The sequence below is a fragment of the Centropristis striata genome, chromosome 14 (assembly GCF_030273125.1).
Source record: "Centropristis striata isolate RG_2023a ecotype Rhode Island chromosome 14, C.striata_1.0, whole genome shotgun sequence".
Taxonomy (NCBI): Eukaryota; Metazoa; Chordata; class Actinopteri; order Perciformes; family Serranidae; genus Centropristis; species Centropristis striata.
The window spans coordinates 34,255,830-34,506,318 of record NC_081530.1 but is presented as its reverse complement, the minus strand read 5'-3'; the positions used below and the strand labels follow the sequence as shown (position 1 = coordinate 34,506,318).

Sequence of the window (250,489 nt, the reverse complement as noted above, 5' to 3'; positions counted from 1 at the left end):
TGGTAATTCTGTCTTTTTTTAATAATTTTCTGTCTTTTTTGGTAATTCTATGTATTATTTTGTAATTTTGTGTCTTTTTTGTAATTTTGTGTCTTTTTTGTAATTTTGTGTCTTTTTTGGTATTTTGTGCCTCCAGCGGCCTCCAGGTAATTTGAGTTTTCAACCCCTGATATAAGTGGATTAATTATGACGGATAGCTGCCTTAGAAATAAAGGGGAACTGATTTAAAACACAGTTTTGCATTTAAGACTTTGCTGAGTTCAACTGGGAACAACAAAGAGGCCCACTATGACATTTCAGAGTGGTGTTTAGAGCTGACTGTAGAGATGGACTCTCCTAACGGCTGTTCCACAATACAAGCACTGGACACTCTGTGCACAGTTAGCCATGTCGTGCGTGTCGAGACATAATCAGTCATGTGGTTTTGTTTATGATCAGCTGCTGACGTTGTGTACAATTATTGACGATCGAAAACCATTCGTCACCTCCGGAGTCTCGTAAATCCCTCGGGGGGCTAACTTATAGTCGAAACACGCAGATCTTTTTTGGTCATTTTGTGTCTTTTTTAAGAAATTAAGTTTTTTTTCTGTCATTTTGTGTCTTTTTTTGGGTAATTTGAGTTTGAGACCCCTGTCGTAGAGTGAGCTTCCAAGTTGTTCCCGTTAAAACAGATCTTTCCAAAGTGGAGGCCACAAAGTTGGAAAATACCTCGTGCCAAAAATGTTGCATGCAGTCAGATAATGAAGATAAAACACAAACAAACACATCAAACAGAACATCATGTTGGAGGAAATTACAGCGACTAACAAGCATGTGTTTCAGCTCTCATGGTTGACCCTGAATTGATTCATCATGAGGGTTGGTGGTTGGGACAAATCACCAAAATGTTCTGCCTTTCATCCCAATTTGACTGTAGTCTGTCTATTGCAGGGGTCTCAAACTCAAATTACCTGGGGGCCACTGGAGGAAGTATCAAAATGGCCAAAAAAAGACACAAAATTACTAAAAAAAGACACAAGATGAAAACTCGCGGCCTGCGGGCCAATTGTGGCCCTCGTGACGATATTTTGTGGCCCCCACCTTGATATGAAAGTTTAATGTGAGTTTTATATGAATGGCACTCTACCGTGTTGTGTGTGGAAGGTCCCTTTAATTACATTTTTTTGTAATTTTGTCTGTTTTGGTAATTCTGTGTCTTTTTTTTTGGTAATTTTGTGTGTTTTATTAAATAATTGTGTCTTTTTTTTGTAATTTTGTGTCTTTTTTTGTAATTTTGTGTCTTTTTATGGTAATTTTGTGTCTTTTTGGGTCATTTTGTGTCTTTTTCGGTCATTTTGTTGTTTTTTAAGTAATTTAGTTTTTTTCTGTCATGTTGTCTTTTTTTTTTGTGATTTTGTGTCTTTTTTTGGTCATTTTTACCCCCCAGGGTAATTTGAGTTTGAGACCCCTGTCGTAGAGTGAGCTTCCAAGTTGTTCCCGTTAAAACAGATCTTTCCAAAGTGGAGGCCACAAAGTTGGAAAATACCTACAGGCAAAAATGTTGCATGCAGTCAAATAATGAAGATAAAACGGCCAAACACATCAAACAGCCTGTCTGAAGAACCACAGGAAGAAGCTGTTGGTGGGGGAATGCCCTTCAAAATACATCATCATGTCCGTGAAAACATTTATCAGCAGAGTTGGGTATGAGCAACCTCAGGAATCGTGCAGAAAACACACAGATGTCTTTGTTGTCTTTCTTTTCCAGTAAATTGACAAATGAAATCTTACTTTGATTGTAATCGGCTTGCAGCAATCAGCGAACAAGAATGAACAAGAAGTCAGTTCCAGTCAAGTTTTCCAATCATCTACAGCTTTTATTGAAGGACTACAGGAATAAACATGGCTTCGTCTACCGTCCGGTAAGCTGTTCAATCATTTTTATTGGTTATTTTCTCTGCTCTACTGATTACCTTGATACATAGCTGTGTTAACTCATCAGTGTAATGTTACTAAAGTAAATACCAAACATGAAAAAATACAGGTTATGGCTGCTTTTATATATATGTGTGTATAGTTAAACATGTAAATGCATGAAGTCAAATAAAGAGACAAACTGAGAGTGAGACCAGTGTTGTTGGGCTTTTGATGCTGATTAAAAAGAAAAAATATCTCATTTTATAGCCTGGTTTTTATCTTTGTAGTTGCAGTCGAATATTCTGCAAAAAGCTGGGTGTTTATCTAACGGCCAATATAATATCCATAATAGGGGTGTGACAAGATCTCGCAAGATTTGTGAATTATCCAAACTTCTATTTGTGACCAGTGGGGGCAGTAAAAGGAAAAGAAGAAGAGGAGGAGAAGGGGAAGCAGCAAGCAGCCAGAATGACGTCGCAGGGGCCGGCGGCTCGTTAAGAAGGGTAAGAACGAGGTTTTTTTTATGCTAATAGGCTAACAGTTAGCTCTGTAGCAGTACAGTGTGTATGTGCTGCTGCTGCAGGAGGTGTTCACTTAGCAATCTCTGTTTGTTTACACCAAGCACCGGACACAATCGCTGTGTTTATGATAATTAGCCATGCTGCTTTGTTTTGATCAGCTGCTGATGTTGTGCCGTTAGCGACAGCGGCCACAGTTCGCGGTCGGAACTGTTGCTAAGCGATTAAGCGACGATCGAAAAGCGTAAGTCACCTCCGGAGTCTCATTAATCCCTCTGGGGGCTTTTATTTTTTATTTATCTTATTTTAACTTTTATAAATTTTAGTTTCAGTTTCAATTTGTGGAAGAAGACGTTTATCAAAAGCTCATGCTTACATCATGCATGTAAAGAGTTAATCATAAAACATCTCAAAATGCATATAACTCGGTTAAATAAAAGTCTGTTGGTCCAGTCATATATTGTGTCATTGTAGTTTTTTTTTAAATCTCGTCTCGTCTCGTGAGCTGAGAATATCGTCACACCCCTAGTCCATAATATTTATTATGTGTTATTAATTCTGCGTTTGACCAACCAGACTTACTAGAGTTGGGCATGTTGCTCAGATTTTCACAGCAAAAGGTGATACATATTTTTAACAATCAATTTAAAAAACCTGATTTAAAACTGGACGGCTCAAATGTGTGTCAGAAACAGAGTTGACTGCATTTCCACAACAACACTGCAGAGTCAAATGCTATGATATAAAAAAAAAAACTATGAAGAACTAGGTTGTTTTTTGTTGTTTTTTAACCCATAAGAACCCAGACCCAGTAATCCTTAAAGGAAAATGATGGGGGACATACCACAGACCAAGTGGACCACATAGAACACATTTATGATGTTTAAAAAAAAAAAAATTATGTTTATATTTCTTATTTCAAAATAAAATAAAAACTAGACACATTTTCTCCTTACAGAAACACAAATTTGCCTTTTCTCTGCATCTCCACAACATAAATCAAAATTGTGACATTAATAGTGCTGTTTAACAATAAATTATTTTTTCAGATTTTTTAAAAACAAATAACCATTTGCCTTTTTGTTTGCATCTCCATAACATATATCGAAATTGTGACTTTAATTTGTTCAGGAAATATGGTCCGAACAAGTTAAATGCAATACAGGACAAACTATTAACGGATTAGAATTGTTAAATGGGTTTAAACTTAGCCAAAAAGTTTAAAGTGTTTGTTACACGGGTGTCACCATAGGTTCCTATGGGTTAAAAAAGGTTTTTCCTTTAAAGTTGCATCAGTCTTGTCAACTCCTTGAAAAAAAAAAGCATTACATCAGTGATTCTGTCTTATTCCACTAAACAAGGACAGATCTTTGACACTGGATTAGTACTGTAACACTGGCTGCTGTATTTATTATGATGCTATGTAATAAATATGACAAATTGTATAAAAATATACACCTAGATGATCAGGTAAAGACAGAAAAGAGGGAGGAGAATGTGGAAAACAGAGGAAATTGTTGCAGTTGATGTGTGTGTTTGTGTATTTTATGTTCATGTAAATGCCATTTCTTGCTTTTTTCTTTTGGAATTTACTTCTGTCCTATTTAATTTAATTCATTTTATATTTTGGCAAGCAAATCTTCCATTTCTACCATTTACATTGTCTTATTTTGTCCATCAGAAAACAATCAGAAGGCCCAGTCCTCCATACTTAAAACTATTTTTATTTTACTTTATTGCTTCATTTATATTGTTGAGGCAGCAGTTTGTTTGCATTAGAAACACTAGACATGAACCTATCAAGGGCAACAGGATATTTGTGTTCTATGTATGTGTGTAAACTATTTCTAGTACTCATGAAATATTAATAATGGTAAAGGTTTCCAGTTTTGTTCTTATGTATTTAGTACTACAAACTCTGGATACATGCTGACCCTGAGCCAAAAAAGAAATGTAACTTGTGAAACCCAAAACTACGATGGCATATTAGGGCCAAGTATGAAAAAAAATAAAATAAAATACGGACCCGGCGGGTGGGGGTAATGTTTCTTACTAATAAGTTGCAAATTTATGAGATAAAAGTGGCAAATCCAGGAGAAAAAAAGTAGCAGATTTATGAGAGAAAAATTGCCAATCTACGAGAAAAAGTAGCAGATTTATGAGAAAAAAGTGGCAAATCTACGGGAAAAAAGTATCAGATTTATGAGGAAAAAAGTGGCAAATCTACGAGAAAAAAGTAGCAGATTTATGAGAAAAAAATTGCCAATCTACGAGAAAAAGTAGCAGATTTATGAGAAAAAAGTGGCACATCTATGGGAAAAAAGTAGCAGAATTATGATTTATTTTTCTCGTAGATTTGGCACTTTTTTCTCATAAATCTGCTACTTTTTTCTCTTAGATTTGCCACTTTTTTTTCCCTGGATTTGCCACTTTTGGATTTTGCCAACTTTGTCTAGTTTTGAGTTGCTGTATTGTGACAAAATCACATTAAGAAATGCCCATTATGACCTAAGGCTGAAAATAAAGTTTGTGGCTCGATTCTGACATTTTTTCTCTTTTTTTGGCCAACAATGGCGGCTCTTTTGTTGGTATATAGTAATGTGATGTAATGTTAGTTAGGTTTTCTATCCACACAGCATGAAAACTCAGTAACTCAGGTTACTGCATCAAGTCGTCACATTGAGAACTTTGACAGAAAAATAACCGGATTTAAGTCACGCAAGCTTCAAGAGTCTTTTATGAATAAGAAAAGACACATTCAAAAAAACGTTTGAAATCTATAGCATGCAATGGATGGAGAGCAGGAACAAAAAGTATACAATGTTCATAGTTACGGAGCTAAAAATGGTCCTTTATGTGACTGAATATTCCTGTTGTAATCTTATAAACTTGCCAAACCATTCTTCTAATCTTTTCCATTTTTATAAAAGTGTGTTCCCTTTTCCAAGAACTTCTCTGGCGGTTCCGTAGGAGTGGAACCACGGCGCCGGACGTCTACGGATGGCTACATGTTGTGTGTCTGTGTGTTTGTGTTTGTGTGTGTGTGTGTTTGTGTGTCTCTAGTCGTCACTCTCGAAGGTGTGCAGGTAGGTCTTGAGGCTGAGGGTGCTGGTGTAGGTGAGGTTGGTGGAGCGGTAGAGGTCCAGGCCCGTCAGGATCTCCACGTCTCGGACTCGGGCCGTGTGGAACTTCAGCAGCTCTTCCACCCAGTGAGACTCTTCCTCGCCACTCTGAGGACACAAACAGGAAACACCTGGCTTATTTAAAGCTCTTTTTTATTTATTGTTTGCTGTTTTAACCCTAAAACGCCTGTTAAAAAAATACCTGTAAAACCTCTGGGAGATTTTAAAATAAACCCCTAAAACCTGAAGTTTTTTTTTTAGCAATTTTATGGTAATTCTGTCTTTTTTTTTTTTTTTGGCTTTTTTTGGTAATCTGTGTCTTTTATTTTTAGTAATTATATGTCTTTTTTGGGTAATTCTTTGTCTTTTTTTTGGTAATTCTGTGTCATTTTTTAAATAATTTTGTCTTTTAAAAAAAATAATTTTGTGTCTTTTTTTGGGTAATTTTGTGTCTTTTTTTTTCAATAATTTTGTGTCCTTTTTCAATAATTTTGTGTCTTTTGAAATAATTTTGTGTCCTTTTTTTAAATAATTTGGTGTCTTTTTTAAATTTGGTGTCTTTTATTGGTCATTTTGTGTCTTTTTCAGTCATTTTGTGTCTTTTTTGGTTATTTTGTGTCTTTTTGTGTCTTTTTTTTCAGTTCTGGAAAAGTCCCATGTTGCATTGCGACACTCCCACATGTATTCTGATGCATTTCATTGGCCAAGAGACCGGAAATAGGTGGAAAAAACTACAAAACGATCCAACAGGGCCCCCAGTTTTAATGGTAGAATAACCCAACAGGACCCCCAGTTTTAATGGTAGAATAACCCAACAGGGCCCCCAGTTTTAATGGTAGAATAACCCAACAGGGCCCCCAGTTTTAATGGTAGAATAACCCAACAGGGCCCCCAGTTTTAATGGTAGAATAACCCAACAGGGCCCCCAGTTTTAATGGTAGGATAACCCAACAGGACCCCCAGTTTGTGAATTTATTTGGTAAACAAGTTTTCCTTTTGTTTAGGGTGAGAAGATGGATTCAGACTGCTCAAGCAAAACTGGATATTGAGTTTGAATGTTGAGGTTTGCTATGATTTGTTTGCAGACACAGGCGTCATGGAGAAAGAGGAGAAGTTTTTCCGTAGTCCAGATAATCTGAAGTGGGCGTTGAGACCAAAACGAGGTACCAGTGAGACTAAATTACCTCTGCAGAGGTTTCTACAACACTACATGATACTGCTGACTAAAAGATTCCCACAGTGGGTGGGGTTTACTGGTATGATATAAATAAATATCACACACACTCCTGCAGTCTAACTTTAACACAGAGAACCGGTTGTGTCAACGGCAGGCAGAAACCGGTTTCTCTGCAGGTTTCAACACCTCCACACACTGTTTACATCCACCACATGTTATGCAACCAGCATCAGGCTGCAGCCAGACTAGAGCTTTAAACCTTTAACTTTAATTCACTTATGTAGATAACATACCTGCAACTATTTTATTGACAAAATGTTCAGTAACACTTTCTACGAAGACTACATCTATAGTGCATTATGAGCGCATTCATAGTGAATTATAATGCTCATTATAATCAATCATAATGCATTATGACTGCATTCATAAACACATATAAAGCTTCATGATGCACTATATCAACAGTTATAAATATAGCTTATAATGACTTATAAATCCAAGTGTCTTATGAGTGCTCTTGACTGGTTATAAACTACAGGCTGACTGATGAGGCTTATAATACATTACAACTACTCATACCCCTCTATACACACACACCTCAACAATCAATTGTTATAAGGACTCATAGGATGCCATAAGTATAAATAAATGATCAATGTATGCTTTAAGTAAAGTGAGGTTCATATAGACGCATCTATAATGCAGCATAGCTAATCATGATGTTTCATTGTTGGCGTTAAGTAAAGTGTAACACATTTTCATGCATTTAAAAGAAGCTATGCTGCATCATAAGTCATTTCGTCAGATACCAAATATAGTTATGGCATCCTATGAGTCCTTATAACAACTGATTGTTGAGGTGTGTGTGTGTATAGAGGGGTATGAGTAGTTGTAATGTATTATAAGCCTCATCAGTCAGCCTGTAGTTTATAACCAGTCAAGAGCACTCATAAGACACTTGGATTTATAAGTCATTATAAGCTATATTTATAACTGTTGATATAGTGCATCATGAAGCTTTATATGTGTTTATGAATGCAGTCATAATGCATTATGATTGATTATAATGAGCATTTTAATTCACTATGAATGTGCTCATAATGCACTATAGATGTAGTCTTCATAGAAAGTGTTACCAACTTCTCAATGAATGTAAACTTCCTGTTGACTGGGAATCAACAACACAGCTTCCTGGTATTTGCAGCAGAATGGTTTGAGTCCATTTAACCCAAATATAAATCACGTTAGTCCCCATAGTAGCATTTAGTGAAACTTGGTGTCATAAAATGAGCTGCTGGGACCTCGAGGATAATCACAGCCTCATGAAACTTTACAACCACAAACTACAGACCTGGACCAGGGGTCTCAAACTTGCGGCCCGCGGGCCAATTGTGGCCCTCGTGATGATATTTTGTGGCCCCCACCTTGATATGAAAGTTTAATGTGAGTTTTATATGAATGGCACTTTACCGTGTTGTGTGTGGAAGGTCCCTTTAATTACTTTCTTTGGTAATTTAGTGTCTTTTTTAAATAAATGTGTGTATTTTTTTGTAATTTTGTATCTTTTTGGTGTCATTTTGTGTCTTTTTAAAGTAATTTGGTGTTTTATCAGTCATTTTGTGTCTTTTTTTGGTAATTTAGTGTCATTTTTTAAAGTAATTTAGTTTTATTCTGTCATTTTGTGTCTTTTTTTGGTAATTCTGTGTATTTTTTGGTAATTCTGTGTATTTGTTGGTCATTTTGTATTTTTTGTCATTTTTTGTCTTTTTGTAATTTTGTGTCTTTTTTAGTAATTTTGTATCTTTTTTGGGTCATTTTGTTTCTTCTAAAGTAATTTAGTGTTTTTTCAGTCATTTTGTGTCTATTTTTGGTCATTTTGTGTCTTTTTTAATAATTTGGTATCTTTTTGGTAATTCTGTGTATTTTGTCTTTTTTTTGTAATTTTGTGTCTTTTTTAAGTAATTTAGTTTTATTCTGTCATTTTGTGTCTTTTTTTTTGGTAATTATGTGTATTTTTTTGTAATTCTGTGTATTTGTTGGTCATTTTGTATTTTTTGTCATTTTTTGTCTTTTTGTAATTTTGTGTCTTTTTTTGGTCATTTTGTGTCTTTTAAAAATAATTTTGTGTCTTTTTTAGTAATTTTGTATCTTTTTTGGGTCATTTTGTTTCTTCTAAAGTAATTTAGTGTTTTTTCAGTCATTTTGTGTCTATTTTTAATTTGTATCTTTTTGGTAATTATGTGTATTTTTGGTCATTTTGTGTCTTTTTTAAATAATTGTGTCTCTTTTTTGGTAATTCTGTGTATTTTGTCTTTTTTTTTTTAGTAATTTTGTGTCTTTTTTTAAGTAATTTAGTGTTTTTTTTTGTCATTTTGTGTCTTTAATAATTTTGTGTCTTTCTTAAATAATATTGTGTCCTTTGTTGGTAATTATGTGTATTTTTTGTTCATTTTGTCTTGTTTTTTAGTAATTTTGTGTCTTCTTTTGGTCATTTTGACACTGCCTCCAGCAGGTAATTAGAGTTTGAGGCCCCTGATATAAACTCTTTAGATGTCTTTAGATGTGAGCAGGTGTGAGCTGAGAGTTTCCCAGGAATCTTTTCCAAATCTTTCCAGAGTCTTCTGGTGTTCAGGTGACATGACACAGCAGACAAAACTGACCTTTGAGAGCAGGCGTTTATGCTATGAGTTATATTTCCCACCTTTCAGACGTATTGATTACTGGAACAATGCTCTAGGTGTGTTTTCCTGTCAGTCTGCTGTCATCACACAGACCTTTAACTATGCTTGAGACACGCCTCCACATCTTCATTCATCCATCACTGATTCCACATGTCAACTAATGTTGTTGGCTTGGTTCCAATGAAGCTTCCCTCAAGCAGCAGAAGCTGCACAAGCTAAACTCAAAGCAGCTGTTATTAAAGTCATTACTTCCACTCATTTAATTTGAGTTTTGCTTATTATTTAACCATTGTTTTCTCTTTTACAAATGGTTTGAATTAAACTTTAAGACCTCAGTTTTTACAGCCTGGCCTCCTGAAAATAATGTTCAATGAAAGTTTCAGTCTAGATGTTCAGATAGTTTATATACATAAGAACGTTCAAACTCCTTTTCTACTGAACTCAGAAACTTGTTAGTGCCTGTACAGCAGGGGTCTCAAACTTGCGGCCCGCGGGCCAATTGTGGCCCTCGTGATGATATTTTGTGGCCCCCACCTTGATATGAAAGTTTAATGTGAGTTTTATATGAATGGAACTTTACCGTGTTGTGTGGAAGGTCCCTTTAATTACTATTTTGGTAATTTTGTGTCTTTTTTTGGTAATTTTGTTTCTTTTTTAAATAATTTTGTGTATTTTTTAGTCATTTTGTGTCTTTTGTTGGTGATTTTGTTTCTTTTTTAATAATTTTGTGTCTTTTTTTAATAAGTGTCTTTTTTGGTCATTTTATGTCTTTTTTTGTAATTTTATCTTTTTTTCTGTCATTTTGTCTTTTTTAACTCATTTAGTTTTTTTCTGTCATTTTGTGTCTATTTTTAGTAATTTTGTGTCTTTTTTTTGGTCATTCTGATGCTGCCTCCAGCGGGTAATTGAGGTAATTAGACTTTGAGACCCCTGTAATAGAGAAACTGTAACTGAAAACTTTCCCTCCAGTGAAACCTGTTGTGCAATGTTTTTGTTGGTGCAGTCATGTTTTCATCTGCGCACACGCTGAATAATAATAATAATAATAATAATAGAGGTTGTTTCGTAACAGTAAATGAGGTCATGCAGCAGGGAGTCATGACACATTAATGGTTGCCTGCAGGACATAAATGTGGTGAACACACCTTTTATTGAATATGAGATAATTACCTGACATAATCACACCTGCTTTGCATATTACTGCAGTCATTATTTACTGGAAAGATGATAAAGCAAAAAGTAATTAAAGTAGGAATGTGATTCAGCTGCAGTGTGTTAAAAGGTTTAAACCAGTGAATGAATGAAAACAACATGTTTGTTCTTGGTTATTCCTGACTGCTCGACTTCTACTTTACTTTATTTCTTTTCTATTTACTTTGTTTCACTGAGTTGATGGTTGCACTGACTTTCTTTAAAGTTTTGTAAAGTAAACTTTATTTTAGTTATTCAAAAAGAGAGAAGGCCTGTGGAAGGTCCCTTTAATTACTTTTTATTTGTGGTAATTTTGTGTCTTTTTTTGGTAATTTTGTGTTTTTTAATAATTTTGTGTCTTTTGAAAATAATTTTGTGTCTTTTTTGGTAATTCTGTGTATTTTATGGTCTTTTTGTCTTTTTTGTCATTTTGTGTCTTTTTTAAGTACGTAAAGACACAACATTACTAAAAAAAAGACACAAAATCATTAAACAAGACACAAAATGTCCAAAAAAGACACAAAATGACTAAAAAAAGACACAAAATTACCAAAAAAAGAAACAAAATTATTTAAAAAAGACACAGAATTATTTTTTTGAAATACACAAATTACCAAAAAGAAACCTAATTTACTTAAAAAAGAAACAAAATTACCAAAAAAGACACAAAATTATTTAAAAGACACAAAATTACCAAAAAAAGACACAAAATTATTTTTAAAAAGACAAAAAAATACCAAAAAAGAGACCTTCCACACACAACACAGTAAAGTGCCATTCATATAAAACTCACATTAAACTTTCATATCAAGGTGGGGGCCACAAAATATCATCACGAGGGCCACAATTGGCCCGTGGGCCACGAGTTTGAGACCCATGTGTTAGATAATTTATCTTGTTTTAAGAGTGAATTTATTATTTTAAGTGTTCAACATGCTTATTTCTAGATTTAATAATCTTAATGTAATAAATCTTGTCAAGGTAAATTATCTGTCCATGCAGAAAGATCATTTCCCTCAGATTTACTGTTTTTAACTGGTTTTTAGACACATTATGTGCACGTTTCAGTCCATGAAACAACAGATTTATGCATCATGTTTGTATTAAAACCTTCTTTCTACGCAGCAGTGTTTCTCAACCAGCGTCTCTGGATGTAAAATATGATGCAGATATAATGTTTGTGTCGGGATCACGTCCAAATCTCACACTTTTTCCACCGTTTGTTTACCTCTGGTGTTCCTTCCACATAGTGGATTTCTTAAGGTAACAAGGTGATTTGAGTTGCGTGACAGACTCTCAAAACAACCGAACCAGAACTGGAAACTACTTCACATTTCCATCACATCATTCAAGACAGAAAAACAGTTTAGTTTCCAGCTGCTCTCACGCAGTTTCAGGAAAGGTTAAAAACCGACGAAGGAAACAGGAATGTGTGATTACTGTTTACAGCCAAGCACCTTCCTCCGTCTGGCTGCAGCATGGGTCTCAAACTGGCGGCCCGAGGGCCAATTGTGGCCCTCGTGACCATATTTTGTGGCCCCCACCTTGATATGAAAGTTTAATGTGAGTTTTATATGAATGGCACTTTACCGTGTTGTTTGTGGAAGGTCCCTTTAATTACTTTTTTGGTAATTTTGTGTCTTTTTATAAATACTTTTGTGTCTTTTTTTTAATAATGTGTCTTTTTTGGTAGTTTTGTGTCTTGCTTTGGTCATTTTGTGTCTTTTTTTAAGTAATTTTGTTTATTTTTTGGACATTTTGTGTCTTTTTTTGGTCATTTTGTGTCTTTTTTTTAGTAATTTTGTGTCTTTTTTGTGTCATTTTGTTCATTTTTTTGGTCAGTTCGTGTCTTTTTGGTCATTTTGTTTCTTTTTTTTGTCATTTTGTGTCTTTTTTATGTCATTTTGTTCATTTTTTGGTCAGTTTGTGTCTTTTTGGTCATTTTGTGTCTTTTAGTAATTTTGTGTCTTTTTTGGGTAATTTTCTGTCTTTTTTTAAATAATTTTGTGTTTTTTTTGGTCACTTTGTTCATTTTTTTGGTCAGTTTGTGTCTTTTTGGTAATTTTGTCTTTCTTTAAGTAATTTTGTGTCTTTTTTTTGATAATTCTGTGTCTTTTTTTGGACATTTTGTGTCTTTTTTTGGTCATTTTGTGTATTTTTTTGGTCAGTTTGATGCTGCCTCCAGGTAATATGAGTTTGAGACTCCTGGGCTACAGAGAACATTTGCTTTGGGGCGAATAAACAAATTGTAAAAGTCGTTGAATGCACAGAAATAGCTGGAGACACAAAAAAAAATGCTTCATGTTGTGTTGAGACGAACCTTGTCTTAAAATGTTAATATGCAACTATCAATAGTTGCTAATTAGCACGTAGCACAAAGCAGAGAGGAGGTGAAAGGTTTCTGGAGGCGTATCTGCAGCTATCTGATCATAAATATAGAATATAATACAAAGATAAAGATAAATATATGATATCATACAAAGGGCAATCCGCTTTAATCGGCTGCGTCACTGTGACCTATGACTGCATGATAACACACACACACACGCACACTGTAACCACAAAGAGCGTAAAAAAAAACACTGACATTCTCAGGTGTTTTTCCAAAACTTGACGCCCACACACACACTGATAGAGTGGGCCTGAGAAGGTCACAATGTTTTTTTACGCTCTTTGTTGTTACAGTGTGTGTGTGTGTGTGTGAGTGTCTGTATTTGTGCGTGTGTGTGTGAGTGTCTGTATTTGTGCATGTGTGTGTGTGTGTGTGTGTCTGTGTGTGTCTGTATTTGTGCGTGTGTGTGTGTGTATGTGTGTCTGTGTGTGTGTGTGAGTGTGTGTGTGTGTGTCTGTGTGTGTATGTCTGTATTTGTGCGTGTGTGTGTGTGTGTGAGAGTGTGTGTGTGTGTGTGTGTGTCTGTATTTGTGCGTGTGTGTGTGTCTGTGTCTGTGTGTGTGTGTGTGAGTGTCTGTGTGTGTGTGTCTGTATTTGTGCGTGTGTGTGTGTCTGTGTGTGTGTGTGAGTGTCTGTGTGTGTCTGTGTGTGTGCGTGTGTGTGTGTGAGTGTGAGTGTCTGTATTTGTGCGTGTGTCTGTGTGTGTGTGTGTGTGTGAGTGAGTGTCTGTGTGTGTGTGTCTGTATTTGTGCGTGTGTGTGTGTCTGTGTGTGTGTGTGTGAGTGTCTGTGTGTGTGCGTGTGTGTGTGTCTGTGTGTGTGTGTCTGTATTTGTGCGTGTGTCTGTGTGTGTGTGTGTCTGTATGTGTGTGTGTGTGTGTGTGTGTGTGTGTGTGATGATCCCCTCCCCCTCTGTGTGTTGTGCCATTCTGGATTTCTCTTCCTGTGTAGGAGGAGCCACAGGACAGGCCACTCCTCCAGCCTGCAGAGGAGGAGGAGCACGCCTGACTCCTCTCTCAATCACTGAGGTTACATAGAGGAGCTGAGGCCTCCGTTCTCTCTTCTCCTCCACAGCCTCCCCCTTGGTTTGTTGAGTTGGTCTGGTTATGTTGGTTTTGTTTAGTTGGTTGGTTACTTTGGCTTGTACAGCTGCACTTCACCACATCACACACACACCTCACCACTGATTTACTGACCCACATCATTACGTTACTTTGTGTTGCTTTCGGTTAATTAAATAAGCATTACTTATAACTTCAAAACGTGTGGTCTCCTTGTTTTGTCATGATCTATGAGCTGGTTCATGACAGTGTGTCAGTGTGTCTGTGTGTGTGTCAGTGTGTCTGTGTGTGTGTGAGTGTCTAATAATAATAATTTTCCATATTGCTTTACACAATAAATCAAATGCTTGGTTTAAAACCAGTCTATGCCCAGTTTTTACCTTTTTTGAGAAAACTTTTATATATTATATTAAACTTTGTTCCCATTATTACACATGATGTAAAAAAGGTTAAAACACACACACACACACAAAGACAGTTGGGTAAAAATAGTAGAAGTTCAGTGTTACAAAAAATAACTAGCAATATTAGTTACCATGTGATGTGTTGTCTCAGAGGGAGGGCTGACTAAAATATTTATTGTTTCCTTGAATGTTTTCTGAATTGCGTCTTTCGACGGTCAGTCCCAAAATGACCTGTATCTTCTTTAATGAGCATTAAACGCCCGTTCTTACGAAAACAGCTCTTCCATTAATGCTCTCTGACTTCTTGGAAAGCCATCGAGCTGAGTGTGTACACAGGGAATTCTCTGCAGAGTGCATTAAGCTCAGATATCATGTGGTCAAGCATTAAGAGCAGCCAGGCAGGAGCCAGACGTTTGATCACCAACGACCCTCAGAAAGGCTCCGACAGCTTCTCGGAGCCTCCAGGATTCCTGGTAGCAGCTTCTCTTACGACTAAAATCAACCAGCAGCTTTCAGAGGAACGTCTGCATTTCCCGTTGGAGTTTTATTGTTCGGGGGATTGTTGTTGTCAGGACTCTCACTTCCCTCACACATAGTTGTGTAATACTCAAACCTCCTGTAGCTGCATCCTTTTTCTACAAGATCCTCATACTGGGAAAAGGGCCAAAACCCTGCAGTCTTTCATTCAGAGTTGATACAAACTGGCCTCTTTGGTTTGTCAGGAACTGATTTCTGCTGTTCAAAAATGAATGGAGGCCGATGGACCTGCTCTAAGGCTGGAGCAACCGGCTCATTTGACCGGCTAATGTGCCACCTGCTAATGTGCCACCTGCTAATGTGACTGACTAATGTGCGACCTGCTAATGTGAGACCTGCTAATGTGACCGGCTAATGTGCAACCTTGTAATGTGCGACCGGCTAATGTGACCGGCTAATGTGCGACCTGCTTACGTGACCGGCTAATGTGCGACCGGCTAATGTGACTGGCTAATGTGCGACCTGCTAATGTGACCGGCTAATGTGGGACCTGCTAATGTGAGACCTGCTAATGTGACCGGCTAATGTGCGACCTGCTAATGTGACCAGCTAATGTGCAACCTTCTAATGTGACCGGCTAATGTGCGACCTGCTAATGTGACCGGCTAATGCAACCAGCTAATGCAACCGGCTAATGTGCGACCGACCGGCTAATGCAACCGGCTAATGTTACCGGCTAATGCAACCGGCTAATGTGACCGGCTAATGTGACCAGCTAATGCAACCGGCTAATGTGCGACCGACCGGCTAATGCAACCGGCTAATGTTACCGGCTAATGCAACCGGCTAATGTGACCGGCTAATGTGACCAGCTAATGTGACCGGCTAATGTGCGACCGGCTTTCTTGTATGTTTTTGTTCTGGGGTCATACTCCAGCGTGGGGTGGAGGATGCTAACATGCGTTGTTTTGTCATCATGGCGGTGTAAATCCTATTCCAATCACATTATCTGGGTTTCCTAATCAGAGTTGGAGAACTCCGTCATCAGTCGGACGAACACGTTTACAAGCACTTCAGTTGTCCGGTTGAAGTTAGATTAAGGCAATAGTTTGTTTCTTTGACCTCTTGTGGCATTCAGGTGATGTTTAAACCACAGATCCAGGAGCAGACCTTATGTAAACTTCATGCTTGATGCTAAATGCCATTGACGACATTGCCTCTGACTTGCTGAAACTGCATTTTTCTAGACAAGTGTCTGCCTGGGAAGTGACCCAGTGTGTTTATGTGGGACAGCCACAGCCTGCAGCTGCACATACTGGATGTTTTGGCAACACTGAGGAGATTCCCCACGCCAGGAGACAGGAAGCTGCTCGTGTCCCAGATACATACTTTGACTTTCTGTGCAAGGAAACCCTAAAATCATGTCAACAGACAAGACATTAGTTAATAAGTGGGTCTCTAGGTGCAGCTCTGTACTGATGCTGCACTCAGGTAGAGTGGGAATAAAATAAAATAATAAAATCTCCGTCTCAAGATGGAACAATGACTCGGAAAGTCTGCAGTGTGTTATTACATACACTATAATTTAAAGCACTCAACCTATGAATTAAGTATATCACGTCCCATTAGCCACCAGCAGCACACTGCAAAACAGGTGTTTAGTCTGAAACCAGTTAAAAACAGTAAATCTGAGGGAAATGATCTTGCTGCATGGACAGATAATTTACCTTGACAAGATTTATTACATTAAGATTATTAAATCTAGAAATAAGCATGTTGAACACTTAAAATAAGAAATTAACTCTTAAAACAAGATAAATTATCTAACACATCTGAATGTTAAGTTTTTTTTATCTTGGTAAGAAACATTTTTGTACTTGCACTTTTGTACATTTTTTTGTCTTCTTTTGGTCACAAAATGTCTTGTCTGTAAAAAGACACAAAATGACCCCAAAAAAGAAACAAAAAGACACAAAAAGACCAAAAAAAGAAGCAAAAGCACACAAAAAAAGACACAAAATAACTAAAAAAAAAGAAACAAAAGCAAAAATCACAAAAAAGACATACAAAGACAAAAAAATTAGGAAAAAAATACATACAAAGACAAAAAAAACACACCAAAAAAGACACAAAAAGGTTTTTTTTATCTTGGTAAGAAACAAATAATTTTATCTTTTGTACATTTTTTTGTCTTTTTTGGTCATTTTGTGACCAAAAGAAGATGTAAAAAGACACAAAATGACAAAAAAGAAACAAAAACGCACAAAAATGAATCAAAAACACACAAAATAACTAAAAAAAATAAACAAAATACGTAAAATCACAAAAAAAAGACACAAAAAGACAAAATAAACACCAAAAAAGACACAACAATTTTTTTAAAATCTTGGTAAGAAACAAATAATTCACAGTGCACTCTGCTCGGGCCAGTTCATCGCTGCTGGCATTTTAAGCGTTCAACATGCTTATTTCTACATTTAATAATCTTAATTTAAGAAATCTTATAGTGAAATTATCCGTCCATGCAGCAAGACCATTTCCCTCAGATTTACTGTTTTATCTGGTTTTTAGACTAAACACCTTTCTTGCAGCGTACTTTCTGTCTGGCTTTTATTCCAACAGCATTTAGCTGATATAAAAGTATTAAAAATGACTTGTAACCAGGGTTGATTTGGCCTTGATGCCCTGTGAAAAAATGTTCAATTTGCGGCCAAGGTGGCCTTTGGCCCCTGTCAGAGTTCCAGTATAAACACAAAGCTAGTGATGCCTGGTGGGCTGATGGAATAATACAGCCATCCTATTGGTCAGACCCCGACCCACTCTCCTCCTTCAGACACATGGCTCATTGAATATTCTAATGAGCCATGTGTTGATGCAGCACAGGTAAGCTAACTGGACAAGCTGTTTGATATGTTGTGACTGAAGTATGTGGTAGTATTTGACAGAACTTAACATTTACGTTTTTATAGGAAGTACTATTGATAGGTAATTACCATTGTATTTGCCTATTTAAAGTCGACTCCTTAACGTTACTTTATTATTTATTATTTTTGCATCATGAAAACTAGCGATAGCTAGCTAGTTGGGATAGCGCTAACGTCTTCCCTCTGTTACGTGCCAGAGGACTGTTTGTGTGTGTTTCTCCTTTCTGTGTCATTCCAGGTGCTAACCAGCTGATTGGATCCACCTGGAGAGCTGATTTCCACCTGTGGAGCCAATCAGAGGAGGTGTGTTCAGGCTGAAAAAGGAGCGTTCTGAGGATCACGGCGGCCATCTTGTTTTTGTTATCTCTGTCTTTGAGACTGGTGTTTAGTGTGCTTTGACATTTAAAATTCGACTTGTTAGTGCTGTTTGTGGTGGTGAGGTTGGGACTAGGTAAGTTGGGGGTTCCCTGTACATTTTGCATCACGTAGGTTATTCTCTGTTACTCCATTAGTTTATTGGTTGTGCCACCCCTGTATTGTTCCCTTTTTTCGTAGAGAAGTTAGTTAGGTCTTTTGTTTGTTTTTTTCTTCACAGCTAGTTTAGATAGGCCTTCTCTTGTTATATTTGTTTCAACTTTCTTTTGGCACAATCACTTGTCCCATCCTCCCCCACCTTAGTGTGTCTTTCAGTGGTTGTTGTAAAATAAATCATCATTTGTTCACATCAATTTTGACTTTGTCTAATTTTCTGATTGTTGTGTTATTGTCTGCTGGCTGGGTTTAGTCAGTGGACGTAACACCTCCCTCAGGGACAAGGGCTCCACAGTCAGGCCCCGTTCACACCAGGACGCTCGCGGGTAAAAACGACAAAATATTTTATGTGAAGTGCCTTTCGTTTAGACGGTGACGGCGTTTTGGAGGCTTAAAGATGCAAAAATCTGAAACCAGCCTCCAAAGTGGAAAAGTGTAATCCTCTCCTCCGTAGCGTGTCGTCTACACTGACAAGACACAAAACTCTGATCTGATCTGCTCACGTCACGTATGTGTTTACGTCACATACATGCTCCAGGACAGGAAATAAAGAAACGTGGGATTATTTCCATGGTGGGACCTTCAAGCTGCTCTGGCAGCTCTAATAAACTTACAGGAGTCTTTCCACCAAATGTCCAGGATATGTACAGATAGTATTAGTGAACAGAGAAGGATCTGGAATTACCTCCATCACATTCTGGATGCTGATGAAAATGTGTGGCGTGAAAACTTCTGCATGCCCAAAGATGCTCTTATGGCTTTAAGTGATGCCGCCTGGCTGCATACAATCACATTCACACACTTTAGCGTCACCGTATGCAGCAGATTTCCTCCCGAAAACGCTCGTCTAAACGAGGAATAAAAAGTGAAGACGCGACGCTCGTGTGAACGGGGCCTTAGCTGATGTAGATTTCACCTCAGCAGGTTCCTTTCTATGGCAGGAGGAGGCATTTCTCTTTCTTTACTGTTAGATGAACTCAGGTAGGAGATTCATTTTGCCATCTTTTCAAAATATATGCATTTGTCATTTTCTAAAAAGGTTCTTTCTGATGTATTTAATATATTGTGCACTGCTCTGTGTCAGGAGAAAGTGTATCTGATACTTCTGTGTTTAGGTCAGAGTGGTGGCTGTTGTCTCTCTCTACCAGTATTTATCTGAACCTTCTCACTCCCATGGCCAGACTTTCAGTCTCTCTCTCTCTCTCTCTCTCTCTTAATGCAATGTTTTACAATATGATATGTTTTTCAATTAAACCAAATGTTTTAATAGATAATGAATGTTTCTTGGTGAATGAGAATGTTAAGGTATTAATCTGAAAGGTAAAACCAGCATCATTTAACCAAACAGCCTTTGTGCCCTTCAACAGAATGTGAACTGGAAGTCCAAACGGCCTTGCCGCTAAAATGAAGAAATTCCAAGCCTGCTTGTAAATCAGAGGGGATTCAAACTGAATGCGTTTACTGTGGTTCCTGGGAAAGCATCCAATACTTCACCACAACTCAAAACTGCAGAGCGAGCCTTTCTCAATGTCATTATTTTCATTTTGTGCTCTTTCCCCCGCCCCCTCTTCCTTTCTCTTTCTCTCCAGTGTAATGCAGCTGCAGGATCTGGGACTTTTCTCCTAATCTTAATCTAAACTGACAGTTATTTGAGAGACCGGTGTTACTCTGAATCAGAGCTTCTCCCTGGAATACAATCGATAATATGATGAGTCATTTGTGTGAGAACTCTAATCCTCAACTCACTAAACCAGACCTGAGCATATCATTTGATACAAGACAAATCTGGGTTTTTTTAGCTGAGTCAGGGATTCAGTTTGATTAACCCTTTGATGCAAAACATGGGTTTAAAGCAAGGGTCAAAATTACTAAAAAAAGACACAAAATGACTGACAAAACACTAAATTACTTTAAAAAGAGACAAAATGACTTAAAATTAAACAAAATTACCAAAAAAAGACACAAAATTATTTTAAAAAAGACATGAAATTACCCAAAAAATAACACAAAATTACTTAAAAAAGAAACAAAATGATCAAAAAAAGACACAAAATGACCAAAGAAAGACACAAAATTAGAAAAAAAGACACAAAATGACTGACAGAACACTAAATTACTTTAAACAGAGACAAAATGACAAAACAGACACAAAATTATTTTAAAAAAGAAACAAAATGATCAAAAAAAGACACAAAATGATCAAAAAAAGACACAAAATAACTAAAGAAAGACACAAAATTATCGAAACAAAATGACCAAAAAAAAGACACAAATGACCAAAAAAAAGACACAAAATGACCAAAAAAACTTAGATTTAGAAGTGTTAGATAATTTATCTTGTTTTAAGTGTTCAACATGCTTATTTCTAGATTTAATAATCTTAATTGAATAACTCTTGTCAAGGTAAATTATCTGTCCATGCAGAAAGATCATTTCCCTCAGATTTACTGTTTTTAACTGGTTTTAGACTAAACACCTTATTTGCACGTTTCGGTCCATGAAACAACAGATTTATACATCATGTTTGTATTAAAACCTTCTTTCTACGCAGCAGTGTTTCTCAACCAGCGTCTCTGGATGTAAAATATGATGCAGATATAATGTTTGTGTCAGGATGACGTCCAAATCTCACATTTTCTCCACCGTTTGTTTACCTCTGGTGTTCGTTCCACATAGTGCAGAAATGAAAACAACACACACACACACACACACACACAGTTATCTTTATGCGATTTTCGTTACACACACACGTGCGCGTAAGCACGCACACTCCTCCAGATACACGTTTCTCACACACACACACACACACACACACACACACACACACACACACACACATACACACATTTTGAGGTTAAAGGTCATAGGTTGCTGTATAAATAAATACTTGTAAAGGAATGCTTGTTGTAGGTGTGCTCCTTGTATATTATATAGTATCATAACATTACTAGTATTAATTGTTATAAATCTCTGAAGAATCTCATCATAGTGTACACACACCGGCAGTAGCCCCCGTGGCCCTTTCAGGATTCACAGAATTACTGAAAAAGACATTTTTTTTTTTTAAAAAGACACAAAATGACTAAAAAAAAGACACAAAAGGCCCAAAAAACACACAAATGACAAAAAAAATACACAGAATTACCAAAAAAGACAAAACATTTTAAAAAACACACAAAAAAGACGCACAATCACTAAAAAAAGACATTATTTATAAGACACAAAATGACCAAAAAAGACACACAATTACTAAAAAAAGACATTATTTATAAGACACAAAATGACCAAAAAAAAGACACAAAATGACCAAAAAAAGACACAAAAGGCCCAAAAAACACACAAAATGACCAAAAAAGACACAATAAAAAAAGACACAAAATGACAAAAAAAATACACAGAATTACCTAAAAAGACAAAAAAATTAAAAAAAGACACAAAAAAGACACACAATTACTAAAAAAAAGACAAAACATTATTTATAAGACAGAAAATGACCAAAAAAAGACACAAAATGACCCCAAAAAAGACACAAAAAGACCCAAAAAGTGGGACATTTTGTTTACCCATGTTGTGCATCAAAGGGTTAAATGCATTGAGCTTCATATTGTCAATATAATAACGTGACAGAAACCGAGGCAGCTGCAGGCAGCTCTGCTAGAAAGTTGCATAACTCATTTACGTTGTTAGTTTTCAATAAGCTGCAGGTTTATTCCAGGTCAAAGCTCCACCACTGTCTGTTTTTAAAGAGGAAATGTTGGCTGGTTCCCTGCCTGCAGCATGTCTGGACAGCTTTATGGGAATGCTCACAAACATCAAAGACACATACACATAAATATCTATATGGTATGTGCAGGCTGTAGAGCAGAGATGACTCAAACACACTTGATGTATTTTCTAGTCAATCAATCAGTATTCCAGTAGAAACCGCTCCTCAGGGTGACTCACAGGCTGCCTCATGGAGGATATATTATATTTCCCAGAATTATGCAGAAACCAAGCAAATGAGTCGCGTTCTGCTTTCACTTTTTGGCAGAGTGTAAATGTGAAAAAAGAAAGGGGGAAAACCCTTTCTGTGGGTTTGAGTAACTGTTGCTAGGCGTTCCAAGATGTGACTCTCCAGTGGATTCTCAGCCCTAAATGAGGAAATGTAATCGTCTGTGGTGAAACAGGAGAAGCAGAGTTCCCTTTCTTTGTTATTGAACATTGTATTCATGTGCTAGCCTGCAGAAAAATATGCTGTCACAAAGACAAAAAACAGCAAGATTCAACCTGACAACCAGGAGGAAAACACTATTTTCTAAGAATAGGAGACTTAACCTTTGTTCCCTCGGGAACTTTTGTACATTTTTCTCTTCTTTTTGTCTTCATTTGTTGATCTTTTTGGCTGTGTTACAGCTTGCAGGAACTTTTCTTTTTAGTACAACTTTTGAAATCCGTTGTCATTAACCCTTACATGTCTTTTATGTGGCCAAAAAAAAGGCCACAAACACTAAAACTGCTATTAACCCTCTAGAGTCCATGCACATTAACTTCTTCATGACGTGACGACATAAACATGAAGCAACATTGAGTCTCTGCATCAGCTTCCAAATAAAGTTCTGGCTTGAAACTTGCATGCCGGATTTTTTTTGATGATATTCAGCCAAGTAAAACCGGAGATAATGTCAAATATATTTAGTATAAAAATATAGAACTAGAGATTATCCTCATTTTATCTGTTAAATGTAATATTTGCAACCTGTATTCATATTTGCAATATTTAAAATTCTGTGTTTTGAAACATAATTTTCAAGATCAGATTTTATGTTTAAAATGACAAAAAAAGACTAAAAATGACACAAAATGACAGTAAATAACTAAATTACTTTTAAAAAGACAAAAAAAAAAAAAAATGGCATACAATTACTAAAAAAAAAAAAATTACCAAAAAGAGACACAGAATTACTGAAAAGAGACACAAAATTATTTTTAAAAGACACAAAATTACCAAAAAAATTACCAAAAAAGACATAAAATTATGGAAAAAAATACACAAAATTACCCAAAAACGACACATAATTACTAAAAATGACACAAAATTATTTTTTAAAAGACACAAAATTACCAAAAATATCAGATTTTATGTTTCCTTTGTTTCAGAACTGATCAAAAAAATCTTGAAATTGATCATAAATAAATACCTCTTTAACTAACTACTACAGTAAAATCCTTCATTTGCAAGAATGCATGAATAATAATTGTATTAAAGAACATATTCTGATATAACAGCCACACAGGTGATGTTTATGCATGAAGTAGTTTTAATTCTGAACTGGTAACATCCAGACACAAGGACGCGTCTCTCAGAGCTGTTTTTTCTTTCTCTCATCAGTTTGAACCGTTCTGTGACATTTCATGACATTATAAAAGGTTCTGCATTTGAAATGTCATCCAAGTTGCAAGAAGATACAGGACCTTTTATATTTATTTACTGAAGTAAAAGTCTTAATGTTTCTCTGTCACTATTGACCTCTGACCTCTGGGTCTTTTTCAGAGGAATAGTTCAACCCGTGGAGCTTCATTATGATGCAAACACAGTAAAAACATGTTAATATAAATCTTTTTAAAGCTAGAAATGGGTAAAGGGTGAGCTTTTTGGGTTTTTCTGATGAGACTGTAAGGGTCAGTGATTCAAGTCAGTGGTTTTTTTGGTATTAGGTAACTTTCCCGGGGATCAGAGACACCGCACCAGTGTTTTTTCTTGAGTTCTATTTACAGGGCTGACGCATAGAGACAGACAATCACACTCATTCACAGAGTCACCAATTAAACCTAAGGGCATGTTTTTGGACTGTGGGAGGAAGCTGAAGTACCCGCTGAGAGCAGGCAAACACTTCTCAGCTCACAGACCTGTTTGTCCCGCTGCTTGTATATATATATATATATATATATATATATATATATATACCGTATTTTCCGGACTATAAGTCGCAGTTTTTTTCATAGTTTGGCCGGGGGTGCGACTTATACTCTGGAGCGACTTATGTGTGAAATTATCAACACATTATTACCGGTATATCATTTCACATGTTATTTTCACACTAAACCGCCAGAGGGCGCTCTAGGCCGAGTATGAGGATGAGTCTGACGTAAGCGACGTAGAAGAAGAAGCGCCGCATCTTCTACCTCCGGAGTTAGCGGAGTTGTTTAAAAGTGACACCGAGGATGAAGATTTCATTGGATTTTAGTTATTTGGAGTGACACGGATGGTTTGGTAAACTTCTTAGCATGTTATTTATGCTATAGTTATCTGAATAACTCTTAATATGTTATGTTAACATACCAGGCACGTAAGCATACCGTACAATTATTCAGCCTGTTGTTGCCTCTATTCTATTTTAAATTGCCTTTCAAGATGACATGTCTGTTCTTGGTGTTGGATTTTATCAAATAAATTTCCCCCAAAAATGCGACTTATACTCCAGTGCGACTTATATATGTTTTTTCCTTCTTTATTATGCATTTTATGGCTGGTGCGACTTGTACTCCGGAGCGACTTATAGTCCGGAAAATACGGTATTAAAAAAAATGCATATCATGATATTGGCAACATTCCTACTTCTTGATGTAGTGGCGTAAGGCTAACATAAGCTAACAGTTAAAGTTGTTTTAATCACAAAAAACAACCTACTCTCTGTCGCTAAACACATGCAGCTTTCAAAATAAGAGCACAGTGTGTTAACAGAATCCACCATTGAACTTACAAGAAGACTGTCAAAATAAGATGATTTAAATAAAACATACAAGAACCTTTATTCTCCTTTACAAAATGTCATTAAAATATGCCCCTGGAACCCCTAAATGGTTATTTTTATTATTTTCTCATACATTTTTTTTTTAATTTGGCAACTGTTGAGATTTGCACTTCACACTACATTTAAGATTTTTATTTATTTATACAGACTAAAAAAATTAATATGTCATAATATGTCATTCTGACATTTTTCTGCAGTGTGCTGGAGAACAACTCAGACCTGCAGACTGTTGTTTTATTCCCTTTAATCACTTTTTTTGGTCATTTTGTGTCTTTTTTTGGTCATTTTGTGTCTTTTATAAATAATGTGTCTTTTTTGTTACTAAAAAAGACACAAAATGACCAAAAAAAGACACAAAACCTAAAAAAAAGACACAAAATGACCAAACAAAGACACAAAATTACTAAAAAAAAAAGACGCAAAATGACAGAGAAAAAACTACATTACTTAAAAAAGACACAACATGACCAAAAAAGACACAAAATGACTGAAAAAAAACACTAAATTAGTTAAAAAATGACCAAAAAAGACACAAAATTATTTGAAAAAAAAGACACAAAATGACTGAAGTAAAAATTATCAGAAAATAGTAGAATTCCTAGAAAAATGGTCAAAATGACCAGAAAAAGTCAAAATTACACAAAAAAGGTCAAAATTACAAGAAAATATTAGAAATACTAGAAGAAAAATTTTCTTTATCTTTTTAAGTATTTCCTAATATCGTCAAGAATATCGTTATCGAATCAAAAATAGCCTGAAATATCGTGATATTCTTTAAGGGCCATATTGCCCACCCCTAATATATATATATATATATGTGTATATATATATATATATATATATATATATATATACATATATATATATATATATATATATATATATATATATATATATAAAAGCCCTAACCCTAAGCCTGGTTAGGATCCTTCAGTGTTCATGGTTCAGGAGGTTTCTTCTTCCTTCTCTCCAAAACAAAGCGTCCTGCTGATTAAAACCAGTGAAAACACTGAAAGAAGCAGCTCGAAGCAGCTGCAAACCTTCAGGATGTTTTTTACATGTCGCTGAAGTATTTACAGAGGTCTCAAACGGGCCTAGTGATTTATAAATAAATAAAAACACAGAATAACATGTTTACAATCTATGATTCTTTGAGGCTGTTGATGTGAAGCTCTTTTCTCTTCCAGATGTCCGATAACAAAAATACTTCTTCCAGTTAAACGAAGGGTTAAAATAAGAGATAAAAAAACAACCAAAATAGTGACTTATGACCAGCACAAAGGAGATATTAGGACTCTGACAGGTTTGTCTGAGATATTTAGATTTTTTAACTCTCTGAGGTCTGATAAAGCACATAATATTTACTGTACTCATGTTTGGTATTTGGTCTTTTCTTAGCACAACTTCAGCATGATCTGACTAACTCACTTTATTAACCCTTTGGAGTTTAGGGAGATTTGAAGTGTTTTGACTATTTTTCATTCTGTCTGTATAAACGACTTGAAAATTGTTGGTATCATTTTTTTCAACATAACCTCACCTGATTATTATTTTGACATTTTGACTTACTGGATCGACATTTTGAACACATAAAAACACACAAAAACACTCACAAAAAAATACAAAAACCACACACTCAAAGAAAACATAAAACACACAAGAAAAATGACAAAAAACATACATAAAAAACACATAAAAACACAAAAAATACACAAAAACTGACTAAAAGAACAGAAAACACAAAAAGTACACAAAAACACACTAAAAACACAAAAAATACACAAAAACACACGGACAAAATACAAAAAACACACACAAAAACACGTAAAAACACAAAAAATACACAAAAATGACTAAAAAAACAGAAAAAATACAAAAAATACAAAAACACACTAAAAACACAAAAAATACACAGAAAAATCTGAAAAAACACATGAAAACAAACAAAAATCACACAAAAACTGACTAAAAGAACAGAAAACACAAAAAGTACACAAAAACACACTAAAAACACAAAAAATACACAAAATGACTTTAAAAAAACAGAAAAAAACAAAAAATACAAAAACACACTAAAAACACAAAAAATACACAAAAAAATCAGAAAAAACACATGAAAACAAACAATAATCACACAAAAACATGAAGCACAAATTTGCATTAAAATGCTGAATGCACACTGCAAAATTCAATAAAATCTCTGTAAAAACTTCAGTAAATCATGTAACACTTGGTCGAGGTGGTTTTTACCTTTGCTGAAAAGAGTTGATGCATTAAATTAAACATGGAAACTTCAGAGTTGAGCTGAGAGCAGGAAACGTTTCTACGTTGTGACGTCCGGAGCGTTCGTGGAATCCAGACGGTTACGGCCTGATATTTACATAAACACCAGGAAACATCTGATATCTGGGGCATTTCTCAATCCCGTCTCATGTGACTGTTATCAACATCTGCACAGAAACACAATGACGAATGGTAATAACAGCCACAGTGAGTCACAGTGGATTCCCTCAACATGTCAAACATCAGAATATGAAAAGTTGACCAAAGGAGACACATTAAATCCTCTCAGCTCTCACAATCTCACAATCACTGACTCATACTGGCACCAGGCTGACATTTTTCTGCAGTGTGCTGGAGAACAACTCAGACCTGCAGACTGTTGTTTTATTCCACTTAATCACTTTTTTTTGGTCATTTTGTGTCTTTTTTTGGTCATTTTGTGTCTTTTAGAAATAATGTTGTCTTTTTTAGTAATTTTGTGTCTTTTTTAGTAATTTTGTGTCTTTCTTGGTCATTTTGTGTCTTTTATAAATAATGTGTCTTTTTTAGTAATTTTGTGTCTTTTTTGGTAATTTTGTGTCTTTTTTTGTCATTTTGTGTCCTTTTTTGGTCATTTTTGTCGCACCGTGGTGAGGTCTTGGGTTTTTTATGTTTGGTCTTGTCACTGCTTTTATTTTGAAAAGTAACTCTCCTCTCGTTTCAGATCACCTGCCCCTCCCTGTGTGTGTCACCTGCCTGAGTGTCTCCCCTAATTACCAACTGTGTTCACCTGGTGCTCCTTCCCTCATGTGTTAATAGTCTGTGTCTCTCTTGTCCTGTGCCAGTGTGTCGTTTTTTGTCTCGCCAGCATTTCCACAGTTCTTGTCATCGCCACAGTCATCTGCCTTGCTTCGTTTTCAAGTTTGTTCTCCTCGTAAGAGTGATATTCTTTTGTAATTTTTCACAGCTTAGCTGCTCCCTTAGTTTGTTAGTTGTTTAGATTGCCTTTTGTTTTTCCTCCTTAAGAGTGATTTTGAGTTATTTAGTTTTTGCCCTTAGATTGTTCCTCCATTTTACGGAGTGATTTTTAGTTTAGTCTTTTTCCCTGTTTAGGTTTTTCCTCCCTTTTGGAGCGCCTTTTGTTTATTAGTATTTTAGTTTGTCCCTTTTTCTCCCTTTCCCTTGTCTAGTTATTTGTTCATTACCCCATAGGATAGTTTGCCCTGAGTTTCCTATCCTGAGGATAGTCAGGAGTTTTGTGTTTTTCCCTCTTTGTAGGGATTATTATTGTTAGGTCCTTTAGACTGTTAATGTTTATAGCCTTTTTGTTTCCTCTGTTCGGGGAGTTCCTCTTGCTGACTAAGTACCTAAATAAAGTGCTTTTGACATACTCTGATATATCTCTGCGTCTGAGTCCTGCTTCGAGCCCGGCCTGACAATTTTGTGTCTTTTATAAATGTGTCTTTTTTTAGTAATTTTGTGTCTCTTTTTTTTTTTTTTTTTTAAATGTCTTTTTTGGTAATTCTGTGTATTTTTTTTGGTCATTTTGTGTCCTTTTTTTTTCAGTCATTTAATGTCTTTTTTAATTCATGACGAATCGTAATGACGAATGGTAATAACAGCCACAGTGAGTCACAGTGGATTTCCTCCACCTGTCAAACTTCAGAATATGAAAAGTTGACCAAAGAAGGCACATTAAATCCTCTCAGCTCTCACAATCTCACAATCACTGACTCATACTGGCACCAGGCTGACATTTTTCTGCAGTGTGCTGGAGAACAACTCAGACCTGCAGACTTTTTATTGCTCCTGAGAGTTCACAGACTCTTCCACTCCAGATGGAGAGGGGTTGAGGGATTTGTTTGTTTCCAGCCTTTTATTTTGGCTCTGAGAGGAAATAAAACAAGTGTATTCTCTTCACAGATAGTAAAAGTAATTTGAGGAGCCTCCGTGAGCTGCTGGTAAATATTGCGTGCATGTTTGGACGTATGCTGCAAATATGTACACAGTTTGGCCTTATTCTTTAAACTGTATCTCCATTTAAAGGGAGAACCATTAGACTTGGCAAACAGAAAAGCCTTCACAGTTTATATGTCACGATGAGATGTGAGTTGATATATTTGTCTTTGTTTACAGCAAAAGAAAATAGCCTTACATAAGTCACAGTGTGTGACATCATCGCCAGAGTGTAGAGGGAGAGAAAAAACTGTCAAAAAATAAATTTGAAAACTGCGCTCCAGGCTGCAAATTCCACTCTACAGAAATAATTTATACATAGAAACGTAGGAAAATTAGTCTTCTCCCTCACAATCCTCTGGTAAAGCTGTCAGAGTTATAGTTTGGGCGTAGGACGCACAGATGATCCACCAACACCACCAACAGCCTCATTGGCTCCCATATTAAAAACGCAGGAAGATTTATGTAGAAAAGCATATTTAACAGTTTTTCAGATCGCTCTAACAAAGCTATTTCTTCATTTGTCTTCACAAAAAACATATGTAGACGTTCAGGAAGAACTCAGGACGCTCAAAGTGAAGTCGGATCAATGATAGGTATTATGGTTTTACCAAAAATGCTTTTTCTTTGTCTGTCCATCTCTGGCTGCTGTCACTGTTCAGGAACATTCCACAGCTGTTAATTCTGTTGGTTGACTGCAAAGCCTTTGATGCTTCGATGTAATTACAGATACACACACACACACACACATGCACGCATAAGCGCGCGCACTCCTCCAGATATACATGTTTCACACACACACACACACACACACACACACATTTTGAGGTTAAAGGTCATAGGTTGCTGTATAAATAAATACTTGAAAATGAATGCTTGTTGTAGGTGTGCTCCTTGTATATTATATAGTATAACATTACTAGTATTAATTGTTATAAATCTCTGAAGAATCTCATCATAGTGTACACACACCGGCAGTAGCCCCCGTGGCCCTTTCACTATTTACCCAGAGGAAATTTTCTGGTTTTGTGTCTGTTGTTGAGTCTTTTTTAGTTATTTTGTGTATTTTTTTGGTCATTTTGTGTCTTTTTTGTGTCTGCTTTGTTTTTATGTGTGACTGTGATGAAGAAGCTGCTTTGGCTCTTGTGGAGACTCCCGAGGGTTAAACTCCCGGTGTGTCCCCTCTGCTCCTCTTACTGTACCACTGACAGTCTGATCTGAGTGGATGCAGCGTCAGGTGGTGAAGCTGAGGCGGCGGCGCCCCCTGCTGGACGTTTCTACTCACATTGCAGGCCTCGCTGTTGTCGGCTCTGTGTGGCAGGAGGAAGGAGAAGACGTTGAGTGCTCCGTCACACTCCTCCACCGTCTGGTTCAGCTCCTGGCAGCTGGTCACCACCGTGTAGAAGTGGGAGGGGACGGGCGGAGCGGCAGCCGACAACCTGGACAGAGGAGGAGGGACGCTACATTACTAGAGGAAAACCTCACAGGGAAAAGATCTGCAACAATCTACAAAACACAGACAAGATATTTATAGCTCCAACTGGGAGTAGAAACTTTGGAAATGCTGCTCCCTAGTGGAGACACTGGCCCATTTACTGTTCAGACAGAAAGGACTTTACTATTCATGTTTGTAAGAAATGTTTCCAGATATATATCCAGAACTCCATATGTTTTATACCAGGGGTCTCAAACTCTAATTACCTGGGGGCTGCTGGAGGCAGTATCAAAATGACCAAAAAAATACACAAAATGACTTAAAAATACACAAAATGATCGAAAAAACACTAAATGACCAAAAAAGACACAAAAATACTAAAAAAGACACAAAATGACTGAAAAAACACAAAATTACTTAAGACACAAAATGACCAAAAAAACACACAAAACTACAAAAAAAAGAAACAAAACTACTAAAAAAAGACACAAAATGACCAAAAAAAGACACAAAACTACAAAAAAAGAAACAAAACTACTAAAAAAAGACACAAAATGACCAAAAAAACACACAAAATTACTAAAAAGAGACACAAAATGACTGAAAAAACACTAAATTACTTTAAAAATGACCAAAAAAGACACAAAATTACTAAAAAAGACACAAAATGACCAAAAAAGACACAAAATTACTAAAAAAAGACACAAAATGACCAAACAAAGACACAAAATTACTAAAAAAAGACGCAAAATGACCAAAAAAGACACAAAATGACTGAAAAAAACACTAAATTAGTTAAAAAATGACCAAAAAAGACACAAAATTGTTTGAAAAAAAGACACAAAATGACTGAAGTAAAAATGATCATAAAATAGTAGAATGCCTAGAAAAATGGTCAAAATGACCAGAAAAAGTCAAAATTACACAAAAAAGGTCAAAATTACAAGAAAATATTAGAAATACTAGAAAAAAATCAAAATTACCAGAAAGTAGAAATTGCCAAAAAAAAGGTCAAAATTACCAGAAAAAAAAGTAGAATTACTATGGAAAAAAAATCTAAATTACCAGGAAAAAATAAATTTTGTGTCAGGATATCGTGTGGGGAAGTTGTGAAACGCTGCATAGTTTGACTTTTTTTCTGTTTCATTCAGAAACATTATTATCAGTGAAGCTTGTTGTTTCTAAAGTTTGATAAAATTTTGTTGGTCAGTCTGTGGCTTTGACTCTCATTGTGGAGAATAAAAAGGCTGAAGTCAGATGAACACACTGAGAATTTTCTCTGATTGGACAAAACAATTGAGGGAACTGTTACTTATTATAGGAAGTGAAGCAGCTCTGGTTCTTACTCCTTTATCTTCTCCGTGGTGTCTCTGAGTCCGTCGTAGTTTAAATCAAAGATCGGTCCCGCCAGAACGTTGATCCCGTTGTTTTCCTCTGCGTAGCGCCTCAACAGCGTCCCCTGCAGGTAACTCCACAGTCCTGCAGACGGGAAGAAAGAGAAAAAAAAATCCGACAAGTGTGATAAATAAATACCTGTCAAGTATCCTGTTTTGGACGGGAAAGTCCCGTATTACAGAAATTACAAAAAAGGTCAAAATTACCGGAAATAGTAGAAATACTAGAAGAAGAAAAAATCTAAATGACCAGAAAATAGAAATTACAAAAAAAGGCAGAAATTACCAGAAAAAAGTGGAAATTTAAAAAAATAAATTCATTTTTGTGTCGTTTTTTGTCATTTTGTGTCTTTTAAAAGTAATTACTGTTTTTCTACCTTGATATGAAAGTTTAATGTGAGTTTTGTATGAATGGCACTTTACCGTGTTGTGTGTGGAAGGTCCCTATAATTACTTTTTTTTGGTAATTGTGTGTCTTTCTTATTGATTTTGTGTCTTTTTTGGTCATTTTGTGTATTTTTAAAATAATTTTGTGTCTTTTTTAAGTAATTTTATTTTTTTTCTGTCATTTTTTGTATTTTTTGGTTATTTTGTGTCTTTTTTTTTGGTAATTCTGTGTATTTTTTTGGTCATTTTGTTTCTTTTTTAAGTAATTTAGTTTTTTTCTGTCATGTTGTGTCTTTTTTTGTAATTCTGTGTCTTTTTTTGTCATTTTGTGTCTTTTTTTGGTCATTTTGATCCTGCCTCCAGCGGCCCCCAGGTAAGTTGAGTGTGACAGCCCTGGTTTATGGGATTGGACATAAAAATGAGTTCATAACTTTTTTTACACATCAGCAATTTCTGGGAAACCGGAGCTGAAAACTTCCCGGTATCAGTTTCCTCCCTCGTCCTGATGTCAGCAATCAGTCTCCTGGCCTTTATTAAGAAAAACTATAAATTCCCCAGAAGCACACTGTGTCCACAGAGCTGAATGATGTGTGTGTGTGTGTGTGTGTGATTGAGAGGGTCAGAGTGTGTGTTGTGTCCTGATAAGTCCTCCCTGTGTGCAGAAACAATGGGTATCAGGCCGTCCTGGCTCAGACCTGACATCACCACGTCTGTCCCTTTGACTCATGTGATAAGACGGATGGACAGGAAGAGACGAGGGACACATTCGTCTGATAACACCAGCAGCTCAACCCAGGGCCGGTTCTAGCCCATTGGCTGCCCTAGGCCATATTGAGATATTCATTCTGATATAGGTACACTATGTTATATGTATTATGCTGTACACTAATATTTGATACATGAACTACAAGCAAGGTAAAATTACCAGAAAAAAGTGGAAATTTAAAAAAATAAATTCATTTTTGTGTCGTTTTTTGTCATTTTGTGTCTTTTAAAAGTAATTACTGTTTTTCTACCTTGATATGAAAGTTTAATGTGAGTTTTGTATGAATGGCACTTTACCGTGTTGTGTGTGGAAGGTCCCTATAATTACTTTTTTTTGGTAATTGTGTGTCTTTCTTATTGATTTTGTGTCTTTTTTGGTCATTTTGTGTATTTTTAAAATAATTTTGTGTCTTTTTTAAGTAATTTTATTTTTTTTCTGTCACTTTTTGTATTTTTTGGTGATTTTGTGTCTTTGTTTTGGTAATTCTGTGTATTTTTTTGGTCATTTTGTTTCTTTTTTAAGTAATTTAGTTTTTTTCTGTCATGTTGTGTCTTTTTTTGTAATTTTTTTGTAATTTACCACAACAAAACCGACGTTACATCTTTTAAAAGAAAAAGGGCTTAGAATAGAATTTGTCAGCATTTTTTTTCATAAGCCTGACGTCTCCCAAGCATGCCACAACTTTCCACCTCATAGCACAATCACTACGTTTTCTCTGATTACTTTGAATGTTTACCTAGCTGGAAGGCTCGACAAATGTTAACTGATAAAACAAAAGAAAACTAGCTAGGGTATTTCTTAAAGTAGGTTGGCTTACAAGACTAACTCTAGGTTTTTAGTTTCCTTTAAAAAAACGATTTTGTTGCCTGTGAAAGACAGCTTGTGGATTAAGCTAGCAGGCTAAACGATAGCCCACTTCTAGAAATAGCTAATGCTAGCGGAGTAACGTTATGCAGTGATAGCTAGCTTCTAATGAAACGTCAACCATGAACAGTGAAAGAAAACACAATTTTAATTAAACTTTAGAACTAATGTCTGAGATGAACCAAAACAGTTTGGTCCTTTTCATTTTGCTAGTTGACCTTCTACGACCGTTAGCGTGATCTAGTTCTAGTGTTTTGTGACTTGCAACTGCATCGTCATGACGACTGACGACACCCATGCACGTATCATATTTTATATAATATAATATTACATTTTCATTTGAAATATGGGCTGGGGCATGTTCATTTAATTCAATGAGGGTTTTATTGCCCATGCTTTTTAAAAAATGTTTCGTTAATCAATGTTGTTAAAACAAAGATGTATGCTTAAGGGCGCCACAAGGGGGCGCCCCCTGCCAATTTGGCGCCCTAGGCAGCCGCCTTGGTGGCCTGTAGGAATAACCGGCCCTGGCTCAACCAGGCACAAATAACCTGAAATACTTGTGAAAGCACCTGAAAGTGCCACAAACCTCCCTACGGTGCTTCCTGTTGAAATCCACCTTAAAGGAACACTCCACCGTATTTTCATATTAAAACATGTTATTCGGGTAAGTAAGACGAGTTGATACAGACCTCTTGCGTCTCAATGCGTGCACTCAATCGCCCTGGCGCGCGGCGCCACTTGGCTAGCACTTAGCTAGCACTTAGCTTAGCCCAGTTCATTCATTAGGATCCAAACAGATGGACAGTTAGAAGCGACCAAACTCCTCCACGTTTTCCCTATTTAAATACAGCTACACAAGTAGTTAAACGACCAAGTATGGCGACACAAAATAAAACGTGGCGCTTTTCTAAGCGGATAAAAAGGAGAACTATAATGTATGGCGGAATAGCACTTGGGAGCACTTCGACTCGGCGCAGTAATATCATCACTCCTGACGGAAGTGAGAGGGAGCGGAAGTGATGATATTTTATCGTTATGTTTTATTTTGTGTCGCCATACTTGGTCGTTTAACTACTCGTGTAGCTGTATTTAAATAGGGAAAACGTGGAGGAGTTTGGTCGCTTCTAACTGTCCATCTGTTTGGATCCTAATGAATGAACTGGGCTAAGCTAAGTGCTAGCCAAGTGGCCCCGCGCGCCAGGGCGATTGAGTGCACGCATTGAGACGCAAGAGGTCTGTATCAACTCGTCTTACTTACCCGAATAACATGTTTTAATATGAAAAAACGGTGGAGTGTTCCTTTAAAACATGTTTAAATACCATGTTGGTGGAAATAAAATGTGCTTGTTTGATGTTTAAAGCAGTTTCTGGAGTTCAGAGGTGATTCTGGACGTCACATACTATTCATTTTGTTTTATTTTCTATTCACACCTCACTGTAAATAATCGCTGTGAAATCTCCAGTTATTTACTGTATTATTCACAGTTCATCACTGTGTTTGATTTTTACACTATAGTGCTGTATGATTTACAATAAAAATCTGTCATTTTTACAAAATTATAGTGGTCAAAACATGACTGTAGAAAAAAAAACACAGTAGACAGTATGAAAAGTAAAGCAGACTACTGTATTTTTCCATTTTTATCCTAATTTTGATCAGAATCAGTCCTATATGCTGTTTCAATAATTAACTTAAAGTAGAGTTTTTTGTACAAAACACAGAATGGAAATCGATTGTAAAACAGTAAATGTATTAATATTATTACTTGCAATTACTAGTTATTTCTATAAAAAATAATGATGAAATTATTATCAAATTAACAGCATTGTTTACTGTGCCGTATCGCCATATACAGTACCATTAAAAATCACAATGTTTAACTGTGATTATTGTGTGAATAATTACAGTGAATAATTACAACTGTGAATTATTACAGTAAACAAATCAGTACTGTAAACACAACTAAAAAATCAGTGTTTGATTGTTTTTTTTATTTTACAGTAAAGAAACCAGTACTGTAAATAAAAATACAGTCAGTTACTTGTTAATTGCTGCCAATAAGTTTCTGTAGAAATCAGAGTAAAGTCTTTACAGTGTTCTTTTGTTAACGTCTTCCACTAGAATGAAGCAGCTAACTTGTGTTGTGTGACTCACTCTTGAAGGCCGGGTACATGGGGACGATGTTGGTGATGAGAGAAGCGTCAAACCTGGACTCTGAGGACGAAGCCAGCTCTGTCAACAACAAATCACACAACAAAATTATAATATTAACTAGAAAATTTCCTCTGGGGAAATAGTGAAAGGGCCACAGGGGCTACAGCAAAAAAAGACACAAAATGACTAAAAAAAGACACAAAATAACTAAAAAAGACACAACAACAGACACAAAATTACCAAAAAAGACACAAAAAGACAAAAAAAAGACACAAAATTACCAAAAAAGACACAAAAAGACAAAAAAAAGACAAAATGAACAAAAAAGACACAAAATAACTAAAAAAAACACAACAACAGACACAAAACTAGAAAATGTCCTCTGGGTAAATAGTGAAAGGGCAACTACTGCCGGTGTGTGTACACTATGATGAGATTCTTCAGAGATTTAAAACAATTAATACTAGTAATGTTATGATACTATATAATATACAAGGAGCACACCTACAACAAGCATTCCTTTACAAGTATTTATTTATACAGCAACCTATGACCTTTAACCTCAAAATGTGTGTGTGTCTGTGTGTGTGTGTGTGTGTGTGTGTGTGTGAAGCACGTGTATCTGGAGGAGTGTGCGCGTTTACGCACGCGCGTGTGTGTAATCACATAAGTCACGTGTGTGTGCGTGCGTGTGTGTAAATAAAAAGGTATTGCATCAGTTTCGACATTGGCTTGATACTGAAAAAATTAAGAAACGCGTAGGATAATAATTGAAAATCTATAGTAATATATATATATTTGATATATATAATTGAATCAATAACTTTAATATTTAAACATCCACCCTTTTTTGTGTCTAACTAGGTGTAACGTCTTCTAGTTTTTTAAAAATATGCTCGTTTAGCATGTGGCTAAAACACAATTTAACTGCATTTGTTTTTAACAGGGCTCAAAAAAGTTTGTTTGTGGTCCTCATCTGAAATAAGTCATCTTTAATCAACAATAAGTAGGTCAAGCTTTATGCAACAACATATTTTGTATATATATTATATATGAGGTTTTTGTCATTGTTTTTCCTCCTTTGCTCTCCTCACGTTGTGCTGTATTTCTTCTCTTCATCTCTGTCTCCCTGTTCACCTCTGTCATATTGTTCGTGTGTTTTATATGTTTTGGACGGGTTGATGGCAAATTTCGAGGCAAAATAAAGGCTTCTGAAAATGACCTTCTATAGCAGGGGTTCCCAAAATGTGGTGCGTGGACCCCTGGGGGTGCACGAGATGGAAAATGTAACGGCTGTCTGATAATTACACAATTACATTTTTTCCCCCACACAATAAAGAAGTGCAAATAAACATTTCCTTTGCAAAATGTAAAATGAAAAACTGTAATATTAATTGATAAATAAATGCAGACTATTCATAATGCACTTCATCTTAAATTGAAGCGTAGAAGAAGTTATCTTCTTCCATGTTTTCCAGCTTGTGTTATGATGACGGGTTGTTTAGCTCCACGCTCATTTAAACTTGCTGCAATATTTGTTCAACGCGGCTCAAAATATTATAACATTTTCCCAACTTCTGTGCTTTCTGCCTCTGATCCTGAGCCTGTCATCATCCTCTTTGCTCTTAAAAGTGGAAACTTGCGCATAACTTTGTTGCATTATATTGAAACTGTGTTCAGGTTAATTCAAACGCGAAAGCTCATTGTTGTGATGGTGATTATTTAATTATGTGTGTTCTGGTCATTTGAGCTGATTAAACATGCCGCCTTTAATATGGCGGTACAAAAGCTTATTGCATTTTATTTTTTTTGGAGGTGTGGGGGATTGGGGGGGGGTCAACCCGGTTGGGACATAGAAGGGGGTGCATGGCTAAAAAACTTTGGGAAACGCTGCTCTATAGCAGTAGTTCTCAACCTTTTTGAGTCGCGACCCCCAATTTAACATGCATGTTGTCCGCGACCCCCACTCACTGAACAGAATCTCACACGCACAGTTCAGATCACCCAAAAAAGAAACAAAATGACAAAAAAGGAAACAAAATGACCAAAAAAGACACAAATTGACCACAAAATGATCAAAAAAGCCACAAAATGACCAAAAGAGACACAAAATGACTAAAAAAAGCCACAAAATTACCAAAAAAAGACACAAAATTACCAAAAAAAGGAAACAAAATGACCAAAAAAGACACAAATTGACCACAAAATAATCAAAGAAGACACAAAATGACAAAAACAAAACACATTAGATGACCAAAAAGACTAAAACACATGAACACTTTAACACAGTGGAGACAGAGCTGACTTCCAAAATCATTTGGCGACCCCCAGAAATCATCTCGCGACCCCAATTGGGGTCCCGACCCCAAGGTTGAGAATAGCTGCTCTATAGCATGTTCACAAGCTCTGCCTTTGTTGAGCTAATTTGTTGATAAGTGTGGATTCCATTATTATCAAGTCATCCTATTCTGTAATATATATATAAAGATATAAATAAATAAACATATAAATAAAGATATTTTAAACTGTGATTCATCAGATGAAGGTGTTTACCTGGAGGGAAGAGGAAGCCGGAGGTGAGCTGGTTGTTCTGGCTGTAGGTGGAGCAGCTCTGACTGTGATCAGCTGACACTCTGGAGTCCACTCGGATACACTTAGCTCCAGGAGAGACCTCCGGGACAGGAGTGATGTCCTCCTGGAGACAAAACACACAGAGATAACTTTATTTATAAAGTCTCATTTAAAGTAGCTCCACCTCGTTAACGTTTCTCTCTGTGAGGACACACTGTAAAACAGGTGTTTAGTCTAAAAACAAGATCAAACAGTAAATCTAAAGGTCTAAAACCAGATCAAACAGTAAATCTAAAGGTCTAAAACCAGATAAACAGTAAATCTAAAGGTCTAAAACCAGATCAAACAGTAAATCTAAAGGTCTAAAACCAGATCAAACAGTAAATCTAAAGGTCTAAAACCAGATAAACAGTAAATCTAAAGGTCTAAAACCAGATCAAACAGTAAATCTAAAGGTCTAAAACCAGATCAAACAGTAAATCTAAAGGTCTAAAACCAGATAAACAGTAAATCTAAAGGTCTAAAACCAGATCAAACAGTAAATCTAAAGGTCTAAAACCAGATCAATCAGTAAATCTAAAGGTCTAAAAACCAGATCAAACAGTAAATCTAAAGGTCTAAAACCAGATCAAACAGTAAATCTGAGGGAAATGATCTTGCTGCATGGACAGATAATTTACCTTGACAAGATTTATTAAATTCAGATTATTAAATCTAGAAATAAGCATGTTGAACACTTAAAATAAGACATTAACTCTTAAAACAAGATAAATGACAGAGTGCACTGCAAATTATTTGTTTCTTACCAAGATAAAAAAAAACTTTTTGCGTCTTTTTTTTGGTGTGTTTTTTTTGTTTGTTTTTTTGTGTCTTTTTTGTGATTTTACGTCTTTTGTTTCTTTTTTTTTATTATTTTGTGTCTTTTTTGTGTCTTTTTTTGTGTGTTTTGTGTCTTTTCTTGTCTTTTTATGTCTTTTTTGTGATGTTACGCCTTTTGTTTCTTTTATGGTCATTTTACATCTTTTTGTGTCTTTTTTTGGTCATTTTGTGTCATTTTACATCTTCTTTTGGTCACAAAATGACCAAAAAATTTACATAAGAGATCAAATTAAAGCTCCAAGCAGCGGTGAACTGGCCCGAGCAGAGGCTGGATAAAAACATATTATGTAAAATGCAAACATGCATTTAAAATCACAGAGACAAAAAGAGTATAGTGGCAATGAAACGGAGAAAATCAGGGTTTCTGGTGCCCGTTTGTGTTTCTGTGAGGCTATTCATGTATGATGCTGTGTATTCCTGTGTGTGTGTGTGTGTGTGAGCAGCTGCACCTTGTAAACCTGCAGCATGTTGATGTAAACATCAGACACACACACATGTCCAGTGTGAGACACACAGAGTGTGTGTGAGTGTGTGTTTGCTGGTTGCTGTTGGACACGTTGGTGTTTGTGTTGCTGCGTGTTTGTGTTGCTGCGTCATGTTCTGCTACAACACGCTCACTATGACCAGCCACATGTAATGAGTGTCATTAGACTTTTACAACCTGACACCCAGTTTAATCAGCAGGGAGACACCACAGCGCTGTTCTCAGGAGAAACTCGATGGTGCAATAACAGAACTTTCTGGGCTCACAGCACGAACAGTTTCTAAACTTAATCCATGCGGCTTCCAAGCTGCTTTTATTTATTTTACTGCTTTAAAAATCTGCCAATGAATGAAGTCACATTTATGCAGCCTAGTAAAAGTAAAACAACTTAGAACAGTCCAAAGATCAAACCTTGAACTAAATAAATTAATAAACATGCAGACAAATAAATAATTTAGGGGATGCATGACTATGTTCTGCTAAGTTTTATGTCCTAAAAAACCTGATTTTCATGAAGTGATCGAAAGGAGAGAAATGAATATTAATACAAAGACTAAAGTTTGCTTTGGAATACCAATTGCAGAAATGTAAAGTGTGTTTGACTTTGATTATTAAAAATATGATACATCAGGGGTGTATCATATTTACATAGACACAACATTAATTAAAAAAAGACACAAAATGACCAAAAAAGACACAAAATGGCAAAAAACGACACAAAATGACAAAAAAAAGACACAAAATGACCCAAAACAGACAAAAAATAACCAAAAAACGGCACAAAATTATAAAAAAAAGACACAAAATGACCAAAAAAAGTAATTAAAGGGACCTTCCACACACAACACGGTAAAGTGCCATTCATATAAAGCTCACATTAAACTTTCATATCAAGGTGGGGGCCACAAAATATCATCACGAGGGCCACAATTGGCCCGCGGGCCGCCAGTTTGAGACCCATGTAAAAGATGTAATGTGTACCTGTCGAGGCAGCGTGTACGAGGTCCAGAGAGGCATGGCCAGCTCTTTGCTGTAGCCGCTGATGAACTCCACGTGATGAAGCAAACTGTACTGAGTGTCAAACATCACAGCTGGACGACCAAACGGGAGGTGGGTATTATCTGAAAAACACACAAACACACACAGTTATCCCATTTAAGGCGGGAAAGCATTACCGCATATCTCCCATTAAAACCTGTTGGGGCGCTGTTGTGTTATTCTACCATTAAAGCCGGGAAAGAGGATTCGTCGTGTTGTAGTATTTGTAGTTTTTTCCACCTATTTTCGGTCTCTTGGCCAATGAAATGCATCAGAATACAAGAGCCACTATATTAACCCTTTGATGCACAACATATTGACCCCCCTTCTAATGCACAACATGGGTCAAAAATGCATTAAATTCATTTCCCATGTTATTTAATGCTATTCAACTTATTTTATGATTGAATATTCCAAGTATTATTTAAATATCTTGTTTTTGATAACAACAAATCATTATTTTCATTTTGCCTCTCATACTTTATGAAGAAAAAAGTTTTTGTATTATTACATAGCTAACTACTTGGCTAGGTAGCTTGCTAAGCTAACTACTTAGCCAAGAATCTAGCTTAGTAGTTAGCTTAGCAAGCTACTTAGCTAAATACTTAGCCTAGAAGTTAGTTAAGTAGTTAGCTTAGCAAGCTACTTAGCTAAATACTTAGCCTAGAGGTTAGCTAAGTAGTTAGCTTAGCAAGCTACTTAGCTAAATACTTAGCCTAGAAGTTAGTTAAGTAGTTAGCTTAGCAAGTTACTTAGCTAAATACTTAGCCAAGGAGTTAGCTAAGTAGTTAGCTTAGCTCGCTACTTAGCTAAATACTTAGCCAAGCAGTTAGCTAAGTAGTTAGTTTAGCAAGCTACTTAGCCAACTACTTAGCCAAGAAGTTAGCTAAGTAGTTAGCTTAGCAAGCTACTTAGCTAAATAGAAGGGTAGTGACACAAAAAGGGATTTTATTCAAAAATGAATAAAGGAAAACACATGAAAATATGATGATCAAAAACATACTAATTGAGGAAAACCTGGAATACTGAACAATGGAAATCATTGATTGCAAAGATATAAAACATAAAAACTCTGTTGGGTGACTTGGGGTGGGACACTGATATTGACCCTTGAAAAGAGACAAAGTGAGACAGAAACCTACTGTAGCTGTAGCTTCCGTCTGATGGAGGACTGAAGGCTTCGATCATCTCCTCCACTTTGTTCTGGAACACAAACAAGGTGTGAAAAGGCTCTTTTCACGTCTTTCTGCCCCCTAATAACAGATGAAATATATGAATATTGGCTCTGACCTCGTCGTCACAGCTGCAGCCCAGGTCGTGGCTCACGGTGGCGTCGGGGTCGGACGCCGCTGACGGCGCCGCCACTTCCTCCGCCATGCTCGGCTGGAACGGAGGATCCTTCAGCATTTCATTCAGGCTGCCGTACGTCCCGTTGTTAGGAGCCGGCTTCAGCCCCAACAAGTCTGAGATGGAAAGAGAGAAAGAAAGAGAGAAAGACAGAGAGAGAGGAAGACAGAAAGGTCAGTTTGTTGATGTGACAATTTTTACATATCAGACACAAAATGACCAAAAAAGACACAAAATGACAAAAAATGATGCAAAAAGACGCAAAAAGACAAAAAATGACAAAAAAGACACAAAATGACCAAAAAGACACAAAATGACCAAAAAAAGACACAAAATAACTAAAAAAGACGCAAAAAGACACAAATGAGAAGACAGAATAACCAAAAAATAAAACACAGAAGACACAAAATGACAAAAAAGACACAAAATGACCAAAAAAAGACAAAAAATAACTAAAAAAGACAAAAAAAGACACAAAATGACCATAAAAGACAAAAAAAGACACAAAATGACCAGAAAAGACACAAAATGAGAAGACAGAAGAAACAAAATGACAAAAAAGACACACATGACTAAAAAATACACAAAAAAAGACACAAAAAAGACATGAAAAGGATTCAAAAACGTCCCAACTAGCCCTGTAAGACTCCATAGAGTTAACCCACTTTGGATAAAAGCGTCTGATAAATGACATTGTAGAATTGTAGAATTGTAGAATAAAAAGATATCTCACCACACATGACGTTGTATAATTCTATATTTTCAAACTCTGGTACTTTTTTCTGGAACTTGAAGCTCGGTCCATGACCCATGAATATGGTCTGTGTGAAGAAAACAAGACATTCAGCTCACATTAAACCCAGAATACCATAAAGCTGCATTTACATTAATGTAGCATCTGCTTTTATGCCTGTAAAAATCAGAGCACGTATCTTAAAGAGAGTTTGGAATGCAATACTGTAACTCCAGAGATTATTATAGTATACAGTTATAATACATCATGCAAGAATCTATAATACAGGATAGAAAAATAGGAATAAAGACATTTAAAAACGGCATATTACCCTCATGCTGGTTATCTTGTTGTCAAAACCATGATCTCCAAAGAAACCACATCGACTCCTCAACTTTTCTGGCATTTTCCTGAAACAAAAAAATATATAATAAAAAAAAAAAAAGACACAAAATGACCAAAAAAGCCCAAAAATTACAAAAAAGACACAAAATTACCAAAAAAAGACACAAAATTATTTTAAAAAGACACAAAGTGACACAAAAAAAAGACACAAAATTACTAAAAAAAAAAAAAAAAAAGGACACAAAATTATTTAAAAAAGACACAAAATTACCAAAAAAGAAACAACATTTTTTTTTTTTAAAACACAATTATTTAAAAAAGACACAAAATTACAAAAAAAAAGACACAAAATTACCAAAAAAAAGTAATTAAAGGGACCTTCCACAAACTTTCATATCAAGGTGGGGGCCACAAAATATCGTTTATATATGTTTTCAATCAAATGATTCTTTCAATCCACCCTTTAATTAAAAAAAAGTCCAAAGTTAGTAAAGTCTGTCACTGCTAGGGTCTTAAATATCAAGTTTCATGGACTCAGAAGTTGCCATGCTGGGTTTATTTATTTATTTTTAACTTTATCTAGATATGGCAGCAAGTTCCCATTAACCCACTAAATATCACTAAATCCTTTATCATGAATGTGTTTTGAACCTGGCGATGTGCCACTTCCTCTCCATCAGCAGGTGGACGTCCTCGATCCTGCGGTTGTTGGCGTAGTGGAGCCTCTTGGGTAAATGTTGCTTCAGGTACGGCTTGAAGTGCTGAGTCGGCATTTTACACTGAAACCACAAGAGAAATCACAATCAGAAATACTTCATTTGGTAAGCGGTTCTGTATAAGAATAGAAAAACAAGGACTTCTGTGAACAAATACAGGTGAAAGCACTCTATAATAAATATATAATGTGCCAGTCTTAAGTTAATAAAGATATTTCTGTCATATTATATGTGTGTTTTTATACGTTTGGACGGGTTGATGGCTAATTTCATTGTACTAGTACTTGTTGCTCTGTGCAATGAAAATAAAGGAAAATCTGATCTGATATGTACTAATTTGAAATATAAAATGTAGAATAATTTGGAGTAAAATAAAACAGAGATATTTACAATAAGATAGAAATATGGGGTAACACTTTACAATAACCATCATTTATAAGTGGTAAACAGATAGTTTATTAATGTTTAATCATAATTTATAAACCGTATATAGGCCACTTAGAATGGTAAATGCATAATTTATTAATGTTTAACTAACTAAATCATTTATAAATGACAAATCAATGCTATATTAATGTAAGTTTATAGTTACTTTACCATTAACAAACAATTAAATTATAGTTAATAGTTTATTAATAGTGTTAGTTGCACTCATTTTAACATTTTTAACACCGTATTTAGTATGTTAATGATTTTGAAATAATTCATATACCTTTAAAGATTAAACACTTTGTAAATGGCTAATAATTTGGTGTATAAACCATCTATAAACATCACTTAGTTGGTTATTGTAAAGTGTTACCAAATATGGAAATATCAGTACAAATATGTATATATTTAACAACACTGCAACAAATTGAAATTGCATTATTGCACATTTTTCATATAGAAATTCCAGATTAAACAGATAAATATGATGATGTCATACTTACAGTGAGGTTTGCAACCACAACTTTTGGGTCATCTGGAAGAGAAAACATCAAGTTTATTATACGTATTTATGTTGTATTGATAAGAATTGTATTGTTGACACAGTTGTTGTCTTCTTACAGGTGGTGGATTTGGGGTCTCGGGGTCGTATTCGGCCCAGCGAGCCGGGGATCAGCGTGATCTCGTCGATGTTGAGCGGGTAGCTGCTGAGGAACTCTGTACGGTCACAGTGAGCCTCCTCCATACCTGAGAGACAAAGAGACAAAGAGACAAAGAGACAAAGAGACAGCTTCCTGTTAGCTCATCACACTGTAAAGGAAGGAATCTGTCCCTAAGAGTGGTGCAATCCAGCCAGACGGTGGCGCTATAACAATTAACTTTTTGGTCTGTAACTCAGTCCCAGAAACAAATTTCCAAATGAATAAGGGTGTTTCCACGACAGCCCAATACCCAGAATGAGGCGGTCTCACTCGCCAAAATAAGTAAGTAAATAAGTCATCTGAATACGAGCCGTCCTGAAGGTCTTTTCTCTGGACTTTTTTCCTCCCTGTAGAAGAGCAGGGTCGTTTTTCTCCCCTGAAAACAGCCTGGTTGCTGATTGGATAGAACACTAAGCAGGATGTGACGTAGTACTCAACACCACAACAACATGCGCCATTTGTAAAAGCCGATGAAGCAGTGTTGCCAACTTAGCGACTTTGTTGCTATATTGAGCAACTTTTCAGACCCTCTTAGAGACTTTTTTTTTTAAAAGCAACTAGCGACAAATCCAGCAACTTTTTCTGGTGTTATTGGAGACTTTTGAAGACTTGTTCTTACTCTTCTTCAGGCGGCTCGTTAACCCCTTAGTTTCCAGTCTGCAAATTGTTAGCAAACAGGCTAACAGTTAGCTCTGTAGCAGTACAGTGTGTATGTGCTAACAGGCTAACAGTTAGCTCTGTAGCAGTACAGTGTGTATGTGCTAACAGGCTAACAGTTAGCTCTGTAGCAGTACAGTGCGTATGTGCTAACAGGCTAACAGTTAGCTCTGTAGCAGTACAGTGCGTATGTACTAACAGGCTAACAGTTAGCTCTGTAGCAGTACAGTGTGTATGTGCTAACAGGCTAACAGTTAGCTCTGTAGCAGTACAGTGTGTATGTGCTAACAGGCTAACAGTTAGCTCTGTAGCAGTACAGTGTGTATGTGCTAACAGGCTAACAGTTAGCTCTGTAGCAGTACAGTGTGTATGTGCTAACAGGCTAACAGTTAGCTCTGTAGCAGTACAGTGTGTATGTGCTAACAGGCTAACAGTTAGCTCTGTAGCAGTACAGTGTGTATGTACTAACAGGCTAACAGTTAGCTCTGTAGCAGTACAGTGTGTATGTGCTAACAGGCTAACAGTTAGCTCTGTAGCAGTGCAGTGTGTATGTGCTAACAGGCTAACAGTTAGCTCTGTAGCAGTACAGTGTGTATGTGCTAACAGGCTAACAGTTAGCTCTGTAGCAGTACAGTGTGTATGTGCTAACAGGCTAACAGTTAGCTCTGTAGCAGTACAGTGTGTATGTGCTGCTGCTGCAGGAGGTGTTCACTTAGCGATCTCTGTTTGTTTACAACAAGCACCAGACACTCTGTGCACAGTTAGTGATGCCGGTTAATTCACCATCACGATGTTTATGATCAGTTTTGCACAGTTAGCGACGGCGGCCACAGTTGCGTCTCCCGTGTTTAATCCGTCACCTCCAGAGTCTCTAAATCCCTCTGGAGGCCTTGTTGTCATGGAGACACGCAGAGTGAGCGACATTAGAGAGGGCGTGGCCTGAGACTTTCCCGGTGGACACTCTTCCCCCTAAAGGAAACACGGCTAATCTTTCCATACAAGATGTCCTGACTGTTCCAGAGGCTGGAAGCTAAGGGGGCCAGAGCGTTGGCAGTCAGGGCCCCGAGGCTCTGGAACAACCTGGTCGGCTGAGTCAGTGATCTCTTTTAAGTCTCTTCTTAAAACATACTTTTATCGGAGAGCCTTTTCTGATTTTATCTGAACTTTAACTTCCCTTGAACTGTCTTTTAATTGCACAGAATTATGTAATTTTCTAACATACGTTGGTTTTCAACTTGTCTTTGTAAAGCACTTTGTAATATCTGTTTTGAAAAGTGCTCTATAAATAAAGATTATTATCATTATTACAAGCACTTCTATTTGCAGCCAGATCAATTTTAAACCATTTTGAATTGTGTCCAAATAAATTTTTTGTCCAATTTAGAGCAATAGTAAGCACAACATCTCTGGACCAAGCTGAAGAAAGTTCCTTTTTTATTTTTGATGCTCCATACAATTTTGTTGTATCTCGTCATATCTCCTGAACACTTTGTGCCTTTGTACCACATTTAGTATGTGTGGATATGATGTCTCACAGTGACATTTGGCCAATAGGTGGGGCAGTAGCAGCATCATCTAACTATAAAGGAATCTTTCTCTGTCTGTGTCTGACTGTCCTTCACATGTCTCCCCAGAGTCCCCAGCGGTCGTACCGTGATCTCCTACGATGATGACGTTGATGCAGCGATGCAGGTTCATTTGTTTCAGACCGTTCATCAGCTGGCCGATGATGTTATCGATCTCCCTCAGAGGGTTATCCAGCTGCAGACGGAAAACACAAAAGACACAAAATTACAAAAAAGACACAAAATTACTTAAAAAAGACACAAAATGACCAAAAAATACAAAATGACAAAAAAGATACGCAATTACTAAAAAAGACAAACTTATTTTAAAAAGACACAAAATTACCAAAAAAAGAAACAAAATTATTAAAAAAAGACATAAAATTACCCTAAAAGACACAAAATTACCAAAAAAGACACAAAATTACAAAAAAGACACAAAATTACTTAAAAAAGACACAAAATGACCAAAAAATACACAAAATGACAAAAAAGATACGCAATTACTAAAAAAGACAAACTTATTTTAAAAAGACACAAAATTACCAAAAAAAGAAACAAAATTATTAAAAAAAGACATAAAATTACCCTAAAAGACACAAAATTACCAAAAAAGACACAAAATAACTAAAAAAAAGACACAAAATTACCAAAAAGACAAAGAATTACCAAAAAAAGACACACAATTATTTTAAAAAGACACAAAATGACCCAATAACGACACAAAATGACAAAAAAAGACACAAAATTACCAAAAAAAGACACAGAATTACCAAAAAAAAAGTAATTAAAGGGACCTTCCACACACAACACAGTTAAGTGCCATTCATATAAAACTCACATTAAACTTTCATATCAAGGTGGGGGCCACAAAATATCGTCACGAGCGGGCTGCAAATTTGAGACCCATGTTTTCCACTTTCTCACTGTCACTGTTTGTGTCTCACTCACCTCACTGCTGAGCGGTCCCAGTCGGTGTCCGAAGGTGTCCGGCTGCTCCGAGTGGACGGCGTAAACATACGGTCTGAAGAGAAACCACACGGACAATCCAATCATACGTCTTTACCTTAACCCTTAATAATAATACCCTAGAGAATATTTGAGGATGTTACATACTGTCAGAATGTGTAAAAAAAAACATACGGACGCGGGGGAGGTGGATCATATTTTGAGAATAAAGTTTTCCAGATTAAAGTGGCAAATCTATGAGAAAAAAATGAGCAGATTTATGAGATTTAAAGTGGTGAATCTGCAAGAAAAAAGTTGCTTTTTCCCCACTTTTTTCTCTTAAATCTGCGACTTTTTTTGCGCAGATTTGCCACTTTAAATCTCTTAAATCTCTGACTTTTTTTCTTGTAGATTTGCCACTTTAATCTAGAAAATTTGCTAATTTTTTCTCCAAATATTTCCCAGGTTTCTATTTTTATTCATACTTGGCCCTAATATGCCGTCATAGTCAAGTTCTCCTGGTACAAGTCACTGAAGAATAACTCTGTTTGTACGACTGTTTCTTGCAGATTTTTTTCTAAATTTTTCATTTTTACATTGGAGGTCCAGGTCAATAAAGTGAATATTATCATATTATTATCATACTGATTGGTCAGATGTCATGGTGTCACTGTGATGTAGTCAGATCTTTGCTGATCAGCTGGAAGAAATCCATGTGGTTCTACGACCAAACAGAGAGACATGGGGACCATTTATATCCACTGAAGTTACCAAAAGTAGTTCTTTACCCGACAAAGGGTTAAAACTCATCCAGGTGTGAGAGCATTCTGAAGAGTGAACTAGATAAAACAGTTCTGAGTTTGTTGTTTCTGAGAGCATCTCACCTCAACTCTCACTGAACTGAGAAACCTTTTAACTGTCGTCTCACTCGACTATAAAAACAGAAATCAGCTCGTGACCCCTTCACTGACCCAGGATCTGCTCAGCACTAAAAACAACCTGCATCTTTAGTCTCCCAGAGGCACTTACCACCACCGGCACTCCAGACTAAATATAAAACACACAGCACTTCTTATAGAAACCCATCAGTGGTGGTTCTACACAGGGGCCTCCAGGGGCCACTGCCCCTGTGAAGAAGCCCTTGGCACCTGTTGTGGCCCCTGTGTCAAATTAATGACAAAATTATCAATTTATAACGATGAACCACGGAACAATTCTAACCTTTTTTTTGCTCGTACACAAAAGGAACTCAAAATGTGTCCATTGTACAATAGTTTAATTGTGCAATAAAAGCATGTGTGAATTAAAAAAAAAAAAAATGTCATTGTCGTACAAAAATAACTGTTATTGTTGGTAAGTCTCATTGTTTTAATCAATGCTTTTGTGTCTTCCAAATATATTTAAATGAGATTTAAATAGAGAAAAGCTAAAATAAAGGTTTAGAATGTTTCAATATCATCTTTGCCGTTTTTTAATGTGGTACTCAGATTAAACACTGGCCCCTCCTTGGCCCCCACAGTGAAATTGGTCTAGAACCGCCACTGAAACCCATAGAAGACCAACACAAAATCTGGAAATTTATTGGTGTGCAAGTTATATGTTAAACTATATATATGCAACAGCATTACAGAAAAAGATTGTAAAAGCATTTCAGTAAAACTTTCAATGCACATAAATCATGTACAGGCACTAACAAGTTTCTGAGTTCAGTAGAAAAGGAGTTTGAAAGTTCTTATGTATATAAATTAAAATAAGTCAATGGTGACTTTTAGTTTGATTTAATACGGGACACAAACGGCGGTTTCCCTCTCGACCTCCTCCACACACACACTGATTAGAAATGTATTTGTTATACGTCCAAAAATTATCTGAACATCTAGATTGAAACTTTCATTGATCATCACTTTTTTTATGAGGCCAGGCTGTAAAAACTGAGGTCTTAAAGTTTAATTCAATTTGGAAAAGAGAAAACAATGGTTAAATAATAAGCAAAACTCAAATTAAATTAGTGGAAGTAATGACTTTGATAACAGCTGCTTTTAGTTTAGCTTGTGCAGCTTCTGCTGCTTGAGGGAAGCTTCATTGGAACCAAGCCAACATTCATTTTATTAGTTCCACCTGAACTTTTTCTGCTACTGCGAGTAAATGTGAAGAAGAGGAAGCCGTACCTGACATCAGCAGGCAGATGCAGCCAGCCCAGGATGGTCAGAATCCTCCTCTCCAGAGGAATCACCCTGGAGACAAAACAGGACCAATCATCATTTCAGAGTAGCAGCTCATGTTTTAAAAAACACACACACACACACAGACAGATTCTTCACAGTTTAAAACTCCACCGATAAACCATTTAGAGCTTTACATTAAAGGTGAATTTAATGAAGAAGAAAAAACTGAAACTAAAATTAGGATTATTTTTCAGAAACAAATCTTGTTTCTCCTATCGGCCAAAGAAATATTTGATTTCTGCAACTTTTTTGCCTCGTCACCACTGACCGACGACCGGCTAATGTGACCAGCTAATGTGCGACCGGTAATGAGACCACCTGATGTGACCGGCTAATGTGACCAGCTAATGTGACCAGCTAATGTGACCGGCTAATGTGACCGGCTAATGTGACCAGCTAATGTGACCGGCTAATGTGACCGGCTAATGTGACCAGCTAATGTGACCGGCTAATGTGACCGGCTAATGTGACCAGCTAATGTGACCGGCTAATGTGACCGGCTAATGTGACCGGCTAATGTGACCAGCTAATGTGACCAGCTAATGTGACCAGCTAATGTGACCGGCTAATGTGCGACCGGTAATGAGACCAGCTGATGTGACCGGCTAATGTGACCAGCTAATGTGACCGGCTAATGTGACCAGCTAATGTGACCAGCTAATGTGACCGGCTAATGTGAGACCGGCTAATGCGACCAGCTAATGCGACCGGCTAATACGCGACTGGCTAATGCGGCCGGCTAATGTGTTTAATTTAATCTCAGCAAGACTTTTGCCTGGTTAAATAAAGGATATATATCATTTCCACTTTTCCTTCAACATTTAATTCCTGATTTGAATCATTTTTGTTCAGTGCTTCAACAAGTTGCTGTTTGAGTCGACAATGGCCTCTGTTGTCCCTGGATGTGTGTGGTGTGTGTGTGTGTGTGTGTGTGTGTTTGGGGCCATTGTCAGTCAGTCTCAGGATGTTTCCCTCGTGATCGTTATGTCATCCATATGCAGATGGTTTCTGAAACTAATCTGTCTGCGTTGTCACGGGAAAGTGACTTCAAATGTTTAATTCATGAGGAAAATCTGATTCAATCAATTTGATGACAACAATTCGCATTATTGTGCTGAGATTTGAATCTGCTTTGAACCAAGGGGGCAATGGTTCATCCTCATGCAACTGTCCCCATTTCATCCCTTTTTTCAGCCTCCAATCTTCCCAACCATCACCTCTCGCTATTACAATTAAAACTGCTTTCACGCTGTACAAATGGCGTGGTGGTGATTGCTGGTGTAAGTGATGTTAAATAAGGTATTTATCTCCCTTTAATTTGCCATTTTTAAATAATGTTGTATGTAAACAGGCTTGAGTTCTCCATTTCAAGTATTTTTAGCCAAGCTCCAACAATAACTCAACAAGATGACAGCTGCACTGATTACACGTCTTATATTACGTCAGGGGTCTCAAACTCAAATTATCTGGGGGCCGCTGGAGGCAGTATCAAAATGACCAAAAAAAGATACAAAATTGCTTAAAAAAACACACAAAATCACCAAAAAACACACAAAATTACTAAAAAAAAAAAAGACACAGAATTACCAAAAAAACACACAAAATTACTAAAAAAAAGTAATGAAAGGGACCTTACCCTTACCCTACTAAACTACAACTGATATGTTGCAAATTCAGTTTATAGAATATGTGTTTTTACCAACATTGTTTTGGTTTTACGGTTTACCGTTCAGTGTCAGAAGCTAATGAAAAATATTCCAGTACCAACTTCAGTACCAAGGCCAGAAGAAAGTGGCTGCTTTCACTCCTTGTTCCTCTGCTGTGACCCAGATCTGTAAAACACAAAGGAAACAAGGTTATGGATAATATACTGATACTATGTTATGTGTGTCCTTGTCTCCTTGAGCTCCTGAAGTCAAACTACTGTCTAATTCCCATATTACTAGTTAACTGTATACTGTTTGGCCTATGCACCTCAAACACAGGAAATTATACAGCCAACTTTACTTTCCAAATGAGATGCCTACATATACAGTCTGTGTTAAAAGCAATAGTTTTTGAATATGCACTGATTTTTTTTCTTGCTAAGAGTTTGACACGAAAAAATAATACCTCTCTCGAATATGTCCAGTATATTTAACATTAAAGGGACAGCTCTCCCTAAAATCAAAATACACTTTTTTCCCCTCTTGCCTGCTGGGCTTTTTATCGATCTAGATTGTTTTAGTGTGACTATAGCCGTGTTTCCTTTAGGGGGAAGAGTGGCCACCGGGAAAGTCAGCAGCTGATCATAAACAAACCAGCATGGCTAACTATGCACAGCGTCTCTGCTGATCATAAACATTGTGATTGCGCATCGCTAACTGTGCACAGAGTGTCCGGTTCTTGTTGTAAACAAACAGAGATCGCTAAGTGAACACCTCCTGCAGCAGCAGCACATACACACTGTACTGCTACAGAGCTAACTGTTAGCCTATTAGCAATTTGCAGACTGGACGCTAAGGGGTTAACATCCCCTCCGGCTCTGTGACTGCAGCTGGGAGAGACTGCTGCAGGAGGACTGTGCCGCTTCGATTCGAAGTCTCCAAAAGTCTCCAATAACACCAGAAAAAGTCGCTGGATTTGTCGCCAGTCGCTGATTTGAAAAATAGTCGCTAAGGGCGTCTGAAAAGTCACTAAATATAGCAACAAAGTCGTTAGGTTAGCAACACTGCTTCTCCGGCTTTTACAAATGTTGCGTGTTGTTGTGGCGTGGAGTACTACGTCACATCCTGCTTAGCGTTCTATCCAATCAGCAACCAGGCTGTTTTCAGGGGAGAAAAATGGCCCTGCTCTTCTCCAGGGACTAAAAAAGTCCAGAAGTTTTGTACTGGTTATTCAGCCTTTTCACATTTTAGCTAGCTTCTTTTATCTATTTTTTGTAGGAATGGATTTAAGTAATACTGCAACACTGAGGAAATACAAGTTAAGCAAGTTAAGCATCCCTGTTCTTATCCAGGTACCAAGCTGGTGTGTAGGTTAACTCACCGGCTGTCCGCCCCACCAGCGGTGCTCCAGTTTCTCTCTGGTTCTCAGGCTGAAGGTGGCGTTAAACACCGGGTCGTGCATGGTGTTCCCCACGATCCCATGAGACTCTGGGTACAGACCCTGCAGAGTAATGTCACTACAGTTATTATATACATTCTGCAGCAGCATCGCAACATGAATTAGCCAACAAACACAGACAGACAGACAGAAAGACAGTAGATATGGTCACTTACTGTGGCTAGAGTGTATAAGTTTGGGAAGGTCTTTGATGGGTAGACTGGTCGCATGTAGGGTGCTGACGTACCACACTCTCCTAAGAGGAAACACATTCAAACGTTTCAGCATAAAACATATTAAAAGCACCAAATGAAAACAGGAAATCGCTGACATAGCACAGTAGAATAAAAGAGAGAGAAAATTAAAAGCCCACTGGGTCTCGTCTTGAGAACTTCTATGAGTGTCATCGTCCTTGTGGCCCGGAGATATCATTAAAAGTTTACTGTTTTTTGTACACAATCAGTTTTGATAACTGGACATGATGTGCTTTTTATCAAACTGGGGAGACGAATGATAATTCTGAAGCTGGGACTTAAAGGAGAGATAAAGTTGGAGTTGGGCAAGAGAAGAAGGGACAAGCAGTAAAGTTTGTTCCCTCTTTAATCCTCTTCTGATTGGTGGATGAGGGCCTCTAATAAACACGTCTGTATTCAAACAGCTGAGTGGCTTCAATAGATCAGTAAAGTCTTGTTTCTGTGTCTCTGGCTGTTGTTTAACAATGTCATTATGATGTTTTTTTCACACGTGTGTGTGCAGTCAGAGTATGAGGCATTCTTTAATGAATCTTTCAGAAATCATTGAATTTTGGTGTTCTTTATGCTCATGCTTTTTACATATTTGGCAGCAAATCACCCACAATGAGAGTTTTAGGCCAAGTCATTAGCTTTCTTTGCAGCCCTTTGGAGTTACTGCCAGTCCCTACCCTTCTCTGTGAGGATGAGAGGATATCCAGGTCACCTGACACAGATCCAGGTCTCCAAGTCTGTTCTGAAGTTGAACAATGTTGTTGGGGAGATTTGTTACAAACTGTTCTTCTACTGTCCTGCTAAGCACAGAGGATTAAGAAGCGTTCTGCCGAGAAGGTAGTGCAGCAAATCTCATCATTGCATTTACCAGATTAATGATTTATTCTGGTGTTTTGCACCAAGAGAGGACTCCTACTTGCTGATTTATTGGCAGACAGACAGCACTCCTGTTCCTCAGTAGCCTTGTTGATGGTAGTTAGCCTTGTTTTAGCTTTGTTTTGTCTGCGGTAAAGTGGTATCCATCCATCCATCCATCCATCCATCCATCCATCCAACCATCCATCCACCCAAGCATCCATACATCCATCCATCCAACCATCCAACCATCCATCCATCCATCCATCCATCCATCCATCCATCCAACCATCCATCCACCCCAGCATCCATCCATCCATCCATCCAACCATCCAAGCATCCATCCATCCATCCAACCATCCATCCATCCATCCATCCATCCATCCATCCATCCATCCATCCATCCATCCATCCAACCATCCATCCAACCATCCATTCATCCAACAATCCATCCATCCATCCATCCAACCATCCATCCATCCATCCATCCATCCATCCATCCACGCCAGCATCCATCCATCCAACCATCCATCCATCCATCCATCCATCCAACCATCCATCCACCCCAGCATCCATCCATCCATCCATCCAAGCATCCATCCATCCATCCATCCAAGCATCCATCCATCCATCCATCCATCCATCCATCCAACCATCCATCCATCCATCCATCCATCCATCCATCCAACCATCCATCCATCCATCCATCCATCCAACAATCCATCCATCCCTCCATCCATCCATCCATCCATCCAACCATCCATCCATCCATCCATCCATCCATCCATCCATCCATCCAACCATTCAAGACTTCCCTCTCCACAGCAGCATCTTTCTGCTCTTCCTGGGGAGTCCCATAACAATTCCCAGCAACTTGAGATATATAGTCTCTCCAGTGTGCTGTGAGTCTTCTGCATCGAACCTCTTATCGGTTCGATGTGCCTGGAGAACCTCCAACAGGACCTCCACCCAGGAGGCATCCTCACAAGATGTCCCAACCACCTCAACTGGCCTTTTTCTACACTCTACTCTGAGCTTCTGAAAGTGATTTCTGCCACTTGTATCCACAATCTCATTCTTTTGGTCACTACCCAAAACTTATGACCATAGCTGAGGGTTTAAAAGTTAATGGACTGGTAAATCGAGAGCTTTGCCTTCTGACTCAATTCCTTCTTCTTTACCACAACCGTACGGTATAACACTTACATCACTGCTGACGCCTGTCCATCTCACACTCTACCAGGGCTTGAAGCAGAAAAAAATCCTGTGCCTGAAAAATGTTTATGCATGGGGGGGTGGGGGTGGGGTGTCACCAAAACAAATACTGCATATGAAAAACTGACATTCTTGCATTGACTGAAATCGTTAACGAGATCATAATACAAAATCCTGTCAAAAATTGTGCTCCTTTCAAAATAAAACTACGCAGTTCATGCAGCCTAAAACTACTTCACATTAACATTACGTCTTGACCGGTGGCACCAGGTCAGCAATCAATCAATCAATCAATCAATTAAAGGGTCTCAGAGGGTCGGAGACATGGACAACGAGATTGTTGAAGTGGAACCGCATACAATCACAGAGCCGAGTCTTCAAGCCCTGCTCTACTCTGCCTTCACATGTGAACAAGACCCTGGGATACTTGAACTCCTTTACTTGGGGCAGTATCTCACTCTTAACCCAGAGGGAGCAATCCAGTTTTTTCCATGGCCTCTGACTTGGAGGTGCAGACTCCCATCCTGACCACTTCACACTTGGCTGCAAACCACTCCACAGTGGTATCATTTCCACAGATCATGACTTATACAATCATTACATTTTGTTTTGGAAATGAAATATAAAAAAGTAAAGTAGACGTACTTAGTTTATGGATGTTGGGGGTGACAGACTTGCCCTTCTTCAGGTAGGAGGCTCTGAACCCGTCGACCGACAGCATGATGAGGGGAGGACGGATGAAGCTGAGCAGAACAAGGAAGAAAAAATCAAATTCTTAAAAACAGGTGGCAGAATTGGCAAAAGCTCTTTTTCACTGAATTCAATACTTAATGGTTATCAAGGACAGATTTCTATGATATTTTCCAGTTCAAAGTGACTGTTTTACAAGTTTTAAACTCCTCATTCACCTGTTCTTTCAATAAAATAAAAACACAATTTGTTTTGTATTAGCACACAGACTATTATGTGAAATAGTTTGCTGTCAGTTTAAGACTCACCCAGCAGGACATTCAGCACTCTTGATCTCCTCACAGTCTCCTTGGACCCACGAAGTCTCACCTCACATGGAAAAAACAGCACAAAAATAACTAGAAAATTTCCTCTGGGGAAATTCTGAAAGGGCCACGGGGGCTACTTCTTCAGAGATTTCAAACAATTAATACTAGTAATGTTATACTACTATATAATATACAAGGAGCACACCTACAACAAGCATTCCTTTTCAAGTATTTATTTATACAGCAACCTATGACCTTTAACCTCAAAATGTGTGTGTGTGTGAAGCATGTGTATCTGGAGGTGTGTGCGCTTCCGCGCGCATGTGTGTATGCGTGCGTGAGTGTATCTGTAACTGTAATCACATCAAAGGATCAAAGGCGTTGGGGTCGACCAATCAGAGCAGAGCAATCAACAGAATTAACTGCCGCTGTTGAATGTTCCTGAACAGTGACAGCAGCCAGAGGTGGACAGACTGGAATTTCTGGCCTTGAACAAAAAGCATTTTTGGCAAAACCATAATACCTATCATTGATCCGAATTCACTTTGAGCATCCTGAGTTCTTCCTGAACGTCTACATATGTTTTTTGTGAAGAAAAATTAAGAAATAGCTTTGTTAGAGCGATCTGAAAAACTGTTACATCTCCCTTTTTCAGAAATCTTCCTGTATTTTTAATATGGGAGCCAATGAGGCTGTTGGTGGTGTTGGTGGTGCATCTGTGCGTCTTACGCCCAAACTATAACTCTGACAGCTTTACCAGAGGATTGTGAGGGAGAAGACTAATTTTCCTACGTTTCTATGTATAAATTATTTCTGTAGAGTGGAATTTGCGGCCTGGAACGCAGTTTTCAAATTTATTTTTTGACAGTTTTTTCTCTCCCTCTACACTCCAGAATTTCTCCAAAAATGATCATGGTCATTGAACAGGGATTGATAAAAAAGTATATGACCTATCGAAACGTGGATTAATACACCGATACACAAGACTTGTGTCTACTGTTTAAAGTTTAAATGGAGTCTCTAGGTAAAATTATGCCGAAGAAGTAGACGTTTAAAAATCTCCAATTATTGTTCTTTTTCGCTCATTTTTTTTTCGCCCGTCCCATTCACTTCAATGCAAAATTTTGGGCAGAATTGGGCAAAATTCGTATTCTGTAGAGAAAAGTAATAGCATACCGATTCCGGTCAAACCGCACGTTTTGATATATAATTTGACAAGCAGCGGGACGAAATTGTGTCCGGAAGAAGAAAAAATCCACAGTATAACAATTATGGTCCCCACAGCTATTGCTGTAGGGACCAGTGCTCGGTGCGATTGCCCCGTGGCCCTAATCACTGACTTTCATGCACATTCATTTTAAACTAATTTTCGTTAACGGTAAAGGGCCTTTAAGAGGTGTGCACTCTCTGACTGCCCTTCTGGTTAAATGCTATAAAGAGTCATATTGTGGTACCTTTGCAGAGAGACTTGTAGTTGGAGCAGCAGTCTCCTCTCTCCAGACAGTCCTCGGAGCAGTGGCAGGCGTGGTCGCCATTTCTTTCCTCCCCACAGCGATCCTGTGTGCACTCGAAGCCTCCGGCTGAAACACAGGAAGGAGGAAAGTTCATTATCTATCAGTTCATTACAGTTACCTCACTGCTTTACACAGCCACCAATCAATACATTGAACTGTACACTGTAAAAAATGTATGTAGATTTTACGGTGAAAAACTGCTAAACCGTGACAGAAAAAGACCGTAAAATGATAAATGAGTTAATTCAGTTTCAGTAAAAATCAAACATCGTAAATGTAACAGCCGAAACAGTATTTTTTACAGTTTTGTTTTTTGAAACATACATAACTCCACTGTAAAATACACTGTAATATGTATTTAATGTAATATATATACTTTATATTTTTTCTCACTGTTAAATGTACTAAACACCATATCTCTAACAGAAATATACTGTAATATTTAAAGGTAAAATCTTTCATTTATGCGGCATTTATAAAGTATTTTCTTGTCAATTATATGGCAAAACAGTGTTTCTTTTGATGGAAAAACCTTTTATTTATACAGTAAAAAAATTAAATAAAATCGCAATCTTAAATGTGAAATCAACAGTGCTAATATCTTTTTACCGTAATATTTAAAAAAGTTGCACCGTATTTCTTACAGTAAAGTTCTGGCAACCACAGCTGCCAGTTTTTTACCGTAAAAACAACAGGTTTTTTTTTTTACAGTGTAAGATACATCCATTATTAATTATACTTCTTACTTCACTATATCGCAAAGTTAATATTGTACTTTTTACTGCACTTCAGAATCAGAATCAGAATCAGAAGCCTTTATTGTCATTGCACAACGAGATTTGCCATCAACCTGTGCAAATGTACACTTAAAACACACATACACTGCAAAAACTGAAATCTAATTAAGATGAAATATCTCAGATCAAGGGGATATATGCTTATTTTTTGTCTAGTAAGCAGTTTTTATTTTAGACTGTTTCACTTGTTGTCACTTGCTTTAAGTGTTTTGGTCCTTGTAATAATATTACAGCTTGTTACTGAGATTTTATGACCTATACTGAGTAAATACATGCTGGAAACTAGAATATCAAAAGCAACAAAGGCTGTTTCATCAACACTTACAAGTATAAAACTGCTTTTTCAAAGTAATAATTTCTTATTTCAAGCATAACTAAGAAATCATAACTTTGACATAATTTGACCTCTTCACATCCTTAAAACAAGCAGCCAGATGTTAATATTTGCAGCTGTTTCAAGAAAAGTTTACTAGTTTTTTGTCTGACTTTGCTGGTTTCTAGAAATATAATGCCTATGCATATGCAATGGCACTAGCATTTACTTAATTCAAGAATATTTTTCAACATATTGAGAAAATAGGTCACGTGTATTTCATTAGAATCAAGAAAAAAAATTGTATTAGTAAGAATACAGTAATTCTAAGGTATTTGTGGGTTCATTGAGATTAAATATTTATGTACTTTTTATGTACTATTTATGTATAATTTATGTACTTTTTTTTGTTTTTTGTATTTATCTATTTTGTGTCTTTTTGCTCAATTTGTGTCTTTTTAAGTCATTTAGTTTTTTTTTATGTAATTTTGTGTCTTTTTTTGGTCATTTTGATACTGCCTCCAGCGGCCCCCAGGTAATTAGAGTTTGAGACCCCTGTTATAGAATAAGATGCATTGCTGCAGATAAAACTCCCCAACATGATATAAAGGAGTTAAAATGAGCTCAACCTGAAACATCTACAGCAGGAAAAAATGCAACATTAACACATTAACAAGGATCATTTTACTGCACAATGGTTACTTTTTTTGCTGATAATCCTTTTTAAGTCAGGTTTTGAATACAACCTTTTCTAATTGTACTGAAGCAAAGGATCCAACTACTTTTTCCACCACTAATTAATCTAAACTCTGTAACCATTTTCCAATTACAAGCAAAGTAGAGGTTGTAAAAACCCAAGCTGCTCATGGTTGTAGAATTCATTAAAAGAGGTTTTGTTTCATTTTGGAAAGTGTCCCACCGTTGTTTGCATAATGTTTTCAAGATGAAACCGCGGTTACACTCTCTTTGCCCGGCCAAGGTCTAAATTAGCATCAGATGAAAATTGGCATATTGGCTTAGAGCAGGACAGTTGCCCTTTGTTCACGTTCTATCAGCTGCAGCAGAAAGCACTTATCATGTTGTGTACACGGAGCTCTGGGAGTCCTGGACCTACTGTAGTACTGCTGTGTAGTATTACAAACCAATGTATCACTCTACTAGCTGATATTATATATGGAGGAGCAGCAGCAATAACTGGGAGAATCTGAGAATAAAACCAGGTGTTGCTTTTTTTAAATAATTTTGTGTCTTCTTTAGTAATTTTTTGTCTTTTTTTGTAATTTTGTCTTTCTTTTTTAAGTGATTTTTTTCTGTCATTTTGTGTCTTTTTGGTCATTTTGTGTCTTTTTTGGTAATTCAGTGTCTTTTTTTGGTCATTTTGTTTCTTTTTTAATTATTTTTTTCTGTCATTTTGTGTCCTTTTTGGTCATTTTGTGTCTTTTTTTGGTTCATTTTGTGTCTTTTTTTGGTCATTTTGTGTCTTTTTTGGGTCATTTTGTGTCTTTTTTTAAGTGATTTAGTTTTTTTTCCTGTCATTTGGTGACTTTATTTTGTAATTTTGTCCCTTTTTGTCATTTTGTGTCATTTTTTTTGTAATTTGGTCTTTTTTTTGTCATTTTGTGTCTTTTTTGGTAATTTTGTGTCTTTTTTGGGTCATTTTGTGTCTTTTTTAAGTGATTTAGTTTTTTTCCTGTCATTTGGTGACTTTATTTTGTAATTTTGTCCTTTTTTGTCATTTTGTGTCATTTTTTTTTAGTAATTTTGTCTTTTTTTTAGTCATTTTGTGTCTTTTTTGGTCATTTTGTGTCTTCTCGGGTCATTTTGTGTCTTTTTGTCCTTTAGTCCAACATAAAATGTGATTTTGAATCTTTTTTTTACTTTCTAAACACTATCATGCTCAATAAAGAATTTTAAATGTTTCAAATGTGACCAAAGGTGTCAAATCTAACATATAAGAGGGTTCCATCCAGTTCTATCATTTGATACTAAATCTATTTGAGCTTGTCTCCAGTTTTACTTGGTATATCATCATCAAACTGAAACTGGCCTCATGGAGTTTACAGCCAGAACTTTAGAGGTAAATGTACAGTAGGGCTCCACGCTGCTTTGTTTTCTAGTCTGATGGAGTCAACAAGTCTGGATTATTTGGAGCTTTTGGACACTCCAGAGGGTTAAAGAAGCTCCAATAAGTGATTGAGACGCCGTTTGACTGACCTGTTTTCAGGCAGTGCTCGTCGAAGTCGGAGCAGCAGCTGTAGTAGGTTTTACACAGATTGTCACATCTGCATCCTGGAGGTTTGACCTCCTCCAGCTCAAAGCACCTCCCCTTGCAGGATCCTGCTGAGCTGACCCACTCTGAGGAGACTGGAGGGAGGAGAGGACAGTTAGACTGCAAACACACCGTATACATCTGCAAATTATAAACCTGTTGGTTCTCTCTTAACATGCCCACTTTCACCTTGTTTGAAAAGGAATATGCTAACATCTTTAGAGAGTAAACAAAGAAAACAAAGTCTTCATGCAGCTTTAAGACTGTTAACTACAGATTGCAAATAACTACAAGCTGTTTTTCAAAGCGCTCTGCAGGCATTCAGCCTTTGGTTTCACATCAATGCACAATGAAACAAACAGAGAGGCGAATAATAGTCCTTCTGTTCTGTCAAAGTTTCATTGTAGTAGCACATGTGGGGGCTGTTTTCATTGTTATCCCAACTTTGATTCCTGGCTGCCCAACAGTCTTGTTTTTCTTCAATGGATGAAGCAACAACATTAACATGATCCCCTTTTTATTTCCACATCCATGTTTCCTTTTTCGGTCATCACCTGGATTAGATTTTATTTTTTTATCGACATAACCCGTTAATGCAATGCTTTTCTGCAGCATGCATTAGCTTCTGAGATGTCAAAACGTCCTTGAATGCAGCAAAAAGTGTTTTAATAGCCAGTGGCGTCCCTAGGCTGAAAACATTCAGGGCTAAATAATATAATAATAAAACAAATAGTAAAATAGAAATTATGTAAAAATGTATTATTTAAAAAAGAGTGTTGCAGCTGGAACTACTAGAGGGAAGTAGCTAACGTTAGCTAGCTAGCAGCTAGTTGATATTACATGGGGGGAAAAAAACAATCTTTTATTATTAGCATCTGTCTGTAAATGCAATTGTAGTGCGTTAGAAGTGTGTACCTAAAAATAATTAAGCTTGGTCTTCTTCTAGACTCTAGAAGAAGACCAAGAAGAATCTAGAGGGGAAAGTAGCTAAAGTTAATGTTAGGCCATAACATCGAACCATCTTGTTTATTTTCTTTTTCATGCATGATAGCAGCTAGCTAGCTAGCAGACAGGGATCCTGCACAGCCTGCCTCTTTTACTGTAGCTGCTAATGTGTTGAATGGAAAAACAATGTGTTGTTACCTTGCTAGCTAATGTCAGTGCATGGGTGCAAACTAAATTCAAAATGGGTCATTCATTTGATGATCTCTGGTTATGGTTATTGCATCGTTTTCACCTTTTTCACCGGTGGTACGACAGGTTTGCAGTGCAGCCATGTACTTAACCAAGCATCTGTCTCTGAATGAAAGTGTAGAGTGAATTATGTGTTCTTAAAATAATTTAACACAAAACAAGATGTAAAGTCAAGTGTAGAGTGCAAGTTAAGACAGATATACTGTACAAGACAAATGTTTGAAGTAAAACGCATGGTCCATTAAACATCTCAGTGTTTACTGTTGCTGAATGGTTGCTGTGGGTATGTTCAACATGATGAATGGGGCATTTTTGTGCCTGGGCTATTGAGGGAAGTTTGTGAAAATTGCTAGCCTATTTGGTATTAACTGGTAACCATGAAATGCTTTAATTCAATTCAGTCCAGAAGAGCAGGTACCTGTAGGGTATGTGGAGAATGTCTCTATGGCAAAAACATTTTGGTGTCAAAATCCTCGAGGCGCCCCTGTTAATAGCCTGGTGAATTGAAACCAATGGCTGCATGGAAGGAGCACTATCTAAAAATAAACTCTACTTAAACTTCACTTTCACAGTGGAACAGCTCTGCAATAATGCTTAGTATTTGCCAGTGGTGGAAAGTAACGAAGTACTTTTACTCAAGTACTCTACTTAAGTACAATTTTGAGGTACTTGTACTTTACTTGAGTATTTCCATTTTATGTCACTTTATACTTCTACTTCACTACATTTTAAGGCAAATATTGTACTTTTTACTCCACTACATTTAGCTGACAGCTTTAGTTACTTTACAGGTTGAGGTTTAACATAAAAAAACACTAAATTTAGGTGATTAGACAATTTTTAAAATAAACCTCATAACAGAATATTAAGTAGTCAATATGAGCCCTACCTTGAGAAAAATAAAACGCTGTATACATAAATGCATCATTAATAATAATCTAATATAATATTTGGAATATATAATATAATCTGAGCGGCTCCATTCTGCATAACGAGTACTTTTACTTTGATACTTTAAGTACATTTTGATGCTGATACTTTTGTACTTTCACTTAAGTACATTTTGAATGCAGGACTTTTACTTGTAGTGGAGTAATTTCACAGTGTGGTATTAGTACTTTTACTTAAGTAAGAGATCTGAATACTTTTTCCACCTCTGGTATTTGCCTTTTTTATGGCAATAACATGTAAATCACTTTTCTGATTTCAAGCATGTATATTGAGCTTTATGCACATTGTTCTTACCTCTAATGTGAGGTTGTGGGTTGTCTCCTCCCTCTGAAGGTCTACTGGCTTGAAAAACATAAGCTCTGGTGACATCAGTTCCCCACAGACAGAACACAACCACTACCTGCAGGAAAAACACACACCACAATTTAAAAATCTTACATTTCATTATTATTTATCCACTCGAATAACCACAATCACATTAAAGCACTAGTTTTGGATATTTTCATTTTAATAAATGTCTGTTAAGTCACTATCTAGACCAGACCAGGGGTCTCAAACTCAAATTACCTGGGGGCCGCTGGAGGCAGTATCAAAATGACCAAAAAAAGACACAAAATTACACAAAATGACAGAAAAAAGACCTTAATTACTTTAAAAAGACACAAAATTACCAAAAAAAAAGACACAAAATGACAGAAAAAAAACCTAAATTACTTAAAAAAGACACAAAATTACTAAAAAAAAAAACTAAATTACTTAAAAAAGACACAAAATGACCAAAAAAAGACAAAATTACTAAAAAAGACACAAAATTACTAGAAAAAAGACACAAAAGCACAAAAAATAACACAAAATTACTAAAAAAAAGACACACAATTATTTTAAAAAAAGACACAAGATTATTTTAAAAAAGACACAAAATTATTTAAAAAAGACACAGAATCACCAAAAAAGACACAAAATTGCCAAGAGAAACAAAATTACCAAAAAAGACACAAAATTATTTTTAAAAAGACACAAAATTATAAAAAAAAGACACACGATTATTTAAAAAAGACACAAAATTATTAAAAAAAGACACAAAATTACCAAAAAAAGTAATTAAAGGGACCTTCCACAAACTTCCATATCAAGGTGGGGGCCACAAAATATCGTCACGAGGGCCACAATTGGCCCGCGGACCCCCAGTTTGAGACCTCTGATCTAGGCTAATAAAGCCTATGGCCCACTGATTAAAGCAGTGCTAAATTCATATATTTGCAGTATTAACATGGGTATCTGTGGCAACATTCCCGTTCTTGCAAGTCATACCGTTCTTTTAACTGTTAACCATTTAAATGTCTCCTCAGCCTTATCAAACAGCAGTAACATAGACCAGCACTAGCCAAGTCACGTTATTTATTTATTTTAAAACTATGTTTATTGCACATTTTGTTAATTTACAAACGGTGAACAACATAGAACAGGAAGGCACATACAAGAAGAATAATAATAAACAGTAATGATAGCAATAATGGTGATAAAAAATAAATAAATAAATAACTAGGGAAAGAAAGAAAGAGAGAGATGAAAATAATAAATAAATAAATAAGGGCGGGGGGCATTTATAGACACAAAATAAATAAATGAAAAATAAGTTAATAAATAAATACATACATATATCTATATATATACACACACACACACACAGATACATATACATGTCCGTAAAGCTCTAAATGTGTATACTAAATCAAGATAAAATGAAAAGATAAATAAATCTTCAGTTCAGCTCATCATTCATCCAACCATCCACTTCAATATCTTTCAAGTCACGTTATTACTAACATGTTACTAACGTACCATGTTGAACAGAAAGTCACAAAATAGCACAAACAAACAAACTAAATAAGTTAGAGGTGCTGTTGGAGCAACCACTGTTGTGTTCTGCAAGGTAAAATTGCTGATTTTGTCAAGGAAGTCTGGTGATTTTATTTTGAAGGCAATTTACTTATATCTGAGTTACCCGAGTTACCATGGTAACCGTGTCAAAAACACGTATTGCTTTTTGTATAAAGTTAATAAAGTACTGGTTTACTGCATAACATACATGTTCTATATTGTTTTTGTGGTTTGAATGTATGTTTAGTAGCATTTATTAATTTATTTAAAATCGTTTCTCCATGAAAAATAAGACATTCTTTGGTCACCTTATGAATCCACCGTAAGAGCTAACGAACATTAGCGTTAGCACTTGAGCTAACAAGCACTTTTACTATAGTTAAGAGAACAAATATAGCCACTAATATATATGACAGAAGAAAATAAACTTTAACAAAACTTGTTTCCTGTCAGCCAGCCACTATAGAAGCCTTTTAGATATTTTATATCAACTTTATATGAGTTCCGACACACTTATTATTATTTAACGGTCGTTTTTCATTTAACCGTTAAACCTGTTACTTCCTGTCGCTACCTTTCAAAATAAAACCACCAGTTAAAAAAGACAATTACCACACAAAAAATACACAAAATTACTAAGAACACAAATTATTATTAATTGGTCATTTTGTGTCTTTTTAAGGTAATTTGGTGTTTTTTCAGTCATTTTGTGTCTTTTTTTTGGGTCATTTTGTGTCTTTTTAAACATTTTAGGTTTTTTTCTGTCATTTTGTGTCTTTTTTAGTAATTTTTTGTCTTTTTTTGGTCATTTTGTGTTTATTTTAAGTAATGTAGTTTTTTATTGTAATTTTGTGTCTTTTTTAGTAAGTTTGTGTCTTTTTTGGTAATTTTGTGTCTTTTATAAGCAATGTAGTTTTTTTCTGTCATTTTGTGTATTTTTTTAAATAATTTTGTGTCTTTTTGGTCATTTTGTGTCTTTTTTTAAGCAATTTAGTTTTTTTATTGTCATTTTGTGTCTTTTTTTAGTCATTTTATGTCTTTTTTTGTTATTTCCTGTCACTACCTTTCAAAATTAAAGCACCAGTTTCACACTGGACGGCACCTTTTCAAAATAAAAGCATCACAACATTGTAAAACACCTATAAAATTTACAAACATGAAAAACAAGCTATAAAATACAAAAACACCAATAGGAACCTTGCTAAAGGTAATTTACAGTGATATAGTGATTGGTGTATTTACTACTTTTTACTGCTATTTCTTATTTACTCCACATTAATAGTTTTATCATAACATGTATTCTTATCAGTAGCAGCTCAAAACCAGATAATTTATTGTATTTTATAAAGAGATTAAATTAATATTGAGCAGAATTTAGTTCAGAGTTTTGATCCGGCCCCCGCAACCTTCGTGGTTTTGGTCATGTGGCTCCTTGGGGAAATTAATTGCCCACCCCTGACCTAAACTGATATTAATTTGTACTGACCACTCTCTTCAAAGCCACCAGACTCCTTTGACAAAAACAGTCATTTTACCTCACAGAACACAAGAGATGCTGCTCCACCGCTGCCTTGATCTGTTTGTTTTTATTGTGTTATTTTGAGACTTTCGATCTCTGATCCCGAACTATAACTGCATCCACAGTGGTGCATATTGCTGAGCATCAGTACTCTGCTTCCTCCAAACAAGGAATGTGTCAATGGCTGTCGGTAAAACACACTGGCTTTGGAAAAGGATACATACACTATCATCATCCAGAAACCTAGGTTAGGTTCACCAGGAAAAAAGTCTGGAAAAATATTATTTCAACAGTAAAAGATACATATATTTTGAGGGGAAAATGTGATCGTTTGGATTTTAATACAAAAGGAGCATTACTGTGAAGCCCAAGAATTACATAAAAACCTAAAATAAAAAAATGTATATAGGGGATTATGGAAGAAGAGGAAGGTGACAGGCTGCACACCTCCAACTTCTCACAGAGGAAACCAACAACTGAAGTACATAATCAGATCATTGTTGCTCCCAGAACGATGAAATAGGGACAGTTACTGCCTGATAGTTAGGGCCACGGGGCAATAAATGTGAAAACTGCACTCCAGGCCACAAATTCCACTCTACAGAAATAATTTATACATAGAAACGTAGGTAAATTTGTCTTCTCCCTCACAATCCTCTGGTAAAGCTGTCAGAGTTATAGTTTGGGCGTAGGACGTACAAATGCGCCACCAACACGCACCAACAGCCTCATTGGCTCCCATATTAAAAACGCAGGAAGATTTCTGTAGAAAAGCATATTTAGCAGTTTTTCAGATCTCTCTTACAAAGCTATTTCTTAATTTTTTTTCACAAAAAACACATGTAGACGTTCAAGAAGAACTCAGGATGCTCAAAGTGAAGTCAGATCAATGATAGCTATTATGGTTTTGCCAAAAATGCTTTCTGTTCGAGGCCAGAAATTCGGGTCTGTCCACCTCTGGCTGCTGTCACTGTTCAGGAACATTCTACAGCTGCAGTTAATTCTGTTGATTGCTTTGCTCTCATTGCCTTTGATCCTTTGATGTAATTACAGTTACAGATACACACACACACATGCACGCGTAAGCGAGCACACTCCAGATACACATGCTTCACACACACACACACACACACACACACACACACACACACACACACATTTTGAGGTCAAAGGTCATAGGTTTCTGTATAAATAAATACTTGAAAAGGAATGCTTGTTGTAGGTGTGCTCCTTGTATATAATATAGTATCATAACATTACTAGTATTAATTGTTTGAAATCTCTGAAGAATCTCATCATAGTGTACACACACCGGCAGTACCCCCCGTGGCCCTTTCACAATTTCCCCAGAGGAAATTTTCTAGTTTGTTTTGCTGCCCCCGGGATTATGGGACCTGGAGTATTAAACCACATTTGCTCTTGTACCAAGTAGGTACATACAGGTTAGAGACAAATCAATTAGGACTGATATCTTCAGTATTGCCACTTAAAGGTCAAAGGTCAGGCTCAGCAGCAGCTGTGGATCACTGCTGCCTCTGTGTCTTGAGTGTATTTACAGAAATAGGGTCTGGAAAGGTGGTCACTGTGCTACTTTGTTGCCCAAACTAGGAGTTTATTTTCTTCTGAAACACATTCATGCTCACATGTCACCAGAGGGGTCAGAGGTCAACGGGCAACCCTGGAAAAGTGTTTGAAGTGAGTGTTGCATGATTCCACTCCTGGTCTAGCTGAGAGAGACTAACCCACTGCTGATAAAGGTTCACACAATGTGAATCTGAGGCACAGATGTGCAGGTCAGCAGCAAAGAAAGCTGTTCACCTGAAGATTATTATTGGAGATGCAGCTCAGCAAAGTGTCAAGGCATAAATCTGAAATAAATCATTTGTTTAGTTGAGGCCCTTAAGGGTTTAGAACATAATAGTATGAATATATGAAGTCCATTTCCATTTCCAAGCTATATTATGTCTTAAAAGTTTATGCAGCCATTTTTTGTGTTGATACCATTTGTTACACAGATTTGATGCAAAATTTAACCATTTTTACCACTCAAGAATCAATAAAAATGGTCAAAAATGTCTTAAAAAAAAGACCTTGAGGTCTTACAGAATTGCTTTTTTCTACAATTGGATGGCGAAGAAACATCCTCTGAATGCTCTAGATCTTCTGAACTTCTGCAGACTTCTGTAAGAATTGCATTTGCTGTGATTGGATGGCGATGGTTTAAACTGCTGAGAAACCTGTTTATTATCGGGTATCTGTATTATTATTATTATTATTATTATTATTATTATTATTATTAGTGTGTCAGCCATCCATCCTCTGAATGCTCCAGGTCTCTAGTTTGTGGTTGTAAAGTTTCATGAGGCTGTGATTCTCCTAGAGGTCACAGCAGCTCATTTTATACACTGAGCTCAAGTTTCACTCACTAACATCATCAACATGAAGAACATTGGGCTCATTGAGTCCACAAGAGTCTCAGCTTTACACTCAGACCCCATTTATGCAGCTCACAGACTGTTTATGGACCCCAGGATGCACAAAGACTCACACACAAGAGGACACAGTAAAACATTTACTCCTTTTCTCCTGGAACGTTGTTGTGGTTGGTACCAATGAATTAGAGGACCCAGAATGGAGCCCTGCGGAACTCCGCATGTAATTTTTGCTTGCTATCTTCATGAAAACCTGCATGATTTCTACCGCAAACTACATTTGATTTGCATAAGTGGGCATGTCTTTAAAGAGGAGACTTGTGGGTGCAAATATAACACATTTATATTCAGATATCTTGAGGTCAGAGGTCAAGAGTCTCAGCTTTACACTCAGACCTGATTTATCAAAATAACATGTTTTAATGCATGAGAAAAACAACATGGTTTCTGCCCCGACCTGCATAAATTGGGCATGTCAAGGAGAGACTTGTGGGTTCCAATAGAACCCATTTTCATTCAGATATCTTGAGGTCAGAGGTCGAGGGATCACTTTGCAAAAGGCCTAACTTATTTCACCCCCGTCCTGACAAACGAGCATGGTTGGTTCTGTTTGGTTCTTTTGGTTGTGTACTGATTTGTTGTGGCTAAGTTGTCCAGTCGTCTGTCTTCCCTTTAAATCCCTCATCATCATGGGTCTCAAACTTGCGGCCCGTGGGCCAATTGTGGCCCTCGTGAAGATATTTTGTGGCCCCCACCTTGATATGAAAGTTTAATGTGAATTTTATATGAATGGCACTTTACCGTGTTGTGTGTGGAAGGTCCCTTTAATTACGTTTTTGGTAATTTTGTGTCTTTTTTAATATTTTGTCTTTTTTAGTAATTCTGTGTATTTTTTGGTCATTTTGTGTCTTTTTTTTTAAAGTAATTTTGTGTCTTTTATGGTAGTTCTGTGTATTTTTTGGTAATTCTGTGTATTTTTTGGTCATTTTGTGTCTTTTTTAAGTAATTTTGTGTCTTTTTTGTGTCTACAGCATCTGACAGACTGTCGTGTCAGCCAAGGTCTCCACAAGTCCCGTCAGGTCACAACCACAGCGTTTTCCTTCTCTAACAGGACGATTGTGTCTCTGTGTGTCAGTGATTGAGTGAGTTCATCAACAGATCTGCTGCAGCTGAGCTCACACTGATTCCTCATGTCCAGTCCAGGTCTGTCACAGGTTAACTTGCATAACTAGAGTGAAACTTTTGTTTGCTTATTTGACACACACACAGTGGGCTGCAACTTACGATTAACTGTCCAAGTTCAGTGTGGGGGTTTGGTTTTTTTTGGCCTGATCAGCAGTTCAAAACCCAAAGACGTTCAATTTACAGTAAATTAAAACAGAGAGAAACAGGTAATGTTCAGGAAAATGTTGAGATTTATGCTTTACAAAACTTATCAATGAATGATTTCAACCCCAACATCCAGCAGGACACGCTCATGTCTGATTCTCAACATCGTTCTTGAAGACAAATAAAAGTAGATGAAGCCGTTTGACAGGAAACAGGTCAGATTTTAAATGAAACGGTTTCAAATGTTTGCTGACTGTGCACTTTATGAACTGTATGAACTCTGAGGCCGGTCCCAGCTGACATTGGAGCAGGAGGCGTACAGCCTGGTCAGGTCGTCGGACGATCACAGGGTGAATCATGGAGACAGACGACCACTCACACTCACTATGAGTCAACAATTAAACAAAACTACTACTGTCTTTGGAGTGACACGGGGAGAACACGCTGACTCCTTTCTGTTTGACAACCAAAACCACAGCCAATGCTTTTTTATATTTATAGTTTAAAGTGTTTCTGAACCTGATGGTCTTGGCCTCCAAATGGGTCACAAGAGGGGTCTCTTGAAGAATAAATAAAGGATTTTTTTTCTGAATAAGACGCGTCACAATAGTTCCAATATTGAGCAAAAATTGGCCAAGTTTTGGTGAAAGGCGTGCACTTATATATCGCCTTTATCCAAAGCGTTTTACGCTTGTGTAGACACACTCTTTTCTGTATTATATGAATATTATAAGAGGATTTTATAAGCCGAGTTAAGCAAAATAACCTTATTCTTTGGAAAAAAAAGACAGAGCAGCTTCATCAGGTGTATTCAAACAGCTGTTGATGATGATGATGATGATGATGATGAGATGAAACCCACACAGTGTGACCATTAACCTCCAGATTTTGCCTTCCTTTCCCTCCCACAGGTAAACAAACCTGTGTGTCACTGTTGACAGTGAGCTGATCCAGGCAATCCCTCATCATCATCATCATCATCATCATCATCATCATCATCATCATCAAAATAGAAAGTCTAATTACATTCCAAATACTGCATGGGTCTCAAACTCGTGGCCCGCGGGCCAATTGCGGCCCTCGTGACGATATTTTGTGGCCTCCACCTTGATATGAAAGTTTAATGTGAGTTTTATATGAATGACACTTTACCGTGTTGTGTGTGGAAGGTCCCTTTAATTACTTTGTTTGGTCATTTTGTGTCTTTTATTAACTAATAATTGTGTGTCTTTTTTAGTAACTTTTGTGTCTTTTTTAGTAACTTTAGTAAGTATTTTTTGGTCATTCTGTGTCGTTTTGTAAAAATGTGTGTCTTTTTTGGTAATTTTGTGTCTTTTTTTAAATCATTTTGTGTCTTTTTTAGTAATTTTGTGTATTATTTTGGTCATTTTGTGTCTTTTTGAATAATTTTGTGTCTTTCTGGTAATTCTGTGTTGTTGTTTTTTTGATCATTTTGTTTCTTTTTTAAGTAATTTATTTTTTTTCCTGTCATTTTGTGTCTTTTTTTAGTCATTTTGTGTCTTTTTTTAGTTATTTTGTGTCTTTTTTTGGTCATTTTGATCTGCCTCCAGCAGCCCCCAGGTAATTTGAGTTTGAGACCCCTGCTCATCATCATCATCATCATCATCATCATGATACATCCGTCCGTCAGACCAAAATAACAGTCAAAGCTCCTCCATAATTCATATTCTCCCCTTACAGTTATGTAATCTCTCTCCTCTCTCTTGAGGTAAAGCTTCCAATTTTTTTAACAGCTTGTATAAGTCAAAATGCAGCTCTCTCTCTCTCTCTCTCTCTCTCTCTCTCTCTCTCTGTCACTCACAGGTCGATACATCAGTTCTGCAACAGTGCATGCATGCTTTTTTTCTATCTTTCGGGGGAGGGGTGAGAGCTGTGAAAAGTCGTTACAAATGAAAACAAAGCGACATAAAAAAGGAAATGAAATAAAAGAAAAATGTAAAAAACCGTCACAGTCTTACCGTACCAAATTTCCCAATAGCATGTTCTTAACAGTGAATCCACTTTTAGCATTCCCGGGGAGAAAAAAAGAAATAGTGTCCGGTGGAAGCTCCTCTGTGCGCCTCTGCAGATCGATGGAGCAGAGCACAGGGGTCCAACTCTCTCTCTCTCTCTCTCTCTCTCTCTCTTTCTCTCTCTCTCTCTCTCTCTCTATCTATCTATCTCCCGTTGTTTGCCTTTGCTTTGCCTCTGCCTCTCTCGGTGCTGGGCCAATAAGCATGAAGTAATGGTGACAGCTGCGCTCTGGTACAAGAGTGCGTCAGGTCGAGGTGACGCTCCGGAGTCCAACACAGAGAGAGAGAGAGAGAGAGAGAGAGAGAGAGAGAGAGAGAGAGAGAGGCTGCAGTTTCCAGTCAGGCTTAAAGGAATATGAGGGATTTAACTGATAACATTAAAATCATCCATATGTTCCTGGTGTGTGTAAAAACCAGGTAAAACACTAAATCTGAGGGAAATCTGAATGATCTTGCTGCATGGACAGATTTTCACTTGACAAGATTTCTTAAATTAAGATTATTAAATCTAGAAATAAGCAAGTTGAACGCTTAAAATAAGAAATCAACTTAAGGGGGGCAAGGCAATGACCACACGTCACGTGACTCAGCACCACAAGTGACAAAATGTCATTGTTTATCTTTGTTTCTTTATTTATTTATTTATTATATAAGATATATCAAAACATAAAGCGTCGCTAGTTGACCTCTGTTACACCGATCTGACCGTCTAAAGGGGGGCAAGGCAATGACCACACGTCACTTGACTCAGCACCACAAGTGACAAAATGTCATTGTTTATCTTTTTCTTCATTTTGTGAATATTTATTATTCTCAAGACAGAACACGAAGCGAGGGCGACAATGGGCATCGGAAATTATTGTTGTTTTTTTTTTTTTCTCCCTTGAGGGTGACTGGTGGCGCCCCTCCAGCAGATGGCGCTCTAGGCGACCACCTATGTTGCCTATGCCTTGAGCCGGTCCTGTTCATATTTAATAAAGAATATGGCATAAAAAATAGTTTGCACACACTGGTATCTCTGTTTGATTCATTTCCCTAAATCATGTTTTTCTTTGGGTGGAGTCCAGGGATATTAACTTAACAGATGGTGGGTTTGTGTCTCAATCGTGTATTTTTATTGTGAAATTGAGGTAAAAAAAACAGTCAAATGCTGTTGCAAATAACGTCTTCAGTTGCAGAACCACTGTGAATCATATTGCTGAGAATTTAAAGAACTGAGCGATCAAATGTTGAACATTTCCTAACGTCTAACGGTAAAACAGGGACCGTACGCTGACGGTGCAGAAAGAATAACGAGCTTTTATCACACCCTTGTGAGTCTGTGAATCTAAAACTCAATGCTACAGTTGAAGCTTGGAGAACAAATTGAGAGTAAAGCAAAGAGTGTGTAGCACAGCTCAGTGACACTGCACCAGAAATTTTTTATCTTTTTAAAGAATTTTAAGGTATTTTCTGACATTTTTAGAGACACTGTGAGCTAAATGCATTACTGTAACATTCTTAAATTTTTTAAAAACAACGAAAGGTTGTTTTTTTCCCCCTTGACTAGCACTTAAATATGCTCAAGGGAAGCTGGTAGCACCAAAATGTGTTTTATTAAAATATACACATTTTTAATTCAAACGTTTCTTTCATTACCGTAACATTTAACCATTTTTTCTCATCTTTTCATTCAGATTTGTTCTTTATACATTGTTAAAAACCATCATGTTTGATTATATTCTGTTAAATTATACATTTTTAAACAAATGTATATTTATTTTTATAAAGTTTATTAAATATTTATTGTATATTAGTGTGAGGAAATCATGACATTTTTATCTGGACGCATTACAGTAATGAATTTGTGAATCAAAAATATTTTTAAAAATATAGAAAATATTATTTTAACACAAAACATTTTGGCTATATTGTTCATTCATATAAAAGTGAAATATATTTAGTTTAAGAAAGTATGTCCTTATAATCTTCACAGAGAGAACTTAGACTGGCTTCATGAGAATCACCCATTTTACTCTGAACCACAACCTGTTGGTAGTTGATTTCATGACCATACATCCTTTATTTTATTAGTGGTAGAAATTTGTTAAATGTGTAGTATTAAAAATGTTATTTAAAAACAAATACATGTCTCTAGCCTCTCCTGTCCTCTCCTCTCTGCTCTGTGTAAACAACCTCTCCTTTCCTCTCCTCTCTGCTCTGTGTAAACAGCGTCTCTTGGCCTCTCCTCTCTGACATAAAATGACTAAAAGAGACACAATATTACCCCAAAAAATGACAAAATAACATGTAAAATGACCAAAACATACATATAATTATCAAAATAACCCCAAAATGACCAAAAAATACATACAATTACAAAAAAGACACAAAATTACCCCAAAAAATGACAGAATAAGATGTAAAATTACCAAATAAAGATGTAAAATTACCATAAAACCCCCAAAATGACCAAAAAAGACTACCAATAATTACAAAGTAGACACATAATTACCAAAAAAATACAAAAAACATATCGTACATGTTGAAGTATTGTCATGTTTCCAGCCTCTCCTGTCCTCTCCTCTCGGCTCTGTGTAAACAGACGGTCAAATTTCAATAATAATGCCTGTTTTTACTATTTCTTTCTACGATAAATATTTTTGGTGATTATGTGAAGAAAACATAAATCTTGGGGTTTAACCTTATTTTCAATTGATTTGTATTAATTTTATCAATATGGATTCATATTATATAAAACTGATGATGATTGTTGATTTTATATATTTATTTATGATTGCTATCATTGCTATTTACACAGTAGAACTGAAGATTGTGGTCGGCCTTTACTTTGATAGATGAACCAATTAAAAAACTAGAACTAGAACTAAAAACTTATATAATTTAAAAAAAAAAATTTAATAATGAGAAAACGTAGTGGCATCCAAAATACATTTCACAGCGCATCTTTGACTCTTTTTCTGTTTTTGCAATAGACTCTGTAACGTTTCAGGGAGAAGAAGTGAAAAGTGAAGCATCAGTTGGCCAACAGTTACACAACCAAACAGCCGACTTTGGGGCGTCCCGGTGGCGCTAACCATGTATGCCATGTGCTGCGGCGGAGCCGGGTTCGAATCAGGCCTGAGCTCCCTTTGCCGCATGTCTTCCCTTCTAGCTCTCACTATCAATAAAGCAAGAAAATGCCAAAAAAATAATCTAAAAAAAAAAAAACAGCTGACTTTGTCTTTGTGAGTCAGTGACTTTATCCTGTTCAACTGTCGGTGCAGTTCTTGATAAATTACAGTGAAGTCGTCTCAGTGTGTGATGATAACTCTAACGCTTTTATATCAGGGGTCTCAAACTGAAATTACCTGGGGGCCACTGGAGGCAGTATCAACATGACCAAAAAAAGACACAAAATGACCCCAAAAAAGACACAAAATTACTAAAAAAAGACACAAAATGACCCCAAAAAAGACACAAAATTACAAAAAAAAAGACACAAAATGACCAAAAAAGACACAAAATGGGAGAAAAAAACCTACATTACTTAAAAAAGACACAGAATGACCAAAAAAGACACAAAATTATTTTAAAAAGACACCAAATGACCCAAAAAAGACACAAAATTACCAAAAATCGACACAAAATTACCAAAAAAAGACAGAAAATTACAAAAAAAGGCACAGAATTACCAAAAAAGTCACAAAATGATTTTAAAAAGTCACAAAATTATTTAAAAAAAGACACTAAATTACCAAAAAAAGTAATTAAAGGGACCTTCCACACACAACACGGTAAAGTGCCATTCGTATAAAACTCACATTAAACTTTCATATCAAGGTGGGGGCCACAAAATATCATCACGAGGGCCGCGAGTTTGAGACCCCTGCTTCATATGGACCCCCTGCTCCTTCTAGGACAGATACCTGAATCCTGCGGTGAGAGAGACATGTGAACGTCTCACTGTTTTCTTCTGTAAACAGAGAGACAGAGACGCCTCCCTGTAGAGATTAAACCTCCCTGTGAGAGACAGACAGGTATCAGCCTTTGTCAGGTGTTTGTCCACTCTCTCACTTCTTGGAGGAAAACCATACAAAAGCCACGCTTCTTTTCACAGCGCTGCTATCAAAACACATCAGGGCTTTTCAAAGGCTGCACTCTGCCGGGAACATTGTGTTCATGGGGAGGGGGACGGGGGGACGGAGGGGGGGAGAGGACAAATCTCTTAGCTTTGAAAGTGATCTGTACATCCATCACCTCGGGGGAAACATCCTCCTCTTACAAAGACCACACACATACAAAAACATTCACATATGCAGGGGCAGGAAGGAGAAGACACTCGGAGAAAACACCTTGAGAGATTTGGAATAAAGACTCGTTCACAGTGTGTGTGTGTGTGTGTGTGTGTGTGTGTGTGTGTGTGTGTGTGTGTGTGTTGACACATGCTGCCCCTGGCACAGATTACCTTCTATAAGCCATGAAAGCAATCTGATTGGCCGACGCGTCCCCCATCACCTGAGGCCACGCTTAGCTGACTGCAGCTTGAGTTTCAGCACACCTGGACTCAACAACGTCCATGTGGGTCAGACAGGATGAGGACGGATCCTTCAACACTCAACAACATCCAACATCCACCTCTTTAACCCTCTGGAGTCTCCCAAAGAGACAAAGCATGGCTTCTTCATCACACTCAAAACAAAGCAGACCAAAAAAAGACACAAAAAGACACAAAATGAGTAAAAAAAGACACAAAATGACCAAAAAAAGACAAAATAACTAAAAAAAAGGACAAGAAATGACAAAAAAGACACAAAATAACTAAAAAAAACACAACAACAGACACAAAACTAGAAAATTTCCTCTGGGGAAATTCTGACAGGGCCACAGGGGGCTACTGCCGGTGTGTGTACACTATGATGAGATTCTTCAGAGATTTCAAACAATTAATACTAGTAATGTTATGATACTATATAATATACAAGGAGCACACCTACAACAAGCATTCCTTTACAAGTATTTATTTATACAGCAACCTATGACCTTTACCCTCAAAATGTGTGTGTGTGTGTGTGTGTGTGTGTGTGTGTGTGTGTGTGTGTGTGTGAAACGTGTATCTGGAGGAGTGTGCGCCCTTAAGCACGCGTGTGTGTGTGTGTGTGTGTAAGTAAAATCACATAAAGTTATGTGTGTGTGTGTGTGTGTGTGTGTGCATGTGTGTGTGTGTGTGTGTGTGTGTGTGTGTGTGTGTGTGTATCTGTAACTGTAATCACATCAAAGAATCAAAGGCGTTGGGGTCGATCAATCAGAGCAGAGCAATCAACAGAATTAACTGCCGCTGTTGAATGTTCTGCCACAATGACAGCAGCCAGAGGTGGACAGACTGGAATTTCTGGCCTCAAACAGAAAGCATTTTTGGCGAAACCATAATACCTATCATTGATCCGACTTCACTTTGAGCGTCCTGGGTTCTTCCTGAACGTCTACATATGTTTTTTGTGAAGAAAAATTAAGAAATAGCTTTGTTAGAGCGATCTGAAAAACTGTTAAATATGCTTTTCTACAGAAATCTTCCTGCATATTTAATATGGGAGCCAATGAGGCTGTTGGTGCATGTTGGTGGATCATCTGTGCGTCCTACGCCCAAACTATAACTCTGACAGCTTTACCAGAGGATTGTGAGGGAGAAGACTAATTTTCCTACGTTTCTATGTATAAATTATTTCTGTACAGTGGAATTTGCGGCCTGGAGCGCAGTTTTCAAATTTATATTTTGACAGTTTTTTCTCTCCCTCTACACTTTGAGACTCTACTGAAACACAACAACAGACACAAAATTACCAAAAAAAGACACAAAATTACAAAAAAGACACAAAAAAGACACAAATGACCAAAAAAGACAGAAAAATAACTTACAAAGAAACGAAAAGACACGAAAATTATTAAAAAATGGACAAAATAGCCCAATAAGACTCCATAGAGTTAAGACGACACATGCGGTCAAATTTCCCCAGAAGAGTACTGCAGACCGCATATTCCTTTGAATATTCTGTTTTTTGTATAAATATTTTTATGTTTCATTTCAACATTCAACAGCGGCCCATGTTCAGCTCCTTGCAGGTGCAACAGGTCACATTTTCTGCTTTGTTCCCACTGATGATGTCATCAGAGGCCTCAGCGCCTGAGGACGAGCTTACTCAGACGTTAAGCTGACGAAGAGACCAGACTGACGCTCACTTTTAACTCACAGTCGTTGGAAAGGGGATTAAAGAAATTATCCTGAAGCAGCTGTAGAAACATCTCTACTTAGTTTACATTATGGGTCTCAAACTCACGGCCCTCGTGATGATATTTTGTGGCCCCCACCTTGATATGAAAGTTAAATGTGAGTGTTATATGAATGGTACTTTACTGTGTTGTGTGTGGAAGGTCCCTTTAATTACTTTTTTTGGGTAATTTTGTGTCTTTTTTTTGGTCATTTTGTGTCTTTTTTTAGTAATTTTTGTCTTTTTTGGTCATTTTGTGTCTTTTTTAAAATAATTTTGTGTCTTTAAAATAATTTTGTGTCTTTTTTGGTAATTCTGTGTCTTTCTTTGGTCATTTTGTGTCTTTTTTTAAAGTAATTTCGTTTTTTCTGCTATTGTCCTTTTTTGGTAATTCTGTGAAATGTTTTCATTTTGTGTCTTTTTTTAAGTAATTTTGATACTGCTTCCAGCGGCCCCCAGGTAATTTGAGTTTGAGACCCCTGATTTAAATGTTAGGATACAAATAGGTGCTTTCCTATTGTAGTATTTTTGGTTTGAAGTATAACCTTGTAACCTTGTGTCTTTGAAAGTAAATCCTGCTCGTGCATTTCTCCAAACCTTCATTAAATAAATAACTCAGGGATTCTAATAAATGAGCTGACTGATGGAGGTAAGTGTGTTTGGCATACAGACAAACAAATCTTTAACCTGAACCATCCGGCTGAACTGATTGAGCCCACTCATCAATGCCAAATGACTAAATCACAAACAGTTTGCACTGACTCACTGTTGAGTAAAAGCTCCACTTCCAGATCAGCTGAAGAGTCCGTTATATCCTGGTTAAAAGCAGGAACAACCGTGATTCAATGACACAGAATGAACTTACTTAGAATCTGAGACTAACGTTGAACAGTCAGAAACGAAACTTTACATCGTGGTGTTTCATAATGTGAAAATTTAACTTAGAAAACACAACAAATCAATGAATTAAATTATTCAAATGTGCAAAAAAGTGATTTCCGCAGGTTTCTGCTGTCTGTTTATTCTCTGATGGACATTGTGAGGCTGTTTTTGTTCACTGTTTCCTACCAAAAGTAGCTTAAAGAGCAGCAAAGTCCGCAGAGGACAGGCCGAACTTAGTTTTTTCGCCACCATGGATGAGCCGCATTAGCCGGTCGCACATTAGCAGGTTGCATTAGCCGGTCACATTAGCCGGTTGCACATTAGCCGGTCGCACATTAGCCAGTCTCGCATTAGCCGATCGCATTAGCTGGTCGCACATTATCCGGTCGCATTAGCCGGTCACGCATTACCCGGTCACGCATTAGCCGGTCACGCATTACCCGGTCGCACATAAGCCGGTCGCACATTAGCCGGTCGCATTAGCCAGTCACATTAGCCGGTTGCGCATTAGCCGGTCGCGCATTAGCCAGTCGTGCATTAGCCAGTCGTGCAGTAGCCGGTCGCACATTAGCCGGACGTATTAGCAGGTTGCACATTAGCCGGCTGCATTAGCCGGTTGCACATAAGCCGGTTGCATTAGCCGGTCACATTAGCCGGACATATTAGCCGGACATATTAGCCGGTCGTATTAGCCGGTCACATTAGCCGGTCGTATTAGCCGGTCACATTAGCCGGTCGTATTAGCCGGCTGTATTAGCTGGCCGTATTAGCCGGTCACATTAACCAGTTGCGCATTAGCTAGTCGCACATTAGCCGGTCACATTAGCCAGTTTCACATTAGCCGGTCGCACATTAGCTGGTCAGTAGCGACGGCACAAAGTATCTAACTGAGGTCAGCAGAAAGGCGCCATATTAACCTGCTGAAACGACGCATATCTCCACCCAGTGGTGAGGAGGAGGACACGTTCCCGTCAGTTATTAGATTTTCTCAGTTGCATGTGAACTGGAACAAGGTCAGAAGTCCTGTTAGACGCCAATATCGATTTATAAGCATCGCTCCATTAAACTGAGCATGTAAACACACTGAGTGTACTGTGAGGTGACTGTCTCAGTTCTGCTCTGTGGAGACTTTTTGTTAAAACTGATGTGATTTAAAGACATTCATGACTTTTAGACGTGTCAGCATTTCTTCAGTTGTTTAGTTAGTATCTGTCATTGTTTTAACGTGTTTAGTTGTAGAGTATTTTCTCGGATGGCTTCAGCCATATATTATATGCTCCTGCAGACAGTTTGAAGTTCACAGCAGGATTACACTGAAATACATTAACTCTGCTGACATTTGTGCATCGTAATTCAGGAACAGTAATGTACTTTGGACAAAGTTAATATTTGCCTCACGATGCTCAAACACACACCCACACAAACACACACACAAAAACACACACATACAGCCCCGTTCCAATGTTCACATGTCTCAATTAACATAAAGATATTATATCACCCACACAGAAACATGTCCTCAGAGGTTTTAAGTTCAGGTGATTTTTCAGGACATATATATAATTCATTATACATAAAGTGGGTGTACAGTTGTTGTTTTTGGCTCATAATAGAGACTTTTGGGTGATTAAGATCCATTTATTGGAAATGTTTAACCTCTTCCAATCCTTGAGGAAGCACATTTGGCCGACTTTCTGTCCTTCAGGCTACGTTTTTAAAGCTTTGTTTGGTTCTATGGGTTCCCAACAAGTCTCCTCTTTACAGACATGTCTGCTTTATGCTAATCCCCTGCAGTTCTTCTCATGAAATAAATGTGAATCTTTGAATTGCATAAATCGGGTATGACTGGAAAGCTGAGACTGGATTCAATGAGCCCAATTTTCTCAGTGAAACTTGAGCTCAGTGTATAAAATGAGCTGCTGTGACCTCTAGGAGAATCACAGCCTCATCAAACTTTATAACCACCAACTAGAGACCTGGAGCATTCAGAGGACGGATGGCTTTACACACTGTATTGAGTATAAACGCATTTCTCAGCAGTTTAAACCGTCGCCATCCAATCATAGAAAATGCAATTCTTGCAGAAGTCTTCAGAAGTTTTGAAACCAATTTTCTATGGTGTCCCTTAAGGTCTTAGGGTCTTAATGTGATGTTTTAGAGCAGGGGTCTCAAACTCAAATTACCTGGGGGCCGCTAGAGGCAGTATCAAAATGACCAAAAAAGAAAAAGAAATTACTTAAAAAAGACTCAAAATGACTAAAAAAGATTTTAAAAAATTACAAAAAAACTAAATTACTTAAAAAAAGACATAAAATGACCAAAAATGACACAAAATGACTAAAAAAAAGACAAACAATGACCAAAAAAGACACAAAATGAGACGACAGAATGACCAAAAAACACAGAAGACACAAAATTACCAAAAAGACACAAAATGACAAAAAAAAGACACAAAAAGACACAAAATCACTAAAAAAGACACAAAATGAGAAGACAGAATGACCAAAAATACACAAAAAGACTTTTTTTTAAAAAGACATAAAATGACCAAAAAAAGACACAAAATAACTAAAAAAGACACAACAGACACAAAAAAGACAAAAAAAAAGTACCAAAAAAAGACACAAAATGACTAAAAAAAGACACAAAATTACCAAAAAAGACACAAAATGAGAAGACAGAGTGACCAAAAAACACAGAAGACACAAAATTACCACAAAGGCACAAAATAACTTTTTTTAAAAATACACAACATCAGACACAAAATGACCAAAAAAGACATGAAAAGGATTCAAAAATGGACAAAATAGCCCTTTAAGACTCCATAGAGTTAACCTTATTATGGAGATTTCAGAGAAAATGAAGTGAATCAGGGTTACAGAAGAGCCTGAACACTGGCGCCCCCTGTTGGTAGTTACAGGTTATACAGCTTTACAAAAGGCAAAGCTCCCATACAAGTCACATTAAATACACTGACAAGCAGTGGTGGGAGAAGTATTCAGATCCTTTACTGCAGTAAAAGTACTAACACCACACTGTGAAATTATTCAACTACAATAAAAGTCCTGCAATCAAAACTTCCTGAAGTAAAAGTGCAAAAGCAACAATATCCAAATCTACTTAAGGTATCAAAAGTAAAAGTGCTCATGATGCAGAATGACCCCACTCAGATTGTTTTATATTTATTCCAAATATATTATTTGATTATTATTATTATTATTGATGCATTTATGTAAGCAGTGCTTTACTTTTCTAAAGGTAGGGCTAATTTTAACTACTTAATATACAGTTATGAAGTAATATTTACAAAAGAATGGTCTAATCCCTTTGAATTAATCATATTTTTATGTTAAATCTCGATCTGAAAAGTAACTAAAGCTGTCAGCTAAATGTAAAGTAAAAGTACAACATTTGCCTCTAAATGTAGTGGAGTAGAAGTATAAAGTTAGGTGAAGTAAAGTACAAGTACCTCCAAATTGTACTGAGGTAGAGTACTTGAGTAAATGTACTTAGTTATACTCCAATGATGCTGACTAATTGATTATATATGATCAGTGATAATATAATTTTTCTTATGATTTTATATTAACTTTTCACCTCATATATATATTCTCTTTTCTACTAACCCAGATAAAAGTTAGTGTACAAGGTAATTACATTTTTATGAATCAAATATAAAGATAATTCAGAGGAGAAAAAAAATCTGCTTCCTGTAAGGGTAAAAAGGACAGAAAGTGACTAAAAATTTGTTTTGTGGTCCTCTGTGTCTTTTATTTATTTTACTACGTTTAACTACGTCTTTTATTTATTTTACTTTGTTTATCTGTTTCGTTTTATTGTTTTATTTATAGCATCATTTTAGATTCATGCACTTATTTGATTATTTATTGCTTATTGATATATGGAAATGTTTGTTTTATTGTTTTTATGATTCTATGTACAGCACTTTGGAGACGTTTTTGGTTGTTTTTTGTGCTATACAAATAAAGTGGATTGGATTGGATGAAAATTATAATAATTGATTATTGTTTGTTTGTGTTTTTACCTACGAGCTTTTATTTTGTAAAGTTGCCCACCAGGTTGCAGCGGAACCGGAAGTTATTCTTTAAGTGATATGGCGTCTAACGTTCACAGAAACAGCAGAGTCCGTTTGTTTTCTTGATAAATTGTGTCTGAGCTCCAACATCAGTGATCCACCAGAGTCTCTGTGTGTCCGGATAAACCTGTCGGCTTTTTCTCCTGAATGTTTTTACTCATCTCCCGGTTGCTAAGAAACATATTCAGGTTAGCTTAGCATGCTAGCTGGTTAGCACCGCGGCGCTAGTCAGAGTGACTGTTTGATGGAGAGCAAAGAGTTTGTGTGGAGAAAAAGTTGGTGTCACTGTGTGAAAAATGTCTAAAGTCCAAACGGTGAGAGCGCTGGTGGAGCAGCGACTGACTGCGGCTGCTGAAGAGATATTTGGGCTGTTTGAAAGAACGATAGCAGAGTACGAGGAGGAACTTTGTCGTTCAAAAGAGAAGAACGAGCGACAACAGAAACTACTGGACGCTGTTTTCAACCCTCAGCTTCAGCTACACAAAGAAGGTTAGTTACTTTACTACAGTAACACAGAGCAGGTTAGTTACTTTACTTCAGTTACACAGAGCAGGTTAGTTACTTTACTTCAGTTACACAGAGCAGTTTAGTTACTTTACTTCAGTTACACAGAGCAGTTTAGTTACTTTACTTCAGTTACACAGAGCAGGTTAGTTACTTTACTACAGTTACACAGAGCAGTTTAGTTACTTTACTTCAGTTACACAGAGCAGTTTAGTTACTTTACTTCAGTTACACAGAGCAGGTTAGTTACTTTACTTCAGTTACACAGAGCAGGTTAGTTACTTTACTTCAGTTACACAGAGCAGGTTAGTTACTTTACTTCAGTTACACAGAGCAGGTTAGTTACTTCAGTTACACAAATCATGTTAGTTACTTTACTTCAGTTACAGGAGAGGAGAGGCTGTTTACACAGAGCAGAGAGGAGAGGACAGGAAGTAGAAGCTGGAAGTAGAGGCTGTGCAAATGCCCCCAAAAAAGTTAAATATGTAAAGTTTGTGGAGACCCAATTTTTTTCCAGTATTCATGACACTTGTGTGCACTTGGAAAAGTGTTGAATATTTAAATTCCATTTTATTCCATATTTTTAAAGGAAAATGTATGAGACAAATTGCACATAGTGGTTTTTTTACATGTGTGTTGCACAAAAGACATGTTTTAATTATTTCAACTTCTAGCCATGATTGTGTTTCTGTATTTATATTGCAGTAAAATTCAAGGTTTAAATCACCCTGAAACAACTTGATGGGGTTCAGAGGGTTAATAGAAGAAAGATACTCTTTAGTATTCTATAATTACTTTTTTCTAAGATGTTTGTTTGTATTTCATGACTCTCCACAGACGTCCAGCAGCTGTCGGTGAGTAAAGAAGAGGTTCTCCCTGAAGAACAGGAGAGGAGCTCCAGTCTGGACCAGGAGGAACCAGAGCCAACACACATTAAAGAGGAACAGGAGGAACTCTGGACCAGTCAGCAGGGAGAGCTTCAAGGACTGAAGGAGGCTGATCTGGAGTTCCCGTTCACTTCTGTCCTTGTAAAGAGTGAAGATGAAGAAGAAGAGGAGGCTCAGTCCTCACAGCTTCATGACAGACAAACTGAGGAGGACAGAGAGGCAGAGCATTTGGAAACCGACTCTGATGGAGAGGACTGTGGAGGATCAGAACCAAGCACAAACTCTGATCCAGGTAGTCCTCTACAGCCAGATACTGATGACCAGACTTCAGACTTCTCTGATCCTGAGACTGATGACAGTGGAGACTGGGAGGACACGAAAGAACCTCAGTCAGGTTTAAACTGTTCAGAAAACAATGAAGTACCTGATATAGAATGTAAAACATCAGTTGGCGCCTCTGAATGTGCTGAAAGCTTTGACCACAAGAATCACCTGCAGCAAAACAACGCACTCCAAACAGAGGAGAAACCGTTCAGTTGCTCCGTCTGCGGGGAAACATTTTCAGTAATCTCAAGTTTGACGCTTCACTTAAAGGAACACTCTGATGGGAAACGTTTCACCTGCTCAGTTTGTAAGCTAAGTTTCGATACCAGCAGCAATTTGGTTCGACACGTGAGAATCCACACGGGAGAGAAACCGTTCAGCTGTTCAGTTTGTGGTCAAAGATTCACACTCAAGCAACATCTGAAGTATCACTTTGTGGTCCACGGAGGCGAGAAACCGTTCAATTGTTCAGTTTGTGGTAAAAGTTTTTACCGAAAGGACTCCTTAGTGACTCATATGAGACTTCATTCAGTTGGGAAATATTTCAGCTGCTCGGTTTGTAAAACGAGCTTCGGCAGCAGCAACAGTTTGCTCAGACACATGAGAATCCACACCGGGGAGAAACCGTTTAGCTGTTCAGTTTGTGGTAAAGGTTTCGCTCAAAACGGAGACCTGAGACGACACGTAGCCGTCCACACGGGGGAGAAACCGTATAGTTGTTCAGTTTGCGGTAAGAGCTTCGTACTACATAGTAATCTGAGGCAACACTTGACTGTCCACACGGGGGAGAAACCGTTTACTTGCAGCGTTTGCAATAAAAGATTCACTCGGCTGCATAACGTCAAAAAACACAAGTGTGTTGGTGAGAGCAGCACGAGTAAATAAAGCTGCAGGAACGCTTGTTGGGCTGCCACGATAGAACCACATCATTCTTTTTCTCTCTCTTATTTTGTGTCTTTGTACTTCTTTTGATTTTCGGAGCACTTTGCTATAGCATGTACGCATTAATTTAACTCAACAGTATTATGGTATACCAGGGTACTAACAAATCTTGAACTGACAGTATTGAACTTGTAAAAAATACAGACGCTGCTCTTTAAGTCTATGTATTAAACTGATGATCATGCTCTTTTTTTCTTTATATGTAATGCACACGAGTCGCCACCAGAGGGCGCTCTTAAAGCTGTTCAGTTGAGAAACGGCCCAGCACCTTAACCTCTAAATTTTGTCAACTTCAAGTCTAGTTTTGAGTTTTTCTCGCTAGACGAGCTTACGATTCCTGAGATATTTCTTTCAAAATCATATGAATAAATGCTTATTATGGCCTATTAATATTGTTGATAGGCTAATTTAGACTGAGTAGGCTGTTTTATCTTCATTGTAAGGCTCAAAATAAGGTTCACGGCTCCATTACGACATTTTTTTAAATCTTTTTTTGGCCAACAATGGCTCTTTTCTTTGTAAAGGTTGCAGACCCCTGTTCTAGTCAAACTGTGATGATGGGACCGTTTCTAAATCACCTTAACCTTGTTTTATTGCATTATATGTCCTGTAAAAAAGTTTTCATATCAAGCAGCATGTACTCCTATACCGACAGTATTACACTCAGGATATTTTTATTTATTCTGATTTTGCCATAAATGATACTGTAACCGCTAAAGTTATAATTATTAATAATAAATGATAATTATTGACTGAATTAAATTTGACCATGCAAGATTCAATGAAGTCTGGAAGCTGAGACTTCACTTCTTCTTTTTAACTGAGAGAGTAAAAACACTTGATTTTGTCTTTGTATATAGTCAGAAATGTCTTAAACTCAAATATCTCAGTCATTGTTGGGAATCATCAAATTTTACCTCCAGCAATCCAAAAATCACAGAATAAAGAGATTCCCCTCAGTTTTGTGATGTGTTTCTATTTAATCTAAGCAGGTGATGTGAATATAATCCATTCAATCATTTATGTATTCTGAACATATCCTTGTTAAAACCTTATTTTCATCAATTCTGTTAGTTCAGTCGAGGACATTTTTGATACATTTACATCAGCTGATTTGTAGTGAAAACAACCTTTAATTTCTGTCTTGGTGATAATTTAATCATGTCATTATCATAAGCGATAAGGATTTCATTATCTCTATCTGAAGAAAACTAAAGGCTGTAGCTGGTGTTGCTCCCACCTTGTTTAAGTTTATTTTATTTATTTTTTTCAAAAAGGAACAATGTATATTGATGAACATTTACAAAATGTAAATATACAGGATTATAGCCAAAGGCTGATTTCCATCCTCAGTCCCTTTACAGGCTAATGGTCCCTTAGTTAGAATAAATCAAATACATCACAAATTACAGAGCAAACAGGTTGGTGACAACAGGTTTGATGTTCCCAGTAGCCATTTGACGGACTTGTTAGTCTGTGTCTGCACTTTTTATATTCAAGAGCTTTTTGTTATGTCTCATTTTATTATGAATTATATTTTAGCTGAGGCATGTTGGTAAAAAAAAAAAAAACTTTCAGAATTTCTTCTTCAAATGAAGAAGAAGAAAAAACGGCTTATTTGACATATTAAACTATTGAATATACATTTTCTATTACTCAAACTAAAAAAAACCTAAAACGTAAGTTGAATTTAGTCAAAATATTATATAGTTATTTAGAATAACACCATAAAGGAAAACCAGTGTATGGTTTGTCTGCCTGTTAAAGGAAACCGAGTTTAAATGCCCTCTTGTTGCCACGAGTAACTACACAGCTCACCATCGTCAAGGCAGACACAATTACATAGATGTCATTCCGGCAAGCCCTTCCAAAATAAAAGCGAAATAATTGAATGTAGTGTGTCCACCGGAGGGTAGTGTTTACATGTGATGCATTACTGTCATTACCACGAACTCTACCAGGTGTCTAGGCTGACATTTTAAATGTTCTGGTAACACATTTGTAATAGTTTTGAGTATTAAATGTTCATAGACGACTATGAAAAACTATAGGAACAATGAATGTATGGTTTATTAAACAGTCTACTTGTTGACAAAACATGAGTTTTTGTGGCCACAATGATTTACAGCACTCTACTATCAAAAGAAAAGTATATAATTATAGGGAAATCAAATTATCCTAAAACGACTGTACAGCAAACAAATGTACATAGTAAAAATAAATAACTATAAATAATGAATAAGTGCAGTATGAGAGTCCAGTGTCATCTGTCAGCCGGAGAAGTGTTTGTATTTTTTTTAAATATACATCAGTTACATAAAACAAGCTGTTTATGTTTTAACCTCAAGGGCTTTTATTTTTTCAGGTTCCAAGCAGTTGTAGCGGAACCGGATGTGACTCTGTTAGCAATATGGCGTCTAACGTTCGGAGAAACAACATAGTTTCTTTGTTGTGTTCAGTAAAAACGCCAAAAGTACCGATCCACCAGAGCCTCTGAGTGTCTGGATGAACTTGTCTGGATGGATTTTATGCTGTTCAACTTTTCTCCGGAATGTTTTATTTCCGACTCGTCGAGATATCGAAGTTAGCTTAGCATGCTAGCTGGTTAGCACCGCGGCGCTAGTCAGAGTGAAACTGTGTTTCTGACGGAGTTTGTGAGGAGAAAAAGTTGTTTTCTCCGTTTATGACAATGTCTAAAGTCCAAACGGTGAGAGCGCTGGTGGAGCAGCGACTGACTGCGGCTGCTGAAGAGATATTTGGGCTGTTTGAAAGAACGATAGCAGAGTACGAGGAGCAACTTTGTCGTTCAGAAGAGAAGAACGAGCGACAACAGAAACTACTGGACGCTGTTTTCAACCGTCAGCTTCACTTACACAGAGCAGGTTAGTTACTTTACTTCAGTTACACAGAGCAGGTCAGTTACTTTACTTCAGTTACACAGAGCAGGTTAGTTACTTTACTTCAGTTACACAGAGCAGGTTAGTTACTTTACTTTAGTTACACAGAGCAGGTTAGTTACTTTACTTCAGTTACACGGAGCAGGTTAGTTACTTTACTTCAGCTACACGGAGCAGGTTAGTTACTTTACTTCAGCTACACAGAGCAGGTTAGTTACTTTACTTCAGTTACACAGAGCAGGTTAGTTACTTTACTTCAGTTACACAGAGCAGGTTAGTTACTTTACTTCAGTTACACAGAGCAGGTTAGTTACTTTACTTCAGTTACACAGAGCAGGTTAGTTACTTTACTTCAGTTACACAGAGTAGGTCAGTTACTTTACTTCAGTTACACAGAGCAGGTTAGTTACTTTACTTCAGTTACACAGAGCAGGTCAGTTACTTTACTTCAGTTACACAGAGCAGGTTAGTTACTTTACTTCAGTTACACAGAGCAGATTAGTTACATTACTTCAGTCACGACAACAGAAACTACTGGACGCTGTTTTCAACCCTCAGATTCACTCTCACAGAAAATGTTACTCAGGTAAAAGTACTTTATTATCAGCAAAATATTCTACTTTACTGTTACATGTTTATCTGGTCGAGTCAAGTCATTTAGTTTATTTATAGAGCACATTTAAAAAGAACCTCAGTTGATCAAAGCGGTGTACAGTTATTAAAATGCAATAAAAGTCATGCACAAATATAGTTATACATAAAAACAATAAAATACTAAAACAGTAAAACAATAAAAGGTGACACTTTACAATCACCAACTAAGTGATGTTTATAGATGGTTTATAAACCAGTTATTAACCATTTACAAAGTGCTTTACATATTTAATCTTTAAATGTTTTCAACCAATTTCTTAAAGGTATATAAATAATTTCTAAATCATTAAAATACTTAATATAGTGTTAAAAATGTTATGAGTACAACTAAAATTATTAATAATCTATTAATTATAATTTAATTGTTTGCTAATGGTAAATAAACTAGAGACTTACATTAATATACCATCTATTAGCCATTTATAAATGATTTAGTTAGTTAAACATTAATACATTTTGTATTTACCTTTCTAAAAGGCCTGTATATGGTTTACAAAAGATGATTAAACATTAATAAACTATCTGTTTACCATTTATAAATGATGGTTATTGTAAAGTGTTACCCAAACAAATACTAATAAAAACTCAATCTAAAGAGTTAGAGTTAAAAAAAAAAAAGAAAAAAAAAAGTAAAGTAAAAAAGCCAAGGATTCTTGCCTAGCTGGGACTGAACGGCAAGGAGAATAATCTAGTGATTATTTATTGTTTAGTTTGTAGCATAATTGTCATCATAATGTTTGTTTTGTCCAACCAACAGTCCAAACCTGAACATTATTGAAATATTTTGAATGACAAAAAACACACAAAAAAACATAAAAACACACCAAAAATTACAAAAAACACACAAAAAATACAAAAAACACAGATAAAAAAACCACAAAAAATTACAAAAAACACACAAAAAAACATAAAAACACACAAAAAATCACACAAAACACAAAAAATAGCCCATAATCACACAAAAAACAGTAAACACTAAAAAGATTGCATTAAAAATGTTGAAACGCACACTGCAAAATCTGAAAAATCTCTGCAAAAAAAGTAAAATCATGTTACACTTGGTTGTGGTGATTTTTACCTTTGCTGAAAAAGGGAGAAAAAGAGTTGACGCAGTAAATTGGACATGGAAACTTGGAAAAGCCGTCATGGACTCCAGAGGGTTAAATAGTTTCAAAATGTTTAGTTTTGAACCAGTTTTGGAAGTCCTTTCACTGGTGACATAACCGTTTATTTAACATCTAGTCAGCAGAAAATACTCTCTGGTATATTTGTATTAACTGCTGGGTTGTTTAATTAAGAACCGTCCTCTTAAAACGCTCTTTGCATATAAACTTTTCTTGTATTTCACGACTCTCCACAGACATCCAGCAGCTGTCTGTGAGTAAAGGAGAGGTTCCCTCTGAGCAGCAGGAGAGGAGCTCCAGTCTGGACCAGGACCAGGACCAGGAGGAGCCAGAGCCCTCCCACATTAAAGAGGAACAGGAGGAACTCTGGACCAGTCAGGAGGGAGAGCAGCTTCAGGGTCTGGAGGAGGCTGAGTTGGAGTTCTCATCTATTTCTGTCCTTGTAAAGGGTGAAGAGGGGGATGGAAGGAAAGCTCAGACTGAGGAGAACACAGAGGCAGAGCGTTTGGAAACAGACTCTGATGGAGAGGACTGTGAAGAATCAGAACCACCTATAAACTTAGATCCAGATAGTCCTCTAAAACCAGCTCCTTATGAGCAGACTTCATCTGAACCTGAGACTGAAGACAGTGGAGACTGGGAGGACACAAAGGAACCTGAGTCAGGTTTAAACTCTTCAGAAAACAGTGAAGTACCTGATCTAGAATGTAATACTGTAAAAACATCAGATATCGCCTCTGAATGTGCTGAAAGCTTTGACCATAATGGACATCTGCAGAAAAACAATGTAATCCCCAAACCACGAGGGAAACCATTGACTTGCTCCGTGTGTGGGAAAACATTTGCAATAAGGTCAAGTTTGACCATGCACTTAAAAGTTTGTTTATATGGAAAATCTTTCTCCTGCTTAATTTGTAACCAAAGTTTCGGCAGCAGTAGCCATTTGGTGAGACACATGGTTATTCATAGTGGGGAGAAACCATTTAGTTGTTCAGTGTGTGGGAAAAGATTCACGCTGAAGCAAAATCTAAAACGACACTTGATCGTGCACACGGGGGAGAAACCCTTTAGTTGTTCGGTTTGTGGCGCAAGATTTTCACGGAAGACGCATCTGAAACGGCACCTGTATGTCCACACAGCGGAGAAACCATTTAGTTGTTCAGTTTGTGGTAACAGCTACGCACGAAAGACGTACCTGACCCGACACCTGGTTGCCCACACAGGAGAGAATCTATTGAACTGAAAGATTCACTCAGCTCGAAGCTACAGAGATGCTTGGATGTGGATCATTTGAAGGCTTTACTTCTGTTTTTCTGGAGAAGGAACCAGAGTTTCTTGCTGTTTCCAGTTTTAAGTAACTTCTAAAAAAGCTAATAATTGCAGTTTAGTTTTTTCATTTTATGCTTCTTTTCATTTCTTCTCCACAGTGTTTTGGAGGGAAAGATGATAGTTACACTGGTCGCTTTTCAGATGAATATTTTAAATTAATGACAAACTGTGATACAATAAATCTTTTTACTTATTTAATGCTCTGAACCTTCTTGACTCGTGACCACTTTAAATGAACTAATCCTGTTTCAGATGTCTCTAAGTTGTTGGAGCAGCGAGGGATGAAAACCTTTGCTGTTGGAAGGAAGTGTTTCCTTAGAAAACAATGGGCCTCATTCACAAACCGTTCTTAAGAACAAATTTGTTCTTAAGTCCTACTTACGAAGATTTTACGAAGATTGTGGCACTCATGAATTTTTTTCTCATCCTGGATTTTTCTTCGGTAAGAACAAATCCTACTAACACTCAGGAGAACTCTTAAGCACATTTCAGTGTTGACATGTTGGCATGGTTGTGTTGTCTTCTTTTGTTAAGTTCAATAAAAAACATTATAGTGAAATTTCCATCATATTTATGTATTTATTTACTATTTCATTTTTTGATCATTTTAATTAAATTAAATGTGCCAACGCTTTAACATGAATCAAGTAAATTGGAAATCATTCCGTCAATTAGTAATACCACACATTCAAGGACAGTTTGATTTCACAGAAGTGTGATTGACTTGGAGTTACTGTACTTTGTGTTTTTGAAGTGTTCCCTTTATTTTTTGAGCAGTGTATAAACAGTCATGGGAAAATTATTAGAACATCGTTTTCTTCAATTTCTTGTAAAGAAACTAAGGCTGCTAAATATAATTTTCTTCCTCCAAGTGATCTCCTGCAGCAGAACTTCTAGTTCTGAACTGCAAAAGTTTTTTTTCTTTTTCCCTGTGCTCCAACGGATTTACACTTTGCTTTAGGCATTCTGTTGCTGTTTCCTCTGTGTGGCGGCCCTGCACTCCTTTTTATGGGCCCTTTTATGGGCATTAATGGGTGGTTACCTATGCTAATCCTATGTTAATTAGGCTCAACTGGCACGCCCGCTCTATTTACGAGGAGATGGCATTTATCAATTTAAGAACACGGCTGCGAACAATTCAGCGGCTTAAGAACACGTTGATGAATCTGACGTAGGGTCTTCTTAGAAATCTTAAGAAAGAATCTAAGAAGATTTTGGTGAATGAGGCCCATTGATCTTGAGGCTCATTGTCTCAATAATTGTTGATGTAAAATGTTAAATATGGATTTATAAAGCTTGTTTTAAATGAGTGAGGAGTTAAATCACTAATTTATATTCAACAAAAGAATAGTTGCAGCTGTTACTTAACTTTTTTTCAATGTTACAATGCTGAGAAAATAATATATATATATATATATATATATATATATATATATATATATATATATATATATACATATATATATACATATATATACATATATATATATATATGTATGTGTGTGTGTGTGTGTTCAAGTCGATATTTGTTTTTATTTAAAATGCAGTACTGTAATGAGTTCACATTTTAAAGTTCACCTTCAAGAATAAAATGTCCATAAGCTTCTTCTTTTTTTTTTTAAATACAAAGAGTTGATTATTCTAAGGTTACTTTCCCTATTTTCCACACAGGAAGTAGCTGATTTACATGTAATATTTTTTGTCAAAGTAAAAAAAAATGTTCGCTCGTTCTTTATTAATCTCAGGGGAGATTGTTGTAGCACAAAGAGTTTAAATATAAAGAGTGTAAATTTAACAAAATATAAACAATAAAAACTGCCAATAAAGTGCAAAAACCAAATGTTCACAATGACAGAAATAACTAAATACATTTATAGTCATAAAAATAACTAGTGAACAGTAAGTAACAGTAAGGCATTATTTAAAAAGGATAAAATAAATAACGTTGACATTTGTCTCCGTCAGTCTATTTCAGACCATAATAATAATTTCCAAGATTTTTGCAGATTTATTTTATATAATATCACGTGTGACTTCAAGCTCCTCTTGCAAGATGTACTTTTTGGTTTTAAAATGAGTAACATTTCAGTTGAAAAATAATATTATTTAATTAATCTAATTATGATCCTTGCAAAGTTTTACATCCATAAATGTAAATTTGCCAAAGTGAAACCTTTCTTTTGTGTTTTTATGAAAGAACTGGAGATGAACTTCAAGTCAATATCTAATGCAAAAAAACAAGAAAGCTATCAAAACTGTGAGATTATGCTCCCACTTATTTCTGATTCAATTTAATTTGTCTTTGCTTGTGACCCCTGGCAATTTTTATTTTATATATTATTATTATTATTATTATTATTATTATTATTACTATTACACACTACTCCCGGTTGATCGTCATGAAAACTACAAAATAAAAATAATAAAATGAAATAAAAATAATAATAATTTCTTTCATTTTATTTTTATTTTGTACTTTTCCTGACGATCAACCAGAAGTAGTGTGTAATAATAATAATAATAATAATAATAATATTTTTTTTCATTTATTTATTTTTATTTTGTAGTTTTCCTGACGGTCAACCGGAAGTAGTGTGTCCGTCTCCGTATTCCTTCCGCTCCCGGAACTAATAGTTGGTGTTTGAGCCGTGATGAGGGCGGCGGAGTAAGAAGCCAGTGTTTCTAGTTGTGTGAAGAAAGAGCGACAACACAAACTGCTGGATGATCATTTTGAAAAGCTGAAACTAAACTACAAAGAGCAGGTTTGTTTTCTTTCTCCTGCCGGAAACGCGTTTACTGCTAATGTTGCTAGGCTAGCGTTAGCCGCAGCTAGCTCCTGCTAACACTTTCTTCCTTTCTTCTCCTGGACTTTAAGAACCTTGTTGTATGTCCCGTGTTTTCTCAGATACAGGCCGGGGAGAACTGCTGCAGGATGGACCTCAGACGGGATTCTGATTTTAAATTCAAAGAGGAAGTTGTTTTAAAGGAGGAGGAGGACTCAAACTGTCTGATACATCAAGGTGAGCTGACTGTTATTACACACCATGGCCCTCATTTATCAAACGAGCGTACGACAGAAAGTGAGCGTAAAGTGTCTGTACGATAATTTCTACACAAGCCTCGGCATTTATCAATGTGGACGTGAGCGGAGGGTACGATCAGATCTCAGTCTGCTCTCAGATCGTGTACGCAAATCTGAGTCAGCGTGAAGTCGACACGTCTGAGTCTGAGAACTGATCTTAGACTATTGTATCGATGCCTGGAGCTGATAAAACTCTGCCATGTTTTGTTTTTTGAATGGTGACAAACCAAAGCATGTTTAGGCCAGTTAGTTCTCAACCTTTTTGAGTCGCGACCCCCAATTTAACATGCATGTTGTCCACGACCCCCGCTACCTGAACAGAATCTCACGTGCACAGTTCCGATCACCCAAAAAAGAAACAAAATGACCACAAAAAGACACAAATTGACTAAAAAAAGACACAAAATGACCAAAAAAAGACACAAAATGACCAAAAAAGACACAAAATGACTAAAAAAAAGACACAAAATGACCAAAAAAGACACAAAATGACCACAAAAAGACACAAAATGACCACAAAAAGACACAAAATGACAAAAAAAAGACACATAATTACCAAAAAAGACACAAAATGACCAAAAAGACTAAACCACATGAACACTTTAACACAGTGGAGACAGAGCTGACTTTCAAAATGATTTGGAGACCCCCAGAAATCATCTCGCGACCCCAATTGGGGTCTGGACCCCCAGGTTGAGAATAGCTGCTTTAGGCTACATCATTTATCATTAAAATATAATTTAAAATAAATACACCCTGCAACCATGAAATTCTTTAATCAAAATACTAGACGAGGCTATTAAATATTGTTGACTTCTGCTATTTACCGTTATTATTATTATTATCATTATTATCATTATTATTATTATTATTATCCTGCTGGTGGTTCTGACCCAATAGAAACATTTCCAATCAGCCTCAGCTCCTCTGACTTGGACAGAATTATTACTAAATGTAAAGAAGTGAATACTATCTCTCCATCATAATAATAACAATATTTAGATATTATATAGATTATTAGGCTTTATATATCACAATGTATAAAAAAATTACTCAAACCTCGCCGGGAGTTTAATGCTCCTCTGCTGACAGCACCACTGATTTCCTTCCTTTTCACTTTTTAAGCTGCCAAACAAAACCAGTTTGTTGTGTTGCAGCTGTTGGTATAACACCGCTAAGACACCCGGCTTATAAAAGAGGCCGGCTTTTATTTACTAAAACTTGTTTTTACACCCGGTTACTGAATGAGGCCGGTCATTAATAGGGCCCGGCTTTAAATGGAGGAAATACGGTATGTGGAAGTTGGAGTGTGTGAGCCTGAGACCCAGCGACTAATCAGTCCCGTCTCAGCTCGCTGGAATAACAAAAGCGATAAGCCTGGACGTTGCCATGGAGATGACCTTCCTTCCTGGGCTCCAGGGATGGTCGTGTCTCTCTACATTCCTCACAACGGCCTTCGAGCCGAGGCTGTTGTTGGGGGAAGCCAGATAAGATTGGAATTTGGGCTGTCATTTGAAATATAACTTTACAAACTGCAGTTATTCACACAGCTTGTGAATACCAGAATTTGTACGTGACTCTACAGGAAATACAAGACCCCAGTCACCCATAATAAGCAGACCTGGCAACCCTGGTTAGATATTTGACTGGCCATTAAAATGGGATAAACAGAGTGACCTTATGTTTTTATGTTTAATTAAAGGATCCCCATTATCTTATGCCATGGCAGTTGGCTAGTCTTCCTGGGGTCAAAACATTCCAACAAGTAATACTCAACAGTCCGACAACAACTTTAACAGTAAAAATACATTACAAAATACATTAGAAAAGTGCAGCATCATTACAAAATGCAGCACAAATGAAAAAGACAGTTTGCAGAATCAAAGCCATTAAATTATAGCCATTTGGATTAAATGTTTAGGAATAATTGGTCAAGTGCATTTGATCAGAAAACAAATAAAATACAAAAAAAAAACAATACAGCTTTAACCAGTATCATTGATTGTAATCCTGGACATCATGAATCCAGGCAAACATCGCTTCTATAAAAAGTAGCGTCCTTTCAACCAAAATAAACGAAAAAAAAAAAAAATAAACCCCAAAAAATATAATAAGCCCAACACCTAACATGCAGTTACTGAGTCGATATGTTTGGTGTTTCTGTCTACGCCCTCTTCCCTTTCCTAAGAAATGATTCCAAAATCGTAAAAGATCCATAATCCCCTAATGATTAGACTGCCTTACTGATGAAAAATGTGTCAGAAACACCGAAATGCAGAAAACATTAAGACACTTTTCAATGACTATATACCTGTGTTTCAGATGTCCAGAGTGTTGAAGTGGTTGTTGTTAAAGAGGAGCCGGAGGAACAGGAGGAACCTCAGACCAGTCAGCAGGGAGAGCAGCTTCAGGGGCTGGAGGAGGCTGATATCTCCAAGTTCACATTCACTCCTGTCCCTGTGAAGAGTGAAGAAGATGAAGAGAAACCTCAGTCCTCACAGCTTCATCAAACACAAACTGAACAGATGGAAACAGAAGCTGATGGAGAGGACTGTGGAGGACCAGAACCAGACAGGAACTCTGATCCAGATCCACATTTACAACCTGATTCAAGTCAACAGCCTGCAGACTCTTCTGAACCTGAGACTGATGACAGTGCTGATTGGAAGGAGACCAGAGAACCTCAGTCAGGTTTGAACTGTTTGAAAAATGATGGCGGCCCTGTCAGTGATTCTATTGTTGGTGATAAACCTTTCAGCTGCTCAGTTTGTAAGAAGTCTTTCACACAGAGTGGAAGTTTAAAGCTTCACATGAGAGTCCACACAGGAGAGAAACCTTATAGCTGCTCAGTTTGTAAGAAGTTTTTCACACAGAGTGGAAGTTTAAAGCTTCACATGAGACTCCACACAGGAGAGAAACCATTCAACTGCTCAGTTTGTGGTAAAGGTTTCAGTGCCAATGGGAATCTGAATCAACACATGCAAACCCACTCAGAAGAGAAACATTTCAGCTGCTTAATTTGCAAGAAGTCTTTCGCACAGAGTGGAAGTTTAAAGTTTCACATGAGACTCCACACAGGAGAGAAACCTTTCAGTTGCTCATTTTGTAAGAAATCGTTTACACGGAGCGGAAGTTTAAAGCAACACACGAGACTCCACACAGGAGAGAAACCTTTTAACTGTTCGGTTTGTAAGAAATCTTTTTCACAGAGTGGAAGTTTAAAGCTACACATGAGAATTCACACAGGAGAGAAACCTTTCAACTGCTCAGTGTGGGGTGAAGGTTTCAGTTTTAGTGGGAATCTGAATCAACACATGCAAACCCACTCAGAAGAGAAACCTTTCAGCTGCTCAATTTGTAAGAAGTCTTTCACCCAAAATGGAAATTTAAAACTTCACATGAGACTCCACACAGGAGAGAAACCTTTCAGCTGCTCAATATGTGAAAAGTCTTTCACACAGAGTGGAAGTTTAAAGCTTCACATGAGCCTCCACACGGGAGAGAAACCTTTCAGCTGCTCACTGTGTGGTAAAAGTTTCCGTGTAAGTGGGTCTCTGAATCAACACATGCAAACCCACTCAGGAGAGAAACCTTTCAGCTGCCCAATTTGTAAGAAGTGTTTCACCCAGAGTGGAAATTTAAAGCTTCACATGAGACTCCACACGGGAGAGAAACCTTTTAGCTGTTCAGTTTGTCAAAGATCTTTTGCAGAGAGAGGAAGTTTACAGAAGCACATGAGAACTCACACAGGAGAGAAACCCTTCAACTGTTCAGTTTGTAAGAAATCTTTTACACGGAGTGAGAATTTAAAGGAACATCTGATAGCCCACACAGGAAAGAAACCTTTCAGCTGCTCAGTGTGTGGGAAAAGTTTTGGTTCTCGCGGGAATCTGAATAAACACATGCAAACCCACACAAGAGGGAAACCTTTCAGCTGCTCCGTTTGCAAGAAATCTTTTACAAAGGTCAAAGAACATAAATGTGCTGGCCGCTCATCCTCAAAGTTTCATCAAACTGATAAGAACAAAGAGACAGAGCCTCCAGCCAGCAGCCCACATGAGGAGATGCAAACAGAAGCTGATGGAGAGGACTGTGGAAGACCAGAAGCAGCCAGGAACTCTTGTTCTTCCTCGTCTTCTTCAGTGACAATTAAAGCCTTTTTATAAACTTTTAACCCCTTGGACGTTTTTGAGGGTATGCAACAGTATGTAACCGTTTGCCACGGGGATGCCCTGCAATTTATTTTTTATGGAATTTGCACTTAATGTAGAAAAACACAAGAAAAACCCTGTAAAATGATACAGTACATTTCTGGAAAAAAACATTATTCATGCAGTGTGGGACAGAGGTATGAATGGGAACCGGAAAAAAGCCTTTCCCCAAATGTTTATAGGAGAATATATACATTTGACAGATTGTATTTATATTTTTACTGCATAGCATTCTGTAAAATGTCGAAGATGGATTTAGAAAGCCTGTTCTAAATTATGAATGATGAGTTCAATAGTTGTTTTTTTTAAATTTATGTTTAACAGTAGAGTAATTGCAGCTGTTGTTCACGTTTTTTCAATGCTGAGAACATAAATAAAACATATGTTCAGGTCGATATTTGTCAAATAAACTTTGACTTTATTTAAAATGCAGTACTGTAATCACTCTTCACATCTTCAAAAATAAAAGTGCATACGTTTTGTTTTGTGTTTGTTTTTTTAATAAAGAAATGTAATTAATCTTTTTAGTAACTTCCCCTATTTTCCACACAGCAAGTTGCTTATTTACATGTAATATTTTTGTCAATGTGTTTAAAAAAAATTCTAATTTAATGTTTGTTACCTTGCACGTTTCAAAGTTGTTGTTTTTTATCAGAATCACCTTTATTGGCCAGATACGTGTGTACGTACTAGGAATTTTCTCCAGTTTGCTTGCTGTTGTACAAAAATAAATATAAATAAACAGATATTAAATATTAAAAATTGCAAAAAAAGACATTAGACAAAATATGTACACGGTCACACTTTGGGAATCCCTGGCCTAGTCAGCTTCCTCATGTTCGCTGTGAGACTTGCTGTTATTGTAGGTGCAGAAAGTTTTTGTCTGCACACAAATGATGTCATCACAAAAGATGGTGTATGATGTCACAGTGTCACTGAGTTCATTGAGGTCTGTGGCTGCAGTCAAAGCACTTTTGTAGTTTTTAACTCCTGCCTGTGTCTATTTAGAGGGAAATTGTTTTGCAGCAATTTAGGCACAAATAGATTATATTTAAAGATTTAAATTAAATTAAACAAAATATAAACAATCTCCATCAGTGTATCTCCGGTCGGTCGTTATTATTATTGTAACCTATTTTATTGAGTTGACTGAATCATAATGGTCCGGATATATTTAACCCTCTGGAGTGTCCAAAAGCTCCAAATAATCCAGACTTGTTGCCTCCATCAGACTAGAAAACAAAGCAGCGTGGAGCCCTACTGTAAATTTACCTCTAAAGTTCTGGCTGTAAACTCCATGAGGCCAGTTTCAGTTTGATGATGATATACCAAGTAAAACTGGAGACAAGCTCAAATAGATTTAGTATCAAATGATAGAACTGGATGGAACCCTCTTATATGGTAGATTTGACACCTTTGGTCACATTTGCAACATTTAAAATTCTTTATTGAGCATGATAGTGTTTTGAAAGTAAAAAAAAAGATTCAAAATCACATTTTATGTTGGACTAAAGGACTAAAAAAAAATGATTAAAATAAGACACAAAATGACCAAAAACGACACAAAATGACTAAAAAAGACACAAAATGAGAAGACAGAATGACCAACAAACACAGACGACATACAATGCCTAAAAAAGACACACAAAAAAGACATTTTGGATTCAAAAATGGACAAAATAGCCCAAGACTCCATAGAGTTAGGTTCCTTCTGTTATCTTATTTTGAAGGGTGTGCATCCGGGAGTGTGTTGATGAGCTCTTGACAGAGCGGAATAAAGAGTGTTTTGTTATTTTAATAAATATATAAAAGTGTAGGAAAAAGGCTCGGCTACGTTATTATTACTATTATTATTTACTTTATGTTTCATGTATTTATTTTTATTTTGTACTTTTCCTGACGATCAACCGGAAGCAGTGTGTCCGTCTCCGTATTCCTTCCGCTCCCGGAACGAATAGTTGGTGTTTGAGCCGTGATGAGGACGGCGGAGTAAGAAGCCAGTGTTTCTAGTTGTGTGAAGAAAGAGCGACAACACAAACTGCTGGATGTTCATTTTGAAAAGCTGAAACTAAACTACAAAGAGCAGGTTTGTTTTCTTTCTCCTGCCGGAAACGCGTTTACTGCTAATGTTGCTAGGCTAGCGTTAGCCGCAGCTAGCTCCTGCTAACACTTTCTTCCTTTCTTCTCCTGGACTTTAAGAAGCTTGTTGTAAGTCCCGTGTTTTCTCAGATACAGGCCGGGGAGAACTGCTGCAGGATGGACCTCAGACGGGATTCTGATTTTAAATTCAAAGAGGAAGTTGTTTTAAAGGAGGAGGAGGACTCAAACTGTCTGATACATCAAGGTGAGCTCATTATTATTACACATGTTATGAATAAACTTCATTATCTGACGATAATTAAACACATGTAGAATAAACGATCTAAGCTGATTATTATTACACACATGTAGAATAAACCTGACAAGTGATTTTCAGGAAAACTACAATATGAAAATAAAATTAACAAAACAATTTAAATAAATGAAATAATAATAATAACGACCGACCGGAAATAGACTGAAGGAGATGAATATCAACGTTGTTTACTTTTTTTTTTTAAATGTACGTCTAGTACGGCATAGGGAATTATTATTGTAAACACACTGATTAATAATATTAATAATTAATAATATTATTAAGACTTTACTGTATTATATATCGCTGTGTTTATATGCATACTTCTCTGAATTATTGTGTTTACTTTATTTTTCATCTGCATGTTTAAATTAACACTTCACTTTATTAAGAATCAGTCTGTTGACATTAATTCTCCACAATTAATTGGTGTTTACATTAATGCTTCACTACATTATTAATCAGTGTGTTTATATTAATACTTCACCATAATATCAATAATGTGTTTGAATTAATACACCACTATACTATTAATCTGTATGATGTTTACCTGCATATGAAAGGCTTCATCTTGCCTTCAAGCCAAAACATTATCACAATATGTTTTTTTGTTTGGTCGTGATTTCATGAATAGAATACTGATTGGTATTTATCAAATATATTATGCCTAAAATGATTTCATTTCATTTCATATATGTATACATTTCATTTGTATTTCATTGGAACCCTTCTTTTTTTTTTAAATAACTGTCATTTGAAATATAACTTTACAAATAGCAGTTATTCACACAGCTTGTGAATACCAGTATTTGTATGTGACTCTACAGGAAATACAAGACCCCAGTCACCTATAATAAGCAGACCTGGCAACCCTGGTTAGGTATTTGACTGGCCATACAAATCAGATAAACAGAGTGACGACATGTAGCTACTGAGTCTACATGTTTGGTGCTTCTGTCTACTTCTGAGAAATGATTCTAAAATCATAAAAGATCCATAATTCCACCTCTAATGATTAGACTACCTGAAAAACCAGAAACACCAAAATACAGAAAACATTAAGACACTTTCCATTTCATGAATGACTCTATACCTGTGTTTTTAGATGTCCAGAGTGTTCAAGTGGTTGTTGTTAAAGAGGAGCCAGAAGAGCAGAGCTGCAGTCAGGACCAGGAGGACCCAGAGTCCACAAAAATTAAAGAGGAACAGGAGGAACCTTGGACCAGTCAGCAGGGAGAGCAGCTTCAGGGGCTGGAGGAGGCTGATATCACCAAGGTTACATCCACTCCTGTCCCTGTGAAGAGTGAAGAAGATGAAGAGAAAGCTCAGTCCTCACAGCTTCATCAAACACAAACTGAACAGATGGAAACAGAAGCTGATGGAGAGGACTGTGGAGGACCAGAACCAGACAGGAACTCTGATCCAGATCCACATTTACAACCTGATTCAAATCAACAGCCGGGAGACTCTTCTGAACCTGAGACTGATGACAGTGCTGATTGGAAGGAGACCAGAGAACCTCAGTCAGGTTTAAACTCTTTGAAAAATGACGAAGGCTCTGCCAGGGATTCAATAACTAGTGATAAACCATTTAACTGCTCTGAGTGTGGGAAAAGATTTGGCCACAAGCACCATCTCAAGATACACATGTTATCTCATACAGGAGAGAAACCTTACAGCTGCTCAGTGTGTAATAAATCTTTTTCACAGCGGGGGAGCTTAAAGCTACACATGAGACGCCACACAGGAGAGAAACCTTTCAGCTGCTCACTGTGTGGGAAAGGTTTCCCTGAAAGTGGGACTCTGAATCAACACATGCAAACCCACACGGGAGAGAAACCTTTCAGCTGCTCAGTTTGTAAGAAATCGTTTACACGGAGAGGAAGTTTAAAGCAACACATGAGACTCCACACAGGAGAGAAACCTTTCAACTGTTCGGTTTGTAAGAAATCTTTTTCACAGAGTGGAAGTTTACAGCTACACATGAGATTCCACACAGGAGAGAAACCTTTCAGCTGCTCAGTGTGTGGTAAAGGTTTCAGTTTTAGTGGGAATCTGAATCAACACATGCAAACCCACTCAGGAGAGAAACATTTCAGCTGCTCAATTTGTAAGAAGTCTTTCACGCAGAGTGGAAGTTTAAAGCTTCACATGAGACTCCACACAGGAGAGAAACCTTTCAGCTGTTCAGTTTGTGGTAAAGGGTTCAGTGTAAGTGGGTCTCTGAATCGACACATGCAAACACATACGGGAGAGAAACCTTTCAGCTGCTCAGTTTGTCAAAAGTCTTTTGCAGAGGGAGGAAGTTTACGGAAGCACATGAGAATTCACACAGGAGAGAAACCCTTCAACTGTTCAGTTTGTAAGAGATCTTTTACACGGAGTGAGAATTTAAAGCAACATATGATAACCCACACAGGAGAGAAACCATTCAGCTGCTCAGTTTGCAAGAAATCTTTTACAAACGTCAAAGAACACAAATGTGCTGGCCGCTCGTCCTCAAAGTGTCATCAAACTGATAAGAACAAAGAGACAAAGAGAGCCTCCAGCCAGCAGCCCACATGAGGAGATGCAAACAGAAGCTGATGGAGAGGAAGTCAGGAACTCTTATTCTTCCTCGTCTTCTTCTATATACATTTGAAAGATTGTATTTATATTTTTGCTGCATAGCATTCTGTAAAATGTCAAAGATGGATTTAAAAAGCCTGTTCTAAATTATGAATGATGAGTTCAATTGTTGTTGTTTTTTATGTATATTTAACAATAGAATAGTTGCAGCTGTTGTTCACATTTTTTCAATGTTACAATGCTGAGAATGCAAATAAAACCTATGTTCAGGTTGATATTTGTTTTTATTTAAAATGCAGTACTGTAATCACTCCTCACCTCTTAGAGTTAACATTTTAAGGCTTACCTTCAAAAATAAAAGTGCATAAGCTTTTTTTTCTTCTTTTAAATACGAAGATTTAATTATTCATAATCCCCCCATTTTCCACACAGCAAGTTGCTTATTTACATGTAATATTTTTTGTTAATGTGTTAAAAAAAAGTAATGTTTGTCACCTTGCACATTTGAAAAATCATTTAAAAAAAACACAAAATTACCCAAAAAAGTAATTAAAGGGACCTTCCACACACAACACGGTAAAGTGCCATTCATATAAAACTCACATTAAACTTTCATATCAAGGTGGGGGCCACAAAATATCATCACGAGGGCCGCAAACTTCAAGAGTTTCGCGGACGGGTACAGATTAACATAACATAAACAATCTCCATCAGTGTATCTCCGGTCGGTTGTTATTATTAATGTAACCTATTTTATTGAGTGGTCTGAATCATAATGGTTTGGATATTGTAGCGGGTCCCGGCTTGGTCTCTGCTGGCAGATATAAGGATAATCCTCTGATAGGAGTTTCTGAAATTATGAGACAGAAATCAGCGAAGCAGAGCTGTTGCTCATTCTCCATTCGTTTGGATTATATTTATTTACAGATTCAATTATAACCTTTTTACTGCAAGCATGAATTATTTCAGTTATTCTCTGCATTGAAGCACTGGTTATAACCACATGTGCAACCACCTGCAGACATTTTGGAAAAATGTTACCACATTAATCCGTCAACATATTGACAAAAACTTTCTTTTGGAATATCAAAATGTATTGTTTGGTTTCTTTTCAGTCCCATTCCCCCAAGTAGACCAATATTATATAATTAATTTAATATTATTTTTAGCCAAAGCTCATATCCATAACCGGAAATTCACCAATCAAATACCATGCACTTACCGCCTTGAAAGGGAAATCAAACAATACATTAAGACAATTACTCAATCCGAAAACAAGAAAGCCATAAAGACTCTAGAATTATTTTGCCTGTTTCCGTGTTTTTGAAGTGACTTTGTGTTGTGCTGGCCTACTAGAAACGTATCTTGTCTTCCTGCACTCTATGATTTCACACAAATATTAATTGTAATTGTGTTACTCCCCCATGTAACCCCCCTCACTCTTTACTTTGCTGTATATGTGTTACTGCAAAACATATCAATAAAAAAAATTAAATTTAAAAAAAGCGCGTCACTGCGTGCTTCCCCGTGCGACCCACACCAAACCAGACAGACCACAATGAACCAATACAGCAACAAACCAAAAAAAAGTGACTCTCAGAGGAAATAAAAGGCAGCAACCGCTCAACAAAAACACATTTATTTTGTGAGTATCACAATATATTTAGGTTCCTTCTGTTATCTTATTTTGAAGGGTAAACGTCCGGGAGTGTGTTGATGAGCTCTTGACAGAGCGGAATAAAGAGTGTTTTGGCCGCACATGCACCTCGGTTTTGTTATTTTAATATTATCTAAAAGTGTAGGAATAACGCTTGGCTATGTTATTATTACTATTATTTACTTTATATGTTTCATGTATTTATTTTTATTTTGTAGTTTTCCTGACGATCAACCGGAAGTAGTGTGTCCGTCTCCGTATTCCTTCCGCTCCCGGAACTAATAGTTGGTGTTTGAGCCGTGATGAGGACGGCGGAGTAAGAAGCCAGTGTTTCTAGTTGTGTGAAGAAAGAGCGACAACACAAACTGCTGGATGTTCATTTTGAAAAGCTGAAACTAAACTACAAAGAGCAGGTTTGTTTTCTTTCTCCTGCCGGAAACGCGTTGACTGCTAATGTTGCTAGGCTAGCGTTAGCCGCAGCTAGCTCCTGCTAATAGTGATGGCTGATCGAGGCTTTGTTTACAAAGAGTTGAAAAGTTCAGCTCATGTTTTCACCATAACTAGTTCAAGCTTCAATATTCCAATCAGGTTTTTTTTATTTAATAAATGTAACAAATGTAAATGAATAAAATGAGCCACATTTATTACATTTTATTCTCCGAGACACCCTTTTTTGTCCTTTTCTGCTGGAGTACCACAAGTCATCAGTAGACTTCATAAGTGGTGTACATCATTAATTCAAGAGATTCTACCAGAATAACTGAATTTCCCCTCGGGGAAGAATAAAGTCATTTTGATTTGATTTGATTTGATTTGATTTGATTATCCTGGAGGTCCCAGCAGCTACTGAGTTGTTATGAGTCTCCGGGCCAGCAGAGGGCGCTGCTCACTCCTCCAGCAGCAGCGCTATCATCCAGGCGGAACTCATGAGCTCAGTCCTCCTCCTGCTGCTGGTCTGTTTTCAGCCTCTCTCTGTCCGCAGAAAAGGGTGAAAATGTGCGGGGTGCAGCTGCTGCGGGTGTCGGTCCATGAGCGGATGCGCGCCGCCGCTGAAGACGTCCTGCTGCGGGTGGAAACAGGAGAAGAAGCGGCGCTGAGAGCGCTGCTCACCGAGCGGCTAACGGCGGCTGCGGAGGAGATCGTCGGTCTGTTGGAGGAAACCGTGGCGGAGTACGAAGACAGAGTGGAGCGGTCAGAGCGGGAGATCTGCCGCCAGAGGAGGCTGCTCGAAGCCGTGCTGAAGCCCCAAGTCCGGCTGCACAGAGCAGGTCAGTCCCGGAGCAACACGGAGACATGCTAATGGTGGCTAACAGCTAAGTTTACACTCCACGGTAAACTAAAATATCCTAGATAAATAAAACATAAATACATAAACTACAACCAAAACAAACAAAATCAACTTTCAGGCTCTGTTAACAAAACATTGCACTGAGATAATCATAGTGTATTATATTATTTTATTATTAAAATAACATATTGTGACGTCCTGCCTGCTGATTGGCTGTCCTATTTCCTTGTTGGCAGTGGTGGGCAGGTCGTCAGCCTAAATGGCCTCACCTGTGTGCTGGGTATTTAAGAGCAGTCTTATCCAGCACTCACCCTCTTTGCTGCTTCCAAGCTGGTAACCTGGGTCTCATGTTCCCCCCTGCCATGTGGGACTGAGTTTGATTTTCCCTCTTGCATACAACACTCACATACAGCACACTTCATTCACACCCATACACTGCATACATGACTGATTGACATTTATTCACACACATCCAGTTTGGTTTGTTTTGACTTAATTTCAATTTCAATAATTTCATTGATCAGTTACTTAATTTACATTTATCTGATTTATTAATAAATTATTTGGCTTTGTATGTTACGTGTGGACTCCCTTCTTTTTTGCCACTAACCTGACCAGTTCGTGACAAAATGGGGGCTCGTCCAAACCATTGTTTGATTTTGTACATTTGACTTCAATCAGGATTCTAGGTAATGTTGTAAGGGTACATTAGTACAATTCAGTATGGTTTGTCTCAGTATTAACTTTTGACACCGATATTTGCTTGGGTTCTTGTTAGGAATTGTGTTTTGGTCTTAGTTATATCTGAGTTTTTTTGGTTTCAAAGTGTTCATTGGCTTATTAGTAGCACCTGTTGAAGCCAATTAGTTAGCTGCCAGTGTTGGGAGGTCCACATGTAATTTTTTTTTTTAGTTTGAATTTTGGGGGATTTTGTCGGAGTTTGGAAGTAGCAATTGAACATTTGTCTTTAAGTTTTGTTAACTTAAATTTGTGAGTTTGGTTGCAGTAAATAAAAGTGTTGGAACTTTGTGTTGGGTTGGGACAGGCAAGTACCATTATAAGGGACCAGTAGTCCCCTGTTAGGCTAAGGAGGCTGGTTTCCAATAGGGGAGCTGGTCTTGGGGAATTTAGTGTGGCTGCAAACGTGGGCAGAGCAGTCGTCTCGGGAGCACATCCATGGTGCAAGGAAAGGTCGCTGGTAACAGTTGCTTTTTCTTCCCAGTGGGCTTAAGTGCATAAATACCCACCATATGTAGTAGCACGAAGACTAGGGAGGAGTGTAGGTAGTTATGGGGTTGCTAAATGTCTGTTAGTTAGTCAGGGCTGGGGAGGTTCCAATTTTGGTTTGGCTGTCCCAGACTTTTCAGTGGTTCCAGCACTCAACATTTGGATTGGTTGGTTTTTCGCCATATATTTTTGTTTTTGTTTTTTGATCAGTTTGTGTAAATGGTGCAGCATGGCATCAATAGTGGACGAATTTGTTGACTCGCCGTCAGTAGCACTGTTAGATCAGTGTACTAAAGACCAGTTAATGCTTATTGCTGAGCAGTATGAGCTTGAGATAGCAGATAAGAAATTAAAGGAGCTGTTTGATAAAGTACTGCCGGTTGGTGTGATGGTTGGTTGGTAGGTTGGATAGATGGTTGGTTGGTTTGATGGTTGGTTGGTATGTTGGATAGATGGTTGGTTGGTTTGATGGTTGGTTTTGTAGGTTTGATGGTTGGTCGGTTTGATGGATAGATGGTTGGTTGGTTGGTACGTTGGTTTGATGGTTGGTTGGTGCGTTGGATAGATGGTTGGTTGGTTTGGTTGGTTGGTACATTGGTTTGATGGTTGGTTGATATGTTGGATGGATGGTTGGTTGGTTTGATGGTTGGTTGGTTTGATGGATAGATGGTTGGTTGGTTTGATGGTTGGTTGGATTGATGGTTGGTTTTGTTGGTTTGATGGTTGGTTGGTATGTTGGATAGATGGTTGGTTGGTTGGTACGTTGGTTTGATGGTTGGTTGGTGCGTTGGATAGATGGTTGGTTGGTACGTTGGTTTGATGGTTGGTTGGTACATTGGATAGATGGTTGGTTGGTTTGGTTGGTTTGGTTGGTTGGTACATTGGTTTGATGGTTGGTTGATATGTTGGATAGATGGTTGGTTGGTTTGATGGTTGGTTGGTTTGATGGATAGATGGTTGGTTGGATTGATGGTTGGTTTTGTTGGTTTGATGGTTGGTTGGTATGTTGGATAGATGGTTGGTTGGTTTGATGGTTGGTTGGTTGGTAGACCTAGCTAAGCTAAGCTAACCACATCCTGACTGTTGAAAAAAGACACACAATTTGTCTGGACAGACAGGTGTAGTTCAGCGTTTGAAAATGTCAAGGCACTACTTTGTGCGGAGCCTGTGCTGGCTGCTCCCCGGTTCGATGCAGGTTTTTCCCTGCAGGTGGATGCCTCTAACGTAGGAGCAGGAGCTGTTCTTTTGCAGACAGGAGACCATGGGGTTGAAAGACCTGTGGCTTTCTTTTCAAAGAAATTCAATAGATATCAGCTTAACTACTCTGTGATAGAGAAGGAGGCGCTTGCTTTAATATGGGCATTACAGCATTTTGAAGTGTATTTGGGATCTGGTCTAACCCCACTTGTTGTTTACACAGATCACAACCCACTGACTTTCCTGCGATCACTTCAGAATCCAAATCAGAGGCTGATGCGGTGGGCGTTGTTTTTATAGCCATACAATTTGGATATTCGACACATCAAGGGATCAGAGAACGTCATGGCTGATGCCCTTTCTCGGTCACCTTAGTGGTTTGTGTGCTTACTGATTGTCTAGTTTGCTGTTTTAAAATTCTGCCTTCTCACTGCTCTCAATTTGCTCCTAGGGTCCAGGTTGTGGAGAGGTGGAGGAGTTGATGGATAATGTGGTGGGACCCCATTCTTTAGGAGGGGGGGTGTGACGTCCTGCCTGCTGATTGGCTGTCCTATTTCCTTGTTGGCAGTGGTGGGCAGGTCGTCAGCCTAAATGGCCTCACCTGTGTGCTGGGTATTTAAGAGCAGTCTTATCCAGCACTCACCCTCTTTGCTGCTTCCAAGCTGGTAACCTGGGTCTCATGTTCCCCCCTGCCATGTGGGACTGAGTTTGATTTTCCCTCTTGCATACAACACTCACATACAGCACACTTCATTCACACCCATACACTGCATACATGACTGATGGGCATTTATTCACACACATCCAGTTTGGTTTGTTTTGACTTAATTTCAATTTCAATAATTTCATTGATCAGTTACTTAATTAACATTTATCTGATTTATTAATAAATTATTTGGCTTTGTATGTTACGTGTGGACTCCCTTCTTTTTTGCCACTAACCTGACCAGTTCGTGACAAAATGGGGGCTCGTCCAAACCATTGTTTGATTTTGTACATTTGACTTCAATCAGGATTCTAGGTAATGTTGTAAGGGTACATTAGTACAATTCAGTATGGTTTGTCTCAGTATTAACTTTTGACACCGATATTTGCTTGGGTTCTTTTTAGGAATTGTGTTTTGGTCTTAGTTATATCTGAGTTTTTTGGTTTCAAAGTGTTCATTGGCTTATTAGTAGCACCTGTTGAAGCCAATTAGTTAGCTGCCAGTGTTGGGAGGTCCACATGTAATTTTTTTTTAGTTTGAATTTTGGGGGATTTTGTCGGAGTTTGGAAGTAGCAATTGAACATTTGTCTTTAAGTTTTGTTAACTTAAATTTGTGAGTTTGGTTGCAGTAAATAAAAGTGTTGGAACTTTGTGTTGGGTTGGGACAGGCAAGTACCATTATAAGGGACCAGTAGTCCCCTGTTAGGCTAAGGAGGCTGGTTTCCAATAGGGGAGCTGGTCTTGGGGAATTTAGTGTGGCTGCAAACGTGGGCAGAGCAGTCGTCTCGGGAGCACATCCATGGTGCAAGGAAAGGTCGCTGGTAACAGTTGCTTTTTCTTCCCAGTGGGCTTAAGTGCATAAATACCCACCATATGTAGTAGCACGAAGACTAGGGAGGAGTGTAGGTAGTTATGGGGTTGCTAAATGTCTGTTAGTTAGTCAGGGCTGGGGAGGTTCCAATTTTGGTTTGGCTGTCCCAGACTTTTCAGTGGTTCCAGCACTCAACATTTGGATTGGTTGGTTTTTCGCCATATATTTTTGTTTATTCACACACATCCAGTTTGGTTTGTTTTGACTTAATTTCAATTTCAATAATTTCATTGATCAGTTACTTAATTTACATTTATCTGATTTATTAATAAATTATTTGGCTTTGTATGTTACGTGTGGACTCCCTTCTTTTTTGCCACTAACCTGACCAGTTCGTGACAATATAAACAGCTGGAATGGCTGATTGGGGAAATATAGGGTTTTCTAACTGTCAAACATTTGCATCTTTACTTTAAACACAACACAAAAAAGTCGATATATTAAGTCCAGAAAAAGACTATCGTGTCCATTTTTATATCTCAAACGATAAGTCGATATAGTAATTATCGTGACAGGCCTAAATGCAACATCATTCCTTGAGTAATTATCTACAGAATCACGTGATTTTGGACCAAAACTCGATTGGATTGGATCATCTGGACCTTTGCCAATGCAGAGGTTATTCTAGTCTGTCAGTGTTTATAATGTTATAGCTGATTGTGTATGTTCTGGTTGATTCATTCATCTAAAGATAATTACGCCATGCTTGAAAGGTACACTATGTGGATATATAAATATATCATTATTAAGTGTGAAACCAATTTAAATTTGATGTTAAATCCACCTGTTTTATATCCATCTGTGTTTCAGATTTACCTTCAGCTGTCCAGTACGTGATTGTTGTCAAAAAGGAGTCACAGGAGCAGAGCTGCAGTCAGAACCAGGAGGAGCCAGAGCCCCCACACATTAAAGAGGAACAGGAGGAACCTTGGACCAGTCAAGAAGATGAAGAGAAACCTCAGTCCTCACAGCTTCATCGAACACAAACTGAGCAGATGAAAACAGAAGCTGATGGAGAGGACTGTGGAGGACCAGAACCAGACAGGAACTCTGATCCAGATCCACATTTACAACCTGATTCAAGTCAACAGCTGGGAGACTCTTCTGAACCTGAGACTGATGACAGTGCTGATTGGAAGGAGACCGAAGAAGTGGGATGTGGGAAAAGATATTCACAGAGAGCATCTCTGAGTCGACACATGCAAACACATAAGGAGAAGATAAGAGAGAAACCATTCAGCTGTTCAGTCTGTAAGAAATGTTTTTCAGAGAGTAGACGTTTAGAGACTCACATGATAATGCACGCAGGAGAGAAACCTTTCAACTGTTCAGTTTGTAAGAAATCTTTTGCACGGAGTCAGAATTTAAAGCAACATATGATAACCCACACACCAGAGAAACCTTTCAGCTGCTCAGTGTGTGGTAAAGGTTTCAATTTTAGTGGGAATCTGAATACACACATGCAAACCCACGGGGAAAGTGGGAAAAGATGCCATACAGGAGAGAAACCATTCAGCTGCTCTGAGTGTGGGAAAAGTTACACACAGAGAGGATCTCTGCAGAGACACACCAGACGCCATACAGGAGAGAAACCATTCAGTTGTTCAGTCTGTAAGAAATGTTTTCCAGACAGTGGACGTTTAAAGGTTCATATGAGAACCCACACAGGGGAGAAACCATTCGGCTGCTCACTATGTGAGAAGTCTTTTAGCGTGCGTGGCCAATTAAAGATACACATGAGAATTCACACAGGAGAGAAACCATATAGCTGCTCTGAGTGTGGTAAAGCTTTCAATTTTAGTGGGAGTCTGAGTCAACACATTCAAACCCACTCAGGAGAGAAACATTTCAGCTGCTCAATTTGTAAGAAGTCTTTCACCCAGAGTGGAAGTTTAAAGCTTCACATGAGACGCCACACAGGAGAGAAACCTTTCAACTGCTCAGTTTGTGGTAAAGGGTTCATTTCAAGTTGTTCTCTGAGTCGACACATGCAAACACATACGGGAGAGAAGAAGAAGAAGATAAGAGAGAAACCATTCAGCTGTTCAGTCTGTAAGAAATGTTTTTCAGAGAGTGGACGTTTAAAGACTCACATGATAATTCACACAGGAGAGAAACCTTTCAACTGTTCAGTTTGTAAGAAATCTTTTGCACGGAGTCAGAATTTAAAGCAACATATGATAACCCACACACGAGAGAAACCTTTCAGCTGCTCAGTGTGTGGTAAAGGTTTCAATTTTAGTGGGAATCTGAATAAACACATGCCAACCCACTCAGGAGAGAAACCTTTCAGCTGCTCACTTTGCAAGAAATCTTTTACAAACGTCAAAGAACACAAATGTGCTGGACGCTCGTCCTCAAAGTTTCATCAAACTGATAAGAACAAAGAGACAAAGAGAGCCTCCAGCCAGCAGCCCACATGAGGAGATGCAAACAGAAGCTGATGGAGAGGAAGTCAGGAACTCTTATTCTTCCTCGTCTTCTTCTATATACATTTGAAAGATTGTATTTATATTTTTGCTGCATAGCATTCTGTAAAATGTCAAAGATGGATTTAAAAAGCCTGTTCTAAATTATGAATGATGAGTTCAATTGTTGTTGTTTTTTATGTATATTTAACAATAGAATAGTTGCAGCTGTTGTTCACATTTTTTCAATGTTACAATGCTGAGAATGCAAATAAAACCTATGTTCAGGTTGATATTTGTTTTTATTTAAAATGCAGTACTGTAATCACTCCTCACCTCTTAGAGTTAACATTTTAAGGCTTACCTTCAAAAATAAGCAAGTTGCTTATTTACATGTAATATTTTTGTTAATGTGTTAAAATAAAAAAAGTAATGTTTGTCATCTTGCACGTTTGAAAAATTATTTTAAAAAGACACAAAATGACCAAAAAAGACACAAAATGACTGAAAAAACACTAAATTACAAAAAAAAGACACAAAATTATTTTTAAAAAAGACACAAAAAAATACCAAAAAAAGTAATTAAAGGAACCTTCCACACACAACACGGTAAAGTGCCATTCATATAAAACTCACATTAAACTTTCATATCAAGGTGGGGGCCACAAAATATCGTCACGAGGGCCACAAACTTCAAGAGTTTCGCGGACGGGTACAAATTAAACATAATATAAACAATCTCCATCAGTGTATCTCCGGTCGGTTGTTATTATTAATGTAACCTATTTTATTGAGTGGTCTGAATCATAATGGTTTGGATATTGTAGCGGGTCCCGGCTTGGTCTCTGCTGGCAGATATAAGGATAATCCTCTGATAGGAGTTTCTGAAATTATGAGACAGAAATCAGCGAAGCAGACCTGTTGGTCATTCTCCATTCGTCTGGATTATGAACTCTTCCTCGCGATTCGTTGCCTAGAGACCGAGTGACGCTGCCGTCACCCAGCGTCACCCAGCGTCACCTCACGCAACAGCGCGTCACTGCGTGCTTCCCCGTGCGATCCACACCAAACCAGACAGACCACAATGAACCAATACAGCAACAAACCAAAAAAAAGTGACTCTCAGAGGAAATAAAAGGCAGCAACCGCTCAATAAAAACATATTTATTTTGTGAGTATCACAATATATTTAGGTTCCTTCTGTTATCTTATTTTGAAGGGTAAACGTCCGGGGCTGCGTGCCAAAGCCCTTATTTCTATCTATGCGTCCCTCACTTGCGCCGTTCACTTGCGTCTTAGTCCCGCCCACCGGGGATGCATGGAGAGACGCAAGTGAGGGAAGCGAGGAGAGGAGAAACGATTTAAGACAAATGGGACGTCCTTCCGTCCGGAGCGTCACGTGAAGCGACGTCCGTTTCTAATGACGGCGGCAGCGGATCACAGCTGGATCAGCTGTCAGTCGCTTTAACAGCTGGAGACATGCACTAATAATAATAATAATAATAATAATAATAATGATAAGTGTTTTCTCTGTTTAACAAACACCTGCACATACACCTGGGGGGGTAATACTGGTCCATGCCTCACTGGGTCCGTCCGGTGCCACACACATACACACACAGACACACACACACACACACACTTCAAAAAGATGAATAAAGATTCCATAAACCCGGCTCCATGGCAGCGTAAAGACGCATCACATGAGGATGACCGTGAGGAATGAAGGCTGGGAACAATAAACCTGCTGCTGTGAAAAAAGTTTAGACGAACGTTACACTGTAACTGTGAACAAGAAGCAGAGGAGGTCTGAAAGAGAGACAGCGCTCCGTGTGAACGCGAGGAGGAGGAGCGTCAGTCGGATCACTCTGATAAAACACCTTAAACAGAGCGAGTGATGGAGAAGAAGAGACATCCCGCAGGTAGAAAGGAATGAAATGTGCTGATGTAGTACCATCATCTCATGTTATCTGTTTTTAATCATGCCATGGTGGCTGGGTCCCTCTCCCCTGGGTTCCTATTTATTTATTTATTTATTTATTTCGTATATTGCCCTAATACGCCGTCGTAGTAGACGATCCTGGTGATAAATTAATTATTTAATATACCAGAACATGATTGTGTCCGCTGAACACCGGCCAATATTTTATTAGGTTAGATGATGAAGGTAAAATGTAAATTATGTCACTCAGTAATGATCAGCCTCATGTGGGACTGATGAAAATGACAAACAATGTAAAAGTGTTTCTTGCTGACGGACAGACTCTCAGACTCTCTACTGTTTTTTTGTTTTTTTACTTTAATAATATCCGTAATAAATCTGTACGGTGGAAAAAACAGATCACGAAAAGGAAAAAAAGGAAAAAGGAAAATAACTTCTAGAGCGATGTTTCTCTTAATTTATTATAAATGTAGAAATATGTTTGTGGTGTTTTTGTTGTTCAGAGTCACAATAAAACAGATTTTAATTACATGGTGAATCATATAAATAAAATATAAAACTTGTGGTGACACACTTTAGTTTAATCTGTGATCTGTCTTCACTCCGGTATGAAGGTTGCGATGTATAAGATCAGTCCGATCAGCTGCTGCGTCTATTCAACGAGTCAGGGGGCGGGGCCACCGCTAAAAGACTTCCGCATAGGATTCTCTCGTGTATCCTCGCTTGTGCCTCCTCCGATATGCCTCCTCTATCCTCTATCCTCTATCCTCCGATCACAAATAAGGGCTTTGGGACGGTCTTAAAGATGGCGCCCGCGAAAGAACTTCCGGTTCAAGCGAGGATAGAGGATAGAGGAGGCGAAACTTAAGGGCTTTGGGATGCAGCACGGGAGTGTGTTGATGAGCTCTTGACAGAGCGGAATAAAGAGTGTTTTGGCCGCACATGCACCTCGGTTTTGTTATTTTTATATTATCTAAAAGTGTAGGAATAACGCTCGGCTACGTTATTACTACTAATATTTACTTTATATGTTTCATTTACTTATTCGTATTTTGTAATTTTCCTGACGATCAACCGGAAGTAGTGTGTCCGTCTCCGTATTCCTTCCGCTCCCGGAACTAATAGTTGGTGTTTGAGCCGTGATGAGGACGGCGGAGTAAGAAGCCAGTGTTTCTAGTTGTGTGAAGAAAGAGCGACAACACAAACTGCTGGATGTTCATTTTGAAAAGCTGAAACTAAACTACAAAGAGCAGGTTTGTTTTCTTTCTCCTGCCGGAAACGCGTTTACTGCTAATGTTGCTAGGCTAGCGTTAGCCGCAGCTAGCTCCTGCTAATAGTGATGGCTGATCGAGGCTTTGTTTACAAAGAGTTGAAAAGTTCAGCTCATGTTTTCACCATAACTAGTTCAAGCTTCAATATTCCAATCAGGTTTTTTTTATTTAATAAATGTAACAAATGTAAATGAATAAAATGAGCCACATTTATTACATTTTATTCTCCGAGACACCCTTTTTTGTCCTTTTCTGCTGGAGTACCACAAGTCATCAGTAGACTTCATAAGTGGTGTACATCATTAATTCAAGAGATTCTACCAGAATAACTGAATTTCCCCTCGGGGAAGAATAAAGTAATTTTGATTTGATTTGATTTGATTATCCTGGAGGTCCCAGCAGCTACTGAGTTGTTATGAGTCTCCAGGCCAGCAGAGGGCGCTGCTCACTCCTCCAGCAGCAGCGCTATCATCCAGGCGGAACTCATGAGCTCAGTCCTCCTCCTGCTGCTGGTCTGTTTTCAGCCTCTCTCTGTCCGAAGAAAAGGGTGAAAATGTGCGGGGTGCAGCTGCTGCGGGTGTCGGTCCATGAGCGGATGCGCGCCGCCGCTGAAGACGTCCTGCTGCGGGTGGAAACAGGAGAAGAAGCGGCGCTGAGAGCGCTGCTCACCGAGCGGCTAACGGCGGCTGCGGAGGAGATCGTCGGTCTGTTGGAGGAAACCGTGGCGGAGTACGAAGACAGAGTGGAGCGGTCAGAGCGGGAGATCTGCCGCCAGAGGAGGCTGCTCGAAGCCGTGCTGAAGCCCCAAGTCCGGCTGCACAGAGCAGGTCAGTCCCGGAGCAACACGGAGACATGCTAATGGTGGCTAACAGCTAAGTTTACACTCCACGGAAACATTTACTGGAGATTAGAGTCCACAGTCTGACCGTGTGTTCAGACCGGACGCGTAGCGAATTTTCGCGTCGCGTTACTCGCGTGAGATGATCGCGCAAGTAGTTGAGTTTACTCGCGAATTTTCGCCCAAGAGACTATTTAGCGCCAAATAATTCCCTCCATTTCATTCTGTCATCAACCATGACAAGCATAGCGTCCCTGTACCTGCTCTGGAAGTCCGAGATACGTCGGAAAACACGCCGTCGTGTCTGGGTGAGTGACATCATCCGGAGGCGCACTCAGCACGGAGAGAGGACCGCAGAGTACTTCCACCTTTTTCCCTCCTTCCGACCCACTCCTTCTTCCTGCCTCTTTTCTCCTCTCTCTCATGTATGTATCTCGGACACTATCGTCCAGAATCTCAATGCTGATAGGCTGTCCCGACACAGCGTCACGCGAATATTTCGCCAAAGTTGAATTTATTGAACTCACGCGAATTCGCGTTGTTTCATTCGCGCCGCGACATTCGCGTCAATCGCGGCATTCGCGTCGCGCAAAACCCGCGATTCGCGCCGCCGGCAAAAATTTGCGTCTATTCGCGTGTTTGCATTGACTTTGTATGTAATCTTGTCGCGCGAAATATTCGCTACGCGTCCGGTCTGAACACACCGTGAGACACACTGGAGGACACTGCACCACCGGACACATCATAATATTATGTTGCAAAAGCCTTTTATGAAATTAGGAAATCATAATTAATTATGATTAACGTTGATACATCTGCATGGAACATCATGGACCATTTAATGCTTACCTCTCTTCTATAACCATGTAACTCTTTTATAAGCATGTCTTGTACTACTTAATTTATATTATAATTATATTACATTACATTACATGTCATTTAGCAGACGCTTTTGTCCAAAGCGACGTACAATAAGTGATTCAACCGGATGGTACGAGACATAGACCAGAGGAATCAAGTAAGTACAGAACTTTAAGAGCTAACTGTCATCGCTACAGGTGTGCTATATGTTAAAGAAGAAGAAAAGAAGAGAAAAGAAGAAGAGCATTTAAAAATATATATATATGTTATTAATCATGTAAATATACATTATAACTATTATAGGAGCTCAGTCTTATACTGAGTTACTGAGGTATTTGGGTCCCGGAATAACTTGGTTGACAGGCCTCGCCTTGACTGATGCTTTTCTACCGTATTGAATAAATGTTCACGCTGTTGCACATGATAGTGCGTTTATTGCCGTGCAATGTAAACAAAGAAAAAACATACAAACAAATACCGGCATGATGCATTACACTGCTAAAGCGCTACAGCGGCGCAGCGGCGGTCAAAAAAAACGTTTGCCCTTCCGGGTCAAACCCTGCACAAAGAGTGAACAATCACACCTATATACACCTGAGCTCCCCAGGTAACAGCATAGCGACCCCACATATACATTGAGTGAATTACACCACACATAAACACTCAACCAAACACATTCAGCTCCTACACACCGGCCCCTAATTGTTAATGACAGACCGACATAACAATTCAAAATACAACATGAAAGGAGCAACATGTGTTAATACAGTTACATTAAAGTACAGTACAGACCAATCTACACTTCATGTACCAAACAGAGTTTTGTCACCGGCCTTTCAATAATGTTGGCCTTTGTCTGTAACCTCACAGAACGCACAAGCCCTTGCTTATCTGGAAAACCTTCCAGAACTCTGCCAAGTGGCCATGAACCACGTGGAGCTGAAGAATCCATGATCACCACGATATCTCCAGCTGTCAAACTCCTCTTCCTCTCATTCCACTTCTGCCTCTCCTGGAGCAAGGGCAAATACTCCCGAATCCATCTCTTCCAGAAAAGGTCCGAGAGATACTGTACTTGTCTCCAGCGTCTTCTCACGTACAGATCATGATGTTCAAACACTCCAGGTGGCAAAGCTGGTTTCCCTCTTAAGAGAAGAAGATGATTAGGCGTGAGAGGTTCCAAGTCATTAGCATCCTCTGAGAGCTTGGTGATTGGACGGTCGTTCAAAATGGCCTCCACTTCACAGAACACTGTATGAAGTCCATCATCATCCAACTTCTGCTGATGCAGAACAGAACTGAGTATTCTTCTCATACCTCCAAACCAGTCAATGAGTGTGCCGTAACCACTGTTTTTTGCCCCATCGTGCTCAACAGGAAGCTGGTTTTTCTCCCTGGGACATTCAGCTTTCGCATAAGATATTCTGAGCAGAATGTGGCTGAACTTCCCGGATCCAAAAAGGCATAGGTTTCTATGATGTGATTTCCCTTTGCACCTTTGACCTTCACAGGCAGGATGGATAACACACACCGGTCCTGACCGGTCCTGACCGGCCCCTGTGTGTCCACATGTTTTGAATGAAGTTGGCTGGTGAGATGTTTCAGACTGTTCCAGAGCTGGTTGCCTTTTAATATGAAGCACAGTGGGGTGGGTTTGACTACATATTTTACATGTCAAGCGGCTTTCACACTCACGGCTCATGTGTCCTACACATAAACATGCAAAACAAACCCCCTTTCCCCTCAGAAAAAAGATTTTTTCTTTGTGCTTCTTTCCCTTGAACTGTTTGCAGTCCTCCAAAGAGTGGTCACGAGCACAGCAAAGGCATTCGGCCTTTTTAGCTTCTCCTGGGTCTGATGTAAACTCTTTAATTTTCCCAGGCACTTCCATAGATGTTACAGTGGTAGCCACAACATTTCCTTTCATTTTGTTTCTAGGTTGCGCTTTGAACCAAGAGACAGTCTTTATTCCAGCAACACCAGATGACTCCTGTATCTCACCAAACAAAGGGTCAGAAAGAATGCTGAAACGACGCTCAATAAACGTGACCAAATTAATGAAGCAAGCTGGCTGATTGGTTGTCTCCATTATGTCGTGAGCTATGGTCCTCCACTGCTCCCTCATTCTAAATGGCAACTTGGACACAATGGCTCTTATATTTACTGGCATATCCAGTTCCTGCATGTACTGAAGCTCTTCCATTACATTGCAGCATCCACGCAGGAATAAGGAATAGGCTTGCAGTGTTTTCACATCCTCAGATTTTATTGTCTGCCAAGCCAGAGCCTTTTCCTTGTAAGCACTTGCGATTTTGTACTGATTTCCAAAATGTTTCTGGAGGAGTTCCTTTGCCACTGCGTAGCCACGCTCAGGGGCCATGTGCTGGCAGCTACGCACCAATTCACGTGGCTGTCCTCTTGTAAACTGTTCCAGATAGTACAAACAGTCTGCTTTTCCTGCCTTTTCCTCAACTCCTTGCTCAAAGGCTTTGATGAACGCCCTGTACTGGAGAGGGTCCCCTTCAAATGTGGGAATATCTCGTGGGGGCAGTGACATCATATGCTGCTGCTGTACCAGAGCTGCTGTTATTTCATTTTGCCTCTGCATGATGGTAAGTATGTCAGGTGGACTTTGACTGACGTATGGATAGTGTGTAGGTTGGGCAGTTGTTGTTGATTGATGTTGAAAATGCAGTGATGTTCCAGATGTATTTACTTGTTGCTGTTCATTTTGGCTGAACTGATGCACTGAAGCAGCTTGAACCCATTGCTCAGTTTCCTTGGGTCACACATCCTTTAACAGTTTTGTTGGGTGGAAGTGACCATTTTGTTGATTCATGTTGTTGTGTTGATTTCCATGTCTCAGGGTTGTACTCCTTTGCCACAGGGTTTAGTGTGTTGACAGCTTTTTCCAGATTTTTCCTTTTCTCCTTTTCCAGATAGGAATTCATGCCATTAGATGATTGAGAAGAACTTCTCCGCTCTGAAGCATTTAATACAGCTAGCTTAGCAGTGGAAGCAGCAATTTCAGCTTCCAAATCCAGCTGCTCTCTTCTCCTTCTCAGCTGCTGTTCCTGTTCCTCCAAAGCATGCCTTTCCTTTAAAGCTGCAGCACGAGCAACAAGTGCTGCCTTTTCTGCCTCAGCCTTCATGGCTGCACAGGATGCAGTACTTGATTTTGCACTGTTATGGCTCCTATGGCTTGAGCGTTTACTAACATTTGAAATGCTGTCATTAGGATTAATGTCATCCACCACATTACCCTTTTCATTACCTTCATCACATGAAACCCACATTTTTGTGTCAGCAATACACTCATTAATAGGCAACATTTTGGCCTTAAACCATATTTCATGTTTTTCTTTTTCCTCACATGGCAAAAGTCCCAACAAATGATTATGCATATTTTTTACTTCATAACACACTTCAAACAATCCCTCAAGAGCATTTTGCACCTCAGTTTTATCATTGTTTAACATCAAACCTTGTATTGATTTTTTTATGCTGGCTGCTTTATTTAACTTAGCTTTTCTACCAGATTGCAACCTGTCTAATTCATTGGCAAGAGCCTTTGTAGTGAGTTTAACCTCTCGTTTTTCAGTTTGTGTTTTGACACTACTAGCCACACTACTGGATTTATTAACAGTCTGCACATGAGTCCCGGCAGTTTTAATTATGTCCGACGCAGCGTCGCGCTTCTCCTTAATGAATAGTCAGCTGATAAACAGTTCACAGCAAAACAAAAGAACCGACGCAAAGTTTATTGTCCCCCCGCTTCGGCGACCAATGCATTGGATTTATGTCCGGCTATGTGTGCACACAATTTAAATGGCCATTCACCGGTGTAGCGCTACACATACCTCCGACCGTGCGTTGGGCGCTGTGAGATGATCCGGTGCTCCGGTGGCTCCGATGCTCCACGGCTGGCTCAGCCTCGGTCCCGTAACTCCGCCGGCGTCCCGACACCCACAGCCAGACGCTCTCCAAACCTCCTCGCAGTTCCAAACCGCTTCCAGCAGCTCCATTCGTCTTTGCGCTCACCTCCGGTCCGTACCAAACGTGCCGGTGTCCAAACGAAGTTCCAACTGGTGCGGGTTTTTTGACTAATATTATAGGAGCTCAGTCTTATACTGAGTTACTGAGGTATTTGGGTCCCGGAATAACTTGGTTGACACGCCTCGCCTTGACTGATGCTCTTCTACCGTATTGAATAAATGTTCACGCTGTTCCACATGATAGTGCGTTTATTGCCGTGCAATGTAAACAAAGAAAAAACCATACAAACAAATACCGGCATGATGCATTACACTGCTAAAGCGCTACAGCGGCGCAGCGGCGGTCAAAAAACCGTTTGCCCTTCCGGGTCAAACCCTGCACAAAGAGTGAACAATCACACCTGAGTAATGCAAGTTGGAACCCACTGAAAAATAGTTGTCCACCTTAATTTCTTTTTGTAAATAGATGCCTACAGATGACTATAGCTGTGTTTTTTTTGCTGAGAAACACAATATACAAATTATGAAGTCTGATCTACTCCTTGTTCAAATTTGATTATGATACTCCACGAACACATTTGTTTGTAAGATTGGAAAATAAATATTAAAATATCCTAGATAAATAAAACATAAATACATAAACTACAACCAAAACAAACAAAATCAACTTTCAGGCTCTGTTAACAAAACATTGCACTGAGATAATCATAGTGTATTATATTATTTTATTATTAAAATAACATATTGTGACGTCCTGCCTGCTGATTGGCTGTCCTATTTCCTTGTTGGCAGTGGTGGGCAGGTCGTCAGCCTAAATGGCCTCACCTGTGTGCTGGGTATTTAAGAGCAGTCTTATCCAGCACTCACCCTCTTTGCTGCTTCCAAGCTGGTAATCTGGGTCTCATGTTCCCCCCTGCCATGTGGGACTGAGTTTGATTTTCCCTCTTGCATACAACACTCACATACAGCACACTTCATTCACACCCATACACTGCATACATGACTGATGGGCATTTATTCACACACATCCAGTTTGGTTTGTTTTGACTTAATTTCAATTTCAATAATTTCATTGATCAGTTACTTAATTAACATTTATCTGATTTATTAATAAATTATTTGGCTTTGTATGTTACGTGTGGACTCCCTTCTTTTTTGCCACTAACCTGACCAGTTCGTGACAAAATGGGGGCTCGTCCAAACCATTGTTTGATTTTGTACATTTGACTTCAATCAGGATTCTAGGTAATGTTGTAAGGGTACATTAGTACAATTCAGTATGGTTTGTCTCAGTATTAACTTTTGACACCGATATTTGCTTGGGTTCTTTTTAGGAATTGTGTTTTGGTCTTAGTTATATCTGAGTTTTTTGGTTTCAAAGTGTTCATTGGCTTATTAGTAGCACCTGTTGAAGCCAATTAGTTAGCTGCCAGTGTTGGGAGGTCCACATGTAATTTTTTTTTAGTTTGAATTTTGGGGGATTTTGTCGGAGTTTGGAAGTAGCAATTGAACATTTGTCTTTAAGTTTTGTTAACTTAAATTTGTGAGTTTGGTTGCAGTAAATAAAAGTGTTGGAACTTTGTGTTGGGTTGGGACAGGCAAGTACCATTATAAGGGACCAGTAGTCCCCTGTTAGGCTAAGGAGGCTGGTTTCCAATAGGGGAGCTGGTCTTGGGGAATTTAGTGTGGCTGCAAACGTGGGCAGAGCAGTCGTCTCGGGAGCACATCCATGGTGCAAGGAAAGGTCGCTGGTAACAGTTGCTTTTTCTTCCCAGTGGGCTTAAGTGCATAAATACCCACCATATGTAGTAGCACGAAGACTAGGGAGGAGTGTAGGTAGTTATGGGGTTGCTAAATGTCTGTTAGTTAGTCAGGGCTGGGGAGGTTCCAATTTTGGTTTGGCTGTCCCAGACTTTTCAGTGGTTCCAGCACTCAACATTTGGATTGGTTGGTTTTTCGCCATATATTTTTGTTTTTGTTTTTTGGTCAGTTTGTGTAAATGGTGCAGCGTGGCATCAATAGTGGACGAATTTGTTGACTCGCCGTCAGTAGCACTGTTAGATCAGTGTACTAAAGACCAGTTAATGCTTATTGCTGAGCAGTATGAGCTTGAGATAGCAGATAAGAAATTAAAGGAGCTGTTTGATAAAGTACTGCCGGTTGGTGTGATGGTTGGTTGGTAGGTTGGATAGATGGTTGGTTGGTTTGATGGTTGGTTGGTATGTTGGATAGATGGTTGGTTGGTTTGATGGTTGGTTGGTATGTTGGATAGATGGTTGGTTGGTTTGATGGTTGGTTTTGTAGGTTTGATGGTTGGTCGGTTTGATGGATAGATGGTTGGTTGGTTGGTACGTTGGTTTGATGGTTGGTTGGTGCGTTGGATAGATGGTTGGTTGGTACGTTGGTTTGATGGTTGGTTGGTACATTGGATAGATGGTTGGTTGGTTTGGTTGGTTTGATGGTTGGTTGGTACATTGGTTTGATGGTTGGTTGATATGTTGGATAGATGGTTGGTTGGTTTGATGGTTGGTTGGTTTGATGGATAGATGGTTGGTATGATGGTTGGTTGGATAGATGGTTGGTTGGTTTGATGGTTGGTTGATATGTTGGATAGATGGTTGGTTGGTTTGATGGTTGGTTGGATTGATGGTTGGTTTTGTTGGTTTGATGGTTGGTTGGTATGTTGGATAGATGGTTGGTTGGTTTGATGGTTGGTTGGTTGGTAGACCTAGCTAAGCTAAGCTAACCACATCCTGACTGTTGAAAAAAGACACACAATTTGTCTGGACAGACAGGTGTAGTTCAGCGTTTGAAAATGTCATGGCACTTCTTTGTGCGGAGCCTGTGCTGGCTGCTCCCCGGTTCGATGCAGGTTTTTCCCTGCAGGTGGATGCCTCTAACGTAGGAGCAGGAGCTGTTCTTTTGCAGACAGGAGACCATGGGGTTGAAAGACCTGTGGCTTTCTTTTCAAAGAAATTCAATAGATATCAGCTTAACTACTCTGTGATAGAGAAGGAGGCGCTTGCTTTAATATGGGCATTACAGCATTTTGAAGTGTATTTGGGATCTGGTCTAACCCCACTTGTTGTTTACACAGATCACAACCCACTGACTTTCCTGCGATCACTTCAGAATCCAAATCAGAGGCTGATGCGGTGGGCGTTGTTTTTATAGCCATACAATTTGGATATTCGACACATTAAGGGATCAGAGAACGTCATGGCTGATGCCCTTTCTCGGTCACCTTAGTGGTTTGTGTGCTCACTGATTGTCTAGTTTGCTGTTTTAAAATTCTGCCTTCTCACTGCTCTCAATTTGCTCCTAGGGTCCAGGTTGTGGAGAGGTGGAGGAGTTGATGGATAATGTGGTGGGACCCCATTCTTTAGGAGGGGGGTGTGACGTCCTGCCTGCTGATTGGCTGTCCTATTTCCTTGTTGGCAGTGGTGGGCAGGTCGTCAGCCTAAATGGCCTCACCTGTGTGCTGGGTATTTAAGAGCAGTCTTATCCAGCACTCACCCTCTTTGCTGCTTCCAAGCTGGTAACCTGGGTCTCATGTTCCCCCCTGCCATGTGGGACTGAGTTTGATTTTCCCTCTTGCATACAACACTCACATACAGCACACTTCATTCACACCCATACACTGCATACATGACTGATTGGCATTTATTCACACACATCCAGTTTGGTTTGTTTTGACTTAATTTCAATTTCAATAATTTCATTGATCAGTTACTTAATTTACATTTATCTGATTTATTAATAAATTATTTGGCTTTGTATGTTACGTGTGGACTCCCTTCTTTTTTGCCACTAACCTGACCAGTTCGTGACAATATAAACAGCTGGAATGGCTGATTGGGGAAATATAGGGTTTTCTAACTGTCAAACATTTGCAGCTTTACTTTAAACACAACACAAAAGTCGATATATTAAGTCCAGAAAAAAACTATCGTGTCCATTTTTATATCTCAAACGATAAGTCGATATAGTAATTATCGTGACAGGCCTAAATGCAACATCATTCCTTGAGTAATTATCTACAGAATCACGTGATTTTGGACCAAAACTCGATTGGATTGGATCATCTGGACCTTTGCCAATGCAGAGGTTATTCTAGTCTGTCAGTGTTTATAATGTTATAGCTGATTGTGTATGTTCTGGTTGATTCATTCATCTAAAGATAATTACGCCATGCTTGAAAGGTACACTATGTGGATATATAAATATATCATTATTAAGTGTGAAACCAATTTAAATTTGATGTTAAATCCACCTGTTTTATATCCATCTGTGTTTCAGATTTACCTTCAGCTGTCCAGTACGTGATTGTTGTCAAAAAGGAGTCACAGGAGCAGAGCTGCAGTCAGAACCAGGAGGAGCCAGAGCCCCCACACATTAAAGAGGAACAGGAGGAACCTTGGACCAGTCAAGAAGATGAAGAGAAACCTCAGTCCTCACAGCTTCATCGAACACAAACTGAGCAGATGAAAACAGAAGCTGATGGAGAGGACTGTGGAGGACCAGAACCAGACAGGAACTCTGATCCAGATCCACATTTACAACCTGATTCAAGTCAACAGCTGGGAGACTCTTCTGAACCTGAGACTGATGACAGTGCTGATTGGAAGGAGACCGAAGAACCTCAGTCAGGCAGGCCTTTTTCATGATACAAGATTTAGTATGGGTGAGAAACCATTTCGCTGCTCTGAGTGTGGGAAAAGATACTCACAGAGAGCATCTCTGAGTCGACACATGCAAACACATAAGGAGAAGATAAGAGAGAAACCATTCAGCTGTTCAGTCTGTAAGAAATGTTTTTCAGAGAGTAGACGTTTAGAGACTCACATGATAATGCACGCAGGAGAGAAACCTTTCAACTGTTCAGTTTGTAAGAAATCTTTTGCACGGAGTCAGAATTTAAAGCAACATATGATAACCCACACACGAGAGAAACCTTTCAGCTGCTCAGTGTGTGGTAAAGGTTTCAATTTTAGTGGGAATCTGAATACACACATGCAAACCCACGGGGAAAGTGGGAAAAGATGCCATACAGGAGAGAAACCATTCAGCTGCTCTGAGTGTGGGAAAAGTTACACACAGAGAGGATCTCTGCAGAGACACACCAGACGCCATACAGGAGAGAAACCATTCAGCTGTTCAGTCTGTAAGAAATGTTTTCCAGACAGTGGACGTTTAAAGATTCATATGAGAACCCACACAGGGGAGAAACCATTCGGCTGCTCACTATGTGAGAAGTCTTTTAGCGTGGGTGGCCAATTAAAGATACACATGAGAATTCACACAGGAGAGAAACCATATAGCTGCTCTGAGTGTGGTAAAGGTTTCAATTTTAGTGGGAATCTGAGTCAACACATTCAAACCCACTCAGGAGAGAAACATTTCAGCTGCTCAATTTGTAAGAAGTCTTTCACCCAGAGTGGAAGTTTAAAGCTTCACATGAGACGCCACACAGGAGAGAAACCTTTCAACTGCTCAGTTTGTGGTAAAGGGTTCATTTCAAGTTGTTCTCTGAGTCGACACATGCAAACACATACGGGAGAGAAGAAGAAGAAGAAGATAAGAGAGAAACCATTCAGCTGTTCAGTCTGTAAGAAATGTTTTTCAGAGAGTGGACGTTTAAAGACTCACATGATAATTCACACAGGAGAGAAACCTTTCAACTGTTCAGTTTGTAAGAAATCTTTTGCACGGAGTCAGAATTTAAAGCAACATATGATAACCCACACACGAGAGAAACCTTTCAGCTGCTCAGTGTGTGGTAAAGGTTTCAATTTTAGTGGGAATCTGAATAAACACATGCCAACCCACTCAGGAGAGAAACCTTTCAGCTGCTCACTTTGCAAGAAATCTTTTACAAACGTCAAAGAACACAAATGTGCTGGACGCTCGTCCTCAAAGTTTCATGAAACTGATAAGAACAAAGAGACAAAGAGAGCCTCCAGCCAGCAGCCCACATGAGGAGATGCAAACAGAAGCTGATGGAGAGGAAGTCAGGAACTCTTATTCTTCCTCGTCTTCTTCTATATACATTTGAAAGATTGTATTTATATTTTTGCTGCATAGCATTCTGTAAAATGTCAAAGATGGATTTAAAAAGCCTGTTCTAAATTATGAATGATGAGTTCAATTGTTGTTGTTTTTTATGTATATTTAACAATAGAATAGTTGCAGCTGTTGTTCACATTTTTTCAATGTTACAATGCTGAGAATGCAAATAAAACCTATGTTCAGGTTGATATTTGTTTTTATTTAAAATGCAGTACTGTAATCACTCCTCACCTCTTAGAGTTAACATTTTAAGGCTTACCTTCAAAAATAAAAGTGCATAAGCTTTTTTTTTTCTTTTAAATACGAAGATTTAATCATTCATAATTCCCCCATTTTCCACACAGCAAGTTGCTTATTTACATGTAATATTTTTTGTTAATGTGTTAAAAAAAAAAAGTAATGTTTGTCATCTTGCACATTTGAAAAAAAATATTTAAAAAAGACACAAAATTACCAAAAAAAGTAATTAAAGGGACCTTCCACACACGACACGGTAAAGTGCCATTCATATAAAACTCACATTAAACTTTCATATCAAGGTGGGGGCCACAAAATATCATCACGAGGGCCACAAACTTCAAGAGTTTCGCGGACGGGTACAGATTAACATAACATAAACAATCTCCATCAGTGTATCTCCGGTCGGTTGTTATTATTAATGTAACCTATTTTATTGAGTGGTCTGAATCATAATGGTTTGGATATTGTAGCGGGTCCCGGCTTGGTCTCTGCTGGCAGATATAAGGATAATCCTCTGATAGGAGTTTCTGAAATTATGAGACAGAAATCAGTGAAGCAGAGCTGTTGCTCATTCTCCATTTGTTTGGATTATATTTATTTACAGATTCAATTATAACCTTTTTACTGCAAGCATGAATTATTTCAGTTATTTCTCTGCATTGAAGCACTGGTTATAACCACATGTGTATAACATTTACATTTCCAAGAAAATAAACTTAGTATTACACTAAAATAATCATCTGTCTATCATCAATCATGTTTGCTCTTCTCCCTCAAACACACATCATCTTTATCCTCTCATGGAAAGAGTATTTTCTTTGTAATAGTTTTACATGTTACAAGTGTTCACTTAATCTAACAGAATAAATCTCCTTTGCAGTTAGGTAATTTCATATTTACACTATAAGAATACCAACGGAAAGAATACACATGGCTGACTCATAACTTGCCGTTAGTTTAGCAGTTAACGGTTAATGCTCGTGCCCTTAACCAAACTGCCATTGTAACTGATTTTAACTGATTTTTAACTGTACATTAGCATTAGCTTAAACATTTGACAAATGCACAGGAACAAACAAACAAACAAACAAACAAAGTTACGGTTAGCTACAGTGTTAGCAATATTTCTCATCTACAAGTTGCCGTGACACTTAAATATTTACACACTTAACATGCATTTATTTTAGAAACCACATATCCCAGGGATTCATATTCGTTTTTCCAACATGTTTAGTCATATAAAAAATGAGTAACTAACCTGAAATGATGAGACAGAAATCAGCGAAGCAGACCTGTTGCTCATCCTCCATTCATCTGGATTATGAGCTCTTCCTCGCGATTCGTTGCCTAGAGACCGAGTGACGCTGCCGTCACCCAGCGTCACCTCACGCAACAGCGCGTCACTGCGTGCTTCCCCGTGCGACCCACACCAAACCAGACAGACCACAATGAACCAATACAGCAACAAACCAAAAAAAAGTGACTCTCAGAGGAAATAAAAGGCAGCAACCGCTCAACAAAAACACATTTATTTTGTGAGTATCACAATATATTTAGGTTCCTTCTGTTATCTTATTTTGAAGGGTAAACGTCCGGGAGTGTGTTGATGAGCTCTTGACAGAGCGGAATAAAGAGTGTTTTGGCCGCACATGCACCTCGGTTTTGTTATTTTAATATTATCTAAAAGTGTAGGAATAACGCTTGGCTATGTTATTATTACTATTATTTACTTTATATGTTTCATTTATTTATTCGTATTTTGTACTTTTCCTGACGGTCAACCGGAAGTACTGTGTCCGTCTCCGTATTCCTTCCGCTCCCGGAACTAATAGTTGGTGTTTGAGCCGTGATGAGGACGGCGGAGTAAGAAGCCAGTGTTTCTAGTTGTGTGAAGAAAGAGCGACAACACAAACTGCTGGATGTTCATTTTGAAAAGCTGAAACTAAACTACAAAGAGCAGGTTTTTTTTCTTTCTCCTGCCGGAAACGCGTTGACTGCTAATGTTGCTAGGCTAGCGTTAGCCGCAGCTAGCTCCTGCTAACACTTTCTTCCTTTCTTCTCCTGGACTTTAAGAACCTTGTTGTAAGTCCCGTGTTTTCTCAGATACAGGCCGGGGAGAACTGCTGCAGGATGGACCTCAGACGGGATTCTGATTTTAAATTCAAAGAGGAAGTTGTTTTAAAGGAGGAGGAGGACTCAAACTGTCTGATACATCAAGGTGAGCTGACTGTTATTACACACATGTAGAATAAACGAGTATTACACACATGTAGGGTTGCACAATTACGAGAATTTTGAAGGTTGGCCTTTAACAGGGATCTTTAATATAGTTGGGGAAAATATGTTTTAGCTTAATCTTGACTAAAACAACCAGATTTCATGAAAGTACACTTGAATTTCTCTGCTATTCCTCCATCACATGCACAGATGATTCCTAGAACCCAGGATACACTTGTGTAAGCCAACCCGAAAGTTAGCATCGCCATTGGGGTCTATTGAGAATTTGACTGTGGGATTTCCTCACCGGATCTTGGATCATTGCAGAAAAATAAGCTCTTTGGCAAACGCACGTTTCTGATGCTTTTGCATTTTGTTCAGCAGGATAATCTTCATTAATGAACACCAGTGTAATAATAACATTATCCATTAGCGAACTACGCCACGGTCGCATGACTTCAACGCATATATTTTTTCTATTTTTATTCCTTATTATGGCTTTCAACCACGCATGAGACTCTACTCTTGTTTTAGTGTTTTTATAGTTTGTTTTTATTTATTGATTTTTTTCAATGAAACTATTTATTGTGGTGTTTATTTCCTATTTTATTGTTCTTGTTTGCTTGTTTATGTACAGCACTTTGTTGCGGCTGTGGTTGTTTTTAAAGTGTTTTACAAATAAAGTTGAGTTGAGTCTACGTCATTACTGTTATGGTTCAGACGTCTTCGACAAGATAACTGGCGTTTTTTACAAGCTAGCGAATCTGTAGCGTTATGAATTGTTCTTTAACATAATTTACAGTCTGCAGTGATACTCAACATGTATGCAGATGATGGTTTGCTATATGTGACAGTCAGAATCTGCCTCTTCTACTGTACAGAATGACAATTACAGCAAAACTACAACAAAAATGTATCCCAAAGTGGTTGTTGATTGATTTTGAATGGTGTAGTTTGGTGTCTTATGGAATTGCAGAAGTATCCAAACATACATTAATGACTGTGTACCTGTGTTTTTAGATGTCCAGATTGTCCAAGTAGTTGTTGTTAAAGAGGAGCCAGAGGAGCAGAGCTGCAGTCTGGACCAGGAGGAGCCAGAGCCCCCACACATTAAAGAGGAACAGGAGGAACCTTGGACCAGTCAGCAGGGAGAGCAGCTTCAGGGGCTGGAGGAGGCTGATATCACCAAGGTTACATCCACTCCTGTCCCTGTGAAGAGTGAAGAAGATGAAGAGAAACCTCAGTCCTCACAGCTTCATCAAACACAAACTGAACAGATGGAAACAGAAGCTGGTGGAGAGGACTGTGGAGGACCAGAACCAGACAGGAACTCTGATCCAGATAACAAGACTGGAGACTCTTCTGAAACTGAGACTGATGACAGTGCTGAATGGAACGAGACCAGAGAACTTCAGTCAGGTTCAGAGTCTCTGAAAAACGATGGCATCCCCGCCAGGGATTTAAGACTGAGTGCTGGTAGGAAACCATGTAGATGCTCTAAATGTGGGAAAAGATTTGGACGTAGGGGAAATCTTAAGAGACACATGTTGTCGCATACAGGAGAGAAACCATTCAGCTGCTCGGTTTGTAAGATATCTTTTTCACGCAACGGCCGTTTACTGACACACATGAGTATCCACACTGGAGAGAAACCATTCAGCTGCTCAGTGTGTAACAAATATTTTACCGAAAGGGGATCTTTAAAGAAACACATGAGAATCCACACAGGAGAGAAACCATTCAGCTGCTCGGTTTGTCATAAATCTTTTTCACGTAATGATTATTTACTCTCACACATAAGAACTCATACAGGAGAAAAACCTTTCAGCTGCTCAGTGTGTGAGAAATCTTTTGCGCAGTTTGGAAATTTACATGCACACATGAAAACCCAGCACAAAAGAATAACGAAGCCGCTACAATGTTTGTAGAAGAGGTGTCAATATGTTTTGCATCAAAGGGTTAAAATAATTTTGAAGCCTTTTTTGCCTCACTTGGGGAGTAAGGCAAGTACCGTATTTCCTCAATTCAAAGCCGGGCCCCTATTAATGACTGGCCTCATTTAGTAACCGGGTGTAAAAACAATTTTTAGTAAATAAAAGCCGGCCTCTTTTATAAGCCGGTGTCTTACCGGTGTTATGTCAAAGTCTCCCGCTGTCCTAGTCATTCTCTGTAAAGTCGAGCCGTTTACGCACGTTCTTCTGGGCTTTTTAGTAGTTTAGACATTTTAAGTCCTGCTTAAAATGAACATTCAGCTGTTCATTGTTTGTTTACATCCCAGTACTTCCAATATGGCCGACATCTGGGTAACTGGCTACAATGCGCTGTGTAAAACGCTCTAAAATGTGCCGGTCAGAGCTGCTCTGATTTTCTTTTTTTAATAAAAGCCTCCTTCAAATAATAGCCTGCCCCTATTATTAGCTGGGTCTCAAACTGATTTTTTATTAATAGAAGCCCCGGCTACTATCTGAGGAAATACGGTAAATTAACTAAATCTTATTTATTTTATTTCATTTCATCTATTGCTCTTGACAGGGCATGTAATGTTTACAGAAATAAAAATCTGATTGTGGTACATAAAGATCTGTATTGTATGTATTATTTATTTTAGAACAATTATGTTATATTAAATTATTATTACAATTATTAACTCAGAAAGATGATAATCTCCTTCGTGATACCACTTATCCAGGATTGTAGTTTGGATTGTATCCTGGGTGTGTTGAACTCGCTTCGTAGTCCAGGGCTCAGGTTTCAATGAGGAAACATCTGGATGTGTATCCTTATTACATCTGGATGTTGCTTTTTAAATTACAGTATTGAAATACCCTTGAAATTAGGTGTGATAGTTTGATGAATTGCTATAAAGAAATTATATTTTGTTGAAAAATGTGATGAATTTGAGTCACCTGAGAATGTTTTTTTTTGTAATCAGGTGGAATCATTTCAAATAAACATGAGATTTCAGAAATGGGTTCATTCTGTGAATTGTACCATCGCATCAGTGTCATTTCTTCTTTGTTTTTGCTTCAGTGTACAAACTGATTTTTGCCAATATTGAGATATGACTTGAATACGTTTTATTGATTGTGTACATCCTGGTTTCCTTTTCAACAAAAAACCCACAAATTATCTCATCTCAACTTTGATGTATCAGAAGAAAAACCTCTGAAGTCCAGGAGATTTTGGTTCAAATTTGTCAACTTCCTATGCATTAATTTCTGTCTCTGTTCAGCATCTTCCAGTCTGTCCTTACATCACATGCATGGCTCCTTTTTCTCCACACAAACTTGGCTATCAGTCTGATTTTAAATTTTATTTTAATGAACAAAGTATAAAGCTGCCAGGAACCCAAAATACAAACAAAAGACACAGGTTTCTATGGAAATGTACCATTTTTTTTACCATGTATACACACAAAAGCAGCAGAAAAATAATAAATAATAAAACTACAAAACAGTCTATTTGCATGTAAATTAAAAACAGTAATAGTTTTCATTGTAGAAAGAAAATTCACATTTTAAAAATGTTCTAGAAACATAAATGTCTCACTGTGAAAGCTCCTCTGATTGAACTTTAACTGGCTTTCTCAGCTTGTCTACATATCAGATATAAATAAAGTTATTACTGTAAATAAAACGTGTGTATTTTCAATAAATAGATTAAGACTCCAGAGGGTTAAATTCTACTTCATGATAGTTTACAAAGAGCTGAAAAGTTCAGCTCAGGTTTTCACCATTACTAGTTCAATCATCAGTTTTGTACAGTTTTTTATTTATTTAATAAAATGTAAATTAATAAAATGAGCCACATTTATTACATTTTATTCTCTGAGACACCCTTTTCTGTTCTTTTCTGCTGGAGTACCACAATTCATACATACAATTACAACAATTCATGAGGCTGTAATTATCCTGGAGGTCCCAGCAGCTCATTCATACACTGTAAAAAAAGATAAACAATACTCAATAAAATTGAGGCAACAGATTGCACGCAATATGATGAATTAAATCTAACTATGTTACAAGTTGAGTTAATAACAACTTAACAGGAAGTGCCTGTCAATTAAAAACAGACTAATTCTATTGTGTTGGATTCATTCAAAATTCTCTTGATTTAGAATTACAAACACATAAAGATTATATTTAATGTGATCAGAATAAGTAGATTCTATCTCAAACATTTTTATATTAAAGTTACTGAAACAACTGCCTCAAAATCAAGGACGCATTTATTTAATACATTTGATTGAATATATTAAGTAAAATGAAATGACTACAGAATTATTACATATTACATTATGAGCCTCCGGGCCAGCAGAGGGCGCTGCTCACTCCTCCAGCAGCAGCGCTATCATCCAGGCGGAACTCATGAACTCAGTCCTCCTCCTGCTGCTGGTCTGTTTTCAGCCTCTCTCTGTCCGCAGAAAAGGGTGAAAATGTGCGGGGTGCAGCTGCTGCGGGTGTCGGTCCATGAGCGGATGAGCGCCGCCGCTGAAGACGTCCTGCTGCGGGTGGAAACAGGAGAAGAAGCGGCGCTGAGAGCGCTGCTCACCGAGCGGCTAACGGCGGCTGCGGAGGAGATCGTCGGTCTGTTGGAGGAAACCGTGGCGGAGTACGAAGACAGAGTGGAGCGGTCAGAGCGGGAGATCTGCCGCCAGAGGAGGCTGCTCGAAGCCGTGCTGAAGCCCCAAGTCCGGCTGCACAGAGCAGGTCAGTCCCGGAGCAACACGGAGACATGCTAATGGTGGCTAACATCTAAGTTTACACTCCACGGAAACATTTACTGGAGATTAGAGTCCACAGTCTGAGACACGCTGGAGGACACTGCACCACCGGACACATCATAATATTATGTTGCAAAAGCCTTTTATGAAATTAGGAAATCATAATTAATTATGATTAACGTTAATACATCTGCATGGAACATCATGGACCATTTAATGCTTACCTCTCTTCTATAACCATGTAACTCTTTTATAAGCATGTCTTGTACTACTTAATGTATATTATAATTATATTACATTACATTACATGTCATTTATCTGACACTTTTATCCAAAGCGACGTACAATAAGTGATTCAACCTGAAGGTACGAGACATAGACCACAGGAATCAAGTAAGTACAGAACTTTAAGAGCTTCTGTCATCGCTACAGGAGTCTTATATGTTAAAGAAGAAGAAAAGAAGAGAAGAAGAGAAAAGAAGAAGATAATTTATATATATATATATATATATATATATATATATAAATATATGTTACTATGTATATTAGTATGTTACTTCATGTTATTCTCTGTATAAATGCTGTATTGATGTCATTGTGTAATAATTGTTAGATTTAATGTGGACCCCAGGAAGACTAATGGGGATCCAAAGGATACAATAAACAATAAACACAAACATGTGACTTTAAAAAGTCATATTCCACAACAAATACTTTGTTAGTAGCTAACAACTGACACAAAGCAGCGTCAGCAAAGCTTCATGAAAGCTGTAGTTTTGTTATTTTTCGGTTCAATTTATTATTTTTATTGTGTTTCGATATTGTTTTAGTTTTATAAAGATATTAGAGCATAATAAGTTCATCCTTTTCAACAAAAATGAATCTTTAAACCTCGAGAATATTATATAAAACTCGATTGGATTGGATCATCTGGACCTTTGCCAATGCAGAGGTTATTCTAGTCTGTCAGTGTTTATAATGTTATAGCTGATTGTGTATGTTCTGGTTGATTCATTCATCTAAAGATAATTACGCCATGCTTGAAAGGTACAATATGTGGATATATAAATATATCATTATTAAGTGTGAAACCAATTTAAATTTGATGTTAAATCCACCTGTTTTATATCCATCTGTGATTCAGATTTACCTTCAGATGTCCAGAAAGTGGTCGTTGTCAAAGAGGAGTCACAGGAGCAGAGCTGCAGTCAGAACCAGGAGGAGCCAGAGCCTCCACACATTAAAGAGGAACAGGAGGAACCTTGGACCAGTCAAGAAGATGAAGAGAAACCTCAGTCCTCACAGCTTCATCAAACACAAACTGAGCAGATGAAAACAGAAGCTGATGGAGAGGACTGTGGAGGACCAGAACCAGACAGGAACTCTGATCCAGATCCACATTTACAACCTGATAGTGATGAAGAGACCAGACACTGTTCTGAACCTGAGACTGATGACAGTGCTGATTGGAAGGAGACCAGAGAACCTCAGTCAGGCCTTTTTCATGATTCAAGATTTAGTGTGGGTGAGAAACCATTTCGCTGCTCTGAGTGTGGGAAAAGATTCTCACAGAGAGGATCTCTGAAGAGACACACCAGATTCCATACAGGAGAGAAACCATTCAGCTGTTCAGTCTGTAAGAAATGTTTTTCAGAGAGTGGACATTTAAAGACTCATATGAGAATCCACACAGGGGAGAAACCATTTGGCTGCTCACTGTGTGAGAGGTCTTTTAGAGTGAGTGGCCAATTAAAGACGCACATAAGAATCCACACAGGAGAGAAACCATATAGCTGCTCTGAGTGTGGGCAAATATTTGCCCTGAAGGGAACTCTGCAAAGACACATGAGAACTCATACAGGAGAGAAACCTTACAGCTGTTCCATCTGTAAAAAGTCTTTTGCACAGACTGGACATTTACGGTTACACATAAACATCCACACAGGAGAGAATCCATTATGCTGCTCAATTTGTGAAAAACATTTTACGGAGAAAGGAAGTTTAAAGAAACACATGAGAATCCACACAGGAGAGAAACCGTTTAGCTGTTGTGAGTGTGGGAGAAGTTTTACCCACAAGGAAACTTTGCAAAGGCACATCACAACTCATTCAAGAGACAAACCTTTCAGCTGCTCAGTGTGTCAGAAAGCGTTTGCCTGGGGTGAAGGTTTAAAGAAACATATGAGAATCCACACAGGAGAGAAACCATATAACTGCTGCGAGTGTGGGAAACGATTTGCCCTCAAGGAAAATCTAAACAGGCACATGAGAACTCATACAAGATAAAACACCTTTCAGCAGCTCAGTTTGAAAGAATTCTTTTTCACAGAGTGGAAATCTACACACATATGAAAAGCCAACTTTGTCCAAATTTTTTTTTGAGATTGTAGAAATATTGTTATAAATATCTCTGAACTGTGATAACAATATGACAGCCCCTACAAACACACACACACCAACCACCTACCGTTTTAAAAATGTTATAGAATAGAATATCTTCATTGTCATTGTCGCATGTACAACGAAATGAAATGCATCCTTGTCAGTGCAAGATTAAAAATAAAAATAATAAATATTAGGAATGGAACAGACAAATGTAAAAAAAAAAAAAAAAAAACATTTGCATTTGCACATATTTAATGCTTTTTTACTATGTACGTATTTATGATGTGTGTATTTTGTTGTGACAATGTGCATGCTTTTATTGGTTTTTTTTTAAACTTGACAGAGATCTGCATAACAATTCCAATGGCTTTATACGCTTGTATCTGAGCAACTGGAAAAAAATAAAAAGCCTTCAATGTTAAAGATGATTGTATTTTAATTAATTAAGCATTAAGGTGTTTAACACTTTCATCTTGCAGCTGGAAAAGATGGATCTGATTTTAATGACTTTATATATTGCTGGGTAGTTCAGTCTATTTTAATGTATTTTTTAAATCATGTACATATATATATATATATATATATATATATATATATAAGATATTTCTATGGGCTCGCTGGCTGGATATAAGTGTTCTTTCCAGTGTCTGATAATATCAATATTGATTGAAAAGTTCAGCTAATGTTTTTTGCCATTTTACTTCATTATTTGACACAGTTTTGTCAATGTAAAGTGTTTTGTAACCAAAGTTTTTCAATTTATTTAAAAAAAAGATTTTTTAAAAATCTGTTTCCTTTTGAAATGATCTACTACATTTATTCAATTTAATCATCAGAGTAACAAATGTTTGTCTTTTTGAAAGGTGGACAGCAGTGTATCACAAGTGGTGTATATCATTTAAAGCAGGGGTCTCAAACTCGCTAAGTGCGGCCTTCGTGATGATATTTTGTGGCCCCCACCTTGATATGAAAGTTTAATGTGAGTTTTATATGAATGGCACTTTATCGTGTTGTTTGTGGAAGGTCCCTTTTAATTACTATTTTAGGTAATTTTGTGTTTTTTTTAGTCATTTTGTGTATTTTTTTTGTCATTTTGTGCCTTTTTTGGTAATTTTGTGTCTTTTTAAAATAATTTTGTGTCTTTTTTGGTAATTGAATGTCTCTTTTTAGTAATTTTGTGGATTTCTTAAAGTAATTTTGTGTCTTTTTCGTAATATTGCGTCTTTTTCTAATAACTTTGTGTCTTTTTTTGCTCATTGTGTGTCTTTTTTTAAGTAATTTAGAGTTTTTTCAGTCATTTTGTGTCTTTTTTTTTTTGGTCATTTTGTGTCTTTTTTTTTTGTAATTTTGTGTCTTTTTCTGGTCATTTTGATACTGCCTCCAGCGGCCCCCAGGTAATTTGAGTTTGAACCCCTGATTTAAAGGTAACTTCAGATGACCAAAATGTGTGGTCATGCACGCTACATATCCTCTGAATGCTCCAGGTCTCTAGTTTGTGGTTGTAGAGCTCCATGAGGCTGATTATCCTGGAGGTCCCAGCAGCTACTGAGCTGTTGTGTGTTCTCCGGTCCAGCAGAGGGCGCTGCTCACTGTCACCGAGGCGGAACTCGTAAAGTCGCCTGTCGTTGGTCTGTTTGCGGATATACAATGGATAGTTTGCGGCCTCTCTGTCCGAAGAAAAGGGTGAAAATGTGCGGGGTGCAGCTGCTGCGGGTGTCGGTCCATGAGCGGATGAGCGCCGCCGCTGAAGACGTCCTGCTGCGGGTGGAAACAGGAGAAGAAGCGGCGCTGAGAGCGCTGCTCACCGAGCGGCTAACGGCGGCTGCGGAGGAGATCGTCGGTCTGTTGGAGGAAACCGTGGCGGAGTACGAAGACAGAGTGGAGCGGTCAGAGCGGGAGATCTGCCGCCAGAGGAGGCTGCTCGAAGCCGTGCTGAAGCCCCAAGTCCGGCTGCACAGAGCAGGTCAGTCCCGGAGCAACACGGAGACATGCTAATGGTGGCTAACAGCTAAGTTTACACTCCACGGAAACATTTACTGGAGATTAGAGTCCACAGTCTGAGACACGCTGGAGGACACTGCACCACCGGACACACACATGTCAACATAATGCGATTTAAAGGCGTATTCAACAACAAATACTTTGTTAGCATAATAACTGACACAAAGCAGCGCCAGCAAAGCCTCATGGGAGCTGTAGTTTTTACTTCTAGTTAACGTTGAGTTCTAACCAGGCGGCAACCTCCTCTGTTGTGCCGAGTTATGCCTGTGTAACTCACACTATCAATCAAAAAATGACCCAATATATGTGCTGAAATAAAGTTACAATGTGGATGCAATATGCAGAGGTGGCACTATATTTTATTACCTAATTTATTTTCTTTTTCAGACCAGGTAAGTATTAAATGTATGAACTGTCCATTCACCACAGTCTAAAATATGAGCTAGTAAAAGCATTTAATCAAGTAAATTTGCAACTTTTTTCTCGAAATATTATTTATATATATATATATATATATACCCATTTTAATATCCACTGAAGTTACCAAACATAGTTCTTCGCCCGATAAAGGGTAATAGTAAATTCATTGAAGTTGTGAGTTCTCTCAAGTTAGTCTACACCATCATTATGAACATGCATCTGTTATTATCTAGCCCACTGATAAGATAACCAGTCTTATTGTATGTAGTGTTCTAAATGTTAATTTATTAACTACAAATAACACAATAAGTAGGATTGATTTACTCGTGCTTTTTATCAGTCTGCTTCTTTTTTGTTGCCATGCCATCTCCCTGGCTTTGTTAATAGGTATTAATAGTATTGTCTGTTTTTGTGTAATCACTTGAAAGTTGGTGTTAATTCAGGTTTTTTCAATTAAGCCGTGGTTTGTTTAGCTGCGTTGATGATGTGAGAAAGGAATGATGCATATTATTTTGGTTTCACATTGAGCACCAATGAAGTAAAGATGCACCTAATTAGCAGGTAAAGATCCAGCCAGACACCATGAAGGGCATGAGACTGCAGTGCCGTGGACACAGTCACACAGAAAGTGAAAAGAAAAGTTGAGGGACTTTAGTAAAGAATGCCAGACAAAGAACAAAGGAGGATATTAACAATGACAGTAATATTACTTTTTCGGGTATAACCATGATTTATTTCCCTTGTAATAAAAATCTAACATTGTATGCCCTCAATGTCAATTTTCCCTGAAGGAATGAAAAATGATATCAAATATGATATATGATAAGGGAAAATGTAAAAAAGAGTTTAAGTTTGATATTAAATCAATCTCTATATGTTTCAGATTTACCTTCAGATGTCCAGAAAGTGGTCATAGTCAAAGAGGAATCACAGGAGCAGAGCTGCAGTCAGAACCAGGAGGACCCAGAGCCCCCATACATTAAAGAGGAACAGGAGGAACCCTGGACCAGTCAGCAGGGAGAGCAGCTTCAGGGGCTGGAGGAGGCTGATATCACCAAGGTTACATCCACTCCTGTCCCTGTGAAGAGTGAAGAAGATGAAGAGAAACCTCAGTCCTCACAGCTTCATCAAACACAAACTGAACAGATGGAAACAGAAGCTGATGGAGAGGACTGTGGAGGACCAGAACCAGACAGGAACTCTGATACAGATGCACATTTACAACCTGATACAAATCAACAGCCGGGAGACTCTTCTGAACCTGAGACTGACGGCCCTGTCAGTGATTCCACTGAGGAGTCATTTAGCTGCTTGGAGTGTGGGAAAACATTTGGCAACAGGCACTATCTGAAGAGACACATGGTTTCCCATACAGCAGAGAAACCTTTCAGCTGCTCAGTTTGTAAGAAGTCTTTTACAAGGAGTGAGCATTTACAGCAACATCTGATAACCCACACAGGAGAGAAACATTTCAACTGTTCAGTTTGTAAAAAATTGTTTGCACAAAGTGGACATTTACAGCAACATATGAGAAGTCACACGGGAGAGAAACCTTTCAACTGTTCAGTTTGTAAGAAATCTTTCACACGAGGTGGACATTTACAGGAACATATGAGAAGTCACACAGGAGAGAAACCGTTCAGCTGCTCAGTTTGTCAAAAATCTTTTGGACTGAGTGGACATTTACGGCGACATAAGATGACCCACACAGGGGAGAAACCTTTCAGCTGCTCAGTGTGTGGTAAGAGTTTCCGTGCAAGTGGGAATTTGAAGGAACACCTGAGAAGTCACACAGGAGAGAAACCTTTCAGCTGTTCAATGTGTGAAAAATCTTTTACACGAAGTGGGCATTTACAGCAACATATCAGAAGCCACACGGGAGAGAAACCTTTCCATTGTTCAGTTTGTGAAAAATCTTTTAGACTAAGTGGGCATTTACAGCGACACAAGTTAACCCACACAGGGGAGAAACCTTTCAGCTGCTCCATTTGCGGTAAAGATTTCAGAGGAAGTGGGAATCTAAAGGCACATGAAAAAATTCACACAGGAGAGAAACCTTTTAGCTGCTCAGTTTGTCAGAAATCTTTTACAGAGCGGGGAAGTTTACAGAGGCACACAAGACTCCACAAAGGGGATAAACCATTAAGTTGCCATATTTGTAGCAAAGGATTTGCCTGGAGTTCACAGGTCAAAGAACATAAATGTGCTGGCGGCTCACCTCAAACTGAGACAAACAAAGAGGCAGAGCCTCCAGCCAGCAGCCCACAGGAGGAGATGCAAACAGAAGCTGATGGAGAGGACTGTGGAAGACCAGAAGAAGCCAGGAACTCAGATCCAGATGGACCAGATATTGATGAGAAGACTGGAGATTCTTCTGAACCTGAGACTGATGACAGTGGTGATTGGAAGTAAACTAGTAAAATTCAGTCTGCTGTAAATTCCTAGAAAAGGTCAGTGAGGATAAAGTCTTTTTGTTAAGCCCTTGAACTTTTCAGGAGGTGTGATGGATTCAGTTAGAAGGCTACTTATGTTGTCATCTTTTGTTGGGAAGGGGGTAAAATGTGTTTATTTGTTTATTGAACATCGATAGATAACAAACAGGTGTTGTCTTAATTAAAATCATCCAACAACAATTCCAAGCAGCACTTTAAAGGTGAGACAAGAAAAGTAAATAAAATATCCAGCAATTTTCCTCCGCTTATCTGGGGCCGGGTCGCGGGGGCAGCAAATAAAATAATGAAAATGAAATGGTATGAAAATACACAAAAAAAATATTTTTGTTAAAGTACTCCTTTCTCAATCTTTTTAAGGACTCAAGAAAGATTTTCAGGCCTTTTTTAAATGCTACAAAGCTTATAGTCACTTAATAAATCTTTATTCTGTGTGCATGAAATGTACCTATGATCAAAATATTATCAAACAATACTTTGTTTTCCATGATGTGATACGATCATGTCCTTTATCTTGATTTTTGCTCACTCCTCTGTTGTTTTTATGTTGAAAACTGTATTTTTGCAATATGACATGTGCCTTTTTCATTGTGTAATAAAATAATAATAATGCAAAACAAATGTTCCCAAACTGATATTTTATTTAAATATTTGATTGTTGCAACGTAACAAATACAATGTTCTTTATTTTCACAGCAAAATAAATATTTTTGGGATACCAAAGTTACCTTAAAGTGTTTTCATTTTTGTTGTGTCTGTTTCATCCTGCTCTAAATTGTCATGTTGGCATATTAACCTCAGGTGTGAATCTGCTCTATGTCCTGTGTTAACACATCCTGGTGCCTTGTTTTAAAAAGCATTCTGTGAAACACATGCTATGCTATCCAGTGTGGTGTTAAAAATGTCTGTCAACACAGGACACAGCTGATCGACTACCATAAAGAGCTATAATAAAATGAGAAGAAAAAAGTAGAAGTCACGAAAAAAAAGTCAAAATAACAGTCAAAATAATCAAAAAAGTTTAAGTCACGAGAAAAAGTCAAAATGAAAAGAAAAAAGTTTAAATCAATAACAAAAAGGTCAAATTGAGAAGAAGAAAGTTGAACTCAAGAGAAATAATTCAAAATGAGTAAAAAAAAGTTGACATCACGAAAAGTCAAAATAACAAGGAAATAATCAAAATAACAAGAAAAAAGTTGAAGTCAAGAGAAAAAAGTCAAAATGAAAAGAAAAAAGTTGAAATCATGAATAAAAGGTTAAAATGAGAAGGAAAAAGTCTAAGTCAAGAGAAAAAGTCAAAATAATGAGAAAATAGTCAAAATAATGAAAAAGTTTAAGTCACGAGAAAAAAGTCAAAATGAAAAAACTAATTGAAATCATAAATAAAAAGTCAAAATGAGGAGAAAAAAGTCGAAGTCACGAGAAAAAAAGTCAAAATGAAAAAAAAAAGTTGAAATCATGAATAAAAGGTCAAAATGAGAAGAAAAAAGTTGAAGTCACAAAAAAAAGGCAAAATAAAGAGAAAATAATCAAAATAACAAGAAAAAAGTTAAGGTAATGAGAAAAAGTCAAAATGAGAAGGAAAAAAGTGGAAATCACAATAAAAAGTCAAAAATAATGAGAAAATAGTCAAAATAATCAAAAAAGGTTAAGGCACGAGAAAAAGTCAAACTAACAAGAAAATAGTCAAAACAATGAAAAAAGTTTAAGTCACGAGAAAAAAGTCAAAATGAAAAAAACAAGTTGAAATCATAAATAAAAAGTCTTAATGAGGAGAAAAAAGTCGAAGTCACGAAAAAAAAGAGTCAAAATAACGAGAAAAAAAGTTGGAGTCACGAAAAAAAGGCAAAATAACGAGAAAATAATCAAAATAACAAGAAAAAGGTTAAGGCACGAGAAAAAGTCAAACTAACAAGAAAATAGTCAAAATAATAAAAAAAAGTTTAAGTCACGAGAAAAAAGTAAAAATGAAAAAAACAAGTTGAAATCATACATAAAAAGTCTAAATGAGGAGAAAAAAGTCGAAGTCACAAAAAAAAGGGTCAAAATAACGAGAAAATAGTCAAAATAATCAAAAAAGTTTAAGGCACGAGAAAAAGTCAAAATAACAAGAAAATAGTCAAAATAATGAAAAAAAGTTTAAGTCACGAGAAAAAAGTAAAAATGAAAAAAACAAGTTGAAATCATACATAAAAAGTCCAAATGAGGAGGAAAAAAAGTTGAAATCACGATATAAAGTCAAAATAAGGAAAACGTCTTTCTCAGTTTCTCAGTTTCTCAGTGCTGACGTGTAGCTCATCTAACCGCCTTGCTTAACTTGGACTTTGACTCTTTGTTTGTCTTTGACTCACTCTGCTTCCTGGTACACAACAGTCCTCACAGAGGCGGATGTGCGCTCTACTTCCTTGATGACAACTAACACCTTTAGAGCTCTGATCTCTGCCTGTTTTGACGATTTTGCTGCTCAGATGTCGGTAAGTGAACAGGCGTTCAGTATGCATAGTTCACAGCTCCTTCCTGTCATTTAAAGGTGGAACCTGTAGATGCAAAAAGGGTGAATGCTCTCGGTCATCACTTTGTGGTTGTAAAGTTTCATAAGGCTGTTATTATCCCTGAGGGAGCGCTGTCGTTGAGGCGGAACTCATGAGCTCAGTCCTCCTCCTGCTGCTGGTCTGTTTTCAGCCTCTCTCTGTCCGCAGAAAAGGGTGAAAATGTGCGGGGTGCAGCTGCTGCGGGTGTCGGTCCATGAGCGGATGAGCGCCGCCGCTGAAGACGTCCTGCTGCGGGTGGAAACAGGAGAAGAAGCGGCGCTGAGAGCGCTGCTCACCGAGCGGCTAACGGCGGCTGCGGAGGAGATCGTCGGTCTGTTGGAGGAAACCGTGGCGGAGTACGAAGACAGAGTGGAGCGGTCAGAGCGGGAGATCTGCCGCCAGAGGAGGCTGCTCGAAGCCGTGCTGAAGCCCCAAGTCCGGCTGCACAGAGCAGGTCAGTCCCGGAGCAACACGGAGACATGCTAATGGTGGCTAACAGCTAAGTTTACACTCCACGGAAACATTTACTGGAGATTAGAGTCCACAGTCTGAGACACGCTGGAGGACACTGCACCACCGGACACACACATGTCAACATAATGCGATTTAAAGGCGTATTCAACAACAAATACTTTGTTAGCATAACAACTGACACAAAGCAGCGCCCGCAAAGCCTCATGGGAGCTGTAGTTTTTACTTCTAGTTAACGTTGAGCTCTAACCAGGCTGTGTAACTCACGAAAATGGCCCAATATATGTGCTGAAATAAATTGAAACATAAAACATATTAATATAGTGTAACTTAGTTTTGTTATGGTAGCTCTTAGTCGAGCTTTGTCAGATATTATTCATTACACAAGTGTTTTAATGTGAAGGATAGACCGGAAGTAGTGTGTTGTTGGTCCGGTGGCGTTTTGACTGTTGTTGTGAGAGCAGAGCAGCAGCAGAGCTGTGAAGAGGAATAAAAGTGAGACTTTTCCTGTTGAAGACAGCTATTCATGTCCGTTTATTATTTTATTATCCATCTTGTATAGGCGCCCTTATACTCGGTTACAATAGTATTTGTTGTTGTATGTATTTGTTGTAAATGTAAAATTAGCCCGCTAAGCTAGCTATCAATGTTGCTAGATACTTAACATAATACAGGGCTGTATAGTGCTTTTTTTTAAGTAAAATGCATCCATCTTGTGCACATTGAGAGCAAACACCTCACATAACATTTAGGAAAAAAATGTCCATAAAAGCCTGATTTTGGTGGCCTCTTGCACATTCTAATGCCACTTTTCCATCATATACTCTGATCTTAATCATTGTATATTTCACTTAAGTCTTGTAAAGGAGAATCGTTTTCTTTTAAATATTTTAACAGTCTTCTTGTAACTTCTCTGGAGGACTCTGTTTACACTGTCCTTATTTAGAAAGCTGCATGTTTTTAGCAACAGGAAGTAATTCAGACCGTCAGTCACAGTTTAGCAATTTGTGATTAAAACAACTTTAATTGCTAATGTTGACGTTGAAAATCTTTAAAGAAAAACACTTGACGGCCAGGTAGATTCAAATTACAGCCTTGTGCGGGATTTATTGTAGGTATCAAAAACAGATACAGAGGCCAAAGGTGACAGACAATTCCAATCATCAGAACAACTCTGAGGTGTCTCTTTTACTTCACAGGTTCGTGCGTCATTATTTCCGTGTAACTAAAGTTCAATCACCTATAATTTCCTGTTATGTTCCACTTTTGATATAAGAGCACACTTGGGAGGTCAGATTCCTATTATAATGTTATCGTGTCAACCAGAGCATCCGCTTCGGATATGCTAAGCTGACTTGTCTAATGAGTTTTCCCTTTCCAATGAAAATGAAATTCTACCTTACCAGTTACCAGTTCATGCATTAACTGCTTATACTACAAATACATTTTCAACTGATTTCTACTGCAATGTTAGCTAATGTTAACTCACAGCCACTGAACGGCGTATGTAACAGTGTGTTTGGATCACCTCTGACAGCCCGAACAGGTTACAATTTAGTTTGGCGCCTGCACACGCACAGGGAGAGATCATGTGGGGGTGGGAATGATACAGACAGATTTGAGGCACATTTCTCTATCATGCTGGAATTGTGAATTGATAAGTGGAGAAGTGGTGTGAGCAGCTCGGTAAATTCAAGTGCTTGTGTGAATGCACGTGCATGTCTCAGAGGAGGACCGAGAGGTTGGGATCGGGGGAAGTGTGAGTGCAAGTGTGAAATAATTTATATATTTATTATTGTATAACACCGATCCAACCAAATAATGGCCATCTGTGTTTCAGATTTACATTCAGCTGTCCAGTACGTGATCATCGTCAAAAAGGAGCCAGAGGAGCAGAGCTGCAGTCAGAACCAGGAGGAGCCAGAGCCCCCACACATTAAAGAGGAACAGGAGGAACCTCGGACCAGTCAGCAGGGAGAGCAGCTTCAGGGGCTGGAGGAGGCTGATATCACCAAGGTTACATCCACTCCTGTTTCTGTGAAGAATGAAGAAGATGAAGAGAAACCTCAGTCCTCACAGCTTCATCAAACACAAACTGAACAGATGGAAACAGAAGCTGATGGAGAGGACTGTGGAGGACCAGAACCAGACAGGAACTCTGATCCAGATCCACATTTACAACCTGATACTGGTGACGAGCCTGCAGACTCTTCTGAACCTAAGACTGATGACAGTGGTGATTGGAAGGAGACCGGAGATTCCAGATTTAGTGCTGGTGAGAAACGATTTAGATGCTCTGAGTGTGGGAAAAGATTTGGCAAGAAGTACCATCTGAACAGACACATGAGTGTTCACACAGTGAAAACTCTCAACTGCTCATTTTGTAAGGAATCTTTTTCACATAGGAAGATTCTGTGTCAACACATGAAAACCCACAAAGGAGAGAAACATTTCAGCTGCTCAGTGTGTAATGAAGCTTTCAGTCGAAGTTGGAATCTAAATCGACACATGTTAACCCACACAGAGGAGAAACCTTTCAGCTGCTCTGTTTGTAAGAAATCTTTCACACAGAGTGCATATTTAAAGTCACACATGAAAGGCCACAAAGGAGAGAAACCTTTCAACTGCTCAGTTTGTGGTAAAGGGTTCATCAATCGTTGGGATCTGAAGAACCATATGAGAGTTCACACAGGAGAGAAACCTTTCAGTTGCTCAGTTTGTATGAAATCTTTCAAAAGGATTTCACATTTAAAGGTACACATGAGAGTCCACACAGGAGAGAAACCTTTCAGCTGCTCAGTTTGTCAGAAATATTTCATAGAGGGGGGAGCTTTAAAGACGCACATGAGAGTTCACACAAGAGAGAAACCTTTCAGTTGCTCAGTTTGTCAGAAGTCTTTTGCAGAGAGGGGAACTTTAAAGAAGCACGAGAGTTTACACAGGTGAGAAACCTTTCAGCTTCTCAGTTTGTAGTGAAGGTTTCAAAAAATGTGTCTATGTATATATAAAATATGTTTTTTTATGAAACGTCTCAAAATGACAAACAGGCATTATCTTTATTGAACACAACCAACAACAATTCCAAGCAGCATATTTAGATGAGACAAGAAAATAAAAATAAATTAAATGCAATTTATAGTAAAAGCAAACATACCAAAGAATATTTATTTTTAATAGTGTTCCTCTTTTTCAATCTTCTTTAAGGATTGAAGAAGATTTTCAAGTCATTTTTAAATTCCTAATAAAGTAACTTTTAATAAATCTATATTTGTGTACATGGAATTTTCCCACAGTCAAAATATATAACATTACTTTGCTTTCCATGATGTGATATAATATTAATTTACTTTTTGTTCAAAAATTGATATTTTAATGAAAATATTTGATTGTCGAAGCGTTACAATTACATTATTCATTATGACATGTTAATCTCAGGTTCATATCTGCTCTATATCCTCTGTTAGCACATTCTGGTGCCTTGTTTTTAAAAATTCTATGCAAATAAATGTTGTTTGTGTGAGAAAGTGTCCCTTCTTCCGTTTGTTGTAAGAGGATTGGCTTTGTCATGTTCTCAGAACATATACCCACACAGTATCTAAAATGACTGTTCTGTAAAATATGGCTTTAATTCTTCGCTATACTATTAATCTGTATCATGTTTACTTGCATATGAAACGCTGTATATTTCCCCCAAAACAATGTTATCACATTATGTTTTATGGTTTTTAATGATTTGCTGGTGTTTGTTTTAAACTGCCGGTTTACAGCTGATATAGTAATAATGCTGCAACATTAATAAATGTGCAAAGACTAGAGTAGTCAAAATACTTTCTGAATGCACTGTAAACTCGCCATTTTTCCTCTTTATTTCACAGTGAGAGATATTGAGTGAAAGATGAGTCATTAAATTTTTAATGTTCAATAAAAATCTCCATGTTAATGAAAGAGATGGCAAGCTGGAATTGTGGCACTTGTTATTCACTTTTTTATGTTGCAATGCTGAACAAATAAATAAAACATACATTTTCAGGTCATTATACTTAAATGTTGTTTAAGTCTCACCTTAAAAAATAAAGTTCCCTAAGCTTTAAAAAAAAAAAAAAAAAAGCATATTTACATTGTACTGTACTGATTTTTGTAAATGTGTGAAAATGTGTATCTCTAAAAATGTTTTAATATCACCTTGCCAATTTATCTCAATGGAAATTGTTGACCAGCAGTTTAAGTACAAAAGCACAAAGAGTTTAAATATAAAGAGTGTAAATTTATCAAAATATAAATTCATAAGGTGCAAAAACCAACAAAAACACTTTGGTCATAAGCATCGCAGCACAAATATTTCTCCCTTTAATGATTAAATTCCAGAGGATGGCCAGTCGACGTTTCTTTTGAAAGTGTCCCACCAAGTTTCAGTTGAACCGGATGTTGTTCTTCTAGCAATATGGCGTCTAGCGTTCGTAGTAACAGCTTCTTTTTCCTTTTGTCCTGGTTCGTCAAAGTCTCTGTATGTCCGGATAAACCTGTCTGTTTTTCTGGATGTTTTACCTCTGACTCATCTCTCGGTAGACTAATGTAGAAACATATTCAAGTTAGCTTAGCATGCTAGCTGGTTAGCACTGCGGCGCTAGTCAGAGTGACTGTTTGATGGAGAGAAAACTGTGTTTCTGACGGAGTTTGTGTGGAGAAAAAGTTGGTGTCACTGTGTGAAAAATGTCTAAAGTCCAAACGGTGAGAGCGCTGGTGGAGCAGCGACTGACTGCGGCTGCTGAAGAGATATTTGGGCTGTTTGAAAGAACGATAGCAGAGTACGAGGAGCAACTTTGTCGTTCAAGGGAGAAAAACGAGCGACAACAGAAACTACTGGACGCTGTTTTCAACCGTCAGCTTCACTCACACAGAGCAGGTTAGTTACTTTACTTCAGTTACACAGAGCAGGTTAGTTACTTTACTTCAGTTACACAGAGCAGGTTAGTTACTTTACTTCAGTTACACAGAGCAGGTCAGTTACTTTACTTCAGTTACACAGAGCAGGTCAGTTACTTTACTTCAGTTACACAGAGCAGGTTAGTTACTTTACTTCAGTTACACAGAGCAGGTTAGTTACATTACTTCAGTCACGACAACAGAAACTACTGGACGCTGTTTTCAACCCTCAGATTCAGCAACACAGAGCAGGTTAGTTTATTTAATAGTCAGGATTTGTGTGTGTAACGGACAGAAGTACTGCCACTATGTTTTATTGTTCCTTTAGGTTTGCAGAAACAACTACTATTAATGATCACACAGCTCAACTTTTAATAGCAGTGCGGCTGCAACCTGTGATCATCTGCTGCACTAGAGAAGGAATTTTAATTTTTTAGTAAACTAGCTTTAGAAAATTAAATATATTGTGCATATATATATATATATATATATATAATAAGAATTTCTGATTATTTTCAGCAGTCTGGTTTGTCTGTTTAATGGCTTGCAACCACAGACATCTCCGTCCAGCTTCAAAAGGTGTCTTTGACAAAGTAATCGATCAGTTTTTCCATGCACCACCATGTTGTGAACAGTGAGATGCATCATGGCAGCCCTACTTTAGATGTTGTAAGAGCCTCTGTGTGTGTTTACCCTTCTCTGCAGACGTCCAGCAGCTGCTGGTGGTTAAAGAGGAGGTTCCCTCTGAGCAGCAGGAGAGAAGCTCCACTCTAGACCAGGAGGACCCAGAGCCCCCACACATTAAAGAGGAACAGGAGGAGAAACCTCAGTCCTCACATCAAACACAAACTGAAGAATTGAAAACAGAAGCTGGTGGAGAGGACTGTGAAGGACCACAACCAGACAGGAACTCTGATCCAGATCCACATTCACAACCTGATACAAGTCAACAGCCGGGAGACTCTTCTGAACCTGAGACTGATGACAGTGCTGATTGGAAGGAGACCGAAGAACATCAGTCAGGTTTAAACTGTTTGAAAAAAGATGGCGGCTCCGTCAGGGATTCAAGATTTAGGGCTGGTGAAAAACAATTTAGCCATCTGAAGAGACAGATGAGAGGACACACAGGAGAGAGACCTTTCAGCTGCTCATTGTGTAATAAATCTTTTACACTTAGGGGGACTTTAAAGCTACACATGAGTTGCCACACAGGAGAGAAACCTTTCAGCTGCTCAGTGTGTGGTAAAAGTTTCAGTAGGAGTGGTTATCTGAGGAAACACATGAAAGTTCACACAGGAGAGAAACCTTTCACATGTTCAGTGTGTGGTAAAGGTTCCGGGAATAGTAGGGATCTGAAGCATCACATGAGAGTTCACTCAGGAGAGAAACCTTTCAGCTGCTCAGTTTGTGAGAAATCTTTCAAACAGATAACACATTTGAACGTACACATGAGATACCACACAGGCGAGAGACCTTTCAGCTGCTCAGTTTGTAAGAAATCTTTCACACAGTTGCAACATTTAAAGGGACACATGAGACACCACACAGGAGAGAAACCTTTCAGCTGCTCAGTTTGTGAGAAATCTTACACATATATAAAAAATTTAAAGGTACACATGAGACTGCACACAGGAGAGAAACCTTTCAGCTGCTCAGCCTCCAGTCAGCAGCCCACAGGAAAAGATGCAAAACAGAAGCTGATAGAGAGGACTGTGGAAGACCAGAAGCGGCCAAGAACTCCGATCCAGATGGACTAGATACTAATTAAAATACTCGAGATTCTTCTGAAGCTGAGACGGATGACAGTGGTGATTGGAAGTATTTTAGCAAAACTCAGTCTAGTTGATTCTAGACATGTAACAATTACAACAGTATTCTTTTTAACACCAAAACAAAATAAATACATTCTTTGTGTACAAAAGTTGCCTGGAAGTTGTTGAATTTGACCTTAGTTTCAGTGTTTCTGTTTCATCATCCCCTTAATGTCGCGTTGGCATGTTAATCTCAGGCTCATATCTGCTCTATGTCCTCTGTTAGCACGTTCTGGTGCCTTGTTTTTAAATCTTGTGAATGATTGGTGGTTTAATTGGTGGTTTAATGAAATGCTGTTTTTTTCCCTTTGTTTCAGTCTAGGGCACAATGATATTGGCCTTTGGAATGTTTGCATTATTGTTTTAGTTAATTAGGAACAAAAGAACCACGACATGTTAGAAAATATTATAAACCACAATAATACAAGGAATATGAAGAATACTTTTATCCGAGAGTTACGGAATGAATATACGTTTGTTTTGCAAGGAGAGAATTAGTTCAGTAGGCTACACTATATAATGGGAGGTAAAGGGGCAAACTTAATTATAATTTCATTACTGTATGTAACATTGTAGCTACAGTTACAGTAGTTACTGTATGTAACATTGTAAATATAGTTACTATAGAGTTACTGTATGTAACATTGTAGATATAGTTACAGTAGAGTTACTGTGTGTATCTTTGTAGCTACAGTTACAGTAGAGTTACTGTATGTATCATTGTAGCTACAGTTACAGTAGAGTTACGTATGTAACATTGTACCAACAGTTTGAATTGAAGACCAACCGAGCTGCTGCATTCTGGATGAGTTGAAGGGGTCGGATGTCATTGGCAGGCAGATGACAAGCACCTGGACCAGGACCTGAGCTGCCTTCTGAGTGAGAAGTACTGATTGGAAAATGTGTTTTGTTAGCCTGTTTATCAAACGATAATAGGCCTTAAAATAGTTTATTTTTGAACTGGGCAAAAATGAAATATATTTGAATGTATCCTTTATCATGGGAAGGTTTAAGATCTAAATCCACTTCATGATTATTATGTTTAAATGTCAGTTTTCAGTGTAACTAAGTGTGCTGTGTGTGAAGCGAGATAATGAGAAGATATACTGGGTATGTTGAACTCGCTTTGCAGTACAGGGTTCTGGAAACATTAACATGGCAGCTGTTATTGACTTTTTTTTAATGTTTCAATGCTGAGAAAAGACTTGTTGAAATGTTGTTACCTCTAAGAGTTTAAGCATTAAGGCTCACCTTAAAAATAAAGTTCCCTCAGCTTTAAAAGCATATTTACATTGTACTGTACACATTTTTGTAAATGTGTGAAAATATGTATCTAAAAATGTTTTTATATCACTTTGCCAATTTATCCCGATGGAAATCGTCGAGCAGCAGTTTAAGCAGAAAAGCACAAAGAGTTTAAATATAAAGAGTGTACATTTAACAAAATATAATGAGGTCATAAGGAGCAAAAACCAACAAAAACACTTTAGTCATAAGCGTGTCAACACAAAAATTTCTCCCTTTAATGATTAAATTCCGGAGGAAGGCCGATCGACGTTTATTTTGAAAGTATCCCACCAAGTTTCAGTTGAACCGGATGTTGTTCTTCTAGCAATATGGCGTCTAGCGTTCGTAGTAACAGCTTCTTTTTGTGTAAGAAAGTTTGTGTTCTGATTCGTCAAAGTCTCCGTATGTCCGGATAAACCTGTCTGACTGGACTCTGTGCTGTTCACCGTCTTTTTCTGGATGTTTTTCCTCTGACTCATCTCTCGGTAGACTAACGTAGAAACATATTCAAGTTAGCTTAGCATGCTAGCTGGTTAGCACCACAGCGCTAGTCAGAGTGACTGTTTGATGGAGAGAAAACTGTGTTTCTGACGGAGTTTGTGTGGAGAAAAAGTTGGTGTCACTGTGTGAAAAATGTCTAAAGTCCAAACGGTGAGAGCGCTGGTGGAGCAGCGACTGACTGCGGCTGCTGAAGAGATATTTGGGCTGTTTGAAAGAACGATAGCAGAGTACGAGGAGCAACTTTGTCGTTCAAAAGAGAAGAACGAGCGACAACAGAAACTACTGGACGCTGTTTTGAGCCCTCAGATTCAGCTTCACAGAGCAGGTTAGTTACTTTACTTCAGTGACACAGCATAGATTTTTTTAAGTTAAGCCATGGTTCCTGTTGATATACCCAAAGCATTTCGGAAACTGTATTTTCAACAATCTGTGTCAAACAAAGATGAATACACAGACTGTTTTTTTTCCTCAAAGTGTGTTTCTGTGTATCCTGCAGACATCCAGCAGCTGTCAGTGAGTGAAGAGGAGGTTCCCTCTGAGCAGCAGGAGAGGAGCTGCAGTCTGGACCAAGACCAGGAGGAGCCAGAGCCCCCACACATTAAAGAGGAACAGGAGGAACCTTGGAGCAGTCAGCAGGGAGAGCAGCTTCAGGGGCTGGAGGAGGCTGATATCACCAAGTTCACATTCACTCCTGTCCCTGTAAAGAGTGAAGAAGATGAAGAGAAACCTCAGTCCTCACAGCTTCATCAAACACAAACTGAACAATTGAAAACAGAAGCTGATGGAGAGGACTGTGGAGAACCAGAATCAGACAGGAACTCTTATCCAGGTCCATATTTACAACATGATACTGATGACAGTGCTGATTGGGAGGAGATCAGAGAACTTCAGTCAGGTTTAAAGTGTTTGAAAAAAGATGACTGCTCTGTCGGAGATTTCAGATTTAGGGCTGATGAGAACCGATTTAGCTGCTCTGAGTGTGGGAAAAGTTTTGGCTCCATGCACCGTCTGAAGAGACACATGGTTTCTCATACAGGGGAGAAACCTTTCAGCTGCTCAGTTTGTCAGAAATCTTTTTCACAGAGGTCTGGTTTAAAGTCACACATGATACTCCACACAGGGGAGAAGCCGTTCAGCTGCTCAGTTTGTCAGAAATGTTTTTCACAAAGGTCTGGTTTAAAGTCACACATGAGACTCCACACAGGGGAGAAGCCTTTCAGATGTCCAGTGTGTGGTAAAGGTTGCAGTAATAGTGGGGATCTGAAGAAACACATCAGAATTCACACAGGAGAGAAACCTTTCAGCTGCTCAGTGTGTGGTAAATGTTTCAGTAATAGTGGGGATCTGAAGAAACACATCAGAATTCACACAGGAGAGAAACCTTTCAGCTGCTTAGTATGCGGTAAAGGTTTCATCACTAGTGGGGCTCTGAAGAAACATCTCAGAGTTCATACAAGAGAGAAACCTTTCAGTTGCCATATTTGTGGCAAAAGATTTGCCTGGAATTCACGAGTCAAAGCACATAAATGTGCTGGCCGGTCGTCCTCAAAGTTTCATCAAACTGAGGAGAACAAAGAGTCAGAGCCTCCAGTCAGCAGTCCACAGGAAGAGATGCAAACAGAATTTGATGGAGAGGACTGTGGAAGACCAGAAGCAGCCAGGAACTCAGATCCAGATGAACCAGATACTGATGAGAAGACTGGAGATTCTCCTGAACCTGAGACTGATTACAGGGGTGACTGGAAGTAAACTAGCAAAACTCAGTCTGCTGTAAATTCTTAGTACAGGAAAGTCCGCAATCTTTAAATAAAAAAATTAATCTTTAAAAAGAAACACAAGCTTATTTGCATAGTACTGTACTAATTTTCTGCAAATGTGTGAAAATATGTATCTCTTAACATGTTTGTAGATCACCCTGCATGTTAAAAAGTTATTTATTTATTTTGATGGAAATTGTTAAGCAGCAGTTTAAGCCCAAAAGCACAATAAGTTTAAATATAAAGAGTGTACATTTGACAAAATATAAATCCATAAGGTGCAAAAAAAAAACAACGCAAAGCGTCTCAAAACACAATTTCTCCCTTTGTGATTAAATTCCAGAGGATGGCCAGTCGACGTTTATTTTGAAGGTGTCCCACCAAGTTGCAGTTGAACCGGATGTTCTTCTTCTAGCAATAGGCGTCAAGCGTTGGTAGTGACAGCTTCTTTTTCATGTGTGAGAAAGTTTGTGTTCTGATTCGTCAAAGTCTCCGTATGTCCGGATAAACCTGTCTGACAGGACTTTGTGCTGTTCACCTTGTTTTTCTGGATGTTTTTCCTCTGACTCATCTCTCGGTAGACTAACGTAGAAACATATTCAAGTTAGCTTAGCATGCTAGCTGGTTAGCACGGCGGCGCTAGTCAGAGTGACTGTTTGAAGGAGAGAAATCTGTGTTTCTGACGGAGTTTGTGTGGAGAAAAAGTTGGTGTCACTGTGTGAAAAATGTCTAAAGTCCAAACGGTGAGAGCGCTGGTGGAGCAGCGACTGACTGCGGCTGCTGAAGAGATATTTGGGCTGTTTGAAAGAACGATAGCAGAGTACGAGGAGCAACTTTGTCGTTCAAAAGAGAAGAACGAGCGACAACAGAAACTACTGGACGCTGTTTTGAGCCCTCAGATTCAGTTACACAGAGCAGGTTAGTTACTTTACTTCAGTTACACAGAGCAGGTTAGTTACTTTACTACAGTTACACAGAGCAGGTTAGTTACTTTACTTCTGTTGCACAGAGCAGGTTAGTTACTTTACTTCAGTTACACAGAGCAGGTTAGTTACTTTACTTCAGTTACACAGAGCAGGTTAGTTACTTTACTACAGTTACACAGAGCAGGTTAGTTACTTTACTTCTGTTGCACAGAGCAGGTTAGTTACTTTACTTCTGTTGCACAGAGCAGGTTAGTTACTTTACTTCAGTTACACAGAGCAGGTTAGTTACTTTACTACAGTTACACAGAGCAGGTAAGTTACTTTACTACAGTTACACAGAGCAGGTTAGTTACTTTACTTCTGTTGCACAGATCAGGTTATTTACTTTACTTCAGTTACACAGAGCAGGTGAGTTTATTTAACAGACAGGATTTGTGTTTGTTACGGACAGAAGTACTACTACTATGTTTTTATTGTTACTTTAAGTTTGCAGAAACAACATCTATTAATGATCGATCTATGAAAACAATAAGAAAGAAGAGAGAGACAGAATAGTTTAAGGGGTAATGATGTCTGGCTCTGTGGTTGGGTGTCAAAGCAGGAATAGGAAAAAGAAAAGCTGGCCTTCATTCTTATCTACGGGTCAGTGACGTGATCTAATCCATTGTCAGTTGGTGTAACCAGTATTTTTGTAGAACTTTAGAAAAAAAATGGTTGTTTTAAGAATATGTCCTGCTCAATATTGACACAGTGTGTAAATATAAAAATACTCAGAAATAGGGTTTTTTTCAATAAGTCCACTTAAATACACTGTAGGTGGAAAACGTTTAATATTCTTTAAAAAGAAAAATATTTGTTTAAAAATGAAACCATTTGACATATTGCCAACCCTTATTCGTCACTGACCCCTATTAGAATAGAATAGAATAGAATAGGTCTTTATTTGTCATTGTCACATGTACAACGAAATTCAAAGTGCTCTCCAGTAAGTGCAACATTTAAGAGTTTCTAAAAATATAAATATAAAAAGAAAAAAATATGTACAATTCAAAATACCCAGTTTAGACAAACACATAAACACACCCAGACATACATGCATAGTCGCACAGGGGGAAAAAAACCCCAACAACAAACAAACAGCATGAACACACAGTCGAGACAACAACAGTACAGAACATATCTCAAATTTGTTGAGCCATCAATGTGAATGCAGTGCCAAAATTATCGTTTTTTTTTTCAGTATTGAGGGTGGTTATTGCAGTTGGATAAAAGCTGTGTTTGAGTCTGTTAGTCCTTGTGTTGAGTGATCTGTACCTTCTGCCTGAGGGCAAATTACTTTATCAAAGACTCCCTTTGAAGCTAAACGGAGACAATATATGTATATATATGTATATATATATATATATGTATGTGTGTATATATATATATATATATATATGTATGTGTGTATATATATATATATATATATATATATATATAATTAGGGCAGGGCGATAAATACCAGGGTTAAATAACTAAATGCAGTCAAATAAACATTATTATAAAAAGTATAATTTCTACCTGCATGTTGCCCGCTCACTGAACAGAATCTTACAGTTCAGATCATACAAACTCAGTTGATACGATGAATTTTGGACAAATAATGAAGCAGACAACAACTAAAATATCTCTCCATCTGTGCATTTATATATATATTTTTAAATATTTTATTGTTACTTTTAATCTAAGTCCTTTGCTATCAGTTTAAAGGTCCATTCTGACCTCCTGAGTGTGTAACAGTCAGCTTCAAGACAGAGACTCCTTGGAAAGTAACAACTTGATACTTTGGGATTTGTCAGAAAAGACACAAAATCACCCAAAAAATAATAAAATTGACCAAAACATGACCACAAAAAGACACACATTGACCAAAAAAGACACAAAATGACCAAAAAAAGACCCAAATGGCCCAAATAAGAAACAAAATAACCAGAAAACACACACAAAATGACAAAAAAGACACATAATGACCAAAAAAGACACAAAATTACCAAAAAGACTATAACACATGAACACTTTAACACAGTGGAGACAGAGCTGACTTCCAAAATGATTTGGCGACCCCCAGAAATCATCTTGTGACCCCAATTGGTGTCGGGACCCCCAGGTTGAGAATAGCTGGTTTAGATAACTACAGTCAGAGACATTGTATGCTACCATCGGCTCATCCATCAGTGCAGTATCTTCCTCCTCATCTTCCTCCAACTCAATCTGTCCGGTAAGGCTGCACGATTATGGCCAAAATGATAATTACGATTATTAATCACGATTATTCATCATGTTAGGGAAAACATCTGTATTTTTATTGCACTACTTTTAAACAAACAATAGGAACAGTTTTTAGAGTGTCCGGTACTTGTTGTAAACCAGGGGTCTCAAACTCGCGGCCCGCAGGCCAATTGTGGCCCTCGTGACGATATTTTGTGGCCCCCACCTTGATATGAAAGTTTAATGTGAGTTTTATATGAATGGCACTTTACCGTGTTGTGTGTGGAAGGTCCCTTTAATTACTTTTTTTGGTAATTTTGTGTCTTTGTTAAATAATTTTGTGTCTTTTTTAATAATTTTGAGGGTTTTTTGGTCATTCTTGTTAATTTTGTCTTTTTTTAAATAATTTTGTGTCTTTTGGGTCATTTTGTGTCTTTTTAAATAATTTTGTGTCTTTTTTTGTCATTTTGTGTCTTTTTTTAAAGTAATTTAGTGTTTTTTCAGTCATTTTGTGTCTTTATTTGTAATTTTGTGTCCTTTTTCTGTCATTTTGTGTCTTTTTTTTAGTCATTTTGTGTCTTTTTTTGGTCATTTTGATGCTGCCTCCAGTGGCCCCCAGGTAATTTGAGTTTGAGACCCCTGTTGTAAAGGACTGCAGGACTGTGCTGCTTCGACTCGTTCTTATTGGGGACTTCGCTACGCGCCCGGCGGAAACCCCCAGTTCTTAACAAGCCGCTCGTTAAGAAGAAGAGTTACAAGGAGTCTCCAGTAACACCAGAAAAAGTAGCTGGATTTGTTGCCATTCGCTTTTTTTGAAAAATAGTCTCTAAGGGGGTCTGAAAAGTCGCTAAATATAACAACAAAGTTGCTAAGTTTGCAACACTGCTTCACCGGCTTTTACAAATGTCGTGTGTTGTTGTGGCGTCCAGTACTACGTCACATCCTGCTTAGTGTTCTATCCAATCAGCAACCAGGCTTTTTTCAGGGGAGAAAAACGGCCCCGCCCCCTGGTGGTCGGTGGACGACTCGTGTAGAAAGTGCTTGATTAGATATGCAGGAGAGCCGCATTTTAAAATGGAAATACAGCCTTTGTCTGTGTGCTGCGAAAAACTTTCTGACAACGTTATGTTTAAGAGCTTAAAAATTATACTTATCATTTTAATTTCATATTAATGTTAATGCTAATGTGACTTCCGACTCATTTTGATGGAACGTGTCACATATATCTCTATACTGTATAACCAAAGACTCAACATGCTTTATTAGGCCTATAGTAGTCTCTCTTTAACCCTTTATCGGGCGAAGAACCATATTTGGTAACTTCAGTGGATATCTAAATGGTCCCCATGTCTCTCTGTTTGGTCGTAGAACCACATGGATTTCTTCCAGCTAATCAGCAAAGATCAGACTACGTCACAGACGGTGACACCATGACATCTGACCAATCAATATAATAATAATATAATAATTTTAAAAATCTGCAGGAAACAGTCGTACAAACAGAGTTATTCTTCAATGACTTGTACGGGGAGAACTTGACTATGACAGCATATTAGGGCCAAATATGAATTAAAATACAAACCCGAGGGGGGGTTTGTATTTCGAGAAAAAAGTTGCAAATTTACTAGATTTAAAGTGGCAAATCTGTGTGATAAAAGTTGCAGATTTACGAGAAAAAAGTAAAAAAAAAAAAGTTTTTCTCGCAGATTCACCACTTTAAATCTCATAAATCTGCATTTTTTTCTCGGAAGATTTGCCACATTTTGCCACTTAACTTTTTTCTCAAAATATTACCCCCCTTCCCCAGGTCCGTATTTTTTTATTACACATTCTGGCACTATGTAATATCCTCCAATATTCTCTAGGGTTGACATTTGTAGTATTTCAATGAGTGCCCTATTAAGGGTTAAGTGTCAATGGTACAAAAATAAAATAAAAACAAGAATCTCTCTGAAATAATGATAGAAATAATGTGTATCCTGTATTAACCAATCAATAACACATTTATCCCAACTCAGGACGTTTTCTGTAGCCTAATCCATTTATACATTAGGGTCTTTTTCACTGGTTTGAACAAAACTATCAAATATAACCTAGCTTGGGTACCTTTCTTTCACCCTTTTCTCTCCCTCCACTACTTTAGATGTTGTAAGAGCCTCTGTGTGTGTTTATTCTTCTCTGCAGACGTCAAGCTGCTGCTGGTGGTTAAAGAGGAGGTTCCCTCTGAGCCGGAGGACACGCCCCCATACATTAAAGAGGAACAGGAGGAACCTCAGACCAGTCAGCAGGGAGAGCAGCTTCAAGGGCTGGAGGAGGCTGATATCACATCCACTCCTGTCCCTGTGAAGAGTGAAGAAGATGAAGAGAAACTTCAGTCCTCACAGCTTCATCAAACACCAACTGAACAGATGGAAACAGAAGCTGATGGAGAGGACTGTGGAGGACCAGAACCAGACAGGAACTCTGATCCAGATCCACATTTACAACCTGATATTGATCAACAGCCGGGAGACTCTTCTGAACCTGAGACTGAAGACAGTGCTGATTGGAAGGAGACCGAAGAACATCAGTCAGGTTTAAAGTGTTTGAAAAAAGATGGCGGCCCTGTCAGGGATTCCAGATCGAGGGCCAGAAAGAAATCTTTGAATTGCTCAGTGTGTAAGAAATATTTCGAACACAGGGGGAGTTTAAATAAACACATGAGAGTTCACACAGGAGAGAAACCTTTCAGCTGCTCAGATTGTCAGAAATCTTTCACACAGTTAAGTAATTTGAAGGTACACATGAGACTCCACACAGGAGAGAAACCTTTCAACTGCTCAGTTTGTGAGAAATCTTTCATACAGATAACACATTTAAAGGTACACATGAGACTCCATACAGGAGAGAAACCCTTCAGCTGCTCAGTTTGTGATAAATCGTTCAGTAATAGTGGGGATCTGAAGAAACACAAGAGAGTTCACACAGGAGAGAAACCTTTCAGTTGCTCAGTTTGTGAGAAATCTTTTACACAGACAAGGCATTTAAAGGTACACATGAGAAGCCACACAGGAGAGAAACCTTTTAACTGCTCGGTTTGTGGTCAAGGGTTCAGTCATAGTGGGGATCTGAAGAAACACACAAGAATTCACACAGGAGAGAAACCTTTCAGCTGCTCAGTTTGTAAGAAATCTTTCACACAGATAACACATTTAAAGTACCATATGAGACACCACCCAGGAAAGAAACACCAGTAACAACTGCTCAGCCTGTAAGTTTTTCACACAGGACAAAAGAACAGAAATGTGCTGCCACTCGTCCTCAAAGTTTCATCAAACTGAGGTGAACAAAGAGGCAGAGCCTGAATATTATTTTTATGAAGCCCTTGAACTTTTCAGAGGGTGTGGTGGATTCACTTTGAAGGCGACTTATGTTGTCATGTCTTGTTGGGAAGGGGGTAAAATATTTGTTCATGAAACGTGTTTAAATAGCAAATAAATAACAACATTATCTTTATTATACGCAAACATTACAATTCCAAATACCATATTTAGATAAGACAAGAAAAATAAATACAATTTATAGTAAAACACACATACCAAAGAAAATATTTTTCTAACTTTTTCAATCTTTTTTTATGGATTGAAGAAAAATTTCAAGTCATTTTTAAATTCCACAGATGTTGGAGTAACTTTTAATAAATCTATATTTGTGTAAATGAAATGTACCCACGATCAAAATATAAAACATTGCTTTGTTTTCCATGATGTTATATGATATTGATTTCCTTTTTGTTATTTTTTTTTGTTTTACAAAACAAAAGTTCACAGACAGAGATTTTAATGAAATATTTGATTGTAGAAGTGTGACAAATGCAACAGTATTTATTTTAACAGTAGGATAAAAAAACATGTTCTTAATATATGAAAGTTGCCTAGAAGTTGTTGGTATTTAAATTTCAGTGTTTTTGTTTCATCATCCTCTTCATGTCGTGTTGGCATGTTAATCTCAGGTTCATATCTGATCTATGTTCTCTTTTAGCATGTTCTGGTGCCTTGTTTTTAAATGATTCTATACAAATAAATTTTCTTTGTGTCAGAAAGTGTCCCTTCTTCAGCTACACCAGCTATCCCTGTTATGTGATTCCAGAGCCCTGGGTTTTCAGTATCTCAAAGGTGGTTCTCTTTTAACCTGGCCAGATCACCATGGTAACTCATGCTGCAGAGCTAACCTGGTCTGTAATATTTTACTGTACAGTAAATATTTAAGTGCATTTTATTCTGAATTTCCAGTGAAAACTCCTGTAAATTAGAGAGAATGTACCTGAAGTCCTGCAGAATGAATCTGCAATAAAATTAGTGACTGGAAACAGACAGTTTAATTTTAATATAATGTAATATTTTACTGTACAGTCTATATCTGAAGGCGTTTTATAAAATGAAGTGAACAGTTCTGTGAATATCATGCAATTAATCGTACTTCCATATTTATCTGATATTAGGGCCTGGTTGTGTAACACTATTCTGAAAACTGAAAACCGCACGTGGACACAACGAAGCGAATGATGGCTCACTTGACCGCAGTAGATCTGCAGCCTCCGTGTCTGCATGCACACCCTCCTCTTTTCCTGTTGTGTTGAGGAAGTTTGTGTCAGCGGCAAAAGTATCGATCCACCAGAGCCTCTGTACTCGGACAAACCTGTCTCAGTGGACTTTTCCTTTTCTAAATGTTTTGTGTCCGACTAATCTTCCGTTAGACAACAGAGCATGGACTGTATTTAAGCTACAGAGCTGCTGGAGTTAGCTTAGCTTAGCATGCTAGCTGGTTAGCACCACGGCGCTAGTCAGAGTGACTGTTTGATGGAGGGAAAACTGTGTTTCTGACGGAGTTTGTGTGGAGAAAAAGTTGGTGTTACTGTGTGAAAAATGTCTAAAGTCCAAACGGTGAGAGCGCTGGTGGAGCAGCGACTGACTGCGGCTGCTGAAGAGATATTTGGGCTGTTTGAAAGAACGATAGCAGAGTACGAGGAGCAACTTTGTCGTTCAGAAGAGAAGAACGAGCGACAACAGAAACTACTGGACGCTGTTTTCAACCCTCAGATTCACTTACACAGAGCAGGTTAGTTACTTTACTTCAGTTACACAGAGCAGGTTAGTTACTTTACTTCAGTTACACAGAGCAGGTTAGTTACTTTACCTCAGTTACACGGAGCAGGTTAGTTTATTTAATAGTCAGGATTTCTGTTTGTGACGGACAGAAGTACTGCTACTATGTTTTACATAGTTACATTGTTACTGTAAGTTTGCAGAAACAACTACTGTTAATGATCGATCTATGAAAACAATAAAATAGAGAGAGACAGAAGAGTTTCAGGGGAAAGTTCGCGCTAACTCACTGCAGTGTGTGGACACTTCTGGTTTTCAAAATAAAACATGGGTATTAAATGTATCTACCCAAGTGTCCAACACTGATCTTGAGCCAATAGGTCACATGACCTGGAAACTATTGAGCTATGATGCTCATATTTACATTATGAAATGTATTAAAAAATAATTTAAAAAAATAGGAGAAAAAATAGGAGCATTAAAGCTCAATAACTTCCAGGTCATGTGACCTATTGGCTCAAGATCAGTGCAGGACAGTAGATCTAGACTAGCTGTATGAGACACACCTCTTTTTATAGCATTTTACTTTCTGTTATATTTTATATTTTGATGAATTTTTAATACATTTCATAATGTAAATATGAGCATTAAAGCTCAATATCCAGGTCATGTGACCTATTGGCTCAAGATCAGTGCAGGACAGTGCGGTACATTTAATACCCACGTTTTATTTTGAAAATCGGAAGTTTCCACACACTGCAGTAACCTAGTGATGACTTTCCCAGTGTCTCAAAGTATTTGCCCAAAAGTCGGCAATAAGGGCGCACTGGAAGTGTTAGCGGCTGGCTTGATTATGCTAAAATGAGAGATGGCGGGCTTGACCACAGTCTCTGTGGTTGGATGTCAAAACAGGAATAGTACAAAGAAAAGCTGGCCTTCACTCTCATAAATCTTTATGATAAAGTTGACACATCATGGCAGCTCTACTTTAGATGTTGTAAGAGCCTCTGTGTGTGTTTACCCTTCTCTGCAGACATCCAGCAGCTGCTGGTGGTTAAAGAGGAGATTCCCTCTGAGCAGCAGGAGAGGAGCTCCACTCTAGACCAGGAGGACCCAGAGCCCCCACACATTAAAGAGCAACAGGAGAAACCTTGGACCAGTCAGCAGGGAGAGCAGCTTCAATGGCTGGAGGAGGCTGATATCACCAAGGTTACATCCACTCCTGTTTCTGTGCAGAGTGAAGAAGATGAAGAGAAACCTCAGTCCTCACATCAAACACAAACTGAACAATTGAAAACAGAAGCTGATGGCGAGGACTGTGGAGGACCAGAACCAGACAGGAACTCTGATCCAGATCCACATTTACAACCTGATTCAAATCAACAGCCGGGAGACTCTTCTGAACCTGAGACTGATGACAGTGCTGATTGGACAGAGACAGAAGAACCTCACTCACGTTTAAATTGTCTGAAAAAAGATGGCGGCCCTGTCGCAGATTCCAGATTGAGGGCTGGAAAGAAGTCTTTCAGCTGCTCATTGTGTAATAAATCTTTTACACACAGGGGGAATTTTACTAACCACATGAAAGTTCACACAGGAGAGAAATCTCTCAGCTGCTCAGTGTGTAATAAACCTTTTACACACAGGGGGAATTTTAATAAACACATGAGAGTTCACACAGGAGAGAAACCTTTCAGCTGCTCAGTTTGTAAGAACGCTTTTCCACGGAGGTGGGGTTTAAAGGTTCACATGAGACAACACACAGGAGAGAAACCTTTCAGTTGCTCAGTTTGTCAGAAAGCTTTCAACCAGATAACACATTTAAAGTCACATATGAGACACCACACAGGAGAGAAACATCAGTAACAGCTGCTCAGCCTGTAAGAAATTTTTCACACAGGTCAAAGAACATAAATGTGCTGCCACTCGTCCTCAAAGTTTCATCAAACTGAGGTGAACAAAGAGGCAGAGCCTGATGACAGGGGTGGTTGGAAGTAGGGATGTGCATTTCAGGCAAAACTACTATTCGATAATCGTGGAGTACTAATCGCTTACTATTCGAATATTCAATAACCCCCCCCTCCACCAGCAAAGCAGTGTTCCCAAGTTAGCGACTTTGTTGCTAAATTTAGCATCTTTGAAGGCTTGAAGAAAATGTTCAAGTCAGAGTACTTTTTAATAAATCTATATTTGTGTAAATTAAATTTACATTATGATGTTTAAATTACAATATCCATGATGTTATATGATATTCATTTCCTTTTTCTTCTTTTTTTTTGTTTTATAGAACAAAAGTGAGAAACCCAAACTGAGATTTTAATGAAATATGTGATTGGAGTGTAACAATAAAGGGGGACTGGCAAGCTGTGGGTGGGACATTTTATGGTTTTCCATTTTGGTGTGTGTTACATTGCAGTGTCTTAAAAGGGTGTAGCATGCATTTTGCCTTTTATGCTAAAAGTTTAGCCTGTGTGTAGTGGATTGTCCCTTTTGTACGCCGCTCTATTTTTTGTGTGTTTGTTCAAATGTTCTGACATTCCTGGCGTTTGTTGCCAAAGGTAATACCCACATTTATTACAGTATTATTATTTTCTCTCCTTATTTTCCAGTCAATCTACTGCTCCACATTCCAGTCCAGTAGGTGGCGGTAATGCTCCTGTACGTTGGTCTGACAACCGCCAAATAAAACTCAAAAGAAGAAGAAGTTGCAGCGGAACCGCATGTTGTTCTTCTAGCAATATGGCGTCTAGCGTTCGTAGTAACCGCTTCTTTTTGTTTGAGAAAGTTTGTGTTCTGATTCGTCAAAGTCTCTCTATGTCCGGATAAACCTGTCTGAATGGACTTAGCTGTTCACCGTCTTTTTCTGGATGTTTTTCCTCTGACTCATCTCTCGGTAGACTAACGTAGAAACATATTCAAGTTAGCTTAGCATGCTAGCTGGTTAGCAACGCGGCGCTAGCCAGAGTGACTGAAGGAGGGAAAACTGTGTTTCTGACGGAGTTTGTGTGGAGAAAAAAGTTGGTGTCACTGTGTGAAAAATGTCTAAAGTCCAAACGGTGAGAGCGCTGGTGGAGCAGCGACTGACTGCGGCTGCTGAAGAGATATTTGGGCTGTTTGAAAGAACGATAGCAGAGTACGAGGAGCAACTTTGTCGTTCAAAAGAGAAGAACGAGCGACAACAGAAACTACTGGACGCTGTTTTCAACCCTCAGATTCAGCTACACAGAGCAGGTTAGTTACTTTACTTCAGTTACACAGAGCAGGTCAGTTACTTTACTTCAGTTACACAGAGCAGGTTAGTTACTTTACTTCAGTTACACAGAGCAGGTCAGTTACTTTACTTCAGTTACACAGAGCAGGTCAGTTACTTTACTTCAGTTACACAGAGCAGGTTAGTTACTTTACTTCAGTTACACAGAGCAGGTTATCTACTTTACTTCAGTTACACATGTTAAAATAATTGATTTTTTTCTATATTGGTAAATTATTTTATGCTTTATTTCTGCTTCTCTGTCTCTGTTCTCTGTGAGTGACGCAGGTCACTATCAAAGGTCAAACCTTGACTGTAATAAATATCTCTATGCATTTATATTAAGTCAGACAATATGATTTGATACATTGATTGTGTTTGTGTGTTAATAATGATGTAGAAAACTATGATTACTTTAATTACATATATTCCATTTGCTTAAACTGATTAAGATTCTATAAATCACAAAGAATGACATCCAGATATATTGGTGCACAGTTTTTGCTGTGTGTGTGTATGTGCATTTGTGAGTGTGTATGTGTGTCTGGAGAGGGGAGACCACAGAAGGCCGAATGAAAATCCCGTGTGAGAATCTCTGTAAGTCATAACAAGGAAAAATGTTTGTGCTAACAAGTTTGTTAGCAGGCCACACGGCTTTGTTATGGGAAGCAGTGATTGTATTGTCCAGGTGGCCTGATGTGTGACGGTATGAAAGAAGACTGGCGAATGAGCGGATCAAGAAGGCGGGACTTCCTGGAAGAAATCGACCAGCATGTTTTGTAAACAAATGTTAGTATTTTAATGGGTTCCAGGATGGAGTCGTGGTTCAGACTTCACGAACTGAAACACGTCTGTTTGTATTCAGGGACATGAGTTTATTTTGAACCCGGAGATCTCTGTAAAGTGCACATTTTTTGACGTATTGTAATAGAACTTTTGTTCAACTGAGAAACTTGGACGTTCTCCAGCTCTTCATTTCCCCATCAAAGAATGCGCAGAAAAATGGTGAGGTTTTTTCTGTTGGTGACAGATTTTTTCTGTCGGTGACAGATTATCAATTTTCAAGGTTTCCTCATGCATTTTTTCTAACACACAGCAGGTTAGTTACTTTACTTCAGTTACACAGAGCAGGTTAGTTACTTTACTTCAGTTACACAGAGCAGGTTAGTTACTTTACTTCAGTTACACAGAGCAGGTTAGTTACTTTACTTCAGTTACATTGAGCATGTTAGTTACTTTACTTCAGTTACATAGAGGAGGTTAGAGACTTTACTTCAGTTATGGAGAGCAGGTTAGTTACTTTAATTCACTTACACAGAGCAGGTTAGTAACTTACCTATGTTAAATGCTGTTACATTGGAGTTACAATAGTTACTGTGTGTACCATTGTTGTAGTGCAGTTTAATTTATATTCTTCACCTACACAGAGCTGGTTTGTAAGTTATGTTATGGTTCCTGTTCATATTCCCAAAGCATTTTGGAAGCTATAGTTTCAACAATCTGTGTGAAACAGATGAATACACAGACTGTGTATTTTTCCTCACTGTGTGTTTCTGTGTTTCCTGCAGACGTTCAGCAGCTGTCGGTGAGCGAAGACGAGTTTCCCTCTGAGCAGCAGGAGAGGAGCTGCAGTCTGGACCAAGACCGGGAGGAGCCAGAGCCGCCACACATTAAAGAGGAACAGGAGGAACTTTGGAGCAGTCAGCAGGGAGAGCAGCTTCAGGGGCTGGAGGAGGCTGATATCACCAAGTTCACATTCACTCCTGTCCCTGTGAAGAGTGAAGAAGATGAAGAGAAACCTCAGTCCTCACAGCTTCATCAAACACAAACTGAACAGATGGAAACAGAAGCTGATGGAGAGGACTGTGGAGGACCAGAACCAGACAGGAACTCTGATCCAGATCCACATTTACAACCTGATACTGAGGATGAGTCTGCAGACTCTTCTGAACCTGAGACTGATGACAGTGCTGATTGGAAGGAGACCAGAGAACCTCAGTCAGGTTTGAACTGCTTGAAAAAAGATCGCCGCCCTGTCAGAGATTCCATATTTAGTGCTGATGAGAAACAATTTAGCTGCTGTGAGAGTGGGAAAAGATTTGGCTACAAGAGCCATTTGAAGAGACACATGAGACTCCACACAGGAGAGAAACCTTTCAGCTGCTCAGTTTGTACGAAAAAGTTTACACAGAGTGGAGCTTTAAAGTCACACATGAGACTCCACACAGGAGAGAGACCTTTCAGCTGCTCAGTTTGTAAGAAAACTTTTACACAGGGTGGACATTTAAAGTCACATATGAGCTTCCACACAGGAGAGAGACCTTTCAGCTGCTCAGTTTGTAAGAAAACTTTTACACTGAGTGGACATTTAAAGTCACATATGAGCTTACACACAGGAGAGAGACCTTTCAGCTGCTCAGTTTGTAAGAAAACTTTTACACTGAGTGGAGCTTTAAAGTCACACATGAGACTCCACACAGGAGAGAGACCTTTCAGCTGCTCAGTTTGTAAGAAAACTTTTACACGGAGTGGAATTTTAAAGTCACACATGAGAGTCCACACAGGAGAGAGACCTTTCAGCTGCTCAGTTTGTAAGAAAACTTTTACACAGAGTGGACATTTAAAGTCACATATGAGCTTCCACACAGGAGAGAGACCTTTCAGCTGCTCAGTTTGTAAGAAAACTTTTACACTGAGTGGAACTTTAAAGTCACACATGAGACTCCACACAGGAGAGAGACCTTTCAGCTGCTCAGTTTGTAAGAAAACGTTTACACGGAGTGGAATTTTAAAGTCACACATGAGAGTCCACACAGGAGAGAGACCTTTCAGCTGCTCAGTTTGTAAGAAAACTTTCCCACAGAGTGGAAAGTTAAAGGAACACATGAGAGTCCACACAGGAGAGAGACCTTTCAGCTGCTCAGTTTGTAAGAAAACTTTCACACAGAGTGGAACGTTAAAGGAACACATGAGAGTCCACACAGGAGAGAGACCTTTCAGCTGCTCAGTTTGTAAGAAAACTTTTACACTGAGTGGAGCTTTAAAGTCACACATGAGACTCCACACAGGAGAGAGACCTTTCAGCTGCTCAGTTTGTAAGAAAACTTTTACACGGCGTGGACATTTAAAGAGACACATGAGAGTCCACACATGAGAGAAACCTTTCATAAATGTGCTGGCCGCTCGTCCTCAAAGTTTCATCAAACTGAGGAGAACAAAAGGCAGAGCCTCCAGCCAGCAGCCCACATGAAGAGATGCAAACCTCTTTTTCAATCTTTTTGAAGGACTCGAGAAATATTTTCAAGTCTTTTTTTAAATGCTACAAAGCTTGTAGTAACTTTATAAATATTTATTCTATTTGTATGAAATGTACTAACAATCTCAATATAATTAAACAATACTTTCTTTTCCATGATGTGATATATTCATTTCCTTTTTTTGTTTGTTTTACAAAACAAAAGTTTGCAAACTGATATTTTAATTCAATATTAAAAAAAAAAGTGCAGAGGCCTGTACTACGAAGCAGGATTTGAGGGTCAGTGAGGTAACCTGAGGTTTAACCCTGGTTATCAGTATCTCTGTCTGAACTGACTGTTAACACTGTTGAGAGCATCAAAGCAAAAATAATCTGAAATTTAAAACATTCTGGTTTGTTTAACACTTGTTTTAATAACATAATTCCAAATGTGTTCCATCAGAGATTTGATTTTCTTGAATATGAATCTATAATGTAGAAGATTTAATGAAAGTAAATCAACCAGTGAGTCAGAAGGTGAGACAGCTTCTGTATATTAATAGAATAATTACTGTTCTCTAATATTCTGATTAAATATTCTGACTTATGTGCAGATCTATGTTCTCTCAGGCTGTTTTATTTAATGACTTAATTGTTGTCTGCACAATAACAAACCTCACATCTGTGTGTGTGTGTGTGTGTGTGTGTGTGTTGACTGTATATAAAAATGTTGAAAATAAAAAAGTTCTGCTTTTTGAGACGCCTTTATAAAAACTTAACATTTAAATGATTTAGTGTTTATAGAGATGACTCTTTCCTGTATTAGTCCCTCCATGAGGACAGTTTTAGTGTTCCAGCAGCAAAATAAGTATAAACAATAACAAAATTTCTCTTTACTCTGACCACATTAGGACTTCTGTATTTTTTCTATTTTATAAATGTCATATACCACGTATACTATACTGTGTATATCTCTGCACATATTTAATATATTTATTCATTGAGGTTCATACCACTACATGCTACAACTTAATTAACCTATTTAACATGCTAAAATATATTTCCTCCAATGTGCAATATCTGTAAAATGCAATCAGGAAAACAAACAAACAGAAAAACTATATATTATTAATAATGCCAAATAGCAGAAATCTATTTATATAATGTCTATAATATGTATTATTTCTTATATTCTTTATTCTGTTTTCTATATCTATGTGTCTGTATGTTGAGCCACTGTGATGACTGAAGGATAAATAAAGTCTGCTCCAAGGTTATTATAGTTAACGAAAACTAACGAAATAATGAAAACTAGATTTATTTATTTTTTCGCTGACTGAAATTAAAACAAAAACAAGAGTTTTTAAAAATGGATAACAAACTGAAACTGTCTTGTGTGTTTACAAAACTAACAAAAATTATAGTGAAAACCCTTTTTGGTTGATATGAAATCTATTTAATCTGGTTTTATGACTAAATAAATGTATTGGGGCTGAGATGGATCACACAATGAAAATAAAGGAAACATTTATTTTATATTGAAGAGGTTCATTAGGCCTACTGATATAATTTTTTACACTGTTTCTACACTCCTCATGGGTGAATTTTATGTTCCCAGTTTCGTCAATGGTGTTCAGATGGTCTGAGTCTTTGTGTGTGGCCGGTCTTAATCTTCTCCAGGATATCGTCCACATAGCGTCTCCAGAGGGACACACCAACACCACGTGACACCTCTGATGAAGGCTACAGAGGCAAGGTAGCCAAGACTTGTCAGGTACAAGAAAATATTTTTGCTTTATTGGCCTTGTATAGAGAAACAGTGTAAAAAAAAATTAAAAAAAAGGAAACATTAATTGTGACCTTATTGAATCTGGCACCCAACAAATACCCCATTAGTAAAAAACTAAAACCAACACAAAAACTAATGAATCTAAATTAAAAGTAAGCATTTTCCAAAAAATAAAAACTATTTCAAACTAGCAAACTTGCTCTAAAAACTCATTAAAACTAACTGAATTTGAAAAACTATAATAACCTTGGTCTGATCAAAATGAACAAGAAGGTAAAACAATATAACATAATAAATATAAAAATTAGCACCATTATAAACAGAGGAGTTGCACTTTTACACAGATAAAAGTATTTATATTGCACGGTGAATTATATTAAGCGATAATTATAGATAATTATATTATCTTTTCAGATACTGATGAAAAGACTGGAGATTCTTGTGAACCTGAGACTGATGACGGGTGGTTGGAAGTAAACCAGAAAAACTCAGTCTGCTGTAAATTCTTAGAAAAAGGTCAGTGTGGATAAAGTCTTTTTATAAAGCCCTTGGACTTTTCAGAGGGTGCGGTGGATTCAGTTTGAAGGCTACTTAAGTTACCATCTCTTGTTGGGAAGGGGGTGAAATATTTGTCCATGAAACATGTTTAAATAACAAACAGGCATTTTTTTTATTAGACACAAACATAACAATTCAAAGAAAAACAAATACAATGTATATTGAAACAAACATACCAAAGAATATATTTGTTATATAGTGCTCCTCTTTCTCTCTCTCAATCAATCTATATCTCTCTTTTCCTCTCAATCTTTTTTAAGGAGTGGAGATTTTCAAGTCATTTTTAAATTCCACAGATGTTTGAGTAACTTCTAATAAATCTATAAAATTTGTAAAATAAAAAAATAAATTTGGGAAAATAAAATGTACCCACAATCAAATTATGAAACATTAGTTTGTTTTCCATGATGTGATATGATATTAATTTCCTTTTTGTTCATTTTTTGTTTTACAAAACAAAAGTTCACAAACTGAGATTTTAATGAGATATTTGATTGTAGAAGTGTAACAAATGCAACAGTATTCATTTTAACAGTAGGATAAAATAAACATGTTCTTAATATACGAAAGTTGCCTAGAAGTTGTTGGTATTTAAATTTCAGTGTTTCTGTTTCATCATCCTCTTCATGTCCTGTTGGCATGTTAATCTCAGGTTCATATCTGATCTATGTTCTCTGTTAGCATGTTCTGGTGCCTTGTTTTTAAATGATTCCTTTCAAATAAATGTTGTTTATATCAGAAAGTGTCCCTTCTTCAGTTTGTTGTACGAGGATAACCGTGCTTTGTTTTACATTAGGCCACAAATCCCTAAACAGGCTATCCCTGTGATGTGATTCCAGAGCCCTGTACTACGAAGCTGGATTTGAGGGTCAGTGAGGTAACTTTGGGTTTAACCCTGGATTTTCACTATCTCAAAGGTGGTTCTCTTTTAACCTGGCTAGATCACCATGGTAACTCATGCTGCAGAGCGAACCTGGTCAGTATCAGGTTTTATTCTGAGATTCGTCTTTACATTGACTAGAAAGTATCTATCTCATAGAACCATCATCTCACACTAGTCAATCTATGATCCATAGAGATTCTCAGTGGGGAGAATTAGAAATGTAAAGGTGTTGAGTCGGAACGTTACATTAATGTCACCAAACGGAGCAATGCAGTTAAAGTAAAGTTGCTGTCTGTATCGTTGTAGCTACAGTTACAGTAGAGTTACTGTATGTAACATTGTAAATATAGTGACAGTAGAGTTGCTGTATGTAACATTGTAGCTACAGTTACAGTAGAGTTACTGTATATATCATTGTAGCTACAGTTACAGTAGAGTTACTGTATGTATCATTGTAGCTACAGTTACAGTAGAGTTACTGTATGTATCATTGTAGCTGCAGTTACAGGAGAGTTACTGTATGTATTGTTGTAGCTACAGTTACAGTAGAGTTACTGTATGTATCATTGTAGCTACAGTTACAGTAGAGTTACTGTATGTATCGTTGTAAATATAGTTACAGTAGAGTTACTGTATGTATCATTGTAGCTACAGTTACAGTAGAGTTACTGTATGTATCATTGTAGCTGCAGTTACAGTAGAGTTACTGTATGTATTGTTGTAGCTGCAGTTACAGTAGAGTTACTGTATGTATCATTGTAGCTACAGTTACAGTAGAGTTACTGTATGTATCATTGTAGATACAGTTACAGTAGGGAGGAGTCAGGAGTAGGAATCCAAAGGAGGAGATGGCCATCTCACGCCTTAGGATCGGACACACAGGATTAAACCAAACACTCCATAGAATAGGTAACACCCTACAGGGCTTTGCAGCCACTTCAATGAACCAGAAACAGTCAAACATGTGCTGGTAGAATGTAAAGAAAGAGACTTCTAGAGGATGGGAAACACAGTAACACCCTGGAAAGTATTCCTGGGGAAAAAATCATGCAAAGAAAACAAGCCCCTATTTAATTACCTGAGGGAAACAGGACTTATAGAGATAATTTAGTTATGTATTTAATGATTTATATTTGTATTGTAATATGCTATTATTTACACTATTGTTCCCCCTTTTCTCGTTAAATCATTTATTTGTCTTAATTTTATAATTATTACTATTACTTATTTTACTTTATTTTATTTTCCTGTCAATCTACTGCTCCACACTCCAGTCCAGTAGGTGGCGGTAATGCTCCTGTACGTTGGTCTGCCAACCGCCAATAAAACTCAAAAGAAGAAGAAGAAGTTTCAGCGGAACCGGATGTTGATCTTCAAGCAATATGGCGACTAGCGTTCGTAGTAACAGCTTCTTCTTTGTGTGAGAAAGTTTGTGTTCTGATTCGTCAAAGTCTCCGTATGTCCGGATAAACCTGCCTGACAGGACTCTGTGCTGTTCACCGTCTTTTTCTGGATGTTTTACCTCTGACTCATCTCTCGGTAGACTAACGTAGAAACATATTCAAGTTAGCTTAGCATGCTAGCTGGTTAGCAACGCGGCGCTAGTCAGAGTGACTGTTTGATGGAGAGAAAACTGTGTTTCTGACGGAGTTTGTGTGGAGAAAAAGTTGGTGTCACTGTGTGAAAAATGTCTAAAGTCCAAACGGTGAGAGCGCTGGTGGAGCAGCGACTGACTGCGGCTGCTGAAGAGATATTTGGGCTGTTTGAAAGAACGATAGCAGAGTACGAGGAGCAACTTTGTCGTTCAAAAGAGAAGAACGAGCGACAACAGAAACTACTGGACGCTGTTTTCAACCCTCAGATTCAGCTACACAGAGCAGGTTAGTTACTTTACTTCAGTTACACAGAGCAGGTCAGTTACTTTACTTCAGTTACACAGAGCAGGTTAGTTACTTTACTTCAGTTACACAGACCAGGTTAGTTACTTTACTTCAGTTACACAGACCAGGTTAGTTACTTTACTTCAGTTACACAGAGCAGGTTAGTTACTTTACTTCAGTTACACAGGGCAGGTTAGTTACTTTACTTCAGTTACATTGAGCACGTTAGTTACTTTACTTCAGTTACATAGAGGAGGTTAGAGACTTTACTTCACTTACACAGAGCAGGTTAGTGACTTACGTATGTTAAATGCAGTTACATTAGAGTTACAATAGTTACTGTGTGTAACATTGTTGTAGAGCAGTTTAATTAATATTCTTCACCTACACATAGCAGGTTTGTAAGTTATGTTATGGTTCCTGTTCATATTCCCAAAGCATTTTGGAAGCTATAGTTTCAACAATCTGTGTGAAACAGATGAATACATAGACTGTGTATTTTTCCTCACTGTGTGTTTCTGTGTTTCCTGCAGACGTTCAGCAGCTGTCGGTGAGCGAAGAAGAGTTTCCCTCTGAGCAACAGGAGAGGAGCTGCAGTCTGGACCAAGACCAGGAGGAGCCAGAGCCCCCACACATTAAAGAGGAACAGGAGGAACCTTGGAGCAGTCAGCAGGGAGAGCAGCTTCAGGGGCTGGAGGAGGCTGATATCACCAAGTTCACATTCACTCCTGTCCCTGTGAAGAGTGAAGAAGATGAAGAGAAACCTCAGTCCTCACAGCTTCATCAAACACAAACTGAACAGATGGAAACAGAAGCTGATGGAGAGGACTGTGGAGGACCAGAACCAGACAGGAACTCTGATCCAGATCCACATTTACAACCTGATACTGAGGATGAGTCTGCAGACTCTTCTGAACCTGAGACTGATGACAGTGCTGATTGGAAGGAGACCAGAGAACCTCAGTCAGGTTTGAACTGTTTGAAAAAAGATCGCCGCCCTGTCAGAGATTCCATATTTAGTGCTGATGAGAAACGATTTAGCTGCTCTGAGTGTGGGAAAAGATTTGGCTACAAGTGCCATTTGAAGAGACACATGAGACTCCACACAGGAGAGAAACCTTTCAGCTGCTCAGTTTGTACGAAAACGTTTACACAGAGTGATGCTTTAAAGTCACACATGAGACTCCACACAGGAGAGAAACCTTTCAGCTCCTCAGTTTGTACGAAAACTTTTACACTGAGTGGACATTTAAAGTCACACATGAGACTCCACACAGGAGAGAAACCTTTCAGCTGCTCAGTTTGTAAGAAAACTTTTACACGGAGTGGAACTTTAAAGTCACACAAGAGACTCCACACAGGAGGTAAACTTTTCAGCTGCTCAGTTTGTAATAAAACTTTTACACGGAGTGGACATTTAAAGACACACATGAGACTCCACACAGGAGAGAGACCTTTCAGCTGTTCAGTTTGTAAGAAAACTTTTACAGTGAGTGGAAATTTGAAGTCACACATGAGACTCCACACAGGAGAGAGACCTTTCAGCTGCTCAGTTTGTAAGAAAACTTTTACACTGAGTGGACATTTAAAGTCACACATGAGACTCCACACAGGAGAGAGACCTTTCAGCTGCTCAGTTTGTAAGAAAACTTTTACACTGAGTGGAGCTTTAAAGTCACACATGAGACTCCACACAGGAGAGAGACCTTTCAGCTGCTCAGTTTGTAAGAAAACTTTTACACTGAGTGGAACTTTTAAGTCACACATGAGACTCCACACAGGAGAGAGACCTTTCAGCTGCTCAGTTTGTAAGAAAACTTTTACACGGAGTGGAACTTTAAAGTCACACAAGAGACTCCACACAGGAGATAAACTTTTCAGCTGCTCAGTTTGTAAGAAAACTTTTACACAGAGTGGACATTTAAAGACACACATGAGAGTCCACACAGGAGAGAGACCTTTCAGCTGCTCAGTTTGTAAGAAAACTTTTACACGGAGTGTAATTTTAAAGTCACACATGAGAGTCCACACAGGAGAGAGACCTTTCAGCTGCTCAGTTTGTATGAAAACTTTTACACAGAGTGGAAATTTAAAGTCACATATGAGCTTCCACACAGGAGAGAGACCTTTCAGCTGCTCAGTTTGTAAGAAAACTTTTACACTGAATGGACATTTAAAGTCACACATGAGACTCCACACAGGAGAGAAACCTTTCAGCTGCTCAGTTTGTAAGAAAACTTTTACACTGAGTGGAAATTTGAAGTCACACATGAGACTCCACACAGGAGAGAGACCTTTCAGCTGCTCAGTTTGTAAGAAAACTTTTACACTGAGTGGACATTTAAAGTCACACATGAGACTCCACACAGGAGAGAGACCTTTCAGCTGCTCAGTTTGTAAGAAAACTTTTACACTGAGTGGAAATTTGAAGTCACACATGAGACTCCACACAGGAGAGAAACCTTTCAGCTGCTCAGTGTGTGCTGAATCTTTTACACAAAGTGGGTATTTAAAGAGACACATGAGAGTCCACACATGAGAGAAACCTTTCATAAATGTGCTGGCCGCTCGTCCTCAAAGTTTCATCAAACTGAGGAGAACAAAGAGGCAGAGCCTCCAGCCAGCTGCCCACATGAAGAGATGCAAACCTCTTTTTCAGTCTTTTTGAAGGACTCAAGAAATATTTTCAAGTCTTTTTTTTAAATGCTACAAAGCTTGTAGTAACTTTATAAATATTTATTCTATTTGTATGAAATGTACTAACAATCTCAATATAATTAAACAATACTTTTTTTCCATGATGTGATATGATATTCATTTCCTTTTTTTGTTTGTTTTACAAAACAAAAGTTTGCAAACTGATATTTTAATTCAATATTTAAAAAAAGTGCAGAGGCCTGTACTACGAAGCAGGATTTGAGGGTCAGTGAGGTAAGCTGAGGTTTAACCCTGGTTATCAGTATCTCTGTCTGAACTGACTGTTAACACTGTTGAGAGCATCAAAGCAAAAATAATCTGAAATTTAAAACGTTCTGGTTTGTTTAACACTTATTTTAATAACATAATTCCAAATGTGTTCCATCAGAGATTTGATTTTCTTGAATATGAATCTAGAATGTAGAAGATTTAATGAAAGTAAATCAACCAGTGAGTCAGAAGGTGAGACAGCTTCTGTATATTAATAGAATAATTACTGTTCTCTAATATTCTGATTAAATATTCTGACTTATGTGCAGATCTATGTTCTCTCAGGCTGTTTTATTTAATGACTTAATTGTTGTCTGCACAATAACAAACCTCACATCTGTGTGTGTGTGTGTGTGTGTGTGTGTGTGTGTGTGTGTGTGTGTGTTCACTATTGAAAAATAAAAATGTTGAAAATAAAAAAGTTCTGCTTTTTGAGACGCCTTTATAAAAACTTAACATTTAAATGATTTAGTGTTTATAGAGATGACTCTTTCCTGTATTAGTCCCTCCATGAGGACAGTTTTAGTGTTCCAGCAGCAAAATAAGTATAAACAATAACAAAATTTCTCTTAACTCTGACCACATTAGGACTTCTGTATTTTTTCTATTTTATAAATGTCATATACCACGTATACTATACTGTGTATATCTCTGCACATATTTAATGTATTTATTCATTGAGGTTCATACCACTACATGCTACAACTTAATTAACCTATTTAACATGCTAAAATATATTTCCTCCAATGTGCAATATCTGTAAAATGCAATCAGGAAAACAAACAAACAGAAAAACTATATATTATTAATAATGCCAAATAGCAGAAATCTATGTATATAATGTCTAGAATATGTATTATTTCTTATATTCTTTATTCTGTTTTCTATATCTATGTGTCTGTATGTTGAGCCGCTGTGATGACTGAAGGATAAATAAAGTCTGCTCCAAGGTTATTATAGTTAACGAAAACTAACGACATAATGAAAACTAGATTTATTTTTTTTTCGCTGACTGAAATTAAAACAAAAACAAGAGTTTTTAAAAATGGATAACAAACTGAAACTGTCTTGTGTGTTTACAAAACTAACTGAAACTAACAAAAATTATAGTGAAAACCCTTTTTGGTTGATATGAAATCTATTTAATCTGGTTTTATGACTAAATAAATGTATTGGGGCTGAGATGGACCACACAATGAAAATAAAGGAAACATTTATTTTATATTGAAGAGGTTCATTAGGCCTACTGATATAATTTTTTACACTGTTTCTACACTCCTCATGGGTGAATTTTATGTTCCCAGTTTCGTCAATGGTGTTCAGATGGTCTGAGTCTTTGTGTGTGGCCGGTCTTAATCTTCTCCAGGATATCGTCCACATAGCGTCTCCAGAGGGACACACCAACACCACGTGACACCTCTGATGAAGGGTACAGAGGCAAGGTAGCCAAAACTTGTCAGGTACAAGAAAATATTTTTGCTTTATTGGCCTTGTATAGAGAAACAGTGTAAAAAAAAAAAAAAAGGAAACATTAATTGTGACCTTATTGAATCTGGCACCCAACAAATACCCCATTAGTAAAAAACTAAAACTAACATTAAAACTAATGAATCTAAATGAAAAGTAAGCATTTTCCAAAGAATAAAAACTAATAAAAACTATTTCAAACTAGCAAACTTACTCTAAAAACTATTTCAAACTAACTGAATTTGAAAAACTATAATAACCTTGGTCTGATCAAAATGAACAAGAAGGTAAAACAATATAGCAGAATAAATATAAAAATTAGCACCATTATAAACAGAGAAGTTGCACTATTACACAGATAAAAGTATTTATATTGCACGGTGAATTATATTACAGTTTATTTAAATTATTGTGACTGAAAGGCTTCTGGAGGTTTTATTTTGAAGGGCTGTATGACGCCGGAAGTGATGCAACCGGTGTTGCCGTTAGGAACATGACGCCGCCGAGCCTCTCATTAACCAGTGACAGCGCGAAATGAGTTCCTTCAGAGCCGCTGTGATTCCGGATAAATCTGTCTGAAAGGACAAACACGGAAGATTTCCTGCTGAATCGATATTTATATAAATGTTTATATCTTTATCCGCCGGCCTACAAACAGCCAGTTAGCTTAGCATGCTAGCTGGTTAGCACCGCGGCTCGTCTGAGACAAACTGAGAAGTGAAGAAAAAGTTGGTGTCACTGTGTGAAAAATGTCTAAAGTCCAAACGGTGAGAGCGCTGGTGGAGCAGCGACTGACTGCGGCTGCTGAAGAGATATTTGGGCTGTTTGAAAGAACGATAGCAGAGTACGAGGAGCAACTTTGTCGTTCAAAAGAGAAGAACGAGCGACAACAGAAACTACTGGACGCTGTTTTCAACCCTCAGATTCAGCTGAACAGAGCAGGTTAGTTACTTTACTTCAGTTACACAGAGCAGGTTAGTTACTTTACTTCAGTTACACAGAGCAGGTTAGTTACTTTACTTCAGTTACACAGGGCAGGTTAGTTACTTTACTTCAGTTACATTGAGCACGTTAGTTACTTTACTTCAGTTACATAGAGGAGGTTAGAGACTTTACTTCACTTACACAGAGCAGGTTAGTTACTTTACTTCAGTTACACAGAGCAGGTTAGTTACTTTACTTCAGTTACACAGAGAAGTGTATATATAAATATATATATTTATTTATTTATTTATTTATATATAAATAAATATATGATATGTATTTGTATTCAAAAGTAATACATATTTAATATATTTAAATATATTGAATAGGCCAGCATTTCTTTTTCCTATTCCTGTTTTGACACCCAACCACAGAGCCAGACATCATTACCCCTGAAACTATTCTGTCTCCCTCTATTTTCTTATTGTTTTCATAGATCGATCATTAATAGTAGTTGTTTCTGCAAACTTAAAGCAACAATAAAAACATAGTAGCAGTACTTCTGTCCATAACAAACACTTGTTAATAATTATTTTTATTGAAACAGTTTAAGTGAACATAAATGCTGTATAACAACAGGGGTACTTTTTTTCAATCAAAGCTCCATAAAGTGCACATTTCAATTACAAAATACCTTTCATAAAAATATCCTATGAAATTAAAAAGGCCAATCTTTTTCTGAAATAAATATATTTATATGAGAAAAGAATAATGGACATTACAACAGAACTACATATGACCAACCCTAGTAAGGGCAGCATTTATGTATGAAGAAAGAAAAAAAAATTAATTATATTAATATATCGCCCAGCCCTAATATATTGTATGAATATGTATATAGTCATGAATGGTTGTTGGAGGATGTAATAGAAGCGATGTTCTGCCTGAGCTCATTGTGAAAGGCAACAAAAGATGGTTTTCTTCGAGCAAATTTACATTTATGAATATGAAATTTCGCCATCAGTATGATGAGGTTTATAATAAATATTTCATAGATTTTTTCTTAATTTCGCCCAAATAGTACATCCCTTAAAAACAATTTAAAATCTTTTTCAACATTGTTTGCAATAAAGTTACAAATATCAATCCAGAGACCTTGGACAAACGGGCAAAAATACCAAAATAAATGAGTAACAGTTTCAATATGTTCAGAACAGAAAGTACATTTCACATCAGTATTTTTTGGAATCTTCTAACAATATTTTGATTGGATGGATAAAACTTATGAAATATTTTAAATTCAATTTCTCTCACTTTATATCGGTTGGGTAATAGCCAGATCTTCTTCCAATTATTGTGTTCTATGTATTTATTCCAATATGAGAGCACATATGGAGCTGTAGTGACATCCTTTTTAAACAGGCTTCTGATTAATTTGTTATTACCATGATTGCCAGTTAAACAAGCTTTACCCACTGGGGTGTCTGACAAGGACAGCAGGGACAAATGTTGGGTTTCCACTCTTTATTGAGATCTAAACAACATGCAAACACCAGATAGGATCGCTCCAAATACTTTGACAAAATCTACAATAAAAACACGGATATTATATATTTTTTTATATTCAATAGAAATACAACATGCCACAACACACAGAGGGGGAGGGGGTCATCACAATATAGGAGGATTTCTGATGATATAACAACAGTCTAGTCTGTCTGTTTAATGGCTTGCAACCACAAACATCTCCGTCCAGCTTCAAAAGGCGTCTTTGACGAAGTAATCGATGGTTTTTTCCATGCACCACCATGTTGTGAACAGTGAGATGCATTCCATTCAAATCGGTGTCTTTATGACAAAGTTGACACATCATGGCAGCTCTACTTTAGATGTTGTAAGAGCCTCTGTGTGTGTTTACCCTTCTCTGCAGACATCCAGCAGCTGCTGGTGGTTAAAGAGGAGATTCCCTCTGAGCAGCAGGAGAGGAGCTCCACTCTAGACCAGGAGGACCCAGAGCCCCCACACATTAAAGAGGAACAGGAGAAACCTTGGACCAGTCAGCAGGGAGAGCAGCTTCAATGGCTGGAGGAGGCTGATATCACCAAGGTTACATCCACTCCTGTCCCTGTGAAGAGTGAAGAAGATGAAGAGAAACCTCAGTCCTCACAGCTTCATCAAACACAAACTGAACAGTTGAAAACAGAAACTGATGGAGAGGACTGTGGAGAACCAGAACCAGACAGGAACTCTGATCCAGATCCACATTTACAACCTGATACAAATCAACAGCCGGGAGACTCTTCTGAACCTGAGACTGATGACAGTGCTGATTGGACGGAGACCGAAGAACATCAGTCAGGTTTAAACTGTTTGAAAAAAGATGGCGGCCCTGTCGCAGATTCCAGATTGAGGGCTGGAAAGAAATCTTTCAGCTGCTCATTGTGTAATAAATCTTTCACAGAGAGGGGGAGTTTAAAGCGACACATGAGTTGCCACACAGGAGAGAAACCTTTCAGCTGCTCAGTGTGTGGTAAAAGTGTTAGTAGGAGTGCTTATCTGAAGCAACACATGAGATTTCACACAGGAGAGAAACCTTTCATCTGCTCAGTATGTGGTAAAGGTTTCAGTAGTGGTAAGGATATGACGCGACACATGAGAGTTCACACAGGAGAGAAACCTTTCAGCTGCTCAGTATGTGGTAAAAGTTTCAGTATGCCTCAGAATCTGAAGGCACACATGAGAGTTCACACAGGAGAGAAACCTTTCAGCTGCTCAGTGTGCGGTAAAGGTTTCAGTAGTGGTAAGGATATGACGCGACACATGAGAGTTCACACAGGAGAGAAACCTTTCAGCTGCTCAGTATGTGGTAAAAGTTTCAGTATGCCTCAGAATCTGAAGGCGCACATGAGAGTTCACACAGGAGAGAAACCTTTCATCTGCTCAGTATGTGGTAAAGGTTTCGGTAGTAGTCAGAATCTGAAGAAACACATGAGAGTTCACACAGGAGAGAAACCTTTCAGCTGCTCAGTGTGCGGTAAAGGTTTCAGTAAGAGTGCTTCTCTGAAGCCACACATGAAAGTTCACACAGGAGAGAAACCTTTCATTTGCTCAGTATGTGGTAAAGGTTCCAGTAGTCGTAAGGATATGATGCGACACATGAGAGTTCACACAGGAGAGAAACCTTATAGCTGCTCAGTTTGTGAGAAATCTTACAAAGGTTCGCACAATTTAAAGAGACACATGAGACACCACAAAGGAGAGAAACCTTTCAGCTCCTCAGCCTCCAGTCAGCAGTCCAGAGGAAGAGATGCAAAGAGAATCTGATGGAGAGGACTGTGGAAGACCAGCAGCAGCCAGGAACTCTGACTGATGACGGGTGGTTGGAAGTAAACCAGAAAACTCAGTCTGCTGTAAATTCTTAGAAAAAGGTCAGAGAGGATAAAGTCTTTTTATAAAGCCATTGGACTTTTCAGAGGGTGCGGTGGATTCAGTTTGAAGGCTACTTAAGTTGCCATCTCTTGTTGGGAAGGGGGTTAAATATTTGTCCATGAAACATATTTAAATAACAAACAGGCATTTTTTTTATTAGACACAAACATAACAATTCAAAGAAAAATAAATACAATGTATAGTGAAACAAACATACCAAAGAATATATTTGTTATATAGTGCTCCTCTTTTTCATTCTATTTTAACGAGTGAAGATTTTCAAGTCATTTTTAAATTCCACAGATGTTTGAGTAACTTTTAATACATCTACATTTGTGTAAATAAAATGTACCCACAATCAAAATATGAAACATTCGTTTGTTTTCCATGATGTGATATGATATTAATTTCCTTTTTGTTCATTTTTTGTTTGTTTTACAAAACAAAAGTTCACAAACTGAGATTTTAATGAGATATTTGATTGTAGAAGTGTGACAAATGCAACAGTATTCATTTTAACAGTAGGATAAAATAAACATGTTCTTAATATACGAAAGTTGCCTAGAAGTTGTTGGTATTTAAATTTCAGTGTTTTTGTTTCATCATCCTCTTCATGTCCTGTTGGCATGTTAATCTCAGGTTCATATCTGATCTATGTTCTCTTTTAGCATGTTCTGGTGCCTTGTTTTTAAATGATTCTATACAAATAAATTTTCTTTGTGTCAGAAAGTGTCTCTTCTTCAGCTACACCAGCTATCCCTGTTATGTGATTCCAGAGCCCTGGGTTTTCAGTATCTCAAAGGTGGTTCTCTTTTAACCTGGCTAGATCACCATGGTAACTCATGCTGCAGAGCTAACCTGGTCTGTAATATTTTACTGTACAGTAAATATTTAAGTGCATTTTATTATGAATTTCCACAGTGAAAAGTCCTGTAAATTAGTGAGAATATTCTTTATTATTCTTTATTAATTTATCGTATTTCCAAATTTATCTGATATTAGGGCCTGGTCAGATTCAGCTACACAGAGCATGTTAGTTACTTTACTTCAGTTACACAGAGCAGGTTAGTTACTTTACTTCAGTTACACAGAGCAGGTTAGTTTATTTAATAGTCAGGATTTCTGTTTGTGACGGACAGAAGTACTGCTACTATGTTTTACTTAGTTACATTGTTACTGTAAGTTTTCAGAAACAACTACTGTTAATGATCGATCTATGAAAAACAATAAAATAGAGAGAGACAGAAGAGTTTCAGGGGAAAGTTCGCGCTAACTCACTGCAGTGTGTGGACACTTCTGGTTTTCAAAATAAAACGTGGGTATTAAATGTATCTACCCAAGTGTCCAACACTGATCTTGAGCCAATAGGTCACATGACCTGGAAGCTATTGAGCTATGATGCTCATATTTACATTATGAAATGTATTAAAAAAATCATTTAAAAAATATGTGAAAAAATAAGAGCGTTAAAGCTCAATAACTTCCAGGTCATGTGACCTATTGGCTCAAGATCAGTGTTGGACAGTAGATCTAGACTAGCTGTATGAGACACACCTCTTTTTATAGCATTTTACTTTCTGTTATATTTTATATTTTAATGAATTTTTAATACATTTCATAATGTAAATATGAGCATTAAAGCTCAATATCCAGGTCATGTGACCTATTGGCTCAGGATCAGTGTAGGACAGTGGGGTACATTTAATACCCACGTTTTATTTTGAAAATCGGAAGTTTCCACACACTGCAGTAACCTAGTGATGACTTTCCCAGTGTCTCAAAGTATTTGCCCAAAAGTCGGCAATGAGGGCGCACTGGAAGTGTTGGAGCGGCTGGCTTGATTATGCTAAAATGAGAGATAGCGGGCTTGACCGCAGTCTCTGTGGTTGGATGTCAAAACAGGAATAGTACAAAGAAAAGCTGGCCTTCACTCTCATAAATCTTTATGATAAAGTTGACACATCATGGCAGCCCTACTTTAGATGTTGTAAGAGCCTCTGTGTGTGTTTACCCTTCTCTGCAGACAACCAGCAGCTGCTGGTGGTTAAAGAGGAGATTCCCTCTGAGCAGCAGGAGAGGAGCTCCACTCTAGACCAGGAGGACCCAGAGCCCCCACACATTAAAGAGGAACAGGAGAAACCTTGGACCAGTCAGCAGGGAGAGCAGCTTCAAGGGCTGGAGGAGGCTGATATCACCAAGGTTACATCCACTCCTGTTTCTGTGCAGAGTGAAGAAGATGAAGAGAAACCTCAGTCCTCACATCAAACACAAACTGAACAATTAAAAACAGAAGCTGATGGAGAGGACTGTGGAGAACCAGAACCAGACAGGAACTCTGATCCAGATCCACATTTACAACCTGATACAAATCAACAGCCGGGAGACTCTTCTGAACCTGAGACTGATGACAGTGCTGATTGGACAGAGACAGAATAACCTCACTCACGTTTAAATTGTTTGAAAAAAGATGGCGGCCCTGTCGCAGATTCCAGATTGAGGGCTGGAAAGAAGTCTTTCAGCTGCTCATTGTGTAATAAATATTTTACACACAGGGGGAATTTTACTAACCACATGAAAGTTCACACAGGAGAGAAATCTCTCAGCTGCTCAGTGTGTAATAAACCTTTTACACACAGGGGGAATTTAATAAACACAGGAGAGAAACCTTTCAGCTGCTCAGCCTGTAAGAAATTTTTCACACAGGTCAAAGAACAAAAATGTGCTGCCACTCGTCCTCAAAGTTTCATCAAACTGAGGTGAACAAACAGGCAGAGCCTGATGACAGGTGTTGTTGGAAGTAGGGATGTGCATTTCAGGCAAAACTACTATTCGATAATCGTGGAGTACTAATCGATTACTATTCGAATATTCAATAACCCCCCCCCACCGGCAAAACAGTGTTCTCAACTTAGGGACTTTGTTGCTAAATTTAGCAACTTTTCAGACCACCTTAGCGACTATTTTTCAAGAAAGCGACTGGAGACAAATCCAGCTACTCCTTCTTACTCTTCTTAACGAGCCACTAATGAGCCGAAGGCCGGCTTGTTAGCTACAGTTAGCTCTGTAGCAAAACAGTGTGTATGTGCTAACAGGCTAACAGTTAGCTCTGTAGCAGTACAGTGTGTATGTGCTAACAGGCTAACAGTTAGCTCTGTAGCAGTACAGTGTGTATGTGCTGCTGCTGCAGGAGGTGTTCACTTAGCGATCTCTGTTCGTTTACAACAAGCACCAGACACTCTGTGCACAGTAAGCAATGCGGCTTTCAGCTGCTGACGTTGTGCACAGTTAGCGACGGCGAAAACCATACGTCACCTCCAGAGTCTCTAAATCCCTCTGCTGGCTAACTTGTCCCGCTGTGGAAAACACCCAAAGCCCGCCACACTGTGTATCATCAAATGCTACGCTGCCCCCATGCGGAAGGCACCAGTAATACAACTTTTTTTTTTTCCAGATATGATGAAATATTCGATTTTTTATGATTTAATGACCATATGAATATTCTAAAATCGAAGCCCATCCCTAGTTGGAAGTAAACTAGTAAAACTCAGTCTGCTGTAAATTCCTAGAAAAAGGTCAGAGAGGATAAAATCTTTTTCATGAAGCCTTTGGACTTTTCAGAGGGTGTGATGGATTCAGTTTGAAGGCTACTTATGTTGTCATGTTTGTTGGGAAGGGGGTAAAATATTTTTTCATGAAACATGTTTAAATAACAAACATGCATTATCTTTATGAAACACAAACATCAACAATTCCAAGTACTATATTTAGATAAGACAAGAAAATTAAAAACAAAATAAATATTTATATAATATATATAATTTATAGTAAAACAAACACACCAAAGAATATATATTTTTTTAAATAATGCTCCTCTTTTTCAATCTCTTTGAAGGCTTGAAGAAAATTTTCAAGTCATTTTAAAATTCCACCGATCTTGGAGTAACTTTTAATAAATCTATATTTGTGTAAATTAAATTTACATTATGATGTTTAAATTATAATATCCATGATGTGATATGATATTCATTTCCTTTTCCTTCTTTTTTGTTTTGTTTTACAGAACAAAAGTTCCCAAACTGAGATTTTAATGAAATATGTGATTGGAGTGTAACAATAAAGGGGGACTGGCAAGCCGTGGGTGGGACATTTTATGGTTCTCCATTTTGGTGTGTGTTACATTGCAGTGTCTTAAAAGGGTGTAGCATGCATTTTGCCTTATGCTAAAAGTTTAGCCTGTGTGTAGTGGATTGTCCCTTTTGTACGCCGCTCTCTTTGCTGTGTGTTTGTTCAAATGTTCTGACATTCCTGGCGTTTGTTGCCAAAGGTAATACCCACATTTATTACAGTATTATTATTATTTTCTCTCCTTATTTTCCAGTCAATCTACTGCTCCACATTCCAGTCCAGTAGGTGGCGGTAATGCTCCTGTACGTTGGTCTGACAACCGCCAAATAAAACTCAAAAGAAGAAGAAGTTGCAGCGGAAGGAAACAGGGCTAATGGAGAGGATTTAGGTTTTTTTTTTTTTTTTTTTTTTTTTTTTTTTGTTCTTTTTGTTTTGTTTGTTTTTTTTATTTCCTGCTAAATCTAATGATCCACACTCCAATCCGGTAGGTGGCGGCAATGCACCTATAAGTTGGATGCCAGCCGCCAATTAAAATAAGAAGAAGAAGAAGAAGAAGTTGCAGCGGAACCGCATGTTGGTTCTAGCAATATGGCGTCTAGCGTCCATAGTAACCGCTTCTTTTTGTTTGAGAAAGTTTGTGTTCTGATTCGTCAAAGTCTCCGTATGTCCGGATAAACCTGCCTGACTGGACTTTGTGCTGTTCACCGTCTTTTTCTGGATGTTTTTTCCTCTGACTCATCTCTCGGTAGACTATAAACACGTTCAAGTTAGCTTAGCATGCTAGCTGGTTAGCACCGCGACGCTAGTCAGAGTGAGTGTTTGATGGACAGCAAACTGTGTTTCTGACGGAGTTTGTGTGGAGACAAAGTTTGTGTCTCTTTGTGACAATGTCTAAAGTCCAAACGGTGAGAGCGCTGGTGGAGCAGCGACTGACTGCGGCTGCTGAAGAGATATTTGGGCTGTTTGAAAGAACGATAGCAGAGTACGAGGAGCAACTTTGTCGTTCAAAAGAGAAGAACGAGCGACAGCAGAAACTACTGGACGCTGTTTTCAACCCTCAGATTCAGCTACACAGAGCAGGTCAGTTACTTTACTTCAGTTACACAGAGCAGGTTAGTTACTTTACTTCAGTTACACAGAGCAGGTTAGTTACTTTACTTCAGTTACACAGAGCAGGTTAGTTACTTTACTTCAGTTACACAGAGCAGGTCAGTTACTTTACTTCAGTTACACAGAGCAGGTTAGTTACTTTACTTCAGTTACACAGCAGGTTAGTTACTTTACTTCAGTTACACAGAGCAGGTTAGTTACTTTACTTCAGTTACACAGAGCAGGTTAGTTACTTTACTTCAGTTACACAGAGCAGGTTAGTTACTTTACTTCAGTTACACAGAGCAGGTTAGTTACTTTACTTCAGTTACACAGAGCAGGTTAGTTACTTTACTTCAGTTACATTGAGCATGTTAGTTACTTTACTTCAGTTACATAGAGGAGGTTAGAGACTTTACTTCAGTCACGCAGAGCAGGTTAGTTACTTTAATTCACTTACACAGAGCAGGTTAGTAACTTACGTATGTTAAATGCAGTTACATTAGAGTTACAATAGTTACTGTGTGTAACATTGTTGTAGAGCAGTTTAATTAATATTCTTCACCTACACAGAGCAGGTTTGTAAGTTATGTTATGGTTCCTGTTGATATTCCCAAAGCATTTTGGAAGCTATAGTTTCAACAATCTGTGTGAAACAGATGAATACACAGACTGTGTATTTTTCCTCACTGTGTGTTTCTGTGTTTCCTGCAGATGTTCAGCAGCTGTCGGTGAGCGAAGAAGAGTTTCCCTCTGAGCAGCAGGAGAGGAGCTGCAGTCTGGACCAAGACCAGGAGGAGCCAGAGCCCCCACACATTAAAGAGGTACAGGAGGAACCTTGGAGCAGTCAACAGGGAGAGCAGCTTCAGGGGCTGGAGGAGGCTGATATCACCAAGTTCACATTCACTCCTGTCCCTGTGAAGAGTGAAGAAGATGAAGAGAAACCTCAGTCCTCACAGCTTCATCAAACACAAACTGAACAGATGGAAACAGAAGCTGATGGAGAGGACTGTGGAGGACCAGAACCAGACAGGAACTCTGATCCAGATCCACATTTACAACCTGAGGAGACCAGAGAACCTCAGTCAGGTTTGAACTGTTTGAAAAAAGATCGGCGCCCAGTCAGAGATTCCATATTTAGTGCTGATGAGAAACGATTTAGCTGCTCTGAGAGTGGGAAGAGATTTGGCTACAAGAGCCATTTGAAGAGACACATGAGACTCCACACAGGAGCGAAACCTTTCAGCTGCTCAGTTTGTACGAAAACGTTTACACAGAGTGGAGCTTTAAAGTCACACATGAGACTCCTCACAGGAGAGAGACCTTTCAGCTGCTCAGTTTGTAAGAAAACTTTTACACAGAGTGGACATTTAAAGTCACATATGAGCTTCCACACAGGAGAGAGACCTTTCAGCTGCTCAGTTTGTAAGAAAACTTTTACACGGAGTGGAATTTTAAAGTCACACATGAGACTCCACACAGGAGAGAGACCTTTCAGCTGCTCAGTTTGTACGAAAACGTTTACACAGAGTGGAGCTTTAAAGTCACACATGAGACTCCACACAGGAGAGAGACCTTTCAGCTGCTCAGTTTGTAAGAAAACTTTTACACAGAGTGGACATTTAAAGTCACATATGAGCTTCCACACAGGAGAGAGACCTTTCAGCTGCTCAGTTTGTAAGAAAACTTTTACACGGAGTGGAATTTTAAAGTCACACATGAGAGTCCACACAGGAGAGAGACCTTTCAGCTGCTCAGTTTGTAAGAAAACTTTTACACAGAGTGGACATTTAAAGTCACATATGAGCTTCCACACAGGAGAGAGACCTTTCAGCTGCTCAGTTTGTAAGAAAACTTTTCCACTGAGTGGAACTTTAAAGTCACACATGAGACTCCACACAGGAGAGAGACCTTTCAGCTGCTCAGTTTGTAAGAAAACTTTTACACGGAGTGGAATTTTAAAGTCACACATGAGAGTCCACACAGGAGAGAGACCTTTCAGCTGCTCAGTTTGTAAGAAAACTTTTACACTGAGTGGACATTTAAAGTCACACATGAGACTCCACACAGGAGAGAGACCTTTCAGCTGCTCAGTTTGTAAGAAAACTTTCACACAGAGTGGAACGTTAAAGGAACACATGAGAGTCCACACAGGAGAGAGACCTTTCAGCTGCTCAGTTTGTAAGAAAACTTTTACACTGAGTGGAGCTTTAAAGTCACACATGAGACTCCACACAGGAGAGAGACCTTTCAGCTGCTCAGTTTGTAAGAAAACTTTTACACGGCGTGGACATTTAAAGAGACACATGAGAGTCCACACGTGAGAGAAACCTTTCATAAATGTGCTGGCCGCTCGTCCTCAAAGTTTCATCAAACTGAGGAGAACAAAAGGCAGAGCCTCCAGCCAGCAGCCCACATGAAGAGATGCAAACCTCTTTTTCAATCTTTTTGAAGGACTCGAGAAATATTTTCAAGTCTTTTTTTAAATGCTACAAAGCTTGTAGTAACTTTATAAATATTTATTCTATTTGTATGAAATGTACTAACAATCTCAATATAATTAAACAATACTTTCTTTTCCATGATGTGATATGATATTCGTTTCCTTTTTTTGTTTGTTTTACAAAACAAAAGTTTGCAAACTGATATTTTAATTCAATATTTTAAAAAAGTGCAGAGGCCTGTACTACGAAGCAGGATTTGAGGGTCAGTGAGGTAACCTGAGGTTTAACCCTGGTTATCAGTATCTCTGTCTGAACTGACTGTTAACACTGTTGAGAGCATCAAAGCAAAAATAATCTGAAATTTAAAACATTCTGGTTTGTTTAACACTTGTTTTAATAACATAATACCAAATGTGTTCCATCAGAGATTTGATTTTCTTGAATATGAATCTAGAATGTAGAAGATTTAATGAAAGTAAATCAACCAGTGAGTCAGAAGGTGAGACAGCTTCTGTATATTAATAGAATAATTACTGTTCTCTAATATTCTGATTAAATATTCTGATTTATGTGCAGATCTATGTTCTCTCAGGCTGTTTTATTTAATGACTTAATTGTTGTCTGCACAATAACAAACCTCACATCTGTGTGTGTGTGTGTGTGTGTGTGTGTGTTGACTGTATTGAAAAATAAAAATGTTGAAAATAAAAAAGTTCTGCTTTTTGAGACGCCTTTATAAACACTTAACATTTAAATGATTTAGTGTTTATAGAGATGACTCTTTCCTGTATTAGTCCCTCCATGAGGACAGTTTTAGTGTTCCAGCAGCAAAATAAGTATAAACAATAACAAAATTTCTCTTTACTCTGACCACATTAGGACTTCTGTATTTTTTCTATTTTATAAATGTCATATACCACATATACTATACTGTGTATATCTCTGCACATATTTAATATATTTATTCATTGAGGTTCATACCACTACATGCTACAACTTAATTAACCTATTTAACATGCTAAAATATATTTCCTCCAATGTGCAATATCTGTAAAATGCAATCAGGAAAACAAACAAACAGAAAAACTATATATTATTAATAATGCCAAATAGCAGAAATCTATGTATATAATGTCTATAATATGTATTATTTCTTGTATTCTTTATTCTGTTTTCTATATCTATGTGTCTGTATGTTGAGACGCTGTGATGACTGAAGGATAAATAAAGTCTGCTCCAAGGTTATTATAGTTAACGAAAACTAACGAAATAATGAAAACTAGAATTGATTTATTTTTTCGCTGACTGAAATTAAAATAAAAACAAGAATTTTTAAAAATGGATAACAAACTGAAACTGTCTTGTGTGTTTACAAAACTAACTGAAACTAACAAAAATTATAGTAAAAACCCTTTTTGGTTGATATGAAATCGATTTAATCTGGTTTTATGACTAAATAAATGTATTGGGGCTGAGATGGATCACACAATGAAAATAAAGGAAACATTTATTTTATATTGAAGAGGTTCATTAGGCCTACTGATATAATTTTTTACACTGTTTCTACACTCCTCATGGGTGAATTTTATGTTCCCAGTTTCGTCCATGGTGTTCAGATGGTCTGAGTCTTTGTGTGTGGCCGGTCTTAATCTTCTCCAGGATATCGTCCACATAGCGTCTCCAGAGGGACACACCAACACCACGTGACACCTCTGATGAAGGCTACAGAGGCAAGGTAGCCAAAACTTGTCAGGTACAAGAAAATATTTTTGCTTTATTGGCTTTGTATAGAGAAACAGTGTAAAAAAAAGAAAAAAAAAAGGAAACATTAATTGTGACCTTATTGAATCTGGCACCCAACAAATACCCCATTAGTAAAAAACTAAAACTAACACTAAAACTAATGATTCTAAATTAAAAGTAAGTAAGTAAGTACATTTTCCAAAAAATAAAAACTAATAAAAACTATTTCAAACTAGCAAACTTACTCTAAAAACTCATTAAAACTAACTGAATTTGAAAAACTATAATAACCTTGGTCTGATCAAAATGAACAAGAAGGTAAAACAATATAACAGAATAAATATAAAAATTAGCACCATTATAAACAGAGGAGTTGCACTATTACACAGATAAAAGTATTTATATTGCACGGTGAATTATATTACAGTTTATTTACATTATTGTGACTGAAAGGCTTCTCGAGGTTTTATTTTGAAGGGCTGTATGACGCCGGAAGTGATGCAACCGGTGTTGCCGTTAGGAACATGACGCCGCCGAGCCTCTCATTAACCAGTGACAGCGCGAAATGAGCTCCTTCAGAGCCGCTGTGATTCCGGATAAATCTGTCTGAAAGGACAAACACGGAAGATTTCCTGCTGAATCGATATTTATATAAATATTTATATCTTTATAGGCCGGACTACAAACAGCCAGTTAGCTTAGCAGGCTAGCTGGTTAGCACCGCGGCTCGTCTGGGACAAACTGAGAAGTGAAGAAAAAGTTGGTGTCACTGTGTGAAAAATGTCTAAAGTCCAAACGGCGAGAGCGCTGGTGGAGCAGCGACTGACTGCGGCTGCTGAAGAGATATTTGGGCTGTTTGAAAGAACGATAGCAGAGTACGAGGAGCAACTTTGTCGTTCAAAAGAGAAGAACGAGCGACAGCAGAAACTACTGGACGCTGTTTTCAACCCTCAGATTCAGCTATACAGAACAGGTTAGTTACTTTACTTCAGTTACACAGAGCAGGTTAGTTACTTTACTTCAGTTACACAGAGCAGGTAAGTTACTTTACTTCAGTTACACAGAGCAGGTCAGTTACTTTACTTCAGTTACACAGAGCAGGTTAGTTACTTTACTTCAGTTACACAGAGAAGTGTATATATAAATATATATATTTATTTATTTATTTATATATAAATAAATATATGATATGTATTTGTATTCAAAAGTAATATGTATTTAATATATTTAAATATATTGAATAGGCCAGCATTTCTTTTTCCTATTCCTGTTTTGACACCCAACCACAGAGCCAGACATCATTACCCCTGAAACTATTCTGTCTCCCTCTACTTTCTTATTGTTTTCATAGATCGATCATTAATAGTAGTTGTTTCTGCAAACTTAAAGCAACAATAAAAACATAGTAGCAGTACTTCTGTCCGTAACAAACACTAATGAATAATTTTTTTTATTGAAACATTTTAAGTGAACATAAATACTGTATAACAACAGGAGTACTTTTTTTCAATCAAAGCTCCATAAAGTGCACATTTCAATTACAAAATACCTTTCATAAAAATATCCTATGAAATTAAAAAGGCCAATCTTTTTCTGAAATAAATATATTTATATGAGAAAAGAATAATGGACATTACAACAGAACTACATATGACAAACCCTAGTAAGGGCAGCATTTATGTATGAAGAAAGAAAAAAAAATTAATTATATCGATATATCTCCCAGGCCTAATATATTGTATGAATATATATATATAGTCATGAATGGTTGTTGGAGGATGTAATAGAAGCGATGTACTGGCTGAGCTCATTGTGAAAGGCAACAAAAGATGGTTTTCTTTGAGCAAATTTACATTTATGAATATGAAATTTCACCATCAGTATGATGAGGTTTATAATACATTTTTCATAGATTTTTTCTTCATTTCGCCCAAATAGTACATCCCTCCAAAACAACTTAAAATCTTTATCAACATTGTTTGCAATAAAGTTACAAATATCAATCCAGAGACCTTGGACAAACGGGCAAAAATACCAAAATAAATGAGTAACAGTTTCAATATGTTCAGAACAGAAAGTGCATTCCACATCAGTCTTTTTTATGAATCTTCTAACAATATTTTGATCGGATGGATAAAATTTATGAATTATTTTAAATGGAATTTCTCTCACTTTATTGGTTATCAAATATCGGTTGGGTAATAGCCAGATCTTCTTCCAATTATTGTGTTCTATGTATTTGTTCCAATATGAGAGCACATATGGAGCTGTAGTGACATCCTTTTTAAACAGGCTTCTGATTAATTTGTTATTACCATGATTGCCAGTTAAACAAGCTTTACCCACTGGGGTGTCTGACAAGGACAGCAGGGACAAATGTTGGGTTTCGACTCTTGATTGAGACCTAAACAACATGCAAACACCAGATGGGATCACTCCAAAAACGTTGACAAAATCTACAGGAGAAACAAGGATATTATATATTTTTTTAAATTCAATAGAAATACAACATGCCACAACACACAGAGGGGGAGGGGGTCATCACAATATAGGAGGATTTCTGATGATATAACAACAGTCTAGTCTGTCTGTTTAATGGCTTGCAACCACAAACATCTCCGTCCAGCTTCAAAAGGCGTCTTTGACGAAGTAATCTATTGTTTTTTCCATGCACCACCATGTTGTGAACAGTGAGATGCATTCCATTCAAATCGGTGTCTTTATGATAAAGTTGACACATCATGGCAGCTCTACTTTAGATGTTGTAAGAGCCTCTGTGTGTGTTTACCCTTCTCTGCAGACGTCCAGCAGCTGCTGGTGGTTAAAGAGGAGATTCCCTCTGAGCAGCAAGAGAGGAGCTCCACTCTAGACCAGGAGGACCCAGAGCCCCCACACATTAAAGAGGAACAGGAGAAACCTTGGACCAGTCAGCAGGGAGAGCAGCTTCAATGGCTGGAGGAGGCTGATATCACCAAGGTTACATCCACTCCTGTCCCTGTGAAGAGTGAAGAAGATGAAGAGAAAGCTCAGTCCTCACAGCTTCATCAAACACAAACTGAACGATTGAAAACAGAAGCTGGTGGAGAGGACTGTGGAGGACCAGAACCAGACAGGAACTCTGATCCAGATCCACATTTACAATCTGATACAAATCAACAGCTGGGAGACTCTTCTGAACCTGAGACTGATGACAGTGCTGATTGGACGGAGACCGAAGAACATCAGTCAGGTTTAAACTGTTTTAAAAAAGATGGCGGCCCTGTCAGGGATTCCAGATTGAGGGCTGGAAAGAAATCTTTCAGCTGCTCATTGTCTAATAAATCTTTCACAGAGAAGGGGAGTTTAAAGCGACACATGAGTTGCCACACAGGAGAGAAACCTTTCAGCTGCTCAGTGTGTGGTAAAAGTGTCAGTAGGAGTGCTTCTCTGAAGCAACACATGAGAGTTCACACAGGAGAGAAACCCTACAGCTGCTCAGTATGTGGTAAAAGTTTCAGTCGGCCTCAGAATCTGAAGGCACACGTGAGAGTTCACACAGGAAAGAAACCTTTCATCTGCTCAGTATGTGGTAAAGGTTTCGGTAGGCGTCACAATCTGAAGACACACATGAGACTCCACACAGGACAGAGACCTTTCAGCTGCTCAGTTTGTAAGAAAACGTTTACACAGAGTGGACATTTAAAGTCACACATGAGACTCCACACAGGAGAGAAACCTTTCAGCTGCTCAGTGTGTGGTAAAAGTGTCAGTAGGAGTGCTTCTCTGAAGCAACACATGAGAGTTCACACAGGAGAGAAACCCTACAGCTGCTCAGTATGTGGTAAAAGTTTCAGTCTGCCTCAGAATCTGAAGGCACACGTGAGAGTTCACACAGGAAAGAAACCTTTCATCTGCTCAGTATGTGGTAAAGGTTTCGGTAGGCGTCACAATCTGAAGACACACATGAGAGTTCACACAGGAGAGAAACCTTCCAGCTGCTCAGTAAGTGGAAAAGGTTCCAGTAGTCGTTTGAATCTGAAGAAACACAGGAGAGTTCACACAGGAGAGAAACCTTCCAGCTGCTCAGTGTGTAATAAATCTTTTACAGTGAGAAGGAATTTAAAGCGACACATGAGAGCTCACACAGGAGAGAAACCTTATCGCTGCTCAGTTTGTGAGAAATCTTACAAAGGTTCGCACAATTTAAAGAGACACATGAGACACCACAAAGGAGAGAAACCTTTCAGCTCCTCAGCCTCCAGTCAGCAGTCCAGAGGAAGAGATGCAAAGAGAATCTGATGTAGCAGAAAGGAACTCTGATCCAGATGGACCAGATACTGATGAAAAGACTGGAGATTCTTGTGAACCTGAGACTGATGACGGGTGGTTGGAAGTAAACCAGAAAAACTCAGTCTGCTGTAAATTCTTAGAAAAAGGTCAGTGTGGATAGAGTCTTTTTATAAAGCCCTTGGACTTTTCAGAGGGTGTTGTGGATTCAGTTTGAAGGCTACTTATGTTGTTGGGAAGGGGGTGAAATATTTGTTCATGAAACGTGTTTAAATAACAAACAGGCATTATCTTTATTAGACACAAACATAATTCAAAGAAAAATAAAAACAAAATAAATACAATGTATAGAGAAACAAACATACCAAAGGATATATTTGTTATATAGTGCTCCTCTTTTTCAATCTTTTTTAAGGAGTGAAGATTTTCAAGTCATTTTTAAATTCCACAGATGTTTGAGTAACTTTTAATAAATCCACATTTTTGCAAATAAAATGTACCCACAATCAAAATATGAAACATTCGTTTGTTTTCCATGATGTGATATGATATTAATTTCCTTTTTGTTCATTTTTTGTTTGTTTTGCAAAACAAAAGTTCACAAACTGAGATTTTAATGAGATATTTGATTGTAGAAGTGTAACAAATGCAACAGTATTCATTTTAACAGTTGGATGAAATAAACATGTTCTTAATATAAGAAAGTTGCCTAGAAGTTGTTGGTATTTAAATTTCAGTGTTTCTGTTTCATCATCCTCTTCATGTCCTGTTGGCATGTTAAATCTCAGGTTCATATCTGATCTATGTTCTCTGTTAGCACGTTCTGGTGCCTTGTTTTTAAATGATTCCATTCAAATAAATGTTGTTTATATCAGAAAGTGTCCCTTCTTCAGTTTGTTGTACGAGGATAAGCGTGCTTTGTTTTACATTAGGCCACAAATCCCTAAACAGGCTATCCCTGTGATGTGATTCCAGAGCCCTGTACTACGAAGCTGGATTTGAGGGTCAGTGAGGTAACTTTGGGTTTAACCCTGGGTTTTCACTATCTCAAAGGTGGTTCTCTTTTAACCTGGCTAGATCACCATGGGAACTCATGCTGCAGAGCGAACCTGGTCAGGATCAGGTTTTATTCTGAGATTCGTCTTGACATTGACTAGAAAGTATCTATCTCATAGAAACATCGTCTCACACTAGTCAATCTATGATCCATAGAGATTCTCAGTGGGGAGAATTAGAAATGTAAAGGTGTTGAGTCGGAACGTTACATTAATGTCACCAAACGGAGCAATTCAGTGAAAGTAAAGTTACTGTCTGTATCGTTGTAGCTACAGTTACAGTAGAGTTACTGTATGTAACATTGTAAATATAGTGACAGTAGAGTTACTGTATGTAACATTGTAGCTACAGTTACAGTAGAGTTACTGTATGTAATATTGTAGCTACAGTTACAGTAGAATTACTGTATGTATCGTTGTAGCTACAGTTACAGTAGAGTTACTGTATGTAACATTGTAAATATAGTTACAGTAGAGTTACTGTATGTAACATTGTAGCTACAGTTACAGTAGAGTTACTGTATGTATCGTTGTAGCTACAGTTACAGTAGAGTCACTGTATGTATTGTTGTAGCTACAGTTGCAGTAGAGTTATTGTATGTAACATTGTAAATATAGCTACAGTAGAGTTACTGTATGTAACATTGTAGCTACAGTTACAGTAGAGTTGCTGTATGTATCATTGTAGCTACAGTTACAGTAGAGTTACTGTATGTAACATTGTAGCTACAGTTACAGTAGAGTTACTGTATGTATTGTTGTAGCTACAGTTACAGTAGAGTTACTGTATGTAACATTGTAGCTACAGTTACAGTAGAGTTACTGTATGTAACATTGTAGCTACAGTTACTGTAGAGTTACTGTATGTATCGTTGTAGCTACAGTTACAGTAGAGTTACTGTATGTATCATTGTAGCTACAGTTGCAGTAGAGTTACTGTATGTATCATTGTAGCTATAGTTACAGTAGAGTTACTGTATGCATCGTTGTAGCTACAGTTACAGTAGAGTTACTGTATGTAACATTTTAGCTACAGTTACAGTAGAGTTACTGTATGTATCATTGTAGCTACAGTTGCAGTAGAGTTACTGTATGTATCGTTTTAGCTACAGTTACAGTAGAGTCACTGTATGTATTGTTGTAGCTACAGTTACAGTAGAGTTACTGTATGTAACATTGTAGCTACAGTTGCAGTAGAGTTACTATATGTATTGTTGTAGCTACAGTTACAGTAGAGTTACTGTATGTAACATTGTAAATATAGTTACAGTAGAGTTACTGTATGTAACATTGTAGCTACAGTTACAGTAGAGTTACTGTAAGTATCGTAGCTACAGTTACAGTAGAGTTACTGTATGTAACATTGTGAATATAGTTACAGTAGAGTTACTGTATGTAACATTGTAGCTACAGTTACAGTAGAGTTACTGTATGTAACATTGTAAATATAGTTACAGTAGAGTTACTGTATGTATCGTTGTAGCTACAGTTACAGTAGAGTTACTGTATGTAACATTGTAGCTACAGTTACAGTAGAGTTACTGTATGTATCGTTGTAGCTACAGTTACAGTAGAGTTACTGTATGTAACATTGTAAATATAGTTACAGTAGAGTTACTGTATGTAACATTGTAGCTACAGTTACAGTAGAGTTACTGTATGTATCGTTGTAGCTACAGTTACAGTAGAGTCACTGTATGTATTGTTGTAGCTACAGTTGCAGTAGAGTTACTGTATGTAACATTGTAAATATAGCTACAGTAGAGTTACTGTATGTAACATTGTAGCTACAGTTACAGTAGAGTTACTGTATGTATCATTGTAGCTACAGTTACAGTAGAGTTACTGTATGTATCATTGTAGCTGCAGTTACATTAGAGTTACTGTATGTATCATTGTAGCTACAGTTACAGTAGAGTTACTGTATGTATTGTTGTAGCTGCAGTTACAGTAGAGTTACTGTATGTATCATTGTAGCTACAGTTACAGTAGAGTTACTGTATGTATAATTGTAGCTACAGTTACAGTAGAGTTACTAAATGTATCATTGTAGCTGCAGTTACAGTAGAGTTACTGTATGTATCGTTGTAGCTGCAGTTACAGTAGGGAGGAGTCAGGAGTAGGAATCCAAAGGAGGAGATGGCAATCTCACGCCTTAGGATCGGACACACAGGATTAAACCAAACACTCCATGGAATAGGTAACACCCTACAGGGCTTTGCAGCCACTTCAATGAACCAGAAACAGTCAAACATGTGCTGGTAGAATGTAAAGAAAGAGACACCCTGGAAAGTATTCCTGGGAAAAAAATCATGCAAAGAAAACAAGCCCCTATTTAATTACCTGAGGGAAACAGGACTTATAGAGATAATTTAGTTGTGTATTTAATGATTTATATTTGTATTGTAATATGCTATTATTTACACTATTGTTCCCCCCTTTCTCGTTAAATAATTTATTTATCTTAATTTTATAATTATTATTATTACTTATTTTACTTTATTTTATTTTCCTGTCAATCTACTGCTCCACACTCCAGTCCAGTAGGTGGCGGTAATGCTCCTGTACGTTGGTCTGACAACCGCCAATAAAACTCAAAAGAAGAAGAAGAAGAAGTTTCAGCGGAACCGGATGTTGTTCTTCAAGCAATATGGCGACTAGCGTTCGTAGTAACCGCTTCTTCTTTGTGTGAGAAAGTTTGTGTTCTGATTCGTCAAAGTCTCCGTATGTCCGGATAAACCTGCCTGACTGGACTCTGTGCTGTTCACCGTCTTTTTCTGGATGTTTTTTCCTCTGACTCATCTCTCGGTAGACTAACGTAGAAACATATTCAAGTTAGCTTAGCATGCTAGCTGGCTAGCAACGCGGCGCTAGCCAGAGTGACTGAAGGAGGGAAAACTGTGTTTCTGACGGAGTTTGTGTGGAGACAAAGTTTGTGTCTCTTTGTGACAATGTCTAAAGTCCAAACGGTGAGAGCGCTGGTGGAGCAGCGACTGACTGCGGCTGCTGAAGAGATATTTGGGCTGTTTGAAAGAACGATAGCAGAGTACGAGGAGCAACTTTGTCGTTCAAAAGAGAAGAACGAGCGACAACAGAAACTACTGGACGCTGTTTTCAACCCTCAGATTCTGCTACACAGAGCAGGTTAGTTACTTTACTTCAGTTACACAGAGCAGGTTAGTTACTTTACTTCAGTTACACAGCAGGTTAGATACTTTACTTCAGTTACGGAGAGCAGGTTAGTTACTTTAATTCACTTACACAGAGCAGGTTAGTAACTTACCTATGTTAAATGCAGTTACATTAGAGTTACAATAGTTACTGTGTGTAACATTGTTGTAGTGCAGTTTAATTAATATTCTTCACCTACACAGAGCAGGTTTGTAAGTTATGTTATGGTTCCTGTTGATATTCCCAAAGCATTTTGGAAGCTATTGTTTCAACAATCTGTGTGAAACAGATGAATGCACTGACTGTGTATTTTTCCTCACTGTGTGTTTCTGTGTTTCCTGCAGACGTTCAGCAGCTGTCGGTGAGCGAAGACGAGTTTCCCTCTGAGCAGCAGGAGAGGAGCTGCAGTCTGGACCAAGACCAGGAGGAGCCAGAGCCGCCACACATTAAAGAGGAACAGGAGGAACTTGGGAGCAGTCAGCAGGGAGAGCAGCTTCAGGGGCTGGAGGAGGTTGATATCACCAAGTTCACATTCACTCCTGTCCCTGTGAAGAGTGAAGAAGATGAAGAGAAACCTCAGTCCTCACAGCTTCATCAAACACAAACTGAACAGATGGAAACAGAAGCTGATGGAGAGGACTGTGGAGGACCAGAACCAGACAGGAACTCTGATCCAGATCCACATTTACAACCTGATACTGAGGATGAGTCTGCAGACTCTTCTGAACCTGAGACTGATGACAGTGCTGATTGGAAGGAGACCAGAGAACCTCAGTCAGGTTTGAACTGTTTGAAAAAAGATCGCCGCACTTTTACACGGAGTGGAACTTTAAAGTCACACAAGAGACTCCACACAGGAGAGAGACCTTTCAGCTGCTCAGTTTGTAAGAAAACTTTTAAACAGAGTGGAATTTTAAAGTCACACATGAGAGTCCACACAGGAGAGAGACCTTTCAGCTGCTCAGTTTGTAAGAAAACTTTTACACAGAGTGGACATTTAAAGTCACACATGAGAGTCCACACAGGAGATAAACTTTTCAGCTGCTCAGTTTGTAAGAAAACTTTTACACAGAGTGGACATTTAAAGTCACATATGAGCTTCCACACAGGAGAGAGACCTTTCAGCTGCTCAGTTTGTAAGAAAACTTTTACATTGAGTGGAAATTTAAAGTCACACATGAGAGTCCACACAGGAGATAAACTTTTCAGCTGCTCAGTTTGTAAGAAAACTTTTACACTGAGTGGAAATTTAAAGTTACACATGAGACTCCACACAGGAGAGAGACCTTTCAGCTGCTCAGTTTGTAAGAAAACTTTCCCACAGAGTGGAACGTTAAAGGAACACATGAGAGTCCACACAGGAGATAAACCTTTCAGCTGCTCAGTTTGTAAGAAAACTTTCAAACGGAGTGGACATTTAAAGTCACATATGAGCTTCCACACAGGAGAGAGACCTTTCAGCTGCTCAGTTTGTAAGAAAACTTTCCCACAGAGTGGAACGTTAAAGGAACACATGAGAGTCCACACAGGAGAGAGACCTTTCAGGTGCTCAGTTTGTACGAAAACGTTTACACAGAGTGGAGCTTTAAAGTCACACATGAGACTCCACACAGGAGAGAGACCTTTCAGCTGCTCAGTTTGTAAGAAAACTTTTACACTGAGTGGACATTTAAAGTCACACATGAGACTCCACACAGGAGAGAGACCTTTCAGCTGCTCAATTTGTAAGAAAACTTTTAGACTGAGTGGACATTTAAAGTCACACATGAGACTCCACACAGGAGAGAGACCTTTCAGCTGCTCAGTTTGTAAGAAAACTTTTACACTGAGTGGAACTTTAAAGTCACACATGAGAGTCCACACAGGAGATAAACTTTTCAGCTGCTCAGTTTGTAAGAAAACTTTTACACTGAGTGGAAATTTAAAGTCACACATGAGACTCCACACAGGAGAGAGACCTTTCAGCTGCTCAGTTTGTAAGAAAACTTTCCCACAGAGTGGAACGTTAAAGGAACACATGAGAGTCCACACAGGAGATAAACCTTTCAGCTGCTCAGTTTGTAAGAAAACTTTCAAACGGAGTGGACATTTAAAGTCACATATGAGCTTCCACACAGGAGAGAGACCTTTCAGCTGCTCAGTTTGTAAGAAAACTTTCCCACAGAGTGGAACGTTAAAGGAACACATGAGAGTCCACACAGGAGAGAGACCTTTCAGGTGCTCAGTTTGTACGAAAACGTTTACACAGAGTGGAGCTTTAAAGTCACACATGAGACTCCACACAGGAGAGAGACCTTTCAGCTGCTCAGTTTGTAAGAAAACTTTTAGACTGAGTGGAAATTTAAAGTCACACATGAGACTCCACACAGGAGAGAGACCTTTCAGCTGCTCAATTTGTAAGAAAACTTTTAGACTGAGTGGACATTTAAAGTCACACATGAGACTCCACACAGGAGAGAGACCTTTCAGCTGCTCAGTTTGTAAGAAAACTTTTACACTGAGTGGAACTTTAAAGTCACACATGAGACTCCACACAGGAGAGAAACCTTTCAGCTGCTCAGTGTGTGCTGAATCTTTTACACAAAGTGGGTATTTAAAGAGACACATGAGAGTCCACACATGAGAGAAACCTTTCATAAATGTGCTGGCCGCTCGTCCTCAAAGTTTCATCAAACTGAGGAGAACAAAAGGCAAAGCCTCAAGTCTTTTTTTAAATGCTACAAAGCTTGTAGTAACTTTATAAATATTTATTCTATTTGTATGAAATGTACTAACAATCTCAATATAATTAAACAATACTTTCTTTTCCATGATGTGATATGATATTCATTTCCTTTTTTTGTTTGTTTTACAAAACAAAAATTTGCAAACTGATATTTTAATTCAATATTAAAAAAAAGTGCAGAGGCCTGTACTACGAAGCAGGATTTGAGGGTCAGTGAGGTAACCTGAGGTTTAACCCTGGTTATCAGTATCTCTGTCTGAACTGACTGTTAACACTGTTGAGAGCATCAAAGCAAAAATAATCTGAAATTCAAAATGTTCTGGTTTGTTTAACACTTATTTTAATAACATAATTCCAAATGTGTTCCATCAGAGATTTGATTTTCTTGAATATAAATCTAGAATGTAGAAGATTTAATGAAAGTAAATCAACCAGTGAGTCAGAAGGTGAGACAGCTTCTGTACATTAATAGAATAATTACTGTTCTCTAATATTCTGATTAAATATTCTGACTTATGTGCAGATCTATGTTCTCTCAGGCTGTTTTATTTAATGACTTAATTGTTGTCTGCACAATAACAAACTTCACACCTGTGTGTGTGTGTGTGTGTGTGTGTGTGTGTGTGTTGACTGTATTGAAAAATAAAAATGTTGAAAATAAAAAAGTTCGGATTTTTGAGACGCCTTTATAAACACTTTACATTTAAATGATTTAGTGTTCATAGAGATGACTCTTTCCTGTATTAGTCCCTCCATGAGGACAGTTTTAGTGTTCCAGCAGCAAAATAAGTATAAACAATAACAAAATTTCTCTTCACTCTGACCACATTAGGACTTCTGTATTTTTTCTATTTTATAAATGTCATATACCACGTATACTATACTGTGTATATCTCTGCACATATTTAATATATTTATTCATTGAGGTTCATACCACTACATGCTACAACTTAATTAACCTATTTAACATGCTAAAATATATTTCCTCCAATGTGCAATATCTGTAAAATGCAATCAGGAAAACAAGCAAACAGAAAAACTATATATTATTAATAATGCCAAATAGCAGAAATCTATGTATATAATGTCTATAATATGTATTATTTCTTATATTCTTTATTCTGTTTTCTATATCTATGTGTCTGTATGTTGAGCCGCTGTGATGACTGAAGGATAAATAAAGTCTGCTCCAAGGTTATTATAGTTAACGAAAACTAACGAAATAATGAAAACTAGAATTGATTTATTTTTTCGCTGACTGAAATTAAAATAAAAACAAGAATTTTTAAAAATGGATAACAAACTGAAACTGTATTGTGTGTTTACAAAACTAACTGAAACTAACAAAAATTATAGTGAAAACCCTTTTTGGTTGATATGAAATCTATTTAATCTGGTTTTATGACTAAATAAATGTATTGGGGCTGAAATGGATCACACAATGAAAATAAAGGAAACATTTATTTTATATTGAAGAGGTTCATTAGGCCTACTGATATAATTTTTTTACACTGTTTCTACACTCCTCATGGGTGAATTTTATGTTCCCAGTTTCGTCAATGGTGTTCAGATGGTCTGAGTCTTTGTGTGTGGCCGGTCTTAATCTTCTCCAGGATATCGTCCACATAGCGTCTCCAGAGGGACACACCAACACCACGTGACACCTCTGATGAAGGCTACAGAGGCAAGGTAGCCAAAACTTGTCAGGTACAAGAAAATATTTTTGCTTTATTGGCCTTGTATAGAGAAACAGTGTAAAAAAAAAAAAAAAAAAAAGGAAACATTAATTGTGACCTTATTGAATCTGGCACCCAACAAATACCCCATTAGTAAAAAACTAAAACTAACACTAAAACTAATGAATCTAAATTAAAAGTAAGCATTTTCCAAAAAAATAAAAACTATTTCAAACTAGCAAACTTACTCTAAAAACTCATTAAAACTAACTGAATTTGAAAAACTATAGTAACCTTGGTCTGATCAAAATGAACAAGAAGGTAAAACAATATAACATCATAAATATAAAAATTAGCACCATTATAAACAGAGAAGTTGCACTATTACACAGATAAAAGTATTTATATTGCACGGTGAATTATATTACAGTTTATTTAAATTATTGTGACTGAAAGGCTTCTGGAGGTTTTATTTTGAAGGGCTGTATGACGCCGGAAGTGATGCAACCGGTGTTGCCGTTAGGAACATGACGCCGCCGAGCCTCTCATTAACCAGTGACAGCGTGAAATGAGCTCCTTCAGAGCCGCTGTTATTCCGGATAAATCTGTCTGAAAGGACAAACACGGAAGATTTCCTGCTGAATCGATATTTATATAAATATTTATATCTTTATCCGCTGGCCTACAAACAGCCAGTTAGCTTAGCATGCTAGCTGGTTAGCACCGCGGCTAGTCTGAGAGAAACTGAAAAGTGAAGAAAAAGTTGGTGTTACTGTGTGAAAAATGTCTAAAGTCCAAACGGTGAGAGCGCTGGTGGAGCAGCGACTGACTGCGGCTGCTGAAGAGATATTTGGGCTGTTTGAAAGAACGATAGCAGAGTACGAGGAGCAACTTTGTCGTTCAAAAGAGAAGAACGAGCGACAGCAGAAACTACTGGACGCTGTTTTCAACCCTCAGATTCAGCTATACAGAACAGGTTAGTTACTTTACTTCAGTTACACAGGGCAGGTTAGTTACTTTACTTCAGTTACACAGAGCAGGCTAGTCACTTTACTTCAGTTACACAGAGCAGGTCAGTTACTTTACTTCAGTTACACAGGGCAGGTTAGTTACTTTACTTCAGTTACACAGAGCAGGCTAGTCACTTTACTTCAGTTACACAGAGAAGTGTATATATAAATATATATATTTATTTATTTATTTATATATAAATATATATATGATATGTATTTGTATTCAAAAGTAATATATATTTAGTATATTTAAATATATTGAATAGGCCAGCATTTCTTTTTCCTATTCCTGTTTTGACACCCAACCACAGAGCCAGACATCATTACCCCTGAAACTATTCTGTCTCCCTCTACTTTCTTATTGTTTTCATAGATCGATCATTAATAGTAGTTGTTTCTGCAAACTTAAAGCAACAATAAAAACATAGTAGCAGTACTTCTGTCCATAACAAACACTAATTAATAATTATTTTTATTGAAACAGTTTAAGTGAACATAAATACTGTATAACAACAGGAGTACTTTTTTTCAATCAAAGCTCCATAAAGTGCACATTTCAATTACAAAATACCTTAAATATAAATATCCTATGAAATTAAAAAGACCAATCTTTTTCTGAAATAAATATATATTTATATGAGAAAAGAGTAATGGACATTACAACAGAACTATATATGACAAACCCTAGTAAGAGCATTATTTATGTATGAAGAAAGAAAAAAAAATAATTATATCGATATATCTCCCAGGCCTAATATATTGTATGAATATATATATAGTCATGAATGGTTGTTGGAGGATGTAATAGAAGCGATGTTCTGCCTGAGCTCATTGTGAAAGGCAACAAAAGATGGTTTTCTTCGAGCAAATTTACATTTATGAATATGAAATTTCGCCATCAGTATGATGAGGTTTATAATAAATATTTCATAGATTTTTTCTTCATTTCCCCAAATAGTACATCCCTTAAAAACAACTTAAAATCTTTTTCAACATTGTTTGCAATAAAGTTACAAATATCAATCCAGAGACCTTGGACAAACGGGCAAAAATACCAAAATAAATGAGTAACAGTTTCAATATGTTCAGAACAGAAAGTGCATTTCACATCAGTCTTTTTTTGAATCTTCTAACAATATTTTGATTGGATGGATAAAATTTATGAATTATTTTAAATGGAATTTCTCTCACTTTATTGGTTATCAAATATCGGTTGGGTAATAGCCAGATCTTCTTCCAATTATTGTGTTCTATGTATTTATTCCAATATGAGAGCACAAATGGAGCTGTAGTGACATCCTTTTTAAACAGGCTTCTGATTAATTTGTTATTACCATGATTGCCAGTTAAACAAGCTTTACCCACTGGGGTGTCTGACAAGGACAGCAGGGACAAATGTTGGGTTTCCACTCTTGATTGAGATCTAAACAACATGTTCCACAACAAAATCCACAGGAGAAACACGGATATTATGTTCAGATAAAAATTCATTATAAGAGTCTGTTTAATGGCTTGCAACCAAAAATATCTCCGTCCAGCTTCAAAAGGCGTCTTGACGAAGTAATCTATTGTTTTTTCCATGCACCACCATGTTGTGACCAGTGAGATGCATTCCATTCAAATCGGTGTCTTTATGATAAAGTTGACACATCATGGCAGCCCTACTTTAGATGTTGTAAGAGCCTCTGTGTGTGTTTACCCTTCTCTGCAGACGTCCAGCAGCTGCTGGTGGTTAAAGAGGAGGTTCCCTCTGAGCAGCAGGAGAGGAGCTCCACTCTAGACCAGGAGGACCCAGAGCCCCCACACATTAAAGAGGAACAGGAGGAACCTTGGACCAGTCAGCAGGGAGAGCAGCTTCAGGGGCTGGAGGAGGCTGATATCACCAAGGTTACATCCACTCCTGTCCCTGTGAAGAGTGAAGAAGATGAAGAGAAAGCTCAGTCCTCACAGCTTCATCAAACACAAACTGAACAATTGAAAACAGAAGCTGGTGGAGAGGACAGTGGAGGACCAGAACCAGACAGGAACTCTGATCCAGATCCACATTTACAACCTGATACAAATCAACAGCAGGGAGACCCTTCTGAACCTGAGACTGATGACAGTGCTGATTGGACGGAGACAGAAGAACATCAGTCAGGTTTAAACTGTTTGAAAAAAGATGGCGGCCCTGTCAGGGATTCCAGATTGAGGACTGGAAAGAAATATTTCAGCTGCTCATTGTGTAATAAATCTTTTACACACAGGGGGAATTTTAATAACCACATGGGAGTTCACACAGGAGAGAAATCTCTCAGCTGCTCAGTGTGTAATAAACCTTTCACAGAGAGGGGGAGTTTAAAGCGACACATGAGTTGCCACACAGGAGAGAAACCTTTTAGCTGCTCAGTGTGTGGTAAAAGTTTCAGTAGTCGTCAGAATCTGGAGAAACACATGAGAGTTCACACAGGAGAGAAACCTTTCATCTGCTCGGTATGTGGTAAAGGTTTCGGTAGTCGTCAGGATATGAAGCGACACATGAGAGTTCACACAGGAGAGAAACCTTTCAGCTGCTCAGTGTGTTGTAAAAGTTTCAGTAGGAGTGCTTCTCTGAAGCAACACATGAGAGTTCACACAGGAGAGAAACCTTTCATCTGCTCGGTATGTGGTAAAGGTTCTGGTAGTCGTCAGAATCTGGAGAAACACATGAGAGTTCACACAGGAGAGAAACCTTTCAGCTGCTCAGTGTGTAATACATTTTTTACAGTGAGAATGAATTTAAAGCGACACATGACAGTTCACACAGGAGAGAAACCTTATAGCTGCTCAGTTTGTGAGAAATCTTACAAAGGTTCACACAATTTAAAGAGACACATGAGACACCACAAAGGAGAGGAACCTTTCAGCTCCTCAGCCTCCAGTCAGCAGCCCAGAGGAAGAGATGCAAAGAGAATCTGATGGAGAGGACTGTGGAAGACCAGCAGAAAGGAACTCTGATCCAGATGGACCAGATACTGGTGAAAAGACTGGAGATTCTTGTGAACCTGAGACTGATGACGGGTGGTTGGAAGTAAACCAGAAAACTCAGACTGCTGAAAATTCTTAGAAAAAGGTCAGTGTGGATAAAGTCTTTTTATAAAGCCATTGGACTTTTCAGAGGGTGCGGTGGATTCAGTTTGAAGGCTACTTAAGTTGCCATCTCTTGTTGGGAAGGGGGTAAAATATTTGTCCATGAAACATGTTTAAATAACAAACAGGCATTTTTTTCATTAGACACAAACATAACAATTCAAAGAAAAATAAATACAATGTATAGTGAAACAAACATACCAAAGAATATATTTGTTATATAGTGCTCCTCTTTCTCTCTCTCAATCAATCAATCTATATCTCTCTTTTCCTCTCAATCTTTTTTAAGGAGTGGAGATTTTCAAGTCATTTTTAAATTCCACAGATGTTTGAGTAACTTCTAATAAATCTATAAAATTTGTAAAATAAAAAAATAACTTTGTGAAAATAAAATGTACCCACAATCAAAATATGAAACATTAGTTTGTTTTCCATGATGTGATATGATATTAATTTCCTTTTTGTTCATTTTTTGTTTTACAAAACAAAAGTTCACAAACTGAGATTTTAATGAGATATTTGATTGTAGAAGTGTAACAAATGCAACAGTATTCATTTTAACAGTAGGATAAAGTAAACATGTTCTTAATATACGAAAGTTGCCTAGAAGTTGTTGGTATTTAAATTTCAGTGTTTCTGTTTCATCATCCTCTTCATGTCCTGTTGGCATGTTAATCTCAGGTTCATATCTGATCTATGTTCTCTGTTAGCACGTTCTGGTGCCTCGTTTTTAAATGATTCCTTTCAAATAAATGTTGTTTGTATCAGAAAGTGTCCCTTCTTCAGTTTGTTGTACGAGGATAACCGTGCTTTGTTTTACATTAGGCCACAAATCCCTAAACAGGCTATCCCTGTGATGTGATTCCAGAGCCCTGTACTACGAAGCTGGATTTGAGGGTCAGTGAGGTAACTTTGGGTTTAACCCTGGGTTTTCACTATCTCAAAGGTGGTTCTCTTTTAACCTGGCTAGATCACCATGGGAACTCATACTGCAGAGCGAACCTGGTCAGGATCAGGTTTTATTCTGAGATTCGTCTTTACATTGACTAGAAAGTATCTATCTCATAGAAACATCGTCTCACACTAGTCAATCTATGAGCCATAGAGATTCTCAGTGGGGAGAATTAGAAATGTAAAGGTGTTGAGTCGGAGCGTTACATTAATGTCACCAAACGGAGCAATGCAGTTAAAGTAAAGTTACTGTCTGTATCGTTGTAGCTACAGTTACAGTAGAGTTACTGTATGTAACATTGTAAATATAGTGACAGTAGAGTTACTGTATGTAACATTGTAGCTACAGTTACAGTAGAGTTACTGTATATATCATTGTAGCTACAGTTACAGTAGAGTTACTGTATGTATCATTGTAGCTGCAGTTACAGTAGAGTTACTGTATGTATCATTGTAGCTACAGTTACAGTAGAGTTACTGTATGTATCGTTGTAGCTGCAGTTACAGTAGAGTTACTGTATGTATCATTGTAGCTACAGTTACAGTAGAGTTACTGTATGTATTGTTGTAGCTGCAGTTACAGTAGAGTTACTGTATGTATTGTTGTAGCTACAGTTACAGTAGAGTTACTGTTTGTAACATTGTAAATATAGTTACAGAAGAGTTATTGTATGTAACGTTGTAGCTGCAGTTACAGTAGAGTTACTGTATGTATCGTTGTAGCTACAGTTACAGTAGAGTTACTGTATGCAACATTTTAGCTGCAGTTACAGTAGAGTTACTGTATGTATCATTGTAGCTACAGTTACAGTAGAGTTACTGTATGCATCATTGTAGCTACAGTTACAGTAGAGTTACTGTATGTATCATTGTAGCTACAGTTACAGTAGAGTTACTGTATGTATTGTTGTAGCTGCAGTTACAGTAGAGTTACTGTATGTATCATTGTAGCTACAGTTACAGTAGTGAGGAGTCAGGAGTAGGAATCCAAAGCAGGAGATGGCCATGTCACGCCTTAGGATCGGACACACAGGATTAAACCAAACACTCCATGGAATAGGTAACACCCTACAGGGCTTTGCAGCCACTTCAATGAACCAGAAACAGTCAAACATGTGCTGGTAGAATGTAAAGAAAGAGACTTCTAGAGGATGGGAAACACAGTAACACCCTGGAAAGTATTCCTGGAAAAAATCATGCAAAGAAAACAAGCCCCTATTTAATTACCTGAGGGAAACAGGACTTATAGAGATAATTTAGTTATGTATTTAATGATTTATATTTGTATTGTAATATGCTATTATTTACACTATTGTTCCCCTTTTCTCGTTAAATCATTTATTTATCTTAATTTTATAATTATTATTATTATTACTTATTTTACTTTATTTTATTTTCCTGTCATTCTACTGCTCCACACTCCAGTCCAGTAGGTGGCGGTAATGCTCCTGTACGTTGGTCTGCCAACCGCCAATAAAACTCAAAGAAGAAGAAGAAGTTGCAGCGGAACCGGATGTTGTTCTTCAAGCAATATGGCGACTAGCGTTCGTAGTAACCGCTTCTTCTTTGTGTGAGAAAGTTTGTGTTCTGATTCGTCAAAGTCTCCGTATGTCCGGATAAACCTGCCTGACTGGACTCTGTGCTGTTCACCGTCTTTTTCTGGATGTTTTTCCTCTGACTCATCTCTCGGTAGACTAACGTAGAAACATATTCAAGGTAGCTTAGCATGCTAGCTGGCTAGCAACGCGGCGCTAGTCAGAGTGACTGTTTGAAGGAGAGAAAAACTGTGTTTCTGACAGAGTTTGTGTGGAGAAAAGGTTGGTGTCACTGTGTGAAAAATGTCTAAAGTCCAAACGGTGAGAGCGCTGGTGGAGCAGCGACTGACTGCGGCTGCTGAAGAGATATTTGGGCTGTTTGAAAGAACGATAGCAGAGTACGAGGAGCAACTTTGTCGTTCAAAAGAGAAGAACGAGCGACAACAGAAACTACTGGACGCTGTTTTCAACCGTCAGCTTCACTCACACGGAGCAGGTTAGTTACTTTACTTCAGTTACACAGAGCAGGTTAGTTACTTTACTTCGGTTACACAGAGCAGGTTAGTTACTTTACTTCGGTTACACAGAGCAGGTTAGTTACTTTACTTCAGTTACACAGGGCAGCTTAGTTACTTTACTTCACCCACACAGAGCAGGTTCGTTACTTTACTACAGTTACACAGAGCAGGTTAGTTTATTTAATCGTCAGGATTTGTGTTTGTTACAGACAGAAGTACTGTGTCGAGAAATGCATTAAGGAAACCTTTAAATTTAAATTATCTGACTCCAACACAAAATCCTCACCTATTTCTCTGCGCCGAACATTTGATAGGGAAAGGATGAGCAGGAGATGTCTGAGTTCTCAGTTTAACTTCATTTTATTAGAATACGTCAAGAAATGTGCAGTTACAGAGTCTCTGGGTTCAATCTCCACATTAGGCTGGTCAGTTCATGGAGGTTGGACCGCCTTCTGTCCCTTGAACCCTTTTTTATAACCTGACAAAGTTTAACTAAGAATGTAGGTTGATCTCTTCCAGAAGGTGAGTCCCTCTCGAAACGTTGATTCCTCAGTTTTAATCAATATCTGGACACGTCATGTCACCAAGCAGAGATGACAGTTATCTTTCTGCTCAGCACACCATGTCCGTTACCTGACCTGTTACCAAAACATTCAGAACACAAACTCCTGCCTTGTTATGGCTTGCAGAAATATTAGTGGAGACACAGATTTTGCAATGTCCACATAAAATATAAAACATAAAAAATATATATTTTTGTGATTATAGAATCTTACTCTAAATAGGGCCGATGAAGTTTAAGCAGATGCAGTAAATATATTTAGGTTAATCATAGTTTAAAAACTATACCGTTATATGCAATATGGTCTAATTTACATCGCAGTAATGTTGTGTGTTTACCCTTCTCTGCAGACGTCCAGCAGCTGCTGGTGGTTCAAGAGGAGGTTCCCTCTGAGCAGCAGGAGAGGAGCTGCACTCTAGACCAGGAGGACCCAGAGCCCCCACACATTAAAGAGGAACAGGAGGAACCTTGGACCAGTCAGGAGGGAGAGCAGCTTCAATGGCTGGAGGAGGCTGATATCATCAAGTTCACATTCACTCCTGTTTCTGTGAAGAGTGAAGAAGATGAAGAGAAACCTCAGTCCTCGCATCAAACACAAACTGAGCAGATGAAAACAGAAGATGAGGACAATGGAGAACCAGACACGAACTCTGATTCAGATCCAATTTTACAACCTGATTTAAATCAACAGCAGGGAGACTCTTCTGAACCTGAGACTGATGACAGTGCTGATTGGAAGGAGACCGGAGAACCTCAGTCAGGTTTAAACTGTTTGAGAAAGGATGGCGGCTCTGTCGGAGATTCCAGATTTAGGACTGGAGAGAAACCTTTGAGCTGCTCACTTTGTCAGAAATCTTTCGCACAGATAAAGCAGTTAAATCGACACATGACACGCCACACAGGACAGAAACCATTCAACTGTTCAGTTTGTGGTAAAGGGTTCAGTTTTAGTTGGGATCTGAAGAAACACACAAGAGTCCACACAGGAGAGAAACCTTTCTGCTGCTCAGTTTGTGGTAAAGGGTTCAAACTTAGTGGGGATCTTAATAAACATGTGAGAGTTCACACAGGAGAGAAACCTTTCAGCTGCTCAGTTTGTCAGAAATCTTTCACACAGTTGACGCATTTAAAGGTTCACATGAGACTACACACAGGAGAGAAACCTTACAGCTGCTCAGTTTGTCCGAAAGCTTTCAACCAGATAACACATTTAAAGTTACATATGAAACGCCACACAGGAGAGAAACCTCAGTAACAGCTGCTCAGCCTGTAAGAAGTTTTTCACACAGGTCAAAGAACATAAATGTGCTGCCACTCGTCCTCAAAGTTTCATCAAACTGAGGTGAACAAAGAGTCTCCAGCCAGCAGTCCACAGGAAGAGATGCAAAGAGAAGCTGATGGACAGGACTGTGGAAGACCAGCAGCAGAAAGGAACTTAGATCCAGATGGACCAGATACTGATGAAAAGACTGGAGATTCTTCTGAACCTGAGACTGATGATGGGTGGTTGGAAGTAAACTAGAAAAGCCCTTGGACTTTTCAGAGGGTGTGGTGGATTCAATTTGAAGGCTACTTATGTTGTCATCTCTTGTTGGGAAGGGGGTAAAATATTTGTCCATGAAAAATGTTTAAATAACAAACAGGCATTATCTTTATTAGACACAAACATAACAATTCCAAGTACTATATTTAGAAAAGACAAGAAAAATAAAAACAAAATAAATGCAATGCAGGGCTTGAAGACCTCCAGCATGCCAGGGTCTTCTGCTTCAAGCCCTGGCAATGTATAGTAAAACAAACATACCAAAGAATATATTTGGTAAATAGTGCTCCTCTTTTTCATTTCTTTTTTAAGGCTTGAAGAATTTCAAGTCATTTTCAAATTCCACAGATCTTGGAGTAACTTTTAATGAATCTATATTTGTGTAAATTAAATGTACCCACAATCAAAATATAAAAAACATTAGTTTGTTTTCCATGATGTGATGTGATATTAATTTCCTTTTTTTAAATTTTTTTGTTTTACAAAACAAAAGTTCACAAACTGAACCTTTAATGAAATATTTGATTGTAGAAGTGTAACAATTATAACAGATTCATTTTAACAGTAGAATAAAAATAAACAGATTCTTAATATACGAAAGTTACCTAGAAGTCCTCATCCTCTTCATGTCCTGTTGGCATGTTAATCTCAGGTTCATATCTGATCTATGTTCTCTGTAAGCACGTGCTGGTGCCTTGTTTTTAAATGATTCTATACAAATAAACTTTGTTCGTGTCAGAAAGTGTCCCTTCTTCAGTTTGTTGTACGAGGATAAGCGTGCTATGTTTTACATTAGGCCACAAATCCCTAAACCAGCTATCCCTGTGATGTGATTCCAGAGCCCTCTTTTAAATAGTCAATCTATGATCCAAACAGATTCTCAGTGGGGAGAATTACATAGAAAAATGTAAATATAATGAGTCAGAACGTTATATTAATGTCACCAAACGGAGCCGTGCAGTTCCAGTTGAGTTACTGTATGTATCATTGTAGCTACAGTTACAGTAGAGTTACTGTATGTATCATTGTAGCTACAGTTACAGTAGTTACTGTATGTATCGTTGTAGCTACAGTTACAGTAGAGTTACTGTATGTATCATTGTAGCTACAGTTACAGTAGTTACTGTATGTATCGTTGTAGCTACAGTTACAGTAGAGTTACTGTATGTAACATTGTAAATATAGTTACAGTAGAGTTACTGTATGTATCATTGTAGCTACAGTTACAGTAGAGTTACTGTATGTATTGTTGTAGCTACAGTTACAGTAGAGTTACTGTATGTATCATTGTAGCTACAGTTACAGTAGGGTTACTGTATGTATCATTGTAGCTACAGTTACAGTAGAGTTTCTGTATGTATTGTTGTAGCTACAGTTACAGTAGAGTTACTGTATGTATCATTGTAGCTACAGTTACAGTAGAGTTACTGTATGTATCATTGTAGCTACAGTTACAGTAGAGTTACTGTATGCAACATTGTAGCTACAGTTACAGTAGAGTTACTGTATGTATCATTGTAGCTACAGTTACAGTAGAGTTAACCTGACAGCTTCACACACAGCACACTAACAGTTACACTGGAAACTGACATTTAAACATGATAATAATGAAGTGGATTTAGATCTGAACCTGTGCCATAATGGAGAATACATTCAAATATATTTATTTTTTGCCCACTTCAAAAATAAATAATTTTAAGGCCGATTATCTTTGATGAATAGACTTACAATAGACCTTTTCTAATCAGTACTATGTTAGCTGCAATACCGGGGGTTTAAAGTGAACATCAGCAAATCAAGATGAAGATGAAGCATAAAACATAATGTGATAACATTGTGTTTTAAAGGAATTATTGAGCGTTTCATATGCAGGTAAACATCATACTGATTAATAATATAGTGAAGATTAATGTCTGCTACCTTATTTTACTGAAGAGTCACTAAAAACATATTCAGTAGTTCAGTGAGAAACACACATCAGCTGACTGTAGCTACGATGATACATACAGTAACTCTACTGTAACTGTAGCTACAACGATACATACAGTAACTCTACTGTAACTGTAGCTACAACGATACATACAGTAACTCTAATGTAACTGTAGCTACAATGATACATACAGTAACTCTACTGTAACTATATTTACAATGTTACATACAGTAACTCTACTGTAACTGTAGCTACAACGATACATACAGTAACTCTAATGTAACTGTAGCTACAATGATACATACAGTAACTCTACTGTAACTGTAGCTACGATGATACATACAGTAACTCTACTGTAACTGTAGCTACAATGATATATACAGTAACTCTACTGTAACTATATTAACAATGTTACATACAGTAACTCTACTGTAACTGTAGCTACATCGATACATACAGTAACTCTTTTGGACTAACTTCGTTTGGTGACATTAATGTAACGTTACGACTCATTACGTTTACATTTCTAATTCTCCCCACTGAGAATCTGTTTGGATCATACTAGATTGACTATTGACTAGTGTGAGACGCTGGTTTGCTCTGCAGCATGAGTTACCATGTCACCATGGTAACTCATGCTGCAGAGAACCACCTTTGAGATAGTGAAAACCCAGGGTTAAACCCAAAGTTACCTCACTGACCCTCAAATCCAGCTTCGTAGTACAGGGCTCTGGAATCACATCACAGGGATAGCTGGTTTAGGGATTTGTGGCCTAATGTAAAACAAAGCACGCTTATCCTCTTACAACAAACTGAAGAAGGGACACTTTCTGACACAAACAACATTTATTTGCATATAATTATTTAAAAACAAGGCACAAGAACGAGAACATAGATCAGATATGAACCTGAGATTAACATGCCAACACGACATGAAGAGGATGATGAAACAGAAAAACTGAAGTTTAAATACCAACAACTTCCATATATTAAGAATGTGTTTATTTTATCCTACTGTTAAAATTAATCTGTTGTAATTGTTACACTTCTACAATCAAATATTTCATTAAAATAAGTTTGAACTTTTGATTTGTAAAAAAAAAAATGAACGAAAAGGAAATTAATATCATATCACATCATGGAAAACAAAATAAAATGTTTTATATTTTGATTGTGGGTAAATTTCATTTACACAAATATAGATTTATTAAAAGTTACTCCAACATCTGTGGAATTTAAAAATGACTTGAAAATCGTCTTCAATCCTTAAAAAAGATAGAAAAAGACGAGCACTATTTACCAAATATATTCTTTGGTATGTTTGTGTAATTATAAATTGTATTCATTTTATTTTCATTGTCTTATCTACATATGCTGCTTGGAATTGTTATGTTTGCGTCTAATAAAGATAATGCCTGTTTGTTATTTAAACACGTTTCAAAAACTTCTTACAGGCTGAGCAGCTGTTACTGATGTGTCTCTCCTGGGTGGTGTCTCATATGTAACTTTAAATGTGTTATCTGTTTGAAACCTTTCTGACAAACTGAGCAGCTGTAAGGTTTCTCTCCTGTGTGTTGTCTCATGTGAACCTTTAAACTCCCTGTCTGTGCAAAAGGTCTCTTACAAACTGAGCAGCTGAAAGGTTTCTCTCCTGTGTGAACTTTCTTGTGTTTCCTCAGATCCCCACTATGAACGAACCCTTTCCCACACACTGAGCAGTTGAAAGGTTTCTCTCCTGTGTGGCGTCTCATGTGTCGCTTTAAACTTCCACTCTGTGCAAAAGAGTCCTTACAAACTGAGCAGTTGAAAGGTTTCTCTCCTGTGTGAATTCTCATGTGTAGCTTTAAAGGCCCCTTGTGTGCAAAACCTTTCTTACAAACTGAGCAGCTGAAAGGTTTCTCTCCTGTGTGGTATCTCATGTGTACGTTTAAACTCCCCCTGTGTGTAAAAGGTTTATTACACACTGAGCAGCTGAGAGATTTCTTTCCAGCTTTCAATCTGGAATCTCCGACAGAGCCGCCATCTTTTTTCAAACTCTTTAAATCTGACTGAGGTTCTTCGGTCTCCTTCCAATCAGCACTGTCATCAGTCTCAGGTTCAGAAGAGTCTCCCAGCTGTTGACTTGAATCAGGTTGTAAATGTGGATCTGGATCAAAGTTCCTGTCTGGTTCTGGTCCTCCACAGTCCTCTCCTTTAGTTTCTGTTTCCATCTGCTCAGTTTGTGTTTGATGAAGCTGTGAGGACTGAGGTTTCTCTTCATCTTCTTGACTGGTCCAAGGTTCCTCCTGTTCCTCTTTAATGTGTGGGGGCTCTGGCTCCTCCTGGTTCTGACTGCAGCTCTGCTCCTGTGACTCCTTTTTGACAACAATCACGTACTGGACACCTGAAGGTAAATCTGAAACACAGATGGATATTAAAAGAGGTGGATTAGTGTTTTGTGTTTTCAGATTTTAAGACGTTCAGATAATCCAGTAATGAGATCTTAATAAATCCAAATATTGTACCTTTCACACATGGCATCATTATTATTGGCTGAATTTATTGATCAGAATACATACATTACATTATATTACATTTAGTCATTTAGCAGACGCTTTTATCCAGAGACGATATTTTGTGGCCCCCACCTTGATATGAAAGTTTAATGTGAGTTTTATATGAATGGCACTTTACTGTGTTGTGTGTGGAAGGTCACTTTAATTACTTTTTTGGTAATTTTGTGTCTTTTTTGGTAATTGTGTCTTTTTTCAAGTAATTTACTTTTTTCTGTCATTTTGGGGCATTTTGTGTCTTTTTTAAAGTAATGTAGTGTTTTTTGTAATTAAGTGTTTTTTTTTCAGCCATTTTGTGTCTTTTTTTTTTGTTGGTAATTTTGTCTTTTTTGGTAATTTAGTTTTTCCGTCATTTTGTGTCTTTTTTTGGTCATTTTGATACTGCTTCCAGCTGCCCCCGGGTAATTAGAGTTTGAGACCCCTGCTCTAAACGTTTCTTTTCATTTTCTGTGACTGTACAGTTAATAAAAAACTACAGCTCCCATGAGGCTTTGCTGGCGCCCCTTCGTGTGAGACTCATGGCAGTTTTATTTGTTTCCTGCTGACATAGTTATTGTTGAATACGACTTTTTAAAGTCACGTGTGTGTCCGGTGGTGCAGTGTCCTCCAGCGTGTCTCAGACTGTGGACTCTAATCTCCAGTAAATGTTTCCGTGGAGTGTAAACTTAGCTGTTAGCCACCATTAGCATGTCTCCGTGTTGCTCCGGGACTGACCTGCTCTGTGCAGCCGGACTTGGGGCTTCAGCACGGCTTCGAGCAGCCTCCTCTGGCGGCAGATCTCCCGCTCTGACCGCTCCACTCTGTCTTCGTACTCCGCCACGGTTTCCTCCAACAGACCGACGATCTCCTCCGCAGCCGCCGTTAGCCGCTCGGTGAGCAGCGCTCTCAGCGCCGCTTCTTCTCCTGTTTCCACCCGCAGCAGGACGTCTTCAGCGGCGGCGCTCATCCGCTCATGGACCGAGACCCGCAGCAGCTGCACCCCGCACATTTTCACCCTTTTCTACGTCCCAAAGTCACGGAAGGAGCGTGCGTCATCGAGAGCTGAAGGACTGTCCCAAAGTCCAGAGTCCTCCAGGGGACAGAGTCCTTCTTCTGTCCAAATGGCGAGCGAAGAAACAGCGACGCCGGCGGCGCAATATCCAATCCACTTTATTTATTTAGCACAATTTGAGCAAACACAAGGTTTCCAAAGTGCTGCACAAACAATACATAGATAACACAATACAAAGAGATGAAGAAAACATTAGAACAGAAAATAGATTTAGATAAAATAAATTAAAAATGGGATAAAAATAAATTTAAAATGCACTGCCCACGCAAAATAAAATATGCATGTATACAAATAAAAACAAATCCAAACCAGGGATGGGCAACTTAAATGCTGCAGGGGGCCACAGTTGTTCATGTTCACTACCACAGGGCCACATATAGGACCGTGCACTTCACCAGATATGATGAAACTGCAATTTTAAATATGTTTACAGTGCAGTGACTTAACATATTTCATGCTTAAATGCATGTATAACAGTATAAATAGGAATACAAAAGGTTTCACTTATTGTAAGTTGCTTTGGACAAAAGCGTCTGCTAAATGACATGTAATGTAATGTAATGTTTGGAGCAAATAAAAAATAACCACTTACTGTGATTTCTTCTTTTTTTTCAGTGCAAGAACAGCAGACCAACATTAATTGCAAGAAGTAATTTTGTGCATTTTTGCACTGCACTTTTAAGATAAGAAAAAAAAGATTTAAAATCACATTTTATGTTGGACTAAAAGACACAAAATGACCACAAAATAACTTTAAAAAAAAGACAGAAAATGACCCCAAAAAAAAGACATAAAATGACCAAAAAAGACACAAAATGACCGACCGAAAAAAAGACACAAAATAAGACACAAAATAACAAAAAAAAGACACAAAATGACCAAAAAAAGGCACAAAATAACTAAGACAGACCCAAAAAAAGACACAAAATGACTAAAAAAAGACACAAAATGACCAAAAAAGAGACACAAAATAACTAAGAAAGACACAAAATGACGCAAAATTACAAAAAAAAGACACAAAATTACAAAAAAAAGACACAAAATTACAAAAAAAAGACACAAAAACATATTTCATGCTCAAATCACTTACTGTGATTTCTTTTTTCATGTACCTGAGACTGACGACAGTGCTGATTGGAAGGAGACCGAAGAACATCAGTCAGGTTTAAAGTGTTTGAAAAATGATGGCGGCTCCGTCGGAGATTCCAGATTGAAAGCTGGAAAGAAATCTCTCAGCTGCTCAGTGTGTAATAAATCTTTTCCACACAGGGGGAGTTTGAATATACACATGAGATACCAAACAGGAGAGAAACCTTACATCTGTGACAAAGGATTCGTTCATAGTGGGGATCTGAGGAGACACACAAGAGTTCACACAAGAGAGAAACCTTACAGCTGCTCAGTTTGTAAGAAAGCTTTTACAGATAGGGGGGGTTTAAATGTTCACATGAGACTCCACACAGGAGAGAAACCTTACAGCTGCTCAGTCTGTGAGAAATCTTTCACACAGATTACACATTTAAAGTCGCACATGAGACTACACACAGGAGAGACACATCAGTAACAGCTGCTCAGCCTATAAGACGTCTTTCACACAGGTCAAAATACATAAATGTGCTGCCGCTGTGTAACATGTTTTATACCCAAAGTTTTTATTTTACTTTAATAAAAATTAAAATTAAACTTCAGGACTTGTTTTAATCTCCCTTCTTTACAATGAGCCTCAGTCCATGTCATCCTCTGAGACACACATAGAGCCATTTTTGTCTTTTTACAAGTAGAGAGCAGCTCATCACATGTCACATAGAAGTGGTGTTCATCATTTAAAGCTGGAACAGGAAGATGGCCAACTGTATCTGGGGAGGAAAGCCATCCATCCTCTGGAAGCTCTAGGTCTGATTACATAGAGGTCACAGCAGCTCGTTTTATACACTGAGCTGTTGTGTTTCCTCCCGTCCAGCAGAGGTCGCTGTCGTCGAGGCGGAACTCATGAACTCAGTCCTCCTGCTGATGGTCCGTTTTTAGCCTCTCTCTGCTAACAGCTAAGTTTACACTCCACGGAAACATTTACTGTAGATTAGAGTCCACAGTCTGAGACACACTGGAGGCCACTGCAGCACCTGACAAACACATGTGACTTTAAAAAGTCATATTCAACAATAACTATGTTAGCAGTAACAACAAAAACTCCCATGAGTCTCACACCAGCAAAGCCTCATGGGAGTTGTAGTTTTTTAATAATTAAAAAAAAAACAACAAAGTAGTAAAGTAAAGTTCCATCCAGAGCCCATGAAGGGCATGAGACTGCAGTGCCCTGTACAGTCACACAGAAAAAATGAGAAGAAACGTTTAGAGAATTCAGTCAACAAGACCAAACAAATGTATGAAGAGCTTAAAGTGTCAGACTCCAAATATACTATAAAAGTACTTCTGCAGGCATTTAACACCAAGTGAGCTGTAACATTCAGTAACATCAGTAGTGGATCTAAAATAAGACGCATTACTGTAGGAGAGAAGGATCTTTTAAATCTCTCCGTCCTGCAGCAGAGAGAGGAGCTGTCCACTGCTGTTTTTTTGGTTATAAAGGTTTTGTGTAGCAGATGATCCGGGTATTTCAAGATGGCCTCCAACATGTTGACAAGTCATCTCTCCACCACCTCCTCCAGTGTGTCCAACCTGGCTCCAACCACAGAACCAGCTCTTTAGACCAGTCCAATTTGTGTCTATTTTGATAATTTTTTGGTCATTTTCACATTGTTTTTTGGTGATTTTGTGTCTTTTTTGGTCATCTTTATATCTCTTTTTGGTCAATTTGTGTCCATTTTGATAATTTTGTGTCCTTTTTTGGACATTTTTACATCTATTTTAGTCATTTTTACATCTATTTTGTGGTCATTTTTACATTGGGTGGGGAGGGGGGGGTATATACAGTACAGTGTCCTTTTTGATGAATATTTTTAAATTAACGACGTACAGTGTGATGCAACAAATCATTATACTTATTTAATGCTTCTCGTCGTGTGACAACCATGTTTAGTTGACCAAAGAAACGTTTCCGCTCTAAAATAGGCCGTGTCACAGGGTTTTGTGGGTTTTGATTTGATAAACATTCAAAAAGTATAAAATGTAAACTGCCAATTGAAGACTTTGTTTTAGAAATTAAAGTTGGGAGGACAATATGTTGTTATAATGGTTAAAAAAGTGATACTATTAAGATGAAAAAAACTTCCTGTGTGAAAACAAGATTCAAATTGGGAATAATCTGTAATAAATCTAATTTCCATAAAAAAATAAAGGGCTTTTATTTTTATAAGCCAAACCGGATGTTCTTCTAACGTTCGTAGAAACAAACTGTTTTTTATTGTTTGAGGAAGTTTGTGTCAGCGGCAAAAGTATCGATCCACCAGAGCCTCTGTACCCGGACAAACCTGTCTCAGTGGACTTTTCCTTTTCTAAATGTTTTGTGTCCGACTAATCTTCCGTTAGACAACAACAGAGCATGGACTGTATTTAAGCTACAGAGCTGCTGGAGTTAGCTTAGCTTAGCATGTTAGCTGGTTAGCACCACGGCGCTACTCTGAGTGGCTGTTTGATGGAGGGAAAACTTTGTTTCTGACAGAGTTTGTGTGGAGAAAAAGTTTGTGTCTCTTTGTGACAATGTCTAAAGTCCAAACGGTGAGAGCGCTGGTGGAGCAGCGACTGACTGCGGCTGCTGAAGAGATATTTGGGCTGTTTGAAAGAACGATAGCAGAGTACGAGGAGCAACTTTGTCGTTCAAAAGAGAAGAACGAGCGACAACAGAAACTACTGGACGCTGTTTTCAACCCTCAGATTCAGCTACACAGAGCAGGTCAGTTACTTTACTTCAGTTACACAGAGCAGGTTAGTTACTTTACTTCAGTTACACAGAGCAGGTCAGTTACTTTACTTCAGTTACACAGAGCAGGTTAGTTACTTTACTTCAGTTACACAGAGCAGGTTAGTTGCTTTACTTCAGTTACACAGAGCAGGTTAGTTACTTTACTTCAGTTACACAGAGCAGGTTAGTTACTTTACTTCAGTTCCACAGAGCAGGTTAGTTACTTTTCTCACTCTGTTTATACTTACTCCACTACAAGTAAAAGCCCTGCACTCAAAACCCTTCCCAAGTGTAAAAGTATCAGCACCAAAATGTACTTTAAAAGTAAAAGTAATAATGTTGTGGAATTATTAGAGAATAAACTAGGTTTTCAATGACACTGGCACATAACAAAAGAACATCCTGTGACAGAGAAGGTGTTGACCCACTTGGAGTAGATTGTGAAATCTACTCCAAGTGGGTAGATTCCCCTGAAATCAATCTTCCCCTGAAATCCCAGAAGTACAGGGAGGAAGGAAGAGAATAAAGTGTGTGAGTCCTCACAAGAGTGAAATACACACAGTAGCCACAGTAGAAAGAGACAGAAAGGTGGGGCGGAGTAGTTTGACTGTACTTTGTCTGTACTTTATCAGTTGAATCTGTATTTTGATATCTTTTCATTATATCCCGCACAAGGCTGTGTTCCAAGAACTCTTCGTTGTCGTCCATTGTTTGTCAAGGTTTTCCTGAATAGTAATTATGCAGAATTTATTTTTTAAGTATGGCTAATTTTGACTTCTTAATATACTGCTATGTGGTTTAATTGATAAAAGTGCATAATCAGTTTAGATTGATCATGTTTTTTATGATAAATAAAGTAACTAAAGCTGTCAATTAAATGTAGTGGCGTAAGAAGTACAATATTTGTGTGTAAAGTTATATGAAATGGAAATACTCATCTGGAGTACTGGAGTAAATTTACCTGCATGAACACAAATTATGTGTTCATACATCAAAATCATTGATGTGTTCTTAATTTTTACATTGTTTTATGGGTGATTCTCATGAACATGGTGCAGCTCATAGCAAAAATCCAAGAGCATTGAATACATATTTTCTTTGACCCTTTATAACATAAACAATCTAAAGTCACTGTTTAATATACATTTGTAATCTATTTAAACATTTTTAAGGTATTTTCTGACATTTTTAGAGACACTGTGAGCTAAATTCATTACCGTAACACATTTTTAAATAGAAATAAAAAACAACAAAGGTTTTTTTTTCTTTTCTTTTTTTCTTTGGCAAGCACTTAAATATCCTCAAGGGTAGCTGGTATCACCAAAATGTATTTTATTAAAATATACACATATTTTAATGCAAACAATTCCAATTACTGAACATTTAACCATTTTTTCTCATCAATTTTCATTCAGATTTTGTTCTTTATAAATTGTCAAAAACCATTATGTTTGATTATATTCTGTTAAATTAGTCATTTTTAAACAAATGTATATTTATTTTTATAAAGTTTATTAAATATTTATTGTATATAATTGTGAGGGAAACCATGACATTTTTATCTGGATGCATTGCCAGTAATGTATTTGTGAATCAAAAATATGTTTAAAAATATTATTTTAGCACAAAACAATGAATTTTGCATCATTATGGCTATATTGTCCATTCATATAAAAGTGAAATATATTAAGTTTAATAAAGTATGTCCTTATAATCTTCACAGACAGAACTTAGACTGGCTTCATGAGAATCACCCTTATGCAAAAGATATGGCAAAATCTTATAAATTTCTTTTATTCCATAAAGAAAACATGTCTTGTGAGAAAATTGTTTTGTAAAGTGTATCAAATCTTGAGTTGAGTGACACTCAACGGAGGCAGTCGCATCTTTTTTTCTCTCTCCCTCCCTGTGTTTTTCCCTGCTTCGCTCCTCTCGTCTCCTCTTGTCTCGTCTCGTCCACTGTCTAACTTTTGGAAGACTCTCTCTACACTGCTCTCAAAAACCAAAAACCATGGATAACGCAATTGACACCATCTTCTCGACGAGAAGCCGTGGCTCAGGAGCCCGCCTGTCCCGAGGGCACTTTTGTGGCCGGTTACACGATGGACGCCTGGAGCAGGTGGCGTGTCGTGTGCTTGGCACCTCTGTCTCTGGAGGACATTGAAGATCTCTACCAATTCGGAACCATGATAACAGGGTTTTTGCTGATGGGATTGTGCTTTGCTCTGGTTTATCGAAACACAAAGGAAACGGTGTAAGCTGTCAAAGGCCCCATCAAGCTGCCCGTGATGATTGAATCAATGGCCAGGGCTGTCGGAACTCAGACTGTGGTTACAAACCGCACCGTGGATACCATTCAGGGAAGGGTGACAGCCCTGGAAAGGGATCGGATCGGAGACCAGTAGGGACATTTTTACCATCGAAAGGATTAGTAGCAGAAAATCGCTGCAACTTCCTCCCTCAGTACAAATTCCAATCTTATCTGGCTTCCCCAAACAACATCCTTGGCTCGAAGGCCGTTGCTACTCTTCCCTGCTGAGGAATGTAGTGAGACACTACCATCCCATCCTCCCCCTCTCAACTCCCACAACCACCTGTTGAACTGTCTGCCTTTGCCTCGGAGCCCAGGAAGGAAGGTCATCTCCTTAGCAACGTCCAGGCTTATCGCTTTTGTTATTCCAGCGAACTGAGACTAACTGTTGGTGCTTGACAAAGGCGGGTCTCAGGCCTACACACGAACTTCCACATAAACAGACATGCATACACCCCCCCTACCCACCCCTCAACCCAACGCCTCCGACGCTTCGTACCCCCAGCGAGACAGGCGGGTCCGTCGAATGCGTGGTACCCGCTGCAGGTCCGGATTACCGCCTGGCTGTGCCGGTTCCCCCCTTCCCATGTGGCATGTCAAAAGCCTGTTCATGTTGTTGTGTAAATGTATTATTATGCTGATGTGCTGAGGTTTTTTTCACGCTTTTTTCGTCCTTTCCTCTCCTCATGTGTGCTGTATTTCTCTCTCTTCTCACCCTGTCGTCCTGTCCTGTTTACCTTCGTCATATTGATTGTTTGTGTGTGTTGTATACGTTTGGATAGGATGATGGCCAATTTCGTTGTAATGGTACTTGTTACTTGATCAATGACAATAAAGGTAATACTGAACTGAACTGAACGTCAGGGCAATACAGTTACACAGAGCAGGTTAGTTACTTTACTTCAGTTACACAGAGCAGGTTAGTTACTTTACTTCAGTTACACAGAGCAGATTTTTAAGTTAAGTCATGGTTCCTGTTGATATACCCAAAGCATTCTGGAAACTGTATTTTCAACAATCTGTGTCAAACAAAGATGAATACACAGACTGTGTTTTTTTCCTCAAAGTGTGTTTCTGTGTTTCCTGCAGACGTTCAGCAGCTGTTTGTGAATGAAGAAGAGGTTCCCCCTGAGCAGCAGGAGTGGAGCTTCAGTCTGGACCAGGACCAGGAGGACCCAGAGCCCCGACACATTAAAGAGGAACAGAAGGAACTCTGGATCAGTCAGGAGGGAGAGCTGCAGCTTCAAGGACGGGAGGAGGCTGATATCGAGTTCCCGTTTCCTCCTGGCTCAGTGAAGAGTGAAGATGAAGAAGAGAGACCTCAGTCCTTGTGGTTGCATGAAAGACAAGGTGAGGAGAACAGAGATACAGAGCATTTGGAAACAGACTCTGATGGAGAGGACTGTGGAGGATCCGAACCAAACACAAACTCAGATCCAGGTAGTCCTCTACAGCTTACCGATGACACAAACTCAGATCCAGGTAGTCCTCTACAGCTTACCGATGACACAAGTTCAGATTTCTCCGAACACGAGACTGAAGACAGTAGTGATTGGGAGGAGACTGAGGAACCAGGTTCAAACTCTTTGCAAAACAATGAAGTACCTGTAAGTGATGTGGATTGTAATTCTAGAAACACACCAGATATCGGGTTTGAACATGCTGTAAACTTTATCCACGGGAATCGTCTGCATAGAAAGGCTGGAATCCAAACTGGGGAGAACCAATTTAGATGTTCTATCTGTGGCGAAACTTTTAAAAGAAAGACAAGTTTGAGGTCACACTCAAAAGCTCATTCAAGTAAAGAAAAATACACCTGCAGAATTTGTAAGCTATGTTTCTTCTACAGTGTCCATTTGGAGAGACACATGAAGATTCATAGCGGGGAGAAACCGTTTAGTTGTTCAGTATGTGAGAAAACGTTTGTTAAGCTGAGTTATCTGAAACAACATCTCTCTCTCCACACAGGGGAGACTAAATTTAGATGTTCAGTTTGTAAGAGGAAATTTGCCAAAGACAGTTATTTGAAGCAACATTTGCTTGTCCACACAGGGGAGAAACCCTTCAGTTGCTCAGTTTGTGGGCAAAGCTTTACACACCAATGTACTTTAAAACGACACATGACTCTCCACACGGGGGAGAAATATACTTGCAATGTTTGCAACAGAGATTTCACTCGGATCTATTCCTTGAAAATTCACAAGTGTGTTGGAGAGAGCGGTGGAAATAAATGAATCTTGGAGATTATTAGTTATCATGGAGACCGCTAATTGGTATTTGAAGTCAATAAGCATATATATGGGTCAATGACGTGATCTAACCCAGTGTCAGTTGGTGAAACCAGTCATTTTTTCCCGCATAAAAATCTGATTATATACAGGGAAATAAATGTGAACTAAAATTCGAAAAAATACAATCCACGTTTACATTACAACATTGTATATGGTATATAACAATTTTTTTACATAATTTGTCAAAAAAATGGTTGTTTTTAGAATATGTTCTTCTCAAAATTGACGAAATTTGTACATGTAGAAATACTAAAAAAAAATAATTCATTTGATTTTTTTTTTTTAATTAAGTAATCATATGTATAAGTTAGGGTTGTCACAATACTAAAATTTTCAACTCGATACCGATACTCAGGAAAATATTCGATACTCGATACCATTTTCGATACCACAAGGATAAAAAAAAAAAAGACCCTAAAATTTAACAGAAATATTTTTATGAACAAGAAAAATGCAACATGTAAAAATGAACAGAACCACAGGTTAAATATTTATAATAAAAAACAGTTGTGCAAAAAAAACTGCAGCTATGATAACAAGCTTCAGGTCTGAGGTAGTGCTACTACTTTTATACTTTTTTGAGTATCGATACTTTTGACAACCCTAGTTTAAGTCCACTTAAATACAATGTTAGGTGGATGAAGTATTTAATATTTATCATGTTTTTGTGGTTACACCATTTGACATCTTGCCAACCCTTATTTGTCACTGACCCATACGCAGTAAAAATATAATCTTAGTGTCACAATTTACAATAACGTAGACTGCAGCACAAAACATAGTTTATATGCATTTAAACTTTTATAAAGCAAGGGGCCAGTGTGTTTATCATGTAAATTAACAGCAGAACGTCCCAGTGGAAACTCTGGATGTCTGCAGCTACGTCCTATAAGGTTGTTATAATATTTATCCACAATTCAGTTTTCCTGCTGCCTTACTTCTAACACTGTTCTGCTCACCGCAGCACCATCTCCAGTCTGTTTGTCTTTGTTCTTAATGGCACGGCAGCCTTCAGTGCCGATCAGCAGTGACTTTTTGTTGCTTTTTTTTTGTCATTTTGTGGCTCTTTTTTTGGTTATTTTGTGTCTTTTTTTGGTCATTAATTTAGTCTTTTTGTGGCTTTTTTTGGGGGGGTCATTTTTTAGTCATTTAGTGTCTTTTTGGGTCATTTTTAGTCATTTTGTGGCCTTTTTTGTCTTTTTGTGGCTTTTTTGGTCTTTTTGTGGCTTTTTTGGTCACTCATTTAGTCATTTTGTGGCTTTTTTTTGTCTTTTTGTGGCTTTTTTTCATCATTTTGTGGCTTTTTTGGTCATTTTGTGTATTTTTTTTAGTCATTTTGTGTCTTTTTTGGTCATTTTGTCTCTTTTTTAGTCACTTTGTGTCTTCTTGTGTTCTCTTGGTCATTTTGTGTCTTTTTTTTGGTGGTGATTTCGAAGTTCTGGAAAAGTCCCATGTTGCATTGCGACACTCCCACATGTATTGTGATGCATTTCATTGGCCAAGAGACTGTAAATAGGTGGAAAAAACTACAAATACTGTAAAACGACGTATCCTCTTTCCCAGCTTTCATGGTAGAATAACACTACAGCGCCCTTACAGGTTTTAATGGTAGAAATGTGGTAATGCTTTCCCGCCTTAAATGGGTTTAACTGGGAGTCATGCTGGTTTTTATATGTAATACATAGCAGCCACCACTAGAGGTCAGTCTCCAGACAGTAAGCTGAGAAACACGGCGACATACAGGACTTTTAGAACAGGCACTTTATGCACTTTTCACATTATATTCACTGTGGCCTTGTATTTCACTGCAATATATAAAATGGTTATAAATCTATAAGGAATCAGTACAATCATTTCTAGAAGTTGAAACAACATGAACACGTCTTTGTGGAGAAAAACACAGTTACAATGACAGAAATCATTGAAGAAAAGAAAATATGCAAGTCGAATTTCTCAGATTTAAAAAAAAAAAGAACAAAACACATTAACACATTTCCAAGTGCACACAAGTGTATTAAGTTTTGATTCTGATTTTGACAAAATTATTACATTTTTAGGCTTCGTTTTGGTTCTTTTTTTCTATTGGAAACTTTTGTAACTGATGATCCATCTGTCGGAAAGTTCAAATTTTGTCTGTTTCTCCAGTTTCTTCCTACGATAAACGATGTATTTCACCAACAGGGTTCAGAGGGTAAAAGTTGTTCATGACAACTTCTATATTTACTTGTAATTCACTGAATGTGCCAGAATGTGTGAAGCACGACGAATGTTTGCATGACAATTTTTATTCAAATAAAGAGTGATTTATATATTCTATATATGGTTGAGTTATATATTACTTACAAGAAAACATGTTCATGTCAATCTGTCTACACAAAGCAGGTGATGTGAGCTTTACATGATGTTTATTTAGCTTTTTTATCATTATTTTCAACCTTTAGCTATAGTCCAGCCAGCAGGATGAAACTCTCAATAAAATTGTTTAAAAAGCTTCTGCAGAAGATAAAGCAGTGTTTCCTCGCTTATAGTTATAAACTGGAGTTACCTCACATAAATTACAAGTCAAACTAGGTAAAAATAAAATTTAAGGGAAGGAGGAAATGTTGGCAACAAAGGTTACAAGTTCTTTTACTGAGATTGAGATTTTAGGTATATTAATATGTCAATTTAGTGTGTATATATATATATATATATATATGTAAACACATATATGTGTATATATATATATATATATATATGTAAACACATATATGTGTATATATATATATATATATGTAAACACATATATGTGTATATATATATATATATTTGTAAAACAACTGAAGTTATTTTCTTAACTTTCATATGACGGTAGGTGTTCTTAAGTGCTTTTTTACAGATGTTTTTTTCCTTTTTGTATTAAATTTTAAGTTTTATTATAAGAAAACAAAGATTTAGCAATGTTGTGTGTTTTTTGTATTTTTACATATTATTCACTGTAATTTAACATTCAAGACCATTAAGCAATTGAATAATACTGTAAAATAAAATCTATAATTATTAAGATAATTTCAGATTTCAGCGTCCATTCTATGGTTAATATTTGGGATGAAAGAAATTTTTCCAATTTACCTTTTTTATGGCATTTGCACTTAATGTAAAAAAAAAATCCTTACTGTAAGATATTACAGTACATTAATGTAAAATAACTTTTTAATGAAGTGAAAGCTGCAGAGTCGGAGCGTTAATGATGATGTAAAACATTTAGCGGTTATCTGGGGATGAGTTGAGCCCTGAGCTGTTATCAGGTTGTTGTTGACTGGATCCAATTGTTTCTAAGAGAAAAGTAAACAAACAAACGGAGTGACAGAGACCTGTCAGAGCTCCGGGTCACTGGGTCAAAGGTTAACACGGCTCGCTTTGTTGTCAGTCGAGAGAAACAAAATGACTAAAAAAAGACACAAAAAGACAAAAAAAGACACAAAATGACAAAAAAAAAGACACAAAAAGAGACAAAATGACCAAAAGAAGACACAAATGCCTTAAGAACGTTGTTAATTGCTTTTATTTTAAATTAATCCTTTGAAGTTTGGGGCTATTTTGATGGGTTTTGACTATTTTCCATTCTGTCTGTATAAATGACATATTAAAATATATTTATCATTACATGCTGGTATCATTTTTTTTCAGCACAGCCTCACCTAATTATTATTTTGTCATTTTGACTTACTGGATCAACATTTTGAAACACAAAAAACACACACAAAAAATACAAAAGCCACACAAAAAAAACATAAAACACACAAAAAAAATCACAAAAAACATACATGAAAACACAAAAATACACAAAAACTGACAAAAAACAGAAAATACAAAAAATACACAAACCACACAAAGAAATCATAAAACACACAAAAATATCACAAAAACATACATGAAAACACAAAAAATACACAAAAACTGACAAAAAAAACAGAAAACCCAAAAAACCACACAAAAGCACACAAAAAACAAAATAAATACCAAAAACACACGTAAAAACACACAGAAAAAACACAAACAAATTACAAAAAACACAAAAGATTGCATTAAAAATGCTGAATCCACACTGTTTAATTACAGTGCATTCTATGTAAAAATACAAAAAGTACATATTATTGAATGTAAAATTAAGGCAACTTCCTGTAAAACTTTAAATTTAATAAATAAATAAATAATAAAATCAGTAAAAAGCCTGGCATCAAAAGTTTCCAAATATTAAAGTAAAAAATTATCTGTTTTTTTTAAAGAAATGATCTAAACAATAACAAACGGTATTTGACTGATTTTACAGTGTAGATCATTCTGTTAATGTTTATTAAAGAAAAGTGTCTCTATGATGAAGACGACTCCTTGACCGATATTTGTTACACTTCATTTTCAATGGAAAATATAGATTTTTACAACAGAGAAATCAGGTTTTCTTAGATAATTCTGTGTTATCTGGTGTAAATCTAAAATCACTTCCTGCTGTAGTTCCAGTTTAATGACATGCAGAAGAAGTCGTCCGTGTCAAGTTCAGACGTGTTTACATTCACGAGGAAATGCAGTTATTACTGTACATAACATAGAATATAATGTTTTGTGTCTTTTTTTGGTCATTTTGTGTCTTTTTAAGTAATTTATTTTGTTTCTGTCATTTTGTGTCTTTTGCTAATAATTGGGTTTCTTTTTTTTAGTAATTTCTGTGTATTTTTTGGGTAATTTTGTGTCTTTTTTTAGTAATTTTGTGTATATTTGGGTCATTTTGTGTCTTTTTTTGGTCAGTTTGTCTTTTTTAAAATAATTGTGTGTCTTTTTTGGTAATTCTGTGTATTTTGTCTTTTTTTTAGTAATTGTGTGTTTTTTGGTGGTTTTATGTCTTTTAAATTAATTTAGTGTTTTTTCAGTAATTTTGTGTCTTTTTTAAAATAATTTTGTGTCTTTTCTGGTCATTTTGTTTTTTTTAACAATTTTGTGTCTTTTAATAATTTTGTGTCTTTTTTGGTAATTCTGTGTACTTATTTTGGTAATTTTGTATCTTTTTGTCATTTTGTGTCTTTTAAAAATAATTTAGTGTTTTTTCAGTCATTTTGTGTCTTTTTTAGTAATTTTGTCTTTTCCTGGTCATGTTGTTTCTGCCTCCAGCGGCCTCCAGGTAATTTGAGTTTGAGACCCCTGATTTAAACAAAAAGAGAATATTTACGTGTCACAAAGTGACGGTGGATTTATTGGTGTGTGTGTTTGTGTCCCTGTGCTGTTATCTGCAGCTGATCGACACATGATCAGGAACTGGAGCAGCAGCACGTATTGATCTCTGATCGCCTCTGATGATGTAAGTGGTGAGGAATGTCCCTGCTGAAGACAGAATGTGAGTTTATCAGGACGTGTTTATTGACTGCAACATGTTGTTGATGTTGATGATGATGATGATGATGATGGTGACAGCAGCCGCATACTTCTTCTTCTTTGATGTCATTCTCCGCCACGTTGTCCACATGACTCAGCGAAACCGTGTTTAGTTTGAAAGCAAGTTCTGCTTTATCTGATTAAAAACACTGTTTATGGATTACATGTTCCCTTTAGTTACCTTTTTGGGTCATTTTGTGTCTTTTTTAAGTAATTTAGTGTTTTTCTGTCGTTTTGTGTCTTTTTTGTCATGTTGTGTCTTTTTTAAATAATTTACTGTTTTTTTCAGTAATTTGTGTTTTTTTTTTTAGTAATTTTGTGTCTTTTTTGTCATTTTGTATCTTTTTTAAGTAATTTATCTATTTTCTGTCATTTTGTGTCTTTTGGTCATTTTGTGTCTTTTTTAAGTAATTGTAGTAGTTGTTTCTGTCATTTTTTGTCTTTTTTGGTCATTTTGTGTCTTTTTTGGTCATTTTGTGTCTTTTATAAAATAATTTAGTGTTTTTTTCAGTCATTTTGTGTCCTTTTTTTTGTCATTTTGTGTCTTTTTTAAGTCATTTTGTGTCTGAAAAAAATCATATGTCTTGGCTGCAGTATTTGGACACAGTGAAAGTTCCCACGCAGCAGGAAAGTGATGAAACGGATCTTTTTATAACCATGTGTGAGTCTGCACTCCGCACGTATCGACTGATGGAAATCTCCGCTGCTTTCTGTCTTCGTCCATCAGAGCAGAAAGGATCTGTGTGTTTCCTTTTCCTCTCCAGCTGCTGCAGCCTCCTGCTCTCTGCATGGCAACCGGCCCTCGTCAGCTTTATTATTTATTACCGTCCACTGGCCTGGTGTCACATTTAGGCTGCTGCACAGCTGCCAAACTCTTTGTATTTATTTTTCAAATTTTTGTTTATTGGGTTTTTTTCCAAAAAGTAATACACAATGAACACAACAACAGACATTAATAAAAAAAGTTATTAATAATTTATAAAATAGTTAATAATAAATAAAATAGTTAATAAATAAATAAATAAATAAAATGTATTAATCAATAAATTATAATAATTATAATAAATAAATTAAATTAAATACTATTATCAATAAATTAAATAAAAAATGAAAATGGGGTAAATTAATAATAAAACAATAATACACAATAATAATAATAATAATAATAATAATAATGAAAGTATACATAATTAAAATGTATTAATCAATAAATAATAAGTATAATAAATCAATTCAATTAAATAATATTATTAATAAATAAAATAAATAATAAAAATGGGGAAATAAATAATAAAACAATAATACCCAATAAGAATAAGAATAATACACAATAATAATAATAATGAAAGTAGTATACATAATTAAAATGTATTAATCAATAAATAATAATTATAATAAATAAATTAAATAATATAATTAATTAAATAAAATAAATAAAAATGGGGGGAAATAAATAAATAAATAATAAAACAGTAATACACAATAATAATAATAATAATGAAAGTATACATAATTAAAATTAATTAATTAGATAAATAACTATAATAATAATAATTAAATAAAAAAATGGACAGTTTAAGCCTATTTCTCTCTCCCAATTAATTCATAACCATAGTATTCTAGCTGTGCTACATGATTAAAGCCATTCTGCAGGGGGATTGGTAACAAACTCACTTTGTATTTCAAGCTTTTTTTTTTGTTCTCATGTTGCTCAATATGAGGTTTGTATGGAGAAACCCCGCGTGTTATCAGCAGCAGCCGCTGGCTGCAGCGAGCAGTGGAGCAGAGAAGGTTAAACACAGATATTATTGATATTATTCAGCCTCTCAGGAACAGTTTGTTCTGCTTCAGATATTAAAACTAGAATACACAAATCCTCCAACACGCTGACGCCCAGATGAGGATTTTGCAACTTTAGGAGAAAGTCGTTCAATACGTCTAATCTTTAAAAATAAATCTCAAACCCTCCAGATTTCTACACACCAGAGTTTTTATCCTTTATTATGGATCATTTTGTGCAGCTTTAGTGTTTTGATGGATATCTAAGAAATATATATAAATTATTTTATTTCATGTTATCTTTTGTAACTCAGCCGCAATCTGTATTTTCACATTTTACCCAAAATATTAAATCGTTTTTTAAGTATCATTTTTACTGCAATGCAATGCAGTTTTTCTGTCATTTCGTGTCTTTTTTGGTAATTTTGTGTCTTTTTTGTGTTATTTTTTGTAAAAAATTTTTGTCATTTTGTGTCTTTTTTGTCATTTTTTTTCTTTTAAAAAAATAATTTTGTGTTTTTCAGTAATTTTGTGTATTTTTTGTCCTTTTTTTCTTTTTTTTGTCATTTTGTGTCTTTTTTGGTCATTTTGTGCCTTTTTTGGTCATTTTGTCTATTTTGATTTTTCATAAATTATTATTTTCTTGAGAAGTTTTCACATGCTTCACAGCTTCTTCGGGTTCGGCTTTAGAAGCTTTTATTAAAATTAAAATTTAATTTAATTTAAAAAAAAAAAGATTTTTACAGACTAATCACCACAGGACCAATGCTTTTAAACTTTATTTAAAAAAAATATATATTTTTTAAAAAGTGATTGATAAACTGTGTTAATAAACCCAACAGGGAGGATAAATCCTACCTGAAATGTGTCTCCTCCTCCTGCTGCTGCTGCTGAGCGTCAGTTTGTTTGTTTAAGGGTTTAATATTTAACACACACACACACACACACCACCTGATGACTACCTTCCCTTTCAGGCCTGTTAACACACACACAGACTGAAGTGAGCAGCTGATGAAGAGAAGCTCTGAGGCTTCTGTAACACCAGAGAACTGACTCTGACTGACTCTCCGTCTCTTTTTCTGTCTTTTAGTTTGTTTTCATCAGCAGTTAAACTTCTTCTTCTGATTTTATCCTCAGCAGCTTTCTGGATAAACTGCCTGAGGAGAGATGGGACCTCGCACAGCAGGTAAGAGCTGCTACAGGATACAAATAACTTTCATCTTTAATATGCTTTTAACTCTACGGAGTCTTAAAGGGCTGTTTAGTCCATTTTAAAATCCTTTTCATGTCTTTTTGTGTTTTTGTCAGTCATTTTTTAGTCATTTTTTGTCATTTTGCGTCTTCTGTGGGGTTTTTTGTCATTCTGTCTGCTCATTTAGTGTCTTTTTTTAGTCATTTGGTGTCTTTTTTAGTCACATAAATTGTGATTTTGAATCTTTTTTTTTTACTTTCAAAACACTATCATGCACAAAAGACAAAAGACACAAAATGACCAAAAAAGACACAAAATTACAAAAAAGACACAAAATGACTGAAAAACACTAAATTACTCTAAAAAGACACAAAATGACCAGAAAATACACAGAATTACCGAAAAAGACACAAAATAACCAAAAAGACACACAATTTCCAAAAAAAGACACAACATTATTTTAAAAAATAGACACAATTATTTAAAAAAGAAACAAATTACAAAAAAGACACAAAATTACCAATAAAGTAATTAAAGGGACCTTCCACACACAACACGGTAAAGTGCCATTCATATCAAACTCACATTAAACTTTCATATCAAGGTGGGGGCCACAAAATATCGTCACGATGGCCACAATTGGCCCGCGGGCCGCGAGTTTGAGACCCCTGATTTAGACTTTTATTTGTTGTGTGACAATACGTATTAGAGTCAAAGGTTTTTGGAGAGGAATTTTTGGGAATGTGTCTTTTTTTTCACCTTTTTTTCATGTCAACAGCCATTTAAAAATGTATTTCTGTCTAAATTCAGGCTCTGAGTGATAAATGAACAAACCTTCAGAATATAGATGGGAATAAAACTGGGAAAGTTGTGTTTCTGTTTGTACCGAGTTAGAGAAACAAATCCTTTTTCAGAAAATACATTTGACAGTATTTTTCAACTTTAATCTTCGACAACTTTTGAGCTAACATGACAAGGAAAAGCAAAAAGATGAAATGTGAACCAAAATCTTCCACTAACTTTTCGAGTTGTTGGGGCATTTTCCCAGTCTGAAGCTCATTTTTACTATTATTCTGACACCACATGAATGCACCACAAATTCCTTTTTCTTGCAATTTAACAAAAGTGAAAAATACTCTGTGTGTCCGCCTCGTGTTTTGAATCTGCTCCAAAATTGAAAGTGTTCTTCGTTGGCCCATGCTTCAACCTTCCACCAAGTTTCCTGCACATCGAGCCAGTTAGTTTTCTGTTATCATGTTGACAAACAAACAAATATGGTGGAACCGGAGCGGAACCAGCAGGACGTTTAGTCATATCAGAGGGCATCTTAAAGCAAAAAGAGCTGGTCAGACGCTTCCTGTTTGACCTTTTTTTTTATTTTTTATCTCTGCTGTTTAAAGAAGCCTCAGCTGTTATCAGAGCCTGTTTGAACAGATGCACAATTGTTGGAAAATGAATTGAGGAAGTTAAACACAAAACTGGGTCAGTTTTGATTCTGATAATTAACGGAGCTCTCTCTCTCTCTCTCTCTCTCTCTCTCTCTCCGTCAGTGGCTCCCTCTAAGGAGGTGAAGGAGGTGTCAGGAGGAGGTGCTGGTGGTCAGGGAGGAGCCCGGATGAGGAGCTGCAGTGACGGCAGCAGATACAGCAGGAGAGGAGTCGACCTGCACAGCTCCTCCTCCTCCTCCTCCTCCTCCTCCTCCTCCTCCCTGGTGCTCTACAACCCCAAATCAGGTAAAAAAATTATTTTAAAAAAACAACAGAATAGAGGAGCTATTTAAGATGCTATTAGGATCAATCAAAGCTTTATGGTTTTAAAACTTTGCTCAAGCCTAGAAGAGATTTAAAAGTGTTTGCAGTTTAAAGTTTACAGGCAGAAACAGGAGAAGAAGTCAGAAGTCAGAAACCTTTTTTGACACATGCGAGAAACTTTCAGGTGCCATTTTTGGGTCCATATCCAGGTGTTATAATAAATCCATGCGCCAAATATATAAACAAAAGGCCCGTCCTGTAAGAGATTTATTAGTTTTGGACTTTGGGAAAGTGGGAAAAATTGTTTAAAGTCTCTTCAACCAAATCACACACACTGAGGTTATTCTGTGTGATCTTCTTAACAAATGTAATTATTTTAAATGACTGACAGGTCACGGGCTGAGGTGCCCTTGAGCAAGTCACCTAACCCCCCTCTGCTCCTTCGGGTGCAGTAATGTGGAAATGGAAATGTCCCTGTTGTGGGATTTATAAGGGAATATCTTAACTTCCATTCACTGAACCTCCCCGAAACACTTTGAAATCCTTTGCAGTAGAGAAATCTGAAGAGTTGGTTCTTGGCGCCTTGTTGTGGAAATAACAACAAATAACTTCACATGCAAATAACTCAGGAGACTCCACATGTTTTTATCAATGACATCAGTAAACATGTGTATCACAGGTATCACATGCTCATGTTAGTTTGTCAAATATTACATTTCATGGTGTTTTTGTCTTTAATTTCAATCGTTTGTGTAATTGTGATATCTAGTGGCCAGTAGAGGAACAGTAGCTTATTTTATTTATTTATTTATTTATTTATATATTTATTACAGTAAGAAAGATCGTAAAAATAGAGGAAAGGTCAAAGCAGATCCAGACATTTGGTTTTAATTGGGCGGTTAAGTGGATTTATGAAATGAACCATAGAAAAAAAAACACCTTTTCTGCTTCCTTTGTGATTTGCTGTTGTTGAGGAAGTTCATATATTTATTTCTGACATGTTTTCCTTTGGTTTAAAGTCCTGAAGAGACCAGTGAGCACAGAGGAGCTGCAGACTCCAGGAGGACCGTACGTCAGGAAAACGTTCACAGTAGGTCGACACTTTATCCTCTTGAACGGTTACCTTAAAGATAAAGATCTGTTAAACTGAGAATGGAGAGTGCACTTAAATGTCCAGAAGTCACATTCAATTTTATTTAATTTTTTAGATAAACTCTTCTCTATAGCAAAACTACATGTTTTCACCCTCATTGGTCTTTTTTTTTTTTTTTGCACAATTTTATCTTCATCACATAAAAACTAGAAACCAATGCACAAAATCAAATGAACAAAATCAATAAAACTTAAAGAAAAGACACATGTAAGAGCTATAAGAGGAAGAAAATAAATTTAAATTAAAGAATTAGATAAAAAAAGACAAATCAAAGGAAAAATAATGACAACAATAAAATGTAATAAAAGACAAAAAAATGATTAAAAAAAAAGACAAAGAATAGAGAGACAAAATCAATAAAATTTAAAAAAAATTTAAAAAATCAAAGGAAAAATAATGACAACAATAAAATGTAATAAAAGACAATAAAAAAGATAAAAAGACAACGATGAATAAAATTAAAATAAGTTATTAGCTAAATAATGTAAAAAATATTACTACATAAGCCAATAAAACCATATAAATAATGTTTTTAAACCCGTTTTATTCAAGTTTGGTTTCTCCTCAGGCAGACAGTGATGATGTTCTCACAGGAAGCAGCATATGTCTGGTTTCTCTCTGTGTGTGTGCAGATCGTGGGCGATGCGGTGGGTTGGGGCTTTGTGGTGAGAGGAAACCGACCGTGTCACATCCAGGCGGTGGAGCCCAGCGGACCGGCTGCTGCTGCTGGGATGAAGGTAGGCATCATGGGAAATTATGGCCCGTAGGAGTGAATGAGAGCGCATCTGTCTCTATGATAGTCTGGAGACCTGAGATAAGCAGTGAAGGAGACTGAATGAGTTCATATTTGTATTTACGTTTACATGCTTTAATGATGAAAAAAAACAGTGGTGGAAAAAGTATTTATAACAGGGGTCTCAAACTCGCGGCCCGCGGGCCAATTGTGGCCCTTGTGACAATATTTTGTGGCCCCCACCTTGATATGAAAGTTTAATGTGAGTTTTATATGAATGGCACTTTACTGTGTTGTGTGTGGAAGGTCCCTTTAATTACTTTTTTGGTAATTTTGTGTTTCTTTTTTTAGTCATTTAGTTTTTTTTCTGTCATTTTGTGTCTTTTTTTGGTAATTTTGTGTCTTTTTTGGCAGTTTTGTGTCTTTTTTTAGTAATTGTGTCTTTTTTGGTAATTTTGTGTCCTTTTTTGTAATTTTGTGTCTTTTTTTAGTAATTGTGTCTTTTTTGGTAATTTTGTGTCCTTTTTTGTAATTTTGTGTCTTTTTTTAATAATTTGTGTCTTTTTTTGTAATTTTGTGCCTTTTTTAAGTAATTTAGTGTTTTTTCAGTCATTTTGTGGGTTTTTTTTCCGTAATTTTGTGTCTTTTTTCGTAATTTTGTGTGTTTTTTGGTCATTTTGTGTCTTTTTTCGTAATTTTGTGTCTTTTTTTTGTAATTTTGTGTCTTTTTTTCGTCATTTTGTGTCTTTTTTTCATCATTTTGTGTCTTTTTGTCGTCATTTTGTGTCTTTTTTTGGTCATTTTGATACTGACTCCAGCAGCCCCCAGGTAATTTGAGGTTGAGATTAACAAAAACAGGTAGAAACTGACTGGAGTGGGCCAATAAATATATAACTTGTGTTTTTGTCTTTAATTTCAATCGTTTGTGTAATTGTGACATCTAGTGGCCAGTAGAGGAACAGCAGCTTATTTTATTTATTTATTTATATATATTTAGTTTTCTGAATAATTTGAGTAGAAAAAGGAATGAATTACTGGTTCATTTTCTTCTCACTTTTCTTTTTTCTCTGGTTTTTGCAGGTTTGTCAGTTTGTGGTTTCGGTCAACGGGCTCAACGTTCTCCACCTGGACTACCGGACGGTGAGCCACCTGATCCTGACGGGACCCCGGACCGTGGTGATGGAGGTGATGGAGGAGACGGAGAACTGACACAGGGACTCTGGTGAAGCAGTTATAATAACGAGACTCCTGTCTGAAGGGAGAACGCGCTGATGGAACGGGAGAAAACTAAACTATTGTTGAACTGACGGATTCAGATCAAGGCTTGTGGTGAACGTCCTCTGAATGAAGAGCTTGTTACGTTCTGAAGAGAAAGTCCCAAAGAATCGACTCCAAAGGTCTTTAGAGTCGGACGTGTCTCTGAGAATAAGACTCCTGGGAGAATCTGTCGAAACTCGCAAGTCAGCATCATGTTTTCTCCTCACAGAGACGAGTCCCGAGTCTGGGACGTTTAGAGGCAGTTTGGGAGTGGTGCAAGAAAACAGCTAAACAGTTTAACAGTTTAACCCTTTGGAGTCTCCAAAAGTGTACAAAGTGGACCAAAAAAAGACACAAAATAACTAAAAAAAGGACAAAATTACCAAAAAAAGACACAAAATTATTTTTAAAAAGACATAAAAATGACCAAAAAAGACACAAAATGACAGAAAAAGACACAAAGTGACAAAAAAAATGGCACAAAATGACCAAAAAAATACACAGAATTACCAAAAAAGACACAAAATTATTTTTTAAAAAGACACAGAATGACCAAAAAAAAGACACAACGATTGCACTTTCAACTGGCTTTCTTAGATTATCTACATATGATATATAAATAAAGTTATTAGTGTAAATAAAACATGTATTTTCAATCAATAGATTTAGGACTCCAGAGGGTCCTGTCGTTGTAAATGATGGTGGACAGGAGAGAGGAAGGTAACGTTGTTATTCTCTGGTGTTTTGATGCCTGATGACTGTGGATCATGTTGTTGACTCTCTGTTTCCTTCATCCATGTTGGACTTTTAACCCCATGAGACACCTCGCTGCCTCCTCCACTCACACACACACACACATTACCTGCACTCACACACACACACACACACACACACACTGTTTACTTTTCCATCCTCCACCTGTGACGCCTGATTCTCAGAAAGGAAGTGAGGAAGCAGACTTTAACTCAAGTGCTTTGTTTTCAAGTATCTTTATATACCTTTGTAGTGTGTGTGTGTGTGTGTGTGTGTGTGTGTGTGTTCTTGTACTTCCTACATAGTGAGGACCAGAACTCGTTTTTAACCAAGAAAGTGAGGACATTTCGGCCGGTCCTCACTTCTTTAAAGGCTTTTTTTAGATTTCAGACTTTGTTTTAAGGGTTAAAGGTTACAGTATACAGTAGTAATTGTATTGTGTGGTTACAAAACTAACTAAAATTATAGTGAAAATGTCCTTCGTTTTAGTCTTTGTCAACTTTTTTCATACATAATAAATAAGGCAAAATTGACTGTGACCTCTTTTAATCTCCCACCCAACAAATACCCCATTACAAAACACTACAACTAATAAAAACTAGACTAAAACTAAAGCATTTCAAAAAAATAAATACAAAACTAAAACTAGCAAACTCACTATAAAAACTCATTAAAACTAACTGGATTTGATTACAAAAATTCACAACAAAATTAAAACTAAAACTAATGAAAAATCCAAAACTATTATAACCTTGATAGGGAATTCACTGTTACAATGAGGGTCCTCACAAAGATAGACGTACAAGAATGTGTGTGTGTGTGTGTGTGTGTGTGTGTGTGTGTGTGTGTGTGTGTCTCTGGGCTCCTCTTGAATCTTTAATGATGTTTCTAATAGGATCACTTAGATATTGTTTTAAAACACAGAGTACTTTAGAGGGTTTTATTCAGAAAACTAAATATAATTATTAAAAAATATGTCTCACTTGTGCAATACAGAATTACCAGCAGCCCTCCGGAGGCTTTTTACATTTAAAATACCAAAATTTTTCTCATTTATAAGTATTTTAATTGTTTTTATTACATCATCTTTTTCTGTTTTTTATTTCTTCACCTGCAGTTATTTGAATATGTTTGATTTCTGCTGCATTTCTCATGTGAAGCACAAATAAAAATATGAGAATTGATTTATTGATTGATTGTTTTTATCGTCTGTCGATTCAGGAAATCCAAAAAAGAAAACAGTTCTTACTTAGTTTGAAAAGAAAGATAAAAGTTGGCGGATTTAAGAGTATGGAAGATGGGAGATGCCAAATAAATAAATAATAATGATAGTAATAATAACAATATTATTATTATTATTATTATTATTGTTATTATTATTATTATTATTAATAATAATAATAATAATAATAATAATAATAATAATAATAATTGATTATATAAATTATTAGATAATGATTAGATAAATTAATTAATGTGCCTACGGATGTACAATATTTTTTACCAAAAAAAAGTTTTAATTTTCTCATTCAATTGTTTACCTTTATATTGATTCCTCAAAGTTTTTACTTTAATATTTAATATTTAAAAAAATAAAAAATAAATAAAATAAAATATTTTTATTATAAATGATCTAAAATATTTATTCATTCATCTTTTTAATTTTTTAATTATTTTTGGGAGCTTCCAGGGTTCATGTGTGAGGTTCAATTTAAAAAATAATATGAATTTGTTTTAATCCGTTAAAATATCAAAAGTCTTTTGAATCGGTAAAACATTCTTGCTACAAAACATATTTTTAGTTATGAAAATGCATCTAAAATAAGAATTTGTTTTATTTGCAATAAATTAGTTTCTGGTTGCAGTCTTAATAGTTTTTTATTGCATGATAAAGACATCAGAGTAACCCCTTATCTATCTATTTTTTTATTTTTAGGTGTAGGTGTTAAATTCTCCAGAACTTTCGACTCTTTTAGTATCAGACTTGTTTCTGGGTTAATTCAAAGGAGTTTTCAACCTGCAGTAGCTGATTTTGGCCACTTGGGAGCAGCAGAAACAAGCAGAAAACACAACAGAGAGAACATACAAACTCCTCATGCTGTTTAGAGCAGCTGTTCTCAACCTGGGGGTCCTTTTTTGGTCATTTTGTTTCTTTTTTTGATAATTTTGTGGTCAATTTGTGTCTTTTTTAGTTATTTTGTTTCCTTTTTTTGGTCATTTTGTGTCTTTTTTTTGTCATTTTGTGTCTTTTTTGGTCATTTTGTGTCTTTTTAGTCATTTTGTGTCTTCTTTTGGTCATTTTGTGTCTTTTTTGATAATTTTGTGGTCAATTTGTGTCTTTTTTGGTCATTTTGTGTCTTTTTAGTCATTTTGTGTCTTCTTTTGGTCATTTTGTGTCCTTTTTTGATAATTTTGTGGTCAATTTGTGTCTTTTTTAATCATTTTGTGTCTTCTTTTGGTCATTTTGTGTCTTTTTTTGGTCATTTTGTGTCTTTTTGTTGGTCATTTTGTTTCTTTTTTTGGGCCATTTTGAAACGGTAGAAAGAATGTCAGAGAGAACGTATTTCATTTCTTCTTTGCCAGAAGAGAGTGGAGTCAGTGTTGAACTTGACCTTCCCCCTGAAACTTTCACTGTGTGAAATATCTCCCAGAAATACCCAGAAGATCACTATCATTAGTGACATTCTGTCCTGTCGACGCGGGGAATCCTCCCACTGATTGATGACGAGCCGGTTCATAAAGAGTCCACCTCTGGAGGCTTCAGGGCCAGAAACAGCTGGAGCTGATGGAAGGGAGTTATGGACAACAACTGAAACATCTCTCTGTCTGTGCATTTATATATATATTCATATTTTATTGTTCCTTTTAATCTAAGTCCTTTGCTATCAGTTTAAAGGTCCATTCTGACCTCCTGAGTGTGTAACAGTCAGCTTCAAGCCAGAGACTCCTTGGAAAGTAACAACTTGATACTTTGGGATTTGTCAGAAAAGACACAAAATGACCCCAAGAAAAGAATCAAATTGACCAAAAAATGACACAAAATTCATTCATTCATTCACCTTTATTTAACCAGGCAGGTCATTAAGAACAAATTCTTATTTACAATGGCGGCCTGACAAGCGACAAGGGCCACTTGAGGGAAGGGGAGGTGGGTGGGTGACACAAAAAGACCAAAAAAGACACAAAATCACCAAAAATGTATATAAATTAAGCAAACAAGGACTCAAATTGACCACAAAATGACAAAAAATGATCATAAAAAGACACAAATCGACCAAAGAAGACACAAAATGACCAATAAAAGACATAAAATTACCAAAAAAAGGAAACAAAATGACCAAAAAAGACAGAAATTGACCACAAAATGATCAAAAAAAAGACATAAAATGGCCCAAAAAAGAAACAAAATGACCATTAAATGACCAGAAAGACTAAAACACATGAACACATGAACACTTCTCCTCTTGTGTCAGTGTGAATTAGGACAGCAGGACATTCCTGAAAATTCCAGGAGGATTTGAGAGAATTCCAGGTGATTGGCTTCTGACTCCGAGCTTGTCGAGACAGATTCAACAAAAAACTGTGTAAAGGTTTGACGTGACGCCGTGTAATAATAAACTTTAGGATGAGCTCATGATGCAGAAATCAGGAGCAGAACAGATAGAGTTCAACATCAGGACATAAAAAATGTAAAAAAGGACTTTTATAAACACCAAACGGAAACAGAAAGCAGCCAGAGAAGATGTTGTGGAGTAAATTCAGAAACCTTCAGAGCATGGGTCCCAAACCCGTGGCCCGTGGGCCAATTGCGGCCCTCGTGATGATATTTTGTGGCCCCCACCTTGATATGAAAGTTTAATGTGAGTTTTGTATGAATGGCACTTTACCGTGTTGTGTGTGGAAGGTCCCTTTAATTACTTTTTTTGGTAATTTTGTGTCTTTTTTTTCTGGTGATTTTGTTTCTTTTTAAAGTAATTTAGGTTTTCTCTGCCATTTGTGTCTTTTTTTAATAATTTTGTGTCTTTTTTAATAATTTTGTGTCTTTTTTAATAATTTTGTGTCTTTTTTTAATAATTTTGTGTATTTTTAAATATTTTTTTGTCTTTTTAGTAATTTTGTGTCTTTTTTGATCATTTTGTGTCATTTTGTGTCTTTTTTTAAAAATAATTTTGTGTCTTTTTTGGTAATGTTGTGTCTTTATTTAGAAATTTAGTCTTTTTGTAATTTGGTATTTTTTGGTAATTTTGTGTCATTTTTTTTAGACATTTTGTCTTTTCGGTAATTTTGTGTATTTTTTGGTAATTTTGTGTAGCCTGGGTATACCCAGACTGCCTTGCGCGCTCGAATTTAATTTCGAACCTCCAGGCAGTCTGGAAACTAGGCGAGTTTCTTAGCCCTGTTTTAGGGATCCAATCACAGAGCGGGGAGGGACGGTGAGACGATGACGCGTACTACTCGGCACTTG

The 250,489-nt window shown here is 37.5% G+C and overlaps 19 protein-coding genes across 21 annotated transcripts; 17 read left to right on the top strand and 2 right to left on the bottom strand.

Moving 5' to 3' along the window:
• Positions 1-1,845: 1,845 nt before the first annotated feature.
• enpp2l (ectonucleotide pyrophosphatase/phosphodiesterase 2-like) lies at positions 1,846-73,855 on the bottom strand. Its single transcript, XM_059349773.1, has 25 exons — positions 73,608-73,855; positions 64,757-64,862; positions 62,263-62,412; positions 58,879-59,004; positions 57,425-57,485; positions 57,072-57,169; positions 54,288-54,367; positions 54,055-54,174; positions 52,804-52,859; positions 50,971-51,036; positions 48,806-48,878; positions 47,942-48,050; positions 45,553-45,678; positions 45,435-45,466; positions 44,438-44,565; positions 43,773-43,851; positions 43,442-43,529; positions 42,652-42,824; positions 42,504-42,564; positions 41,305-41,444; positions 38,943-39,084; positions 36,390-36,467; positions 32,167-32,299; positions 30,671-30,824; positions 1,846-5,644 (listed from the first exon to the last, which is right to left on the bottom strand). Exons 1-25 carry the CDS (start codon positions 73,623-73,625, stop codon positions 5,474-5,476), a joined length of 2,568 nt encoding a protein of 855 aa, XP_059205756.1. The 5' UTR covers positions 73,626-73,855; the 3' UTR covers positions 1,846-5,473.
• Positions 73,856-84,878: 11,023 nt separating this feature from the next.
• LOC131984835 (gastrula zinc finger protein XlCGF57.1-like) lies at positions 84,879-88,333 on the top strand. The gene is made up of 2 exons (XM_059349817.1): positions 84,879-85,368; positions 86,221-88,333. The coding sequence occupies exons 1-2, from the start codon at positions 85,176-85,178 to the stop codon at positions 87,477-87,479; spliced, it is 1,452 nt and encodes a 483-aa protein (XP_059205800.1). The 5' UTR covers positions 84,879-85,175; the 3' UTR covers positions 87,480-88,333.
• Positions 88,334-89,785: 1,452 nt separating this feature from the next.
• On the top strand, positions 89,786-94,737 carry LOC131984413 (zinc finger protein 135-like). The gene is made up of 3 exons (XM_059349242.1): positions 89,786-89,805; positions 90,850-91,019; positions 92,448-94,737. The coding sequence occupies exons 1-3, from the start codon at positions 89,786-89,788 to the stop codon at positions 93,452-93,454; spliced, it is 1,197 nt and encodes a 398-aa protein (XP_059205225.1). The 3' UTR covers positions 93,455-94,737.
• Positions 94,738-99,074: 4,337 nt separating this feature from the next.
• LOC131984830 (oocyte zinc finger protein XlCOF6-like) lies at positions 99,075-106,254 on the top strand. 2 transcript variants are annotated; one of them, XM_059349811.1, is made up of 3 exons: positions 99,075-100,420; positions 101,390-101,403; positions 104,870-106,254. In XM_059349811.1, the coding sequence occupies exons 1-3, from the start codon at positions 99,148-99,150 to the stop codon at positions 105,791-105,793; spliced, it is 2,211 nt and encodes a 736-aa protein (XP_059205794.1). In that variant the 5' UTR covers positions 99,075-99,147; the 3' UTR covers positions 105,794-106,254. The 2 variants fall into 2 exon arrangements, with proteins under 2 accessions (XP_059205794.1, XP_059205793.1); XM_059349810.1 differs by lacking the exons at positions 99,075-100,420; positions 101,390-101,403 and adding an exon at positions 103,034-103,177 and having other exon boundaries at positions 104,334-106,254.
• Positions 106,255-107,683: 1,429 nt separating this feature from the next.
• LOC131984810 (gastrula zinc finger protein XlCGF57.1-like) lies at positions 107,684-115,534 on the top strand. 2 transcript variants are annotated; one of them, XM_059349789.1, is made up of 3 exons: positions 107,684-107,866; positions 108,436-108,721; positions 113,553-115,534. In XM_059349789.1, exons 2-3 carry the CDS (start codon positions 108,448-108,450, stop codon positions 115,163-115,165), a joined length of 1,887 nt encoding a protein of 628 aa, XP_059205772.1. In that variant the 5' UTR covers positions 107,684-107,866; positions 108,436-108,447; the 3' UTR covers positions 115,166-115,534. The 2 variants fall into 2 exon arrangements, with proteins under 2 accessions (XP_059205772.1, XP_059205773.1); XM_059349790.1 differs by lacking the exon at positions 113,553-115,534 and having other exon boundaries at positions 108,436-108,759.
• A 2,574-nt stretch (positions 115,535-118,108) lies between these two features.
• Positions 118,109-128,845, top strand: LOC131984886 (uncharacterized). Its single transcript, XM_059349878.1, has 3 exons — positions 118,109-118,345; positions 118,905-119,190; positions 128,357-128,845. The coding sequence occupies exons 2-3, from the start codon at positions 118,917-118,919 to the stop codon at positions 128,722-128,724; spliced, it is 642 nt and encodes a 213-aa protein (XP_059205861.1). The 5' UTR covers positions 118,109-118,345; positions 118,905-118,916; the 3' UTR covers positions 128,725-128,845.
• A 3,422-nt stretch (positions 128,846-132,267) lies between these two features.
• Positions 132,268-135,616, top strand: LOC131984874 (zinc finger and SCAN domain-containing protein 2-like). Its single transcript, XM_059349866.1, has 2 exons — positions 132,268-132,584; positions 133,604-135,616. Exons 1-2 carry the CDS (start codon positions 132,497-132,499, stop codon positions 134,509-134,511), a joined length of 996 nt encoding a protein of 331 aa, XP_059205849.1. The 5' UTR covers positions 132,268-132,496; the 3' UTR covers positions 134,512-135,616.
• LOC131984411 (zinc finger protein 45-like) lies at positions 132,274-145,539 on the top strand. Its single transcript, XM_059349241.1, has 5 exons — positions 132,274-132,326; positions 137,007-137,292; positions 138,451-139,589; positions 141,369-141,654; positions 142,996-145,539. Exons 2-5 carry the CDS (start codon positions 137,019-137,021, stop codon positions 144,522-144,524), a joined length of 3,228 nt encoding a protein of 1,075 aa, XP_059205224.1. The 5' UTR covers positions 132,274-132,326; positions 137,007-137,018; the 3' UTR covers positions 144,525-145,539.
• Positions 145,540-146,839: 1,300 nt separating this feature from the next.
• On the top strand, positions 146,840-158,009 carry LOC131984410 (oocyte zinc finger protein XlCOF7.1-like). Its single transcript, XM_059349240.1, has 7 exons — positions 146,840-147,036; positions 147,262-147,547; positions 149,405-150,506; positions 152,358-152,467; positions 153,193-154,241; positions 156,219-156,411; positions 156,583-158,009. The coding sequence occupies exons 1-7, from the start codon at positions 146,971-146,973 to the stop codon at positions 157,833-157,835; spliced, it is 4,059 nt and encodes a 1,352-aa protein (XP_059205223.1). The 5' UTR covers positions 146,840-146,970; the 3' UTR covers positions 157,836-158,009.
• Positions 158,010-158,171: 162 nt separating this feature from the next.
• Positions 158,172-165,097, top strand: LOC131984858 (zinc finger protein 501-like). Its single transcript, XM_059349848.1, has 2 exons — positions 158,172-158,761; positions 163,201-165,097. The coding sequence occupies exons 1-2, from the start codon at positions 158,569-158,571 to the stop codon at positions 164,250-164,252; spliced, it is 1,245 nt and encodes a 414-aa protein (XP_059205831.1). The 5' UTR covers positions 158,172-158,568; the 3' UTR covers positions 164,253-165,097.
• A 515-nt stretch (positions 165,098-165,612) lies between these two features.
• Positions 165,613-175,663, top strand: LOC131984409 (zinc finger protein 250-like). The gene is made up of 5 exons (XM_059349239.1): positions 165,613-166,113; positions 167,134-167,888; positions 169,154-169,331; positions 170,919-174,359; positions 174,789-175,663. The coding sequence occupies exons 1-4, from the start codon at positions 165,921-165,923 to the stop codon at positions 172,502-172,504; spliced, it is 2,712 nt and encodes a 903-aa protein (XP_059205222.1). The 5' UTR covers positions 165,613-165,920; the 3' UTR covers positions 172,505-174,359; positions 174,789-175,663.
• An 83-nt stretch (positions 175,664-175,746) lies between these two features.
• LOC131984804 (zinc finger protein 665-like) lies at positions 175,747-181,015 on the top strand. The gene is made up of 3 exons (XM_059349782.1): positions 175,747-175,809; positions 177,090-177,695; positions 178,229-181,015. Exons 2-3 carry the CDS (start codon positions 177,503-177,505, stop codon positions 180,232-180,234), a joined length of 2,199 nt encoding a protein of 732 aa, XP_059205765.1. The 5' UTR covers positions 175,747-175,809; positions 177,090-177,502; the 3' UTR covers positions 180,235-181,015.
• A 1,640-nt stretch (positions 181,016-182,655) lies between these two features.
• On the top strand, positions 182,656-186,853 carry LOC131984827 (zinc finger protein OZF-like). Its single transcript, XM_059349807.1, has 2 exons — positions 182,656-183,071; positions 184,984-186,853. The coding sequence occupies exons 1-2, from the start codon at positions 182,879-182,881 to the stop codon at positions 186,375-186,377; spliced, it is 1,587 nt and encodes a 528-aa protein (XP_059205790.1). The 5' UTR covers positions 182,656-182,878; the 3' UTR covers positions 186,378-186,853.
• Positions 186,854-191,163: 4,310 nt separating this feature from the next.
• Positions 191,164-194,825, top strand: LOC131984822 (gastrula zinc finger protein XlCGF57.1-like). Its single transcript, XM_059349801.1, has 2 exons — positions 191,164-191,687; positions 192,411-194,825. Exons 1-2 carry the CDS (start codon positions 191,495-191,497, stop codon positions 194,018-194,020), a joined length of 1,803 nt encoding a protein of 600 aa, XP_059205784.1. The 5' UTR covers positions 191,164-191,494; the 3' UTR covers positions 194,021-194,825.
• A 1,582-nt stretch (positions 194,826-196,407) lies between these two features.
• On the top strand, positions 196,408-201,014 carry LOC131984408 (gastrula zinc finger protein XlCGF57.1-like). The gene is made up of 2 exons (XM_059349238.1): positions 196,408-196,435; positions 198,615-201,014. The coding sequence occupies exons 1-2, from the start codon at positions 196,408-196,410 to the stop codon at positions 200,159-200,161; spliced, it is 1,575 nt and encodes a 524-aa protein (XP_059205221.1). The 3' UTR covers positions 200,162-201,014.
• Positions 201,015-203,828: 2,814 nt separating this feature from the next.
• LOC131984800 (zinc finger protein 271-like) lies at positions 203,829-207,706 on the top strand. The gene is made up of 2 exons (XM_059349777.1): positions 203,829-204,348; positions 204,720-207,706. The coding sequence occupies exons 1-2, from the start codon at positions 204,156-204,158 to the stop codon at positions 206,996-206,998; spliced, it is 2,472 nt and encodes an 823-aa protein (XP_059205760.1). The 5' UTR covers positions 203,829-204,155; the 3' UTR covers positions 206,999-207,706.
• A 1,853-nt stretch (positions 207,707-209,559) lies between these two features.
• On the top strand, positions 209,560-218,748 carry LOC131984407 (zinc finger protein ZFP2-like). The gene is made up of 4 exons (XM_059349237.1): positions 209,560-209,752; positions 211,501-211,938; positions 212,179-212,692; positions 216,785-218,748. Exons 1-4 carry the CDS (start codon positions 209,560-209,562, stop codon positions 217,716-217,718), a joined length of 2,079 nt encoding a protein of 692 aa, XP_059205220.1. The 3' UTR covers positions 217,719-218,748.
• A 2,027-nt stretch (positions 218,749-220,775) lies between these two features.
• LOC131984860 (zinc finger protein 32-like) lies at positions 220,776-223,556 on the bottom strand. The gene is made up of 2 exons (XM_059349850.1): positions 223,203-223,556; positions 220,776-222,331 (listed from the first exon to the last, which is right to left on the bottom strand). Exons 1-2 carry the CDS (start codon positions 223,474-223,476, stop codon positions 221,403-221,405), a joined length of 1,203 nt encoding a protein of 400 aa, XP_059205833.1. The 5' UTR covers positions 223,477-223,556; the 3' UTR covers positions 220,776-221,402.
• Positions 223,557-226,875: 3,319 nt separating this feature from the next.
• LOC131984845 (zinc finger protein 454-like) lies at positions 226,876-232,591 on the top strand. The gene is made up of 2 exons (XM_059349829.1): positions 226,876-227,389; positions 230,799-232,591. The coding sequence occupies exons 1-2, from the start codon at positions 227,197-227,199 to the stop codon at positions 231,941-231,943; spliced, it is 1,338 nt and encodes a 445-aa protein (XP_059205812.1). The 5' UTR covers positions 226,876-227,196; the 3' UTR covers positions 231,944-232,591.
• Positions 232,592-250,489: the final 17,898 nt, after the last annotated feature.

Excerpts from the sequence above, each read along its gene's own strand:
- enpp2l (XM_059349773.1), bottom strand. Across the intron at positions 57,170-57,424 it reads AGTGCTGAATGTCCTGCTGG|CTTCATCCGTCCTCCCCTCA; the intron begins GTGAGTCTTAAA and ends TGTTCTGCTCAG. Across the intron at positions 42,565-42,651 it reads GCTGCAGCTGTGACGACGAG|AACAAAGTGGAGGAGATGAT; the intron begins GTCAGAGCCAAT and ends TTTGTGTTCCAG.
- LOC131984835 (XM_059349817.1), top strand. The coding sequence starts at position 85,176 with ATGTCTAAAGTCCAAACGGTGAGAGCGCTGGTGGAGCAGCGACTGACT. Across the intron at positions 85,369-86,220 it reads GCTTCAGCTACACAAAGAAG|ACGTCCAGCAGCTGTCGGTG; the intron begins GTTAGTTACTTT and ends GACTCTCCACAG.
- LOC131984413 (XM_059349242.1), top strand. The coding sequence starts at position 89,786 with ATGAGAGTCCAGTGTCATCT. Across the intron at positions 89,806-90,849 it reads ATGAGAGTCCAGTGTCATCT|TCAGTTACACAGAGCAGGTC; the intron begins GTCAGCCGGAGA and ends AGTTACTTTACT. Across the intron at positions 91,020-92,447 it reads TCACAGAAAATGTTACTCAG|ACATCCAGCAGCTGTCTGTG; the intron begins GTAAAAGTACTT and ends GACTCTCCACAG.
- LOC131984830 (XM_059349811.1), top strand. The coding sequence starts at position 99,148 with ATGGAAACAGAAGCTGATGGAGAGGACTGTGGAGGACCAGAACCAGAC.
- LOC131984810 (XM_059349789.1), top strand. The coding sequence starts at position 108,448 with ATGTGCGGGGTGCAGCTGCTGCGGGTGTCGGTCCATGAGCGGATGCGC. Across the intron at positions 108,722-113,552 it reads AGTCCGGCTGCACAGAGCAG|ATTTACCTTCAGCTGTCCAG; the intron begins GTCAGTCCCGGA and ends TCTGTGTTTCAG.
- LOC131984886 (XM_059349878.1), top strand. The coding sequence starts at position 118,917 with ATGTGCGGGGTGCAGCTGCTGCGGGTGTCGGTCCATGAGCGGATGCGC. Across the intron at positions 119,191-128,356 it reads AGTCCGGCTGCACAGAGCAG|ATTTACCTTCAGCTGTCCAG; the intron begins GTCAGTCCCGGA and ends TCTGTGTTTCAG.
- LOC131984874 (XM_059349866.1), top strand. The coding sequence starts at position 132,497 with ATGGACCTCAGACGGGATTCTGATTTTAAATTCAAAGAGGAAGTTGTT. Across the intron at positions 132,585-133,603 it reads AAACTGTCTGATACATCAAG|ATGTCCAGATTGTCCAAGTA; the intron begins GTGAGCTGACTG and ends CTGTGTTTTTAG.
- LOC131984411 (XM_059349241.1), top strand. The coding sequence starts at position 137,019 with ATGTGCGGGGTGCAGCTGCTGCGGGTGTCGGTCCATGAGCGGATGAGC. Across the intron at positions 137,293-138,450 it reads AGTCCGGCTGCACAGAGCAG|ATTTACCTTCAGATGTCCAG; the intron begins GTCAGTCCCGGA and ends TCTGTGATTCAG. Across the intron at positions 139,590-141,368 it reads ACATGAGAACTCATACAAGA|AAAAGGGTGAAAATGTGCGG; the intron begins TAAAACACCTTT and ends CTCTGTCCGAAG.
- LOC131984410 (XM_059349240.1), top strand. The coding sequence starts at position 146,971 with ATGACAACTAACACCTTTAGAGCTCTGATCTCTGCCTGTTTTGACGAT. Across the intron at positions 147,037-147,261 it reads ATTTTGCTGCTCAGATGTCG|AAAAGGGTGAAAATGTGCGG; the intron begins GTAAGTGAACAG and ends CTCTGTCCGCAG. Across the intron at positions 147,548-149,404 it reads AGTCCGGCTGCACAGAGCAG|ATTTACATTCAGCTGTCCAG; the intron begins GTCAGTCCCGGA and ends TCTGTGTTTCAG.
- LOC131984858 (XM_059349848.1), top strand. The coding sequence starts at position 158,569 with ATGTCTAAAGTCCAAACGGTGAGAGCGCTGGTGGAGCAGCGACTGACT. Across the intron at positions 158,762-163,200 it reads GATTCAGTTACACAGAGCAG|ACGTCAAGCTGCTGCTGGTG; the intron begins GTTAGTTACTTT and ends TCTTCTCTGCAG.
- LOC131984409 (XM_059349239.1), top strand. The coding sequence starts at position 165,921 with ATGTCTAAAGTCCAAACGGTGAGAGCGCTGGTGGAGCAGCGACTGACT. Across the intron at positions 167,889-169,153 it reads AGAAACCTTTCAGTTGCTCA|ACGGTGAGAGCGCTGGTGGA; the intron begins GTTTGTCAGAAA and ends TCTAAAGTCCAA. Across the intron at positions 169,332-170,918 it reads GATTCAGCTACACAGAGCAG|ACGTTCAGCAGCTGTCGGTG; the intron begins GTTAGTTACTTT and ends TGTTTCCTGCAG.
- LOC131984804 (XM_059349782.1), top strand. The coding sequence starts at position 177,503 with ATGTCTAAAGTCCAAACGGTGAGAGCGCTGGTGGAGCAGCGACTGACT. Across the intron at positions 177,696-178,228 it reads GATTCAGCTACACAGAGCAG|ACGTTCAGCAGCTGTCGGTG; the intron begins GTTAGTTACTTT and ends TGTTTCCTGCAG.
- LOC131984827 (XM_059349807.1), top strand. The coding sequence starts at position 182,879 with ATGTCTAAAGTCCAAACGGTGAGAGCGCTGGTGGAGCAGCGACTGACT. Across the intron at positions 183,072-184,983 it reads GATTCAGCTGAACAGAGCAG|ACATCCAGCAGCTGCTGGTG; the intron begins GTTAGTTACTTT and ends CCTTCTCTGCAG.
- LOC131984822 (XM_059349801.1), top strand. The coding sequence starts at position 191,495 with ATGTCTAAAGTCCAAACGGTGAGAGCGCTGGTGGAGCAGCGACTGACT. Across the intron at positions 191,688-192,410 it reads GATTCAGCTACACAGAGCAG|ATGTTCAGCAGCTGTCGGTG; the intron begins GTCAGTTACTTT and ends TGTTTCCTGCAG.
- LOC131984408 (XM_059349238.1), top strand. The coding sequence starts at position 196,408 with ATGACGCCGCCGAGCCTCTCATTAACCA. Across the intron at positions 196,436-198,614 it reads GCCGAGCCTCTCATTAACCA|TTGACACATCATGGCAGCTC; the intron begins GTGACAGCGCGA and ends TTTATGATAAAG.
- LOC131984800 (XM_059349777.1), top strand. The coding sequence starts at position 204,156 with ATGTCTAAAGTCCAAACGGTGAGAGCGCTGGTGGAGCAGCGACTGACT. Across the intron at positions 204,349-204,719 it reads GATTCTGCTACACAGAGCAG|ACGTTCAGCAGCTGTCGGTG; the intron begins GTTAGTTACTTT and ends TGTTTCCTGCAG.
- LOC131984407 (XM_059349237.1), top strand. The coding sequence starts at position 209,560 with ATGTCTAAAGTCCAAACGGTGAGAGCGCTGGTGGAGCAGCGACTGACT. Across the intron at positions 211,939-212,178 it reads ACATCAGTCAGGTTTAAACT|TGTGTGGTAAAAGTTTCAGT; the intron begins GTTTGAAAAAAG and ends TTAGCTGCTCAG. Across the intron at positions 212,693-216,784 it reads AGCTCCTCAGCCTCCAGTCA|TAATGTTGTGTGTTTACCCT; the intron begins GCAGCCCAGAGG and ends TTTACATCGCAG.
- LOC131984860 (XM_059349850.1), bottom strand. The coding sequence starts at position 223,476 with ATGTGCGGGGTGCAGCTGCTGCGGGTCTCGGTCCATGAGCGGATGAGC. Across the intron at positions 222,332-223,202 it reads AGTCCGGCTGCACAGAGCAG|ATTTACCTTCAGGTGTCCAG; the intron begins GTCAGTCCCGGA and ends TCTGTGTTTCAG.
- LOC131984845 (XM_059349829.1), top strand. The coding sequence starts at position 227,197 with ATGTCTAAAGTCCAAACGGTGAGAGCGCTGGTGGAGCAGCGACTGACT. Across the intron at positions 227,390-230,798 it reads GATTCAGCTACACAGAGCAG|ACGTTCAGCAGCTGTTTGTG; the intron begins GTCAGTTACTTT and ends TGTTTCCTGCAG.